Genomic DNA, 217874 nt, shown 5'->3' with positions numbered 1-217874 from the left:
CCCCCTCCCCCCTCCTCCCTCCTCCACTCCTGTCCCTCCTTCCCTCCCTCCCTCCTCTCTCTCTCCTCCCTCCTCCACCTCCTCCCCCTCCCTCCCCTCTCCTCCCTCTCTCTCTCTCTCTCCCCCCCTCCCTCTCTCCCTCCCCCCTCTCTCTCTCTCCTCTCCCTCCCTCCCCTCCCTCCCTCTCTCTCTCTCCCTCCCTCCTCCCTCCCTCCCTCCCTCTCTCTCTCCCCTCCTCCCTCCTCCCTCCCTCTCTCCCTCCCTCCCTCCTCCTCTCTCTCTCTCTCCCCCTCTCTCCCTCTCTCTCTCCCCCTCTCCCCTCCCTCTCCTCTCCTCTCTCTCCCTCCCCTCCTCTCCCTCTCTCCTCCCTCCCTCCCTCCCTCCCTCTCTCTCTCTCTCCCCCTCCCTCTCTCCCTCTCTCTCCTCCCCCCTCTCTCTCTCCCTCCCTCCCTCCTCTCTCTCTCCCTCCCTCCCTCCTCCCTCCCTCCCTTTCTCCCTCCCTCTCTCTCTCTCTCTCCCCCCCTCCCTCTCTCTCTCCACCACCTCTCTCTCTCTCTCTCTCTCTCTCTCTCTCTCTCTCTCTCTCTCTCGTGCGCATGCTCTTCCCTCTCTCTCTTTCCAGACCAAGAGGAAAGAAATCCAAGCAAACTATGAGAGAAAATACAACCAGGTAAGCTTTAAAAATGGGTGGTGGGCAGAGATAACACAATGAAACATGAACTGACCATTCCATTTGCTTAGATTCTGCCTCATCATCTGCTCTTAACCGTGATAGACAGCAATGATCATAAAGGAGACCAGTGCTAAACCAAGAAGGCACGAATAACCCCAGAATTACACCCTGGGGGGCAAAAAACTGAGTAGATGCCTTCACAAGCAACCATCTGCCTCATTAACAGTAGTGGAAGCAAAGAGTAATTCTGGGTTGTGAGCTTTCCCCAGATGAATGGAGCTATACTTTAGGTCCTCCCTGCTGTGTCTCTGTTTCTTCATTCACAAACACACCACACACACACACACAACACACACACACACACACACACATGTGCACGCAAAAAGAAATTTCATAAAGATAATCTATGCCTTAACTGATTAACAATTACAAAATAAGAAATATGACTATACTATAATTGAATTGTCACCAGCAGTATAAGAGGGCAATGCCAAAATTTCCTTGTACCTATAATGAGTTTTCTTCTTATATTAAATGTCTTTTTTTCACCAAGCTTATGCCAATTACTCCTGACTTGTCTCTTTGACTAACAGGGAATAACTGATCCCCACTTTCTTTCTAACATTCACACCTGCCCAAGTACTGTTATTTTTCAGTCTTCCCTGCTTTTTCCAGAAAGTAGCTAACACTCTTGATTTTAGAAAGAATATTTTAAAATTTATTACTATTTCAAGAGATTTCTGAATCCTGGCCCACTTGACTTGCTGTTATTTTTTAAAAAATGAAATGTTTAAAAACTTGAGAATGCTTTATGCCTTCAGGGTAACTGGCACCAATGAGCTAGTTCAAGCTGATATATATATATATATATTTTTTTTTCTTTCTCTGCTCTAATCTTTTAAACATGAGTTAGCCACTGAGAGTTTGTATAGAGTTATGAGAAGATGGTCTGGGGCTTAAGGTGTGGTCAAAATGTGGATGTCAGAGAAGACTGGCACCTCTTATATCTGCTGAATAATTGTCATGAAAGGGTTGCTATGAGGACTAATAAGGGCGGAGCAGGAACTGTGGAAATAGAACCTCACACAAGAATTATAGAAAAGAACCCTGTCCAGAATGAGAGAGCCCAGCACACGGCATAGGCCTTGGGTCCAGCCTCAGAGGCCATTCCTCCAGCATGCTCAGAACTCCTGGCCCTGACATGGGTGTCTTCTCTGTGGAGGACAACTTCCCTCAGCAGACAGGAGTCATGCAGATTTAGCTTGGTTCAAGGGGGAGACAGGCTGGTTCCTGAAAGCACAAGGGGATGACTATCAGGTTTACCAAGAGGGTCCATCTTCCCTCGGCAGCCAGAGGACACGATTTCCCTGGCACAAGGTGAGAAGAAGGATGGGTGAGCCAGCTCCTTCAGGGGTAAAGAAGGCATTATCCAGGTACTCCAAAAGCCCAACAACTCACGCAGGATTCACAAAGTAGGAGAAGACCCTAGAGACTTCTTGCCTAAATATCTAACCATAATCTCATACTGTGTTCAAAGGCTCTGGAATAATTGTTCTGCTTTTTGCTTCATTTTGCCTGAACAGCCTCAGCACTCATGAAATACCTACAATATGGGGTGAAAACCTGCACAGAGGCATAATGGATTAGCCACAAACAATGCCTTTGCCAACTGCAAATTTTCCCATTTTCTTCAAGCTGCTTACAGAAAAAAACTGCTTTATTAATTATTCTAACCATTTGCCAATTACTTAGGTTTTAAGGGGGCTTTTATGTGCTTTAAAAACACATTTATGTTAAATCCCAGCGTAAATGAAGCACAGAAATAAACAGCAATGCTGTCATGTGAGATCATAGTTAATGGAGATAATGGTTCTTCCCCCACTTCTGCTATTTCACTCTGAGGATGTTAAACTGTTATCAAGATCGTCTTCCCTTCCAGGCCTCAAGGACAGATTTAATTTTGTACAATGCTCAGACTTGATGGCTAATAGCAATAATGCTAGCACAAACATCTGGACTCACTACAGGAAATCCTTTCCCTCATTTTGAGAGTCTGACGCTAACTTGAGTGAAAGGTGGGTAAGAGCTTCCATGCCTCAGCCACCAACAGAGAACTGCAATAGAAAGGTGTTCTGAGAAGGAAGGAGAGACTGACAAGAAATGAGAACTAACCTTCAGAGAACATTCTCCCGCCATCAAAGTGAGATTCCACATGAAGTTTTGTTTTTTGTTTTTTAATGCAGATTCTGATTCAGTCCATCCAGGACTGGGGCTGAGACTGCATTTCGTTTTTTGTTTTGTTTTGTTTTGTTTTCAATATTTATTTATTTATTTGGCTGCACTGGGTCTTAGTTGCGGCATGCAGGATCTTAGCTGCAGCATGCGGGATCTAGTTCCCCGACCAGGGATCGAACCTGGGCCCCCTGCATTGGGCGCACAGAGTCTTAACCACTGGACCACCAGGGAAGTCCCCACATGGAGTTTTTATATTCAGAAAATGCTAGGGCAAGAGATTTAGAAGACAGGGTTTTTAATCTTTTTCTAAAAAATATTTATTTATTTGGCTGCCTTGGGTCCTAGCTGCAGCACACAGGATCATCGTTGTGGCATGTGGGATCTTTCATTGTGGTGGGCGGGCTCTTTGTTGCGGCATGCAGGCTTCTCTCTAGTTGTGGCGTGTGGGCTCTAAAGCACGTGGGCTCAGTAGCTGCAGTACGCAAGTTTAGTTGCCCTGCAGCAGGTGGGATCTTAGCTCCCTGACCAGGGATCAAACCTGTATCCCTTGCATTGGAAGGCAGATTCTTAACCACTAGACCACTAGGGAAGTCCCATCTTTTTTTTTTTTAAGCAACTCACAAACACTCCTAATTTAGCTAAAGTCATGCACATACCTTAAAAAGGCTGACAGTACAAAGTGAAGTGGAAGGTTTTTAATAATTGTATTTGAAACCCTGGTCCTAGCCCAATAAGATGGAGATAAGGTTGACCCAAACCCCCATGCTGGAGACTGTGGAAATCCAATAGTTCTCTGAGTATCTAGGTGTGGGGGGATTTACAGTCACAGAAGTACTTTTGTTCAGCTTTCCAGCCTCTATTGAATTGTTCTCCGTGAGGTCTCCTGTGTTTACACCCTTGGTGTCCATCACCCTAACATGGGACCCAAATCCTTCTCCATGACTCCACTTGTCATGTGCTCTCTCCCCTTTACCTCCAAAGCGTCAGCAAACACAGGTACCAGAACCTTCAACAGAGAGGTGGGAGCCAACACATGGATACAATGGGGGAGATGTTATGCAGGCTGCTACATTTTACACTGTAAGAAAAGCACTTGAAAACCCTGAATTACTCCTTTCTGCCATCCTAGCACCATCGATTTCTTACTGGCTGTACCCACCCTAGCCATTTAACCTCCCACCATTTTGTTAATCCTTCCCGCCTCCTCATCCCTGTTATGGGATGAATTATGTCCCCCCAAAGACACATTCAAGTCCTAAGCCCTAGTATCTGTGGATGTGACTTTATTTAGAAATACGGTCTTTGCAGATGTAGTCAAGTTAAGACAAAGTCATTAGGGTGGCCCCTAATCCAATATAACTGATGTCCTTATGAAAAGAGGAGAAGAGGCACAGAGAAGCATGGCGAGAATGCCATGTGGCCACAGAGCCAGGGAGTGGAGTGATACAGCTGCAAACCAAGACACACCCAGGATGGCCAGCCACCACCAGAAGCTAGGAAGAGGCAAGGAAAGATTCTACCCACAGCTTCTTAGAGGAAACATGGCCCTTCTGACACCTTGATTTCAGAATTCTAGCCTCCCAAACTGTGAGAGAATAAATGTCTGATACTTTAAGCCCCCACTTTGTTATGGCAGCCCTAGGAAACTAATACAATACCCGCCTCTTCCTTCTTTCTCCCTCCCTCCCATGTTCTCAGCAGAGATATTTAGCATCTCTTATGATCTTGACATCTATGCTCAGATCCTCAAATTTGCCCACCAGCAGCTGATGCATGTATTTTCCTATTCAAGGATAGTTCCATCCCTAAGAGATATCCTGGTGCCAGAGGTTAAGAAAATATTTTTTTTCTCCACTATCTCTAGTGTATTGAGATTGTAAAAACAAATAATCTGAAGCGCCCAAATCAGATTTGGAGGTCAGAACTCCACAAATCAGCTGTTGCTCTTGATCAAATAAGCCAACTCTTGCTTCATCACCATTGACAGCTTCCCGTGGTCAATAGAGAGGAAGATCCCCCTGCTTTTCAGAGCCTAGAAAGCTGGTGTGAACTGGCCTCCGCCCCGCTGCGCCTCATCCTGGACTGCTCCCCAGCGTCTGCTCTTGGCTCTGACAACACTGGCTTCTTTCACTTCCTCCTTTTCAACACCTACTCCCTCCGCCCTCACACCACTGACTCTGCCACTCCTGCTGCCTGGAATTCTTTTTCTCCGGACCCCTGCCCCAGCCGCTCTGAGCAGCTGCCTAATCATCCTCTGATCTTGCTCAACTGTCACGTTCTCTGCGAGGCCTTTCCTGACACCCCAGGACTGAGTCACATCCCACCAATTACAGACCCTTATGGCACCCACTGCTTTTCCTTACTAATGTTTATTAGCTTTTAATCATAACAGAAACTCTTTTAATTGAGCTCCTCTGGGAAATTAACTGATGTTTTCAGCTCCATCTGGAAAATGTATTGACTGATTGCCAGAGTATGATAAATGCTTGTGACTTCTGCCACCTAATACCCTCATCACTTCCACCCCACCAGCTGAGCTCTAGCCTTACTAAGAGAGGGTTGTTTTTGTTCCCAAACCTGTTTATGGCAGTTGAACTTGTTTACTGTAATTATATAGTTTAATTAAATATCACATAAACTGATCGAATATGAGCATAAAAAGAGAGTCACTGTTTCTAGGAAAACTTAAGTTCAATGCTATGAAAAAACTTGAAAAAGCTGGAGAAAAAATTGCTCTTAAACTGTAGGCAAGACAAGTATAAAAGATTGAGGAAAAATAATAAAAATCTAAATGAGTTCAAATTACTTCACAAGTGTCTTTAAGTTCTCCCTCTACTTTAAAGTGTCTAAAACTGAAAATTATAGATGATATACATTTTGAGTGGGCTTTATGCAAGAAAGATAATGTAAACCTTCAGTTACCAGACTGATCCTCAAAGAAAGCACCTTGGTCCTACCAAATTTGGCAAATAAATTTTCATTTATGTGTTTTAAGTAAAAACTAAAATTGTTATATATACATAAACATACATACACACACACATATACCCCTATACACATTTTAATGATTTTCCATTCTACCTGCATTTTCCAATCACCTAAGGAGCTACCAGTCTCCCTCTCATTGGATAAAGGGACTTCTACAGTAAAGATCAGTAAATATTTACTGATGTGATCATTTGATTATAGATTTGACTGTGAGTTCCATTACACCAAGGGGCATGTCTACCGGGTTCAACCCCAGAGTTCTAGCGCCTAGCACTGGAATGTACATACTCAGTAAGCATTACTCCCAATAAAGGAATGAAAGATAATTTCCCTTTACTTTGTGTTGTGCAGACATAGTAGATAATATAGCAAAATATTTAAGTAGATTTCTGAAAGGTGCTGAAAGCAGTGGAAAAAATTATCCCTCAGAACTCTTCTGAGCAGTAAGTGTTAACTTCAACCCTGGGAAGATTGTTCTTCCACAGAGTGTGGGGACGTGTTTCTTTCTGACTGATGGGCTGGCTGCCCTGTTTTGTCTGAACAGGACTCCCTGGATAGTCATGGATCTGAAGCAGGGAATGAAGGAAGCACTTTTTCCTCTTCTCTCCTCTCTTTATGCTGTGAGAAATCTATCCTCCTCCATGATCCAGGCTTAGTGAACATAACAGATGGGTTTAATCCATAAAAATGAAAAACTTTTCCCATTTCAACTCCATTTCCTGCTCCTCTAAGTAAAGCAAAGCTTTCCCTGAGGAAATGATGTAAATGCACTCAAATGTTCTTAAAAGATGCCACATAGCACAAAATATTGCTATACACTAAACCACGAGTTTTTCATTTACATTTAAAAAGAAATATGAGTGTGGTAGTGGAAAAAATACAGATCGGAATTAGGACATGCTTTCACTGTGATCTCCCTCCCCAAAGCATCAATTTCCTTGTCTGGAAAATGGGCTTGGTAAAAATACACGCCCTACCTATGTTACAGCATTCCTGTGAAGAATCAAAATAAATAACATACATGAAAACTTCTAAAATACTACAAAAGGTAAAGTACATTTTTCCTGTCACTGTTATTACAAGGTCCCCACACCAGATTTCCTCAGCAGCTTCAGTCTCTGCCCTTCTCTGCCTGGCAGGGTACACACAACTCATTGCCTTTCACACAGACACAGGCCATCTTCTGTTACTGCACTTGAGAAGATGCTGGAGTCTACTGATTTTGGGGTAGACAGTCAGGTCCTGTTCCAGCAAACCTTCTGGGGAAATCCATGGAACACTCAACCTGTAACTCCTCCCATAGTCTTTTCAAGACAGATATAGAGAGGGAGCATGAGTCAAGGCCCCTGTAAAAACCATAATTTCATTGCCAGTATGGGTTTAAACTTTAACAGCTTTGGTATCCATCTGTAAAATGTCATTCCTGTTGGTTCCATCCTAGTAGTTCAAACAATAGAAAATTACAAATCCACCCCCCTCAATAAAATGTATTAAGTCTGCAGTCTCTGTATAATATATGTGCACTCAAGCTACACTAATTTATTCTACAATTACTTTTATTTTTTAGCATTTTTATTTGGCTCTTATGCTACATAATTAATGGTGTTTACATGGAAAGTTTCTCTAATGTAAATGGCATAAGTGGATTATTGAGAAAGCCTTAAAACAAATAAACATTTTTCTCCTTTTAAAATTTTCTTCACTCTCCTCTGAATGTCTGGCACAAGAGCAGAGTTTTTTAAATGTCAAGGGGAATATAGAAATCAGGCTACTGAGATCCATTCTCCCCTGGTAAGACAGACTTGTAATTCTGTTTCCTGTAATGGTTGGCCTGGGGGAGTCAACAGCGACCCCACTGACCCAACATATCCAGACTCAGAAGCCAGTCTTTTCTTTGGGAGGTTGCCACTGTTTTTCTCATGACCTTAAACATAACACAATATCTGGTCCCTACAGATGACTTCCCACAGAGTTTGCAGTACTGGGGATGAGATGTTCATGAGATAAACAAATAAGCTCACTATAAAGACCAGAAAAAAACCAGGGAAGGAAACCTACCAGGCTTCTAAATACCTCCACCATCATGATCACATCACCCAGTTGGGGCAATTACTGGGGCTGTCCCTCCTAGTCAAAGTTCATACTGCATGTTTCTTCAGTGGCAGCACAGGGCCAGTTTACTGTAAAATAGAGTTGGCATGAATGACAGTCATTAACTGTCAGGACATACATTATTTTTCTAAGGTGTTCTCAAGAGAAAGTGTTAACAACAAAAGCCATTTCTTTGCTCCTGCTCTCTAAGAGGCAAAGCCTGGCAGGAGGGAGTGAAGATGCCTCACTCCTCACCACATGTCCAGCCCTTAGGAGGTCTTGAAGGCAGCCTCGCTCCAGGCCATCGCTGGAAGAACAGGTAATGTGTTTTCTAAAGTACCCTTGGAGTTAACTCAGGAGTTGCGGACCAGGCTCTACAAGCAGGCTTCCTCTAAAGCAGGCTTCTGTCTCAGAACTGACAGCAAAGCTTGCAGGGCCTTGAGATCTAAGAGACAACTCAACCCATGTGAGTTCTGAATGGATGTTCCAGAACACAGAGATCCTTACACTAGTCCTATCCAGATTCCACGAGCATAGCTTGGAATTAGAGTCCAGACCTAGAGGACAAGATGGAGATCAAGTGCCTATGACAATGACAAGCCCATTTTGAGTGGAACAAAATTGCACAAGACCCATGGCTACACTAAGACCTTCATATTCTCTCTTTTTTAAAAAAAAAATTTATTTATTTATTTGGCTGCACTGGATCTTAGTTTCGGCACTCGGGATCTTCATTGTGGTGTGTGGGATCTTTAGTTGCAGCATATGCAATCTAGTTCCCTGACCAGGGATCGAACCCAGGCCCCCTGCGTTGGGAGTGGGGAGTCTTAACCACTGGACCGCCAGGGAAGTCCCAAGACCTTCATATTCTCTTAAGACTCTTACTTTTCACATCATGTGAACCATGTTAAAATCTATATACATCTCACACTTCATAATTTTGCTATGTAAGATTTTATAATTTTGCTTTTGAAATAATTTAGCTAAAATAACTAAAATATGCTGTGATTTCTCAACACTCATCATGTATATTTAAGAACTCTCCCTCAGGAAGAGCATCTCATCTAAAAACTGTTTTCAAATATAACGAAATTGTTTTGAACACTGAATCCAGCAATTAATATAGCTGATGCAGTATTACAGTTCGTAACCATTAATAAATGTTTATTAATTTTTATTTTTATTTTTTTTTGAGGTACGTTGGCCTCTCAGTGTTGTGGCCTCTCCCGTTGCGGAGCACAGGCTCCGGACGCTCAGGCTCAGTGGCCATGGCTCACGGGCCCAGCCGCTCCACGGCACGTGGGATCCTCCCGGACTGGGGCACGAACCCGTGTCCCCCGCATCGGCAGGCAGACTCTCAACCACTGCGCCACCAGGGAAGCCCAATGTTTATTAATTTTGCTTTGGCAGATTTTTTTTAAATTTTGGAGACAATTTTTCCTGGTCAGCCTTCAGACATTTTCCCAAGCTTAGCTCAAATGCCCAGCACTGTGAGTCTTACACCTAGAGGTAAACTGGTCCTCTGGGCTCGCAGCACTCAGCCAAGCTCTCCCAAAGTGATTGGGCATCGATTACAGTGAGTTCTCAGGGATGCCCAGCCATTTCACGGGACTTCCACCCTCAACTAAAACAATCATGAGGAGGTCTGAACAATCCAAGAAATTCTTACTAATTAAATTCAAATTCTGAAAATTTGTGAATTTTTGGCTCTTTGGAGAAATTTACCAGTAACCAATGCTAAAAACCTTCACTGGTGGCCTTGGGTGGAGTCATTCTTCTCGTTCAGTGGATGAAATCAGGTGTCATAAATCCAATTTACAGTATTTCCATTCTCCAGCAAGAAATGAGATTTGGAAGCTGATTTGGAGTCGCATTTCTAGGAAGCTTTTCTATCACTCCACAAAGTTATGCATGTACCACCAAGGTGTTTATAACTAGACCCAAGATAACTTCTTTAAAGATAACATACCAGCAACTGTTAGGTGGAGCATACTTTGTCGATTGATTTTTTTTTCCTTTTTAAAATTTTTTTCAGATAAATTAGGTCTTATCAAAGTGTATCAACTCCAAAGTAATCATAGTCTGTTGACAGTCACAAAATCCCCTCTTTTGTTAGCACATGTTGAAGTGATAAAGTTAGAATTTGAAAACTCTACTTTCTAGATGTGCCCTCTAAAAGTTATCACATAACCAATGTGGTTTGTTTAGGGGATTCATTCCTGACCTTGGTTTGTTTTGTATCTTCTCTTAAAGCATTGAATACATACTGAGGGCATAGTGGTAAGCTCAGGGATACCGACATCAGACTGCCTGGGGTGGAATCTCAACTCTGCCATTTTCTAGTTCTGAGAACTAGGGCAAGCTACTAAGCCTCCATTTCTTCTTCTGTAAAATGGTACTAACAATACTTAATAGGATTATTCGCAGTATTAATCAAGTTATGAACATAAAGCTGATGGTGAGCAATCAATAAGTGTTAGTTTTGAGTATTACTCATTATTTTCTCACACCGGAGGCTCGTTATTAATGGTTCCCAAACATGCCAGGTCACTTTTCCGTGGACTTTTTTTTTTAAACAGTGTGGCCTTGGTTCTTGTATCTCTCTTTTCATGCGTAACAGCCCAAGCGCGGCCACCCTTCAGAGGAACGATCGGCTCAGACCTGGGATCCACTGACGCCAGCCCGAGCGGCTGCGGGCCGGGGCGGAAGTGCGGGGCGGGCGCCTGCCGGCCGGGGCGGAAGTACCGGCGCACAGCGGAAGCGGCGACCCGAGCAGCCGAAGCTCAGGTGGGTGCTGGTGGTCGGGTGCCGGCAGTTGGGCGCTCGCGGGGCACCCCCCTGGAGTCGGCACGCGGGCTGGAGAGGGGGGCACGGGAGCCCCGCACTGTGCCGCACGCTGCCGATTTCGATTGTCACTACAGGAAATTTAATTAAACCGGGAGCCATAAATCCGTGAACCTCTGGGGGCAAATTATAAGCGTGAGTGTGTGTGTGTGTGTGTGTGTGCGCGCGCGCGCGCGCGCGCGATGGCGCTCTGGGAAGTGAACAGAATCACGGGTGGAAAAGGTAGCTTTTTAAGAAGCAGCAGAAAACATCACAACTTCATGCTTCTTCCGTGATTCACAGATGCCCTGCTTCGGATTTATTCGAGTTTTATGAAGTGGTAATATAATCTCGACTGGCTGAGATGACTGCCTTTTTAAATAAATATTTTTGAGCAACCATGTTGATCTTTAATTGAGGGCTGAAAGGTTTAATCGTGGGTGCTGGCAGGAGCACTGTGAGTCCCGGGGCTCTCTGGACCTCCTGTCTGCCTTTGTTGGGCAAAAGCAGCCCTCTGGGTGCTGAACCATGAGAGAATAAATCAGAGACTGTACAGTTCTCAAATACTTAGCCTTGTCAGTCACCCCTGACAAATATCCCTCATACAATTTTTTTAAGTAAGTCCAGAGTTACAAAAAGTCTCTACTAAATTGCTACTAACATGAATAGGCAAGTGTCTGTTTCTAAGGCTGTTCTGTTGAAGAACAAAGAGTTTTTTGCCTGGCAGATCTTTATTCTTGTTTCTTAACAGAAAGTGTTTTACGTCGTACTTTATATTTTAGAGCACTTAAATCCACAGCATGGCCCAGCTAAGCCCCAAGGTTCTCAGCTTCTCCAGGACAGGGATAGTGTCTAAGATCTGTTATGCCCCCCACACTTTCTAGCACATTCCCCAGCATAAGCACCTCTCCTTAACCACACATTACCTTGGTTAGGCAGCCATGAGAGCCATGTCTCAGTGTGGGACTGCTAAAGATGAAGTGGCTATTAGAGGCCACAGTCTTCTCATTTACTAATTATCTCAGGAATACTGTGTGAAAATGCTTATGAAGTTGTCTACCAATATTTACAGCTGTATGCATTGAGATTTAAAACACTTGGAAAAAGAGGTGTGCCCTGGAAATACTGAGTGGTTATAGTAATATTGGGGGTAAGGCAGAACTAATCATGGTTCTGTGTGAAATGTCGTAGCCTAATAACCTGGGTCCTGTTCTGCTGAGGAATTGCCTGGAAGCAAAAAGGTCCTGTTGTGAAAATTAAGGTTGGCGGGGCTAGTGCTTTAGAAAGGTAGACTGCAGAGTTTCTTTCTTCGTGCTTATTGTGGTCAGTAGTAGCTACCTGCCAAGGAAGGATCAATACTTTTATGTCTCCTTTATCTGAGGAAAATATGGCTATGTGGTTTTCTTTAGATGGATTGATGGCAGGTAAGGAAATAGGAGGATTTTCCAACTTGGGAATTTATTGGACTGTATTTCTATTTTATTCCAGATGCCTGGTTCTCACGGACTCTTAAGTACCCAGAGGCAATGTGGAAGTATGCCTTCAAAATAAGGGTTTTTTTATTATTAAGGTTTTTGTATTTCATAACATGTGCATACATACTCCAGCTGGCTGATGCATTTAGTTACTCTAATGCCAGGGCTCAGGGTTTCACACGTAGCAGAACCTTGAAGAGATCTGGTACAAGTAGTACTTTTTTTTTATGTTCCTTATTTTAAATCTAATTTTGCCACTGCTTTATTCAAGGAGTGTACATCAGAGGAAGCCAAAAGCCAGCTGGAATAGTTCCTGCATGCAGTTTTAATATTGTTTGCAATTATTTTGAAGGGGAGAAACTATCTGGATCCAGGGATGTGTAGCTACACAGGTAGCAGGGACTAGGTGAGCTTCCTTCATCCTTCCCCTAGTATCACATAGCAAGTTTGAGAGACAAAATTATTTGAGGAAGAATATGCAAAGTGAAAGGTTTGGGCTAAGTTTCACGTTGATATTATTCCACATCCCTACCTTCCCATCTCAGTTACAGCCGCAGAGGACTGGAGGCATGAAAACATTACTCTCTTTTCATTCCAATCCTTACCCAAGATAAGATTTCCAGAGATAGAGGCAAATTCAAAATACCTTCTATTTTAAGAAAGGATTTCAGAGCATTTTACCAGTAATATCTAGTAATAACCATTTTACTGCTATAGGCTTCATCACTTTGGTATTGTATTATTTGTAAATCTTTCCCCTACCCAAGGTGTGTCCTTAAGGGCAGGGAAAGTATTTTAATCACTTTTATATTTCTAGTATCTGGCACGGTGCCTGGCACATAACAAACACTCAGTACATGGTATAGAAAGGAGGCTGGATCTATAAGGAGTATGAAAGCATCACTGGGAATGCAACAAGGTAGAGAAAAGAATATAAAGCAGTAACCTTTCAAGGAGCTACCAGTGCAGTTATAAATGCTGCAGTTACTAATGCCTCGATAAACAGCTTGGAGTAGGGAAGGGCATATTTGAAAATCTACAGATGGTCACCAAACTGCCTTCCAAAGAGATCTAGCCTGATCAGTTTGCATGGTCTTTGTTATACTGAATAGAGTATGCAAACTAAAAGGCCCCACCAGCCCCCTTTCCACTCTCTCAAGGCCTGCCATGCCCAGCTCCTCACCCAAACACCTGTTGAGTGAATATTTGAAAAGTATCCATTTGAAGGTATGCCAAATTATTAGCTTACCTAGGCCACTAATATCTTGGTTTGGTCCTGCCTTAAGGATAAAGGACTTACGTTTGTTCACTATTTTAAGGCTAGGTTACCCAAATAATATTGAAGGAAAGCCACAATCATCTTTTCTACTTTACTAACATTTCAAAAGAGTTCAAAGTTGACAGCTTTTTGTATTGTAATAGGGCAGGCATGTGGTATATGCTGCTTCCTTCTGTTGCCAATGGAATTCCAACAGAAACCAGAATGTTACTACTGGAAACAGATGAACTTCCTCTCATTGTTCCTGTACTTTTTCATATTAATCATGAAATAATGGGGAAGTGGCTTCTACTTTAGTCAGAGGGAAGGACATAAGACTGAATTATTTAATTTTTTTAACTCTTTTCTTCTTAAAACATGTAGTTCTTCTAGTCAGCCAAGAGAAAGGATACTGTTATTTAATAGAAATTTAGTCAGCCAAAGCAGCTTAGGATATAGACTGGAAAAAAAAAAATGAGAGAGTTCTAAATTCAGCTCTGTTTCTCCAAGTTCGAAAATAAAGTTAATCTGTATCATCTTAGATTTAGAGATCAGAACCTCTTTCTTATAGTAAAAGAATTCTGCCTTCCGAAGCTGAGAGTTTTCCTCATTCTCTCCATCCTTAAATTAAATCTTAAACAAAATGTGATATCTGTTATTCAGTATACTCTGAGGACTCATGTATAAAACTTTTTGAGACTTTTTTTGGAAAAAGGGGGTTGAACTTGGAGGTCCCTTGCAGTTCTGAGAATTCTGTGTTGGTCTCATCATACATAAAAATAGGCACTGTTCAAAGAGAAATATAGAGAAAAAAAATTGCAGTATAAAAGGCTTTGGTAAAACAGTTTCTTTATCCATAAAGCAAGGGAAATCTCCAAAGTGTCTTGGCATCCAGTTCCAAAATATTAAGATTTTCTATCAGTGACAAGTTTTAAGTAACAGAATAGGACTCAGAGAATTGCAGAATCTCACATAACTGAGGGTAGCTGAGGCATGACCTCAAGAGTGGATAGTTCCCAACATTCAGGTATTAGTGTCACAAGTCCAAAGAAATGCTGGATTTAATATCTCAAATGTTCCGAGGTCATTTGCTACAAAATGGCTAAAAATGAATGAAGCATCTTTCAGGTCTTGTGTGGTCATGTGGATAACGCGCCTCTTAGGCAAGATGAATTGGAAATGGTGGAGTATTAGTGACAAATGGAAGGCATTGCCTGGGTGGATGGAGTTTGACTTGCAAATAGTTACTTTTAGAAATGAAGTTGTGTGCTTTTTAAATAGCAAGGAAACTGGCATTACTAGCTGGGCACAATAAGACTAAGATGTTTTAATGAAATTGCCTTCTTTCTGGGTCAGTATTAAGTATCAGATATACCTTCAAAGGGAATGGGTCATTTTGGTTAAGAAGGATAATGTGGAGAGGAGGCTGCATAATTCTTTATGTACTTTGTTCCCATCCCTTGAACTAGCATGATTTTGCCGTCATCTTAAATGCTATCTTTATGGAATGAGGGAATTTTCAAATTGGTTTTTAAATTCTATTAAGCCCTCATGTATGATATAACCCAACCACATTATTCAGGCTTTCTTGGCTTTCAGCTTTGCAGCCATTAAGTCTTTTTTTAACATCTTTATTGTAGTATAATTGCTTTACAACGGTGTGTTAGTTGCTGCTGTTTAACAAAGTGAATCAGCTATACATATACATATATCCCCATATACCCTCCCCGTTGCGCCTCCCTCCCACCCTCCCTATCCCACCCCTCTAGGTGGTCACAAAGCACCGAGCTGATCTCCCTGTACTATGTGGCGGCTTCCTACTAGCTAGCTATTTTACATTTGGTAGTGTATATATGTCCATGCCACTCTCTCACTTCATCTCAGCTTACCCTTCCCCCTCCCCGTGTCCTCAAGTCCATTCTCTACATCTGCATCTTTATTCCTGTCCTGCCCCTAGGTTCATCAGAACCATTTTTGTTTTTAGATTCCATATACATGTGTTAGCATACGGTATTTGTTTTTCTCTTTCTGACTTACTTCACTCTGTATGACAGACTCTGTAGGTCCATCCACCTCACTACAAATAACTCAGTTTCATTTCTTTTTATGGCTGAGTAATATTCCATTGTATATATGTACCACATCTTCTTTATCTGTCTGTGGACACTTAGGTTGCTTCCATGTCCAGGCAATTGTAAATAGAGCTGCAGTGAACATTGTGATGCATGTCTCTTTTTGAATTATGGTTTTCTCAGGGTATATGCCCAATAGTGGGATTGCTGGGTCATATGGTAGTTCTATTTTTAGTTTTTTAAGGAACCTCCATACTGTTCTCAATAGTGGCTGTATCAATTTACATTCCCACCAACAGGGCAAGAGGGTTCCCTTTTCTCCACACCCTCTCCAGCATTTATTGTTTGTAGAATTTTTGATGATGGCTATTCTGACAGGTGTGAGGTGACACCTCATTGTAGTTTTGATTTGAATTTCTCTAGTGATTAGTAATGTTGAGTATTCTTTCATGTGTTTGTTGGCAATCTGTATATCTTCTTTGGAGAAATGTCTATTTAGGTCTTCTGCCCATTTTTGGATTGGGTTGTTTGTTTTTTTGATATGGAGCTGCATGAGCTGCTTGTATATTTTGGAGATTAATCCATTGTCAATTGCTTCGTTTGCAAATATTTTCTCCCATTCTGAGGGTTGTCCTTTTGTCTTGTTTATGGTTTCCTTTGCTGTGCAAAAGCATTTAAGTTTCATTAGGTCCCATTTTTTTATTTTTGTTTTTATTTCCCTTTCTCTAGGAGGTGGGTCAAAAAGGATTTTGCTGTGATTTATGTCATAGAGTGTTCTGCCTATGTTTTCCTCTAAGAGTTTTATAGTGTCTGGCCTTACATTTAGGTGTTTAATCCGTTTTGAGTTTATTTTTGTGTATGGTGTTAGGAAGTGTTCTAATTTCATTCTTTTACATGTAGCTGTCCAGTTTTCCCAGCACCACGTATTGAAGAGCAGCCATTATGTCTTAATAGTACTGAACATTGTTGCACACTCTGAATTCAGAATATGCCTCTGCCCTAGGCCAGATGCTGAGTCAGTATATTTAAGGTTGAGGATAAGGGGAGGGGTACAGTGTGTGCAAGCCCCACTGTGTTAACAAGAATTAGTCCAGAATCCCCTTTGGACCCCTGGGTGCTAGAGGGAGTGTATAGTAACAGTATATTACTGTTCTTTTTTTTTTTTTTTGCGGTACGTGGGCCTCTCACTGTTGTGGCCTCTCCTGTTGTGGAGCACAGGCTCCGGACGCGCAGGCTCAGCAGCCATGGCTCACAGGCGCAGCCGCTCCACGGCATGTGGGATCTTCCCGGACCGGGGCACGAACCCATGTCCCCTGCATCGGCAGGCGGACTCTCAACCACTGCGCCACCAGGGAAGCCCTATATTACTGTTCTTGATCAGCATCTTCATTTTATTTTTCTTAGCTGAATGTTTTTCTGGAAACCAACCCCATTACCAAGTAGACTCCTCTGAAGCACTGATCTGGAAAATGTGACTGCTAAGGTCCAAAGATTCTAAAACAAACTCTTGCTTATTCTGAAGATTCCTCCTCCCTTTCATTTCACATTTGTCAGCTTGCTATAGGTCTAGGCAAACACAGAAGCACTTCTGGACATGGAGGAGAATGCCAAGATGATGAGGGTCTGCCATTAAAAATCATTCTTTAAATGTGTCCATCAATAAGAAATAAACACATTATTCTTTCTTTTCAGAGGCACTTTTCCATCTCAGATGCTCAAACAGTTGCAAGATCAGTGTCCAGCCACCCTAATGTCACCTCCCCCATTTTCCTGCTGGGTCTTTTCTGATGCCAAGGCTTTCCAGTTATGACTGAGGAGCTAGAGAAGCGAGTTTGCAAAGAGCAAGTCCATTTACACTTCTGCCCAGATCTGTGTATGAATTTTGGTCCTCTTTTAATGGCCTAGCATTTTAGACTCCTACAGGTAACTACTTCCAAGCCTTTCTTTGGAGACCTTTGACGTCTTGAGCTATTGCCATGGCATTTCTTCTGTATGTGGTTTCCCCTTCTCTGATCTGGAAGATATTTAAAAAGCAGAGCCTACGTGCAGAGTTTCTTCTAGTCTCTAAAACGACAGAACAGGACAGGGGGTTGTATTTCCATTTTACAGTTGATGAAACAGGCTTAAAGAGATGAGGAACTGCCTAGCATCAGAGAATTAATTAGTGGAATTGCCTGTCTTTGGGGTTTATATTTATGAAATCTGCACACAGAAATGCACCCAGGTATTCAAACATGCTGAATAACAACTGAAACTCTGTAAGAAAGAGTAACTTTAAAGCTCTAGATGAAGAATCATACCGTTTGTGCTTAATTCCCCTGACGAGTTCATGGGAACTATGTTCATTTAAATTTACTTTGACCTCTCTATACAATTTATTCAAAAATACTTTGGAACAAGTTTTGTCTTTAAAGATTATTTATAAATCCAACTTTACCACTGCCTAGGCAGCTTCTGTTTTGATGTACAAGGGTTGGGTTGAAGATATCATTGGTAAAATAATAGTGGTACTGAATTTTCTCTTCCTTGAAAATATAAAGGCAAGTATTGGGAAGGAGCAACTGGAAGGGAAGTGACTTTTGTTCAGAACCTATCAAGGGGAAACCTCTACCCCTTGCAAACTGAATTTCAGTATCCTGTTCTGTAACTATGTGAGACCTGAGTAAGGTAAGCCAGTACCTGGTGCCGAGGTATTTGCTGGTCTAGGTATTCAGTCTTAGGAGAAGATAAATATGCTGCATCTTTAATCAGTGATATCATGTCTTAGGAATTCCTATTTAAGTAATGTTCACAATCTGAAGTTTTCAGCTATTTCTGTTTGAAATATTTTTCAGTTTTGCAGTTCCCTATTTCTGAGACTATTATGCCTGAGTTTTAAATCTTCCTTTTGGGGCCAGTAAAAGCACATTTCAGTCAGTAGAAACATCATCATTATCATTATTAGTAACAATACCTTATTTTTTGTATTATTTAGTAATAAATAGTTAAGCCTTATTTCTCTATTCTGCTTTTTAACTTATACAATGATTTTTACATTTATTATCTCTTTTTAAGACACCCAACCAAATTTTGCTTTTACTCTTCTCCCCTACCCCACTGCCTCCATCCTCAGAAATATCCCCTTTTACTTAAGATGTGAAATTAGGCAAGATTCAGACAAGGTAGTTCATTTTAGGGGTAGGCATTGGTTGGCAGGTTTCATTCTTTTGGAGCAACATGAGACGCATCTCATCTGATTTGTGGTAGCTTCTTTGACTACCCCTATTCTAGTCCAAGCCCTTATCACTCTTTTTGACAGTGGGCCACTCCCCTCTCTCTGGAGACACTTTCTCCTGTTGGCTTCCATGATGGCCCACTTTTCTGATTTCCCTCCTACCTCACCAACCTTTCTACCTCCTTTGCTGGCTCTTCTCTACCCAACTTCTGATGTTGGATTGCCTCAGAGATTTGTCCTGGGTCCTCTTCTTTTTCTCTGCTATTTAGATGGTCTCATGATCTCAGGTGTAATTACAGCCCTTAAACTGAGGGAGTCTCGAAATTTTATCTTCAGCCTTGGTTTTCCTCCTGACTACCAAACCTGTACACGCGACTTTCTACTTGAGTCTCAGCTTGTCCCTCACTGAGCTCCCAGACCCACACATCCCTGAATCTGTTCCTGCCTCAGCTGCCATTTTAGTAAATGGCACTGCCACCCACCCAGCAGCTCAAAACCAAAACTAGAATAGTCCTTACTGTCATTTTTAATTCCTCATATCCAGTTCATTGGCAGGTCCTTTTGGCCCTGTCCACACCACCCTCCTTTCTCACCTGGACTACGGCAGTAGCCCCTAACTGGGTCCCTGCTTCCACTCTTGACATCCATTCTCACACAGCATTAAAGTCATCTTTTTAATATGTACATGAGGGACTTCTCTGGTGATCCAGTGGTTAAGACTTCACCTTCCAATGTGGGGGGTGAGGGTTTGATCCCTGGTCAGGGAGCTAAGATCCCACGTGCCTCGTGGCCAAAACACCAAAACATAAAACAGAAACAATATTGTAACAAATTCAATAAAGACTTTAAAAATGGTCCACATCAAAAAAAAAGTCTTTTAAATAAATAAATATAAAATGTACATGAGACCCATCACTTCCCTCCTCTAAATCTAACTGTGTGAAAATAGAACCTCAGTTCTTTAACATAGCCTGTGAGGCCTTAGGTGATCCAACCCCCGCTGACCTGTCTCCTCCACTCTTCCCCTTGCTTACTGTGCTTTAGCCACATGGTCCTTTCTGTTTCTTCCACAAAGTCAAGGTTGTCCTTACCCCAGAGTCTTTGCACTTACTGTTCCCTCTCCCCAAAATGCTCTTCCTTCAGATCTTTGTACCTTCTCAGCCTTTAGCCTCAGCAAAAATGACACCTGCTCAGAGCATTTTATTTAAAGGACCTGCCTTAGTCACCATCACATCACCTTGTTTCACTCCCTCCCCTCTGCTTACCACTGTCTGATGTTGAGAGACATAAAAGAGTCTCTTTAACTTCCCTATAATATGGACCCCATGAGGCCAGGGACCTGACTTTTCTGTTCACCACTGAACCCAGTACCTATGAGTATCTAAGACATGGAAAACAGTAGGTAATTGTTGAATGAATGATCTCATCCCACACCTGGATTTTCATAATTGAACTCTTTCCCGTCACCATTCTTCTTTCCTTTGCAGCCATCCTGCTCGCTGCTGCCAGATCAATCTCCTAAAACACCGATTTTATCACATCACTCTCGTTTAAAACCCTTCATTGGCTCCCATCCAAAAGGCCACAGCATTCCTACTTCATGCCTTTGTGTCTAACCCTGGCTTCGGAATGCTTCCCCTTTTTCTACGTATCGAAATCCTACATGATTTAGGATCCTTCTCTCGTGAAACCACTTCCAGTCTCAGCCCACAGTACTCTTCCTTTCTCTTATGACATTTAAAGTTGCCCATTAGATGTCCCTGTTGTGATCTCTCTTGTATTTATATTGTTTCAGTGAGGAATTTAACTCCCTCCTCCTGAATCTGCTGGAGTACATCTCTCTATAATTCTTATTGCTTGTATCCAGAATGTGGAGTTGATTTCTCCATGTGAGAGTTTTATTTGGAGGGAAAGAAATGGACTAAACACCAAACAGGATGAAGAAAAAACAATAATGGCTTATTTTGCTAAGAATTTGAAGCGGTGAGGGGGGGATATGGGGGCAGAGTGTATGTACCAAGTGATGGATATGTAAATGCCATATACCTTCAGTGAAATTGTAATCTTACTGGTTAGGCCAGGCCCACACTTCAAATAGTTAGAAAACTTTTGCACAAATCAGTGTGTTGAATGCAAATTAACAGAGCACCCATTGCATTCAAACAGTGTAGTAGAGACATCCAGATACTTGGAAACCCCACAGTCATGGTAATAATTTTAAAAAAAAATAAAAAGGGGTTTTGTCTGTAGGAACTCATATGACCAGTCATTCCTTTCTGGAGCTGATTCTCCACAGGCTTCTCTGCCCCCCATGTGGTAAGCCTGTTGGCACTGAAGCCTGGAAGTAGAAGCTGCAGGGAATGTCTGCTCAGGGTTTCATGTGTTATGTGGGATCAAATCAGCAGTCCAAATGCATAGCCAGGCGAGGCTGTGGTGATCATTTCGCAATGTATGCAAATATCAAATCATTATGTTTTACACCTGAAACTAATATAATGTTATTAAAAAAAGAAAGAATGAAGCTGAGCATGAGGCCATGTACAAGTGGGCCCACACGTGGGTGGTGAGCTGGGATCCTTGTTGTAATATCATGTCTGAGTTGGTGCTACCTCCTTGGCAGTTCCCCTGGCTGGGTACCCTGACTGCTGTGGCTGAGGTGCTGAAAAAGCACCTGAGATCTCACGCACGCAGGGAGTGAGGGCCCCGCTCCAGGTTGCCTTCCACCCCCTACCCTCTGTTTCTGTTCTATAGCCTCATTCTAACCCTGCTTAGCCCCTTGGAATTGACACCTCAAAGTATCTGCTCAATTTACAGCTTTGATTGTGTCTCTATATGCTGCGTGTCCTTGTCACTCTTGGCTCCACACTTGGACCCAAGATCCTAGGGTAGGCTCTCACTTGTTTGGGAGAGAGGGAAGTTTGGACACAGCTGACTGACCAAAAGCATGTAAGACCACTGGGGAGGCATCATTTGTCCCTGTTTCCCTGGATTAGGTAGAGCCCAGTGACCCAGATGAGTCCCCTAAGAGCAACCTCACCTCATTACATAAACTTTCAGTAATCTAAAATAATGGATTTTGTTCCCAAGAGAGGGATGTGTTTGTGTTTGTGTGTGTGTGCGCGCACATGTGTTTCTAGTCATTGTGTAAAAATAGGAATGCTGTACTTAGATGATAAAGAATGTGAAATGGAGCACTTAACATCTCACATGGCATAAATGACGGGATGGAAGCCCTGAGCCTCTCTTTCTGGAACATAGGTTCAGCGAGAGTGACGGTAATAGTGTTTGGTTAATGTCAGCTCAGCATTAAATTTACATTGTATTCTTGTGAAGAAGCTCCAACATTATCTGTTAATAATGAAGGCAGTACCTGAGTTTATATAAACTTTTTGATTTTGCACATGAGCTAAGAACACTGCAGCTTGCTGATGAGGGATCATATGAGCTTGGAGATTTGGTGTGCTCAAGGACTCTTCATATGAATAAAATTTCTGGTCGGTGAAGGTCAGTTTCTCTACTCAAGCAAGAACAATGTTGTTTCCCTTCTAATCAGACACACACAGCATTTGAAGAATCCAAGAACCCCACATAAGTGATGTGCAGCCGTAGCCTGGGCGGCTCCTCATGCAAGAAATGAATAATCCTTAATGAAGGCTCAAATGACCCTGGCTTCTTTCTATGCAATAATCAGTTGTTTTAATGGTATGTCCTTCAGTGCTTCACAGGGAAAATTCTATATCTTGCTTCAAGGAGGGCTGAATTGGTCCAGTGAGTCCTCCTCCATGTTGTTATTTGATTCTGCCATAAAGACCACTGAAGTCGGCCTCAGTTTTGTTGAAAAGCCAGCATTCCCTTTCTCTTTCAGGGTGATCCATGCCTCTGAGCGGCAGTGGACTTGAAACAGCAGGAGTCACCATCTTTATTGTTAGGCTGTGGAATTTGTTTTAGGCACATTCTAAATCCAGTCTTATGCTTTTTTTTTTTGTCTGTGACAAAGGTGACCCAGTTGTGCTTCTTTGATATCATGAACACATCTCTTTTTGCTCATATCACAGAGGCATGTAACAAAATACAGAGGATAAAATTGTGTCTCTGTGTATAGTAAGGACACACTTCATGACTAAATTCAGTGACATAATCAAAATGGTGCTGTCCTCCCACAGTCATGAGCCAACAGGCATAGACCGCCTTTCAGACTATTTCTTATAGTGCTGAGATACTGTTCAAAAATAATAGAACTAATGAAAATGTCACATTGTCAGAGTAGCCAATATTAAGATTTTACTTCCAAGAAAGCATGATGGGGTGACTGTGACACTGACAGCAGTGGTGTTAGGGTTTGGGGTGTTCCAGTTGGAGTGTATCATTTTTCATTTTACTTTTTATTTCTAGAACAAAGTGAACTCCAGTGTTCAGAACTTTAGCCATAATATCTTATTACTGCCTAGGAGAGGTATGGGAATTCTTTTTTGTATCAGACTCTAATATAATTTTATAATACAGTGCCAACAAAGAAATAAGTTAATTTAACAGTGTGGTAAAACGCACGTGCCCTAGAGCATTTGGAAAATATGCAGGTAGTAAAATTGCATAATGCTAATGCATTTCTCAGTAAACAAATGTGCCATGTTTAAGTGATTAAATACATATTTAAAAAAAGGAGAAATAGAGACTAACATGGAAAAGAGAACTAGTTTTAAACAAGATGGTTGTGGCATCTCTGAAGACTTTACTTAGCTTTTTGGGTTGGTTGAACAAGTATTCTAGCAAATCTGGAATGAAGAGCAACTCTGTTTACTCTGACAGGTTTTATTTGTCTTGGTTGCAACCAAGACCACATGCTGTGTTTTGTCATGTTGGAAATACTGAAGCAGATTTCCATTGTGAATGTGAATTTTTTTTTTTTAACAAAAGCCTTAACACCTCAGTCTCAACTCAGTTAGGTGAAAGCAGTAAGTTTTCCATTCCTTACCAGCCTGACATCAATAAATCTTAAATCCCTCCACCAAAAGCACACAGCTGCCGTTCACTGTCCTGGTTGTAACCTTAGGTCACTGCCTTAGATAGCCTGCTCTTTCTCATTTCCAAGAGCTATCTTTCTACCTTTACTCTCACAAAACTGATTTTTTAAATTTTCTTTCTCCTTCATTTTATACAGTTTCTTTAACTTCATACCCTAGGAGGGTGTGCCACTGTTGGCGTAAACCAACGATGCAGAAATTTCTACCTGTCGTAAACATGGCTAGCATTCCATTGATACTTCCCCTTCCTTTTTTTTTTTTTTTTCTTTTTTTTGCGGTACGCGGGCCTCTCACTGTTGTGGCCTCTCCCGCTGCGGAGCACAGGCTCCGGACACGCAGGCTCAGCGGCCATGGCTCACGGGCCCAGCCGCTCCGCGGCATGTGGGATCCTCCAGGACCGGGGCACGAACCCGCGTGCCCTGCATTGGCAGGTGGACTCTCAACCATTGCACCACCAGGGAAGCCCTCGCCTTCCTTTATATCCTCTGTAGACAGAGCCATGTTTGGAAGCTATTGTCTCCAACCACATTCACCTATTGGAGTGTTGGTTCTGCTGAATTTATGGAACATATATATACCAGGGCTTATCACTTAGTTGAAAGCAGCACAGCATATTGTGAAATTGTTTAGATCCATTTTCCTCCTTAGAATAATGCTGGGTTCTTGTAAAATCCTTATCACATTCCTTTTTTATGCATTATCAGGACCATTTAGTTAGCAGGGAGATCCAGGGAGAAGTGGAAGACTAAGGATTTAAGAGAGAAGGAAAGATTATAGTTTTCACAGATCAGAATCCAATCCTTTTGTCCCATCTTCTTTACTCTTTTTTGATATGGATTTAGTGCTTTTCTCTAAAGTCATATCATTCTGTTTGAAATGAGTTTAAAGCTAATCTTATGCTGAGAAGCCTGCTCACCAGTAGAGATTAGTACATAATTATTACAGGCATGCTCTCTGGAGCAGAGCAGGAGGAGATTCAAGGTGGTGGTGAAGGGGCTGGGACCAGCTGCAGCACCCTGGCCTGCATCTTGTGGACACCGTGAGGAGCACTGACTTTTAGTTAGCATATGAGATCCGCCCACATAGTGACTGCTGTGCACACTGAGTGTCTGATCAGGGTTAGAGGTGAGACTAAAGATGGAGGGAAAGGCTCACTCCAGTACTATTAACATTCGAACAACTATTTGAACACCTACTATGTACCAGGTTAATTGTAGATGCTCGGGAATATTGGGGTGAACAAGTATCTGCTCCTATGGAACGCATGTTGTAGTAGAGGGGCCATATAGGTAAAGAAATAATTTTAGATAGTGAAGGATAAAAGAAAACCGCAGCAAGATACGAGGAAGAAGAGTGGTGGACTGGCCCACATTGGTGAGGTAGTCACTAAGGCATCTCTAAGGAGGTGACATAAGCCCAGGCCAGATGAGAAGCTACTTAAGAGTTTTTCATGCAGAGGAACAGCAAGTACAGAAATCCTGATGAAAAAATGATCTTTGGTTATTCAAGGAACAGAAAGAGAATCTTTGTGCTGCAAGTTGCCAAGATAAGGGAGGGGAAACTGATAGATGAAGTTGGAGAGATAAAGAGAAGTTAAGAAATGAAGATACCAGGAATGAATTCATGCAAGGAATATTGATAAGTGATAAAGTCAACAGTGCATATGTGTTTTAAAAGTGAAATCATCATATCTGTAGTTTAAAGGACAAAGCTGGAGGCTCAGTAGAATACCTAGGAATAAGTAGGGTGTCTTATGTCGAGCAAAGTAGCAGGATGAGAGAGCTTCAAAGCCTAGTGTTTGACATGCTGCTATTACCAAGCTGTTCTTATTGGAATATCTCCAGTAGAAACACTAGTACATTTGTGGATGTTTTAAAAAATGATGACCATCTCCTTTTAAAATACTTCTTAGAAAAGCTGAGTAGATTTTTGTTTTTGACAGGTTGACTCAGCCTAACCTCCCCTATAAGTTCCTCTAAGGACAGCTCTGTGTTTCCCCACCTCTTGCAGCAGAGGGGCATAAATCTCATAAGTAATAGCCTTAACCTTCAGGTACAGACTTGTGCTTCTTGCTTACTATCTCCTTTACCATGAAGGTGTCTGGGCATTGTTGAATGCTTACCTATAAGATAAGCTATCTCTGCGAATAAAAACCATTTCAGGAAACTTCCCACATTTTAGGGGATCATCAGGATGCTAGCAAAATCTGCAGGTGAAATTTAATTTTTTATTCTAATTAACAAACCCATGGAATTTACTTATAGAAACCAAGTGATTAGACACACAACTAATCCATACATTTGGATTTTTTCCCATTCTAAATTCTAAATTTGGAATACAGTGAATATTGAGGCATCATGAAGACTTGCCAAACATCTTGGCCTCTCTGACACTCCTGGACTCCAAGAAGCACATCTGAAGTCTTCAAATTCCATCACAGATTTGCAGCTTACTGTTTCTGTTATAAAGAGCAAAGTCTAGGGCACATAAGTTTACTGTCTCTTTTTCTTTTGGCAGAATTAAGATGCTCTGGTTTCAAGGAAATAGCATGCAACTTGCCAAACACTCCTTTCAACTGCTCTTGAGAAATCTATCTGCCTCCAAGACTGCTCTGCCTGTGCTAACCTTATTCACAAAGGTACAGAGTAAAAAGTAAAATCACTACTTTAAAAACATAAAGGATTAAAATGTTGGGTGAAGAAAGTTGTACATTTAAGAAAGGGGAAAAATGTTGAAAGGAAAGCAATGGTATAAATTTTCTTCAGACATGCTTCTCAATTTTTCAGTTCCAGTTACAACAGTGGTAACTCTTTATCCTACCCAGATACTTCATTGTGTCACTGTTATCAGGAGGTAAATTAATATATTTAATCGTCATCTGATCCATACATTGAAAGAAAAGAACTATCAGATGTTTACAAGTGTATCACTTAGAAATATAGTCAACTCTTATTATTTGTGATAGTCATGTTCTATAAAGTCACCACGAACACTGAATTAGCATGTACTGAACCACTGCTCCTAGGGCAAATATAGGGTTAGGTTCCTATGAGCTTCTGGTCACAACATTTTTGAACTGATCAATACATAACCTTGTTTTATGTGTGTTTCTGTTTAAAGGCATCTTATTTAACATATATTGTTGATTCATTAACACTGAGCTCAGGGCCAACAGCACTGTAACTTATGCCTGAACAAAGCTTATCTAACACAGTATTTTCTCCGTAAGGCACATCACAGCCTTCTTATGCTTAGAAACATTGGACGGCACTTCAGCACTATGCTTGGGCCATTTTAAATCCCAAAATAACCAAGAAAAAGCACAAAAATAGTGGCACTGAGTAGAAAAGGACACTTGTTTACAGTATGAGAGCTGGAACAAGAAGGCAGAGCATCATCCTGTCCCACCTCAGCCAGAAATGTGCACTTTGAGCAACTCAAATCTTTCGCTGCTCTATGCACCTGCATGTCTGTGAATGACTACAAAAACCTGGATATTGATTTTAGGGTTACAAATAAGTTTTAGCTAATAGATGAATTCGCAAATACAGAATCCACAAATAATGGACTGACTGTACTTATTTTCTTATCCCTAACACTGGTTTTAAGCTATAAAGCAAGTTTAAATTTTTAAGAGCTTTTTCCTCTAAAATTTATAAGACAAACATTATGGATTTCCTTTTGCTAGTTAACATTACTTTGTGTGATTTGTAATCAAAAAGGAAATAAAGTTCAGGGTAATAGAATTAACTTTAGTGAATAATACTGCAATTCAAACAAAAAAGGTCTCTTGTTTGATAGATTTTTTTCAGATTTCAGACATTTTAGCAATTTGAATATATCTGACACTTATCTAATAACAAAGTTTAAGTCTTTTAAAAATTTATTGAAAATAGTTAACCTTTACTTTTCATATTCATAAGTATATATTGCATTATTATGGAACAAAACTATTTCATCATTTGTGTCTACATATGAGAAATGTGTGTGGAAATTAACCACAAAAATAAAATAATCCCTTAAGGCTTATGGTGCTCACTCAGCCTAACTATTCTGCACTATTTTTCAGTTTGAACAACAGCCAAGTTAGCCAAAAACATGTGCCAAAGCAAAACACACTAATCTTCCATTCAGCTTAAAATTTGTACCAAACCCTTCATTTGTGTCATTAGACATATACTAAGACATTATTCTCACCTCCCGGAGTTCACAGTCCTCTGAAAGAAAAAGTACAGTATCAGGTCTCTTTCAGTTATAAATAACAGAAAGTACTACCCAGAGTGGCTTAAACAAAAAAAGGATTTTACGGGTTAGTCTGGTTTCAGGAGTAGCTTGATTCTGAAACTTAAGCACATTACCAGTCTCTTCAGCACTGCATTCTCTAGGTTAAATTAGTTCACACTCTGGCTCTTCATATGGATAACTGCAGCGATCCCAAGCCTCAGATCTCACATTTCAGGTATCTACAGAAACTCCAGCAAAACCCTCACACTATCCTTTGGCTCTGATTGGCCGATCCCTGAGCCATTTGTAGTCGAAGGGCTACGATGTGCTGGATGCCTCAGCCTAAATCAGGTGTTCCACCCGCGGTCAGGGAGGAGTCAGCCACATGCTGAGAGCAGTTTTGTAAGGCAAAATCACAGCATTCTTGCTATAAGAAAGGGCAGTGGGTGGTAGACAGCCAACCCACCAAATGTCCACTACAATTCAGGGATAGGGTAAATAAGTGCTGTTTTGGCACCACTGAAAATCCTAGACAAGGATGTACAAATGTTCCAGACCACTGGGTCTTGTCATTTTTCAGCTTATAGATTTCTTTAAAATTTGATGACCTTTCCTCATAAAAATACATATAAATGTGATAATTTGCCCAGACTTCCATAGTCCCTGGGTTGTTTATTTTGTTTTGTTTCTTTCTGCACAGCTTGTGGGATCTTAGTTCCCCAACCAGGGTTGGAACCCGGGCTCACAGCAGTGAAAGCATGGAGTCTTAACCACTGGACCACCAGGGAATTCCCGTTCTCTGTGTTTTAAAAAAAATAAAAAACCTGATCCTAGCTCTACTAAAGTTTTTTTATTATAAAAGCAAATAGTACCAAATTTGGTACTTCTGCAATTTCACTGGTTCTTGTCTTTTGCTTTTAAGATCCTCTCTTGACTTTTTGAAACTTTCTCAGAGAATTTTAATGTGGTTATCTTAAAAATCACAGACTGGGCTTCCCTGGTGGCTCAGTGGTTAAGAATCTGCCTGCCAATGCAAGGGGGCATGGGTTGGAGCCCTGGTCCGGGAAGATCCCACATGCCATAGAGCAACTAAGCCCGTGCGCCACAACTACTGAGCCCATGCGCCACAACTACTGAAGCCCACGTGCCTAGAGCCCGTGCTCCGCAACAAAAGAAGCCACCACAATGAGAAGCCCGTGCACTGCAACAAAGAGTATCCCCCGCTTGCTGCAACCAGAGAAAACCCACCGCAGCAACAAAGACCCAACGCAGCCAAAAATAAATAAATAATTTTTTTAAAAGTCACAGACTATCCATAATCTATTTATCGATAATGCTAAAATAACATAATGAGCACTGAAGCAGGAAAATACGGCCAGAAGGACCTTTCTGAAGGAAAACTGTCTTTTGATGATCCAGGTTCTTATTTCAAAATAAGGTGAGTTAAGCTGGAGGAAGGGCCTCCATAACAGCTCATCTTTTCCTGTCATGTTAAAAAGCAGGTTTTATATAAGCATCAGTAATGTTGAATCTATTTTTAGCTCATACAAGAGAACCTATAGTAGTACCTGTTCATTGAGTCAAGGCCTGAGAAGCCTTTAAAATCTGCCAATGATCCATAGCATTCTCGGCAGACTTCTCCTCTAGATGGTTAGGGTGCAAACAACAATGGGCACTAAAACTCGCTTGCTCCTAAGGTGGAGAGTTAGTCTGGGAAACCTATTGCTGACACTTGTAATGAGAAAACTGACAAAACATTGAAGAGTTGGTACAATCATCGCCCAAAGTAAAGAGATTTTTCCCTTTTAAAGATGGGACGATCACTATCTAACTCCATCCCAATGGGTTATTAGGAAAAACAGGCTTGGGAATCCCCTGGCAGTCCAGTGGTTAGGACTTTGCACTTTCACTGCCATGGGCCCGGGTTCAATCCCTGGTCGGCAAACTAAGATCCTGCAAGCCGTGCGGCGCCGCCAAAACAAACAAAAACAAAACCAAAACACAGAAAAACAGGCTGGCAAATCTCAGTGCCCCCCAGTCAAAACAGACTTTAAGACATTCTGGTGATGTCAGCCAGGCCTGGAAGGTGCTCCTGACCTAGGAAGGACGAAGCCCTAGGACTATAAATGATATGGAAAATAATCTTCCTAGATATCAATTAGATGAAGCCAGTAACAAAAAAATGTAAGCATCTAAATGTATTGTGTGTACATATATATACACATATATATATATACACACATATATGTGTAACAAATGCATCAACATTTAGTAGATAGATTTATTTGTCAAGAAAAATCAAAACACAACTAAAAAATACTGAAAGCCCATTTACCATGAAATACTAGCTATTTATAAGATTCTGTGGCAGTGTTTTGCTTTGGAAAATAAAACAGTATAACCTGGTAGAAAACTGTCCCTTAAAATAAGTATAATCTGCTTCTTGTGGTTTTTGTCAGGCTGAATGCCATTCTTTGGGTTTAATGGCTTTTTTCGTCCTGTAGGATCCGTGCCCCCTTTGTGATGAAGCCAAGGAAGTACTGGAGCCTTATAAAAACAGGGTAATATAATACAGTGTGGCTTTATGTATATGGAATAGATACTGTATGTAGTATAAAGTATCTGCCTGGATCCTTTAAGAGATTGAATGATTTTTTCATTTAAATTTTCTTGAGAGAGATTTTAGTGCTGATTTCCATAAAAGTCATTACACCTAAGTGTTCTTCTCTGAGCAGTACTGGTTTTCTTACTCTGACTCTTAAAATGAGTCAAAGTTAACTAGCAGGTACAGCATTTGGGCCTTCCGTTAAGTTTTTGTCCCTATTCCTTTTATCTTATGTTGTCATTTCCATGAAAGTGTTTTCCTGTAGCAAACCATGACACCTTTCCCAATCTTACAGCCAAAACATGTCTTTCTTGTTTCTCAGGCAGCTTCCCAGTTGGGACATTGTTTATTTCATTGGGAACTGAGTAGTACCTGGATGCTGAACCTAATAGATGTAACAGAAAAGTAGCAAAATTAGGGAATGTAAAGAAATCAATCAGGTTATGGAATTCAGGGTCATTAGCTGACTGTGGACCTCAAACAACAACAGTAAAAGCCTCTCAGCATTAGAAGCAGTCTGGGGATCAGTTTGTCACGACAGCCATTGCGTTGTTCCATGTTCTCTGAAATCTAGAGCTTTAGTCTGTCTCTGTTTCAGTTTATTTTACAGGAGGTGGACATCACACTTCCAGAAAACTCTGCTTGGTATGACAGATATAAATTTGACATCCCCGTCTTTCATTTGAATGGCCAGTTTCTGATGATGCATCGAGTAGACGTCTCAAAACTTGAAAAACAGCTCCAGAAACTTGAGCAGCAAGGTGCGGGAGGCTGATGAACGCCCTCAGGATTTTCCACCCTCTCTGTCCAGAACTCATTTTCCTGAGGAAATGACTGTGGCCTCATGCTCCTTTTGCCACTTTCACACAGCTCTAAGGATGTTCTGAACTCAGTGGTGCCAAATAAATGGTAATATTCCTCTTGTGATTAATGGAAGTACCAATGTGGGAACTGTTTACCTGTTGGCATTTTATAAAATAAGAGGAGTGTATTGGCAGGGAGGGGATGATGGAAGACGGGAGAAATCTACTTGTTTTATTTATTTTTCTCCTTTGTATTAGTATGGAAGCATTTCACATTCACTGGACAGAGCCGTTTATAGGAAAAATGCTCTGTGATCCTGTTGCTGCCCTAAGGGCTTAACTTTTTTTTTTTTTTTTTTTTTCTGTACGCGGGCCTCTCACTGTTGTGGCCTCTCCCGTTGCAGAGCACAGGCTCCAGACGCACAGGCTCAGCGGCCATGGCTCACGAGCCCAGCCGCTCTGCGGCATGTGGGATCCTCTCGGACCAGGGCACGAACCCGTGTCCCCTGCATCGGCAGGCGGACTCTCAACCACTGCGCCACCAGGGAAGCCCAGGGCTTAACTTTTTAATGAAAGAATAAATGTTCTTCCACTTGGTAGATAAAGTGAATTGTTAATAACTGTGCACAGTCAATAGAAGGATGTTTTAACAAATACATCTGCATGAAATCTATCTCAGAGGAATTTAATAATACCTGTTTAAAATTAGAGCTCTTTTTTTTTGGATAGAAGAGAATAATTATCCTAGCCAAAGACACTTCGTTTGAGAAAAACAAAAGACTTAAACCCCAAAATGTATATAAGAATCTCAACGTGCTTTACAGGTAGTCAGTAAAGTGATTTGTAATATTTGAGTACTGCCTTTGATAGTTTTTCAGTTATCATCAACTGAGTTAATTCAGCTATTTTTAAGACAGTGGTTTTATCAAGTTTTAATATCTTGGGGAAAATTCACATCTGACCATAACTGAACAGATATGTCATCTAAAGAAAAAATATTCTTCACCATTTTATGTAAAGTATTAAAAATGTAGTTGTGTACTCTTATTTGTATTTAGTCAGGTTCAGCCAATAGAGGAATGGATTCATTTAAAAACAAAACTGCCTTTTCCTCTTAAAATCGCATCATTGCAATTTCATCTGTAATGAAATTCTTTTGAGAACTATATCAATGAATTTGGATAGTGTGATTCATTTAGCTAGTTTTTAATTTTATCAGTATGAGTTAGTCTTATAAATTAGAGAATTTTAAAGCTAGCCAACCTTAAACATTGTTTAGTCCCGCCCCCCTCATTTTATACCTGAAGAGGACTCTGACATTCAGAGAGTTTCAGGAAGTTAGCTAAGGTCACACAGACAGTCAGATATCAGACCAGGTCTTGGCACCCATCCCAAATTTCTTGTACTACCTGGGTTCTCTGCAGGGCCCTCATGTTATCTCACGTAAAGCATTCTTAACCATTGTGGATCCAACACAAATTAAGAAACAACTTTAAAAGCCCTCCAAAGTAACAATAGGAAAAAAAAATCTTACAATTGAATGCCATTGTTTCTAATTTATAAATTTTTGGAACACATCTTATTTGATTTTGTAAATATTCATTGAGCCCTGTGGTAGGCAAAATTCTAGGGTGACCCCAATGAACCATTACCCTTGTATTCCCTCCCCTTTGAATATGGGTGGAACTTATGGATATGATGAAATATCCCTGCTGTGATTATGTTACAGTATGGGGCAAAAGGAAGATTATCCGGGTGGGCCTGGTCTAATCAGGTGAGCCCTTTAAAAGCAGAGTGTTCTCTCTCACTGGTTGCAGAAGATGAAATCAAAGAGATGTGCTCCAGCTAGCCTGGAAGGAGGCAAACATGCTTCCTTCCATGTTGTGAACTGCCAACAAGCCAAGAAACTGTGGGCAACCTCTAGGAGCTGAGAGTAGTTCCTGGCCAACAGCCAGCAGGAAAATGGAGCCCTCAGTCCTACAGCTTCAAGGAGATGAATCCTGTCAACAATTAGTGATCCTAGAAGAGAACCATGAAACCCAGGTGAGAATCACAGCCCTGGCTTACATCTTGGGTTCAGCCCAGTGGGAATTTGATCAGAGAATCCAGCCACACCACGCCTAGACGTCTGATCTGCAGACTCCATGAGATAATAAATGTGTGTTATTTCAAGCTGCTAAGTTTATGGTAATTTTTTACACAGCAGTAGAAAACTAATAGAAGTTCCTACAACACTGAAGGTGGTAGGAGTATAAAAATGAATAAGGCACAGTCTTTGTCTTAGAGACACTCACTGTCTTGGGCAGCGGAGAGAGGAAAGTTAATAAAGCACTACAACATAGTGCTGTGAGAACTGGAGCTGAGACATGTAAAATATGGTACAGCAGCCAGATGAGGAAAGTGGCAGGAAGGCATCATAGAAAATTAGACTTAAATTAGGTGAAAAATAAAAGAGTGTGGAAGGGAATGGCATTTTTAGAAAATGTCGGGTGGCTTTGTGTAGCTGGAGTGAAGGCGAGGGGAGTGAAGAACATGAGACTGATAAGAAAGATTGCGGTTCACGTTGTGAAGGACCTCAGGTAAGGTGGTTTTTTTCCCTGCAGCAGTATCCTCCCTTATTTTCTGCCCTCATCCAGAGTCAGCCCTTCTGTCTCCTGATTCCTCAGAGGTATCTGGCCTCTCTATTCTAGCCTTTCTGTCTTTCTAGTCCTCAAGCCTGCTAAGCTCAGAAGTCCCCCGAGTAGCCCTTCAGGACATTCACATCTTCAATACAATCAGGGGTGAGAGGGCCATAGACAAGATCGCCCTCTTATGTATCTTGGCACTGTGTGTTCCTTTCTTCCTGCTCCAGACAGCTTGAAAGCTACGTGGGCCGTGTCCTAGGGTTGTTGATCAGAGAGTTTCAGGGTCTGCTGAGCTAAGGAGGAGAGAATCCAATGGTTCCCTTCAGAAATCAGGGCCGGCCAGAGACGCTGTAAGTTTGTTTTTTGGAGCAATTCTTGCTTGAGTATAGCCATGTGGTCACAGGTGTGTAGGATGTACACAGACTTCATCCAAACAACACATTTCTGACATTAGAATTTCAAACAAGCAAACAAAAATCCACCACAAACTTAACAGGGTGTTAAAACTAAAGTGTTGGCTGAGGCACCAAGATACACAAGGTGCTACGTTCCAAAGGAAATACTAGATCATATAAGGACTGCTGGATATTTGGAGGATTTTTTAAGAGAAAAATGTGCTCTCACCTCCCACCAAAGTAAAAGCTTGAGGTCATGTAATGTCAAGAAAAAGGGACATGAGTGGAACTCATCAGAAAGCCTAATGTATGTCTCTGGGTACAAAGAACATGGTGGTTTAGCTCCCTTCTGGAATATCATGTGAAAGAATAGCTTGCAAGCACTTCTGGTGCAGAGCGAAGGAGGGAGTCTGCTGCCCTGAGTTTGTCCAAGGAGGAAGGGAAGAAAGGGAGTGTGTGTATGTATCTTCATGGATTGATGTGTGCCAAACGGGAGAGAGGGCTGGCTGGGGAGAGCCTTGGGTGCGGGCAGGCCTCGGAAGAGGTGAAGCAGAGCAAGACTGGCTCCTCGGGGTTGAGGAAGTAGGCGGCTGCTCAAATGGCGAGCGCATTTGCCTGAATCAAGGAAATGGCAAGTGAGACAACACCAGCTATGAGTGCAATCTCCAAAGAACCTGCAAAAGTCTCTGTGAAATGTGGTCTGCTTTAAATATTTCTCAGACCCAGAAAGCTGGAGGCCATCTTACAACTTCATCACTCGAGGGACCACACTCCTGCCCCTCCCTGCTTCTCCCACCTTGCCCCACCCCAGCCCCAGAAGGATCTTGCTCCTGCCAGGAGCAAGAAGAGAAAGACCTTCCCCTTCCACAGCTGCCCACCTGCAAGTGGCTTCTCACTGGGATAAGGGTAAGACTTAATTTTCAACCAAGTTCCACATTATATAACATGGGAATAGATGCACTAAACAGTATTTAGAGTGACCAAGGACTTTCTGTTGCCTAAGAATGCTCGAAACTGCCCTAACACTACCTGGTTTTTATTTTATCCTAGACAGAGTGAGAAACTCCCCAGTGAATACATTTTATAGGGATAGTGGGAGACATAAATTAAAATGCTTCCTAATTGTATTCCATATTCAGAGCATTGATTACATGTGCCTAATGTTTTTTACCTAAAGATCTTCAATGAGTTTAATTATTCTTATTTGAGAGAGGAATGTGGTCATGTGACTAGGAATCCTGGAGACTTTCAGTAATCCATCTGGTCCCAACAGCTGGCAAACGGAAAGGCAGCTATCTAGAAATATGTCATCTAAAAAGGTGGTGTGATTATCCCACTGTTGATAAGCATCAGACAATGTTATGTCACTTATTATAGTCATTTTCCTATGATATTTGTAGCAGCAATTACTTTTCCTTTCTAAAATTATGTTTAGGGATTGATTTGTTTTTAAATAAAGACTGATTTTGACACAAGAAGCTCATAATATTCTCCCAGTCCCAAAGGAAATAGTGATATCACCTCTTTTTTTCCTAAGCTAATGCTTTAAAAAGAAGTGGAATTAACATTGAGTTTGGGACTGCATATTGCTGCTCTTGATTACGGTGCTGCTTTCTTCCAGACGTCTCATCATAACATCATAAGGGCTTACCGGAACACATAACTCTTTGGCCAATTTATTGAAGGAAGCAGGGGTTCACTCAGATGAGGGTTATTTTGTTTGTTTGCTTATAATAATGCAGAGACTCATAGAAACCTGACAATAGGAATTACAGTAGGGCCAGGCCTCAGGAAATACTCTTAGAGAGCCACAGAAGGGATGCAATGTACAACGCAATAAATATAATGAACACTGCGGTATGTTACGTATGAAAGTTGTTAAGGCAGTAAATCCTAAGAGTTCTCATCACAAGGAAAAAAATTTTTTTCCTTTTTCTTTTATTTTGTATCTATATGAGAAGATAGATGTTCAACAAAACTTACTGTGGTAATCATTTCTTGATGTATGTAAGTCAAATCATTATGCTGTACAGCTTTAACATTCAGTCCTATATGTCAACTATATCTCAATAAAACTTGAAAAATAAAGCATTGGATTAATATGAATTTTAAAAATTCTATTAAATATAAATGGTAAATTTTTTTTAAAAAAGAACCACAGAAACTGAGGCAGCACCCTACTCACAGTGACTCAGCTTCTTTCTTTTCCTGCTCTCATCTTGCTCACCGGCTCCCCTCCTTACCCACAGTATCTGCTTTCTTATAACCGCAGCTTGCTTATGCCCACCATTCCTGCTGACCCTTCTGTTCAGCAATACAGTGATCCTAGTCTCTCAACTTCTCTATTCTGAAACTCTCAAAGAGGAATTTTACTCAATTTATATTTTACAACCAGCCACCCAAATCATATGTTGGCTGATCAAGCCCATAGAAAGAGCCACCCTTGGATCAGGCACCCACCCCTGGCCCAATCAGCTATGGCGACCAAGCTCATGTGGTATGCAAATCATAGTCACTGCCCACTCAGCAGAGCCTGAGAGCATGGCTGGCAATGATCAGCAGCTCTGGTACACATCCCCAAAATTTAAGAGCGTGTCATTCTACCATATTCAAGAGAAGTCAAGAGTTTGGTAAGTTCATCACTCCTACTCATGGGAGTGATAAGGATTTGAACCAGGGCAATGGGAATTAGACAGAAAGAGATATTTAGGAGTCAGGCTGACAAAACTTCATGACTGACTGGAGTGGGTAGGGGAAGAGTGAGTAGAGAGAAAGCATGAAGTCTGGGATGGCTCCCAGTCTTCTTGCTACGGCTATTGAGTAAATCTTGGCACTTCCCATTCCCTGCGAATAGAAGAGGAAGGTGAGGTTAGTTTTTGGTTGTATTTGGATCTAGATGGGAAAGGTGGGCTGTGCTTGTGAGACATCCAGGTAAAGATTAAAGCTGGAAGTTCAAATCAGAGGTCTGGGCTTGAGGTACAGATTTGAGAGACCCCAGAATATGGTAGGAGCAGCATTTACCTGGCAGATGAGAAGAAAAGCAGACTAGGACCAAGTCCTGAAGGGAATACCAATCTTGACTGCATGGGGCCACTGAAGGAAAATAATAATAAAAGGTGATAGACCTAGGAGTGGGAGAGTTCATCCAATTTGTATTATCCAATTTCTTTCATTATTTGATAGTAGTAGGGACTATTCTAAGCTCTGGGGATAGAGCTTAGAAACAAGATAACCTAGGACTCTACTCAGGGGCTTGCATTCTAGAGGGAGAGACAGACAATAAAAACATCGCAACAAGAATAACAAAATAAAATAACCTATATATTGAGGTCAGAGGAGGAGTTTTTCCCAGAGTAACTGACAGTATCAAATGTCAATCCAGCTAGGATGGGGACTGAAAAAAAGATACTGGATTTGAAAATTAGGAAATCAATGCTGTGGTAGGTTGAATAATGCCCCCCCCCCCCAAATATCTAGTACCTAATCCCTGGAACCTGTTAATGTAATATGGAAAAGGGACTTTGCAGATGCAATTAAGAATCTTGAGATGAGGAAGTTATTGTGGATTATCCAGATGAGTTCTAAATGAACCACAAGTGTGCTTACAAAAGGGAGAAAGAGAAGGATTTGACTACAGAGAGGAAGCAGGAAATGTGCCAATGGAAGCAAGAGGTTGGAGTGATGCATGAAAGGGGCCCTGAGCCAAGGAATGCAAGTGGCCTACAGAAGCTAGAAAAGGCAAAGAAACAGATTCTTCCCTAGAGACTTCAGAAGGGGTAAACCCTGCCAACATCTTGACTTTAGCCCAGTGAAACTGCTCTCAGATTTCTGGCCAACAGAACTGTCGCAGAATAAACTTGTGTAGTTTTAAGCCACCAAGTGTGTGGTAATTTGTTTCAGCAGCAATAGGAAACTAATACAACAGGTAACTTGACCTTATTGAGAACAGTTTTGGTGGGGAGAGGGAAGAAGATGTAGACAAAGAAAATTGCATGTGGATGATGAGTGAGGGGTTCAGAAGAGATGGCAGGGTACATATCTTCCAGGAAGTTTTCAAACATACCTCAATTGACCCTCTAAGAAAAAGCATCAGAGAAGAGCTGAAGACCTGATTAATTGATTAGCTCAAATCCCCAAAATGGTAAGCAGTGATGGGCAAGTACCATAACCTTCAATCTATCTTAGAAGAGCTAAGCAACTGGGCAGCAGAGTTCAGGGGCTTCCAGAGCAACCCTTACACTGAAGAGTAAACCACGGCAATCCATTCTAGTCTGCAGACATGCACCAGACCCAAGACTCTTGCTCACCACAGAGACCAGAATACTTTGATACTGTGAGCCAAAGTCCTGCATCTGGCACAGATCTTATATCTCTCCACCAACACAGAAACCCATGCCAAACCACTGAGGTAGAGCCAACAGAGAATGCCCTCATCTGGCCAGTCTTTAATTTAGGCACTGATGTTTCACATTTTACCTCCCCTTTCAGGTTCAAAAAGAATGACCACCAAAGCCACAGTACTTCTGAATTCTAAAGCTCTATGCTTTGGAAAAGGGGGGAAATATTAAAATCATACAAAAGATGTAGAACAACTCATAGGAGCAGTGCCAACCTATAGATTACACATAATAAGAAGAAGAATCCAGCCATAGGCATCCCTTCCTCATGCCAAAATGTTATATTTGAACAATTCTTGATGGAAAGTTTTCTACCCTCAGAAACAGGGTACACAGCATATGTACACAGCATATTAAGAAGAACTTTTCTTAATGATTCAGAAACATGAAGACGTAGAAAGGATACAAGTTAAAGGCAAGTTCAGCCTAAGGTCTCATTGTGCTACTCACAATGTACCAGTGTGACTCAACTCCCCTGAGAAACACTGATGGCCTTACTGCAGCATTGCATTGTACAAAACCCCAGCAGTGATCCCACGTCCTCCCAACAAGGTCAGTCCATGCTCTGCCCACCAAAGCAGGAGAGAGAGAGAAACAAATCATTAAAAAACACTTTCCTCAAAACTGGGTTAAAACATACGATTGCATCATGGGACTAGGTTAACTATCAGTTGGTAAACTCCCTTACTCGGGACAACTTATTCCTTGACCAGGTAAAGAAGGTGTTATTGTATGTTCTTTGTCAGGAACTTAATGTCAAGGCAAGAAAAATGGGCATCTATTTATAATCTGAGCAATAAAGAGGCATTAGAAATTGGGGAAGAACTGCCAGAGGAGCTAAGATTCAGGAATTAACTCCACCTGTCCCTACATTTTCTTTGTAAAGTTATCTTCAAAGTAAGGCCAGCAACACTCTTTTAAGGTTGGGGGAGATTAAGACATTAGGAAACCACAGTTTGTGGTATTTATTCCCATTGTGATTGCTGACTTCTAGTATCAGCGTTTTGTTCTGCATGACAGCTCCCGTCTTGCAAACTAGCAAGATTCCTGAATGTGGCAAGTATCCTGCTCTGTGAAGCATTTTCAAGTTAGAGTTTTTTAGCAATGTCATATTTCTCTAAGCCAGTAATAAAGGTTGAGAGGGCAAAGGATGCCATTGAGCTCTCACCTAATAGCACAAAACAACCTCCTAGCTGGCAGGGGCAGGCCGTACATCCAGGGTGATCATGACCTTTGAGTTACAAAAGTATTTTTTTTAATCTCTTTACCTTACCAAATAACTTTGAAAGATAAAACACAATTTAGAGATTAGCTCCCCCTTTTGCTCTATTCATTTAAAGTGGTGTTTTCTATTTGTGTACATTGTGACTACATGGAAAATACAATATTTCATTTCTTGATATTTTTTATAGCCTGTACACAAAGTGAGGTCAAAAGGATGCCTTCAAGAGAAAGAAAGGACACTACAATCACTCCAAGTAAATTTTCCAGGAGGAGGAAGGAAGAGTGGAATAGATGATTACAAATACATAGAAAGAAGCATCACTTTGCTAATGGTGCAGAGCCTACAATTATATGCAATTCCCTACTTAGACTTTTTAGTTATGCTGAACATAGAAAAAAGCTAAATGATGGGGAGGAGAAAAAAAGAAAGGGGGAAATTTAAGCATTCAATGTAAGACGTTCATTTAAATGGAGACAGCACCTCACCATAAGGGGGCAGTTAAGAGTCTGATAATCCTGCTGGTATCCTATCGTCAAATCTTTTTTTTTTAAACCATGAATTTGGGATCCTTAAAAATTTTCTGTATAATTCTGAAGTCAAGAATGGTTCCTCCTGCTCACAAAACATGATCACTTTTCACTGATATTTTTTAATGCTCCAACTGGTTTTGCATATGTGGAAAAGATAAATCTTCAAATCTTGGAAATAAATCTTTTTCCTCCCTGCCAAATCCATAATATGATCCTAGTCTATCACTGACAGCAGCATCAGATAAGTAGACCTGCCTTGCTTGGTTAGAAGTGTGCTGTGATTTTCAGCAAGAACAAGACTGTAGTTAGAGACCCAGACTGAGACACATTCAGAGCACATTACAAATTCTTTTTGGTTCTATCCTGGAGGTATCCCCTGAAGCCCCAGTTTGACTGTGTGACTCATTCATAGCTGACGTCCTCCCAAATCGGGTGTCTCAGTGAGGGGAGAGAGGAAGCCTTCGGGACTTGGGCTTCAGCAGGTGACATTAAGATTCAAGACCAGAGGACTGCAGGGCCTTTGCCTCTTTAGATTCCTGAGGTCTTCTCCACCCCTCAAACTGGAGATGAGTTTACACCAGAATCAGTGCACTGGGGGAGAGGGAGGCAAATCTGAAGACTTAAGATGAGCAAACCACAGGATCACTCAGAGGCATCAGAAAATGTAGTCTGAGATTCTACAACAGCCCAGACTTTTTTTCCTTGTTCCTTTTCATCACTTATAAGTAAAATGTGGAACAAGCAATAGGAAATAATAGTTACACTACCTAGAGTTATATCGCGTTTTCTATATGTTCCCCCAACTTTTATTTTTTTATATATATATTTTTTACTTTTTCCTTTCAGAAATCCTGGGATATAAATAGGGCCACAATTGTTATCCTTATTTTTGAGATGAGAACAGTGAGGCCCAGAAAGGGGAAGTGGCCTCCATCAGGTCATGCAGTGAGTAAAAGGCATCCCAAGGAAGAATACCCAGTTCTGCTCTCATTTAATCCAGAAAATTTACCCTACTGGCTTTAAGCGTCCCTTTCCTCCTTTTCCCTTTGGTGGTTCTCTTTTGAACATGATCCCTCACCAACTGTGGAGTGAAGATGGATCCCTGTTCAGGGTTGCAGAGAACTGTTGTTTAAAGGTTCCCCAAGGGGCCTGTTTCCATTGCTTACCTACAAAGCCTAAGTTTGAATGTACATTCCTTCATCAAAAAATCTACAAACAATAAATGCGGGAGAGGGTGTGGAGAAAAGGGAACCCCCTTGCACTGTTGGTGGGAATGTAAATTGATACAGCCACTATGGAAAACAGCATGGAGGTTCCTTAAAAAACTAAAAATAGAACTACCATATGATCCAGCAATCCCACTACTGGGCATATACCCTGAGAAAACTATAATTCAAAAAGAGACATGCACCACAATGCTCATTGGAGCATTGCAGTGATAGAAGTCCCTTAGAGGTATCTTCTAGGATTCCTCCCACCCGAGACTGCTGTAATTATCTCTGCTAACAACTGCGATTGAACACAGCTAGTTGTAGTCATTGTTCACTGACAGGCACAGATATGAGCCACATGTTAGCAAGTGGTGTTCTAAACGGTGTTCCAGGCTTGGTTAAACTCATGTAAGGTACTTATTGGAAATGCTGTTCCAAAACTCGGCTAGCAGCAGGCAGTGTCATGGCAACACCTTCCACAGCCCCCAGAGATGGCCATAACAGATCCCCAGTGAGTGTAACGCCATGCAATGAGAGAGACTTGGTCTATTTTGACCTTGCCCAGGAACTGGCTGCCCCTCCTTCAGATGGAAAACATAGGTGTGGCCCTGCACGATTATGAGAAAAAGCAGTCTTCGTCTTCCTGATCCTTAGGACTCCCACAGTTTCAGATCTTCCCTATAAGAACACTTGTAAGGGACAGTTACAATGTGTGGTACATTCAGCCTATGCTTTTCAGAGGCTGTGCTCTTATTAGAAGCAAAACAAAATGCTGCTTACTAACACCTGCCCATGAGGACCGAGCCAAGAGGCAACGTGGGTGTTGGAAGGAAGGTGTTGCCCTGGTAGTAAATCCAAGTTGCTCACACCAAAGGAAGTGTTTCTAGGGAAGCTATCTGAGCAAGAGGTAAATACTTAGTCATTCAACAGGCCATAAATAACTGCTTCACCTCCAACAAGTGGAGGTCTGATTCCAAAGAGCTCACAAAATGGGGTGATAGCATTTCTATTCATTCCACCCTTTATTCACAATATACATTCCTTCATCAAAAAATCTACAAACAATAAATGCAGGAGAGGGTGCGTTGAAAAGGGAACCCTCTTGCACTGTTAGTGGGAATGTAAATTGATACAGCCACTATGGAGAACAGCATGGAGGTTCCTTAAAAAACTAAAAATAGAATTACCACATGATCCAGCAATCCCACTCCTGGACATATACCCTGAGAAAACCATAATTCAAAAAGAGACATGCACCACAATGCTCATTGCAGCACTATTTACAATAGCCAGGACATGGAAGCAACCTAAGTGTCCATCAACAGATGAATGGATAAAGAAGATGTGGCACACATATACAATGGAATATTACTCAGCCATAAAAAGAAACGAAACTGAGTTATTTGCAGTGAGGTGGATGGACCTACAGAGTCTGTCATACAGAGTGAAGTCAGAAAGAGAAAAACAAATACCGTATGCTAACACATATATATGGAATCTAAAAAAAAATGGTTCTGATGAACCTAGGGGCAGGACAGGAATAAAGACACAGATGTAGAGAATGGACTTGAGGACACAGGGAGGGGGAAGGGTAAGCTGGGACGAAGTGAGAGAGTGGCATGGACATATATACACTACCAAATGTAAAATAGATAGCTAGTGGGAAGCAGCCGCATAGCACAGGGAGATCAGCTCGGTGCTTTGTGACCACTCAGAGGGGTGGGATAGGGAAGGTAGGAAGGAGGCGCAAGACGGAGGGGATATGGGGATGTATGTATACGTATAGGTGATTCACTTTGTTATACAGCAGAAACTAACACACATTGTAAAGCAATTATACTCCAATAAAGATGTAAAAAAAAAAAAGAAATTAAGATTCTCTGTAATCAAACCCTTGTTGACAAGGTGTTAAAAAGCTATAATTTGGCTGCTTGCTGTTTTTACATTATGATTCTAAATAACTTAACAAAAAAGGACCCAGCCTTTCTGTGGTCTAAAGTACCCTGCTGTGTATACCCTGTGCCTTCTCACCTACTCCTCAGTTCACAAAATTTTATGATTCTACTTCTTAAATCTGTCTGTCCTTGTTCCAGTGCTCACTGCTGCTGTCATAGTTGAGGGCTCCATAATGTCTTGCTTATACACTATACTAGCCTAGTCTCCTAAATGGTCTCCCCTACTCACTGCCCTCCCACCCCATACCCCATCGACCTCATCACCACCTCCAATTATCCTTCCAAATCACAGCCCTAATCAAACCTCTCACAAACCTATCATGGCTCTACAAAATTGAAAACCAAACTGCAGAACTTAGTATGGCAGTAAAAGCTCTGCACCTAGCCCCCATCTCCTGGACCCTTCACGTATCCTAAACTTCATCTTCTCCAGATAACTTGCCCTTGCATGAAAGCATCATCACTTTGACTACATATTTGAGCATGTCTTCCTTCTTTACAAAAATCACCCTTTTTGACTTAGCTCAAATGCCATTTCCTCCAGGAAATTTTCCACTACTTTCTTCCAGTACATACTAATTAATCACTCTTTTCACCAAGTTCATATAGCACACACATATAAAGTGTGTGTGTGTATATATATATATATATATATATATATATATATATTTACTGAGATATGATACAACTCACCCATTTAAAGTATATGATTTAATCATCTTTTAGAATAGTCACAGAGTTGTGCAACTATCACCACAATTTTAAAACATTTTAATCACCCCCAAAAGAAACCCTGTACCCACTAACGGTTCCTCCCCATCTCCTCCCCCGGCCCAACTCCCCAGCCCTAGGCAACCACTAATCTATTTTCTATCTCTATAGATTTGCCTATTCAGGACATTTTATTTAAATGGAATCATATAATATGTGGTTCTTTCTGACTGGCTTCTTTCATTTAACATAATTTTTTCAAAATTTATCCATGTTGTAGCATGTATCAGTACTTCATTCCATTTTGTTGTTGAATAATAGTTTGTTATATAGATATACCACATTTTATTTATCCATTTATCAACTGATGGACACTTGGGTTGTTTCAACTTTTCAGCGATTATGAATAATGCCTCATATACACTTTGATTATCACTTAATATATGCAGCTTAGTATTACAGGGTTTTGGTGTTTTCGGCCTATGTCTGGTTCTATCACTTGATTATAAACTCCTTGTGGACCAAAACCATTATTTTACTCTGCAATCTCCACATAGCAAGTATCAAATAAGTGTTTGAAAAATGGATGAAAAGGCAGATACTATAGGTTCTTAGCATGCTGATTATCATACAAGGTACTCAGAACAAAAACATTAGGGTGGACCCAATAATAATCCAAGAGTGGACCCGGTAAGTTTACCCAGTAAATTATAACATTCAAACAATGTTAGTTCTTAAATAAACTTTCATCTCTGCATTATTTCCTGGAATTCCACACATGTATTCCGCAGTTGATTATTTCATGGAGGTAGTTCTTTTGCTAATAATAGTTGTGAACTGGTGGGCAGAACCTGGGAGACACCAGACCTTTTCTCCTAAATTGACTCCACGATGTCTTATTGTTGCTTGACTGAGGTTGTTATCCTAATCTACAGTAGTGGCTCCCAACCTTGGCTGAGCATCAGAATCCCCTCCTGGAGCTCTTTCAAGATACACATTATCTGGGTCCCACTTCCCAGATTATGATTCTGTACTTTGGGTAGGGGCCCAGGTGCTCACATGTTCTTAAAGCTATAATGATGTCTCTGATACACAGCCAGGTTCAAGAATTCCTATTTCAAAAGTTGCTCTGAGGTTAAAAAGAATTAATTTTATAGAGCATGTATGAGCACTTTACTCCTGGAGTGTATTTTACTTATCGTGGGATCATGCCCATTAATACTACCTAACATTTATAAGGCACTTTTAGTTGGAAAGAGCTTTGAAGTCATTTTTTATTAGCTAGGCTTGCATGCTGGGTGACCTTGTACAAATCACTTAATCCCCTAGTATCTTAAATTTCCTCAAATGTAAACTGTAGGCGGTAATACTGACCCACCCTCAAGGGGTACTGTGGAGACTAATGGGGGACTATAAGGCACTCAGCAAACATAAAAATGTTACATGCATGCTTATTAGATATGAAGTCCTAGTCACAGCCTTTAAAATGAGACAAATACCAAAATAAACTCTTAAACGAGACTTCCTGCAACCTTCATTGTCAACTGAAACATCCTTTCCCAGCACTAAAGTACAGCAATTCTCTCTTTCCACTAAGACTAGTAAGCAGAAATAATCTGCAGTCACAAAGAAAGAGCTAATGATAGCAGCAAATAAATATATAAAACAGTCCTGAAATATAGTTTGTTAACCTTCTCATTTATCATTAATAATACAATTAAAGATTATATCTATAAATACACTCTTCTGAAAAATATTCTTAGAAAACATTTGGGCATGTTCACACAAGTCTTTAAGCTGCTGCTGCATACTCACTGTTGATGTTAAGCTTGAAGCTGTTTCCAACATTGCTGATGGTTTTTAATGTGGTTATATTTAGCCTCTCCTGTCTCCCTCACGTGGCTGGAAGAATATATGGTCAAAATGAGACTTTGAGACCTATCTCAAGTTGGGGGTAGGTAAAAATGGGGAGGTAGAGGAACAGTCTCCAGCCTTGGAATCAGAGACAAATCTCATAAGGATGATGACCCACAACTAAGGACTCATTTGCACTATATTTTCAGCTTCTTGGAAAAGGTCAGAAAACAGACATGGTTTTTCTTTTTTTCCATTTTGCTTTGAAAGGGCCACAAAAATTTCAAGGGCCAGGTCCAATTACATATTCCAGTTCCTTTACAATTGAATAGTTTCTGTGACTCTGAATGTGAATTAGTGCCCTCATGCCCACCACAGCTGATTTGAGCCAGGAATCCCAAGCAAGCTTGAACTTTCTGGGGCCACTTGACATTGACCATGCTCTTTCCTCCTTGGGCCTCTGAGGGTTTTGGTTTTATTCCCAAGGGAAGTTGTCTCCTTTGATTAAGCTCAGGACCTGCTAACAATTAAATTTATTGAGTACTTATATCTGTGGATAATACTGTAATGCTTATTGTGGAGGCTACCAAGAGTTCCTTGATAGGCTTACAGGGTTGCTATAACTCAAGACCTTGGGTCCTTGAGTCAGGACAAGACCAACAACCTCCGCACAGAAACTCCTAGGGTTTGGTCAGCTGACATACTTGTTTCTTGGGGACTCCTAGACTGGCCTTTGGCAGACACCAAGTTGAAATGTCATTTAACTTCTCACACAATATTTTCCTACCTGCGATATCCCATTAGCCCTCTGTGAGAATTCAGAAGCTCCTGTGTAAAGAGCCTCCATACAGGAAGTCTATTGGTTGGGGAAATTATCTATTTTGCATAGTTATTATTTTTTAAATAAGGTTAATTCCAGCATGTTTCTACCTCAATAATCTTTGAGAGTCTCGGCATTTTTGCTGAACATCTTAAGGGGAGAAAGAGCCATGTAGGCTTCATTTCAATGGTTAGGAGAAATTAATGCTAATACATGCCTTCAATGGGATTCACTTGGTACTCTGAACACTTTCTTCCATCAATATGGAGAATCCCCAGAAGTACCCACGGTGGATTTTTCTTCTGTAAAGAGATGTAAAAGGTTACAATAAGTTGTCTGATTTCCTGTGAGTCTTTCAAAGTCCTGTTTTCTCCATATCTCAAGGTAAGGATGCCAGCTTTGGAGATCTAGAAGTCAAAATATTATGAATTAGTTTCATCACTTTCCTCAGTGAAACACAGGTCACCACGTCTCAGCCCATTGCTTTACTTGAAATCAGAGGGGAAAGTCATACATTTTAAGACAGGAGAAATCAGGTACAATTTTCTGGTCTAGTGCTTGTTTCCCATATCTTTCACAGGAGATCCTTAAGATCTGGGATGAAATTTAATCATCCTTACCTATTAACTGTACTTTCTTTCAACTTCTTAAAACACACACACACATACACACAAACGAACAAACATGGAGAAACACTCAACCATTTACTCATGAATCTATGGCTTGGGTCATAAAACACAATCTGGGCAAAGCCAAACAAGGCACTAGAGGGTCGAGAGATAGGAGAATGTTGTGTATTGCATCTAGAATTTTTAAATGCCCCATTTTGGTGGTTCCCACTTGTCTTCATGCAGAAAGTCAAAACTGGCCTGTCATTTGTGGTAGATATTTACCCTGGAGGAAGACTTCCCTGACTGATCATGGATAGGCATTTTCAAAGAAAACTCTTCCACAAAACCAGATTGAGATAAAAAGCACCCTTGTTAACAGACGTTAAATTTTTTCACTTTTAATTTTTGTGTCACCTAAACATTCACCCACCTCCTTAGAGCATCTCTTTATTCCTTTACAGAAAGATTTAAGTAAGCAATCTTTTTCCTTGCTAAATATTTTTGGGTTAACAGTAATGCTTCTCTCACTTGTATTTTAGTCCTGATGATTAAACAGTAAAAATGCTAATTAGTAGCCTGTATCTGGAGAGAAAAAGCTATTTCTTGATGGGCAAAATTCAAGCTGAGATGGAGACCTCACAGGGCACTAAGATAAACAGGTTAGGTTACATGCTAAGGGGAAGGGATGAGGGATAGAATTGACCAACTCCAGAAAGAGATTCTGGTTTAGTGGAAACACTAAGCTGAGGTCAGAATGTATTAAAGATACTCACAAGACTAAAATTATAAAAATGCAGACATTTGTTGTTAATTGTAGGGCAGAGAGAATAAGGGGAAATACCCTTTGCCTTTCTTTTTAACTTGGAGCTGACTTTAGATATGGAATAACTTACATGTTAAAAATTAGATTTATTTCTAGCCTGTTTACTTTCTGTTTCTGGAAAGACAATGGCTAGAGTGAGGGGCATATTATTAGATGGGCATCCTGAGTACACTGTCCGGAATTTGCACTCATTCTCCCCATAAGTGCATATTCATGAGGAAGTGAAGAGTGCTCCTTTGGAATTCCTCATCTGTCAGTTATTACCTACATGATTGTTTTTTCATCCAGTTAAGGAGGGAAAAATAACATGTATCTTGTTGGAATGCTGTGAAGTTTAGAAAAGCTGATGCATGGGAAAATACCTGGAAACTAAGCATATAATAATAGCACTCAGTACAAGTTAGAATAATGAGTGAATGGGAGAAGTCAGAAATGAGTCCAGTGCCCATTGCCCACAGGCTAAAATCTATATATTTAGCTGGGAAATCAGTGCCCTGGAAAATCTGCTCTTTTCCACTCTCCAGCCCTTTTTCCTCAACTGCCCTGCTTCAGTCAAACATTCTCTTATACATCTTGAATTTGCCCATCTTTGTGTCTCTGTGCCATTCCCACCACCCTCGGCCTCTATTTGCCAAAATTCTACCCATCTCTCAAGGGTCTCAAATCCCACTGTCTCTAGGAATCCTAGGGGACTCACCCTCTCCTCCTCTAAACCCTGTCTAGATCACTCCGGAAGACATAATCCACCAACCACTTATTGTCCCAGCAGACTGCAAGCCCTTGCAATGCAGGGGCCTCATATACAGTACCCACCTCTGTACACCACAGACCATGGTGCCTTGCCAAGAGTAGGTGCTGAATAGACTCATGATTGAATGAATGCATGATTTGTCACCCTGCCTCTGTTGTGCTCTTGGACAAAACACTTTGCCTCTTTCAGTCTCAGCTGCCTCAGCTGGGAACAGAGGATAACAGCATGGATGTACACCCCAGGTGTGCTGTGAAGAATAAACCAATGACTGAAAAGCAATTTGAAATGTAAAATGAAATGCTATATATAAACGTTACATAATCAAAATCATTTTCCTCTGTATTATGTTTTATTTGGCTTTATATCTTGGAATCCTTTGTGAGTTTCAGAATTTCACAGATGCAATACCATGCACATTAGCACCTAAATTCTCTTGGGTAATAGATGATTGTGTGTGTTATAGTGCATGGCTACTTCTCCCTGGTGGACTTACACATGAATTTGTCATAATTTGGGGTATTCATAATAACCAATGATAGAATTCATTTCTAAGGGATCATCCATTTTTTTCCTTCTTTGGCTAGCCAGTTATCATTCCAATATTATTGCCTCAAGGAACTAACTTCCATTAAACCCAAACCCAGATGATGAGCATACTGTTTAGAAGCCCAAATCTTCTAGAAGCTTACAATCTAAGATCTGGAAATTGGTTTGGAGTTTTGAAGCACTTGTTTTCTATGGCCTTCTTTCTGCCAAACTCTGAATCCCTCATTTGCTTTGCTGTAATGTATTGTGCTACCGAGTGCTCACTGTAGCCTGATTTTCTAGGTACCAGGAAAGGCTGTATTAGCCCACTCCACATGAAAGTAAGACAATGGTAGTTTTAAATGCTATTTTCTTTCTTAGTATTTTCAAGGAAGAGGTTGCCTATAGAAAACTAAGATTTTTTGGAATATCTCCAGTACCTATAAAAAGAGAATTTTGACTTTTACTGCATAGCAGGATACTATTCCTGGAATAGTACTTCCACATAGATAGAAAGTGAGGAAGAGATGGCAGCAACATCATAAGGTAGTCGTGAGGATCAAGTGAATCATTAGATGAAAAGGCTCAGAACAGTGCAGAGCATAAAGTAATTGCTCAATTAATATTAGAGGTTATTATTACTGGTAGAGGGCCCACTATCAGCCTGGCCCTGTGCTGAGAGTTTGAGACTCTTGTTTGAGATGCATAACAAGCCAGTAAGAAAAACCTTATCACCTCCACCCCCACTCCATCTGGCTCTGAGAAACTAAGGTACTTGTCCAAGGCCTCAAAGTTAGGAAGCAGTGGATAGAAAATCCAACCCTTGGTCTATGGTATTTCCAGAGCCCATATTCTTTGTCCTGTTTCTTAGTAGCCTTACTGTTCCTATTTTTTACTTAGGTCGGGAGTCCATTTTTCCTCCCTGAGCACATGAGCCTCCCTTCCCCAATGTCTAATTCCTCAGTGTTACTCATTTTGTTATGAAATTTTTAAATTAAGACTATTTTTCTATCTTCTGGTGTACTTCTGACCAGTCTGTCTAATTTTTATCAGGCCATTTTCTCACGATCATTTTAGTCTTTCATCAGACTTGTACTCACATAGTGGCATCCATTTTTAAGAAGTTTAATGTAGTTTTTCTTCTGGGGCATGTGTGAGGAAATCCCATGTTTTTGTGGAATAGAGGCTTCCCTTCCCCACCCATTTCTGTTATCATATTTTTTACTTAGTTGAGTCTGTAGCAATATAACTCTCATATGGAACAGTGGCATTTTCATTCAAATGCAATAAGCTGTCATTGTTTTGTGGGTGGTATCGCCCTGGCCACAGATATTGTGCCAGAGTACTCTCTCTGTTACAAAAATATCTCCTAGTTGTGGTGTACAAACTAACACCATACTTTAGTTTGCCAAAAACACCTACATGATATTTTGTAGTCTATATTACAATTAATATTTCAAAGTGCCTTATCATTAGTTATCTCTCCTACCTCTGTGAAATTAATCAGAAGTATCACTGTAGTTTCACAGGTGGGAAACTAAGGTATGGGGACTGTTAACGGCTTGCCCAAGGTCTCATAATGAACACAGAGCATAGGTGGTATTAGAATCTGCTACTTCTGACTTCATTTCTTTGCTCAACCTGTTCAAATTCTGAATAATTTTCCAAGCTGAATATATGTTAGGAGAGGTAGTAGACATGGGAAAGGGGGAAAATACTTTTCACTTAAGTAAAGCTTCTGAAACATTTGGTAATCAAAGAATAAGGATTGTAAGGGCGGGTTTCCCCTCATTTCCATTCGTAGAATGAAAGGACAGTAATCCACTGAGATTAAAATGAACAGAAATTGTAAATGTAAAAGGGAATTCTTCAGGCCCCACCATTTTCCAGTTTCAACATCATTTTGTTCTCCATTTCAGCAGTTGGTACATTTACAGTGCTGTGTCACCATCATTATGGTGTCCGCCTTAAGCAGATAAACGCAGTGGATTCTGCCACTGCTGTTTTACGACCAAGGAGGCAAGGGTGAACAGAGGTTAAGTGGCTGCCAGGAGCGCTCACCACAGCAGCCACTCAGATTAGAACCCACAGCTCCTATCAGTCACACCCTATTGAAATTTAGAAGGTCCCAAAATATTCTTTCAGTGTGAGAGGTGGATGACAGTGCCTGAAGGCAAATTTGCTCACCATCCACAAAGGGACCAGCCTTGCTTCCATGGTCCCACCTCAATCTTCTCATTCCCAAGCCATACCATAAACTTCCTCATTCCTTTGAGGGAAAGAACATTTCTTTTGGTGAAACTAAACAAGTGATTTCCAGGTCCAGATTTCCATGTTTTTTTGTTTGTCTAATACAGATAGGACCATAGTGAGTTCTTGTATAAGTAACAGGTCTAATTTTCCCTTGTAGAATATGGGGATGGCCCAAACTCAAGAGATCATTAGGGGGACTGGCAACAAATGGAGTAAGTCTGTGCCTGAGTGATAAGCTCCTGTCAAATACAATTACAACAGAACATGGTGTGGAAATATGAATTGTAATCTACAGTCTTCCAATGCCATCCATTCTATAAGGGAAAATGAGACCAGTTGCTTGTCCAGGAACCCATGACAGTAATGTCTGTATGAAACAAACAGAAAACCTTGGAAATTGGGACATGGAAGTCACTTGCTTAGTTGTAACTTATTTCCTGAAAAGAAACTTCCTATTTCCTTTTTTTTTTTTAATTAATTAATTTATTTTTGGCTGCATTGGGTCTTTGTTGCTACGTGTGGGCTTTCTGTAGTTGCGGCGAGTGGGGGCTACTCTTCGTTGCGGTGCGCGGGCTTCTCATTGTGGTGGCTTCTCTTGTTGCGGAGCACGGTCTCTAGGCACATGGGCTCAGTAGTTGTGGCTCGCAGGCTCTAGAGTGCAGGCTCAGTAGTTGTGGTGCATGGGTTTAGTTGCTCCGTGGCATGTGGGATCTTCCTGGACCAGGGCTTGAACCCGTGTCTCCTGCATTGGCAGGCGGATTCTTAACCACTGAGCCACCAGGGAAGTCCCCTATTTCCTTTTTTCATCATTTAACATAAATACTACATCAAGTACAGTCAACAGCCAATGTTTGGCTCCTATTACCAAGGTGATTTTTAAAATAATCATTAGCATCTGTGAAAAACCTTCACAGGGTGTTAATATGGTAAACACTGTTGGCAAACTCCTTCTCCAGTCATATCCAGGAGTGGGAAAAAAAATCCAAGGAAATACATTTTTCCTCTATCCCCCATCCCGTCTTCAGCATAGAGAGACTTAGTATATATTCCGTTCATGTGGTCTACATCTAATTCCTTGTGGGCAAAGGCCATTCTCCCAGGCCACTCCACGGCATGCTAAGCAACTGTTGGAATTGGATGGAATGGTCTTCCTTGCCTGTACCAGTCCTTTGGTTCATTAGATGAGGAAAGGTTTAAATATGCACAATTTCTGCATCACTAATCAATCTTTCAGGGCCTAATAAGGACTGTCCAGGCCCTGATTTTCTTGCCCACCTGACTGTCTACTTTTCCCCATTGAGACAGGGAGCTGAGGTGACACACTTTGAAACTGACTCCAAGCCAGAGCTCACCTCAGAGATCCAGGCTTCCCTGCTAGAGGGGCCATTTCACTACTTTTCAGCCATGGGACTTTTGCCTTCCTTCTGCCAATGACCCTCATCAGAACCTGCTCACGAGAGGTGGGCTACCTATGACGCAGGTCCTTATGGGGGCCAGGCAGCCACTGAAATAACACCTGTGGAGGTCCATACTCCCTCATATATGATAGTCTGAATAGTTACCCATACTGAGAGACTAAAACCTTTAGGATTTCTGGGATCTGAGGCAGACAATGGTCAGTGGTGTCAGGGCACCAGGCTTGACCCCTCGCCTGCCATGCACATCTTCATTTTACTAACATGGGTTGGGTGTCTACCTGTGGCAGGTGCAGTTCTAGGCACACAGAGACCGCTCCCACGCCCAGTCTACAGTCGAGGGCTTGCTAACATTCTAGGCCTCAGTCTGGAAAGCAACACCCAGTTCCGCTTTTTGACTCTTGATACCCCCAGCTCCCTATGTATGTGTGCTGCAGCCAAGGTAAGGGCTTAAACCCCGGCTGAAGAGCTGATCCGCCGACAAAACGAGCAGCAGCGACCGGAACGGCCAGCAAGGACAGAGCCCCCAAAGTCTTCCTTCGGGGCCACTCAGCCACAACTGACCCAGCGAGCTCAGGCTGCCCCCAGGCCCGCCACTACGGGGGTCTCTAAGCTAGGCCCAGGGGCTGCCGAAGTGGAGGGTGCGAGGGCGTGCAGAGTGCGACGGCCGGGGCTGGCTCTGCGGTGTTCCAGTCCGCGAAGACGGTCCTGGTCCGTCCGGCAGGCCCCAGGGACAGCGGCAGGGGGAGTCACCGCTGGGGATGCCATCCCGCCGGGCAGCCCGACCGTCCAGCGCCTGTGCCTCCCTTTCGCCCCAGGGCTCTGCGCAAGTGCCCGGGCGCCTTGAGTCGGGAAGGGAGCCTAGGCGTCTGTCTGGTAAGTCTCCGCTGCCGGTAGTGTGAAGGGCAGGGGTGAGGAGGGATGTGTCGCGAACCTTCCGGGGGTGCGGGCGGAATTGGAGTTTTGTTTCGGAGATAACCACCAGACCAAAATCAGAGCCTTTTCAGGGAGCCCGCAGCTCCCAGTTCCGGGCCCTAGCCTCCACTGGCGGCTGGGTGATCCGGCCCGGGACCCACCCTCTTTGGGTCTCAGTTTCCTCCGACTGCTGGGCCTCGTTTAGAGCCAAGTTCCGCACCATCTGAGGGCGCCAGGGGTGGGCGGTGTCGACCCAGTCTTGGCCCGCGCAGTGCTTGGGCTTCTTGCACCACAGCGCGCCGACACGCGGCGGCTCCGGGCCGCCCCAGACCCACATGGGCCCTCCGGGGCCGCCACTTCCCTTCCGAGGCGTCGGGATCCCGCCGCAGCCGCCCCCACAGCGCCAGCCCAGAGCCCCGGTTCCTCACCTCAGCCAACTTCCCAGCCTTGGGCGCGTCTCTCTGCCAGCCCTCGGCTGCCGGCGATTGGACGGCGGCGGCGGGGCGGAGCCGGGCGCTCGGCACCGCCCACGGCCGCCCCAGGCCCGGGCGCCATCCTGATTGGCTGTGGGCTCCGCCAGTCACGCGTTGAAGAGCGCCCCGCCCATCGGGGAGTGCCCCTACTTGACCCCGCCCCTCATGCCCCCGGCCCCGCCTCCCTTCGGAGCCCGGTTGCTTCAGCCCTGCTGTCCGTCTCATTCACTGAGCAGGTCCGTGAATTGTAAGCGCGCTCCAGGCAGCTGTTGAGCCGGGGCGGCCGCCAGGTTTCTGCTCCCTCCGAGGTGCCTGCCGCAGCCAATGTGCCCCGGTGGGCTAGGGCGAGAGCGGTCGCCGGTTCGGTGCAACTTGGGATTCAGGACCCGCAGCAGGGGCGTCGGTTTGCCATCTGGACTCGTCGACGAGGGTGAGTCGCCGCGCGCAAGGGGAGCGGCCCCTCTCGCGCTGTTCGGCAAATGGGGGACTGGACGCGTCCTGGCGCGCATCGATCTGTCCGTCCGAGCGTGTCGGCTGTGGGGAGGTCAGGGCTGACGGGATTCACTCCTTGCCAGCACCCCCACTCCCGAACTTCTTGTTTCAAAGCGTCCCAACTCAGCCCGGGACGCGGCTATGCGTTCGCAAGAACTTGGCATGTTGTAATTGCCATCATTAGGTGGGGTCCGGGGACGCGTCCCCTGGCCCTCTGCAGCGGCGACACGCGCGCTAGGGGCGGCCTTCGAGTCCAGTGGCGTGCAGACAGCAATTCCTAGATGGTTGAAGACGGGTTTCTGAAAAATTAACACGCGCCGGCGTCGGTGAGACGAGATAGTCCTGTATATGTCTGATGCGTAGCCCGAGCCAGCGATCATCGGGCTCCGGGTGCATCTTTAGGGGTCAGAGAACTTTAGGACCAGTCGGGTTCCGTAGCAGGGGCTTCAGAGCTTTGCAATTATTGAAAGGAATTGACAGCACGGATATTAAACTTTGTAATTACTTTTTATTAGCACTTGAATCCGCATCCCTCATGAGGTGCTCAGACCTCCATATCCACCTGCAAGGTGTGTCCAAAGGACTTCGTTAGGACCGGGGGTAACTGGTGACTGTCCCAGTGCAGGGAGGCCTCAGGGAATCCAAGAAGAGGCCGTGAAAACGACCACCAGGCTGGTCGGTTGGTGTTTGTTTGAGCACCTGTGTGTTTAAGTGATGAAGTTGTGACAGGAACTGACAGCAGAGGATACAAGGTTAAACCTGACACTTTATGTTTGTGACTCTGTCTGGGATACATTTTTTTCTCTCTCTCTCATTGGTGAGGGGTAAAAGGAGCTGTTTTTTTTTAGGGCAGTTACATACATGTAGTTTATATTATGTGTGGACTAAATAGAATTGAATGCAATATTTTCTTGTAATTCTTATTTGATGTGAATGAGAGCTTATTGAAAGTACTAGGTAGAGACTTGGCAACAGAATTGGGGAATATTTTGATCTTTGAGGATGTATAAAAACATTGAGATATATAGCTATGCATGCATATGTAGATGTGCCTACATATGTGTGTACTTATATGTGTGTGTATAAAATTGATAAGCGAATGAAATAGAGATATGGAGGGGGAAACAGCCTTGAACTTCCTCTGGGTAGAGAGATGGACCCTCTGATCTGTGGGGTGTATGATGAGTGTGTATAAGCATGTTTGGATCTTCCTAGTCTGTCTGGGTCAGTGTATGTCCATGAACTTTACGAGCATTCAGTTCAATACCACTCAAAGCAGATTCCCAGTTCCTGTTTTATAGCCCAGCAGCCGCCAGCCGGCCCATCTGTTAAAACATAACATGTACACTTCAGTGCAAGCACTAGGGTGGAACGTGGGTAGGGGGCAACCCTTAGTAGAAACAACATGCTATAAACAAAGCCTGCCTCTCAAGTCCATTTTCATTCAGAATTCAGTCTGAACGTGTGATTTTTGGTGAGGGAGAAAACGAGTGTTTGATTCTTCAGAAATGGCAAACTGTATTTTATGAAGTAATTAATAGGCATGGTTTGGGAAGGAGGAGTATATAAGGAGTATATAAGTATATATATATAAGGAGTATATAAGGAAAAAAAAATCCCTCTAGAAAAGAAATGTGGTGCTTGTCACATAACCATGCAACACTGGTTTACTGCTTTGCAGTAGCATTGTATATCAGAAACTGTTTCCTTTTGCTTCTTAAGAGAATGCATTAAAACTGAATTGTTTTGCACCCAAAAAAAAAAATCTTAACAGAAGTAAATAGAGCTTTATTACAGAGGCTATTTAATCTACTAGCTCTAGACTGCCTTGGTAATTCTAATGAAATGTATTTTTAGGAATTTATAACTTGAATATAAATTCATATTCAGCCTAATCACTAGTTGCAATGGATCACAATTTATAGTTTAAAAAATAATAAGAATAAAAGCCTTTATCACAAAACTTCTGATGACTAAAAGGGTATGGGAGGAGTATAACAGCTTATTAATTTCCTGCAGCAAACTGATACTTAAAAAACTATAAATTCCTTTAACAGCATAATTACTTTTAGTGACAAAATAAAGGCAATATTTTTGAGAAGCACAGTTGATATTTTACCCAAGAATTTTATGCTCATAATTATATTTTAATAACTGTGTTTATTATATGTGGGTAGAAAATACTGGAATGGTTCTTAAGAACTCATCACAAGTGTTGTTTTCATTTTTATGGTACTTAAACATTGGGGGAAAATATTCTAATCCCTAATCAGTGTCTTTGCATTTCTGATGGACTATGTAGACACAATAATTCTCCTACCTTGATATGGATCACCTGAGTCAACTGGGTTGCTCCTTAAAAATTCAGTTCATGGGCTGGACTCTAGTCTCCAAGATGAGATTCAGAAATCTGGGGTGGAACTTAGGAATCTGCATCTTTAACATGCACCCACAAGTGATTCTGATGTCAGGGATCCTCTCACCATATTTTGAGAAACGCTGGAATGGCATTTATGATATAAAAGAACAATTACAGTCTGTGAGTTGATTTAACAAAGAATTGTTCCAGAATTTCCAGGTGGCATTTACCAGCCATGTGAAATTTATAGCTAATGTTTTAACTCTCTGTCCTCAACAATGGTACCTTTTGTTCTGTGTTCAGAAGTGTTTTTGGACTCCTTAGCAATCCCCTAACCAGGTTAGCCCCAATTCTAAGGAGGTCTGTCTTGGGAAGCAAGGTAGTTTGAGACCTCACCCCAGCCTGTTCCATTCCCTACTCCAAGTCCAGTGAGTTCCTGGGGTGCTCTGGGGTAACTTTGTCAGTCCTAACTCACATTGTTGGGCATTTCTCCCTGAAAGGTAGAAGAATCCCAGTCCTTGAGAGCCACCTTTTACTCACTAATACTTGGGGGCTAGGACCTCAGCAGGGCTAGTACAGACTTATCTGAGGTCAAGGAGCTCCTTGGGAAGCTGCAGCTGGTCTGCCTGTTGGTCGCGAGAGTGTCTCAGGCCACCTACCCAGAGGCCCAGGGAGTCTCATTTTCAGAAAGTCATCTTAGAAGTATTTTGAGGTGTCCAATTAATCGGATACATAGATTTCCTTAGCATCACAGGGAGAGGGGTTGAGAATTGATTGCCGCCTCTCCTTTCAAATCAGTGTGATTCTGGTGTATTAATTATTGCCAATTAGCTTTTTTATATGTAGTTTGATACTGACCTTCGGATTCTGTTCTCCCATCTCAGACTGGCATAGTTCTCAGTGTAAGACTCCTAGATAAAGTTTAAAAAGAGAGGATCTGTCAGAAGTTGTTGCCCTTCCCTCTTTCTACCCTCTAGGTACCTAAAAAACAAATAACATCTCTGAGGTCAGAAGTGCCCAGAATATTTACTTCCCTGATGACAAAAGGACCTGTATAGGCTGGGACACTGAACTTAGATTCTTCCAGGCCACTGGATAGTTAGCGGGACTTTTATGGAGGAATTTATGTTCTGAGGAACACTTGGCAAGCATGTTTATAGCAACCTACGTTGCTTATCTTAACAATCCTTTGAGTGTGAGGATTTTTTCCCACTTTGTTACAGATGAGCAAACAGCAGCCACAAAAGGATCATAATACAGTCATACCTCAGTATCCTTGGGGGATCGGTTCCAGGACCCCCACCCCTGCAGGTGCTAAAATCCGGGGATACTCAAGCCCCTTATATAAAATTGTGGAGTGCAGTTGGCATTCCATATCTGCAGGTTCCTCATCCGTGGATACCGAGAGCCAACCCCATTTAGATTCTGTCTTTCACATTCAAAGATGACACCACTAACTGAGACGTTGCCCATGTGTTTTGAATTGTTTTTATTTAGCTTCATGATGAGATGATAGACTCATGCTTAGTCATTCATATCATCTACAGGTCTTTTTTCACCTCTTAGAATTTTTTTTATATTGACTGTGACCTTGGAACAGTTTTCTTTCTAAAGCTAACCACCATATATAATAATTGGTTCAATGATCCTGACCTTAACCATCCAGGCTTGACTTGGAATGGCAAGTAATTCGCAAAAGGTCAAAGAACCCAAAGGGAGCAAAGCCTATATGTAGAATTTGGGGGACTAATATTTTAGACCTGTACTCTTTGCCTATTGAGTCATGTTATGCTGCTAATAATGTCTTTACACTGACAAAAGGAACTTGCTTATATTTTATTTGCCCAGCTTCTGCATGATTGGATGGACCTAGAAAATTTCCAAAGCCTAAGGTATAATCACAGCCCCTGATTATACAATGGTACTGATTTGTGCCCAGTTAAAAAACTACAGTAGAATGCTACTTTTCTGGAAAGTGGGCCACAGGTCATTACAAGCTTCTAAGCAACAATTCTCACTCTTTTTTTTTTTTTTTTCCTTTTTTTGGCCATGGCATACTTTTGGCAAAATTCTTTGGCAAAAAGAATTTGACAAATTATTTTCAAGTTTTTGGCCCTTCTTTCCATACCCTTATTCCTATTGTGAAATCTACTTATAAAAAATTTATTTTTCAAATCAATCTGCCCTTTTAACAGCTCCTAATACTTAAATTTTAGCCATTTTGACTCTTTCTCCTCTATAATGCCCCCTTAAGCTCCTACATTCACTTTGGTTTTTTGGATCCAATAATACCTTCTACTCATAGAACACTCATTGAGCTATAGAAGTTCTACTCTAGCTTTAACTTTGTGGATTTAACTATAACAATATTAAGAAAAAAGAAGAAGAAGAAGGATAATATTAAAGTCATGTTGTTACATGTATCTTATTAGATATTCCCAACACAGTTTCTATGGGAAATTTAAGATCCAGATGAATGAAGTGACAGATTCACTCATCTGTGTCCTTACAGACGCTCTTCTGATACAAGCTGAGAAATATAACTGAAGACAGCATCCTGGGTTACAGAAGAAAGACAAATATTAAGCTCTGAGAAAAGAACCGGCAAAAAGTGAAGGGTCACGGCTGGGATGGGATGGAGAGAGTGGTGGGAAAGAAATACCTCCAGTAAAATGCCAGATAGGGTGGTAAGAAATTTATAGAGGTGCTGATGGTTTGGGGATTCTTGGAGGCATTGATTCTGTTTTATATTGTCTTCACAACCTACTAGCCCTGCTTGCTTTAAATAATTTATTATAGCAGCAGGCCTTCCCCTGGTTAGTTTCTTTCTTTCCTTCTTTCTTTCTTTTTTTAATAACTTTTTCCTTCTCATCTCTGAGTCTAATCAGAGGCATATATAATAGTGTGGCTGCTCTACACTATTTGGAAAATCCATGATCAATATCGCTACATTATAAACCCATGGCTGCTCTGTTGTATTTTTCAGTGTTTTCTTTCCTGCTATATTAACTCAGTATCTATGTTTTAAACAATATTTTATTAATCTTTGCACACTGAGACTTCTGGGCTTATTCTTCTTGGCTGGAACTATCTTTTGAGTAATCCATCATTAGACCACCATTGATCTAATTATGTATTTATTGCTCACTATTGCAGTATTGGCAAGAAAGCCAGTATGATTCTGAAAATTTGATTAAAAAAAAATCAAGTTTTTGCAAGACATAGCCACCCGATTATGTTAGCAGCTGCCAAGTATATTTTATGCTAAAATATACAAACACATTTCAAGTGAACAAAATGGGATCTTTTCAAAAGCTTTTAAAACTTTTTGCTATGAAATAAGTATAACGAGAAGATGTCTTGTAATTAGAAAAATTCAAGTGCACTCCTCACCTCAGCCAAAGGTAGGGTATAGTATTTTTCAGATTATACCCCTAGACGCTAAAATGGATAGGTTTATCTTTTTGATTGACAATAATAAAAACAGTGGTGATAAGAACTATCTCCTAGTCCTTGAACAATCTTCCAGGTAATCATTACAAATCAAAATGAACAGAAATGAATTATCAAGTAGTAATTGAATACCTATCATAGGTAGCACCTCTTCTCAGCTTAGCTAACTCAAAATGCAGTTCAAGTATTACCACCTTTGGGAACTTTTTCCATGCCCTTCTTTGGCCTAGTTGTATACAGCCAGCAGAGTCCTTACATCCTGTCATCCCCCCCTCCAGACTGGGAGCTCCTTGAGGGCAGGGACCACACCTGTCATCTTGTAGCTTCTCAAGAGACAGTATTCAAGAAATAGTTGCTAGGTGCACTAGGGGCCACAAAGAATTACAGGTGAACACCTGCAAGGCCTTAAAAGGACATGCACAGGACATTCACCCAAAGTCTGCATGGTAGTAATAACTGAATCATAGTCCCAGACTTTCTGCTTTAGCCCTAGTCTTAACACTTCATAAAACTATCATCCGGGCTTCCCTGGTGGCGTAGTGGTTGAGAATCTGCCTGCTACTGCAGGGGACATGGGTTCGAGCCCTGACCTGGGAAGATCCCACATGCCGGGGAGCAACTAAGCCCGTGCACCACAACTACTGAGCCTGCGCGTCTGGAGCCTGTGCTCCTCAACAAGAGAGCCTGCGACAGTGAGAGGCCCGCGCACCGCGATGAAGAGTGGTCCCCGCTCGCTGCAACTAGAGAAAGCCCTCACACAGAAGCGAAGACCCAACACAGCCAAAAATAAATAAATAAATATTAAAAAAAAAAAAAAAAACTATCATCCATGCCTGCCCCTTCCATGTTCAGAGTCTCTGCTCCATTCCTAACTTGGCTTCTTCTCTCACCGCCTCCCTGCTGTGTCTTCAAGAATGTCTCCAACTCCCCCCCACACCCAGTCTAGGCCATCTCCATGTTCCCATACCTGTTGTCATATCTTGACAAAGCAGCTGATTCATGGACCCCACTTTGAGACTTGGGACAGCTTTACTCTCACATCTTTTGAAGTCTCAGATGGCTTGGTCCCTTTTGCCATCCAGTGTAGGTGATGACCTAGCTTTGGCCATGGGAGGTTTGGGGGCTTTGGAAGAACTAGATGGTGCTGGGCCTAGAGGCTACTGAATGGGGAAACATGGTATTTGTTTAAGTAAAGCTTTTTAAAAATAAATAAATAATTCCAGCAGATTTTTATTTCAGAGACTAACTTGTATAATATTTTTCATTGATAGACCACCTTTTGTTCAGGAAGTCTCCCTACATAGTCAGGTTTATGATGTAGTCTGAGGGCTTTGATAAGTACCAGCTCTCACCTCAGAGCTGGGTTACTGAGGTGTTGTACAGCCTACGTGTCCAGGTAGAGTTTATGGATCAGCTGAGTTAAGCATAACTGCCTGAGGTCAGGGCCATTAGTATAGCCCTTTTATGTTAGATCCTAACGAGCTTTAAATGACTGCAAGAGATCAAGGACCCCTATCTTCTGTCTCATCTGGGAGATTAAGCCTCACTTAACATAGGTGCTTTCTTCTCATACCTGCCAAGAAAATATCACTAGAAAATTGACTGATTACATCTAAAAGTTATTTCAATGTTCAAGGCAGCAGAGAAGATGAGCCACCCTAGATTAGGTCATAGACTCAAATACTGGTTTCTTTTGGATCTTGTAAGTCAGGAGCACATGCCCCTGCATATCCTGGGGCTCTGCTTTCCCCTAGGAGCTGGGGCCTGGGAGGACTTGAGGGAGACTTGGGTGAGGGGTGGAGGCAAACATCTGTGCAACACACAGGTCACCCTTCCCTGAAGTCAGTGGAGGTTCTCCCTGTGGTGCCTGACTCTGGCATTTTCTCAGATCTGCTTTTCAGCATCCCTAATAGCAAATCTTCTTCCTCTTACCCTTTGTGAACATGTTACCCATACAGAGGTTCTCATAGTCGGAAAGTTCTCATCCTTAACCTTCTAAGTTTCCCTAATTTCAACTTCTCTCCTTCATTTAGCCCCACCCTCCAATAATGTTTTCCTTTCTTTGACATTCTCTTTCCCTTCTGTTCAGGTAAGAACTCTACATTATAAAAGCTCTTATAATCAGTGTTACCATTAATCTTTTTCCTGCAGGAGTAACTGCATTTTTGACCATTTTCAAAAAAATTTCCTAGAGCATTCCAGTGTGTCTTTCTGGTGCTAAGAAAAAGATCACAATAATGCAGCTCCTGCTTGCTGGGATATTACATGCTCTGACAGCCTTACACAGTGCAAAAGTGATTAGCCTCACAAAACCTCAGTTTTCACCAACTTTACCCACGCTTGTCAATGACCGCCCCCCACCTGCCTAATCACTCTTACCACCTCCTGCTCACCTTTATATCATTAAGAAACAAGATCGGGACTTCCCTGGTGGTGCAGTGGTTAAGAATCCGCCTGCCAATGCAGGGGACACAGGTTCGAGCCCTGGTCCAGGAAGATCCCACATGCCGCGAAGCACCTAAGCCCGTGCGCCACAACTATTGAGCCTGTGCTCTAGAGCCCTCGAGCTACGACTACTGAGCCTGCGTGCGACAACTACTGAAGCCTGCGTGCCTAGAGCCTGTGCTCCGCAACAAGAGAAGCCACCGCAATGAGAAGCCCGCGCACCTCAGTGAAGAGTAGCCCCTGCTCGCTGCAACTAGAGAAAGCCCATGTACAGCAACGAAGACCCAACGCAGCCAAAAATAATTAAATTAAATTAGTAAGTTAAAAAAACAAAAACAACAAGAAACAAGATCACACATCTCTGTTAGCAATAGACATATTCATTACAACCAAGGAGATGAAGCTTTCTACAAAAGCCAAACCAGGCATACACAGAATAGGGAAAAGAGGGGTAGGGCTACCCTGATTTCTTTAAAAGCAGGACACATGAATTGATGCATCTTTTGTTAAGTTCTTCATTTGCTGTTTTAACAAACCCTGGCCTGTTTCTCTTTTGAGGCTGGGTGATTGCCTTATAGCTAATGTCAACAGTTGTCATTTTTTTTGTTTCCCTTCAGAATTATTGCCAGTGAGTTTCAGTTTCCTCTCCTTCATTTATTTAATTTTTATTTTTGGTGTTTCAGGTTGTTTTTCCTGATCTACTTAAAGTGTATTGTTTCTAACTCCTCCAGATATCTTTCTCCCACTTTCCTGTCCCTGACAGCCTCTCGCAGCTAGACACCGTCCTCACATTGAACGAATTTCCATTTTCGCTGCAGATCAGTAGTGAAGACATTAAGTGGAATCCTGATAGTGACCCTTTCAAGAGCTAAGGCACCATTTACGATTCTGTTTTAATTATGATCTCTTAGCAAATTTTCACCAGTTATAATGTTCACCCTATTTTCTAAGTCATGTTTCTCAAATACTATACAAAATTATGAAATCTGTGTGCATTACAGTTTCTGCTCTCCATTATGGACTAAATTTATAATTCTATAATTTTCTTGTAGCAAAAATGCTTATTAGACTGGAATGGTTACTTTGGTTTCAAGCCATACTGCCTTTTTGCTTATTGTGAATCATTAGATGCTTATATAATCTTTCATTTTACTTCATTCCCATCCTCCACCAGCAGCTCCCCAAGCAATAAGCCCACTGCATCCCTTCCCTACACAGTCAGTTATCATCTATGGCTTTTTTCTAAGATGGATTTTTTATTTTACTGGTTCCTAATATTTTCCTAATTTTAAAATAACTCTACATAACTAAAACAAAAACAGGCAGTGTCCTATTATGATCATGGTAGTTCCTCCTTCCTGAAAAGGAATACCTCCTGCCTACAAATCACAATACTGCACCTCCTCTCTGGAGTGCTTCTGCCTGTGCCTGGGATCTGTGCTAGTCCCACGTGTTCTCTGTTGATATTCTTGTAATTAGATAAGGGTTCACAATTGGCAGCCTTATGGGAAAAAAAAGACCAATAAGAGCTGTGCTTTATTTGGGTCTTGGGGGAAAAATAGATGTCCTAGGCAAGTGGGAGATGAAAGTCAAAGTTTTTGAAAGATTAGGAAAGCCCGAGACGGGCCATTTGGTACCAGATTCACATGCCAAAGGACCATCTTCCTGTTGTGATTTCTAGGGTGTTTTCCCCTTGGGCTTTTCTGGGTGACTATCCCAAATTGACCTACACGGTAAGGATGTATATTATCTCATGAGAGATGCAGGGCAGGCAGCAGGATTGGTTGATTCAGTGACACAATGACAATGATACAGGTTCCTTTCATCTCTGCCACTGTTGTCCTCAGGGACCATTTCACTTAAGACTGGCTCTTCTTTTATGCAAGACGGCTGCAGTAGTGCAGATGTGTCATTGCAAGCGTGACAATATCTACAGCACAGAAGATGGATCCCCCTTCCAGAGGTTCTCCTTTTGAAGGGTATGAAAACATTACCCAGAAGAATCTAAGAAGACCTGCCTTTTCTTCTGTTGATTAGAACAGGATCACATGCCCCATCTCTAAATCAGTCACTAGCAGGAGGATCTCCATCATTGCCTGAGGGAGGAAAGAGAAGAATTTGAACAAAATCAGGATTCTGTTAGTAAGGAAGAAATACATGTGTGGAAGTGAGGGGGGCAATAAATGCTGTCAGGCAATTATAATTGTCTACTACACATTGTGATTTGAAAAATAACTGTGAAATTCGCCCTTATGACCGCTTTGTAGTTGGTAGGTACCACTGAATTGCTACACATTTCTGGATACAAAATGACAAGGCTAGGTTGACAAGGAGAGAAAATGCAGGCTAATTAAGGACAGAACTGAGCCAAGATCAATAATTATTCTGATTAGAACCACAATAAGCCCTAATGAATTTGAATGTACTAATTTATGTCTATTTGTCCTCAATAAGAATATGCTCTTTACTGAATAAAAAAGATCCATTTGCTTATTTCTCAATAATTCTATATTTCTGATATATTATTTTACAGTATAGGCCTATTTGAATATAAAAATTTTTTATTAACTTTATTTACATATCAGAGCATTAACAATAATGATTATTACTGATGATTGCAACTGGTCATTATTTACTGAGTGCCCTTTTATAAATGAGGAATTTAGCATCTAAGAGATGCTAGCGATTCACTTAGGCCACATAGTGGGCAAGCTCAGATTGAGACTCAATTTCATCTGCTCATGTGCCTTCCGTTCCTTGGCTTTCCTTTGCCTTGGAAGACAGTCTCAAGACTCTGTGGCCTATAGGGCCTTAAGTGATCAGGCCCTGCCCATCTCTGTGACCTCGCCACCTATCCTCTTGCCCTCACTCAGTTTTCCAAGCACACTAGCTTCCTTGCTGTTTGTCTAATAAGCCAGTCTCACTCCCACCTCTGACCCTTTGCATTTGCTGTTCCCTCTGCTTGGATCACACGTCCTCGATTTGAACAACTACCTCTTTTCCATTCTGGGTTCCTCGTCACAGGCACGTCCCAGGACTCTTCCATCTAATTTGTTTAGGGCACCCACCCAATTACCTGTTTCTGTCCCATTTTTGTTTCCAGTATGGTACTTGAACAATCTTATGTAATTTACCAACTTGTATACTTGTTTTTTTCTGTTCCGCCCACTAGAATGTAAGTTCCATGAGGGCAGAGACCCTGGCTGTATATGTAAAATGAATGAACAATCAAATGAATAAGTTAATGGAGTTAATATTTAGAAGTATTAATCTCTAAGAATCCATTGTCAGTCTTTTATTTCCTACACTAGGAATAAGGTAAGGTAATAATTGTCAATGAGCTGAGTATGCGTGCTGTAGATTTTTTTTCCTGTAAAATTTGAGAACTAAAAAAGCCTGCTTGCTTTCTTTCTCTCTTTGAGGGAAAATAAAATATAGATATCAAAGTTTTTTGGAAAACAAGATAGACTTACTACAATTATTATATATAAGAATTCAAGAGCTTAATCCAAGAGGGAAATTTGAGTAATACTCTTAACTCTAGTTTTTATATTGATTATAGTTTTAAGGACGCCAACTCCTTTAATTTCAGGGCATAAACGCTTAAAATAATGAAGGTATACATATAAAGCTAAATTGTAAATTGGGAGAATAATAATTGCATGATAATTTGGAGTGGCAAATTCACTTAAAATAAAATTGTTTTCTCTTACACACAATTTTTCATTTGCACTCAGGTATCTACTAAAATGATTTATTCTTAGAACTGTGTTGTTAATTATTCTGAAGTAATTATGAAGGTGCAAATTGAAAAATAGCTTTACCTCACATATTAATTTGGATGGGATTGACAGAAATGAAACAGAGAGCCTTCTTCCAAAGTCCCTTTTCTTTGGCTTTCAGCTCAGGACCTTCTTGATTAAAGTACGTGCGTTTGTGTGGTTTTTCTTTCCCTGTAGTTGTGTGGGTTGCCATGTCATTTGCTAAATATGTTGTGAGCCATTATTTTCTGGGGCTTGCAGTGTGACTTTACCACTCAACTAAATAAATCATCATTTCAACTTTGACAAGAACTTCACATTTCCCTCCTACCTGCTCATCTTCCCCAGATCTTTCCCCAGGTGACCTCGCAAACTACAGTGTCTGTGCCCAGGATCAGTCTAAACCCACTTGATGCTGTTTTCTGCCTTCTGGTGTTCCACTACCACACAAACCTGTTAGAGTCACTTACTATGAAGTACACTTCTCAGCTACACTCCCCATTATCAGATTTCCAAAAGCAGATCTAAATTTTATGGTGAGTAGAATATATCTGCATTTGAGAGTAATTTTTAATCTAGTTCTTTCCATTTGTTTTTGTTTTATATCAGAGACAAGTCAGAAAAAAAAAAAAGGGAAGAGGATGTTTTGATGCTGTTCCTTCATGTGTATCCTGGCAGGGACCCCTTTCTTCCTCACTTTATAACCTGGGTAGATTTGGGTGTGTGATTGGGTAAGAGGCCATCAGGATCCAGGTGACAATGAGATCAGTAATTAAAGGGCTGGGTCAGCGTATCATTGCTACTAAAGTTAGACAGGTGCATGGTCTATGTAAGCTCTTGAGAGCCTGTCTTTGATAGGGTAGTTTTCATATACAGTAGATTGGCCTTTTTGTGGCTCAAGAAAGCCTTCTTTCTTTCTTTTTTCTTTCTAAGCTGTGTGGGTGGGAAACAGCATGAGGTTATAGAAAATGTATAGCAAAAGCAGTAGCAATGAGAAAGAATCCATAATGGGTGCACACACATTGCTGGAATATTTCCCAAGGATTTCGGGGGTGGCAGTGAGGCTTCTTTGGCAGAGGCAAAGTAGAACATGTGCTTTCCCATGTGTGAACACTGTGCTTTGAAAGGCCCTTTATGATTCACAAAAGCAGCTGCTTTTGAGCTGGTATAGCCACAGAGTTGGAAATTCACTTAAATAGGTGTATTGCAGACTCCTGACATCTGTTTTGGAGATTTGGTTAAGTGTTGGGAATTTGCTTACTCACTAGTGACATCGAACAAGTATTCCTCATTAGAGTGTTGGATCCTTTGTTCATTTCTTTAGGGTTTGTGGATCAAAGCTAACAAGAAAAGACTTAAAATTTTAAACAGTCGTTTGCTATGTTACATACACACATAAATTTGCAATGATGGCTTTCTTCTTAATTATAAAACTATGGATGACAGTTTTACTTTGCCTAGCAAATCAACTTTCCTGACTTACTTTCAGACATATTTTGTTGTATTATAAGGCCTTCTTGCTCAGTATTTGTAATCTTATTGTGCACTGTTTTTTGGTGAGCTTTAGTTTTACCTAACAAATCCTGTGGCTCTGTCTTTTTGTACACTTCTGTTGCATTTCTGAATGTTAGTTTTTGTCTACTCTTTTATCATCATTAATAAGTTATTTTCACTTTTCCAAGAATTTCAAACCTAAATAATACCAGCAGTGTTGTTTCTTGTAACTTTCAACAAGAATCATTTGTGTCCAGTTCTTCAAACAAGATAAGTAACTAGGACATGATTCTTTTACTTTCTGCTCATTAGTTTTCAATTTATTAGATACTGACATAGTGTGGCATTTTCACATTTTTTTTTAAAAAAGGTGAAAGCTTTGTTTTTAATGGGTTAAAACTATTATTATGTTTCTAAATGACAAAGCAAAAAAAGATTACCACCAAATAAGATTAGTGTGGATATCTTGAACTAGAAATCATTTGAAATGTTTCACAGCTATACCTTGTGCTAAATATAAAAATAATTGTGTTTCCCATGTGTGAGCATTAAAAGACCCAGTTGGAAAGTCACATAGTATAGCAAGTAGGTCACTATTGATGGTAGGACATGAGACAGGAAATGTCACAGCTAAGATTAGAGGCCCAAGCAATATGTCTCGACATGCGTACTGCATTGTTCATCCTAAGAAGTGGAAGAACTCAACAGGGTATAACTAACTTTAGCCCAATTTGAAAGTATTAACAAGGATAGCCTTTTAATCTGTCATTCCCATTTGTTTCTAGATAACTCACTTTCCCAGTTGGGCAAAATAATTGAACTGCTTGGGTCTGCACATTAGCAGACCTCTGAATACCAATTAAAATGGTACCCTTCACATTCTAGAAGTATAAATGGGAAGCGATAATCAGCTATATACAGTTATAGGTATAGATTTACCTGGTGGTTGAAATTCCTAACAAGGAGTAAGCAGCCAGTTAAAAGTGAATTCTCTTAAAATCTCATTTATCCTAATATTTAAATGTGAAGTAGTATTATATATGGATATGGGAGAAAAGTACACTTTTAGGGAATCCCGTTGCTTTTTATTTTGGGGGTAATATGAGGAAGATTTAATATTTATATGTGGGAATTTTCACCACAGAAGATACCTAACTTTGCATACATTTGCATATTCTAATTTTAACAAAAGACTAGGAAAAAAAGCAGTGCTTTCTTGCATCTGCCCCATACTTTGTTTGGGGGAGCCAGACCAAGATGGAGCCTTGGATTCTGAGAGAAACCATCCCCTCACACTAGATTAAGCAATTGAATGCAAGCACAGAGAGCCGGCGGTTATTTGGATGAGCAGATGGAGGCATGCCGAGATGACTGAATTTGAGTCTGTCTTTAGAGCACCGAGAATTCATTCACTTCCAGCACAGAGTCCTTCACAGGAGTACCCCGGCTCATGGATTCCATGTACCCTGCATAGATAGTTTCACTGCTTGAATCTCAGAGGCCTTCCTAGGCTCACCTTTTCAAAGGTCATTAATGCAGATTAAAACACTCCAGTTTGAACTAGGATTATTTCATGCAGGTTATAACTTTCAAGAGGTGAGCTGAGTGGTTTGGAGCCTCAATGAAAAGAAAGTATTTTGACAGTGTTTTTTAGTCTTTATTCCTTCTCCAGCTTAAACACAGAGCCTACATTTTTATTCCTGATCCAGGTATGGTATGTTTGAAAAGGGTTAGAAGCACAGCTCTCACAGACATCCCTCTGGAATGAAAATTCTGGGAGTGGTTTCCATTTGGCAGGAAGAGGTCTGCTGGCTTCTGATTGAAGCAAACACAAGTGATGCAGCAGTTGGGTCTGGCTGCACCATTGTGTGTGCCGGGTTCTTGCCCACGATGAAGTAAGCTGGTTGTGAGCTATAAAGTTAGCTCATTTTCTTGGCCTCTGTCAGTTGACAGATGTTGGTGGGAACATCCTAGAAAATATTTAGGAGTGCCTGAAATAGATCTGTGCTTTGAAAATCTTTGAAAAAATCCCTTTCTATGGATAAAGAAGATGTGGCACATATATATAATGGAATATTACTCAGCCATAAAAAGAAACGAAATTGAGCTATTTGTAATGAGGTGGATAGACCTAGAGTCTGTCATACAGAGTGAAGTAAGTCAGAAAGAAAAAGACAAATACCGTATGCTAACACATATATATGGAATTTAAGAAAAAAAAATGTCATGAAGAACCTAGGGGTAAGACAGGAATAAAGACATAGACCTACTGGAGAACGGACTTGAGGATATGGGGTGGGGGAAGGGTGAGCTGTGACAGGACGAGAGAGAGGCATGGACATATATACACTAACAAACATAAGGTGGATAGCTAGTGGGAAGCAGCCGCATGGCACAGGGATATCGGCTCGGTGCTCTGTGACTGCCTGGAGGGGTGGGATAGGGAGGGTGGGAGGGAGGGAGACACAAGAGGGAAGAGATATGGGAACATATGTATATGTATAACTGATTCACTTCGCTGTTAAGCAGAAACTAACACACCATTGTAAAGCAATTATACCCCAATAAAGATGTTAAAAAAAAAGAAAAAGAAAAAATCCCTTTCTAATTTCAAAAATGTATGAATAACTAATAAATATTTAAATCTTTATGTGCCATGTAGAACTCCTTACCACCCTATGAAAATGGTTATCTAATTTTAGTTACTGCTATGAGATTTCTCTTTGATGTCAACGTAAGTGACCAGAAGGCCAGATACCCCATTCTTCTTTGACCCTAATCAGAACCCTGAGCCTGGGTCTGGCTCTGCCTCTAACAAGAGGTGGATATGCAGTAAGTCCCCAGGCTCCTTTCTGAGCCTGATGTTTCTCTTCTAGAAAAGGAACCCAAAAAATGGACCATTTTTATGGACTTGTTCCAGTGTTAATACTCTATGATTATATTCATCTTTCAAGACTGTTTATTTTTCCTTTCTGTAGGGAGAAAGATGTAAAATTTTCTGGTTGGCAACTTTTAATTGTAAGGGCAATGCTCACCAGTTACTGGTTGGCTGTTTGAGTTCCTATTTTGGCTGTTTCTTTTACCTGTGTTATAGGGAAGAGCTCAAATACCATTTATCTGATCACAAATTCCAAGCAAGATTAACCAAAGTAGGTTTCATACTTTAACGCAAGAGGGGCATAAATGGGGGGATGGGGGTGGGTATGGAGGGTCTAGGTTCACAGGAAAATAAAGAGAGGGAATCCAGTATGCAAACATGTAACAGGAACCCAGTCAAGATTCACACAGTTAATAACCTCTGTCCCTTCATATAGGAAATACAATACCAGTGCTTATAAACCTGTGTGCAAGGAAGTAACACAAATAAAAGCTTCATTTATAAGAGCCATCTTGTCACTTTCTAAAAAGCCTACTGAAAAGCATATTACATCATTTTAACTGAGATACATACAACCCTTTATTATCTTAGGCTTTCTGATGATAGTAGATAATGTTGGTGGAATCTCTAAAATATAGAAAACAACTTAGGATTATTTTTCTTGTTGTCTTTCTTTTTGTTAACAAAACTTTCTTTCTTCAGAAAGAAAGCCTTAATGTTACCTATAGTCTCTACACTATCCTGTCCTCAAATACAGACATAGCCAATCAAGATTAATTTCCTAAGAGTGACTTATCCTTAGCTTTCATGAAAGACTCTGGTTGTGAGAGGAAAGGAATTAGAGGCTTTGTAATCTCCTTCTTGGGAGTTTTCAAAGAACAGAAGAGAAGCTAATTTTCATGGAGGAAATCTGACTGGACAAAATTCCAAAGACTGTCTTTTGGTCCTGTCTTTCTTCCTTTCTTTTTTCTGGCCACACCACACAGCATGCGGGATCTTAGTTCCCCGACCAGAGATCGAACCGTGTTCCCTGCACTGGAAGTGTGGATTCTTAACCACTGGACCACCAGGGAAGTCCCTGTCTTTCTTTATTTTAAAACTTACCTATGTTCTTGTAAGTTAGTCCCTTAAGAGTTAAGGGTAACCAGGTCTTGCCACTGTACAAATAATTTCCCCTAGATGTTTATATCTGTCCTTTCAGACTCTTGAAATAGGCTTTGGTCGCTGAACTGGGTTGTCTGGCCCACTGCCTGGTAGATGACTGTTACCACTGGCCACAGAGAACACACTAGACTTCTGGAGCTCCTGCCCCTCAGCATGGCAAATGTAGAAAACCACATTCAAAGAAAATAATCCAGGTGCTAACAGATTCTAAAGTTAGCCCTTCCACATAATAGAATACAATTTGTTTCTTCTTCCCACACAAAATGGAGCTGTCCAGAACAACCATGAGAACACCTGACCCCATCACATACTTCCCACTTGCAGCTGTCAAGGCCTCCAAGTGAAATTTGTGTGTGCTGAATAATTTTGCCTGGAGACACATCACAATCACATGTTCTAATGTTTGTGGAGGCTAAAAACTGCCAGTCCATTTGAGGAGTATGTGAATGTAGGCTAATGGGGAGACAGACACTGGCCGACCTTACCTGGTTCTTCTGGATGAATTCAACCAGGCTCTCTTCTAGGTGACAGCAGGAGAAGACTCACCCAGGCAACCTGCCTTCATTCCTCACTCAGTAGACTTGTAGATGGAGGGTTTTTCCAGAGCTGCCAGGAAACATAAGTTTGGGGATTATCTAAGAGTTGTTTGAGCAGTTAATGAGAGTACCTTTCTAGCAGGACGTCCATTAATTTTTAATTTTTGAGCTGGAAATGGCACTGGAGATTATCTAGATCAGGGTTTAGAAAGTGAAATTTCCAAGATAAACCAATGGGGCATGGGAAAAAAGTACTAGAATGTCTCTTCATTTTTTATACTCCAAAAATAAGAAAAATTAAATTTTACTACTATAGATGAATTTGTATTTGTACCCTCCCCTGTTCTTCAAGTCAGGAGGCCCTATATTCTGAGGGAGGAGTAAGTTTCCCTCATCATACAAGCGTTGACAATGATCCCCTCACCTGTGTACAGCATGTTGCACTGTATTTGTATGTGTCCAATTAAGTTAATCTGCGGAATATTATTAGTTTCAATTAAACTAGCTTTCAACAATAACAATAACCACCCCCCCCCAAAAAAACAACAGGGCAAGTAGCTTAAAAAGATTCTGGCAAAAACAAAATATGGATTAAAGATATCACTAATTGTGAAAGCAATCACAAGGGAGCAACATGAGGATGGAAGAGCTGACACTTCATTCTAGGACAGGCTCTTTGTTAGCTGCGTTGAGTTAAAAACAACAGTACAATCAGTTCTGATCAGAAATCAACCCTCAGATCTCAAAATTATCAAGACAAATAACTGAAATACAGACTTACATCTACTGTCATTAAGAATGAATACTTTAGAAGGAGGTGTATACTTTGCCTTGAGAAATTTCCTAATGATAATATGAAGGTACCATGATTAGCAAAACATGGAGGATAACCTCTGCAACTGTTTTTTAACCAATGTTTAAATTCACCTACTAATCTTTATGAAATTTCATCAAACTAAAAGGTGGTTTGAACCTCTTTTGACGTTTTTTACTTGTACCCAAAAGTTAAAAAGCTACATATCTTTAGGAAACACTTGTTCTTCCTCCTAATATAAGACCAGATAAGATATGTTAAAAACAATCTATCTAAAATGAGTTTCTTTGTCAAAATGCTGCTGAAAGTATTATTGAAGATACTGCTGAAATCGTGAAGAAGCAAATACCATATTAGAACAAGTTATGGGGAGCAAAAGACTTGTTCTACATTGGTAAGATGTTAGATCTAACCTATTGTATTTGTTCATTTCTCTTTTACCGATGAAATATACTAAGTGCTTCTTTTTGGTGAGCCACCACTAGATGAGATTTATTCATAATCTTAATGAAAATGTTTTATGAAAAAACCTAAGTAGCATTTCCTCTTAAAACGGCAGCTGTTCCTTAGAGAAGGATTGTAGGGTAAGGTTACAAGAGAGAAATTCATTCACTGTATCATTCATAAGCAAGCTAGTGCGGCCAAGTTGTTGAAGCCAGAGGAACACAAAATGCTGCAGGATGCTACTTTGTAGTTAATTTTATAAAAACAAACCTTTAATACACCATATAGCAGAAGCCATACAATATTTTGTATAACGTTAAGAAGGGACCATGAAACCTCACAGAGGTTTGCTGGTTATCTTGTTGAAAAATACTTGAGATGTCAAACTTACCGATAAGTTATATTCATTTTTCTTTGTATGAAAAGGAAATGGTTTCACATTTTGTTGACCACTTCTGTGATAATAAGCAGCTTCAGTAGTATGCTACTTAGAGGTCATTTTTTAAAAAAAGCATAATTAGGGCTTACCTGTTGGCACAGTGGTTAAGAATCCGCCTGCCAATGCAGGGGACACAGGTTCAATCCCTGGTCTGGGAAGATCCCACATGCCGCGGAACAACTAAGCCCGTGCACCACAACTACCGAAGCTCACGTGCCTACAGCCCATGCTCCACAGCAAGAGAAGCCACCACAATGAAAAGCCGGTGTACCGCAACAAACAGTAGCCCCCGCTCGCCACAACTAGAGAAATCCCGTGTGCAGCAACGAAGACCCAATACAGCCATAAATAAATAAATAAATTTTTTAAAAATAAAAATTAAAAAATTAAAAACATAATTAATTTGTCCTCTCAAAATAAAGGTATCATTTTAAGACTAAGTAAGAAAATAACTAAATTTTAAAGAAACTCTTATTATAGAGAGAATATTGTAAAAACAGAGTTTGGAAATGTTTATGTTGTATGTGATTTTATTGCTTAAAATTATGACAGCCATTAAAACCCACCTATGTAAAATAAATTGAACTTAAAATTAGACCTTCTAATTAACACATCACAAATAATTAAATCTAGATTTTCAACATGAAGTATGTTCAGTCACATTACTCTCGATAAAATGACAACTGTTCAGTAAGATGAAAAGGGTTTTTTTACTCTTAGATGTAGTTAAAGAAAATATTTAAAGTATTGCTTATTTCGTATTTACCTTGTACATTTGTCATTTTGATGTTTGTTTTATAATGGACCTAATATAGTACATGGGTACATATCTAGTACGTGAGCATGGTGTGCACGTTCAAAAGCTTTTTAGTGTTGGAATTCATGATTCAGTAATTTTGGAAACAACTGCTCTAGGCTAAAGATTTTTAAACTTTTGGGGGCAGAGAACAGTCACAGAGTCTTTGAAACAATAAAAGATACATACCCTCTTCTCAGAAAAATTATACACATACTCTGCCAAATAAAATTTTGCCCAGAATTTCGGGGCAATCACATGCCCACTGATGGTTACTGTCATAGACTCCATTCAACCCCCTGGATAAGGACATGAATGACCTAAGGAGTTATGCGACTTATGCATGGTCACACAGTGACATAATCTGACCTTTCAATCAAGACTTCCTGAGCATATGTCATTCTAGGCTTTGGTCTGGTTGCTGAGGATGCAAACAGTAGGATGGAACTCTAGTTGGGCTCCCAAGGAATTCACAAGTTCACTGGTGACTCCAATATGCAACAAATAATCCAAATACAATTTATGTCTAGGAGAAACTTGTTTGGCATTAAATGACACCAGCTGTGTGAGGGCATTATGCTGAACTCCATAGGAAACGCAGAGATGGGCAAGACAACCGTTGCAGGGAATCAAGTCCCAATTACTTGCTCCAGCTTCCAATCCTTTTTCTAATGCACCTTTTATACTGCTGAACCCGGTGATGCTACTCTGGGGTTTTGCAGCTTCGTGCTCTAAATGATGATGTACAAGTAAAGAGGTGAGGCAGCGGGTCACACGCCTTCCTATTTCTAAGCAACCGAAAGCTCTCTTTTTGGGTTTATGTGCACTAAAATGCACTTCCTTGCCTGTGCAATGGAGAAACGAACTCTTAGATAAATTGGCAAATGGAAGAAAACAGGGAGTAATAAAGGAAGTATGGAATTTTATAAGCTTCATGATCTCCTTCCCCAAAGGCCTGAATCTATGTGATAAGGTGGTAGAACAAATTCCTGCCGAGTCTGAAGTTATTCCTATAAAAAAGGTAATGATAGGAATAAAGTAGGTGTAATTTTTTTTCTGCCTGGGTCATTAGTTAGTAATATTCTTGAAGGTGATATATAGAGTTTTTCCTACAAACATTGTGCTCTGTGTAGGGGACTAAAAATAAACAGAGCTGCACAGGGAAGTAGGCAAGCATTATTGATCGCTGTCAGGCCAATTCCACTTTCATGTTTGCAAAAGGCACATCCCAGTGTTGCAAACCTATTTATAGGGAACAGTTCATTCATTGCGGTATATGGATGATAGAAACAAGGTGAATTGTCAGGTAAATTTTGGTTTACATTGTGAAATTGAACTAGAAGGGATCTCCTTTGGAATTAGTGAAGAGGGATCATCCCCTGTGTTCCTGTGGAACAGAGGAAAGAACCGTGGAGTCCAGTGTCTGGAGCTCCCAACCTAAGTGGGGCCTCCGGTTGGAGTTCGTCCCCTGGCTGCACCCAGCCTCCCTCAGCCGCAGCCCCCCACCTCCCCATCCTGGGAGCAGGGGCTAAAAGCAAAGAGGGTGCCTCCCAGACCCCTCCTGCCCTTCAGTCCTTCTAGCGAGCTCTATTCCCCACTGGTATTGACCATGCTTTTGTGCACATGTGTATGCACGTGTGGTCGTGTGCACTCATGTATACCTGTGCATGAATGGAATGTTTTGTGGGATCCTCTTTTGACATTTGGTTCTCCATTCATTTTTGGTAAATTTTTGTAATTTTTTTTCTCTCCACTCGTTTCCTACCAGAGTTATTTACTCCTCTAATACCCCCAAACCCTTATTTTTCCAGTTTCCTTCCACCCCGCTCACCAAGCTTCCACCCTTGGGCTTCTTTTTTTCTTTTTTTTACAACTGTCAGTTCAATTCAACAAGCATTGAGTGAGTGCTGGGCATCTTTGAGGCTGGAGGCTAAAGAGACAAACAAGACAGAATCTTCATCCTCAAGCTGCTCAGTCCAGTAGCACATGTGGTCTATGCTCTGCCCTCTTCCCTCTGCTCTAGTTATTGATCGCACCCTCCAGGCAGAGTTTCCTGCCAGCATACTCCACTGTAGTAAGAGCAAAGCATTGGCTCAGTAAAAATGAATTCCGTCTTAAACCCCCAGTAACCTCTGATCTGTGAAAAGAACTGGGCTTGTAGCAAGGGGCTCAACCGGCTCAAAATGTGATATAAGAAGGGGTTGGATTCTGTGTGTTAAAAATGCCTAAGGGGGCTTCCCTGGTGGCGCAGTGGTTGAGAGTCCGCCTGCTGATGCAGGGGACACGGGTTCGTGCCCTGGTCCGGGAGGATCCCACATGCCGCAGAGCAGCTGGGCCCGTGAGCCATGGCCACTGAGCCTGCGCGTCCAGAGCCTGTGCTCCGCAACGGGGGAGGCCACAACAGTGAGAGGCCTGCGTACCGCAAAAAAAAAAAATGCCTAAGGGACACTAATGAGCCTGACCACCTTCTAGACCTCTGCAGTGATGTTGTTTCACCTGAAGGCATGGCTGTCCAGGCTCTGGGAAATGGCCTGGTGATAGTTTTCACTCTGATATGGTGGTCTTAGTGCTAATGCAACACTGGACTGCTAAAATAACCATTTTAAAATCAGTACCAAAAACAGACAAGCAAACCGAGCCTGACTAAGCATGGTAACAGTTTACTCCAGTTTGAGGCTGGTAAAATTGCTTTCCATCATCTCTGTGTCCATCTCTTCCCTTTAGATCTTTTATAAGATCCTCTGCCCATCCAAATACAACATCAGTTTATTTTCAATGAAAGAGACACCAAGAATAGTGACAGGCAGTACATCTTTCACAGTCACAAAACTATGCCAGTTGTATATAGGCCAGACTTCAAACAAATGGTAGGGAAAGAACTTGAAAACTAATAAACATTTTAAATATAACCCTCGTCTCTATTCCTCAGTCTTCTGATAATCACCAGACAAATGCTATCAGGGCTCAGATAATGTGAGCTCTTTACCCTTCAAGGCCTTACTGTGTGGCTGGAATTCTTAACTGGTTTCATCACTCATGACAGGGTTAACATCTTTCTGGTGGCTGGGTATTGTTCCCAGCTTCATTCTTGAAATCCTTTTGCGCCCTGTCACTCTTCACTAAGTGTACTCAATTCTTCCTTGGTCTACCTCTGTTTCTCATTCCATAGCCTCTGGAATATGTCACTATGTGTAGTGTCCATTCTGTAGTGTCTGAGTGGCATGCATCCACATGATTACAGCTGTCTTCCTGGAACCTTATATACAGTAATTCATTCTTGCCTTTTTCAAAGAGGAGTGATGCTTTGAGGTCACTGGCACTGCCAAATCCAAATTATTCCTCATCCTCCTGCATGTTAGATCACTTCCCAGCATTCTAGACTAATAAAAGTTGCTGGGACCAAATTCACCACCATTTCCTTGCATGTTATGGGCACCCTGATCACTGGCTGTTGCGTGGCAAATAGATTGTACATGGACAAAAGAGGAAGCAAGGCAACCAATTAGGAGATTACTGTAGTAATTCAGATGGCTTGAGTAAGGTGACAGCATTGAGGCTGGCGAGAAGTGTCTAATTTCAAGGTGGCAGAACACACAGGACTTGAACTGAATATGTGGGAAGAGGAATGGAATGGAAGCATGACGCCTCCTAAGTTTGGGGGAGAAGGAAGTTAATGAGGGAGGTGTGCTAAGGGGCACGGGAATAGAGATAGCCCAAAGCTGGTTAAATGATGTTAAGGATCTCTTTCAATTCACTAGCGAGAATTTGACTTAAGATCATTAATATTGAACTATATGTACTAGCCTCTTGAAATCTATAAAGTTTGGAATGACTCTAAGGCATTGTTATTATTTTGCTTTTGTTCCATAAAATGGCTTCCATGCAGCGGGCTGATTTCTACACAGTGTGGGGCATTAGGAATGGGTAAGTTCTTTGAGGGTGAGAGCAGTGCCTTATTTGTCATACCTTCTGCACTAACAGTCTTACAATCATATGTTTTTGGTATGTCTGTTGAAACAAATAAATTAGATTGCATATTTGATTTATAGAGAACTTCACTATCTGGAAACAAATAGCATGCCTTAAAAATACATCTCTTTGAGGGGGAGTGCTGCCCCCCGAAGCAGCCAGGTGCCAGAGGACCAGGGGCTGAATCAGCTGGGAGGCATTACTGCAAGGGGACTGGCTAGGCAGAAGCTGTAATGGGGTAAATTTATGCCTGGGCATAGAATAGTGAGGGTCAAATCTGCAAGTCAGTGACAGAGTAGCCTTCAAGAACAAGGATTAAAGTTTGGAGCTGGGAGGCCCAGGATGTAGGTCAAGTCATCCAGGACTTTGCCCTGTAAATAGCCTCCCTGTCCCCAGGGTGCAGGCAGTCCAAGGGGTTGTGCTGGACTGGCTGGTTCTAATGGGCTCACTGAAAGCTGGTCTGGGCATAACTGCCATTAAAATAGGCATTGTATAAGGAAAAAAATTCAGCCATCTGGAAAAAGGAAGAAAATGGACCCATTTTCTGCATCTACATTAGATAAAAACCTCATATCCCTATTGGCAATATTTTACGTGTTTGCCCTGACTGAGGCCTATAGCTCACAGACCTGCCAGTATTATAGGATCAATATAAAAATTCCTGTTGTTTTGCTGACGTAAGTATTCACTGAGGGATTATTTGGGAAACAGACCTGAAAAGCAATTATGTGGCAAGTTCAATATGCTAGTTCTCCTTGAGAGGGGTTACTGAGAAAAAACCTTCTGGGAGCCTCTCTGGTTTCTTGGCATGTATGCATTCCTCCTGATGTCTTGTGGCATGTGGTACTATTTCTCCCAGTTCTTAGTTTTTTTTTTTTTTCTTCAGTCCATCACTTTGAGGCATCTTTAGGTAACATCCACAAATATTTTGGAGCTTGTTCTTTTTTTTTTTTTTTTTTGCGGTATGCGGGCCTCTCACTGTTGTGGCGTGGCCTCTCCCGTTACGGAGCACAGGCTCCAGACACGCAGGCTCAGCGGCCATGGCTCACGGGCCCAGCCGCTCCGCGGCATGTGGGATCCTCCCGGACCGGGGCACGAACCCACGTCCCCTGCATCAGCAGGCGGACTCTCAACCACTGTGCCACCAGGGAAGCCTGGAGCTTGTTCTTTTAACCACAAATCTTTATAGCTTTTCAATTTGTTTTTTGTTTGTTTGTTTTTTAATTTTTATTGAAGTATAGTTGATTTACAATGTTGTGTTCGTTTCAGGTGTACAGCAAAGTGAATCAGTTATACATATATTCACTCTTTTTTAAGATTCTTTTCTCATATAGGCCATTACAGAGTATTGAGTAGAGTTCCCTGTGATATAGCTTTTCAATTTGTTTTGGCATCTGGTGATTGGCACGGAGGGAGTGGTGCAGGGGAACATATGAGACTTTGTTTAAAAAAGTGGCTTTTCTCAAGTTGATAGCCAGGGAAATATCTGTTTGTTGTCCTCCTGGCATAGAGTTTGAAGCATTCATGAGGTTCCCTTCTCTCCACCCTGTTCTTGACCTTCCCCCACCTCATCTTCCCACCTGTTCTCCCCACTGTGAAAAAGTATGTTTGTGGCCATCTCCACCTGATGGCTTTCGTGTGTGTGGCCTTGGCCGTGGAATGCTGAATGTTTGCACTGGGATCGCAGAGAGCCAAGTTGAGAAAGAAGCATGTTGGTGTGAGGCCAAGTGCCCTTCTAGTGTGGCTGCTCCAGTTTCATCCCTGACCCAAGCTGGAGTACATTCTCCAAGTTAAGGGCAAGGAGTGGCTTGAAAAGGGAGCAGGAATTTTGTACTTTATTCTTAGCTACAAGAGCAGAATTCTGCTCCACCGTAAGTCAGCATTTTTTGCTTTCTGATCCACTGCCGGGCCTGGCTGATTCCTGGTTACCAGGCTCACTGGCTGCCACATGGGCCACTTGGAAGCTGCTGCTTTTGCACTTCCAACTCTCCCTCCTTCCCCTGCACATGATGTTTTCTAACTTCTTTTGGGACCTACACAAAATAAAATAACCCACCAAGACCCAAGATTTCCCATTTTGTGAGATATATTATTTCCTGCCATTCAAGAGATTGTTTTATAATACCAGCCAGGAGAGTTTTTAGGAATAGGCTAATATTATTTTGCTTTTTCTCTTAATATTTCCTCATTTGTTCTTAGATTGCCAAGAGTCTCCAATGGGTTTCTGTAATAAAAGTGCTTCAGTATTTTCTTTCTAGTGATAAACGATCAGCCGATTATTTATTATGATCATTTTCTAAGGTAACTGGCAGTGTTTCTTTGCTATATTGATACCATAGCACAAACAGTGAATTCCCTGACAATAGTAGCAGTTAAGCCTGGGTTGGTCAGATGTACTAAATGAACACAGAGAATTATTGCTCATCTCACATAATTTCTCCAGAGAGAGAGGGAGGAAGTCTGAAAAAATGGTAACCTTACCAAAAAATAAGGTATCCAGTCATCTTGGCTAAACTGGCATTTAGAAGAATAAACTGAATAGGTTATTCTACTGTTTCCATTAGAAAGAGAATCTGAATTCACGGAAAAGACTGTCCTGAGTCCCCTGGCCCTTCCACTTTGGGGTACCAGCGATGGTGAGAAATCGTAAGACTGTTATCAGGTCAGAGATCTTCCTCTTCCTACTCTGTCCCCACACTTGCAAAAAGAGGACAGTGTTTCTGGAGAAACTTCTTGGGATAGAGCACTAAGCAAATACATTGATAAAGAACAATCCTTTAAAAGGGAGATTGGCTAGTCGAATATTATTCATATATGTGGCAAAGCTTTTATACCTCTGACAAAGAAAAGGAGATGAGAATTTGTTTTAAAGTGCCTGTGTACATACTTAAGCATGCATATGTGTTGGGGGGTGGGCGGTGGGAGGGAATTCCTTAGTAGTGTTGTCTCCTTACTAAGTCTAGTTCATGGGTCTTGGTCCAAGTAGCTTCAGTCTTTAAAGTCTTTGATGGAAAGGTATTGCCATTGTGATTGAGAGGGGTTGGGATTTTCAGATCTTAGTGCTAATCAGATCCAAAACAGAAATAAGAAGGGCAAATGCCTGTATGTCGAGTGAAGGGCTCACCATATTGTTTCCTTGTTTTCTCATTGTTGCCCTTTCCTTGTTTCTTCTGCTTCACCAATCCAAACCCTAATCCGTACCTCCACCAGGAAGTCTTTTCTGCCTGGCTTTCCCACACATTCACATCATGTCTGTTGTGTTTCTCTTTGTCTTAACTTGATGCTGCACTCTGCTGTCGGCTGCTCAAGGATTGAGACAATGACATATCCAGTAACCACTTTTAAACCGTTTAATAGTTTTTGAAATGAACCTCTAGTCTCTGTATTGGCCCTCTAACAACAGTAGCCAGTGGTCTTCATATTAAATTGCAACTCAGCCCAGGAACTATTGTAAGTATTCTTTAATACTTCATGTGATCATGATTATCCTCATCTGCACAAGTAGTTAAAAATAAACTCAATTATGAAGGGTATAAATTGCAAAGTAAATTTTTCTCTTTCTCCTACCCTCACTTTTCACTCTCCAGATGTAACCAACGTGAACAATTTTTATGTATCCTCCTAGAAGTTTGTGTGCGTATGCAAATATAAAAGGGAGTCCATTATACATACTCCTCTGTACCCTGATTTTTAAATAACATGAGTAATTTATCCTAGAGATCTTCCTATCTCTTCACACTATTTTTTTTCTTACTGACTATAATATCCCATTATGTAAATAATCAATTATAGATTCAAGCAGTTCCCTGTTTTTTTTTTTAAGTTTACTTAATTGTGAAGGGCCTGAGTTGTTTTTTTTTAATTTATTTATTTTATTTATTTTATTTTTGGCTGCGTTGCGTCTTCGTTGCTGCACTCAGGCTTCCTCTAGTTGCAGCAAGCAGGGGCTACTGTTCGTTGCGGTGCGTGGGCTTCTCATTGCGGTGGCTTCTCTTGTTGCGGAGCACAGGCTCTAGGCATGCGGGCTTCAGTAGTTGTGGCACGCGGGCTCAGTAGTTGTGGCGCACGGGCTTAGTTGCTTGTGGGATCTTCACGGACCAGGGCTCGAACCCATGTCCCCTACATTGGCAGGTGGATTCTTAACCACTGTGCCACCAGGGAAGTCCTAAGCAGTTCCCCGTTGATGAACATTTAGATGATTTTCATTTTCTTATTGGTAACGACAATTCCACAATGAAGTGTCTCCCGCATTCATTATTAGTGTTTTTTTGCTAACACCACTCCCCAAGGAGATTAAAGATCCTGGATCCATACCCCACTGGAGAGGAGCAAGTTCTCCACCCCATCTTAAAGCCTGCCACCAGTGTGCCCTCTTCTCCCTTTCCTATTTGTTTTATTTTTATTTTTCTCTCGCCTCTTCATAACTTGACACTCGGCCACAAGCAATCCACTTAAACGAGGGTCCCCGCTGAAATAAATGCCGTTTGAACAAGGACGGTAACCTAAGTACATGAAGCTGTAGTGTGTGAGAGAATAGGTACTTTGGGATTCATGGAGAAATGGAGAGCCCCAAGGCCTGGAGACATGGAAATTCCAAAAGAATTTTAAATAGTCCATGGTTTTCAGGCTCCAGGATGCCAGCTGATGATACCTGGCTTAAACAAATGTGCACTCCCAAGACCCTTTATGCAAAGTAGTTCCTCAGCCTGGACTGTCTGCAGTCCCAGTCTTCATCCTTCAAGGGCCCAGCTTAAACTCCACTTTCCCAGACTGTTTCCCCTCCCCCTTGCTGCTTTAGCACTATATTTCAGCCTCTGCTTATAATACATCACGCTCTGCCTTCCATGGGAGGTTTTGAAGAGCTGATGTAGGCCGCCCAAAAGACTGCATCTTTGAATTTCTCATTCTGTCTGCCTTTAGCATTTATTTCCATATAGCAGATTTCTAATAAATGTTTTTACTGGGAGAAGGATAGAGAGGAAATAAAGCCTAGTTTCAAATCATAGCCATTCAGAATGGAGACAGTATATTATGGTCATGGCATCCAGAAGAAAATTAAACAAAATCCTTTGAATGTCAAGGACATAAATATTTTTGGGCCGAAAACAATTCTGTACAAGTAATCTATAAGAATATCACTGAATTAGGGAAGTCTCTTTTCTCTGTGTTATGTCTGGTCAGAATAATAAAGATTAATTTGCTTTATCATCGAAAGCACAAACACAGGGAAGGCTTGAATTCTCAGTCTGAGATAACTTCTTGACTCCAATGATTGTAAAAGCAGTGACATCCAGGCAGTGAGAACTCTAGGCAAAGCAAGGTAGGAACACATGCAGCACCCTGTAAAATCAACAGCACCTTCATGTCAAAGTGTCAGAAGCTCTCTCACGAAGTACAGGCTTGAAAACATCCTAAATGAGTAACCCCAGATGCAGTGGCATGCTGGCACGCAGCTTTATTGATTTACATATTAGTGCTTTATTTAAACTGTGTGTCCAAGAGTGAGTGCCTGGCTCCTGAGCATCACCAGATCCAACTTGGGAGAAGGCCTTGCGATCTTAATGTAGGCGGGAAGTTAATCAGCTGTTTTGAAGGCTGCCTTTCTTAATCACTGAGCATTTTCTGCTGAGATTTTGTATTCAAGTTGGATTTATTGAGGTATAGTTTACATACAGTAAAATTCACTTTTTTATAGTGTACAGAATTATGCATTTTTAACAAATATGTACAGTCATGTAACTACTACCATAATCAAGATATGGAACAGAGCCATCACTCCCCAAAATTCTCTCATGCCTTTTTTTTTTTTTTTGGTGAGTACTTTTGGTAGTTGAGATTTTATTTCTCATGCCCTTATTTTTTTTTGGCGGTATGCGGGCCTCTCCTTTCTGTGGCCTCTCCCGTTGCGGAGCACAGGCTCCGGACACGCAGGCTCAGCGGCCATGGCTCACGGGCCCAGCCGCTCCGCGGCATGTGGGATCCTCCAGGATCGGGGCACGAACCCGTGTCCCCTGCATCGGCAGGTGGACTCTCAACCACTGCGCCACCAGGGAAGCCCTCTCATGCCCTTTTATAGTCAACTCTTCCTTTCACTCCCAGCCCCTGGCCACTACTGACCTGTTTTCTGACCCTATAGTTTGGCCTTTTCCAGGATGTTACATACTTGGAATCAGATGGTATGTAGCCTTTTGAGTCTGGTTTCTTTCATGCAGCATAATATATTTGAGATCCGTCCATGTCGTTGTGTGGATCAGCAGTTAGTTCCTTTCTGTCCCTGAGTAGTATTCTATTGTATGGATATACTACAGGTTATCTCTTCACCAGTTGAGGGACGTTTGGGTTGTTTCCAGATTTGAGTCATTATGAATAAAGTCACTATAAACATTCACGTACCATTTTTTATGTGAACATATGTTTTCATTTCTCCTATGTAAATACTAATACCTAGGTGTGGGATTGCTGGGTTGAATGACAGGTGTCTGTTTAATTCTTATAAGAAACTGCCGAATCATTTTCCAAAGTGGCTGTTCTTTTTGCATTCCTATACTATTCACTAAGAAAGTTCTAGAATTAAGGTTACATCTACACCATCTTAGGTCACTTCAGTAGGATTATATATTTCAGGTGGACTGAAAGTCGCTTAAAAGTGTCCACGGGCTTCCCTGGTGGCGCAGTCGTTGGGAGTCCGCCTGCCGATGCAGGGGACGCGGGTTCGTGCCCCGGTCTGGGAGGATCCTGCGTGCCGCGGAGCAGCTGGGCCCGTGAGCCACAGCGGCTGGGCCTGTGAGCCATGGCCGCTGGGCCTGCGCGTTGGCGGCGGGAGAGGCCACAACAGTGAGAGGCCCGCGCAAAAAAAAAAAAAAAAAAAGTGTCCACGAAGTTGTTCTGCTTCAGCTGTGGGTGAGTCGAGAGGAAGGAAGAGAAGTGGAAGAGGGATTTAGACCATATCTCAGTGGGTTAAGCTTTTTATTTATACAGAGAACTTTTTTTTTTTTTTTTTCTGCCTGAAAATGATTAAAGTGAGTGTTTGGCTGCTTGGCAAGACACTGACCTGATATTCAGGGGAGATTAGAGCAGCTTTGCAGATAAGCTCAGAAAATCTAAAGGGCCACTAAGTCATTTCCCAGGCCTTTTGGGCAGTCACCAGTGTCGTGGTGTGATGATATCCGATAACATCGAATACTGGGAACCTGAAGATGGCACATCTTTTAAGGGTGATTTTCCAAGTTGTATTCCAATTATCAATTGCCTAATAACTGATTTAGCACCTCCCCTAAACGCTTGCAGATTCTACCACTGGAGATACTCTGCTCATAAGGCTTCTTATCATCTAGATTTCATATGGTTGGGATAAGGGGATTATGGATTTGGCCTCTACCACTGGCCTTGGAACCTCAGCCCGAATTCAGGAGAGCTGTATCTGTGTGCTGTCTGGCTCTTGCTGCCATCAGCACTACTGGACTCAACAGGAAGGTGAGTTCAAAGGCTGTTTGGGTTGGAGGCCTCATCCTCCTACAGCCTGTTGTGGGTCACGGTGGTTTGCTTTAGCATCAGCTGGGCATCAAAACCGGGAAGGAAAAAAAAATCAGTGACTTGTGGACATCTGATGCCTTTTTGTAACCTTTAAAGTTCTGTAGTAATCATATCAAGCACCCTGACCTGGAAATTCAACCAGTAACCTCCAGGAACCGGTTACTTGCAGTGTTTTAAGTAGGAATTAACGGAATGATCCCAACTAAGGAAAACTTTCAGCCAAGGGCACTAGACTCCGTGGGGTTTTTGTATTTTACTCACAGCTTCTACTTGCATACAACAGAAAGGAGATGGAAAAGCAAATGGAAAATGATTTTCTGTCTGATTTTGCTTCAGGGGACTGTCCATTCAATGCTTGCCTGTCAGCCTCAAAGCTACCAGCTCCCCTTCCTTCCCTGAGCTCACATGCTCGGAGGTGCTGTGGAAGGTTCTGCAGCATCACTTGTGTTTGGGGCTGATGCGACATTCTCCTTAGCAATGCCAGTTTGGACAGAATATTAAGGCCCAATGAATATGATACCTGTGGTATCGAGAGGAAGCAGCTTGTTTTGTTTCCAGCTACAGATTTGACTGCCCGTGAACTTTTCCGAGCTGAGCTATCAGAATTCGAGAGCAGACGAGAAGCTGGGGCAGTGCGGGGAGGCAATCACAGGTTTTGATTGTGCCACATGCCCTGGGGCACCCAGCAGTTTTGTGACTGTTCACTCGGCATTAACTAAACCCACGGGGTGGCTTTCCCTTTTATTGTCCGGGAAATTGTTTCCCCAGAGCCTCCCGCATTTGCAGCCCCAGTGAATTGCCCAACTTTGTATATTGCACGTGGCCTGAAGAAGACCCAGTTGGCAGGCCCTGCACAGCCATTCCGAAAGGCAGTGAAGTCAATGAAAACATCTTTGGGGACCTTTGCTTGCTAGGCATATGGCGAGTTCACAAAACTAGACATTTTATCAGGCCAACGAATACATTTGCCAAGGAAAAGAATAGTGCTAATGGATGTAGAGAGAAAAAACTCAGAGAAGAAGCCTGATGCTGCTAAATTTCATTCTTAATAAGGCATGTTGGTATCATTGCAGAAGACACTGAGGATGAGAGCATAACATCATAGGAAGCTGTTAATTATGAACATCATTGACGTGCTTTAAGTGTTATAATTAATATATTCATACTGGTGCTGTCAGTAAAACATTTCTCTCCTCTACGTGTATTACAATTTGTGGTTTGCTAGGTCACAGTAGAACTGAATAATCCACAAATCTCATTCCTCAGCCAAGAGATGGTGTCAGTGGACCAGCTTATGAAGCATTTGGTCCATTTTTACGCTTAGATCTATGGTGAACTAGCGTTCGTACACTGACAAAATCCATGGCGTGCAGGGGAGAGGGAGGGCTACTAAAGTGTTTTTTAAAAACTTCCTTTGCTTTCTGACAAAGAGAACAGTTCAGAAATTTCCTAGTTGTCCTGCTGTTTGAGGCTCTAAGTCTGCATTTGAAATTGTTTCCCTTTGGTCCTATTATTATAGACTTTTTTCTTCCGCAGTGAAATGTGTTAGTGATGTCAGTGAGTGTCACCTACATAAAAAACAGCTCATTCAAGTCTGAAAGAAACTTCTTTTTCTCCTTTTAAGTTTTTATCAAAATGATACATGTATAAGTTAAAAAATAGAATAGCACAGAAATGCTTGTATTGAAAAGCCATGTCCCTCCCCAAGCCCCAACACAGAGAAGGGGCTAGGTTTTAGTCAGGAGTTTGGGGGTGGTGCTCCAAATGCCTGAGGGGAGGACTCTTCTTTAGAGTGTTGGCACACACTCTATCCCTCCTACATCTTTCCAGACATTTTTTTAAGGCTCTATTTTGAACTAATTTTAGACTTAGAGAAAAGTTACAAAAATAATACAGAGTTTCTGTATATTCCTCACTCAGCTTCCCCTAATGTTAATAACTCACATATAGTACAATTTCCAGGCAGTCCTAAAATTTCTTTAGAGATAAAAGAGTCCTCTAATAGTTTGCCCACAGGTCAATTTTGGGTTTCTACCACAGCGCATGGGGATGGGGAGAAGAGTGAGGGGCACCTGCGGGCCCCCTGTACATTAGGTAGACTTCAATGAACCTCTCTGCTTTTCAACCCCCTTCAAAATCCCAGTCTCTGTTGCAGGTGCCCAGTGAGCCTGGGGTTTTACTGGTACATTGCCAAGCGGCTCACTCCCGCCCTCCCACTTAACCAAAGTTTTCACCTACATGTTCTAGGCTCTTACATTCTCACTCCGTATGAGTCAGGGCTCTCCAGAGAAAAAGAACCAGGTGGATATAGATATTCATAGACAGAGAGATAGAGATAGAGGTTCATTTATGTTAAGGAATTGACTCACATGATTGTGGGGACTGGGAAGTCTAAAATCCATAGGTCAGGCAAACAGGCTAGAAATTCAGATGAGCTAATATTGCGGTCTTGAGTCCCAAATCCGTAGGGCTGGCCAGCAGCCTGGAAACTTGGGCAGGATTTCTATGTTACAGTGTTGAGGCAGAGTTCCTTCTTCTCTGGGAAACCTCAGTTTTTGCTCTTAAAGCCTTCAACTCATTGGCCAGACCCTCTCTCCCACAGTCCACTGCATTACGGAGGGTGTTCTCCTTTACAGAAAGTCACATGATCATAAACATTAATCACCTACAAAATACCTTCACAGCTACACCTAGACTAGTTTTTTCCCCAAACAACCAGGCGCCACAGCCTACCCAAGTTGACACATAAAATTAACCGTCATCTGCCCTGTTCTCTTTGCCATCCTTTCCTTGACCTCCAGAAATCTGCTGAAATCCTTCTCCTTTCCCTTATATTCTTTTTCCGGTTGCTCCACTGTTATGTCCCTCTTCCCCCTTTTAGTATCATTTTATTAGCGTCCAGGGAGACAAATGCTTGTATTTATTCCACCATCTTCTTTCTACTAGTAGAAACCCAAGTTTCCTTGTCAAAGAGGCCCTAAGTGCTCATGGAAGTGCCTGTCCTCTACATTGGCGTGTCGGCAGAGATCGGCAGTCCTTTTGAGATTAAAAAAAAAAAGAAGGCATCACGTGATTCAGCTCAAATTTATTTGCTCTGCATATTACTCCTGACGGATTTACCAATGTTGGTTCTTAGGCATCTATCGCATTGTACTTATTTAGAATTTTTCAAGTATTCATTTTATTTAATCTGACCCACCTCTTCTAAGAGAACCCCTCGCATCCTGTGCTCCTTCTGACTGGCCGCCGGTGAAGGGTCTGGGAGGCGGAGGAGGCACAGTTGGAAAGGAAGCTGAGGGATCTGACTCCCCGGCCACAGGAGCCTCAGCGGACGGATCCCAACATCATAAGTCACTTGGCAGCGAGGGAGGATTTGGGGCCCCGAGTAAACTGCCCTTCCAGTCCAAAGTTAGCTCCCCACGAGGCCTGCATTCTGAGCTGCTGCGACTTCCCATAGCCCTTGCCGACATCCAGATGAGAGAATTCAAGCCCTGCCATATTCAGATCCCTGCCCTCAGTCAGAGTTCTGAGCTGTCCCATGGCTGCTTATGATACTCGATCCCGAGCCGAGGAAGTGACCAGCCTGTGGCCTCACAGACTCACAGGAAAGCCTGGTCACGGGCAGAGGGCTAGTTCCTGTGGTCAGACAGCAACGGGGGTGCCACGGCCCTGCCAGGTGGCTTGCCCGCCCCTTCCCTCCCACCCCGAGGCTAGCTTTTCAAAAGGGATCGTCTGTCCCTTCATCGCTAAAAAAAAATAAGCAGCTCTCCTGGGAAGCCAGAGGCACCTGCCCTTTGGGGCATGTGGGAGCGGCGGGGCGGTCCATGTGCCATCCAGCTCTGCGGTTCCGCCCGCGCTGTTTCTGAAGCCAGTGCTCCTGCAGGAACGAGAGACTGAAGGCGTGCACAGCCGACCCCGCAAGAAGGCTTTGCCAGGCTAAGACTTGTTAGTGAGACCTGGTGAAGTATTTTATTTTTTTTTATTTATTTATTTACAGTTTAAGGTTTTATATAGCAATAGTATTTAACTGGCAGAGAATGCTGAATATTTAAAGATGTAGTCTAATAGAAACATTGTTTAACATGTGAACTAAAGCGCTAAGTTCACATTTATAAAGTTATACAATTTAGTAACTCTTGAAATAAAATTCTTACAGCCTTTTTTTTTTCTATTGGAAACATTTGTTTAGTTAGATGTATGTCACCCCATCATCTGACTTCCAGAAGGAATGAAGATAGGTCCACTTGTAAAACTTGTCTATAAAAATTCCTTTTTTGGTGGATTGGGGCTGAACTCTTAGATCTTTACTCCTATTCACTTTAAATGCAGCCAAAGATCAGTCCTCGCCATTCAGGAACTTGCTGTTTAGCTTATCTGTAGTTTCCTGAAGACTGGAAGTGATGCAGACTGCTATTTAAAAATATATTTTTCTAAGTATGAAGAAGTTTAAGATGCTCTATTGGTCCTATAATTTTTACTTTAATGTGTTCATTATCTTCGAGCGCGCCAAGTATTTTAGAGCCCATTGCTACCCTGTATCTCAGTTTAATCCATACGAAGAGCCCGTGGGAGGAGAGAAAAATGACGTGTTTAGTTGGCTGTGGAATAGGGTGTCAAGATCAACCTGAGCCATGTGTGTACAGCGCAGGTTTCCTCCCATCACAGAGCACAGTGGGTTCTCCTGACTTATAACCCAGTGTCCCTTCACACACCACCCTGCGGGCATGACCACTCCTCCCTGCACCATGAGACTCTAAACGGGCACAACGTGCTGGGACTCCGCTCTGCACCTGTGTCAGGATTAGCTTAAGGGCCACGGTACCCTCAGCCAGCTGTCATTTTGCCTGTCAACAAAGGAGTCACCCTGATGTGGGTCTTTGTAGGAGACAAACAATGGTTCTTCGTTGGCATGGAGCCATATTAGCAGTGTGACAAGGACAATTCAGAACCAAGGCATATAACCCTACTCCACCCCCCGACTTTCTGAGCACCTTCTATGTGCCAGGCACTCCACTTTGTACTTCATCTGATTTCATTCATACTCATAACAGTTCCATGGAGAAGGTGTATTTAGCCCATGTTACAGGTGACAAAATCGAGCGTAGAGATTAACATGCCCCAGGTATCACAGTTAATCTTTGGTAGACCAAGGTCGTAACCCAGGTCTCCTGACCCGAGAGCCCTTGCTTGTCCTAACACCATGCTACTGTGACAGTCTGTAAGATCCCAGAACTGCACGAGAGTCATCTGGAGACTTTGAAAATACGTAAGTCAGAACCTCTTCAGGTGGGGCCCAGGCTGCCTAGGGAAGAGCTGCCAAGCACCCGGCTTCCTCTCCAGCACTGAGAGGACAGCCTGCCTCACCGTCGCCCCAGGCCCGGCATAGGTCTGAGTAAAACCACCAGCTCCCCTTCTCTTCCTTCCCCATCTCTTCCCTCAAGACAAAGCCTTCAGGCCATGGTTTAAAAAGTCCACAAATAATAAATGCTGGAAAGGGTGTGGAGGAAAGTGAAGCTCCCCCTATACTGTTGGTGGGAATGTAAATTGGTGCAGCCGCTATGGAGAACAGTATGTAAGTTCCTCAAAACCTAAAAACAGAGTTACTATATGATCCAGCAATCCCACTCCTGGGCAAATACCCAGACAAAACAATAATTCAAAAAGATATATGTTCACAGCAGCACTATTCACAATAGCCAAGACATGGAAACCCCTAAATGTCCATCGACAGATGGATGGATAAAGATGTGGTACATGTATACAATGGAATATTACTCAGCCATAAAAAAGAATGAAATAATGCCATTTGCAGCAACGTGGATGCAACTAGAGATGATCATACTAAGTGAAGTAAGTCAGAAAGAAAAAGACAAATATCACATGATATCACATATATGAAATCTAAACTATGGCACAAATGAACTTATCTGCAAAACAGAAACAGACTCACAGACACAGAGAACACACTTGTGGTTGCCAAGGGTGGGTGGGGGGAGGAATGGATTGGGGGGTTGGGATTAGCAGATGCAAACTATTATATGTGGAATGGATAAACAACAAGGTCCTACGATATAGCACAGGGATCTATATTCAATATCCTGTGATAAACCATAATGGAAAAGAATATGAAAAAGAATGTGTATATGTACGTATAATTGAATCACTTTGCTGTACACCAGAAACTAACACAACATTGTAAATCAACTATACTTCAATTAAATTAAGAAAGAAAGAAAGAAAAAGAAAGAAAGAAAGAAGAAAAGGGAGGAAGGAAGGAAGAAAGGAAGGAAGGAAGGAAGGAAGGGAGGGAGGAAGGGAGGGAGGGAGGGAGGGAGGGAACCATTCATTGCAGTTCATTCAGCCTAGGGATCAGCCATGGTACAGGAAAGACTGGAGCAGGTGACTGCAGGCAGAGAGCCGAGCAGGGAGACTGACAGGGAGTTGGGCCAGTGAGGGTCACTGAGGACTGACAGAGGTTGGGCCAGTGAGGGTCACTGAGGGCTCAGAGGCAGGCAGGCAGGAGAAGCTGTGGAGGTAGAAAGGGGAGAATTGGCGTCTAGCACAGGGATGGATGCGTTAGATTTGAATGAGGGAAAAATGACTGGGTTTTCAAGTTAGTGTGGCAGAAGATTTTTCATTAACAACGATAAGTAAACACAGAGGAATATTGTGTTTGGAGAGGGAAAATGCTGAGGTCATGTTGTACACACTGAGTGTGAGGTGTTAGAAGAACTGGACCAGGAGATGGCTACTGGCAAGTGAACATTTGTGATGAGAGACCACAGGACTTCCTCGATTTCCTAAATGAACTGAGACGTGAGGTGAAGTCTCTGAAAAAGGTGAGAAAGTTAACAGCAGAACAGTGCCACCGAGGTGCTTTTGGAGCATTCAGACAATACTCTTGTGTGTGTGTATGACATGTGTATAGATCTCTTGAAAACGTTTTGCCAAGTGGAAAAAAAAAGACACACAGGCCACATATTGTACAATACAATTTATGTAAAATGTTCACAATAGAAGGATCCATAGAGACAGAAAGTAGGTTAGTGGTTTTCAGGGTCTGGGGTCAGAGAGGAGTAGAGATTGACTGCTGATGGGTATGGAATTTCTTTTGGGGGTGATAAAAATGCTCTAAAATTGTTTATGGTGATGGTTGCACCACTCTATGAATATACTAAAACCCACTTTAAATTGGTAAATTGTACAGCATGTGAATTATATATCAATAAAAATATAAGGTTATATACATATATCCTGTTCAAATTGTCATTATTTACTTGACTGAAAACAAAACCCAAACAAAAAACTAATTCCAAATTGTATCCAACCTTTAACTCAAGGACATATGGACACCTTGACTCCTTATGCAGAGAAAATTCACATCTTTATTTACCTCCCCTTCATATGTTACCTTAACTGTCTTCACAAGAAGCAAAAACCTGTGAATGAGGAGATGGGAAAACAATTCAAGGAATAATTAGATTCTTTGTTTAAAGAACCCCAGTTGTTTGCAGGAGAGAAGAGCCCTTGTTTGTTCCCTGGGAGAACCATTCTTACTTGGCCTCTATTTAACATATATGTTCTTACATATTTAGGAGTTGAAAAAGTGGGGTAGAAAAGGCAAGATTGAACAGATCCTTTGTTTGAGATTTGCACTAAAATATGAATTTGATCTTGGTCCACAATTTTTAAACCTGAAAAGTGCAGATGTTTAGACAGTGGTACCAGGTTTCATGATCATTGGTTTGTCCTTATGGAAAAATATGGGTATGGAAAAATCTGAGTTAACCTGAAACTTAGGCACAATTTTTCAAGTTGACTTAAAGGGAAAGGAAAGTGTTAACAAAAGTAGAAAGTATTCTTTGGAAACAGCCTTGGATATTTAACAAAAAAGCTTGGGAATACTCCAGTATAGGGATTCTAAATACCGTAGTAGTCAAGTCATGTGTTCTCCTTGTAAAATTAAAACGAACATGCCTGGCAGCCTGTGACGAACTAAGCTTCACTCCAAACATAACATTTGATACTGTCCACACTTCAGTACTCTGTTACTGTTGGCTCAGGTATCTGATGTGATATTTTCTTTAGTTGCCGTTCAAAGAAGAAAGGTTGGAAAATTCTCAAATTTGCTGGTGCGATGAGAGGGAAGTTCTGTGCGTGCACAAACAGAGATCTCACTCCAAACTAAACACGTATACAACACCTTCAGTTTGAAGAGAACACTGTGTTCAGTATTACCAAAGCCTTGAAAAATACATTAATATTCTGCTTCCATTTCACTAATGTATTTAAAGAGAAGAAGGCTCGAGGAAATTTTTTCTACGTACAATTCTTAGATCTGGAGCAGGAACTAATGCTTAAAGGTCTCAAAAACCTCATCTTCTCCATTATGCTTTTGCATGGCTTCTTCCATCAAACCCTAGAGGCTGTACTGTCCAGAAAGCGGGCTGAGGGCCCCAGGTGCTCAAATGCTGGAGTAATTGATCCCCAAATGGATCCAGATTTATTTGGCATCGTGTACAGCCTTGTTTGACAGAGGACAAGGCGAAGTAGGGGCCCCCTATTAGGAGAAGGTCCATTCTTCTGAGAAGCTGGTCTTCCTCAGTGGACACCAACTAGCCAGAGAAGTCTTGGGAAGAGTCATTTGTTCACTGCTGGAGGCTGATTTGTTGCCCCGCAGAAGCACACACAATGCAGGAAGACATGCGGCGGGTTGTGGATTTTTCTGCAGATTCAGCAGAGTGCTGCATGCTGGCAAGCAGCTTGAAGAGTGCTGGAGTCATGTGGCAGTCCACACTGGGACAAGGTTTTGCAGCAGAGAGCTTGACTGGTAGCTTAAGGAAGGAAGTCACATACAACTTGATGTTCCATTTGGGGCCATGGATGGCTTCTTTCAAAGCCACATTTTTAGTCTCTCTTTTAACCACTTCCCTTACAAACCGTTCAGTAAAGTATCTAGCAAGCAGCAAAACTGAAAATATTCCTTTCACCTCCCCTCCATACACTTAATCTGCCTGGCTGGACCAGAACATGATTCCAGATGTTCCCCAAACAAAAATGGAGTTTGCATACTGGTGGCTCACAGGCCCACCCAGCCATAGATGGATGTGTTTTATTTGGCCTATACTCTATTTTTTAAAAATGTTTGAATGAGTTGTCAACATCTAAAACTCAGGAAATTCCACATTAAATCTACGTTTCTGATTTCTCTTAAAATTTGGAAGATCTGAACATCCTGGGCCCACATTCTCAAGTGACAGTGATGTGGTGAGTCCAAGGGGCAGCTGTGCCCTTCACACTGGATGTGGCTCTCTGCTGGGCTGCCCCAGTTCTCACCCAGCCCACTTGAATCACTTCCATTACCTACTAGTCCCTGTAGGCGTTTGGGTTTGGAACCCCCAACAAGAGAAGAAGCCCAGAAGAGGAAAGATTTTTTGACAAAGTCCCTGCCAGTATGAAGTTTGGTCTACTACTGATGAACAAAGCTATCATACACATGCCAGAGTCCTGAATTCAGAGACGGGTACAATGAGTTCAATTTAGTATACAAGAGTCCACATTCATATCTAATAAGGAATAAAGACTATTTCGAACAAAGTTAGAGATGTATAAGGAAATGCCTACTAAATGGAAGACAGGTAACCTGAGTTTTTGACTCAACTCCCCTCACCCCATGCTGATTAGAGGTCAGCTTCCTTACCTTTCATGATGGAAGCTTTCGTAACTGCCACCTTTATTCTCATTCAGCATTCATTCAACATTTATCAAGTGCACTTGACATTGAGGGTTGAGTCTTGCAAACATGAATCAGCACGTAGGACTTCATTTTCCTCATCTATAAAGTAAGGAACATAATATTAAACACCTCAGTGTTTGGCATACTCTGTCACTGTGAGCTTTTATTTTTTTTTATTAAGTACCAACTGAATGCCAAGCTTTGTGTTAGGCCTTGGAAATAAGAGATTTTTTTTTTTAGAGGAGTTCCATATCAGGCTTCTAAATCAGAAGCCCTTGACATTTAGGGGATCAGCCCATGGATATTTGAATCAGAGTATTACCCCTTCCCTGGAAAGTTGTCCACACACAATAGTTCGCATGACATTCCAGGGGTTTGGGAGCCCCTGAAGCCCATCCACAGGGCCTGCTTCATCCCTAGAACATTCTCACTGGGTTGGTCACACAGGATGTGGAAGCAGTGGTTCCAGGAGAGGTGATTCTGGAAGAGACAGAGCTGCACATAAACAACAGTCAGACAGGGCTGTTTTGTGTGAGGCCAAGGGGCTGAGGTACACTGAGGTGAAGTGGGCAGTGAAGGGAATTTTTAATGAAGATATCACTTTTTTTGTTTTCAGATGAAGAAGATATTTCTATAACAGCTAACGTAGTCAGAGCTAGCATTTTGTGCTTCTGTGATGTAAATAATTGTGGCTACTCTGGCATAAGTTAAGTTCTGAAATCATCTTCTCACCTGTGATCCTTTCACAGTTTTTTTCTGAATTGCTATCTGTCATCCTGGGTATGAAAACTAATCTCAGTATTTATTAAGTCAGACCACCGCTTTTGCAGAAGGCTGATTTGACTTATTGCATTTTCCCCCTTTTTCCAAGTCTTCTCTTAGTCATCAACCTGCCCTTCCCAATATGCACAGAACTGATTGCACATGGGACCTGGTTATCTGTTGATGACCCAGATGGTCATTCTCTGCTGTCTCTGCCCTTGACCCTCTCTGACCTTTAGGTTGGATACAACACTTTATCCCATTCCCTCCAAAGCAAATCCAACTACAAACGTATTGGGAAACAGGTAGGTTTTACTGAGGGTTTGGCAGGCAGAGTGAAAAGGAAATTCATAACATTTCACACCAAAACTCCCAATAGAAAACCCTCAGCTGCCAAAGCTTGTCTCTTTCAAAGGCCAGCCCCCTCCCTCGTCTTTCCTCTTTACCCTCCCCTCCCCTCACTCTACAGCATGTGCTAATTCAGAGAATGTAGCTCCCTGAGCTTCTGCAAATGTTACTTCCTCATGCCTGTTATTTAATACTGCCTTGAATATGAGAAAGCCTGTGTGCTGAGTATGACGGTTTTGTTTATACCAGTCAATCAGCAACAAGCCCCCCTTAGTGTTCATGCTATTAGTGGTGGGGTTGGGAGAGAGTTTAAATTAACAAATATAGCCTCCTCTTCCCTGTCACCACAAGCTTTTCTCTTTTTCACGTAATACATTAAAGGCATCCTTTATGTTAAACATGTAAACCCATGTCTCACTTTTGAACAGCTGCAGTGTGCCGTCGTATACGTGTAGCATGATGTATTCAGCCACTCCTGAACGTTTACTTTATTTCCTTTTTTTTCTATTACAAACAATGCTACAGTCAGACAAATATTGTGCACTTGTGTATGTCTGTAGGATAAACTTCTGGAATAGGTAGTTCTATTTCATGAATATGTACATTAAAACATTTAGTAGTTATGGCTGTCCAGAAAGTTATCTTCCAACCATGTAAAAGAGACTATTTCAGGTTGCCATAAAATACCTCGTTTTGTATGTTTGTTTATACATGTCCCACCTTGATTCAGGAAGTGTTTAAGGTGGTTAGCAGGGGAATATAAATGAGAGGTGGATGGGAGGGAACATGAAAAACAAAGATAAAGACATAAAATGGACTGGTGAGTAAGGTTACGATACAAATTCATTCAAATTCATCGTATGCCCCAGGCAACCCTCAGGTTTGGCACTAAGCTTTCCAGCAGCCAGTGCAAAGAGGGGACCACTGATCTATTATAGACTCCACACCTGAAAGCAAAGCCATGGCTTGGCAGCTTCTTAGAAAGAACATTGTACTGTAAGACAGTGGCCTTAGCAGTGTGACCTCATGTGACCCCTACAGCACCCCTGTATCTGCCTATTTTTCTCAGACCCAAAACGTGTTGCCCAAGAGCAGAGCCCTATCTTGAGGTGCCCATGTACTGACTATGTTGGGTGGGGAACAGCCTGGCCGAGACTGATAAACCAAGCCCCTGCCTCTGAATGTGACCAGATAGCAAGGCATTCAGAGCAGGCATCATCACTTGAACACACAGACCTTCCTTTCTCCTAAAAGCTTCTGGGAGTTGCCTTGGAGGATGAGACCAGAAGCAAATCTGGGTCAGTCAGTGTGTGTAAGGCAAGTCAGGAGAACACTCCTGAGAGGACACCCCGGGCAGGACTCATGGGCTGCCTGCTGGGTGAGCGGGCGGAGTGCCGGCTGGCTGTGCTCTCCATGCTGCCCGGAGCTAGGGGCAAGGATCCCTGGAGCCAACGAGGAGCCAGGGGCCACCTGTGCAAATGGTACGTGCAGAAGAGTGGGCTTCTGAAGGGGCCTGGGGAAATTCAGCTCCAGAGCTCAGACCTTGGATAGTGGAGATAGGAGGGAGCCGAGTGAGCTCAGCTGGGTGGGGAGACTGCGCTAATCAGCCCCCCAGGTGTGCCGCTGGTGGAGAGCCGGTGGAGGATGGGAGGAGGCCTGGGCAGAGAGAGAAAGAAGATAAGCGTCACAGAAATCATCAAGGGCCTGAGTGCCCCTGCAGAGGGTCAGACAGCTCTGCAAGGAAGCTCCGACCCAAAGCAGAGGGAGAGAAACTAGATACCAAGCAGCACGCTTGCTAAGAGAGAGCTAGACTTGGACCTGGATTTGAAAGCAGGGCAAACTAGCAAGAAAGGAGAGAGACTCCAAGGGTCAGGACTGACAAAATAGAAAACAAAACTGATTGAGTCACATAAGATTTTGTCCCCAAACCCCAGTGAGCTGTGGATAATTTTACCCTCAAGGTCCCCTGCACTGTAGTGTGGACACCCAGTCATGTCCTGTAGAGGACATATCAGGAATGCATCATGAACAGGAAAAAAGAATTAAAAACATGTGGTTCAGCCCCAAGAATGTAGAAAGGGAAATATCTTCCTTTGTCATTCCCTGGGTGACAAAGTAGAAAAGAGGAGGAGAAAGTTATCCAAGGAGAAAAAAAACAGTGAGAACCTGACTGAAAGAGCTTTTTTTGAGTGTTAACTCTGGGGAGTCACAAAAGAGAGATTAGGGATGTAAGAACAGCAGGCACCTCCAAAGGGACCAAAAGAAACCAAAAGAGGTACTGGGACAGGCCTACTGGGGATATGACATGGCACGGGGAGAAAAGGAGGTACATTTTCTTGTTAGAGAGGATTAATCTATTCGAGGGGCTTTACATTTCCCTGTTGCCTTTCAGGTGCATACATGTGAAAATTTGCGTTTCAAATCATCCTGAGTTTTAGCCAGTAGAGTTGTTCTGGGTTTTAGCTTCACCCACACAGACTCTGATCCACTATTTAAAAACCTACAGACCTTGGGGACTTCCCTGGCGGTCCAGTGGTTAAGACTTCGCCTTCCAGAGCAGGGTGTGTGGGTTCAATCCCTGGTCAGGGAGCTAAGATCCCATATGCCTCTTGGCCAAAAAGCAAAACATAAAACAAAAACAATGTTGTACCAAATTCGATAAAGACTTTAAAAATGGTCCACATCAAAAAAAAATTCTTAAAAAAAATTAAAAAATAAAAACCTACCTCCCTTCACATCAGTTTGCTAACAGACTGCTTTTGCTATACCTGGGAGAAAGGCTTCCTCATTCCCACGTTCTGCATCCCTCTAGGCTGGTGATAAAGAGCTTCCTGGGATGTCTGGCTTACTCTATTGGCAGAATGTGATTGATGAGGAAACATGACCCCAGCTTAGGTTCTGGTATAATTCTGGTATAAGTTTACCGAAATCTTATGCAAGTGAAAATATAAGTTGAACTTACACATGGGAAAACAAGAAAATGCAATAATAAAGTTTTAGTGTTAGAATACCATATTATATTTTAAAATAGATTTAAGGATGTGATAGCCAGGTGACTTCAACTGTCACAGGAAACTTAAATAGCTTTTCATTAAGACTTTTAAGTCATAGATAAAAATTAATTTATTGGAATAAAGTAATACTCAGAACATGAATGAATATGTAAAAACTTAAGAGTGTAGCTTACAAAAAGATACCCATTTTCTGATTGTCTAAATAGCCAGTTTCCATAAATTTAATGTGTTGATCTGAAATCTTGGTCAGGATTCCCTGAAATCTATTTTAAAATGAGTTCATCATATGAACACTGCTAGAAAGGTGCCACCTCTGATCCTTGTAATGCTTTTGATTTGAAAACCCCTAATTAAGGATCTTAATCATTTCCTTGGTAACAGAAAGTTTTGAACAAAATACAAGAACTAGAGTATTATAAAAAGGTTACTTATTTTTCCCTCCATCTCTGATTATCCAGAGAATAACAATGCCCAAATACGGAGGAAAGCGGCTCCTCTTTTGGCCAAAAGAACAGAATTCAGAAGTAGAACATATTGGACTTCCCTGGTGGTGCAGTGGTTAAGAATCCACCTGCCAATTCAGGGAACACGGGTTCGAGCCCTGGTCCGGGAAGATCCCACATGCTGCAGAGCAACTAAGCCCGTGCACCGCAACTACTGAGCCTGCGCTCTAGAGCCCACGTGCCACAATTACTGAGCCTGCATGCCACAGATACTGAAGCCCACACGCCTAAAGCCCCTGCTCCACAACAAGAGAAGCTCCGCAATGAGAAGCCCGCACACCACAAGGAAAAGTAGCCCCTGCTCGCTGCAGCTAGAGAAAGCCTGCGCGCAGCAACAAAGACCCAGTGACGAAGACCCAATACAACCAAAAATAAATAAATTAATTAATTAATTAAAAAGAAGTAGAACATATTGACGAGGCTTCTCCCTCCTTGGATGGTGGTCTCCAGGATTTTTTTCCTGCTCAGTTAGGTGTAGCTTTGACAGAGTAAAGTGGGAGCCAGGGGCCTGGACCATCATCCCCAGGAATCAGATCGTCTTGGTAGAATGAGGGTTCCCTATCCATCTTTTCTTCATTCTAGGCCCCCACCTTGAAAAATAGCTTTTGCTTAGTATTATGGACATGAAGTATATATTCCTCTAAGACATCCTTCGGCCCCCAATTTATAATGTTTTTAACTAATGTTCTTTTCTGCTATCAACTTCAGCAGCTTTTGTATCGTGATTAAGTACAAAAATGTATATATGTTCTCACTAATAGAGATCACTTCTTACTTTATAGCTACAAGAGAAGCAATAATCCACACCCAAACATTTCTTTTCTAGCACTACTGAACCGAGTGGAGTCATTACAATGCATTTTAGGCAAAAGGGACGTGAGAGTTGAGGACTGTTCCCCCAAACCCTCTCTGCTACTTTCTTCGCTCTGGGATTGCCTGCTTTAGCATCTAACTAGGTGAGATGCTCAGACACCGCATGAATCAGGAGCCGCGTAACCTCCAGGCTGCCAGGTTTGCAGGTGCATCCCCTGCAGGGGGAAGCCTTACTTCCTCTGGCACACCCCATCTGGCAGGAGCCCCACAGAGGTGGAATTCACTGGGGTGCACTCACTCAGGCCTCCACAAACTACAGGCTGCAACAGAATGTGTTTACTCAGTTACCATGACACCGCCCGCAAACATGTGGACACAGAGTGGTCACAACTCCCACGGCACCCTGAAGGAAGTATGCAGGTCAGGTTGTGAAATAGCACCACTGGTTATTTAGAAGGACGTTTGGAATTCACTGGGAGGTTGGTTTTGTTTTAAACTCTGCTTATTGCACTGGTAGAAAACAATGAATGTTGATTACCCTTTATTCTCTCTAACATTAGTGATTCTCAGAAGGAGATGTTTGTCGTTTTATTCTCCAGGGAGACACGATGACATGGACTTAGGTCCTGTAACCAGGTATATGGCAAAAATAGCTAAATGAAGAGCCTGGGAAAACATACTGAAATTATAAGTTGAGTGTGAAAATATGCGATTTTGAACAAAGGTATCATTTGTATTCAAAGCAAAAAGAGAGAAACTTTTACAAGTGACATGACGATCATGTGATGAAGAGAAATAGGTATATAATTTTTGCTGGGTACGGGGAGGGGGGAAATGCAGTGTATAAATTATGCAGGAAACAAATTTTCTCCATTGCCAGAGGGTATTTGGGATTCATATCTAAATCCTCTTGAATTTGCAAGTTTTATTTTCAGTGTTGTTTCTTACATCCTATCTCAACAACTAGGTCCCAGTCATTGAACCTCCTTTCCCCAGAATCTGGATACTTTTTTTTTTTTTTTTCCTCATTTGAACAGGAGACCAGTGAGAATGAATTACAGAATTCAGTAGTAAAAGCTTCTCTCTCTCCCTCCTCTCACATTTTGACAGCCGTCACAGAAGACCTGATGGGGATGTGAGTGGTTGGCTGTAAGGCGGTACCAGGTGGGAGGAATATGCTGATGGAGGAATCTGGCCCTCAGTTAATGAATGACCTCAACGCCTTTCATGTTGAATGGCACACCCGAGGGCTAGGTGAGACAAGCAGGAAAAAGAGAAAGATCCTATCTTGTTAATTGACCTAATCTCACCTCCTCCCCCAGAACTACAGATGACTTATAACAAGGAACTTCCTTTAATTTCATCAAACCGGCTTACCCAGAAATGAGACACAGTAGTGATTATGAATAGTGATTACAAACAAGAAGATATTTTGCTACTATATCTTGCCATTATTTCCTCTATGAACTAACTCTTTTAGGAAAAGCTGAAATGAAGCTCACTTGTTTTTTTTAGGGCGCGGTGTTTTTTGTTGCATATTTTTAAAAATCTTTTAATTTTAAGCGGCCACACCCTCTGTTCCAAACGGAGTGCAAATCCCATCCCTTGTATTCTTAATTTTGTATTGTAAATGTTAAAGCAGCAACAGTCCTGGGGGAACTGGCGTGGATAATAAAAGCTTTTGGTCTTGGAAAGGAAAAAATGAAAAGACCTGTTTAGAATTGCAGGGCCAGGGAGTCTGGCAGCTTTTCCTCATATTTCTAGGTGATAGACAAATTGTTAGTTACGACATGTATAATTTATTAGTAATTGCTCTAATTTGCCTCAAGTTTCTAAGTTGCCAGTTCAATGAGATCAACTTTTTTGTACCCGTAAAATAGGAATCGTGGGATCATTTAATGTAGTAGCTAGTCAGTTAGGGTGATTTCTGTGCAAGTGCACTTATTTGCCATTGTAATTTAGAAAAGAGGAAGAGGAATAACACAATCAAACTTCTTAGAAGCCTGGTGACTAATATCTCTCAGTGGGATTAAAATGCTACACATGTATGTTTCCCTCTCGTGGTTGTATGGATAACTGGCTTTCCTTTGGGTTGGGCTGCAGTCTATTTAAAATAAAAAGCTCCTTCCTCCTTTTGGAAGGCTGCTATGGGGTGGATGCCGAATCCCTCCTGTGGGTGGTCTGGGAGACAGAGGGCTTGAGAGTCTGCAGATGAAGCTTAGAGCAGAGCTGGGCCTGCGGCAGGGTTGTTGCAGACAGGGTTAGCATAGAACTTTTGTATCTTCTTCTCAAAGCCAATGTCCCATTTCTCTCAAAAAATGATTAGCTGACTTCAGGCATTGCTATAAGAACCTAAATGCAAAATGTCTTCTTGTGTCCAGCCTGTCGGATTTCTCTGTGTTCCTAGATCTCCTCAATTTACCAACAGAAACATTTTCTACTTACCTTCTCTACTGAATAGCCAAATAAGCTGAGGTCTCATTCTGCCTCTGTGATATCAGCAAAACTGTAAACTCCCTTCTGCTTGCTGAACTCTGCCCTTGCTGATTTGTAAGAGACGGGAGCACAGCTTAATATTTGTTTCTCAGGTTTAAGCCTGTGGTCCTAGAAATGACAGAAAGTAGGAGAATGAAGTTTTTAGCTGACCCTTGAGAAAATAGGAAGTATAGGTGACAGAATAAATGTGGATTGCTCAGGACGTTTTGGAAACTCACTCTTGCCCAACTCAGCTAGCAGACATCCTGGGCCTGATAAAATTCCTCTGCAGTTCATCAGAATTTAACTTTGGCTCAATCTGTCAGAGTCACAACCACATTTCAAGAGTACCATTTGGCTGTAGGTCAAATCCATTATCACAAACACAGTGGATGTTCCTGAATAGCATTCCTAACCACAGCTAACATCCACATGCATCAAGCAAGTCAAATACCAAAGAATATCAGAAAAACAAAATAATTTAGATAATCCCTACTAATTTTATTGAAATCAGGATACATTCCCAAGTGACCAAATAGTGTTTGGAAAAATGATCATATTCTTGGAACCTGAAATGAGACTGTCAGTGACTAAGAATTTAAAACAAACTTGGAAACTATACTCATGGCCTTGTGATTTCCTTAGTGTACTATTCGCATGTTCCTGACCAAGGTGGAGCACCAGATGAGTCTCCTGGCTTAAAGTTTGCTTGCTCAAGGTTCACTAAGCAAGAGGGTGGGATGGGAAGCCCATTTATCCTCTGGTCTTAGGGCCAGAATCATCAGCGTAATCTCCTAGCCTATTAGAAAGGCAAATTTATGGGCCCCACCCAGCCTATTGTACAGCATTTCTGGGGATGGGACCCAGGAATCTGGGTTTTTACAAGCTCTCCTGGAGATTCTGATGTTCACTCAAGGCCTCAGGGTCTGGAACAAACTGTCAACTAACAATTGAAGGTTTGTGGATGTATCTGAATGTCTTTCTTTCTGCAGATGAAAAGTGTGGTCATCATGCTGTCCTCTTTTGGTTAGAAGCTAGGTCCCTGCTGCTGATTTTTGCTTTCTTTTCTCCCCAACGTTTCCCACTACATGGATCAGAACAAGGGGCACCATACATTGAAAGTGACTTAAGATGACAGTCTGTGTTTTTAAACTTGGAACTCTAAGGAGCGCCTCCTAAATATGTTTGGACCGTTTTAGTTTTGGGGTACTAAGGTAACCATACACCTAAATAGTAGTACACACTTTGCCTGAATCAGCTCTCTGAGCATCTCAGCATTCTGCAATATAGCAAAAAACCAAAAAGTAGATTAAAAAGACCTCTCTCATCATTCAACTTATTAAGAAAACTGTGCACCAAAGTTCATACTTTAAAAAAAATTCTTGGAGGCTGCCAGAATCTACTTACTCTTACTTTTCAAAACTAATCATATGAGAAACTTTTTAAAAATTCAGATGCGTGAAACCTAAATGTAAGAGTTAAAGTATAAAACTCTTAGAAGAAACTTAGGTGTAAATCTTTGTGAGCTTGGATTAGGCAATGGTTTCTTAGATATGACACCTAAAGCACAGGCAAACTAAGAAAAATTAGATAATTAAGGCTTAAAACTTTTAGGCTTCAAAGGACACTATCAGGATAGTGAAAAGATAGCCCACAGAATAGAAAATATTTGCAAATCGCATAACTGAAAAGAGTCCAGTACCTAGAATATATTTTTTAAAACTCTTAGAAATCAACAGTAAACAAAAACCAAATAACTCGATTTAAAAATGGGCAAAAAATCTGAATAGATATTTCTCCAAAGAAGATATGCAAACTGCTGATAAGCATACGAAAAGATGCTCAGCATCATTCATCACCAGGGAAATGCAAATCAAAACCACAGTGAGATGCCACTTCATACTAGGAATGGTCAGAATCAAGAAGACAACAAATACTGGGAAGAATTTGGAGATATTGGCAGCCTCATACATTGTTGGCGGGAATAAAATGGTGCAGCCACTTTGGGAACAGTCTAACGGTTCTTCAGAAAGTTATACATAGAGTTATCATCTGACCCAGCAATTCCATTTCTAGGTGTACACCTAATAGGACTGAAGACAAAACAGTTACATGAATGTTCACAGCAGCATTGTTCATAATAGTTAAAAACTGGAAGCAACCCACATGTCCATCAACTGATGAATGAATAAATAAAATGTGGTATATTAATTTTTTTTCCTCTCTATTATTGATTTTATTTAAAATAAAAAATTATAAACATTGATACTTTTTAAAAACATAAAAATAAACATTTCTGCACTTCGTATTTGTTATGCTTTACAGTAAACCTTTTGGGACTCATTTTGTATTTAATGGGAATATACAATTAGAGGGAGCATTTTTTAAATTTTTATTGGAGTATAGTTGACATACAGTTTTGTGTTAGTTTCAGGTGTACAGCAAAGTGAATCAGTTATACATATACATATGTCCACTCTTTTTTAGATTCTTTTCCCACATAATGGGTCATTACAGAGTATTGAGTAGAGTTCCCTGTGCTATACAGTAGGTCCTTATTAGTTATCTATTTTTTTTTTTTTTTTTTTTTTTTTGTGGTACGCGGGCCTCTCACTGTTGTGGCCTCTCCCATTGTGGAGCACAGGCTCCGGACGCGCAGGCTCAGCGGCCATGGCTCACAGGCCCAGCCGCTCCACGGCATGTGGGATCTTCCCGGACCGGGGCACGAACCCGTGTCCCCTGCATCGGCAGGCGGACTCTCAACCACTGCGCCACCAGGGAAGCCCTAGTTATCTATTTTATATACAGTAGTGTGTATATGTCAATCCCAAAATTCCAACTTATCTCTACCACTCCCTTACCCCCAAAACGTAGTGTATTCATACAATGAGATATTATTCACCTATATAAAGGAATGAAGTGGGCTTCCCTGGTGGCGCAGTGGTTGAGAGTCCGCCTGCCGATTCAGGGGACACGGGTTCGTGCCCCGGTCCGGGAAGATCCCACATGCCGCGGAACGGCTGGGCCCGTGAGCCATGGCTGCTGAGCCTGCGCGTCCGGAGCCTGTGCTCCGTAACGGGAGAAGCCACAACAGTGAGAGGCCCGTGTACCGCAAAAAAAAAAAAAAAAAAAAATGGAATGAAGTATTGATACATGCTACAACATGGATGAGGCTTGTAAACATTAAGTGAAAAAGCCAGACACAAAAAAGCCGCATATTGTATGATTCCCTTTGTGTGAAATGTCCAAAACAGGTAATGCCATAGAGGTAGAAAGTTGATTAATGGTTGTCAAGGCCTGAGGGAAGTGGAGAGTGATAGAGTATGGGGTTTCTTTGGAGCTGATGATGATGCTGTGGAATTAGATAGTGGTGATGATTGCGCAACTTGGTAAACTATTAAACCACTGAATAAAAGGGTGTATTTTACTGTGAGTGAAGTATCTCTCAATTTTTAAAAAACAGGCAGCAAGCTGTATTTGGCCTGTGGGACCGTAGTTTACCAATCCTAGTTCTAGTGTAAGAAAGGGGGGGCGGGACGGGGAGCAGATACATGAAAAAGATTGACAGAATGCTAATAATTGTTGAACTGAATGATGTAGTAGTTCATTACACTGTTTTTTTCTACTTTTGTGTTCAGACATACACAAACGTATTTCCATAATAAAAAAATAATGTGTGATGCACATTAGATAATGTGTGATGCAATTAGATATTAGAACCACCAAGGATGGGGCCTGCACATCTGTAGTTTTGACAAGTTTCCAGGTGATACATTTGAAACCAATCAATTGCTGGTTTGAAAATCAATAGGTGGGAACCACTGCTCTATACGTATGTTCCTGATAATTTGATTATCTTAGAAGTTAGAAGAGAGGAAAGCAACTCCTACAGAGAGACAAATAGGCAATAGCAAAAAGAAAAGATTGCTGACAGCCCAACGAGAGAAAAATAGGAAAGAATAAGATACAAGTACAAAAACTTAAAAAGCTCAGTACCCTGAGGCCATTTAGCATGGAAGCAAACAGTCCTATGTGCCATAACAAACTGAAATCATCACTGTATTACAGAATAGCACAACTTTTGATATTCATAATGATGACCTGGAGGCATTCAGAGAGGATTAAATTGTATTCAGTAAATGTTATTTAAGGCATATGGAGGTAAATATTCATTTTAGAAAATAGCATTTTAAGAATGTTCTGAGTGGTAAACCCTTATATAGAGAGGAAATCTGATTATCTGGGTAAGACTGTTTAAAAATTCTTAATCGCTTTATTTTAAAGTCTAATAATTTTTTTTCTCCTTGGCTTTTACAAACAAAATCTACCTTGCAACTAAGGAAAAATAACAGGATATAAACTTCCTGAAACAAGCATTGGTTACAGAAAACATTGTGGAGGAGAGAAACTGAGATGGAGGAATTTTTGTTTTTTAATGCATACTCTCTTCTAAGCCAGTAGTCTTTTTTAAGTCAACTTTTGGAGGTATAGTTTACACATTTTAAGCATATCATCTGAATGCCTTTGACAAATGTATACACACTCATGTAAACACCGTCCCTTCAAAACTCAGAGCACTTCCACCTCTGCAGAATTCTGTGCCCCTGTGTAGTCGGTTCCCCACCCCAATACCTGCCTTGCCTTGGGAAACCACTGAATGTGATCTCTGTGACTGTTGATTAATTTTGCCTCTAGACTTATACTGTATATGTTCCAGTGTCCAGCTTCTTTCAGCATGGTAACTATGAGATACATGTATATTGCTGCATGCTATTAGTTCATTTCATTTTACTGCTAAGTAGTATTCATTATATGAATATACCCAAAATTATTTATACATTCACCTGTAGTTTTCTATTTGAGACTATTATGAATAAAAATACGTAAGTCTTTTTATGGACATATATTTTCATTTCTCTTGGGTAGATACCCAATGCTGGGCCATGTGTTTAAATATATGTTAAACTTTATAAAAAACTGCCAAACTCTTTTCCCAAGTAGTTTCACCATTTTATACTCCCACTGGCACTGCATGAGAGTGACAGTTAAAGCCCATAACCTTGGCTTATGAATTAGTAGAGAGAAAATTTCCTCTCTCTTTCAATGGTTTTCATCTCTCATTGGCTCATTAGTTTGCTGCTTTAGAAGCTTCACCTTTTACTTCTGTAAACATTCTTCATACAATTCCAAACCCTTTTTAGGCTTCAACCAGCATTAATATTGAAATACTGCTAATTAATTACATATGCAATATATATATATATATATATATATATATATATAAATAACAGTGTATATAATTAATATACTATTAATAAAACTAAAATTTTAAACACAAAATATTTTTTCCCAGCACTGGAGGCTAAAAAATGTTTCTGAAACAGCATTTATTTATGCTCCTTTCTAATAAGTAGGCAATAACAATGAATGAATCCTTGACCGTTCAACATCTTGGCAATTTTTGTTGTTTACCCTTTTGAAAATCAACTTTCTGTGGAATTCAGGGCCTCTGTTCATGAAAGAAGAGTAAGACAGTTTAAAGATAAAGAGCTCTGCCTTAAAGAGGTAGTCAGACCAGTGTGAGAATCTTGGCTTCTTTCCATGGGCACATTCTTTAACATACAGAGTCTTGGTTTCCTCATCTGCAATCTGGGGTGGGGGGGTCATAATTATACACATCTCATATGATTGTTCTGAGAACAGTGATCTCATGTATATAAAATCTTTGGCAGTATTCCTAGTCCATATTTATTGCTCAACAAATGGAAGCTTTAAAAAAGACGTGTTCCAATATCATTGAAGAAAAAACTCATCACAGGAAACACAAGGTGTGTTCTAGAATGTGAATTCTCTCTCTTCCTTGCTTTGACCAGAATCATGTTCCCTCTCTCCCCTTGGACATCAGGGAGACTCCCATTCCATTAGCTTCCCACCCAGCCTCCTCGAGGTCTTTCCCTCCCCACCTTCCACTCCTCCTAGGGCTACTAGTCTAAGGGGGGGGTGGGGGTGACCCTTCTCTCACCAGTTCCAGTCAAGCTCACCTGCTCAGAAGCCTGGACTCAAAACTAGCTTACCATGTTGCCCTCTGCCTCAGCTGTTTCAACTAATGTCACACTAAAACAACCTGCTTCCCTCCAGAATTTAACCTTAATGAATATCCCACAATCTCAGGAGAATTACAAGACCAGTGGGCTGAGGGATTAAGATGCAGCTGCTCTGTGGACCCCAGCCTCAAACAACCATAATAGGACAATAGGGAAAAAAAAACCTCACTAGACTCACATCTTAAAATTCCAGAAAATCATAGTTTTAAGTTTAATTTTTCAAAGACATGGACCATAAGAAAGGAAAACTCCCCTGTCTCAGGCTTTCAATTTAAAGACCATTTGGTAAATGTTTCTCTTCACATCTGTACATAAGGCCTTTATGGAGTAGCCAGTACTGCATCTTCCCTAGCTCCTGAATCTGGAGAAACTGAAATCTGTCAGGAGGTAAATGAATCATACCATGAAGTAAGTTAATTAAGAACTGTAATGTGTTCATACATATCTAGCAAATTGAGCAACCAGGGAAACTCGGGTTGAACCAGCATTATGGCATCAACTACTATTTTGAACATCACATTGAGGCAAATCTTGTTATCCCCGCCTTTGTGTGTGTTGTGCCCTTTGCCCTATGGTGTTAGTTCCACCTCATGCCAAGGACTGATGAGGCATAGCACAGAGGAAGAGGGGTGGAAGGCAGAGGTTATGGTCTGGCAGTATTGGGATGAAGTCATGCTAACCTTAGGTCAAGATCTTTCTGTCAAATACCCTCCCTACAAAGCACCAGCTGAAGGATAGGCCTGCATCTCTGACCACTTGGTCCAAGCTAGCATCTAGCTCACTCACTGAGTCTCCTCAACCAGAATTGGTGAAGGTGTGAGACAGTCAAATTTTGTACTAAATATTGAAAGGAGGCCCCAAAGTAGGAATGCTCTTTAGAGAGGCTTTTAGGCCTCTGATGCTGCCCCTCAGGTCAGTTCTCTGTTACACAGAAAAGAGAGAACGACAGAAAATGTTGGTGAATTATTTTGATGAGCTTCAATAGTTTACAATCAATACCCTTGACATTTTGACATCCTAGTCTATTTTTCTTTGGTTTTCCTGACAGAAGAGTATATACCAGTTGAGGAAGAATCAGGATTCTCTGCTAGCTTTTCTTCAACTCCTCAGAAACTCACCAGATTTTTTTCTTGAAATATTTACTAATTTTAAGACTAAAGTTTTTTGAGCTTCTAGTTCTAAAAATGTTTAGTGTCTTAGATCAAATTTATCTTATATTAGTTCTAACTAATAAGTCAATCTCTGTAGCAAACATCTTTTATGCCGTTTACTCAGGCAGAAAATGTGGGTGCTTGGTTTAATTTTCTTTTCATATGTAGCATTCCCCCCACCTCCCTTTTTTTTCAATTGTTAGCAATAACAGTCTAAGGATTTTTTTTTCCTTGATAACTTTGACGTGTTACCTAAGATTGGTGACATCTTCTATTTTGGTTTTACAGTATTACAGTTAATACTGTCTAGGTTTATCTACAAAATAGTAAAACCAATGTATAATTACTCTATCTTTTAAAGGAGGATCGCATTGTTTTCGGATCCCTTCTTTCTGTTGAAAAAATGTATGTCCAAAACTCAGATGCTTCTTCTCTAAATAACTGTAATTCATTAAAAAGTCTTTTTGTAACAATTCTTAAAAATAGTTTCCCTTCTAAGTGGACAATCATAAGTCTATTCATTCTTTGCTCACTTGTTTTATAAACCAAATAAAGAGGGCTAGAAAAGAATAGAAAGAAATGTATCAAGTACCTACTGTGGTCCCCACACTGGGCTGAACTTTAAATACATTATCTGGGTAATGCTCACAACATGCTATAAACAACGATAGGTGCTATTATCAGCTTAATTTATATAAAAGGAAACGAAAACTTGGAGAACTTGGAGAACATTAACTTGCCCATAGTCACATGGACTGAAAGAAAATCTTTTGTTACTAAAAAATAATAAAATAGACTCAGTAACAAATTAGTAATAATTTTTTCTTTGTTACTAAAAAATAATAAAATAGACTCAGTAACAAATCACAAGTCCATATTTAGTTTAATCATTGCTGCTACTGTTGAAAGCACATAGTTACCATATATATGCATAAACAGTCACATATATATGATCACTGTTATATAACCTTACAATGGAAAGGAATTCCCATGGAACGTCTAATGCCCTCATTTTCCAGATGAAGAAATTAAGGTTCATGGAAGTGAAATGACTAGCCCCCAGGGACACAGCCAGCTATGTGAATTCCAGACTCAATCAGCAGATGTATATTGTGTGCCTCCTGTGAACATGAGTTCCTCAAAGGCTGGTAGTTTGTCCAAACTTTCCTTGCTTCCCTGAGTTCTCACACTGCAAAACCACCGTGCTCATGGCATAGACCCATCCTTGTTTCTTCACATGATGCCACCTCCCTACCTCCGTGGACCAAGAAATATACTGTATATTGCTGTCCAGTATTGCAGATGCCTGTTCGTTTATACTCTCAAAGAGTAACCATGGTAGTTTCAGTGTATTCACTATCGAGCCTGTCAATATAATTGTGTAGCAGTATCACTGGAGTTGTGAAACAAACATTAATATCCATTCCTTGTGTTTATATTTAGCAGTGAGTGTTAATGGTGTGATTATAGGATGTAAACAAGCTCCACCCAGAGTGAGCCTGGATGACTAAATGATTGCCTGGGGACTCAGGTTACCCAGCGCATATTGCACTCTGAAATGAAAATATCCAGCATAGACAACTTTATTATGACTATAATTTTGGCTTCCTACTATTACCGTTTCAAGCCAAATTATATATGTTTGATGAGGCATAATTTCTTATTAGATCCAGAGAATACCAGAGCAGAATACATCATGATAGAATTATAATTTGAATTTTAATTAAGCTTTGTTCATTCCCCAATACTAGCTAATGAAATAAATTCAGTACTGTAGTTTATACAAATTAATAGGGGACAACATAGGACAAAAAATTAACAAATTATATTGCTTGCCATAAATAGTTTTTATAACAGTAAGCATAACTGTTGGCATTTTTTTCCTGACCTTTCCATGAACCTTCTTTCATCAGCCTTATGGTAGTCGCTTCTGAAAGACAGCTGTCTGACTCTGGGTTTTGGCATCTCTGATTAAGGATTTAACATGCTGTACTCAGCCCTTCAATGATTCTCTAAAATTTTATTTTGATAACCTCTATGCAAACCCTGCATGCAGATCAATGTTTCTCATTTCTGTCAAAGAGAATGTGTTGAAACCTTTCCAACAACATATCATTAGTGACGTGGAGACAGAATTTATGTGGTGGACTTTGGTTTGCTCCATTCTGCTTGCTCTTTTCTCTCTTTTCTTCATCCAGCACACCCAGAATACATTCATTTGGAGTAAGTGCTTATAACAAGAGATGCCACTGAATGAATGAAGTCATAGCTGGAATTGCCTCTAACACATCATCGTATTGTCTGTACTAACCACACCATCAGCTCCATGAGAATCGTGTAAATAACAGAAAATTCTGTTATCTATTCCATGAGCCATTTTCCCTTATTCCTGGCCACTTCTCATTTATTCTGGTGAGTGTGTAACTTCTAACCAGAGTATTTATTATCTGGTCGTTTTTCTGAATCACTATAACATATTTGAGTGTACAAAAAATTAGAGTTTTGTAAACGTTAAGGAGTCAGGTGGAATAAGCCAACGGACACAAGGGCCACACTGCCAGACACTTCTCTCTTTAATCACAAATGGTGGCAAAATATCATTGCTGTAAATGGCTTGGGGGCCTGGTAAAGTCTTGTTTTCCTAAAGGATTTAAGTCGTCAAAGAGGCAGCAGGAGGTCAGTGACTCATAGTGTTGCTTAATAGCTAGAGGCAGATCAGGATGGTCTTAGATTTGTTTTCAAAACATTTTCACAAGGGCAAATATTAATAAAACATTAAAAGGAAAAGCTGTAGAGTTTGCATAAAACAAGCAGAAATAAGCTTTATGTTCTGCCTCTGTGAGGGTGTTGAATATCATTTCAGCTTGCCAATATTGGTACGACTGTCATTTTCACATCGTGACAATTTTGAGTTTTCTTCACTTGAAGCATTGTCCTGGCAGCATTATGACTGTTAAACTAATCCTTATTCATGATTTATGCAGCCTGAACTCAAATCTGTGGAACAAACTTAATAAATCATGTGTTGATGGAGAGAATGGCAGAGACCTTAGATAATTTGATGAACAATTTCTATGTAATCAGTACCACTTATGCCAACTTTTAGTTTACGTAAATTTTGTACTTAAGATATAAAAACCTTCTGGAAAGTGTAGAAATTCAGGACCACACCAATGTATTGTCAACTCACCCTTTAAAAGATTAACTACTGGGGGCTTCCCTGGTGGCGCAGTGGTTGAGAGTCCGCTTGCCGATGCAGAGGACACGGGTTCGTGCCCCAGTCCGGGAAGATCCCACATGCCACAGAGCGGCTGGGCCCGTGAGCCATGGCCGCTGAGCCTGCGCGTCCGGAGCCTGTGCTCCGCAATGGGAGAGGCCACAACAGTGAGAGGCCCGCATACCACAAAAAAAAAAAAAAGATTAACTAGCGGGACTTCCCTGGTGGCCCAGTGGTTAAGGATCCGCCTGCCAATGCAGGGGTCACGGGTTCAATCGCTAGTCTGGGAAGATCCCTCATGCTACGGAGCAACTAAGCCCGTGCACCACAACTACTGAGCCTGTGCTCTAGAGCCCACGTGCCACAATTACTGAGCCTGAATGCCACAACTACTGAAGCCCACGCTCCTAGAGCCCTTGCTCCACAACAGAAGCCACCACAATGAGAAGCCCGCACACCGCAATGAAGCGTAGCCCCTGCTTACCGCAACTGGAGAAAGCCCGCACACAGCAACAAAGACCCTACACAGCCAAAAATAAATAAATAAATTTATTTTTAAAAAGATTAATTAGCAAGGAATATCACATAACTTGAATTCATAGCATTCCAAAACTCTTAACTCAAAACCCTCCTGGTGCAATTTACGTCCATTTGTTCTTGCTGTTTTCTCAAAGGAGCTCTTAGAGTATAACTGAGTACCCTCTGTGGAACTATAACTAAGCAATAACCTAGGAGAAAAGGTACATTGGTAATTAGTCCAGGAAGTGATGCTGGTTAGAATACCAAGCAGGGCTAGCTGTCTGCTAGTTACTGAGTTGTTTTTCATGGTGGTATAATAATTGCAGCTTTAAGAACACCCAGGAATTACTGGATATTATTACTGAAGGTGTGATTTTTTTTAACATTTTTTAGAGCGGTTTTATATTTATAGAAAAATTGCAGAGATAGTACAGAGTTCCCATACACTTCACACCTGGTTTCCCCTATTATTAACATCTTACTGAATTGGACAACCTGAAAGAAATGGATACGTCCTTAGAAACATACAACCTTCCAAGACTGCATCATGAATAGAGAATCTGAATAGATTGATTACTAGTAAGGAGACTGACCAGTAATCAAAAACCCACCCAGAAGCAAAAGTCCAGGACCAGAGAGCTTCATCAGTGAATTCTATCAAACATTCAAAGAATCAATACCAATCCTTCACAATTCTTCCAAAAAACTGCAGAGGGGAGAATACTTCCAAACTCATTTTACAAGGCCAGCATTACCCTGATAACAAAACCAGAGAAATACATCAGACGCACACACAAAAAATTGTAGGCCAATATCCCTGATGACCATAGATGCAAAAATTCTCAACAACAGCCAACAAACTGAATTCAACAATATATTAAAATGACTATACACCATGATCAAGTGGGATTTATTCCAGGGATGAAAGGATGGGGTCAACATCTGCAACTCAACCAGTGTGATATACCACATTAACAAAATGAGCGATAAAAATCATATGATTGCGGCTTACCTGGTGGCGCAGTGGTTGAGAGTCCGCCTGCCGATGCAGGGGACACAGGTTCGTGCCCCAGTCCGGGAAGATCCCACATGCCGCGGAGCGGCTGGGCCCGTGAGCCATGGCCGCTGACCCTGCGCGTCCGGAGCCTGTGCTCCGCAACGGTAGGGGCCACAACAGTGAGAGGCCCGCATATCGCAAAAAAAAAAAAAAATCATATGCTTATCTCAGTAGGTGCAGAGAAAGCATCTGGCAAAATTCAACATCGAGTTATGAAAAAAACTCTCAACAAAGTGAGTATAGAGGGAATGTACTTCAACATAATAAAAGTCATATATGACAAGCCCACAGCTAACATCATACTCAATGGTAAAAGCTGAAAGCATTTCCTTTAAGATCAGGAACAAAACAAGGATGCTCACTCTTGCCACTTTTATTTAACGTAGTATTGAAAGGCTTAACCATGGCAATTAGGCAACATAAATAAGAGGCATCCAAATTGGAAAGGAAAACTGAGACCATTTGAGGATGACATAATTTTATATATAAAAAACCCCTAAAGACTGCACCAAAAAATGTTAGAACTGATAAACGACTTTAGTTGCAGGATACAAAATCAATATACAAAAATCTGTTGTGTTTCTGAACACTAAGAATAAACTATCAGAAAGATAAATTAAGAACATAATCCCATGTATGATTGCATCAAAAAGAGTAAAATACCTGGAAAGAAATTTAACCAAAGGGATGAAATACCTGTACAGTGAAAACTGTAAGACATTGATGAAAGTAATTGAAGACACAAATAAATGGAGAGATACTCTATGCTCCTGGATTGGAAGAATTAATATTGTTAAAATGTCCATACTACCCAAAGCAATCTACAGATTGAGTGCAATCTCTATCAAGATTCCAATGTGCCATTTTTCACAAAAATAGAACCACCTTAAAATTTCTATGGAACTGCAAAAGACCCCTGAATAGCCAAATAAATCTTGAGAAAGAAGGACAAAACAGGAGGCATCATGCTCCCTGGTTTCAAACTACATTATAAAGCTATCATAATCAAAACAGTATGGTATTGGCATAAAAACACATAGATCAATAGAACAGAATAGAGAGTCCAAGAATAAACCCATGCATATATGGTCAATTAATTTATGACAAAGGAGCCAAGAATATATAATGGGGAAAGGCCAGTCTTTTCAATAAGTGGTGTTGAGAAAACTGGTCAGCCACATGCAAAAAAATGAAACTGGACCACTCTCTTGCACCATACTCAAAAATTAACTCAAAATGGCTTAAAGACTTGGGTGAAACCATAGAACTCCTAGAAGAAAACATAAGCAGTAATCTCCTTGACATCAGTCTTGGCGATGATTTTTGGATTTGACACCAAAAGTGAAGGTAATAAAAGCAAAACTAAACAAGTGAGACTTAATCAAACCAAAAAGCTTCTGCACAGCAAAAGAAACCATCAACAGGGCTTCCCTGGTGGTACAGTGGTTGAGAGTCCGCCTGTCGATGCAAGGGACACGAGTTCGTGCCCTGGTCCGGGAAGATCGCACATGCCACGGAGCGGTTAGGCCCGTGAGCCATGGCTGCTGAGCCTGCGCGTCCGGAGCCTGTGCTCCACAACGGGGGAGGCCACAACAGTGGGAGGCCCGCGTATCGCAAAAAAAAAAAAAAAAAAAAAAAAGAAACCATCAGCAAAATGAAAAGGCAAACTGGAATGGGAAAAAATATTTGCAAATCATATATCTTATAAGGGGCTAATACCCAAAATATATAAATACCTCATACAACTCAATAGCAAAATAACAATCTGGTTAAAAAATGGGCAGAGGGGGCTTCCCTGGTGGCGCAGTGGTTGAGAGTCCGCCTGCCGATGCAGGGTACACAGGTTTGTGCCCCGGTCCAGGAAGACCCCACATGCCGTGGAGTGGCTGGGCCCGTGAGCCATGGCTGCTGAGCCTGCATGTCCGGAGCCTGTGCTCCGCAACAGGAGAGGCCACAACAGTGAGAGGCCCACGTACCGCAAAAAAAAAAAAAAAAAATTGTGCAGAGGATCTGAATAGACATTTTTCCAAGAAAGACATACAGGGGCCAACAGGCACATGAAAAGATGCTCAACATCTCTAATCATCAGAGAAATGCGAATCAAAACCACAATGAGATATCACCTCATACCTGTTAGAACGGCTGTTATCCAAAAGATAAGAAATAACAAGTGTTGGTAAGGATGGAGAAAAGGGAACCCTTGTGCACTGTTGTTAGGAATGAAAATTGGTGCAGCCACTATGGAAAAGTGTGGAGATTCCACAAAAAATTAAAAATAGAACTACCATATGATCCAGCAATTCTACTTCTGGGTATTTATCTAAAGAAAATGAAAGCACTAATTTGAAAAGATATATGAACCCTCATGTTCATTGTAGCAATATTTTATAAGAGTCAAGATATGGAAACACTGTAAGTGTCCACTGATGGATGAATGGATAAAGAAGATATGATATCTATGTACTGGAATACTACTCAGCCATAAAAAAGAAAGGCCACTTTCCATTTATGACAACACAGACAGACCCTGAGGGCATTATGCTGCGTGAAATAAGGCAGACGGAGAAAGACAAATACTGTATGATTTCACTTATTTGTGGAATCTAAAACAACAAAATAAATAAACAAAAATAAACCAAGCCCATAGATACAGCAAACAGATTAGTGGTTGCCAGAGGGGAGAAAGGTGTAGTGGATGAAATGGGTAAAAGGGGTCAAAAGGTACAGTTATAAAATAAATAAGTCATGGGATGTAAACTACAGCATGGTGACTATGGTTAATAATACTGTATTGTGTATTTGAAAGTAGCTAAGACAGTAAAAAAAAAATCTTACATTAGTTGGGTATATCTGTTACAACTATTAACCAATATTCATACATGATTATTAACTAAAGTCCATACTTCATTCAGATTCCTTCATTTCTACCTAATATCCATTTTTTCTGTTCCAGGATTCCATCCAGGATCCCACATTACATTTCGTTGTCACATCTCCTTAGGCTCCTCTTGGTTGTGACAGTTTCTCAGACTTTTCCTTGTTTTTGACAGTTTTAAAAAGCACTAGTTAGGTATTTTGTAGAATGTTTCTCAAGTGAGATTTGTCTGATATTTTTCTCATAAATGGACTGGGGTTATGAGTTTTGGAGAAGACCAAAATAAAGTGCTAGTGTCATCACATATGAAGGGTACATACTACCATGATTTATTTTTGATGCTGATCTTGATCACCTCTCTGACGTAGTATTTGTCAGGTTTCTCCAGTGAAAAGTTACTCTTTTTTTCCCCCTTTCCGTACTGTACGCTCTGGAAGGAAGTTGCTATGCACAGCCCACACTTAAGGAATGGGGAGATATGCTCCATGTCCTGCAGGTCAGAGTGTCTACGTAAATTATTTAGATTTCTTCTGCACAGGAGATTTGTCTCTTCTCTTGCCCCCCTCCCATTATTTAATCAATTATTTGTATCAGTATGGACTCATACTTTGGGTTATAATGCAGTACTACTTAATTTTGTTTCTCAGATTGCTCCACCTTTGGCCACTGGAGTTCTTAACACTTGGATCCGATATCTCTTTGACATAACCCCTCACAACTGTGGGGGGTTTTTTGTGGGGTTTTAGTGATTATTTGTTTTCAAGTTAATTGCTTATTGCACATAAAAATCAGCCAAATTGGTAGTTATCAACTTTTCTCCCGGATTTCAGTAATCAATAAATTTCTATTCAAGTGAACAAGTAGGATCTTTTTTTAAATGAGTCACATTTGATTATTAATTAGAAGATTATTCAGTACCCTCGATCTTTCTTCTCCTTGTATATACTACCCAGTCATGAGACCCTTTTTGGATTCAAAGATTAATTCTTTTAAAAGCAGTGATAAACAGATTAGATCAGAATAGGGACAAAGACTGGAATATGAAGAATTAGATAATGAAAACAAAAAATACAGAATACAAAAGCAGTGCACTTTTAGAAATAAGAAAAAGGAGCTGTGTAAAGAAATAGGCTTAAAATTCAAGATAAGTACACTAGACCATTTATTAAACAAACATCCATCTTAATATGATCAAGAATTTCTCAGCCAGAGAAACAACTTAGAGCATACTGAATGGCAAGCTGGAGACACTGCATTAAAATCAGGAGTGAGACTTGCTTTTCACCATGATCATTCCATATTCTTCTGGAAGCTACAAACCCTCCAAGAAATAAAAGTCAGAGGAAAGGAGAAAAAAGATAATCACTATTTGTATGTTATATTCCTATTTACCTCGAAATGTAATAGAACCAATAAAAAGTAATATAATAAAAAAAATTTATTAAAAAATTAAAATCTGTATACAAAATAAACCAAAATCAGTAGCTTTTCTGTGCATGGACAATAAGTAGCTACAAAATATAATGGGAAAGATCACATTTACTAGAATATAAAATACTAAATAGTAATAAATAATATCTGGGAAATTTAAATACTGAGAGAAAAAAAGAAAATTAGCATAAATGCTGTGTTTCTAGATGGGAAGACTAAATCTCATTTTTAAATGGTGACTCAAAAGAAAAATAGGGAAGAATAAACAGAAATGATCAGTAAAATCTGGCAGACAGTAATGTTGGACATCTTCCTCTACTAGTCATTAAAATGAATTATAAAGCTAAAATAACTTTAAAATGTGATGTTTTATAAGAATGGACAGATTAGTGAAGCAGAACCTAGGAAGAGATTCTAGTACGTGTAAGAACTTACTATCGATAAAGGTGATACATAAATGAAGAAGTTATCAATAAATAGGATTGAACCAAGTGATAAACAATTTGGAGAAAATGAAAGTTAGCTTTTGACATCACACCATACACCAAAGTAAATTATGAATGGATTGAAGAGTTTATGAAATCATAAAAGTCATAGAAAATCTAGGTTGAATATTTGCACTTGGAATGAGAAGACCCTTTTTTTAATTAATTAATTAATTTGTTTTTATTTTTGGCTGTGTTGAGTCTTCGTTGCTGTGCGTGGGCTTTCTCTAGTTGCAGTGAGCGGGGGCTACTCTTCATTGCAGTGCGCAGGCTTCTCATTGTGGTGGCTTCTCTTGTTGCGGAGCACGGGCTCTAGGTGCGTGGGCTTCAGTAGTTGTGGTATGCGGGCTCAGTAGTTGTGACTCACGGGCTCTAGAACACAGGCTCAGTAGTTGTGGCACACGGGCTTAGCTGCTCTGCGGCATGTGGGATCTTCCCGGACCAAGGCTCAAACCTGTGTCCCCTGCATTGGCAGGCAGATTCTTATCCACTGCGCCACCAGGGAAGTCCCGAGAAGAGCCTTCTAAGTAGAGGAGTAGTAGAGGAGACCACAGAGAAAATGATTGATAGGTTTAAATTCTAAAACCTCTGAGTCAAATAGACTATAAACAAGATTAGAAGCTAAATGACAGGACTTTTTTTTAAGTTAAACATATATGACAAAGAGTTACTGTCTTTAACATATACATAGAATTTCTAAACACCACTAATAAAAAAACCCAAAACAACAACAAAACCTAGGGAAAAGGCATGAATAGATAAATCAGAAAGACGGAATACTATGGGCCAAGAAAAACATGATAAAGTTTTTTGTTTGTTTTTGTTTTTACATATTTATCTATTTGACCACGCTGGGTCTTAGTTGCGGCATGTGGGATCTAGTTCCCTGACCACGTATCGAACCCAGGCCCCCTACATTGGGAGTGTGGAGTCTTAACTGCTGGACCACCAGGGAAGTCTCCATGATAAAGTTTTTAAGGAGTATTTATTTACTTGATATTTGTGTATTTAAATATTTATTTATATCAAGAAACTAATAACGAAATACAGTCCTTAATCTGCCAATTTGAAGAGATGTTTTAAAACAATGAAAACCCAGTCTTGAGAAAGATTCAGTGAGATGAGTAGTTTCATTCACTAGCAGTGGAAGTAAAACTTGGACAGAAAATGGAAACTTGTAGGGGAGGGAGCATGGAAAGAGTGGAAAGTGGCATGGAATTCAGGCGAAGAGCTACTCCAAGCTTTCTGTCTTGCAGTGTGAACCTGAACAGGAGGTGTAAGAGGTGTAAGAACTCTGCATCTTTGTTTTTTCATCAGTGAACAAAGAGGTGGGTTTAAAATATGGTCAGTTTAAGTGAAGACAAGAGAAGCCCTGAGACTGGGAGGAAGATGGGAAATTTAGGGACCAGAAGAGAACTGTTTTGAGAGAGAATCTGATTAAAATCTCAGATCTATTCATTGTAATAGCATAGAAACCCCAGAAACAATCCCCCAAATCTATGTGGGAATTTGGCAGAGGGTAAATTAAAGCATTAAAAATAAGTGGGAAAAGGAAGGATTATTTGATAAATTATTTAGCTCTCATTATGAAAAAAGAAAGGTAGATGCCTCCTCATACAGATGTATAATTTTAGATGGATTAGGGGCCTGTGTAAAATAAACCTTTAAATGTTTTAGAAGGAAATACAAAAGAATACCTTTATGACTGTTGGGGAGATATTATTTCTCAGTCAGTACACAGAAAGGACAGTTCATAAAGGAAACATTACATTAAGGAGTAAAAGTCTTTTATGCAAGAGCCACTATAAATAAACTTAAGACACAAACTCTGGAGTAGAAAAATATAATTTCAACACATAAAACAGAAAATATGTTGGCTTCCAGACTATATAGTTGGAGAATGGTTACAAAACAGCATTAAAAAGACAAACAACTGACTACAAAAATGAGTAGAAAAAAAAAAAAATGAGTAGCAAAGGATACCATCAGGCAGTACACAAAGGAGGAGAGTTAGAGGACAAATAAATATAAGAAGAGATGCTGAGCCTTACTAACAATTAGGAGAAGTGCTCACTAAAACAAAGAGGTACCATTCCTCATCCATCAGAATGACAAAAGATAAAGTATGACTGTTCACATGTTGGGCAGGATGAATGGAACAGAGCATTTTCCCAGCTTGCTAAGTATGCAGTCTGATATAACTTTTTGGAAAGCAAGTTGGCAATACCTGGTAGAGTTGAAAATGTGGTCTATTAAGCAGCAGTTTTACCCCTAGAAATATTCCCTAGAGAAGCACTTGCAACAGAAGCCCTGTATGAGGACATTCACCAAAGCATTCTTTGTCATGGCAAAACCTAATATCTGTTAATGGAGCAAAGATAAAATAAATTATGCTATGTTCATATTTTGTTTCCTTGGTTGCTGTGTCCCTAGCCACCAGAACAGTACCAGGAACACTGTTGGTGCACATAAATATTTGTTGAATGAATGAATGAATATGGAGGAAAACTTACATCATTAAAAATGAATCAACTAGATCCATATGTATCAACATCAGTTGATTTCAGAAGGTGCTGGGTGAACAAAATGATTTTGGAATTTGTACACTATGGAACAAATTTAATGCACGGGAAACAATACTACATATTGTTCATAGACACTTGTATATGTAGTAAAAATATTAAAACGTAGTCTAGAAAAAAACACACAAAATTTTAATGGTAGTTGCCTCTGGGAGAGAAGGGAAGGATGGTAGGAAAGAGAAAGGGAGAAGAAGGAAAATGAGAGTAGGAGTTGGGAAACAAAAGGAGACTTCAGTTTACCTCTATGGTCTTATTTCTTCTAATAAGAAAAACTCATCTGAAGCACAAATGACAAAGTGTAAACTTTCTAAAAATACCTGACTTGTAAAAACATGTTTATTTTCTCTGTTTATAAAACTTTTTAGGGACTTCCCTGGTGGCACAGTGGTTAAGAATCTGCCTGCCAATGCAGGGGACACAGGTTCGAGCCCTGGTCCGGGAAGATCCCACATGCCGCGGAGCAGCTAGGCCTGTGAGCCACAACTACTGAGCCTGCACTCTGGAGCCCATGCTCCGCAACAAGAGAAGCCACTGCAATGAGAAACCCACGCACCGCAGCGAAGAGTAACCCCTGATCTCTGCAACTAGAGAAAGCCCGCACACAGCAACAAAGACCCAATGCGCCCCCCCCAAAAAACTTTTTAAATAAAAAGAATACTTTTTATTCATAAAATAAGAAAAGGTAACTATATAAATGGGAGTAAGGAATAAAAAACAGTGGATATTCAAAATATAGTAGATGAAATTAATTCATTTACTGGATTTAAAATAAAGTCAAGTAAATCTCCTAGACCTTAGACCAAAAAGACAAAAAGATAGAATATTCAAGAGAAAATTTAATGGGCATGGACACTCAATCCTAGAAGTTAAACATCTGATTAATGAGAGCTCCAGAAACATATGTTTAGACATATGTTTAGACAACAGTATGTCTGAATTAAAGCATGAAGAAAGCAACAGGAAATATTCAAGAAGAATGTGGATGTTCTGTATTGATTTGATTAACCAGCTGTATGAGATTAGTATTAAGCCAAAAAAATAAGCTGCTACTGTCAACAAGATAGAAACAAAACAATAACGAAGGCAATTGAAACTGTCAGGAAAAACAAAAAGCTTCACAAGAAATACATACACGGTCTAACTATGAAACAATGAAAATGTGTTTTGATTTTCAGCAACTGGTGGAATATAATACAATTTTTTAAAGTTTTGACCTTGCAGCTTGGAGGATTCTCTTTCAAGCAACATGAGTTAAGCAACCCAGTATCTCTTTCTGTCAGGGTCTGAAGTGCGTGATATCTATAGAATAATATTGAAATGCTCTTTCTTGGTTTTCATTTTTTGCAGGTTATTTCTAGAGACTTTGTGGAAGGCAATTGAGATTACAGACAATTTAAATTATAAACCCTAAAATTCAAAATATATGCTATGGCTGAGAGAATTTAGGTGATGGAAGAGAGGAGCAATGGAGGGAGATTAAATGGTGCCAGGTTCCTCACCTTACACAATTAAGAGATACGGTTAAATTGATGGATTAAGAAATAAATGTTTAAGCATGTTATCTAAAGTTCTAAAGCTAACAAAGAACTTAGAAGTAAAAAATATAGCAAAATTTGGGGAAAGGAGGAAGGAGGGAAGAAAAGGTAGTGAGCTAAATTTCTAATTTTTTTAAAACAGAAAGTTAATTGATGCTGCTAAAATTTGATAAATCAAGAGAGGAGGCATAAGTACTGCAAGAAGAACTAAAACCAGGAATTCTAGCAAGTGGTTACTGGGACTAGGAGTAGTATATGATCTGGAGGTGTTATGCCTCCATTTATATCCTACTTTAGTGAGTGAATTTGTATTACTGTGAGAATGCATTACTTCTATAATAAATTTTAAAAAGGAGATAAAAAATCGTAAGCTTCCCTCTGCCTTGCTAATTCCTCCAACACCACTCCGTAAAAAGAGTTGAGCCAGAGCAAAGGGCGAGAGCTTTCTGTCAAAGTTCTTTGTGTTGTAATTTCTGTAGTCTTCTTAGAGAGTAAAGAGCCTAGATTACAGTTTGGCCAAAACTCAAAAACCTATAGAGCAAACACTGAACAATTGACAAAAATGTCCAAAGAAACCAAATGGAAATATTTGAGGTCGGTGCCTTACAGACAATGCTGTCAGTGTACATCTAATCTGCTACTCTTATCCAGATGAATCAAACGTTACCCAAAATTAGCAGGAAAATGATGAACCCAGTCAGCAAACAAACGGATGGGCTCAAAATGATTCGAGGGAATATACAGAGATATAACAAAGGTGAGACTCTAGACCCAAATTCGTTGTTCGCTCAAAGAAAGTCAAAGTATAACTCAAAATATACCATAAAAAAAATTCTGCAAGTGGTACATTTTGAACTCCATTAAAGATAATAATAATAATAGCTAACATTTTACCAAATGCCTATTATATGCCAAGCACTGTGCTGAGTGCTTTATGTGTATTATTTCATTTAATCTTCAAGAGGTTCCAATGAGGTTACTACTGTTACTGTCCCCAATTATAGATGAGGAAACTGAGTCACTGAGGGTTGAATAACTTGCTCAGATGCTCAGAATTACATAGCCAGTAAGAAATGGTGCATAGGTCCCAAATCTGCCTGATTCCAAAACCTCTGAGTTTAGAAGATATGAATATATTTTTTAAGAAATAAATTAATACTATAATCTCAACACCCTGTGATTTTTATGTACTTTAAATGTGTCTCATCCTCCCAACATACTTTCCACATGTGACACATTTTCTGTTTCTTACCAACCTAGGGATCATGAATCTCTATCTATACTATATAGAGTGTACATGTGTATATGTATATATATATACACACACAATATATTGCTTGATAATCAATTTTCATTTAAGAATAATTGGATATGATTCCATAGTCCTCTGCAATATCAATTTTAAAGTCTGCTTGGTATTTATTCATTCACTCGATCAATATTTATTGATGAACAAGGCACTATTCTAGACACTTGTACTACACAAGTCAACAAGCACACAAAAATCCCTGAATTATGAATTTATGGAGTTTACATTTAAGTGTGGGGAGCTGACAGTAACAGAGTAAGTGACATGTATATTATGTTGGAAGCTGAAACATACAACATAGATTAAAAGATATAAAAGGTAAGAGGGATCAGGAGAGCTAGGAGGGTGGTAAGGTGATTGAAGTTTTCACGGAGAAAATGACACTTGAGCAAAGCCTTGATGGAGGTAGAGGAGTAATCCAGGCAGATATCTGGGGAGAAAGCGCTTATAAAATTGAGATATACCTCATGTATGATGAAATTCAATCTCTTAAAATATATAGTTCAATGGCTTTTAGTATATTCACAAAGTTGTGTAACCGTCATCCAATTCTGTAACATTATAATCACCCCCCAAAAAACCCTGTACCCATTAGCAGTCACTCACCATTGCTCCCTCCCCACAGTCCCTGGCATCCACTAAACAACTTTCTATCTCTATGGCTTTGCCTATTCTGGACATTTCATGTAAATGGAATCATACAATATGTGACTTTTTGCGTCTGGCTTCTTTCACTGAGCAAATGTCTCCAAAGTTCATCCAGGTCATAGCATGGATGAATATTTTTTTATGGCTGAATAATATTTGATTGTGTGGATATACCACATTTTATTTACCCATTCATCACTTGATGGACATTTGGATTATTTCCACTTTTTAGCTATGATGAACAATGCTACATTGAATATTCATGTACAAGTTTTGGTGGGAACATGTATTTTCAGTTCTGCTGGATATACACCTAGGGGTGGAATTGCTGGATCACATGGTAACTGCCAGACTATTTTACAAAGTGGCTGGGCCAGCAAGAAAGTGTTTAAAGCAGAAGGAACAGCCAATGCAAAAGCATGTCTGTAGCACAGGAGGGAGGCCACTGTGGCTGGAGTGGAGTGAGTGAGCCAAAGATGGGGTCAGAGAGGTAATGGGGGGAGGACTAGAACATACAGGACTCTTTAGGCCATTGTAAGGACTTTGGCTTTTATTCTGAAAGAATTGGAGGGCTTTGAGCGAGGGATGATGTGACCTGGCATCATTTTTACAAGAATTAATATGGCTGCCATGCAGAGAATAAACTATAGGGGAGAGAAGATTAAGAGGCCATTGTCATGATCCAAGCAAGAAATGACAGTGTCTCAGACCAGGGTTTAGGCAGTGGAGGCAATGAAAGTGGTTAAATTCTGGATATGTTTTGAAAGTAGAGCCAACTAGATTTTCTGATGGATTTGGTGGCTATAGTAAAAGAAAAGAAAAGAATAACTACAAGTCTTTTGGCAGCCTGAGCGTCTGGGAGGATGGAGATGCCATTGACTGAGATGGAGATGACTACACATAGAATGGTTTTTGTTGGTGGTAGAGGATTAAGGAGTTCAGCTTTGGCATGTTAAATTTGAGAAGTCACTACTCAGCCACATGGAGATGTCAAATAGGCAGCTGGATATATAAGAATAGAGTAGAGGAGAGCAGTCTGGGCTGGAAATATAAATCTGGGGTTAACTATGTTACTGGTTGAGACTTATGAAGGGATTGAGTGTAGACAGAGAGGAAAAGAGAACCATGGACTGAACCCTGGTGCTCACTAGCATAAGATGCTAGTGAGGAGGAGAGGAACTAATAAAGAGTGTCAATGAGGTAAGAAGAAAACCAATCAAGCTCGGTGCCCTGGAAGCCAAGTGAAGAGAATGTATCGAGATGGAAGGAGAAAACAATTAGGTCACATGCTACAGAGAAGTCAAATAAGATGAGGACTGAAGATTGACTATTGGATTTAGCAACAAGGAGGTAACATGATGAGCACTCTTTGGAGTGGTGGTGACCAAAGCCTGATTGGAGTGGGTGTAAGAGAGAAGGAAGGGTAGAAAAGGAAACTCTTGGGGATGATGCATAGGTTCATTATCTTGATTCTGGTAATGGTCTCACAGTACATACATTGATTAAATTGTACACTTTAAATGTTTGCACTTTAGGGTACTTCAGTTATACCTTAATAAAGCTGAAAAATAGAGACAGTGGGAGGAAAGAAATGAATAAACGTCTTTTGAGGAGATTAGCTGCAAGGGGATCAGAGAAGTAAGGTGATAGCTACAGAAGAAGTGGGGTAAAAGGAATTTTTTGATGTGGGTGAAATAACCACATATGTGTATGCTGTTGGGAATGGTTCAGTAAGAGAGGAACTGATGCTGTTAACGAGGGGAGGGTTGGGAGAGTGAATCCTGTAGAGTAGATGGGCCTGCAGGGGGATGGGATCTAGTGCACAAATGAAGAAAGAGGAACACAGGTGGCTCACTTATGGTGACAGAGAAGCCAAGTCTACGTGTACAGGTATCAGTAGGGGAGGAGATGGGGTGGTGAGTGTCTGTGGAAATTCTCTTTGGATCACTTCACTTTTCTCCATGAAGTGGGAAGCAAGGTCATGAACTGAGAATGAGAGGATAGGGAAGAAGGCATTGGAGGTTTGAGGAGAGAAAGGTCATAGTAAAATCATTGTCAAGGGGATTGACAAGGTATAAAGGAATGGAGCAAGGAATGATTGCTGGGCAGCATTTAGGGCTTGATGAGTCTTGTGGTCATGAATTTCCATTCAATGCAATTGTACATTTTCCTCCTGCCGTGTTCAACAGCAAGGATGCAGGCATAGAGTTGGCAAAGAATTGGATCATGGTTTTGCCAAGAGAATAGACAAGCAAGAGAGGCCAAAGACTTGTGAGTGCATGTAAGAGATTTGTTATAATGATGGACCATTTGTTTAAACTGGATCAGGAGGGAAGAAAGGACATCCAAGGGGAGAGGGAGGGTGAAAAGATGGTAGACTCAATGGATTGGAGGTCCTGGGGGAGTCAAAAGATTGTTGGGGTTGGGATACTGGAAGTAGGGAGCTGGAAAGGTAAGGGTGGTAGTCAGAGAGTATTCACATGGCACAGTGTTCCATTATATGTGTGTACAGAGCTTGTTTAGCCAGTTAGGACCCTTTTCTTAGGTAAGTCTACAGGATCATGAAAGCTGTCTTCTTTACTTCTGCCACCTCTTATTTCTTGGTCATTGCTGTTTCTCTCTGAGAGCCCAGGAATTTCTGCCATGTTCATTCCCATCGTTCTCAGATCATTTAACCCCAGTCTAACTATTCTATTTAAGCACCTTTGCCTCTGTGATGTCAACTCTCTCTAACATCTGTCCTTGAACTATGCCGGGAATTCTGTGATTCCTTTGAGAACCAGAAGGAAAGCAAGGGGAAACAAGTCCACTTGCCGTATGCCTGTCCCTCCAGGGTCTCCTCGGGGGCAACCCACCTTGTCAAGAACTGAGTCTTGGATGAAGCATTAGAATGGACACAGGTGGAGTGTTTCCCTTTTACAGCTGAAATTCTAGCTCCCTGGTCCAGAACTGCAAAGAAAAGGGAGTTTAACTTTTGCAGGGTATAGCTCCACCTTTCTAGGTCTCTCGGTGAGTGGAGTGTGATCTGTCACTCTCCCCTAGAAGATATTCTCTATTTCCTGTTCCATCGGAACCACTATATTATTGGGAGATACTCCAATCATTGTGGTGTCACCATATTTTTCTTGGTTTAAATGGCCTGTGTGTTATGATCTTTAATGGGAAATCAGTTTAACAGGAAAATTAAATAATTCTTTAGGGAAGATGAATTTGAAATTCTGTGTCATTTATTAGCTGGCTAGTGCCTTGTTTTAACATATGTACATGAAAGAGTTGGAATTTAGATTTGCGTGTATTTAAACCGTGTTTGCCTCTTAAGCCTTGTCTTTTACGGTATTTCCTCCACTGGGATTTCCTTTAATAAAGCTAAAGTTCACTTCAAAAGAAAGAATTCCTTTATGCTGGTATTATAAGGCTTGTTGATTGCCAAGGAAGATTTCCCTTCATGGTGGGAAAACTCCTCTCTGCCCTCTACATGCCCACATGGCCAGGTGTGGCTGCCTACCTCCACAGCTGCACACCAGCAAAGACACACCCCCACAGAACACGTACAACAGATGCTTTCAAACCAAGAAGTCTGCCCTCACCATGACAACTTCCTCAACCTGCCCCACCAGGCACACACAGATATTTAAGACCATGTCGGGACCGACTTAGGGAGGGTCCATCCACCTTTATTAGTTCTCTGTCGTCTCAGTGTCCCCTCTACACACTAGAGTCTTTTCATCCATAAGTGTCACCAAGTTCCAGGCTGCTGGCCTGTGTCACAGATAACATAGACATGATGAAATCCATGAGCACTTAAGAAATAACCCCTGTTGAACCTGGCCCAAAGGTCATTATACAGAATGCCACATAACAGAGAAACTCCAGTACCACAATTTTAGACTACTTTCAACTCTCACACGTTGTTTCATTCAATGCATTGTTTCGCCAAGGAGCATGGAGATTATCAGGGACAACGTTTTCTCTATGTCTTTGTGCGTTTCTGCACAAGCCCAGTCCTACTGCACACAGTGGATGTTCAATTATTAACAGACAGGTGAGTAACTGGGCAACCCCACTGAAGACAGCCCACAAAGCCTTGCAATGGCCACCCAGGGTTGGGGCGGGAGGGGCTCTCAGTGGTGTTTGGGGAACTCAAGTGGGCAGTTCCTGGCCTGGCATTGTTTTATTGTTGTAGGAACTATATATTGCTTTCTCCCTGCACCAAAAGATGATCTTGGTGAGTGAAAAGCAAGTAGGAAGATGCAATTAAGCCAAGAAGTGGGTACCTGCAGATCACTGATGGAAATTTCTTCTCTGACCAAATACACAGTTGTCACGTTTAGGGTATCTGTTATCACATTGCCTGCACCCCACACCCACATACGCGCATACACCCTCCTAATCCCGGGTGAGAGGTGGTCTCCTGATGGCTGTGATTTCAGTGACTGCCTGAACTGGACATGTAATTGCCTGCACGAAGGCAAAGATGTTCTTCTGTACTTTTGCTCCCTCACCTTCCTCAATGGAATCAAGGGTTTAAGAAGTTATTTTTAGCCACTCTTGTCAGAAGGGAAAGGAGGAAAAGGGAAAGTGAAGAAGCCCTGATGTTCTGTGGCAACTTACTGTAAAGAATGGGCTTTAAAAAACATCATTGGTGAAGATTAATTCCTTTGTCAATAAAGGCCGGCAGCTAATCTAGTGCCAATTGCATATGCCTGGGGAATGAGCCCTGTGGAAACTCAAGCAAACTAAATCATCGTGTGGTTTAAAACAAGCGGCGCTTGTTTTTCCTCCCAAATACTTACCAGGCATCTGCCATTACTTTCCATTTTTTAAATTGCAAAGGAAAAAGAAATGCCAAGTGGTTCTTGCAGCTCCAAAGGGCAAATTGGATATGTTTTGACATATCATGAAAATAAATTATCCTAAAACCTATTCACACACAGAATTATCTTTCCAAACTAAATGTCTGTTTCACCTCTCGGTTCCTTCTGCACCAAGCCTTTGGGCAGCAATCTGCCTTGGATGGTTTTAGTGAGTTTGACTTAGTCAGGGCTGGGCTTAGTGACCACAGGGCAGTTGGAGGTCCTTAGTACCCCTTCCCCCCATTCACACACCCACCCCTTAGAAGATACACTTTCCTTACCCAGCCTTTGGCTTTTGGTCACTTTCATGGGCCACTAGACAGCAGAGAGACTAGAGCTAGGGTCCTACGTGGCCCAAGAAGCGTCAGTTCTTATTGGAAGCTAAAAAGCCTTGGAAACTCAGGGGAGTAAATTCCTGAGACATTTCCAGCTCGGGAAGCAGGAGAAAACCAGGGTGGCCCTGCTTTTCTCATCCTGCCTCCCCAACCCCCAAAGCTCACAGGAAGTTTCCTGTGGAAGCCAGGGCTTGAAACCTTTTAACTGTAGCCCTCAGAAATAAATTTTACACAGCAACCCAGTACACACAAACACAAAACTTACCTTGCAACGTACAATGGGCTCTGGTGCTTGCTTTTTTTTCTAATTCCACTTAATTCTGTTTCTTTTTCCTTTTTTTTTCTTTTTGTGCTGCTCAAGGCTTACTAAAATGAGTTCACAACCCACTAGTGGGTCACCATCCACAGTATGAAAAACACTGTCCTAGACTAGCAGAAGAGCAGTACTTTAAGGTGTGGAGACAGCTCTTCTCCCAGAGAACGTGTGCATCTCCTCCTCAGTTAGCTGCTCTGTGCTGGGACGCCTACCAAGCGGCTCTGAGGGGCCAGGCCTTGTGCTGAGCACGTGACCTGCAGCTCCACAAGTGATGCCAGGAGGTCTGAGCACTATAATTACTCTCACTCCCAGATGAGGCTCAGGTGGGGTTAGAAGCTTGCCTAAGGTCCGCCCACTGGTGGAGCCAGAATTCAAATGCCATGGCTCTGATTGAACCCCACACTCCTAACCTTGACCCTGCATGCCCAAAGCCCACTGGTAGCCGCCCATTGCCCTCGGGGTCAAGTTGAAGCCTCGGTCTTCTGGCCTCCCTCCCGCGTTGCACTGTAGCCTTAAGGAACTTCCGTCAGCTGCTCTAACGTGCTGGGTCTTTGCACAAGTTGTTACTTCTCCCTCCCCTTTGCCTGCCTGGCTCCTCTCATTATTTAGGCCTCGGCTTAAACCTCATTTCCTCCAGCACACCTTCTCTGAGTGCCTCTGCCCACCCCAGCAGCAATGACAAGTGCCTCCTTGTATGCTCCCAGACCACTCTTGTGCTTTCTCCGTCCTAGTACCTGTGCCATTTTATTATTTTGCTTCTCTGTCCAGTGGTGTGCTGGTAAAAGTTCAACATCCAGCTCTCTGGGAGAAGGGGGAGGAAGGAGGGATTTCTAGCATTTGCTAGTTTCCATGGTGTAAATACTTCCACTGTTGCCCATTTCAAGCCATCAGCATGGCTTCACTGAACATGGAGTTGGAAAGAAACTGGTGAGAACTGGTTGGAAAGAAACTGGCTCCAGCACACCACTGAACGTCTGTCTTGTCTTCTCTGACCTGGGAGAGGGGAGAGATCATCTTTGCTTTGCTGACCATTGTATAACTCCTCAGTAGATAAAAAGGAGGAGAGGAAGGGGCAGGCAGGAAAAGGGACTGGTGTTCTGAGAAATACTAAGATAGTCACAACGAGTAAAGAAGGAATGGGAGAGGAAAGAATAAAGGCTGTGTGTGATAAAAAATAACAACCAACAATCACCCACCCTTTCCTTGTAGATTGTAAAATGCTTCCACTTGCTTTGGGTCATTTGATCATTTTCACAGAAATGTTAAAAGGACAGGTGTTATTCAGTAGATGAAGAAACTGTCTCCCAGAGGTGAAGTGATCTACATAGAGGGTCACACAGTTCATACCTGAGCTAGAACCAAGGTCCCCTGAGTTCTAGCCCCACATTCCTTTATTATTCAGGGTGACTTCCCATATCAACATACCTGCTCACACTGTGAAAGCAGATATTTGGACACATGCACAGGTAGAATTGGGGACGGTAATGGTGCAGAGAAGACTGTCCGGGTATGATGAATGTTTGTGTGTTTGCGTGCGCACGCACGGGGGCCAACACACATGACACCAGGGGCCAGCACACATGACACCATATCTTGGGAAAGGAATACCAAGGGAGTGACAGCTGTTAATGCAAGATCTCCTGGTATTGGGAGGTGGGATTGTGCGTGGTTAAGAGCAGAGGTTCAGGAATTTGATACCTGGGTTCAAATCCTATTCCACCTCTTCGCTGTGTGACCTTGAGCCTGTAATATTTTTAATGCCATCATTTCCTACTACTAACAATTTTTTTGGCATAGTCCCTCAGATAATTGAGAATTAAATAAGATAATTCATGTTAAATGCTTAGAGCAGTGCTTGTCGTGGAGTGAACACTCAGTATTGTTTTTGTACCTTTTATTACCTTCTCTCTTTTTATCAGTGCTTTTTTATGACACTGAGGTGATTAAGCATCTTTTATTGATGTAAATCATAGGAAAAGAAAGCCTTGCCAATAGTGCAAGTGCCATTAGTAGGGCTACAATGCCATCCAGCCTTTGAGCTCAGGAATATTTTACTGTTTCTGAGGAAGTTCTAAAACATGTCAAAAAACTGTCCTGAGACAGTCACAGAGTTAAAGTGGAAGCCAGTGACCACTTGGACTTGTCTCATAGAGAGCTCTGATGATTTTCCTTCTCCATGTAAATTTACCGGTGGCTTTACAAAGCGTAAGATATACTTTGCAAAGTACCATCTTGAGTAAAACATACAGAGACATTAAACTCCATCTAATGTAAATGACTTATCCTCTCCTGTTTTCTTTCCATGTCTGGTTATACTTATTTCTCTGTGTTTTGTTTTTATTTCTGTGTCCACAGTCATCACTTTAGATGGTAAACTCCATTCAGGCAGGGACTGTTTGCTTTTTTGAACCAAGAGAATGGTCTTTATATTCTTAAGTGGTTTTTAACAAAACAAAAACAAAGACTAATGCTTTATGAATGACTTGGGAAAATTATATGAAATTCAGTGTCCATAAATAACATCTTATTTAAAGTTTTTTATAGCCATGCTTATTCGTTTAATATTGTCTATGGCTGTTTTGATGTTACAATGGCAGAGTTGAAGAGTTGTGACAGAGATCAAATGGTCTGCAAAGCCTAAGATATTTACACTTTGGCCCTGTAAAGAAAAGATTTGCTGACTCCTGGCCTAGGATAACTAGTAGATCCCCTTAAAAGTTGAGGTTTCATCAGTAAATACGACAATGGCCATATTGTCATTGTATTTTCAATGTCTTAAAATGGCTTTCAAGATTTTCATTGCTTCTTAAACAACATGGAGAATGGTAGAAACTGTGAGGCGATGCTGTTTTTTTTAAAGCTACAGTGCGATTAAATAGCTCTATATGCTCAAGACGGCTTACTTTCGGACTCTAAGATAGCTATGATGTTCATTTTAGGTAAGAGACACAAGAAAGGAAGACTGCAACCTTGAGTCTCAAACAACACCAGTATTCTATAACCCAGCAATAATAACTGATATTGCACAGGGCTGTTTAGAAGATTAACTGGGATGATCTATTTGTTGTTATTATAAGATACCCTCATTGCATGCTTATACCTTATAGCACTTAACTTTCATTTCCTTCCTGGACGTCTTCCACAGGTGGAGTGCCTGGGAACCTGTCTGGGATGAAACAATAGTGGTGGTGTGGTCAGGGTGACTGTCGGCAGCTCCACCAACAGAAGGGCCCCCAGACACTTCCATGGCACTTCCTCCAATGAACCAACAAATAAACGAATGAATGTGCTTTCCTGGGGTCCTGACCCAAATGCAAACAGTGAGTCTGCCAGAATCTTACTTTAATGCTGCCCTAGACCTAGATGCAAGTCAGTCTTGCCTTATTCAGATTCTACTCCATGGGACACTATTATCACATACCACACATGGTTTGGCTTAAGTTTTGAAAACCCAAGCACAAGTCTGGAACTGTTTCTAACAAGTGTGAATTTTCCCACCTGTTGTTTGTTTTTTTTTCTATTTATTACACCTGCTTATTGGGCGGATGGTGTCAAAAATTTTCCCCACAGTTTAGAGAAGATGACAACTTTTTAAAAATAGGTTTGAACTTCTAATCTTATCTGGAGTGTTAGTTCCTGAAATGCAACTCAGGATAAAAGGGCTTGAGAAGACAGAAGCCTCATTTTCACATGTTCAGTTCTCCCATTCTAGAGCATTTAGGAATTGGTCATCATTCTTCTACCAAATTCTGAGCATACCATTTCCAAACCAGAATAAATTATAATGCAGTACTGGTAGTTTTACCTGAATTATAAAAATTAACTTCTGTATCTTTTCAAATCAGAACTCAGACTCAACACTTTATCTTTTTCTATAACAGGGAATTGGAGGAAATTTTGTGAACTTGTAGTTTTATATTTTCTACCACTCACAGTAACGTTCATTAGTTTCTGAAAATCAAAGCTTCTAACACTCATCTACTTGAAAAAATAAAACAAAAACAAGCAAGCAAATAAATAATATACAGTTGCACTAAAATTGTAACGGCCATCTAGCATAAAGATATTTCTCAGCATTCAGCATGAGAGATCACTTTAATTGAGACTATCAGTGCTTAGGAGAAAAGGAGATAAACAAAGCATGATCTGCTATTGGATAAAAGGCAGAATTTCTACATTTGAACCTTATTATCTGTGGATTCCATATTTGACAATTTACGCCTACTTGCTGAAATTTATTGGTAACCCAAAATCAATAATTGTAGTGTTTTCACTGCAATATACAGACATGCACAGGGTGGTGAAAATTTTGAGTCACCCTATGCACACATTCCCAGCCGAGGTCAAACAAGGCAGCGCTCTGCTCTGCTTTCTTGTTTCAACTCTCATACTATGAACAAGTGTCTTCTTCACATTCTACTTTTGTGGTTTTTGTTGCTAATTTTGCTCTTTAAAATGGCCCAAGCATAGTGCTGAAGTGCTGTCTACCTGTTCCTATGCACAAGAAGGCTGTGATGTGCCTTATGCAGAAAATGTAAGTTAGATAAATCTCATTCAGGCATGAGTTATAGTATTGTTAGCCCTGAGGTCAATGTTAATGAATCAACAATATATATTAAATAAGATATCTTTAAACAGAAACACACATGAAGCAAGGCTACATATTGATCAGTTGATGAAAATGTGACCAGAGGCTCACAGGAACCTGACCCTGTATTTCCCCTAGGAACAAAGGTCCAATATTCCCTAATTCAGTGTTCTCGACAATTTATAAAGCATAACTACCTCAAATAAAAAGAATCAGCTGCATTTGGATTTCCTTTCTATTCAAGTCTTAGATTTGGGGCTTATGTACTGTTAGTCCAGAAGAGTCTCTGGCTGTTAAAATTACAACTGTGTTTTATAATTATAACACTTATTCTCAAAGTGCTAACAGGAATTTCTTCCAGTGCTTCCAAGAGAATTACAATTCTCTATTTTATTAATACTGTACCATGTTCAAAAAGGAACCATACTGAAGGCTGAACACCCAGCACAGATGATATAGGAAGGGGTCGGAGATAAGAAGGGAATGAAGAAATGGGTGGCAGCCGGGGAAGTATTGGTAAGTGTTCTTCCATCCCAACCACTTCTGAGACCTTTTGCTCACCCTGGCCAAAAAGTTTATACCACTAGGGAAGGCTTCCTTTCAGGAAAGGGCATGAAGGGTGGGGTTATGTGGATGAGATGTTGATCCAGCCTTTTCATATAGGGAAAGTATAGCCAAGAGGATGGAGTTGTCAATGAATAAATAATACTAATGGTATTTAAGTTGGGGGTCACCTGTTAAAATCAACCGTAGCATAAGGTTATGTTTGTAGGTGGGTGTTAACAGGAATTTGTACATGATCTGTTATTACACAATATCCAAAAAGGGGGAAACCTCTGGCAATCTTTATAAGGTTTTTCTAAGAAAAAAAGCCATTTGTAACTTCAGTGACTGCTCTATCCACAGAATTCACTTTCATTCAATGGGAGAGCAATCTTTGATTTCCAACCCCACTCCCAAAATACCTGATTTTAATAGCAAAGGAGATCAAGGTAGGTTTTTCTTGTTGTCTGTAAGAAATAAGAAAAATTACTTATTTTTGCTTCTGTGAAACCGAGGAAATGTTACATTTTCTTCATTGTAATGCACATGTGACGTTATTTCCCTCAAACCAGATTCTAATTTTCTGTAATTCAGTAGGACAGCTCACAGAACTTTCTAGCCCACAGTTCTAAAGTGCTGTGGAGAAAATTAAATCATTGCACAAGATGGGAAGTGGATGAATTGTGTTGCTTATAAAAACGTGTGATGATTCACAGATAAGTTTCATCCACAGTGTGAGCCTTTGGGAATACTAAGGAAGGTGATTCAGCTTCAAGGTTTTTAAAATTATTTTCTACTTTTGTGCCCTACTTGTTAAAAAAAAAGTTGTATAGAATCAGATTAACAGACAATTATGATCAACTGAGAATAATGTTCTACTCACCTCTAAGTAAAATGTATACTGAAAAAAATCTGAGGTACACATCAATGTGATAGCCACTACAAGTGTATATTGTAAGATTCAATCATGAAATCTTGCAACCATTACACACTGTCTTGCCCAACCATTAAATACCAAGAATTCTTCCTGTTTCCAAATTTTAGTCTAATCAAAAGAACATGTACTTTCCCTTTAAGCATTCAATCCTACTCAGTGTTATTGGGACACTCAGGAATTCTTTTGTGGAATATCAAAGATTTGTCATAACTGGAGAAATCACCTACTGTGTTAACCTTAACTTTGGGGAAAAGGGTTTTCACTTTTTTAATTTCCCTTTCCCTCCTCCTCCTCCTCTCCCCCTCTCACCCCAGCCAGAATGACTAAGGGTACCTTGCATCATATATGTATTTGATCCGTATTAAATAATAATAGTGGTAACAAGGCACAGAAATTGGGGTCAGAGATGGAGTTATCAGATTCTTCCACTAGGGTGTGGAGAAAATCATAAAATCCCTTTGCTTTGGTTTCCTCATTTATGAAACAGAGGTGAAAATGCTCATCAATTCTCATAAGGCCACATGGTTTAAATATACAATTGATGGCCAGGAAATTATAACAATTCCAAACAGGAATAGTAAATGATGCTTTAGAAAACCTTGGCTGGTTATTACAGCTTCTGTTTATACATTTGTCTTCTCTAGCAAGGATATGACTCACATTAAGTATGGGGTTTTAATCTAAATTGACATGTTTCTGGTTAAAAAAGAGAAAAGTCAATCAAATGTTAATTTAGAGCACATTGTATTTATATGGGGGGAAAAGAGAGAGAGAGCATCCTGTCTGGGTCATTTTATCTCTCCACTGTTGACATCTGTGGCTGGCACCAGGGGAGTAGGAGGGGCCCCCGGAGGATTCACTTATGAACCTAGTGGTGGGGACCTTGATGACCGTTGGTCACACTGCTACAGTACTTTGCACTTGGGGGTATTTGTGAATTTACCACTTCATTGTACTCTGACAACCCCCAGTGTAGCTCATAGAGGTGGATTTAGTTCTCATGTACCCCTGATGAAAGAACCGAAGCTGAGGGAGAGTAAACAACACCCTGGTGGCCCCAGCCAGTCATCAGCAAAGAGCCTGGGGCCTCTGGGACCCGACCCAGGGATCATCCCACTAAACTAGCCATTTCCTAGGGCAGGCTGCTGTGGATGGGGGTTGTCGAATTTCCTTACCTGGAGATCTGTAGTGTCATGTCTGCACCTATGGAATAAATGAAATCCTTTTGGCTGCTTTTTGGATTATCTGTGATGAGGGCATGTGTTTTTTTTGAGTTTGGGTTTGGCTGGTTTGGTCTTTGTGTTCATTGTTTGTTTTCTCAGGAGGTGGTTTAATATGCTTCCCCCTCTTGAGGGCTCTAAAATATTTGCTCATCCTTTTTTTCTAAATACAATAAAAATATATTTTTTTTATTTTAGAAAATACGAAAAGCATAAACATTCAAAGTAAAATAAGAATCACTTACTACCCAGAGAGAACCACTGTTCATACATTGATATACCACCTTTCTGTCTTTGGTAGTTGAAATTATAGGTATAAATACTTGTAGAGTCTACTTTTGTTTTTCCCCACGTAGCCTTGTATTGTATTTTCAGTGCCATTAAGTGTTGATTATAAAACTAATGTTGATGGTCCCACTAACAATACATTTTTGGAGGTACTCCATTTATTTAACCTTTCCCCAACTGTTGGACAGTTGTCTTGCGCTACTAAAAGGAATACTGCACTGTATAAAGAAGCACTGCAGGTTGTGCCTAAGTCCTTGTTTGCATTTCTGATTATGTCCCTAAAATAGATTCCCTAAGAAGAGGTTCAAACATTATGTCTTAAAAAGAGATTCCTAAAAGGAAAGGCACAACCATTTTAAGGCCACTGACACACACTTCCGAATTACTTTTCGGTGTGTGTGAGGGCTCCTCACGTGCTGAGAAGAACCCGTGACGTTTCTGCCTGGCAGAACCCTGTCATCCGCTCTCTTAAGTGTATGATCCGGGATCATGCATTACTTTTTACAATAGCCTGAGCGCCAACAAGAAGGTAATTGGGAATTTGCTTAGATTTTACTTCATGGATTTTAAAGCCATATATACATGTATACACATATATATTTTTTAGGTTATCAGCTCTTTGGTGCTTCCTGCTATGTTAGTCAGGGGATTTATTATAAGGAATAGGCTCACGCAATTATGGAGGCTGACAAATACCAAGATCTGCAGGGTGAGTTGGCAAGCTGGAGACCCAGGAGAGTCAATGGCATAAGCTCCCTTCCAAAGGCTGGCAGGTTTGAGACCTAAGTAGAGCCAGTGTTTTATTTCAAATCTGAAGGTAGGAAAAAAACCAATATCCCAGCTCAAAGGCAGTTAGGCAGGAGGAATTCCCTCTTATTTCGGGGAGAATCAACATTTAGTTTTATTCAGATCTTCCACTGGCTGGACAAGGCCCACCCACATTAGGGAAGGCAATCTGCTTTACTCAATCTATCAATTTAAATGTAAACTCATCCAAAAATACCTTCACAGAAACACCCAGAATACTATTTGACCAAATATCTGGGCACCCTGTGGCCCAGTCAAGCGGACACATAAAATTAACCATCACACTTGCACTCTTTTGCCACCTTTGCCTGCCTGTCTACCCAAACCAACAGCTTCAGGGGACTGAAATAGCAACATTTTTTTTTCTTTAGGACAGGAGCTTTTTCTGGTGGTTTTGCTACTTCACGTCATTCAGAAACAGAATGGGCAGGCTTCCCTTAACTTGCGAACATGGTATGTTGTGACATATAGAAACCTGATGATGTGATGTTTAGATTCCAACACCAACTCTTAAGAGCCCAATCATATAATAGTGTTTCTGAATGTGGAAGTAAGGGTACCATTTCAACTCTAACCAGCCATTTTATCCCCACTGGGAAAAATGTACCCTTGAGTCCCAAATCAGGATGCCAGAAACATGCAGCTTGCGCCATGCTTCTGCCTCATACAGCAAATCAGGAACCTGGGCCTGGGTAGACAGGATAAGATCTTTGACCCAAGAGCCTCCTTTTCTATACTTTCAAAGTGTCCTGAATTGATAGGAAAATGGGAATTGCTTTACTTCTGAAGCATTATGTATCTTTGTCTATTCATTCAGTCATTTATTCATTACATTCATTCATTTTTTATTTCATTTTTCAACAGTATCCTCCATGCCAACTTAAGAAGACTATGTGCATAGGGACAAGTGAGGAAGGGAATTAGAAATTCTTTGTTTTAGAGATGCTTGCAAGTCATTTCCAAGTTAAGAGTTCAAATTCATGGTCTGCCGGTTACCATTCCTAAATGACCTGTAGATAGGAGTGCCTGGTTTCAAGTTTGGGAATGAATGTAAGGATTATTCAAAATTCAAGAACAAGATTAAAATATAGGTAACTGTCAAATAGTAGAGGGGATACTAGACTGCTTAGAAGTTAAGCCAGATAGAGTGTACTGTATTTCTAAAGTGGAGGTCTATATCAGCCCTGATTGTATGACTTGATGACCTGGATGCAGAATTTGATATCAAGACAGTGAATTCATTTATTCATTGAATGAGTCAGAAAATATTATGCCAGATACTTGTGAAAAAGAAGTGGGTCTTAATACTTTTCTTTTAAACATCTTTATTGGAGTATAAGTGCTTTACAATGGTGTGTTAGTTTCTGCTGTATAACAAAGTGAATCAGCTATACATAAACATACATCCCCATATCTCCTCCCTCTTGTGTCTGCCTCCCAACCCTCCCTATCCCACCCCTCTAGGTGGTCACAAAGCACCGAGCTGATCTCCCTGTGCTATGTGACTGCTTCCCACTAGCTATCTGTTTTACATTTGGTAGTGTATATAATGTCCATGCCACTCTCTCACTTCATCGCAGCTTACCCTTCCCCCTTCCCCGTGTCCTCAAGTCCATTTTCTACATCTGCGTCTTTATTCCTGTCCTGCCCCTAGGTTCTTCAGAACCTTTTTTTTTTTTTAGTTTCCATATATATGTGTTAGCATATGGTATTTGTTTTTCTCTTTCTGACTTACTTCACTCTGTATGACAGTCTCTAGGTCCATCCACCTCACCACAAATAACTCAATTTCGTTTATTTTTATGGCTGAGTAATATTCCATTGTATATATCTGCCACATCTTCTTTATCCATTCAGCTGTCGATATACACTTAGGTTGCTTCCATGTCCTGGCTATTGTAAATAGTGCTGCAATGAACATTGTGGTACATGACTCTTTTTGAATTATGGTTTTCTCAGGGTATATGCCCAGTAGTCGGATTGCTGGGTCATATGGTAGTTCTATTTTTAGTTTTTTAAGGAACCTCCATACTATTTGCCATAGTGGCTGTATCAATTTATATTCCCACCAACAGTGCAAGAGGGTTCCCTTTTCTCCACACTGTCTCCAGCATTTATTGTTTGTAGAATTTTTGATGATGGCCATTCTGACGGGTGTGAGGTGATACCTCACTGTAGTTTTGATTTGCATTTCTCTAATGATGAGTGATGTTGAGCATCCTTTCACATATTTGTTGGCTATCTGTATATCTTCTTTGGAGAAATGACTATTTAGGTCTTCTGCCCATTTTTGGATTGGGTTGTTTGTTTTTTTGATATTGAGCTCCATGAGCTGACTGTATATTTTGGAGATTAACCCTTTGTCAGTTGCTTTGTTTGCAAATATTTTCTCCCATTCTGAGGGTTCCCTTTTCATCTTGTTAATGGTTTCCTTTACTGTGCAAAAGCATTTAAGTTTCATTAGGTCCCATTTGTTTATTTTTGTTCTTATTTCCATTTCTCTAGCAGGTGGGTCAAAAAGGATCTTGCTGTGATGTATGTCAGAGTGTTCTGCCTATGTTTTCCTCTAAGAGTTTTATAGTATCTGGCCTTACATTTAGGTTTTAATCCATTTTGAGTTTATTTTTGTGTTAATATTCTTTTTAAAAAGAAAGTAGAGAGGTATAGAAGGTGGAGGGAGGATCTATAAAACATACCTTTTAATGCAGTCTTCCCAATGACTGCATTGCCATTAAAGAAGATTGCTCATGTAAAGAAACCATGTATGTTTTGTACTTTAAAAAATAATGCAGCTTACTGAAGCAGATTGGAGCTTTATTCCTTGAAACTAATAAAAGAGGCTTATGGGAGTTGGAAAGAAATAAAGAGAATGACTTTACAATCATTTGTAGATACACAACTATCTTTAAATGGCCTTTTTACTCTTTTTAATGAAAATATTCAAAAACCTCCACAGTAATGGGTAATTCACCTAGGAACTCATCTTCGTTATTTGTGTAACTTTTAATTCCCCCAGTTTTTACTTTCATGTACATCAAAACCACTTAAGGGCTCTAAAAAGATACTGAGGAGAATGCTATGTTTAGAGCAGAAAATTTTATTACTGAATTTACCATAGTGATCATCGTTTGTAAATCTAAGAAGTGAGCCCAATTTATGAACAGATGAAACAGGAGAAATCATCATGCCTCATTTGCATCCATACACACTGTCATCATGGATTACCTTTGGTTGCATTTTCTCCCCTAGCAGACAGGACACATATTTTATGTCACCTTGAAAGTAGAACTTGATAAAAATCATGATGCAGTTTATTCCAGCCTCTTTCAAGTATGCAGATCCTTATGACCCAGATATCCAAAAAGTTGTAAATTTCTCTGTCCACATATCCCTGTTTTATTAAAAGAACATCCATTTCTCCCTAATGTACCTAGTAAACATCTGAGTGGGCCCTGTGCTGAGTACTGTGTAAACAAGATAAAGAGATTGCCTGGTTCTTGGAATGTGGCATCAACAAGTGGAAGTGGAATTACAAACATAATTTGATTCTCCCTTTATTGTTAGGAAAGTGCAAAGACACATCATCCCCAATGCTAAATGCCTCAGAGTAGTTATCTCATTCTGGGGCCAAATGGTACCTAGCTCTTGAGTAAACCCAAGGAGGATAAAGGGAAAGTTCCAAGAGCTATAGTGGCCCACCTGGCTCCCCAGAGCCTCATATATGCCCTCTAGACAAAGGGAGATAATCTTCTATTCTGTATTGTATTGATGCTGTGTTTTAAGACAATAGACTCTGCACACTTCACCTTCCAGTAGCACTTAATTTCTTTAGATTCCTGATGTGCCTGGGGATGTGTGTTTTGTCCCACCCAAAAGTTCCCCTGGCAAGTTCTGACCTGTCCGCCCCAGTCCAGGATCACACTATCTAGTGACAGCATTCATGAGGCCCACCTCTGTCAGTCTCCAGAGCCTGATATAACATTCTAATAATAATGGGAGATACCACTGAGCGGCCCTCCCACTGGGCAGAGCATTTTACATACCCTGTGGGCTAACTGCACAATGACTCTGTAAGGAAGTCAGCCATCTTTTACTTTTTCACACGTGGGCGACTTGACATGCAGAGAAGCAGCTTATCCAAGATTGAACCCTGGGAGCTGGTGGCAAGAGCCAGTATTCAAAGCCATGTGCCTGATTCCTTCCTAAGCTCATGTTTTTTTCTGATCCTCCACTGTGCCTCTCAAAGTACTGTGTTGCTTCCCACATTAGTATTAGTATTGTGATAAATGTGATAAACTTCTGTTGGCTTGAGCAGAAATATCGCAAACCATAGTTCACCCTAGAGACATCTGAAGTTGCTGTGGCCTTAGCACAGTATTGCAGGTAGCAGTGTTTGCTGTGTGCCAAGCTCTATGCTAGGCACTTTATATACATTATCCCATTGAATCCTCAAATGTGAGATGGGCACCATTTTACCCCACCATTTGAAAACACAAAACTGATAGATGGAAAATCTGGAACTCAAACCAAAGATGTCCAGTTCCACTGCTCACGTGCTGAATCACTGCAGAAAATCATCTTCCCCAACTTTGTTTTTAAAAAACAAAATTGGGGGACCTTCAAGATGGCAGAGGAGTAAGACATGGAGATCACCCTCCTTCCCACAAATACATCAAAAATACACCTACATGTGGAACAACTCCTAAAGAACACCTACTGAACGCTGGCAGAAGACCTCAGACTTCCCAAAAGGCAAGAAACTCCCCCAGGTACCTCGGTAGGGCAAAAGATAAAAGAATAAACAGAGACAAAAGAATAGGGACGGCACCTGCACCAGCGGGAGGGATCTGTGAAGGAGGAAAAGTTTCCACACACTAGGAAGCCCCTTCACTGGTGGAGACGGGGGTGGAGGGGGGGAAGCTTCGGAGCCACAGAGGAGAACACAGCAACAGGGGTGCAGAGGGCAAAGCAGAGAGATTCCCACACAGAGGATCTGTGCCTTCCAGCACTCACCAGCCCGAGAGGTTTGTCTGCTCACCCGCCAGGGCGGGTGGGGGCTGGGAGCTGAGGCTTGGGCTTCGGAGGTCAAATCCCAGGGAGAGGACTGGGGTTGGCGGCATGAACACAGCCTGAAGGGGGCTAGTGCGCCACAGCTAGCCGGGAGGGAGTCCGGGAAAAAGTCTGGAGCTGCCTAAGAGGCAAGAGAACATTGTTTTGGGGTGCGCGAGGAGAGGGGATTGAGAGCACCACCTAAACAAGCCCCAGAGATGGGCACAAACTGCAGCTATCATCATGGACACCGGAGACGGGCATGAGATGCTAAGGCTGCTGCTGCAGCCACCAAGAAGCCTGTGTGCAAGCACAGGTCACTATCCACACCTCCCCTCCCAAGAGCCTGTGCAGCCTGCCACTGCCAGGGTCCCACGATCCAGGGACAACTTCCCCGGGAGAATGCACGGTACGCCTCAGGCTGCTGCAACGTCACGCTGGCCTCTGCTGCCACAGGCTCACCCCACGTCCATACCCCTCCCTCCCCCAGGCCTGAGTGAGCCAGAGCCCCCTAATCAGCTGCTCCTTTAACCCCATCCTGTCTGAGCGAAGAACAGATGCCCTCAGGTGACCTACACGCAGAGGCAGGGCCAAATACAAAGCTGAACCCCAGGAGCTGTGCGAACAGAGAAGAAAAAGGGAAATCTCTCCCAGCAGCCTCAGGAGCATCAGATTAAATCTCCACAATGGACTTGATGTACCCTGCATCTGTGGAATACCTGAATAGACGACGAATCGTCCCACAATTGAGGCAGTGGACTTTGGGAGGAAATGTAGACTTGGGGTTTGCTTTCTGCGTCTAATTTGTTTCTGGTTTTGTGTTTATTTTAGTTTAGTATTCAGACCTTATTATCATTGGTAGATTTGTTTATTGATTTGGTTGCTCTCTTCTTTTTTTTTAAATATATATATGTTTTCCTTTTTCTCTTTTTGTAAGTGTGTATGTGTATGCTTCTTTGTGTGATTTTGTTTGTATAGCTGCTTTTACCATTTGTCCTAGGGTTCTGCCTATCCATTTTTTTGTGTGTACAGTTTTTAGTGCTTGTTATCATTGGTGGATTTGTTTTTTGGTTTCGTTGTTCTTTCTTTCCTTCTTTTTAATTACATTTTTATTTTTAATAATTTTTTAATAACTTTATTTTATTTTACTTTATTGTTTCCTGTCTTTATTTCTTTTTTTTTCTCCCTTTTCTTCTGAGCTGAGTGGCTGACAGGGGCTTGGTGCTCCGGCCGGGTCTCAGGCCTGTGCCTCTAAAGTGGGAGAGCTGAGTTCAGGACATTGGTCTACCAGAGACCTCCCAGCCCACGTAATATCAAAGGGCGAAAGCTCTCCCAGAGATCTCCATCTCAAAACTAAGACCAGCTCCACTCAACAACCAGCAGGCTACAGTGCTGGACACCCTATGCCAAACAACTAGCAAGACAGGAACACAACCCCACCCATTAGCAGAGAGGCTGCCTAAAATCATAATAAGTTCACAGACACCCCAAAACACATCACTGGACGTGGTCCTGCCCACAAGAAAGACAAGATCCAGTCTCATCCACGAGAACACAGGCACCAGTCCCCTCCACCATAAAGCCTACACAGCCCACTGAACCAAACTTAGCCACTTGGGGGCAGACACCAAAAACAATGGGAACAATGAAACTGCAGCCTGCAAAAAGGAGAATCCAAACACAGTAAATTCAGCAAAATGAGAAGACAGAAAAACACAGCAGATGAAGGAGCAAGATAAAAACCCACCAGACCAAACAAATGAAGAGGAAATAGGCAGCCTACCTGAAAAAGTATTCAGGATAATGATAGTAAAGATGATCCAAAATCTTGGAAATAGAACGGAGAAAATGAAAGAAACATGTAACAAGTACATAGAAGAATTAAAGAGCAAACAAACAATGATGAACAACACAATAAATGAAATTAAAAGTTCTCTGGAAGGAATCAATAGCAGAATAACTGAGGCAGAAAAACAGATAAGGGACCTGGAAGATAAAATACTGGAAATAACTACCACAGAGCAGAATAAAGAAAAAAGAATGAAAAGAATTGAGGACAGTCTCAGAGACCTCTGGGACAACATTAAATGCACCAACATTCAAATTATAGGGATCCCAGAAGAAGAGAAAAAAAAGGGACTGATAAAATATTTGAAGAGATTATACTTGAAAACTTCCCTCATATGGGAAAGAAAATAGTCAATCAAGTCAAGGAAGCACAGAGAGTCCATACAGGATAAATCCAAGGAGAAACACGCCAAGACACATATTAATCAAACTATCAAAAATAAAACACAAAGGAAAATATTAAAAGCAGCGAGGGAAAAGCAACAAATAACATTCAAGGGAATCCCCATAATGTTAACAGCTGATCTTTCAGCAGAAGCTCTGCAACCCAGAAGGGAGTGGAGGACATATTTAAAGTGATGAAAGGGAAAAACCTACAACCAAGATTACTCTACCCTTCAAGGATCTCATTCAGATTCAACAGAGAAATGAAAACCTTTACAGACAAGCACAAGCTAATATAATTCAGTACCATCAAACCAGCTTTACAACAAATGCCAAAGGAACTTCTCTAGGTAGGAAACACAGAGAAGGAAAAGACCTACAATGACAAACCCAAAACAAGAAAATGGCAATAGGGGGCTTCCCTGGTGGTGCAGTGGTTGAGAGTCCGCCTGCCGATGCAGGGGACACAGGTTCATGCCCTGGTCCGGGAAGATCCCACATGCCATGGAGCATCTGGGCCCATGAGGCATGGCCGCTGAGCCTGCGCGTCCAGAGCCTGTGCTCCGCAACGGGAGAGGCCACAACAATGAGAGGCCCGCGTACCGCAAAAAAAAAAAAAAAAAAAGAAAATGGCAATAGGAAGATACATATTGATAACTACCTTAAATGTAAACGGATTCAGTGCTCCAACCAAAAGACATAGACTAGCTGAATGGATACAAAAACAAGACCCGTATAGATGCTGTCTACAAGAGACCCACTTCAGACCTGGGACACATACAGACTGAATGTGAGGGGATGGAAAAAGATATTCCGTGCAAATGGAAATCAAAAGAAAGCTGGTGTAGCAATTCTCATATCAGACAAAATGGACTTTAAAACAAAGACTACTACAAGAGACAAAGAAGGACTCTACATAATGATCAAGGGATCAATCCAAGAAGAAGATATAACAATTGTAAATATTTATGCATCCAACATAGGAGCACCTCAATACATAAGGCAAATGCTAACAACCACGAAAGGGGAAACTGACACACAATCAAAGTAGGGGACTTTAACACCCCACTTTTACCAATGGACAGATCATCCAAAATGAAAATAAATAAGGAAACACAAGCTTTAAATGATACATTAAACAAGATGGACTTAATTGATATTTATAGGACATTCCATCTAAAAAGAACAGAATACACTTTCTTTTCAAGTGCTCACGGAACAGTCTCCAGGATAGATCATATCTTGGGTCACAAATCAAGCCTTGTTAAATTTAAGAAAATTGAAATCATATCAAGTATCTTTTCTGACCCCAACGCTATGAGACCAGATATCAATTACAGGAAAAAAAATCTGTAAAAAATACAAACACATGGAGGCTAAACAATCTACTACTACTACCTAACCAAGAGGTCACTGAAGAAATCAAAGAGGAAATCAGAAAATACCTAGAAACAAATGACAATGAAAACACAATGACCCAAAACCTATGGGATGCAGCAAAAGCAGCTCTAAGAGGGAAGTTTATAGCAATACAATCCTACCTCAAGAAACAACAAACATCTCAAATACACAACCTAACCTTACACCTAAAGCAATTAGAGAAAGAAGAACAAAGAAACACCAAAGTTAGCAGAAGGAAAGAAATCATAAAAATCAGATCAGAAATAAATGAAAAAGAAAGAGAAAAACAAATGCTAACCCATATATATGGAATCTAAAAAAAAAATGGTTCTGAAGAACCTAGGGGCAGGACAGGAATAAAGACACAGACGTAGAGAATGGGCTTAAGGACACAGGGAGGGGGAAGTGTAAGCTGGGATGAAATAAGAGAGTAACATTGACATATATACACTACCAAATGTAACATAAAGCTAGTGGGAAGCAGCTGCATAGCACAGGGAGATCAGCTCAGTGCGTTGTGTCCCCCTAGAGGGGTGGGATAGGGAGGATGGGAGGGAGACGCAAGAGGGAGGAGATATGGGGATATATGTATACATATAGCTGATTTACTTTGTTATACAGCAGAAACTAACACACCATTGTAAAGCAATTATACTCCAGTAAAGATGTTAAAAATTTTTTTTTAATTATAAAAGAAAATTGTAACACTTTTTACTGGTGAGGCTAGTGATTTCTGGCTTCTGTCCTATTCAAGTTGACTACTGCCACTGAATACGATGGCACCTATTTTCCTCCCACTGTGCACATATTAGAACTTTACAGTAGGGATTATACTTGAGTAGTCTCTAGGCTCTATGGCTCAGTACAGAATGGTAAGATTTTATGGTGAATTGTCAGCATAAGCATGGCATTCTACTATAATCATTAATTGAATAAATTAAAGTTTTATTTGATTGAAAAAAAAGATGGCATTATACGGGGCATGCGCGTATGTGTGTGTGTGTGTGTGTAGGATATGCTTTTACTTGCATTAGCCAAGAAGTCAGAACCTGAACATATGACTGGAGATTCAAATATCTGAGTAACAATATTACTTTCTGACAGAGAACTATTTACTAGAAGATTCTCAGTAGGAATTGAATTGCTTTTATTAGTTTATTTAAAATGTGCATTTCCCTTTTTTACCTCTGTTTCAAAAGGGAGTATTTATGCTATTTCAGAATGTGTGAACGTCCTCCATTTACAGAGCCACAGAAGATGTTTTCTGCCAGTTCCCTGGTTCAGCAGCTCTCAGTGAGTTCCAGTTAAGCCAGAAAAAAACTGCTGCTATCCTGCTCATCGTCTTTGGCGAGCATTTCCTAACCCATCCCCCTCCTGCACAGAGCAGCGGATCCCCACACTGGTGTCTGCAGGGCCATTTAGGAATCTCCTCTGATCCCATCCCTCTGTTATTCCTCTTCTCACTGCTTTGCTATTCTATACTCAGTTTCCAACTTAATAGAAATGCAGGTGGGCACATGAGCGTCTAGGTTTACCAAAATACACATTTTTCATGAGTGCTTCCCTCTTGGAGTGTGTGGACAAAGCCAGCATATGATCTTCCCATTATCACTCTGTTTTAATGTCTAACTGACAGATGCCTGTCAGTAAAACAAGGCAATAATGGGCAGAAAATATCTCTGCTCTTAGAGAGCAAAAAAGAAAGACCCTGGATTCCTGTCGTCTCAGAGACACTTGTCAGCCGTTGTTAAGGAAGACTTATAAATGCCTCTGTGGTGAATACCTCTGAATGGCCTGAATGTTTTCACCCTTATTAGTGAGAAGGTGAAAAGGGAGCTGTTTCTCATACATGTGCAAGTTTCACCCACATGCAGTTTCTTTCTTCCCCTAGTGGAAGCTTGCCCATCGTGTTAATGTGCCACCATTGCAGCCTGGAGCTGGGTGTGGCCATGCCAGATGGCACCTGCAGGCTTCATTGGACAGGAATGGTTTCCTGATGGGTCACAGACGAAGCCCAAAAATCTAGTACAGACTTGATGACCTTAGCTAGTCAGTCTGAAGTGGTGTAGTTCTGCCGACTGGCTTCTACACTGGCGGCACCTTCAGATATATTCAGTGAATGATAAGACAGTGGAAGTCACTTGCTCACGGGAGCAAGTGACACCAAGTCAACTGTGCCGCAGTAAGCCGAAGGGGGTAGAGTTTCAGATTGTTCTTGTTTTCCTAAGGGATCAGTAAATGCAGAAGACCTCTGCCTTCAGGGAGTGTTCAGCCTAGGGAAAGACTCTATCAACCCTAAAAACAAGAGTCGTATACCAAAGTAGGCAAGGGAAACAGTGCCTGGCCTTCCAGTGAGAAGAGAGATACACAATGGCAGGGACTTGGGCTCAGACGTATTTTGTGTCCTTTTTCATTACAAATCCAGTTCTCTATATTCAAGCAGAAGGGTTAGTTATTGGGTGGTGATTTGATTTTTTTTTTAATTTCAATAAAGACAGATGGACCTTTAAGAATAACATAGAAAGCAACAAAAACAACTCAGTTACTATAGGATATACCTAAAGCACCAATTCCTTACTCTGAAAACTGGCAGTCAAAGGAAAGAATTAAGCAGTTATTATGGCTTCTCTGTGCAAATTGTATTTCAGAATGACCAGATTGCAAGTGTTGATGAAGGAAAATTCTTTTTTTTTTTTTTTTAATTAATTCATTTATTTATTTATTTATTTTGGCTGTGTAGGGTCTTCGTTTCTGTGCGAGGGCTTTCTCTAGTTGTGGTGAGCGGGGGCCACTCTTCATCGCCGTGCACGGGCCTCTCACTGTCGTGGCCTCTCTTGTTGCGGAGCACAGGCTCCAGACACACAGGCTCAGTAGTTGTGGCTCACGGGCCCAGTCGCTCCGTGGCATGTGGGATCTTCCCAGACCAGGGCTCGAACCCGTGTCCCCTGCATTGGCAGGCAGATTCTCAACCACTGCGCCACCAGGGAAGCCCGGAAAATTCTTTTTCACATGAGAACTCTAGCCACTAAATGTGGAAGGGAAGTTAGAATTGGAAAAGCATAATTCTGTAGCCCCCAAATGAAATCATTGATTCAAGCACCTGTCATAAACGGGATGCAATCATTAGCCCATTAGGTATGTTATGGGGAACTCCACAATGGAGGAATCAGGCTGCCCTCACCTGAACCCTCTAAAAGTGGTTCATTGTTATCTTAGGAGCCTGCCCGCTCTGATGCAATAGGTAAGTACACGACATGAGCTATTGTTGCAGAAGAGTTGAACTTGAACTTAAACCAATCAGTAAGGTTCCAGAAAATACAGGGGATAGAAGAAAAAGTTAAATGATACTACAAGAAAAATTAAGAACGTAGCTATTGGGATGGGGCTTAAGAGGAGCCCTGTGCCAGTTTCTTTAGCAAGACATTGGCAAGGGGGAAAAAGGGAAGTGGCTGTGTGCAGGTGAGAGGGACTTAGATGTGTCCAAATGTTACACCTTGTCTGGATCATTTAAACAAAGCAACCATAAAAGATTTTTCAAGACAGTTGGAGAAATTTGAATACAGTTTGGATAACAGATGATACCAAGGAATTATTAAGTTTGTTAGGTATGATAATGGTTTTGTGGTTCTATAAGAAATGTTCATATTTTTAGAAATTCATACTTAAGTATGTAGGGGTAAAATGACAATTTCTGAGACTTGCATAAAAATCTTAATAGGGTGGAAGGAAGGAAGCAAGGGTGAAACAAGTGTAGCAAAATCTTGCTAGATTGGGATGATGAAGAATATGTGGGGTTACTGTAGTTTTCTCCCTATTTGTTTGAATTTTTTCTTGATAAAAATATTTTTTAAAAAGAGTAACAGCTGTCTCAGAAGGTGGTGGGGAATCCACTGGAGATGTGATTAGAAAAAGGTCATTATCTGATGATCAAAAATTTTATGTTTTTTTCTTTTTTTTGAAGATATCCTTTATTTAAAAAAAAAAGAAAACTAGTTTTCTAAGATTTTGGGGGTAGTCACTGGAAACCAATTTCATTGCTTCATGTCAAGCAATTGGAGGAGAATTTGGGAGACAAATAGTCTCCAATGTGAAAGTGAATGCTGATCTTAGCTGGAATAACTTGCTTTCTTCAGTGTCTGCGGTGGCTGGTCTCCAGGGACTTATCTGGCTACATGTGTTTTTCACATTTATTAGTGAAATTGGAGAGTCAAGAGTAAAACACAGTCCTCGGGAACATTGTGTTAATTTGTGACACACTAGAGATTTTTTAGCCCATAAAGCAAATGAACGAGCTCCATAGGGGTATAACTGTTATTTTCACCCTCAAAGGCAGTAAAGACCCACTGTATTTATTAAGTAATTAGAGAACAGAAAATGAATAGTGCTATGAAAATAGAAAAATATTGCTATTAATAGTGTAATTTTTTTGTCTGTTCTGAAGGAAAACTACCATCAGATGAAAATTTTAAAGTAAAGGTAGACCTCTGCTTTAATATTTGGTTGTTTGGTCTTGGATAATAAGTTAATTCAGTGTCCATGTAGGGTTGTTTTTGTTTCTGTCAAACAAGAGGGGTCACATTAAGGAACCTCACTCATTATTTTTGCAAGGACGAATACACAAAGAAATGAACAGACCAGATATTTGATTTAGGACCTTCCTCCTGAGTGATTGAGTGGCCTAAGGGAAGACAGCCCTCCACGTAAGCTGATGCCCTGGAGCATTTCTAGCAGACTTTAAACACTCGGCTCCGGTGGAGGCTTGGGGAGAGAGTGGGCTGGTTCTCACACTAAAAAATGTCCAGATGAAGCTGACACTCCAATGGGTGTGGGCTGTGTAAGATGCGGGGCCAATGCAACCATCAATTCAAGATGCAGGGCAAGATGGGACAGACGGCCAGAGGAGCAAGTGTGGGAGGGGACATGTGCTCTACTTAGAAATCAGAAGGCCTGAGAGGCCCCTTTGAAGGGGTTTGGAAGCGCTTTGCATTGAGGTAAATAGGAAGTATCAATACGAATGAGGCCCTATTTGCCACCAATTTCACGGCCCACAAGAATCCAGAGTATACAACTGTCAAGAAATTAAGTGATAAAGTGATCTCAGATAACTTGGTCCTTGGCTAAGTGTTAGTTTTTTCTTGTGCTTGTTTATATCTTGATGGTTTAAAAGACTGGACACATTCTAGGGAACCAATAAAAAGAAACTGTGGTTTTTGTGTGTATGTGTGAGTGTGTGTGTAGTGGAGGGAAAGGGGAGCAGTGTCCAAGAGCTGAGAAGAGTAATTCCAGGGAGCATTTCTGTCTTTTTTTACCTATGTTATACAAGACTGTCAAAACAGAACTGTCAGCAGTTCTGCCCCCAAAAGACATTCGCTTGGGAAGATGGTAGGGTAGTAAGGATGACTACAGAGGGGTGGGCTAGGCAAGGGGATTAGAGGTACGGTCTGGAAGGGACCTCTCTTCCCCACCCTGGTCCTCGGCTGATATGAGCTGACCCTGCTACACTGCAATCTTAAGCACTGCCCGTTACGAAGTGACCACCACAGGCCAGGCACATACCTACCCCAGGTCCAGCGTGTAAGGGAGGAAACTGAGGCTTAGTGCCAAGTAAATTCTGAGTAGCAGTTCAAAGCCAGGACTCCTTGATCCAAAACTAGGGCTCTGTCCCCTCCCCCACAAAGGCTCCCAGAGGTTCCCCTGAATCCAAAGCCAAGTATGTACAAAGGCAACACAGAAACACCCGGAGACTCTGACCACATGGGAAAGAACCAGTGGCATTTGGGGGACTTTCAGTAATATGAAGCATATGATAGGGAGCCCACCCATAATGCCAAAGACAGAGCTAAAAAGCAAAATCCAAAGAGTTTTTGTCTTTGCTCTGCATTTGCCTTACTATTCCTTGGCGAGCTGAGTAACTTCGGATATCCTCGTGTGTAAATGGAGGTCCACCAGCCAAACATCTCCTGGGGCTCCAGCAAACACTGCAGGGAGACCTGGGCCTCGGAGCCTGGCAGAATGCAGAGCTTGGACCCTACCCCGTGAGAGAACAAGACTGCAACCTCCCCATGGTCTTGGTGAAATGCAGCTGGGGAAAGCCCCAAGGAACCCTGGGGCTTAAAACAAGCCACAGCTGGCTTTATTCCAAGCTCTGGGAGGCTGGGGTCAAGATGGAGCACATCTGTGTAGCTAGTACCAAGTTGTTTGTATGGAGGAGGGTGAGATATGACTTGGAATGAACCCCAAATCAACTTCCTTTAATGGCGGGCATTCACTTGGAGGCTGGTGGAAGATGTGTATGAACCTATCCACAGATCCAGAACTTGTAGTCCTTAAAGCGTATTCAGCCCTCATTTGTAGCCAAAATATTTTCCTTCCATATCACCAGACATCCTGGTCAGTGTGCCGTACCCTCCATACCTTCCTTACGCTGAACAGGTAGCCGTTTGGCACTGGGCGCACTGAATATCATTTGAAGCATACACTTTTTTCATCTCTGAGTAACGTCCCATGAACATCTCATTCTGCTTTGCCTGCTCCCCTCTATTTTTTAAACTTGACGTTTAAACTTTTCTGATGTGCCCTGATGGTTCCCGAGCCCCTGGAACCCAACCAGGCAGCTCTGTTTCCCCATGGCTCCCCTAGCTCAGCAGGGCTCCTTGTGCAGGACCAATTGTTATTTACAAGTGTGATTCAGCTGTCGCTGTGCCTCTGAACACACAGGGTTGTTGTAGGATTTTAATTGCCATTTTCCTCTATATAATTAAAATGAAGTGAAAAAAATGGGATAGCCTCCAAAATCTGAATTAATTTCATGAGTACTTCTTGAGGGGAAAAAATATGTATAAATATGATAATCGTTACTTGATTTGCCTTCAGCAGAACTAGAGGATTTTACCTGGCTGAAAAAAATATATAGTAATTTTAAATGGAAGAAAACTTAGCCTGATACTTCTTGTGGCTGAGAATCAGAATTAATAACGTGGATGGGAAATGATAAATAACTGTATATCAATTTCAAAAAGAACATTGGGAACAAGCTATAACTCTCTCTGGATCCAACTTGCCTTATGCTGGTCTGGGTTTTTTTCTTCCCATGGTTCATCGTTGGTGTTTACACGTTTCTCAATAAAATGCCATAACCCCCAAATCAAAAATTCCTTCATGCTCGGAAACAGGCATTTCACCTGCTTACTCTGCTCTGTAAGTGTGACAATGAGCACGTAGCAGGGAAGAATGAAACGACAAAAAGAGAAGTCGTTTTTTTTGTTTGTTTGTTTTTTTAATTCACTGGGCTCCCAGTGTTTCACTCTGCAGACTCATCAAGCACCTGATAGACATGTTTATAAAGACTTGGATGGTTACTTTATTTGGAATGACAAACTCTCTGCTCTACATAATGAGGTCAGTGAAGCATCCAGAAAAGAAATGTATAATTTGGTAGCTTGGGTCTGTAGGCACAGCCCTGCTGCGGCTATTTAAGTTTAATGAAGCAGCTATTTTGCCGCTAACACACTCTTAGTGAATAGCCTCCTTGGTGCGTTTTTGAAAACTTAAGTGTTGCTGGTAATCATGTCCCAGCAATCTCCTTGGAGAGCCTTTGTGCCATATTCTCAGAAGAAATATGCTGCTTTTACATGTTAATGGTTTTGAAATTAGTCATGTGCTCCATTTCCATTGGAAAGGAAGGTCAGTGTGTGATTTCCTGCCTGCCTTCATTTTTTTCTGAACATTCAGGATACTCTTAAGTCAGTCCATCAGCCATGCAGTGCACTGTCTGTTTATAACATGCCTGAAAAGCCAGGGAAATGTTCTATCAAAGAGCGATCCTATTCTCAGAGACTGTTCTTAGAATTCAAAGTCTAAAAATCCAACTCAGAGGAGTAAGTTCCTGGACAGGCCATTATTGCTATTTTTTCCCCTTTCAATCACTGACCGACTTGTATCATCCATTCCTTGGCCTCATTAGAGGAGGCCTTGCTCCCTGAGTATGCAGCTCCTCGAAGGAGACTAAAAGACATTTTTGAGATCCTTTTTGAGGCAGATTTGCTCATGTAAAACTAAGGTCAGTTTTCTGAATCCTGGAACAGCATTAATGATGCACAGCTCTGTGGGAGCAGAAAGCCATCTAACCATTCCATAGTTCTGCACTTTCATTCCCTCAAATGTAGGGCATTGGGTGGTATCCCCCAAACTGGCAAGGGCGTGATTACTAGGGGGAAGGTGCCATGTCCTCATGGCTCTGCAGCCCTGGAGAGGGTCTGGGGAACACTCCATACTGTTTGGTGGCCTGTGCTTTCCCTTGGGAAATGTAAAGCAGGACTTGAAATGGTTAGACCCTGCACCACCAGAAACTTCCTAGGAATACCTAGTAAGTTCTCAAAAAAATGCTTGTTTGAATGGATAAAATAATGAACGAATCCTTTGATTTGCTTTGTTGGCCAACTCTGGCTTTGGAGGTCATACAGGGCCCTTCCAGGACATATTGAGCACCTGAGGAGCCTACTTTTTAAAATCTCTGGAATTAGCATTAGGGTTGAATTTGGAGGTCCAGTCTGGCTCTAGACTGCCGCGCGGAGCTTGGGCGCTCAGACCACTGCCCATGCAGCCCACACGACCAGATTAGCAGCAGGGCACACACACCCTTATGCTCTTTTTTTCACCTTTAAATCCTGTGGGTAATTTTTATACCCAAATAGAGATGCCAACGCACCAGGTACCTCCCCAAAATAGCCTTCTCATCCTACATCTGAGAGATTAAAGTTGACTTGCACTGAAAATGCGGTTCTGATAGAAGCAGGCTTAAAAAGGCAGCTGGGTGTGGCTTGTGTTTTCTTTTCCAGTGTATTTAAATTAGCTAAGATAATGGTAGCTGCTGGAAAAAATAGACACGAATAACAAACATAATAGCAGTTTTTTCATCGGGTATCTGTACTAAACATTTTCATGGAAAAGTGCAACCTGTGTTGGGGAGTGTGAAGGTGACAGGTCTTGGGAGGGTGAGGAGACACAGGCTGCAAGCAAGACTCCCTTTGTGCTCCCCGCGGGGAGGGATGGAGTGGCACAATGTCAGGGCTCAGGTGTGACCCAGAGGGAGCAGTGGGTACAAACTGACCAGCCATGGAGGAGAGCAGTTATACAAGATGGAAGAGATGCAACCCAGGCCAGGAAAAGAGCAGGAAAGGTTAATATAGTAATAAAATGTGCATGTGCATGGCTCCCTGTGCACGGCTCATTCCAGCTTCCAGAGCACGTTCACATGTCTCGTCTTATTTGAGGCCTCACAAACAACCAGAGGAGCTGGCTCAGGAAGTATCAATACCCTAATTTCAAATGCAAGTAATCTCAGCAAAGTCGGAGAGACTGAATGGTTTACGCAGGCATGTGGTGAGCCAGGGCGCAAGCTTGGGTGTCCTGCCTCTAAGAACACAGCCTTGCCCATAACTCTGTGGTCCTTATGGAGGTTCAGGGGCTGTGAGGCAAGAGGGCTGCACAGGTGAGCGGGGCTCTCTTCCCTGCCCTTCCCCCTCGTCCTCTGGACGCATCCTCTTGATGCCAGCCATGTTCCCATGGAAATCACTTACTGACAGCAGAAACGCAGCCACAATTAGGTGCAGCCTGGTTGGGTCCTTGCTTTTATGAAACTGTACTCTGTCCTTTAAAGGGGTCACAGTTTCACAGACAGGCCTTTTTATCTTTACCATTGTCTAATCAGTAGCCACTCCTTCCTTTTCTATTTGTCTCCCTCTCATCCACCTATTCCCAGCCCTCCCACTGAGTGCTGCTGAACTTGGCCAATGCCAAATCATGCTTTATTCTCAGCCTGAGGAATTATATAAGGTGTGAAGCCTGGCCAACAAAGAACTCCTCCTATCAGTGTAATTTGAGGTTTCAAGTGTATATGGACACCACTCCCTCCCAGCATCATGCTTTTTGTCCTGAGAAATCCCAGAGAGCAGCGCTCTTGGGTGGAGTTCCTAGGGGCGGTATTGATAAGAAAGCAGTCAAATGGCACTTGAAATTTTGTGGAAAGATCAGTGGAAGACCAGTGCTAGGCTACAAACCCACAGCTCAGCTCTTTCTAGCATCCACGGCAGCAGCCTGCTGTTTTCCCAGGTGGCTCTGAAAGAGAGAGGGAAATGCAGTGGGCCATTTGTCACTGCCTGAGGTGCAACATATGCATGCCAATTGGTGCCCACAGCCTGCAAGGCCCACTCCTGCCCCACACCTTGATCTCAGCCCCTGGGCTGCTTCTTTTTTTTTTTTTTTTTTTTTTTTATGGTACGCGAGCCTGTCACTGTTGTGGCCTCTCCTATTGCGGAGCACAGGCTCCAGACGCGCAGGCTCAGCGGCCATGGCTCACGGGCCCAGCTGCTCCGTGGCACATGGGATCTTCCCGGACTGGGGCACGAACCTGTGTCCCCTGCATCGGCAGGCGGACTCTCAACCACTGTACCACCAGGGAAGCCCACCCTGGGCTTCTTTTGACTGAGGTTGGGGAGGTGTGCTTCCTTCTCTCCCCCTCCACCTGATTTGATTCCCTCTCTGGGGCTGGAACCAACTCAGTGCTTCCCACCAGGATTGAGGTGCCAATCGTCTGTGTAGCCCCTCCCACCCCACTTTCAATTCGAGACATGGTCTTTGAGGAGTGTGCGGACTCACCCTGGTGTGCAGGACTTAGTATCTCAGGGTTACTCTGGTGTGTGCTGGTCAGTGGAGGTGCTGGCGTGTTCTTCAGTGAGTGCTGGACTCGAGTATCATTTCACTCCTAAGTTGGGTTCAGGGTTCTGCAGAGATGGCACGAGGGAAAGAGCCAGGGCTTGCTTGCAGAAGAAGGCAAGGTTGAGGAGCCTTTTATTTCTTTATGCCCAACTCAGTGCCTGGCACTCTCTGTGAATGGAATAAACTGATCAGATGGTGGGTAATATCCCTTTCACCTTTGAGAAGACAAGTGAAATGAAGAATATCAACCAGAGGTGAAACTACAGTTTTAAGGAAACTCTACTTCCAGAACTGTGTTTTTTTTTTTTTTTTTTTTTTTTTGCAGTATGTGGGCCTCTCACTGTTGTGGCCTCTCCCGTTGCAGAACACAGGCTCCGGATGCGCAGGCTCAGCGGCCATGGCTCACTGGCCCAGCCGCTCTGTGGCATGTGGGATCTTCCCGGACCGGGGCACGAACCTGTGTCCCCTGCATCAGCAGGCGGGCTCTCAACCACTGAGCCACCAGGGAAGCCCTCCAGAACTGTTTTAAGGGCATTTTATTGCAGATTTAGGTCAGACATTTAGAACTACTTCCTTTAGTGAGGACTTAATCCAGTCTAGTTATAAGTGAATGAACTTGGGAACCTTGTGTGTCTGAGTGGCATTCCCCTCACTAAGGGCAGCCTCACCGTTGACCAGCCTGGCCTCCTTTTCTCACTCTACATCCCTTCTCTGCCTCCTTCCAGCTCCGTGGAGTGGAGGGAGGGAATGCTTGGCCCTCTGAGCTGGAGTTAATGCAAAACCCGAAAATAGACTCTCAGACTGCACCCAGACATAATGATTCCGTGAGGCAAGAAGGTCACTGTGTCTGCTTTTCCTGCCAACACACCCCTGGCTCTTAATCTGTGGCTGCCTTGTGAAGCAAAAGAGCTGTGCCAGGAAGTTACACTTTGTGACTGTGAGGCATTATGAGAATTTAAAATCATGTCAATGGGGATTTATAAAGGCAGGCCAGGGGACAGGGGTTAGACATAGATTTCGAAGCCGACCTTTGAACATCCTTTTTGTTCTGTGGCCCCAGCTACAAATCAACTCCACCCTGCCAACCCTGCCAAAACTTAAAAAGTTTACTGTGGTTATTCAAGTGGTGGGGTTTTGAGTAATTTTTATTTTCTTTGTGCTGTTCTATACTTTCTGTAACATATATTCTTGTTTTTGCAATGTGGAAAAAAAAAAAAAAGCAACAAATCCTCTTTAACAAGGAAAAGTATACTAGCTAATCATCTCATTGTGTTTCTTGAATGCTTGGTACCTGGGGGTTGAGAAGCCCACCAGAGTCGTGACAGTGACATGGAAGGGGCAGCCCTGCCTCTGCCCCACATCAGGCCTAAGACCAGGGCTGGTGTCCACAGCCCTCGCCCCATTGCCAGGTTCCAAAGGGCTCCTGGAAGAGGCCAGACCGCAGACCCTGAGAGGACTAGAGGCAGCCTAGGAGAACAGGAAAGGGAGCCAGCCAGACACCTCAGCAGGAAGGAGGGGATTCCATTCCCATCCAATGGTCAGGCCTGTGGGATATGTGCTTGTCAGCAGGGACAGTGTCAGCTCAAGTTCATCTGGAAACACTGCGTTCTCCTCCTGAGAACGTCCAGTTGATGCACATTGTTCTGGAAGTTGGGCAGATCCTATTTTCCAAACCTGTAAGAATCCAGTAAAATGTAACAAATATCTGGGAGAAAATAACCCTTTGAGGAATTCCAAACATGCTCTTAGGGTTGGGAAGCAAATTTGTTTAGACTTGGGGCCTTGACCACCCAGACTGGTTATCGACAGGAACTCAGTCTATCCATCAAGCCTGCCACTGTCCACTGAGTCCAGGCTGTCCCAGGCTTAGGAGCTCGAGGTGAGCAGACTGGGCAGAGATGGTCCATACGGACCATGAAACTGTGTCCTCCCACCTTTAGACATAAAGAATTCCTCCTGCAAGTTTCTTAAGTCCTCTATTTCTTACACATCACATGCAGCTCTATTATTGGATGCAGCGGGGTTCCTTACTCCACTGGGTCTGAATGCTTTGAACTTGAGGTCAAATTCAAGCCCACAGCACACAGATTGGGAACAGAATTTCTTGCACTCTATGTGGTAGACTATGTGTCAGCGAGGTAAGGCCCTTATTAAGAATGGATTATTCTTCATAGGTGGTAGAGATCTCATTCATCAGTTTCTTGCATTTGCCTATGTGTTCCCCTATGATAAGGCAAGTGTCCCTGGATTTTAAGTGGTACACAAAAACCCAAAAACTTAGTACTAATGTATTTATTGTAATGTCCTTTACAAATATATATAACAAGCTCATCAAACTTATCATTTCATGAATAACTTTAAGACAAGGCTAAAATAGGTTAACTTTTTAAAGGAAAGTAATTTTCAAGACACATTGAGCAGATAATTGTGTTATGGAACACAGATATGGGAAAAGTCAGAAAGGTGGTGCATTTTTTTTTTTTTTTAATTTTGGCTGACTGGGTCTTACTTGCAGCATGTGGGACCTAGTTCCCCAACCAGGTATCAAACCCAGGCCCTCTGCGTTGGAAGCGTGGAGTCTTAACCACTGGACCACCAGGGAAATCCCCCCAAGCGGTTTTAATAATGGTTCTAGTAACTTTGACAGAGTGTTAACGAAGACTTACTGCTTCTCTGGCCCAGATTGCGAGAAGTGCTTATCTTCGCTTCAGACCTGGCTGCAGGGCCATCGTGCCCTCCCCTCTCTGATCCTCGATGTTTACGGACACCGACACGCTCGCTGTCCTGTTCATAACCACGTCCACTGTTTCTTGTGGGCTGAGTGTGCGCGTGCGTTTTAAATGGTAGCGAGATAATGTACGGCGTCTAGGCCACCCCTGTTATTTCTATTAAATAATGACATGATGATGGTGGCCTGTAATTGTCCATTTTCTATTAACCACCCTGACCAAGTAAACTGTTTTCTGATCTCTCTTAGATGGAAATCCTGTATGAATGTGGGAACCATTAGCAGAGTAATTGCTGTCCGTTACCATGACAACCAGCCGCTGCAGTCACCTGCCCGAAGTGCTGCCAGACTGCACCAGTTCAGCTGTACCGGTGGTGAAGACCGTGGAGGACTGTGGCAGCCTAGTGAATGGGCAGCCGCAGTATGTCATGCAAGTTTCAGCCAAGGACGGGCAGCTGCTGTCAACAGTAGTGCGGACCCTTGCCACCCAGAGGTAGTACCACAGTTAAAATCAATTCGGAGGGCTGTCAGATGGGAAATGCTAAAGGGAATGTAATTAGTGCTCAGGTCTTTGTGTCAGGTGAGAGGAGGTACTGGGAGGGGGAAAAAAAAAAAAAACTACACATGTTCTGTCATGGCCGTTTCTATAGCAATGGGACAAAAAGATAAAACTCACGTTGTGAACTTTTCCGCTTAAAGTCACACTTGCAGAGAGGCAGGCAGGGGAGGATCCCACAAGACACAGGGTTGCTTGCTTAACATTTGTTATGTTGACCTCACTACAGTAATTACGTTTTCGTTGTCTCCAGGTGCTAACAAAGGTAGCCCTTTGTTAGAATAGAATGGAGGAGGCCCCTGGTTTCAGATGACTGAGCCAAAGTGATTGGATATGTGGGCAAAACTTTTGAAGTGACGTTCTGACGTGCAGGCTACTCAGCATGCCGTGGTGGGGGCTGTCCACAGCTACTTCCTGGGGGAGTCTCCTCTGGCGCATCCCCACATGGGGGCCTCTTCTGCTGCTTCCTTCTTCGCTCTCCCTGCATCCCAGCCACGATCCTTCATACACACTCTGCCCCGTGAAGTATCGTTGTCTCCCCCGAGTGATAGACCGGAGCCAGAAAGAAGGCTCTGAGCAGCCCGGAGACGGCTTATCCAGGCCAGCACTTTGTCCCTGGAGGTCTCCTCTGGTGCTCTTGCTGCCCACTGGCAGGTTGAGGGCCACAGGCTGCCTGGCCACTAGGTACTCCTTGGCTTCTCCGTTAGTTTCAGAATGGGTAAGTGGGATTGGGACTTACGACTGTAAAATACTGGACTTGCCTGTTGGTTTCAGTGCTGACACTTCCGGCCCTGAAACTTTGAGTCAGTCACTCAGACCTCGACGGCTTACCTTGGTCTGAGCAATTCAGCCAACCCCTCCGGTGCAGATACAGGCCCACCTACGTGCCCCTGCAGCAGGACTCCTAGTGACACCACAACATTCTCTGTCCCCCCCTCCTAGCCCCACACATGGTGGCCACCAGACAGGGACTCACACACTGCCACGTGTTGTAAACATTATCCATGTGCCATCTACTTTCAATCTGTGTGGCTATTGCAAAGGGAAGAAATAGGAAAAAAATTTAAAAGGTCAATGTATATTTTTCCACCTCTGGGAAAACTTGTAACAATTGGCTAGGTAGAACTCAGTATACGATGAGGGAGTGAGCATCACTGCTCTGCTGTGAACTGAGACGGAGAGTTATGTCTGCATAGGCCCCCACCACCCTCGAGCCATCAATCACCTCATTTGATCGGGAAGAACAGTCTGCAGAGCTGAAACGACTGAGACCTGTGAGCCAATGTGCGTGTGTGTGTGTGTTCTACCACATAGAAACGTAAACCAGAGCTTTTACAGTTTTACACGCATTTGGTTCAGTGTGAATGACAGAGGCCAGTAATAATGAGAGAAAAAAGTCAACTCTTTAAACTTTCTTTTCCCACCCCTGAGCAGGAGGGGGTCTTTTGGCAAGTGGGAAGGAGATCCTTTCCTCTTTTAATCCCCTTTTAGCCTTCACTCATTCCCAGGATCATCCCCAGAAAGGCCTTTCCACAAAGATGGAGTCAAAGAGAGTGATGGGCATAAACCTGGAACACTGTCATCTCTGGGGGACAGGAAGAGGCGGGAGAGGGTGGGTAAAGAGTCTGGTCCTTGGGTTGGCGCATACAATGATGACATTTTAAAATCTAATACCCAATAAGGACCTCTAGCAATATAAGAAGACATTAATTGGAGAGGGATATTCCTCCAGTATCCATTGAGAAGTGAGGCCATGGTTTGAGCCTTCCATTGGCCTCTGGCTTATGTGATGAGGGCCATGTTTTTTGATTTTCCCCAACCTGAGTTTTTCTACAAGTGAAAATAGTTACCATTAACTAGGCACTTACCACGTGCTAGTCCCTCTTCTAAGCTTGTAGTCTGGACTATCTTTTCTCATCCTCACAGTCACCATATGAGGAAGGCACCATGCTTTGTGCCCATTTTACAGATGAGGAAACTAAAGTCCAGAGAGATGCTGTAACTCACCCAAAGTTAGCCAGCTCGTGAGCAGCGGACCTGCGGTTCGAGCCCAGGCAGCTGTACTCCAGAGCCTGCCTCAAAAACCACTACCCTGTGTGTCCTCACAGAATGTGCAGGGGTGGTGTTTCCAAGTTAAAGGCCAAGCTGTGGACTGAGGCCACCTTGGTAGCACGTACCATTACTCACTTTCAGCTTACTGTCCTCAGCATCCCAAAGTGCATCCTAGGAAAGCTCCAAGGACCAAGCTGCCACAGCGTCGTGCTCTGGCTCAGACTGCAGTTCTGTGTGGCAGCTTCAAGGTAGGCCGCCAGTCTGTTTCCCTCCTCTCACTCGCCTATCCCACTGAAAGAAGAAAGGAAAGGAACCTCTGGGCATTCAAAAGTGTCCCAGCCTGGTTCAAAAGATGCAGCTTGTCTAGAAACTACAATTGGTGTCGTTTCAAAACAACTTCTTAATAGCTAGGGATGATTTTTATTTTTTGATTGGTAGTTTGCCTGAACTACTTCGATGTCTAAGGTAAAATTAACATTGCTCCTTTTCACTCGCTTATGACCCTGGTCCCACCTGCTCTGGTATTGGTCACCCCCTATTTCTTTGTATTGACAGAAGTAGACGCCCAAGGACCCCAGCTCCCACTACTGAGTGCCAGTGTAGATCTCGGGTTGTAAACCAGGTGTCTGTTCTGAGCAGCTGCCTCGGGTGAGGGTCCGAAGGACACAGAGCCAGAGGACCACGGCATGGCAGTGGTTTCCAGCCCGTTACCAGCAGGTGCCCCTTCATCTCTTGCAGCCCCTTCAATGACCGGCCGATGTGCAGGATCTGCCACGAGGGCAGCAGCCAAGAGGACTTGCTCTCTCCATGTGAATGTACAGGGACCCTGGGGACAATTCATCGGAGCTGCCTGGAGCACTGGCTGTCATCCTCAAACACCAGCTACTGTGAACTCTGCCACTTCAGGTTTGCAGTCGAGCGCAAACCCAGGCCGTTAGTGGAGGTCAGTAATTGGGGCACGTCTTGAAAACTTAACTCTAATGAGCAAATGATGTCTGCTTTTATGCCCAGATCACAAACCCTGTGCAGCTTCACTGAAGCACAGTAATAGCTCTGTGTGTGTGTGTGTGTGTGTGTGTGTGTGTGTGTGTGTGTGTGTGTGTGTGAGAGAGAGAGAGAGAGAGAGAGACAGACAGACAGAGCCAGCACTAAGGAGCCAACAGTAGAAAGGTGACCTCCACAAGGTGGAGACGAGAGAGTGGGAGAAATCAGTGTGAGAAGGGACGTTTACAGACTTGATCTCCATTTCCCATTCCTGTGACATGGAGCAAACAGATCAAACACTGTTCTCTTTGCACACCATCTGCTCACCTTGAAGCAACAGATAAATGGGCATTTGGGTTGCCTAGTCTGAGGAGTCTTTGTGAAAAAAAATAGTGGCATTGTATAATGCATATAGACCTAGACTTCTGGGTTTGAATAGTTCTATGACCTTAGGTAAGTGACTTCACCTATTGGAATTACTATGAGGGTTAAATGAGTTAATATTTATTATACACTTATAATACCAGATACATATTCAAGTGTTTGAATAAGAAAAGTATCAGTCTCTCCTAGGAAATTACATGCAAGCTTTTTTCAGCTAATAACCTGAATCTCTTTTCTTAAAGAGATTCTTAGGATTGGAATCTCTTTTCTTAAAAGGGATGCTGTCAACTCAGCCATTAAAATGTCAGGACATTCCTTTTCCTATTTTAGGGGCCATATGATGCTTCTTTAGACCCAGGGTCTGGTCTTGTATTAACTGGGGGAATTGGAAAAAATTATTAGATTATTTTTGCCTTCTCTCCTACCCCCAACTTCTAGTCAATCAAAACTTGGATATCGGCAACAAGAAATATTCTAATACATTATGAAGCATAGCTAGTTGAAAGGGACCAACACATTGTGCCTATAATCCAGTCAGGCTGATAACCTCCTCCTTATTTCAGCAGCTGACCCAGTGGAACTTTGACATTAAACTAGAGCTAGAAATCAAGAAGCCCTTCTTGGAGGCTATTTAAAATGGTGTATTAGCGCCCTGGCACTAAGACTCTATAGGGAGCTCAGCTTAAACATTCTTTTGGTTTTGACCTTGAAAATTTTATCAGGACTTGTAACTGGGGCCTGTTTTAACTATGACTTGCTTGCCAAATGGCACAAAATTTATTTGACTTGCCCCAATAAACACTATGCTTCTCTTTAAGATTCTGGATCAAGTGACCTCTTAATTTAGGTATCTTGCTCCTTGACATTCACTTCCAGAAATTCGTTTTTGTAGAGTGCTGTGAGGGATTTGGCCCAATGCCGCATTCGTTGGGATTTGCATTTCAGAACTTCTCTGCAGAGGGGGAAATATAATTAAATAATAAACAAAGGAGGTGCAGACTTCCAAGCCCAGTGGCAAACGTTAAAAAGAAGCCTATTTCTCCTTTCCAGAAACTTTTTGGAACCTTCCCAAGTTGATATTGCAGCTTCGTCCAGGGAAGCCGACTTCCCAAAGTAAGGAAACCCTGCTTTGAATGGGTTGCATCCAGTGGTCTTTTTTTTACCAGTCTATCCCCAGTAAAGAAGACTTTTGCTTGGTAAAAACCCCAGTGTGTGTATGCATAATACAATAGATAACAAAGGAGGGGGTGTAGGTGTAGGTGCGTGCGTGTCAGATAACACATATGTGTGAACCTTTTCAGTCTCAGAGAGGGACATGTACCCCAACACAGAGGTTTCTTCAGAGCTGCTGATGTCAGGCTATAGACAGACTCCAGCATCTTAGGCAACTGTCATTAAACAAGGAAACGAGGCAAATGACCTTGAGAATGTGTGAGGTGCTCTGCAAGATTTAGGGCCTCGCCTACAAAAACTTCACCCAAACGGTCACTGGTGGTGAAATTTTCATTGCACAAATGGAATGTGACATTTTTCAGAGTTAATGATGATTGAACAAGTTGAAAGTGAAAGGCAGACCTTCTCAAGCCGGGGAGGCTGGCCATTTGATCATCCCATGGCAAAATGAACTTGCTGTTTGACCACAAGCAAGAAAAAGAAGTTGTCTTTGGTTTCTCAGCTGGAGGACAAATGAGAACCAGGTGCAGGCAGATTTTTAAACAAATGACATTACTAATTGACTTTTATCCTCTTACCAAAGGGCGGGTTTATTCACAGTGAGCATTGCTTCCCAATATGTTTACCTCTAGATGGACATGAATCTTTTTAGTAAATCAGCAAAACCTGCCTATTTGGGTTAAGCATTAAGAGTACTGTTACTTCATTTCTCATTTCCACTCTTTTAATTGCTTTCATCATTACTTTATTTACCGGTTGGATCTGCCTTCTCATTAAAGCAAGAAAATTCCGTAACATTTCATTTCAAAATCAATGGGATATAACAACGCCATTGCTAGAGGAAGTGGTTGAAAAAGTCATTTATAAATTTTGTCAGCATCCAGACGTTACATCAGTCGGAATTGTTGTAACACCTCAGACTCCCATTCTTTAGTAAACTCTCAGTCCTTCATTCACCGTAAGCCTTCGTCTTCCTCAGTATTCCTGCTGGGAAGGCACTTCCCCTTCCATCTTTTCCTACACTCTCTGCAACCAGCAGTTAGATGTTCATTTTGAACATATCAGGAACCCAGAGCCATCTTCTACACAGGCTGCTACATAAAGTCTTTCCTCCCTTTCCCTGCAAAAGGGTGAGTTTCTACTCAAAATGGCCAAATCAATAGGCTGGTTACCATTAGCATCTCCAAATAGGGTATCACCTCTCCACTTACCACTGACCATCTGGGTGGTGTGGCTGTTTCTCTGAGCTGCAGTGTGGAGGGTGAGCTACAGGCTCTCTGTGATCTCTTTGGCCTCTATAAGGCTCAAATTCTTGGGCAAAAAAATACATTCTACACTTAAAATAAGTACATTGTATGGTAAGTAAATTATACTTCAGTAAGTTGCTTGTGTGTGTCTGCTTACTTACCCACCTACATGGCGGAACTAAATCTGTTAGTCTTTTAAGTTCATTGCCAGTTTTATACCCTAAATATTTTCTTGGTGCTAAGTAAGCAAGTATAACAAGAGTTAGTTTCAACCCAAGAGAGCTGCATTGCGATCATCCGGTTTATTCAACTGTGGATGAATTTCCTCCACTGTCCAGCTAAGGTAAATCTCCTAAGATCTGTGCCTACTTGGGCAAAGCTTGAAAGGAAAGCATTCGAACCGTCCATAGCAAAAAGGAAGAGCAGATGTAACCCACATACATATCATACCTACACAGCCAGCACTTCTCTCATGAAAGCTACATATTTTTTGTTGATGACGGAAAATGTACCCAGTGGCGATTTGTCAGATGAATTAGCTCCAATATATTGACCTGGTATTGGCAGAAAATAGACATCCACTAACCATAAAAGGATTCACGGAATGACCAGGCTGGGTAGTTTTATGGTCTCCTCCCTGCTTGTTTTCAGTTTTCCTCATTTCTATCTGTAAGTTGAACTCTAATACCATTCTTTTATAAGGGTGAAATACAGCAAACCAATAAAAATATCACAGTTTGTTCCCAAAAACATGCGCCTTGACTTCAGCCTGTTGCCATGATTGCATATCGGATTGAGCGGTTTGCCAAGGAAGCCCAGGTTGCTCTGTGCAAGTAGCATGCCTGCAACATCAGCTTCCAGTGATGGGAATATCTGCCAGTGGGCTTTCCTAAGACGTGTATCAGTAACACCCACCCTTGCCCGGGAAACTCATGAAGTAATAGGTCAGCTCAACCATGTCGTGATTAAAGTGAAACAGCCAGGAAATGGTGGAAACCTGCAGGAAAGGCTTCCTAGGATCTGATCTTCCTCCAATCAGGGAGACACGGTGATGTTTCACAGAAGCAGTGATTAGGTTTCCATATTCCTATTTCCTTTACCCAACCCCAGCTGACTGATAAGAATCGTATGAACAATTTTAAAGCTGTTCCCTGTGAGTCAGAGGTTGAGCTAAATGGAAACAGACTGTTTTCACACATATCAGTTACTCAGAATAATAGGATATAAAGGGAACTGAGGATTAAGGATTTTTTTTCAAACTTTTTATTTATAATTTTTTTTTTAAGTCACTGGAGGAAAATGGTTTTAAAGTGTGCCCTGGATTCAGTGTCATCTCTAGCTATACAACAGGGAGCAGAGTTGAACTGCTGTGAAGAAATGCCTTTGTACCTTGGTGCTTCACTATTTAATAGATTTGAGACTTCACCAAAACCCTCCTACTGTGTTTCTATCAGACTTAGGTGAGGACGTTGCTCACTTCGTTGTAGTGGGTTTGGTTTGGTTTTGATTTCCTTTTAATATTTATTTTATTTTATTTTATTTTTGGCTGCGTCAGGCCTTAGTCGCGGCACACGGGATCTTCGTTGAGGTGTGTGGGATCTTTCCTTGCGGCACACGGGCTTCTCTCTAGTTGTAGCACACGGTTTTCTCTCTAGTTGTGACATGTGGGTTTTCTCTTTCGTTGTGGCGCACGGGCTCCAGAGCGCATGGGCTCTGTAGTTCACAGCACTCAGGCTCTCTAGTTGAGGCGTGCGGGCTTAGATGCCCCACGGCATGTGGGATCTTAGTTCCCCGACTAGGAATTGAACCCACGTCCCCTGCCTTGGAAGGCAGATTCTATACCACTGGACCACAAGGGAAGTCCCTGGTTTTGATTTTTAATGTATTATTGGAAGTAAAAACGTGAGCTTTGTGTTTCAGAGTATTCATTTTCATCAGCAAACCCTTGTAGCATTGGGATAATTAGGGAATGACACCAGAGGGGGTGTAAACTGATTGAGAAAGCTTCCCAGGCATGAGGACCACCTACTTCCTCGAAGGAAGGCAGGCAAGCTCCCCTCTTCATTCCAACCCGCGAGCGAAGGGCAGGCCAGTGAGAAAGGTGGCTGGACCATATTCACAGCATGTGATAGGCAATCACGAAGCCTCTGTTCCTTGAATAAACGGATGAATGGAGAACCTTCCCTCCCCCAGTTGCAAACCCTGTATCGTATTTGGGGCCTGTGGTTGTAAATCAAAGAAAATGACCCTTTGCCCTTACAGTTCAGGACAGACAGACAAGGGCTTATATGACACAAACTAGCACCACTGCTTTGAGCCACACAACAAATGTGATGATTCTCACAAATCCTGGCTCCCGTTCGGTCATCAGTCCTCCATGAGGTTTTCAAGAATGGCAGGTGGCAGGAGCCCTGTACCACTGGTAGCCAGTGGGGAGAAAATGTATGCTTCAGGGCTTGGCAGCGAGACACTTGCCCGAGTCAGAGGAAGGTTTTGGGGGATGGGGAGGACCAGGCCGTTTGGAAAGATTCAGGCCCAGCTGGCGTTTGTCAAGCCTTTCTGAATCCAAACTCTGGTCAGGCAAAGGCTTCACCATAGTATTGGGGGAAAACGATCGTCTTACCCATTTGGTAGATGAAGACACAGGTTTCCGGTGGTTATGTGAGGTCAAGATCCCAGTGAGGAGGAAGGAAGGCCTCAGGAGCTGCACTCAGGCCTCGCTCTCTCCTCCTGTATTCTGGAGGGACGAATGGAAGACAAGCACCGCGGCAGCATTTGCGCAGTGGGATGGGGGAGGGGTTTACCTGAACCCACCAGGAGTTCCCACTTCCCACCTTCCTGTGCACTGAGCACAGGTCCTCAGCTCTCCTGGGGCTGATCAGGCCCCTCCTCTATGGCTCCATCTCCCAGAGGCAGCACTTCCACCCGCTCCAGGCCAGGCTAAGGCCTCCCAAAGCAGAGTCAGGACTCGTAGCATGAAAGACAAAGGAAAGATAATGTACCAGAAAGGGGAGCGTGTGGAGGGACTTTGTGTCTGTTTTCCGGACAACACGGCAAAGACCCACTGAGTGACATCTGTGCCGGTGACTTTTCCTAGCAGGGCTTAACATCCTGGCCGTGGCTACTGTTCTAGAACCATGAGACAGCCAGCTGGCTGCCCACCACCTCAGTGAGAACCTGAACAAGTCATTTCTCCTCTTAACGCATCAGCTTCCTCACCAGTGAAACAGAGCAGAACTAGCCAACGGGCGACCTCATTCACGCACACAGGTGTGCTTTATTGAATGAACACTTTTTAGTGTGAATGCCTTCAGGTGAGACATGCATGCACTTTCCAGTCCCCCCAGGCCTTACCTTCTGCTTACACCCACCCAGCCCTCTTCACCCTCTTGCATTATGTGCCCACTATTTACATTTGAGATTCCAGAATTGGGTGATGTCTTTCAAAGAGTTGAAAAGAGTTCGCTAATGCTATGTGATTTCTTTCTACCAACATCTTTCTTCCAGGGTAACACAGACTGAACTTAATGATCTCCCTTCTATTGTCCGCACATTATTAGTGGCTGGTTCAACACCACACAATAAATAAACCACTAAGAGACGGGGTAACAGCACCAACAGTGGTGAGGAGTACGTTGCACCGCAGCATCCCTTAGTGTTGGCCAAGCACTTCCCTGACCTCTGATAAGGTTGCTGAGCAAGCCACCGGCCTCCCCATCCTTTGTCCAGCAGCTGAGATGACCTGCCTGCTGACCGAAGTCCAGCGATGCTTGATCCTGCAGTTGTTCAGTCTTGGATTTTTCTCTTGGTTCTGGTGATTAATTTGGCAGTCGCTTCGTTACTTAAAGCTTAGTTACAAAGAAGCTGTTTTAAGGTACCTATTAAATTCGCAGCTTGCTTCATTAAAAATCACTTCATTAAAAAAGTAAGCCAACTGAAGTGTTCACACGGCCATGCCAGATGAAAGGGAGCTGACTGACTGGTGCCTGGGTTTTCAGCCCATCCACTGCTGGGAAAGGACTGATTTGGGGGGGAGATCCTGTTCCATGCACTCAAAGAATTACATGACCAATTCTAGTATTTTAAATTGTATTGATACTTACAGTAAGCTTGGGTTGAAATACAAATTAGAATTCACGTTTTCAAGAGGACCTTTCTTGGTCCTAGTAGCTGCCCTCAACCCCTCCCCACCTGAGGGTTTCCTGCAGCAAGGCGCAAAGATGCGAAACACCAAGAATTGTTTCACACAACTTTTTAATTTTAATTATTCTGTGCTTTAACACATACAGAGGAGGGCAAAGAACAATATATAAACAGGTTTGTATCTACCACCTAGAATTAACGAATGTCACCATTTTGTGAGTGACATACCTTTCAAAGAACAGCTTCTTGAGAGGGCAGGGAGAAAATGTCTGGAGTCGTCACTAATTCATCCTTAGGTAGTCTCAAAGACAGGAGAAAATTCAGCCAGGTTTCCCTGAAGCACATCTGGGCCAAGAACAAGAAGTAAACAGAATGAGAGAGATAATCCTGAAAGATTCCAGCCCCTTTGAGCTACCTCCAAATGTAAGAACAAATAGTACAGGTAGTGCTGGCCACCGAGGGGTCCATTTCTTGGAAAGGTAGACAATTCGAAGTTACTATATGGGAGTTCGGGGGGCAGTGGGTGGAGGGGAAAGTGTCCCTGGGCAGCTGGCGGGAGAGCTTTGTAAAGGCGGGTGTGATCCAGGAGCAGTGAAATGTCACTGAATGAATACATCCAGTAATCATCTCTCTCCTAAGTCCTGCCGAAATAACAAGGCACAATTAGCTCACAGGAGCTGCCCTGTGCAGGTAGAAGGCACCAGGTTGAACTGAAGTGAGACATAAATTGCATAAGCCCTGGTGCAGACTTCAGGTGCAGAGTTACCAAATATGCATGAAACTCCCCGCTGAGGGCTTCTGCCTGCCCTGCTCTTGCCTTTTCAGTTGTAAGTGCCAACACCTGACACTTTTAAATCCAGAGAAAGAATACACATTTTTAAACACACAATGGTGTGAAATATTGTGAGCAGTACATGATTATGGTTAAATGCTGCCTAATGGGCAATTATATTCGAATGAGCCAAGTGGAGAAGTATCCTCAGTTAAGCAGTGGGAGCTCAGTGGTCATTTATTCACTGAATAACACCCTGCTTTGCCCATTTATGCTAAGATCTTCGTTTTCTAGCACAGGCACAGATCTTGACATGACACTCCAATCCTGGGGCATTCATTCATTTCGCTGTGACTCCATCTATTTTTATCCTTAAGATGTTCACACCCCAGAGTTTTCTCTTCTTAAATTATTTAACCATTTCCTAGGCAGAAGGGAAATATTATATGCTATACACATTATATAGTCATCTTATTTCAATGTCTCGGGTATCCCTAGAATGGATATTATCCCGTTTGGTAGATAAGGAAGCTGAGATTCTGAAATCTCACCCTTCAGAGATCTTAAAGACTTTCAGCCACAGGGCTAGTAAGCAGAGAAGGCAGAAGAAGAATGCAGGTTCCTCTGGCTCCAGAGCCCATGCACTTGCCACCATACCTGGCTTCTTCCTTCCTGGCTCAAGACTACTTTCTTTCACTTGCTTATTGACACACACAGGTGCAAGCACACACAGAAGTGAGGACAGCCAGCCTTTCTAAGGGACTAAATGTCCCTTAAAAAGGAGAGAATGCAAAAAGTGATGATTAAAGCCCTGAATTCCTCTTGACATTGGCTTCGTCCGTGAGATCCAGAGCTGTTAGCGGGGAGGGCAGGATGAGCAGGCAGAGCACAGAGAATTTTTAGGGCAGTGTACACCACTGCAATGGTGGCTATACCTGTCGTTACACATGTGTCCAAACCCACAGAATGTACACCGGGAGTGAACCCTAATATAAACTGTGGACTTGGAGTGATGATGACGTGTCAATCTAGGTCCATCGACTGTAGTAAATGTACCAGTCTTGGGGGGAGGATGTTGATGATGGGGGAGGTTGTACATGTGGGGAGGCACTGGGTGTATTGGGCCTCTCTGTACTTTCCACTCAATTTTGCTGTGAATCTAAAACTACTTCTAAGAAGTGAAGTGCATTAAAACAACACAACCACAACGAGCTGTGCCGGACTCCTGTGTTCCGGGGCAGTGGAATGGCAGTTCTTCTCTGTGCTCCTGATACCCTGGTCTCGGGGAAACAAAGCTCTTAGGTACACCACCCTATTAGAAGCCAGAAAACTCATTCTTCGTTTCCAAGGGACTTTACACACCCTGACTTTTTCCCTTTCCATCTAGTTACTCTTTCTCTGCACTTGCGTCTTCATTTCCGTGAGTCATTATGTCACCCATTTCTTCTGAGATCTCTCCTAAGGGAGAGATGTTATTAGAAAGCCTGGTGAACTCAAAATGTTTGAGCCTTTTCCCTCCTTTCAGGAACAGGTTGTGAAGGTTAATCGCTCATAATATGGTTGTACACACACACGAGGTAAATTTCTTTAAAGACTGTCATCTACATAACTCGGATAGGTGACACTGGTCTTGCAGCTCATGAAGGAGAACCCTGGTTTTTCTCTTGAATTATGTATGTAATTGCCTCGGTTCTTCGCTTCCCTTTCTTGACAGGTGCCGCAGATTTGGGGAAAGATAAGAAAGACTCTGTCAGGTCTTGTCGCTTTGCTTTCCTCCTCCATATTGTTCACTAAACTTCCATTCCTGTGCGGTGCCTCACGGCTGCCTGACTTCATTCGTGAAGAGACAGGGACCCCGTGAGATTGTCTGGGATAAAACTGTTTCTTTGCCATCCATTATTACAGAGCTAGAGGGATAGGTTTATGCTGTGATGGATACATGAGAGCAAAGTTATGTTTGTGTGTGTCTAACATGAAAGAGAAAGTCTTTTGAAGCTTTTAGTTTAGAATACTGAAAGGCAGGCTTAATTCTTCGGTGTGCCACCTATTAAAATGTGTAAAACATCTGTTTGTGAAGACTGAGGTCAGATTAAAAGAAGAAAATGAAATATTTTCTACTCATTATTTTATCATCACTTCACCTCCAGCGACCCTATTAGAGACAGAAAGTTGGCATAAATGGTGAAGTTCAAAATCTTTTAGGGCTCTGAGGGAAAATGGCTAGTGTAGTACACGTGAAATGCTGCTGGCAGGTAGGAATAGCAGGAAAGTTGTAAAATAGAGTTTATAGGCATTAAGGACATATCTGTGTAGAGTCAATAAAAGCAGAAATCAGCAGATGAAGAGAAAACATTCACCATCCTAGAAAATTATGCAGCCCCTCCTAACACTTTGCTTACTTCCAAAGGCTAGATCTTTGCATTAAAGCTGGCCGATGATGGGAGACAAGGCCTGAGAGATGAAAGTAAGAAAAGGGCTCTAATATTTTGCTAAACACTGGCTCATCTGCTTAAAAGCTATGAGTTTAATGTTGAAACCCAGAAGTCATTCGTTCATCAAAATATACACATTTCCGGCTGCTTGTAAGATGTACCTGACAGATGCATATGTCTGAAGTATGACCCTGTTGGATGAAGCTATGGCAAGGCGGAAAGAAATATCTACAAAACAGGGTTCATGCGGGGGGTGGGGGGGGCGGTCTGTAGGGAAATCTACAAGACACTTCAAGTCACTTTTACCAAGGCTGTTTTTCGGTCTCAGATTTTTTAAAACACGTTTATTCAGATACAATTCATTTACCACATAGTTCACGGATTTGAAGCATACAATTCAGTGACATTCAGTGTATTCACAGAGTTCAGTAACCATCACCACAGTCAATTTTTTTAATAAAAAAAATTTTTTTAATTTGTCTACAGAAATTTCACTCCTAGGTATATACTTACAGAAATGCATACCTGTGTTCACCATGAAACATGTACAACAATGTTCAGAGCAACACTACCTATACTTGCCAAAAACTGTATAAAATCCATGTGTCCATCTCTAGCAGACAGGGCTGGAACCAGAGTGAGGTAAGTGAAGCCCTCACCTCAGGAGCAAAATTTAAATGGTGCCCAAAAATCTAATACTCAAGATAAATAATATTTTAATGTGATGGATTTTTTCAATCACAAGTAATGCAAAAACTCCATGATGAACAAAATATCAAATTTTTAAATAAAAGCAGGATCAGTATTACTGATTTTTCCTCAGGCTTCAGGATGGCTTGGCACAGAAATGACAGTAGAATGGACAAATAAATTATGCTATCTGCAATGAGAATAAATGAACTACAACTACAACAATAGCATAGATGAATCTCACAGATATAATGTTAAGCAAAACAAGCCAGACACTAAAGTGTATGTACTGGTGACTCAAAAATAGGCAAAGTTCTTGTTTAAAAGTAGGTGAAACTAATCTAGGATATTAAAAATCAGGATAGTGATTTCCCTTGGAAGGGGGCATGGGAGGGGAAGGAGGGTTCTGTAACTCTAGGAATATTCTATTTCTTGATCTGTATGTTCCATGGGTTTTAAACTTTGGGAGAATCCATCAACCAGCTTATTTATGATTTGTGTACTTTTTATATGTGCTAAAAAAAATTTAGGAGTTGTCTTACTCTAGACCTAGAGATTATCATACTAAGTAAAGTAAGTCAAAGACAAATATCATATATCACTTATATGTGAAGTCTTAAAAAATGATACAAATGAACTTATTTACAAAACGAAGCAGACTCACAGACATAGAAAAGAAACTTAGGGTTACCAAAAGGTAAACAGGGGGAGAGATAAATTAGGAGTTTGAGATTAATTTATACACACTACTATATTTGAAATTAACAGATACATACTATTACAGATAAAATAGATAAACAACGAGGATCGCCTGTGTAGCACAGGGAACTGTATTCAATATCTTGTAATAACTGATAATGGAAAAGAATCTGAAAAAGAATATAGATATACATATGTGTATATATATCTCTCTCTATACACACTCATATATATGTATAACTGAATCACTTTGTTGTACACCTGAAACATTGTAAATCACCTACAGTCCAATTTTTTTTTTTTTTTATGGCTGCATTGGGTCTTCGCCAATGCGCGGGCCCTCTCTAGTTGCGGCGAGCGGGAGCCACTCCTCGCCGCGGTGCGCGGGCCTCTCACCGCGGTGGCCTCTCCCGCTGCGGAGCACGGGCTCCAGGCACGCGGCCCCAGCAGCCCTGGCCCGCGGGCTTCAGAGCGCAGGCCCAGCAGCTGCGGCACACAGGCCTAGCTGCTCCACGGCACGTGGGATCCTCCCGGACCAGGGTTCGAACCCGCGGCCCCTTCCTTGGCAGGAGGCTTCTTAACCACTGTGCCACCAGGGAAGTGTCTATAATTCAATTGTTTAAATGTGTGGGAAAACGAAAAGTATTACAAAAATAAAAAATAAAATTGAAAAAAGAATTCCCCTACTTAGAAGTGACAATGTATACAAGCGACTTCAAGATGAGATGAGCCCCTGGAGGAGGAGACCACAGTCAATTTTAGAACATTTTCATCACCCTAAAAAGAAACCTCACACACTTCGGCCTTCACTCTCCAGTCCTCACATCCCCGCCCCCGCCCCCTCCCCCCAGCCCAATGCAACCAAGAATCTATTCTATATTTCTATGATTTGCCTATTCTGGACATTTCCTATAAATGGAACCCTGCAGCGTGTGGTCCTTTGTGACTCGTTTCCTTCACGTAGCATAAGGTTTGCAAGGTTCAGTGTCAGATTTTATAGAAAGCGTATCTTAGCCTTCCTTGCTATCATTTTTATTTGACTCCTTCTCAACATCCTATTTACCTTAATATACTACCATTTACTGAGTCCTTACCCTGTGCCACTGTTCTAGGTACTTTCGTGTTCTACTATTTGTATGTATAACCTTCTCCATTTTAGAAAGGAGAAAACTAGCACAGAGGTGTGGATGGTTTACTTCCCTTTTAAAGTTTTGTCTTTTCCCTATCACAGTTTATGTGATGAAACCCTGTTCATTTTTTTTTACTCTTTTATTGTGTGGAAATCATCTGTGCATTGATTTTTTTATGTAGTCTGAAGTTTAGCCGTCTTTGTCCAGTAAAAGTCCTTTTTTTCTTTAAGCCCTTTAATTTAATTTGGCTGCTTTCATGATTCTGCTGCCCTACAACTGCACAATTAATTTTTTAAATATTATAGTTTGTGCCCTAGGTTGATGTTTTTCTTAAACCAGGGTCTAAGGAGAGATTATGGATTCTCAGAAGGCAGTCAAATCCTACTGCCCATACTCCCATATTCATCAAAGCTCAGAGAGTTGGATTAGACCAAAGAGTGTCTTAAGACAGTTTAGGAAGATACCCTGGAACAGTGCTTCTTCTCCGCAAATATGTTTGAGAATCAGATCAAAGCTTGAATTCTCTCCCCTGAAATGCACAGACACCCAGTGTTCAAATAAAGTCACAAAGGTTTTCTGAAGCCCTATGCCCAGGGTCAAAGACCCCTGACCTAGAAGGATAGTTATATAAGCTGCAAGGGAATATGTAGATTTTCCAAAAGTGTCTCTTGCACCCTTAAAATGTTTTAAGCGTGAAAAGTAAGGGAAACTTATCAATCCTTCACTGTAAATTCCTTCTTCTGTGAGGAGGCCACATTATAACTCTGGGGTGTCACAACAGCGGATAGGATTTGCTAGTCTTGATGGGAGGGCTGCTGGTTCAGTTCTGCACATATACGGGACTGGGCTAGTTATTAACTTGGGTTCTTCCGTGGTTGGCTTGGTTCTGCCATGAGGGCACATGTCTCAGGATCGCTCATGCTAAAAATGCACGTGTGTCTCCCGACTGGAGTTGAGCTTTCCCACAGGCAGCAGCAGCTGTGTTCATCCAGCCAGTCTCCGGCTTGCCCGTCTGTAAATGCCAGTCCCTGACGTCATGACCCCTGTCATGGAGCCGTTGCCTCTACCCATTAAGAATGTCTTCCCTGAAGGCAGCTCTGGGAGATTTGTAGCAAAAGGGTCTACAAACATTGAACATAATCAAAAGAAGTAATGCCAGCAAAAGGGAAAACATCACCCTCCCCTCACGTGACACCTCAGCGTATTTCTACCTGGTGGTCTGATATTCCGGGCCCCATACCTAATGGAGGGTATCTGAAGAGTCTAGGGGAGTGGCTGGGGGAGCCTGGACAGAGAGGGGGAGACTCTTTCACCTGGATGTGAGGAGGCTAAGGAAGGGCATGTCTGAAATCTTACAAATCATGAACAACTTAAGATAACGTGGGCATGACGTTCATAGCACGATCCGAATTACATGAATGCTGGTGGGCTCCCCTTGAAATCTGAGGGCAGGAGTGTCGAACAAAAATAAAGAGGTTCCGGCAAATACTGCAACTCATGAACTTAAGACATTGCCTTCGGTGGAGCCTTGAGAGATTCCAGATCCATTCGTTGCTAAGATGTGTCTAACGTCAGCAAGGTCAGACAGGCCCTAAATATTTGGGGAACTTTTTGGCAGCAAAACATTGGACTGTAAGCACTGTGAACATAAAAGTTCCTCTGTTCTCACAGTTGTCCATCTAGCAGAAAGTTCCTCTTTTCACAGTATTCCCATCCTTGCTGACTTTGGGAATATATGGCCCTGGTGAGAATGTCTCTTCTATCCTGTATTTTACACATGCATCATATTTCAGTGAAATCCCTCCACCACACTCCGCTTGGATAGCTTTCATACTCACATTCTCACTACATCTGAGGGACACAGATTTTTTAATGTGGTCCCATTTTGAGGACCTGGTTGTGAATTTGATTTTTCCCTCTCTATTCCTTTAAATATCCCCAGTTCTTAAAATAGGGATGTGTTATCCTTATTCATGTTATTCATCATATTCTTATCTTCTGTACAGTGTTCCAACTGGGGTTCTTACTTGGTACCCTGTCCTGGCATCTTTTATCCCATGATCCTTTCTGCTGGAAGTAATTATTCGAAGCTCCAGAAACCTGGGCTCCAACCACAGACCAGCAGAAAGTGTGTTAGATGCCAGCAGCTTTACCAGCTGGAGCGCCAGGGGCCCCATAAGAGCCAAAAGGAAGCAGAGCTCCAGGAACTGGGAGCTGCTGTATGTGTCCTGTTTATAGTAGACTACACGGTATGATTCCATTGGCTCCCAGAGTAATCATTTTTATTGTTGGCACTATGCGTTCTATTGATTAATTTCTTCTGCAAATTTCTGTTTTCTTTCTCTTCATCCTCTCTTGGTTGTTTATCTCATCTTCTTATGTTTCTGGCTTTACATGGATCACATATGCCACATAATTCTGCACTACCTTCTCATACTTTGTTTTTGTTTTTTTTAAGATTTTTTTTGATGTGGACCATTTTTAAAGTCTTTATTGAATTTGTTACAATACTGCTTCTGTTTTATGTTTTGGGTTTTTTGGCCACGAGGCATGTGGGATCTCAGCTCCCCGACCAGAGATGGAACCCCGCACCCCCTGCATTGGAAAGCGAAGTCTTAACCACTGGACCGCCAGGGAAGTCCCGCTTCTCATGTTTTGGATAAGCAATCTCCATTTGGCTGTGATCACACAGTGATGATCTAAACTAATTAGAGCCAAATGATTCGCATTTTACTTATATCTGAAATTGCAAGTGAATATATAAAATTATTTTGCCATCTAATCCTGCTATGCTGCTAATCTTATCCTTGGAAAATTTCAAACCATTGGTGTGAGTGGGTGAAGCATTTGTTTAAATAATGCTGAAGCCAAATTATAATGTTCCAGACACAAATATAATACTTATGGAGCATTATAGTCCATTAACTGGCTTACCTGCCTGAGGACTCCAGGGAGCGTCACAGATGTCTAGGGTGTCCCCGAATATGATGTACACTTCAGTCAAATCTCAGCTGTGAAGGCCCAGAGCAACTGCTAAGCATGTGTCTGTGACAGAAATTACTTTACTGGATTTGATCAGAAGAGTCGGGGAAGTGATTTTATTTATATGTGTATACATTTCAGTTAAACCCATCTGATTTCTACTCAAAGCGATCCCCAGGTTAAGAAGGATTTGTGTATTTCTTCGGCTAGTATTTATCAAGCACAAACTAAATATTTTAGGAAATGGGGATATAACTGTGAATAGGCCAAAAGAACACTGTGTACTAATAGAGTTTACCTGCTAGGAAGAAAGACAGAATAAGCGAGTAAATAAATAAAAAGATTATCTGTGATGGTGATACAAGTTATAAAGGAAGAAACAAGCTCTTGTGGTAAAGGATGACCGGAGAGAGAGAAGGTAGGGTTTTGTGAAGGCCTCTCTGAAGAGGTGACCTGTGAACCCAAGACCCATGAGAAGGAACCAGATGTGGGAAGAGTAGCAGGCAGAAGCAACAGCCACTGCAAAGGCTCTGAGCCAGGCCAGTTCGGTATTTCTGAAACAGGAAAAAACACTGCAAAGGAGCACTGTTTGAGGGGTCAAAGGAGCTAGATTGGAAGGTGCTTCAGCTTTTCTGTCGTGGACTCCTTGGCCATCTGTTGAAGCCTACGGATGGATCTCTTCTCATAATCATGTTTTTCATTACATAAGACAAAAATACATAGGACTGCAAAGAAGACAAATTACATTATAATACAGCTATCAAAATATTTAAAAGACAAAGCTGCGACATAAAATATAAGTGCTGCTTTAACACATTTGGTAGCAGATCTAATAACTAACTATGAAGTACAATTTGTCTGAAACAGTTGTAATGTGATATGAAATGTCTGTGGTTTCTCTAGGTGACAAAGTCACAGGTACGGCTCATACCACTAAGATTTTCTGCATTACTCAATGAAATACTAAATTTCAATTAGAGGCTGTGAAAATAAAGGTGTGATTTTCCCCCCCATTGTAAAATCACAGATCCCGTGAATCCTCTCCTTGGACCCCCTGGGGTCTGTGGAGCCCTGGGTACAAACAGCGGGCCTATATCACGCAGGTTTCTTGGGCCACGGCAAGGCGTTAGACAAAGCGCTATGGGGAGCCGCTGGGGAAATCTAAGCAAGAGAAGTGGTGTGATATTGGTGCTTTATATATAGAACCTGGATTCTAGGATAACAGTAGAAGAGTGAGGCGACTATTACATGGTTCAGGTGAAAGACAAGGGTGGCTTGGAAAAGAGTAGTGGCCCTAGAGAGTGAGATGTGAACGTGTTCAAGATGTGTTCCAGAACTGCCAGGACCTGCTGATGGATTGGGTAGAGGGGGCGGGGAATGAGGAAAGGCAGATAAGGATGGCACGGAGGTTGCTCACAAGAGCCTTTGGGTGTTGGTGTTGCCATGTACTGGGGTGGAATCACCTGGGAGCGGAATTGGATTGTAGGAGAGTTAGGGCGGTGGCTGTGAATCCAGTGTGGCATTGTGGACCTGGTGAAGTGTGAGATGTTTATTACACAAATGGAAAGAGATCTAGTATGCAGCAGGATCCACAAGCCTGGGGCTCAGAAGAGAGTAGGGCCGAAAGATGATATATCCACTCTACAGTTGAACCTGACGTTTTGAACAAAAGTGGGAAGTTAAGACAACTTGAGAGGGGCTTTCACTACTCCCCTCAAAGCTGCACCTTCCCACTCCTTTGAGGGAGAGCCCCCATTTTTCACTCCCCAAGAGAGGTGACGGAACTTGATAAAGGTCACACAGCATAAGGGGGAACCAAGAGGGGGCACCTGGAAGCAGTATCCTGTCTCCTGCTTCCAAGCACGTGTTTTATCTCTGCTCAGTGCTACTTCTCCAACCTTATCCATTGTGAGAGCAAACAAAAATTAGGATCAAGGTTTTATGTAGCACAAAAGCAAGCTGAAGGGAAGATGTGAAAGAACAGTAGGCTGCAGATTTCAAATACTGGCTTCTCCACCATATAACATTGAACAAGTCACTTAACCTCACTGAAGCTTAATACCCTAATTCAAAATGGGAATAACACCACCACCTGGTGTTATTAAATTCAGTAAAAATACCTGGCACATAAAAGGCACTCAGTACATATTTTTGGTTGAACTTTAGTTGAATAAATTTTTAAAATTCATTTATTTTTGGCTGCGTTGGGTCTTCGTTGCTGCGTGAGGGCTTTCTGTAGTTGCGGCGAGCAGTAGCTACTCTTTTTTTTTTTTGAGGTACGTGGGCCTCTCACTGTTGTGGAGCACAGGCTCCAGACGCGCAGGCTCAGTGGCCATGGCTCACGGGTCCAGCCGCTCCATGGCATGTGGGATCTTCGGACTGGGGCACGAATCCGTGTCCCCTGCATCGGCAGGCGGACTCTCAACCACTGTGCCGCCGGGGAAGCCCCAAGTTGTATAATTTTTAAGTGGACACTTGGTATTGTCTTTTTCTCATATATTTCAAGGTAGTTTTTTTTCTAGAAAAAAGAAGATAGTAATTGTGATGAAAACAGTACAAAGGACCTTGAATAATTTACTGAATTTCTCATGCTATTTCATGACCTATGGAAAAATAGATGATATTCCACGGTTATTTACATGTTAGAAAAAAAATGCTTGAACAGAAACTACAGGGTTTTCACCTTGTAGCAACAAAACACTACGTAGGGGCTTCCCCGGTGGCGCAGTGGTTGAGAGTCTGCCTGCCAATGCAGGGGACATGGGTTCGTGCCCCAGTCCAGGAAAATCCCACATGCCGCGGAGCGGCTGGGCCCGTGAGCCATGGCCGCTGACCCTGCGCGTCCGGAGCCTGTGCTCCGCAACGGGAGAGGCCACGGCAGCGAGAGGCCCGTGTACCACACAAAAAAAATAAAATATGGGCAGAGCCCATTCCCCATGTGAGAACAGCCACGTGTAAAGTTGAAAATGAAGGGCGAGAGGTAGTAGGAGAGACACAGAGGAAGGCAGAGGTGAGGTCAGGTTTTCTTGTAGTCCCAGGTAAACAGTTTGAACTATATTCTAACCACTGGAGAATTTTAAGCAAAGGAGCAACATGATCTGATTTATACATTTACAAGGTCACTGTGACTGCTGTTTTGGAACTGGCCTAGGAGGTGACCAGAGTGGAAGCAGGGAGACTGTTGCCTCCCAAGTAGGAGGTGATGGTAGCCCAGGGATGGCAGCAGTGGACATGGAGAGAGGGGCACAGACTCCAGATGTATGTCGAAAGAGTGCCGACCAGACTTACAGAAGGGCCGGGTGTGCAGGGTAAGACACAGAAAGGAAACAGGATGACAAAGTGACTGGGTGGTTGGTGGTGTCATTTACCGATTCGGGTTGCAGAAAAGAAAGGTCATGAGGTCCGTGCTAAATCAAGAGTTTGGTTGTGGACAGATTAAGTTTGAGTTGTCTATTAGTCATGTAAGAGGAGCTGTTGAGTGGACTGCTGATATGTACATCTGGAGCTTTGGAAAGAGGCCGAGGCTGGAGATTGGCATTTAGGGTCATGAGCAAATCATCTGTGAAGTTTTCATTTGAAGTGCGTTGTTTCCAGTCGGGGTTGATGGATGTCTGGAGCGAGCATCTCCTTAGCTCCCCCGGAATCAGAATCACCTGAGCAGCTTCAGCTGTCCTGGAAATTCACTGACAGACTGCGGAGTTGGGGGATTTAAAACACTGGCGGGAGTTTGTTTGGTTTTGTTCTCTGCTGTTTCAAGTTAACTGAACTGCATGATTTTCAGGTTTCATCTTCAGTTTTTGTTTTTTTGGTTTTTTTGTGGTACGCGGGCCTCTCACTGCTGTGGCCTCTCCCGTTGTAGAGCACATGCTCCGGACGCTCAGGCTCAGCGGCCATGGCTCACGGGCCCAGCCGCTCTGCGGCATGTGGGACCCTCCCGGACGGGGGCACGAACCCACGTCCCCTGCATCGGCAGGCGGACTCTCAACCACTGTGCCACCAGGGAAGCCCCATCTTCAGTTTTAAATCATGCAGAGGACCTGTCACGTGTCTTCTGATCCTCGCACTGCCCCTCTCACATTGCGGTTCTCCAGGAAAGTAAGACAGCTCAGTGCAGGCTGTGTTGGACTTTAAGAATAAGCCCTGTCCCAAGAAAGGCAAGCGCTTGGTAAAGAACTCTGCCAAGTGTCAGATTAACAGGAGACGCTCAGGCAGATAAACATTCTGAGTAAACATTCTGAGATCATGCCTTTTTTTTTTTCTTTTTTTTCTACTCCATAAATTTGTTATGGTTCTATCACTTTTACCCCTTCTATCAGTCTCTTTCATTCTCATGATGGTTTCTCATTAAGGAGATTCATGGGGAAGGTTGTAATCGATCAAAGCTATTAGCCACCAGAGTGTGATCTGGTTCCAGTACAAACTGACCTGCCCGATGTCCTGTCTGCCTTGGAGATTTAAGCCGATTAACTTAGAGTCTGGGAGGCAGGATCTAATGTCCTGTAGCACTGCACTCTCTCACCTCTACCCGCCAGTAAGGGATTTAATAAACTGACACTGTCATTAGAACTGAACCCACAGTTAACCCACCTTGAAAGTAACCACTAGTGCCTCGCTCACCTTGGATGTACATTTACAGCCAGTAAATGATGCTGTGTCCCTGGCAATGGAATGCTGCTTTAATTCCCTCTGCTGCCTCAGGCCCTACACTGCTGATTATGGTGGAGGTTTCTGTTTTGTTTCATTGGTTGGTTGGTGGTTGTTTTTGTACCTACTTCCAAGAGTAGATCAATCTCATGGTTCGGAAACAAGTCAGTGATTGGAATGAGGTCGCCACAAAAAAGGGCAGCTCGCTGCCAGGGCTTTCAGTAGCACAATCTCTGTCTGCTTTATGTTTTTGGTGGAATCAGAGAACAAAAGGCAGGAAGGTGCCCTGGGCTGCCCACAGATCCCCTGGAAGCCATAGGGGTGGACCTGCCAAGTGAAAGATACCATGCAAATTAGCATTCTCCATCACAGACCTCTGCTCTTAAAATACAGCTAACCACCAAGTACAAGCTGAGTACTAAGGTCAAACTAAAGACTCTTCAAGAATGATATTTTAGCTGCAAAAGCTGTCCACAAGCAGCAGGATAAATTAATGGGTATTTTGCACCAGGGGAACCATGATAAGTAAATATTCCTTCTTGCACTGATAACACCAGTTAAGGTGCAATCCTCCGCCCCCCTTCATCCACCCGCTCTTCTCCCCCTCCCTTCCTTTTTTTTTTATTGACAATGATGATATAATAGGAGCACAGTCCTTGGAGCTAGACCACACAGATCAAAGCCAAGGCCAAACTCCTACAAGTTTTTTAACTTCTCCGAGCCTCAGTTTCCCTATCTATAAAATGGTGATGATAATAATGGTACCTCTTTCAAAGATTATTGAAGAGTAGATCAATTACTACGTGTAGCAGATAAGATAGTGCTTGGCGTGTTGTAAGGTCTGAGTAAACGTGTAAACTTAAGCTACTGTCATTCATTCAACCTTGTGAACGTTGAACGTGCTACAGATGCCAGCGACATAAAGGTAAGGGCCTACCTCAGGTCAGTGGGAAGACGGACACACCAACAAACCTGCCACTCTGCCTCAGCAGGCCCTTTACTGAATGTGTGCGAGATGAAGATGCTACTACAGAATAGGTATAATACTCTCTATATAATAAGTATAACTGGTAAGAGAGGCAGAAGACATAGAAAAGCAAGAAATGTAATTGAACAATAATTGAGATCAACCTTTTGCCTCTTAAGACTTAAGCTAGGGCTTCCCTGGTGGCACAGTGGTTGAGAGTCCGCCTGCCAATGCAGGGGACACGGGTTCGAGCCCTGGTCTGGGAAGATCCCACGTGCCGCGGAGCAACTGGGCCTGTGAGCCACAATTACTGAGCCTGCGCGTCTGGAGCCTGTGCTCCGCAACAAGAGAGGCCGCGATAGTGAGAGGCCCGTGCACCGCGATGAAGAGTGGCCCCCACTTGCCACAAGTAGAGAAAGCCCTCGCACAGAAACAAAGACCCAACGCAGCCATAAATTAATTAATTAATTAATTTTAGAAAAGAGTTAAGCTAAAATGCATGACAATGTAGCTGAGATTAAATGCCCAGAAATTGGACCTTATTGTGGTTTAGTAAAAGGATTAACATAGAACAGAACAGCAGCCTAAAAATATTTTATCAAGTTACCATGATAACATCCTGGCCGGCCAACCATTCAGTTATTTGATGTACCGATAAAACAGCAGGACTTACCGTATTCCACCAAGCTGAAAATCTGCAAAACGTCTAGTGTGTGCATGTGGGGGCGTATACACACACACACACACACACACACGCCCACGCGCACGTGCAAATGCCATTTGGTGCAGAAAGAAAACATAAATATGGAGAGCAAGGAACAGAAGTGAGGCTGGTCTCAAGCTCACCCCTAATACCCACTTGCAATCTATCCTTAGGTGAGTTACTAAACTCTGCTCCCCAGTGTTTGCATCTGTAAAATGGGGATAATGTTAGCACCTGCCTCACAGGGTTATTGTGAAGACTCAATGAGACATTGCATAAGACACTCCAAATAGCTAGCAGTGGCTTGCCCCAGCCTTGGCTCTGTAATAGTTTATTTTATTGCTGTAGTTTGCTGTGCACTAGACACCTCCCTCCCCTGACTCCCTCCTCTCTCCCTGTCTCTCTCCCTCCCTCCCTCTCTCCCTCTGGATGTATATATATATATTTACACAAGTAATCCATGTTCATTTTAGAAAAACAAGAATATACGTACAAAAAGGAAAAAATTAAAGACCATTCTGATTCCACCACCAAGAGCAGCAACTATTTTGCTAGTATCCCTCTGGTCTTTGTCTATGTAAATTCACTACATCTATGTAAATGTCCATGTGTATGTAAATACATCACTACATATACAGGATCATACTCTACATTCTGTCTAGTAGAATTCTTTTCCTTTTCAGCAATATATCATGTCAGTAAATATAAAATATACATTACCATTTCAGATTACTTTATAGTAGTCTGTTTTAAGTAAATTCCATATTGTAGTTAGACAATCCCCTATTGCTGGAAACTTAAGGCAAAATCCCATTTTCTCTGTTATAAACTCTGTTTGTATAAATACCCTGTATCAGCCTATTTGGATACTTCGGCAGAGGTTCTTACCATGGCACAGGGCGAATTTTTCCTCAACAACAGACATTACCAGTGGTCTTATTCATGGTGACTGCATTTGTGTAGGAGATAAATTATACTTAGGGTCCTGAAGAAGTCGCAGATTTTAACATAGCAGTACCTGTTTGAAGAACCTCATACCTAAATGTGACCCAGCAGCAAACAATACAAAGGGTGAACTGAGCCAAAGAAGAACATGTATAGTGTTAATAAGGTGCAGAATCCAGGTACTGGTGGCCATGGACATAAAAAGTGGCCTGGAAATTTTTCAGGAATATAGAAGATCAAAGAACAATTAGAAAATAGGAAACTGGGAACAAGCAATAGCAATTTCTAGTTTGCCTTTGCAATTTATTTTACATCAGAGCTCAGTAGTCATCCACAATTACCTCCTTGCATTCCCGAGTCATTTCATTGAGCAATGTCAAGGGCCACATAAAGTGCTAAGTTATTTTTAATAAAACGTACTCAGAATTCCCAAGGTACAGAAACTGGGGGGAGTCTTAGCCAATGAGATAAGCTTGTCTGTGCACATCTGTCGCATAGTTATTGAGAACCTACTATGTTCCAACAAGTGGGGACACAGAGAAAAGTAGGCCAGGCTCCCAGATCTGCTTCCAGGGAAAATCTAAGCTGTCAGGGGGTGAGGGGGAGGGCGCAGTGGGGGAGGGCCGCTGCTAGGTCGGCATTGTTGTTATAGAATCTGGACTTCTTTAATGTCTTGCAATGTCAATTTTCAAATATTTTACTGACAGGACATCTGAATAAGAGTGGAGAGTTTCTGATCCCCTTCTCAGTATCACCTGGAGCGGTCATTCTCCCTCACTGAGCCTCTGTAAAGTTGGGATAACAAGGCCTCGTTTCTACTCTCCACTTCACAGAGATAGTGCCAATGTTTAGATAAGAAAACGTTAATAACTAAGAGCTCTTTGAATTTCTTTGAAGCTGCCCAGATGTCTGAGGTAGCATGACAACACGTAGCAGGGTTAATACTGTTTGCACTTGATCATTTTGGTATTGTATTAAATTTGTATAATACTGCGTTTATATTCACAGACAAGTCAACTCCCCATAATCTATGTTTTAATATGTATTCAGCTCCATTTTTGAGCTGAGGTGACTTCTTTCAGCATCTCAGCCCATTTTTAAAGTGTATTGTCACTGGAAAGGGGTAATTTAGGCATTCGGGGTCATTTACTATTCACCTCAGGCAAACATTCAGGGGAGGGAACGTTCCAGAAAACTGTCTTCTGTGCCTTTGACCTCCCATCTCATGTGCTCACTCCTTGAGGCTTTTGTGTTGGCCCTTACACAGCTCTTTTTTTTTTTTTTTTTTTTTTTTTTTTTTTTTTTTTTTTTTTTGCGGTACGTGGGCCTCTCACTGTTGTGGCCTCTCCCGCTGTGGAGCACAGGCTCCGGACGCTCAGGCCCAGCGGCCATGGCTCACGGGCCCAGCTGCCCTGCAGCATGTGGGATCTTCCCAGACCAGGGCACGAACCCGTGTCCCCTGCATCGGCAGGCGGACTCTCAACCACTGCGCCACCAGGGAAGCCCTACACAGCTCTTTCCTCCACTTGCTTGCCCTCTTCGCAGCTCGTATGTCTCTTGTCTCTGCCCCGAGCCTGGCCTTCCCCCTCTCTCCGGTCACTTCCATCCACTCTTGTCTCCCTGTCATGGTCCTTTCCCTCCCACCAATGGTTTTGTAGGAAATGCTGTGCTGGCCCCTTGGGGTATCTGCTCAGCAGCCCACAGCACTGCTAGTCCCCGAGATGAGATGGAAGCCAGCCAGCCAGTGTCTCTCCCACCTCACCCTATCAACTGTGTGTGACCTCACTCTTTCCCTGGACTCCTTGGCCTCTGTCATCACTACATGGGATAGTGAGATGGGAATGTCAAATTACTTGGGCACATTTCCATGCTAATCCAAAGGAAAGCCACCTGGCTTCATTACCACTATGCACTGACTCCAGTATGTAAGCATGACATTTCCTAGAATGGAAAACATCTCAGCAGACATTTAACAGTTCCCCAAGTGGGAGGACAGCAACCCTATTTCCCGTCCTGCAGGAATGCTCATCTCTAGTCTTTCAACAAGCTGACGTTTTCCCCACCCTTTCTGGAGTTGGTTCAGCCAAGATGGTAGCACAATTAAGATGTCAGAGACGGTCCTACGTAGGAGGTTCAGGGTCCTAAAACATAAGGCAGGGGCATTACAAGACGTGTGGAGTCAGATGAGTCTCGTTCCCCAAGACCACCCTCAGGCTCAGAGATTGACTAGAAGGACTCACAAAGCTCTTAGAAAAGCTCTTAGACTCATGGTTACGGTGAATTACAACAGAGGGATACCAATTAAAATCAGCAAAGGGAGAAAGTGCATGGGGCAACGTCCAAGAGAAACAAGGCACAAGCTCCCAGATGTCCCCTCCAAGTAATATCACACAGATGTGCTTAATCTTTCTAGCAACAATCTGTAACAACATATGCAAAGCGTTATCTCTCAGGGATGTTCACCCGAGCCTCAGTGTTCAGGGTGCTTATTGGGGTCAGTCACAAAAGACATGCAGCACCTGCATGAAAGACCTCAAGCTACTCAGACTCCAGCCCCTACAACAAAAATAGGTGTTCAGCATAAATCACACTGTTGGCATAAACTATCTGCTTGCACTGGCACCATGTGGCCCAAGGCCTCAGGCATACAAAAACGCTCTTATGAGGTGCATTATTACAAGGACTCAGAGCTCTTCTCTTAGGAGCCGGTCTTAAAAAAACAGGTCTTTCTTGGGAACATGCAGGATTTGAGCAACCTGGGCCTGCTGAGTTAACCCTTTCCCGCACACATTCCCAGGGTCAAGACGCAGGAATGCTCTGGCAGCTGACAGCACCTCCTGCACCTCAGTTACCTTCCAAATATAAGGTCCTCTCTGCCTTCCACACAGGGTCACTGTGATTCATAATAATAATCATTGAACTCTTTCAAAACCAGCAGGACACCTACAGCAAAGATGCTTTTATTATTACTATTACTCTCATCGTAATCACTACTGTTCATGGGACAGGGCATGGGAATGAGCCCTTAATGCTTCTGTGTGATCTCAGAACAGGTCAGAAGTGCCTTTCTCCAGATGCTGTAGACAAGGACAACCTCAGAGTAGTGTGTCTTCACTCCTCCCTGGCATTTAACCCTGTCCTTGCTTTTCTCTGTCTCCCTTCCCTTGGCAGTGGCTCAGAAATCCAGGCCCCCAGCACGAGAAGCGGACTCTGTTTGGAGACATGGTGTGCTTCTTGTTCATCACTCCTCTGGCCACCATCTCGGGCTGGCTCTGCCTACGGGGCGCCGTGGACCACCTGCACTTTAGCAGTCGGCTCGAAGCCGTCGGACTAATTGCACTCACTGTCGCACTCTTCACTATTTACCTCTTTTGGACACTAGTAAGTATGGCTCAGGGCCTGGGAGTTAGGTCGGTGGGAGCTGGCACAGGCTCCCCTCTTGTCTGTAGCTCATCTCACCCACCCGGGAGCAGACAGACCTTCAAATGCTGGCGAGAGTGTGTGAATCGGTTTACTACTGCACGTGAATGTGTGTGTGTGTATGTGCACTGCTGGGAAGAGCAGATGAAGTAAAGAAAAAGCCCCAGCTTCTGAGAGTTCCTCAAAGACATGCACCCCAGACATCCCTCTCCTCTCGTAGCCAAGGACTCCATCTGTTAGGAGGCCTGGCGTTTTCCTTCTCTCGTCTATGCTCCTCTCTCTTGCCGGGACTGTAATGTATGGTGAATGATTCACTTGGCCACTGTTGCTGTCGCTGCCTGCACAGATCATGAATCCTCCTGCTGGTTATTTTCTTTTTATGTCCTGACGCGGCCTAAAGTCCTTGTTGGACGTGGAGCTGCACTTCGCCTGTTGATTATTCTGGGTTGGGATATTGACTGTGCTGCCCATAAAAACACTAATTCATCTAGCTGAGAAGCTGTCACTAAAGAAAAACCATTTCCCAATAAGTGTTCCTGCTGTGTATGAGGGGAAAATCTTTAACCCTCTCTGGTTCTTTATTGTTTTCACCCCGTGATTGCTCGGGTACCAGTTGGCAGTGCAGCATCTGCCGTCTCTTGATGCTTCCCTCTGAGACCTGCAGGGAAGGATGTCACGATCCTCTAGAAGGTTTTCAGAAAGCGGGCCCCCTGCTTCCGGGCATGACTCTCTAGTGCCTGCTCATCTCTAATCCGAGCACATTCCATTGTTATTCAATATGTACTTCCTGTCTAGACTGTCGCGTTCCCATACCGGCAGCACGGTGGTGTCGGAATGTAGAAGCTTCTAGCGCTCACACTTGCTCCCTTGCTCTGTCTCCCGAGTCCTGTGCCATAGCTGCCATTCCTGCCACACCGACCAACCGCAGCCCCTGCTCGTCGCGTTTCCCTCTTGTCCAGCTCTTTGCCTCCTCTCAGGGGGGAATTTCAGACAATAAGTGGGGGACACATTTCAGTCTCAGTGAGAGGGGCATGACATGAGCCTTGGTAAACAGGTAGTGTTTACGATGCTTGGAGCTTTATCAGAGTCCTCTGGTTAAGGTAGGCATTCTGTTCCCAGCCTAATGAAGCCCCCAGGCAAAACTATTATTGTCTCCTTTAAATGTCTATGCTTCCAAAGTGTGTCCTGATTCATTGTGAATCAAGCAACCATGCTCACTCAGAAGCCACAAGGACACGGTGATGGGAGGAGGCTTAAAAATAAGAAATTAAAGGGCTTCCCTCGTGGCACAGTGGTTGAGAGTCCGCCTGCCAATGCAGGGGACACGGGTTCGTGCCCCAGTTCGGTAGGATCCCACATGCCGCGGAGCGGCTGGGCCCGTGAGCCATGGCCGCTGAGCCTGCACGTCTGGAGCCTGTGCTCTGCAACGGGAGAGGCCACGACAGTGAGAGGCCCGCGTACCACAAAAAAAATAAAAAAAATAAGAAATTAGGGAATACCCTGGCGGTCCAGTCGTTTGGACTCAGAGCTTTCACTGCTGAGGGCCCACATTCAATCCCGAGTCGGGGAACTAAGATCCCACAAGCTGTGTGGTGTGGCCAACAAAAAGAAAAAAAGAAAAGAAAGAAATTGTCTTTCTGTCTACTACTGTCTAACTACTGAACCACCTTGGGAAGTCATTTCACTTCTCTGAGACTCAGTGTCCTCATCTGTAAAGTGGGGATGAGATTAATACCCATCCTGCCAACTTCCCCTGGTCTTACGAGATTGAAGTGAAAGCATCCATGGGAAAGCACTTTGGGAAATAATTAAGTGTAAGTTTTTACCATGTTTAGAGGTTTGCTAGTCTCTGATTTTTCTTATACAAGTGCGTAAGGTGAAGGACGGATGAAGATATAGACTTAAATGATGGGCATTCAAACCAACTTAAGGCCTTTTTGAAAATCTGCTTTGTAAAGCACACACTTACCTAACAAGAAAGAAAAAAAGAGGGGAGTGGGCAAAAGAGGGAAAGAAAAAAAGAGATTACCTATGATGTGATCCTATTTCATCTCTCATCCCAGGTGAAAGGAAAATTTGGGAGGGAAAGGTCCCCGGAGTGGCTCTTTCAGGAGTCTGATAACATACGTCATTCCAGAAATGCTTCCAAAAGGCAGTGCTGCGTGGTAACAAGCACATCCCTTCAGAATCCAAAGGCTCTGTGTTTAAACCCAAGGTTTAGCATCCTGATAGCTGTGTAACTTCAAACAGGTCCCTAACCTTTCTGAGCATCCTTCTCCTAATGCAAAAACTTGGGGAAACGACTGCTAACCCCTGGGCCAATATGCTATTGTGAGGATGAGGTGGGATGACCTCGGGAACATCCATCAGAGCACCTGGCAGAGGACGGGTTTTCTTCCTCTGACTGCTGTGTTCCACCACATCCTGCACTGCCCCCTGGCTCCCCGTAAAATGCCGAGCAGCTGGAGGGAAAGAAAGCGCTTCTCCCCTTGGGTGTGAAGAACGCACGGCCATAGCTCAGCAGCAGGTTATCGAATCTAGACTGACTCCTTCCCAGATAAATGCTGTACTGAGCGGCCCTAGCAAGAGCCGTAATTCAGAAGCTGACAGCACTTGGAAACTGCCCTCCAGCAGAATCGCACTGTAAACAAGCTGTCAGGCTTCAGGAGAATACGCTGTGAACATGTCTTAGATAAACAAACAGTGTCAGTCCCAGCCCGGCTCCTCGGAGGAGCCCTCCTGGAAGGGCCTCGCCGGGCGCTGTCAGGAGGGACCCGCGCCCCGTGCTGCTCGCCTGCGGGTGCCTGTGGAGCTCCTTGCCTCCACCAGGGCCCAGGCTTGACGCAGACTCGGGGAGTTCTGCCTTCTGAAACCTACTGTGCGGGAACACAGGTGTCTGGGACCCAGGAGGCCAAGACCTCTACCACCTCCCCACTGAGGGCTGGGCGGGGTGGGGGGGAAGGGGGGGAAGGGGGGGAAGGGGGGGGAAGGGGGGGAAAGATACCCCAGAAACATCACTGTGCATGTCACCAACGATTTGAAGCCCATGGACACGAGAAGAGTAGGTGAGAACTGAGTCCACATGAAGCATTTAGAAAGTGTCCACATAGGATGTGCATTAGCCCAGTGTAGCGATGCCCACGTGCAGTGACCCCCAGGAGGTACCACCATCCGCCACGTCGCTGATGCAACCAGTGCCCAGCCCAGAAACCAGTTACATCACAGGATGAAATGAATGATGCTCCGGCTCCACTGGCTGACTCCCAGTCCCACGGGTTAATCATTTAAAATCTCTTTACGAAGGGGGAAGGTCCCACAGAACACTGTCCCGGCAAGGCTCACTGTGGGGCGGGTCTAGACACACCCCGAGGGTGTCCAGCACGACCTGGTGTGGCTGATTCACACCCACGCCGCCCTCTTCTCTTCCACAGTGCCATCACAGGTCAGTGAGCTGGGCCCAGTTCTGGGAAGGCAGCTGCCAAAGCCCTGGCCCCACCAATATGCTTCCGTCACACCATAAACTCCCGAGAGGGCAGAATCGAAATTCATAATGAGATTTCCCAAAGCCTGCTGCGACTTTACAGCAAAGCTTCAGTGCAGCCCATCACCTTCCTCAGGGAGAGGTGATGCTAATACGCTCCAGCCCTCTGTGTGCCATGCACATGACCGCAGCTCTCTGTGCAGACCTTGCCCGTGACAGGAGGTTAATAAATAGCCTTTGGATGAAGAAATGAAGACACTTCAAGAAACCCATCCCATAAAGAGTAGTGTTTTTAGAATAGTGGCCCTGTGCTCTTTCTTCACCCTCTTTCTTTAAAACCTCAGAAATTTAAGAAATATCTAAATGAAGTTCCCAGTGTTACTATTGCCATAGCTTCTTCTTCCTTCATGTTGTTTATTTTTTCCTCACTGCCTCTTTATTGCTCTAAATCAAACCTGCTTTATTCCTCTTCTCTTCCAAGGGGAGGGAGTGTCTTGGCGCTCCTAGAGACCAAAGCCAGGACTACCCAGGGCGACTGCAAACCCATGGTCCCTCTGCCCTGCACCTACCTTCCTTTATTTTCCCCGATGCAGCGTCATCTTCATGATGCTTTCTTCTTATTGGTTGAATTTGCCTGCAGACACGGTGGTGAACAGCAATCAAGATAGATTAATGCATAATAAGATCTCGTTCGTTTGTCCGAACAAGCGGGCTGATTTTTGTACTTCCCGGCCAAGGAACCACGAGACCTGCTAAGTCATGGACTCCCCACGTTTCCCTGTGCTTCACAGGCTTGAACTTACGTGCGAATCACCAGGGGATCTTGTTAAAATGCACGCTCTGATTCCGTAAGTCTGGGCGGAGCCCACAGGTGTCACATTCTAACAAGCTCCCAGGTGGTACGGCCTCCACGGGCACACTGAGAGCAGGGCTTTCAAGGAAATAGCCCAGCCTCTCTTTTTCTTTTTGCCCCCAGTTTCCTGTATCCAAGAAGGAGTGTCACAAAGTTATCTTCTTTTCCAGATTTAACCCATCAGAAATAACAGGCCAAGAACAGTAACGTGTGGCAGTGGCACTGAGCTAAGTGCTCTTTGTGCATTCTCTCTGATATCATTATTCACAGTATACAAATGAGGACACCGGGACTTGGAGGCAGCAAACAACCCTCCCAAAGTCGCGGAGACATCAGTAGAGGATGGGGCTTCGGCCCGGTGCGCCCGCCCGCCCGGAGCCCTCGGGCTGCTCCCTCCTGCGCACAGGTGCAGCTGCTTCTGCTGCTTACTGAAGACGCCGAGCGTGCACAGCTCTTTAACATCCCGGACGAAGGGACTCTTGATTTCAAATCCAGCTTTCCTGTAATATTTCCAGATTCCAGACTTCTTGTACTGCCTCAGCTCTTCATTAGTACTTTGTTTCGTACACCTTCCCGGCCCTTGGCCCTGAACAGCCTGCTTTCCAGCCTGCCTCTTACATTCCTGAGTAGCACCAAGCAGCAGCAGGACAGAACAGAACAGATAAAAGAGAATCGAACTTAAAAAAAATAAACAAAAAACCTCTGATCCACTTTGGCATGTTCAGAGCCTCTTGGAGAAAAGCACATCTGTGTGAGTTTAAAAGCTTTTATTTTCATACTCAAATCTCTCTGGCATTCAGCCTGTGGCATCTGCTTTCTAGCCTCAGAAATCTGAGTGGCCTTGGATTTCATGATCCTGCCATGAAGACAGACAAGCCCTTGCTGATCAAGGGCCTGCATTCTCCTCTACTTCCAGAAACACCGAGCCCAAACCACAGGGTCAGCCCACTCTTTGACCGATGTAGGCCCTGTACCAGGGTCAACATGACCCACACAACCCAGGTGGTTAAACAGCCCATACCTGGATAATTTGTCACTCTCAGGTCATGGGCGCCTTCCTCCCCAGCACTTACCTAGTTATCTGGATATACTCAAACTAGAACCTACTTCCACCTTTAAAGGCAGTTTGTACATCTTCAGAAGGACAGATTATTTGAATTTCCTGGGCGGTTCGTCAGTGCTTTGTGCCAGCCTTCTCCAAAGCAAACCACAGATGTAAGCATCTCATTCCAGTCTATTTACACAAGAAGCAAGCACTTTGGGGGCAAGTTATGTCACAGTTGATGATGCGTTTACTGCTCGTGCTGTCCTGTATCATGTAAGAGAGGCCTAAATCTAAAGCAGTGTTGCAATTAGAAGGTACAGGATACTTCGTCACGCATCCATTCACTCAGTGAACTTAACTAAGCAGCTTCCTAAGCGCCAGACACTGTGATAGGTACACAGCATGCCAAGATGAATACAACACAAGACCTGCCCTCAACGTGTTTCTAGTGCAGGGTGAGAGAGAAACAAGTGCCGTGGTGTACAGGGCACTGATGCCACGCTGAGGTGGGCACAGGCACTGGCTCAGGAAGAACTCATCAGCGGAGTTGGTGCCCAGGCCAAAGCTTCCCCACTGGACGCCACGGAAGGACTGAGCTGGAGGCAATGGGGATCACCCACAGGGGCCGCCAAGTACAGCTGTTCAGTTTGTCCACAGCACAGTACGAAGGGTGCCCTTCCTATCATACCGTGAATGGGGTCCTTCGAGTTGTGCAGTGTCCAACCTACAGAAGGGTGCGTGAAGCCCCAGCATCCCTCTCATTTAACAGAGAGAAACTTGACGACCAGAAAGGCACATTGCCTAGTCCCACAGCTAGGCAAGGGCTGGCGCCGTACCTACTCTGCCCACTGCCCCCAGCCAACTTTCTTCCCCACTGACACTTTGGGGCCCAGACCGCTATCCTGAAAATAAATCCAAACTCAGGAAGAACCTCATTTCCTATTAATACTCCGATTTTACCCAGTTTGAAGAGGCACGAGGGAGACCTGCCCCTTGTTCATACGTGGGTGCTCTGTGGCTGGGGCCAGTCTCCCAGCGCTCAGCTGCCTGCTACAGCAGTTTCCCCCCAGCTGTTGCCCCGCTGTACTGCTGTTTGGAGCTGTTTTAAATGGCGTGTATGTTGTTTGGGTTGATAATCAGCTTCCGCTTACCTGAAACCTTCCCTTATTTTTCCTCTCCTGACCCCAGGTGTCATTTAGGTACCACTGTCGATTGTACAATGAATGGCGTCGGACCAATCAGAGGGTGATTCTCCTCATTCCAAAGTCTGTCAACGTCCCTTCTAACCAGAAGTCCTTGCTGGGCCTCCACTCTGTCAAGAGGAACTCAAAGGAGACGATTGTTTGATGTTTGTGTGTTCGGTTGGTTGATTTGTTGTTTGGGGTTTGGAAGTTTCTGCAGTGGGCCACCCCGAAACCCTTCCTCGAGCCCGTGGGTCGAAGAACATCCAGAGCCATGTTATCATGTCGCCCTGAGCAACAGACTCCGCCTGCAGAAAGCAAATCGCTCTTTGACTTCAAATCATGGATGCTGCAATCATATGATATTTGCTAAGCTGCCAAACATGTTTATTTAGCAGATACTGTATGGAATTTTCCGAACACCTCTTTAACATATGAGGAAGGCTGTCCTGCTAAGGATGCAATTCAACTCTTCCTTTTTTATTACTATTTCAAATATATATATATATATATATTAAACTTAGATGATAATCAAAGTTGAAAAGCCAATGTTAAAACTGATTTCATGGTTGGTTTGGATGGGTTTTGTTTGGATTCGTTGGTTTGTTTCCCAGTTTCTACTGTAGATTCTTTGGGGTAATTTGATAGCTTGAGTGTCTTTTCCATCTCTTCCATGCCCCTTACTCAAGGGGACAGCGTAGCAGCTGCAGGACAAGTCATATTTGAAGGATGTTTTGTACTCAACTTCATTTAATTATTCAGTTTTTAAAGGAAAAACAAGCGTGGCAGCTCTCCCCACAGTGAACTGTTTACTTAAATTTCATTAAGGAGAAAAACAATTTATGGTGAGAAGCACGCTCCTTTCAACTTGTTTGGTAATGACAGCTGACAGAAGCTATTTTCTAATAATAAATATCTAGTGTGCGAAAGACAAACCCCCACTGATTGCAATACTATTTTTTTTAATCACAAAACCTGTGAAGTTTCCCAAAGTAGATTTGAAAAAGGAAAAAAAAAAAAAGCAAAAGCAAAAAGGTTGGTGTTCCTATTCCCATTTCATTTAGCGCATGTCTTAATCCTTCATTCGCATTGAACTGGAGGATCATTAGACATTTCTAGGAACCCTGGACCTGTTTTGCATATCAATTAGCATTCCCATTGCTCTGCCGAATTTCCGGCTTGACAGGTAGTCGTGGCCAAGAAAGCCTGTCCGAGCAGTCTAAGACCCCTTTGTCTGATTTTCCAAAAAAACAGAGAAAAAGGCCCCACGCAGTGCCTTCCCCCAACCATGAGCCAATTCTGTCACAGGCTGAAATAGGCTTTTTCTAAGGGCTCCATGTCCCTCTTTTATCCATCGCAGTGTAAAGGGTCTAGACTGCTCCCTGCCTTTGTGTGTCCACTGAAGCCAGGGAGCAGACATGCTGTCTGAGGAGAGCACTCGCTCAGATTGGCACTCAGGCTCCCGTCCGCCCACCTACCCACAGCCCTGAAGAGAAGACGGAGCCCAGCTTTGGGGAATGCTTAAAATATGGATTTCTAGAACATGACCCACATTGCAACTATCACTCCAGCGTCTGCCTCGTGCTCCAGGAAGTGCAAAGGAACAGGCAGTGAGGAGGGTAACGATTTTTGTCTGCAGATGGATCAAGCTGATGCAGGTGTCGCCTTTGTCTGGCGAGCCCTCCGTTCACAGACCGCTCCCCGCGCTGCCTGGGGAGAGAAACAGCTGTACTGCTCTCCGCTGCAAAACTCAGATGTGCTTTATGGCCTGTGACAATAGGTTTCCCCCCACCACGCTTCACTTCGACACTTCAATTCCAGTAATATATGTCTCAGCCCTTCTGTTTACTCAGCCCTGCTCACCCCTCTGGGCTGTCATTAGCTGCACCACCATCAACCATTTCTTAATTGACCTTTCTAAAATGCTGGACACCACTGGCTGCATGCAGCTGTCACATATTAAATTTCCAGAGCCAAGAGTCCGGCTTGGTAGCGTGTGAATTGCAGCCCTGTAATATAGTTGACAAACGATGTCCACCCAGCCTTGGTCCCTGAGCTGTCTGGTCAACCAGCCTCTCAACGGAGTGGTGCAAACATTCATGAGGGAACCATGCCCTTGCTCCTCCCTGTTGTTTCCATGAGTTAAGGAAGCAGTAGCTTCCCGGGATCATTTCCTGCTGAGGTTGGTTGGCTGCAGAAAATTCCTGCTGTCTTGGTTCATGAGATGAGATGTAATGAAGCAAAATATCAAAAGCAGGCAGGTCCCTCCCCGGCAGCTCGCTGGGGCTTCCGGGCTGGGAAGGTTGGCACGGTAGTACTGTGCCTGAGCCACGCCTCTCTCCCCGCAGTGCACACTCCCACCCCGGGAAATTAAGCAGAGTCCACGTGCAAGGAGTGGGTTGCATGTGGGGTGGTGGGCAGGACACCCTGGTGGCCAAGGGAGGCATCAGTGCCTCGCTGCCCAGTGAGAGACTCTGATCTCCACAGCACCAGGGCCCATCTGGGATTCTGAAAGCTCTTGCAAGACACTTCATCCCCTCTTGGCCCTTTAACCCTGAGGTCATTCAAGGTGGGAGAGTCCGGGAACTGCAGCATAAGCACAAGACACCAGCCAAGAGGACAGAGGCAGCGGGAGCTTCGGTCCAGGCTCTGTGTGTGTCGACAAGCCACGCAGCACCTGTCCGAAGGTAGGTGCATTTGCTAACCGGGGTGCTGCATGAGTCACCAGTGGTCCTGCTAGCCTTGTTCTCTCTGGCTCTCTCTGCTTCTTTCTTTTTGAAAGATCCAGAATGAAACAGGGAAAGGAACGAGGAGGGGCAGGTAAATGATCCTACTGGTTCACTGCTTCCCTCCACCGACCCCTTTACACAGTCCTCTCCTCGCGTCCCTCGCCGTATCCTGTCTGGACCATTTTTCTTGAGAATATTAGATGGAGACAAACGTGTGTCACACTGAAGCCAGAGAGGAAAGTAACAGAATCAAGTGCAGGGCACTCTCACTGGCCCCTGTGTGTACTCACGTGCCTGCCTGTTTCTCTTCTGGGGAAGGACAGGGACACAGAGCATTCACACGAATTCTCCGGCTCCTCAGAGAACTAAGCAGAAGCTCAGATGGGCTGTGAAGCCCAATTAAGGAAAAATAAATGGCATGACTTGGAAGTTGCGTGTATTTGTCTTTGGTGTCCAGGTCTCCCTCCCTGTGCCCCACGCACCCAGGGTGGCCACTTGCGTGCGGCTGGACTGTAGCCACAGTCATTTTATTTTCAGTGTAAGTCACTCATCTGAGGACGTGGAGAAGCCAAAGGAGAAAATGGAAGTGAACCAGCAGCCTGGCTACCTGCACTGGGGCCCCAGCCGGCTGGAGTCTCCCTACCCTGGGGCCTCTCATTCCCCTCTTGGCACTGGCCTGGGCCCGGCCCGGGTCTGCCTCGCCCCGAAGCTTCACACGGCTTACAGAGAGGCCTGGTGTGCACAAAACCTCTGTCCTCAACCTGCCCTCCCAGGGGGTGTCCTCAGGCCGAAAGACCCAGAGGAGGAAGCAACCTGGGGAAGGGAATCGGCAGCACATGCTTCCTCTCCGCTTTCATCCAATGTCTTCCCAGAAGCTCCCTGCAGACCAGCCACAGAGCAGGCAGCCCTCGTGCTGGATCAGAATTACAGATTGTGATTCTGCAGGCTTACGTGGGATGGGGTCAGTGGGTGGGGACGGGGTTCGGGATTATTTTAGGTGGAGAGGTTGGGACCAGGATGGACCTGGTTGGACGCCATCCCTCCCAGCCATGCACATGCAGGATCTTGCAGGCTGCCAGCCGGAGGCTTCTTGCCACGGAGGCCACAGTCATGAGAAATCGGCTCTAAACTGCAGACCCTCTCCAAAATGTGTCAGTTCTACAGAAATACACGGGCTATTAGGTTCCACAGTCCACCTTTTCTGACTTTACAGAAGTCTTGGTGTCTTGGAGTTGTGGCTTTGGGACACACTGCCTTCCCCTTGCTGTTGAGTTGCTCTGGGGTGAGTCTGGATCTTTGCTTCCCGGTGGGACAGAGTGGGAGAGGACCAGCTGTGAGTCAGGCTACCTGAGTTTGAATCGGGCTCTGCAGTGTCCCAGTGGCGGTGTCCCACCTATGTAAGCCTCAGTTCCTGCCTCTGTAAAATGGGGACGATACCTACCTCAGACAGTCAGTCCCTGTAGGGTTTGTAAGGTGCCCAGTAAGCAGTTCATGCATGAACATCAGCACCCTTCCCACCACTTCCTTCCACTCGCTGTTGCTAACGTCTGGGCGATCGCCTGGGTTTTGACAAACGACTTTGATCAATGATTTGAAGGACCATAAACGGTTTTAAATCCTTTTCAAAACGAAGAGGGATTAATTTTAAATAATCAACACATTTATTGAGCACACTGTGTTTGGGAGTAAAAAGAACTGTAAGAGATCCTTCTGGAGGTTGAAATGACTGACTTGATTGAGATCTTTGAATTACGCATGGATTTCATTTATCCTTGCATTTCCTTATACTGGAACCTATGGCTAATTGAGAATTCATCACGGATAAAAAATGTGCTTGTTCTGGCTCTAGCGCTGCAGAGGAAAACAAATATAGTCCATCAGTTGTCTGTGTTCCCAGAAATGAGGGACTCGTGAGTCACTGAGCTCATATATCTAGTGCCTTCTTGGAGGCTCTGAATTCCGGGCACAGAGACAGCAGAAGAGATGGGCTCAGGGAGGCCTGTGTCGTTTTGAAAAACTTTTTTTTGGATACACTTTTCACCTCCTGGGCCACAGTTACCCTATCAAGGAAATGAATAGATGGACCTATTGTAGGTTTTATTTTATCTTATTTGTGGGCACCAAGTGCGAAGAATTGAGTTACTCCTATACTTTAGCCCAGGACACGGTTTCTGTCACCGTCAGCCTCTATAAATCCCTGTTCTATTTTATTCCACAAATGTGTACATAGAGCCAAGCACTTCCCACGAGCCATGCGCTATTCAGCACTTTGAAAACTACCTCCTTTAATCCTTACAATGACCTCATCCATTGTCGCCTAACAGAACACCCCCAAATTTAGTGGTCTCAAACAACCATTCTATGGCACCTCACTGTTCCGTGGGATGGCTAGGGCTCAGCCAGGCAGTCTGTGGGCAGTGCCTTTTCTGGTCGCACTTGTATGTCTCAGACAGTCATATGGCCCAGGTGCTTCTCCTGTGGTTTCTCTCCACGTGACATCTCAGTTAAATGGCCCCTCTTTCCACGGCGACTCAGGGCTCCAAGAGGGAAGAAGCTTCTCTCCTGCTTCCTGCCTGGGCTTGGAAGTCCCTGAGGATCACTTCCTCTGGTCCTATTGGTCAAAGCAGTCACAGGTCTCTCCTCTTGATGGGAGGTGCTGCCTGCACATACAGGGAGGGACAGAATTGTTTGGGGCCATCTTTGGAGATTAGCTACCAGACCCTTATTACAGATGGAGAAGCTTAACCAAAGAGGTTAAATTATTTGCCCAAGGAAACAGAGCTAGTAAGGGGGAGAGCTGGAGTTCAGACCCAGGCTCTGGAGTCCCTGCTCTTAACCACTGTATTCTGATGCCTCTCAGCTTCTAGTTTTTTAATAATTTCCTCTTCATTCCTAATCTCCACTTTAATCTCCTTCCTTCATTAGTTACTCATTCTAATACCTTTGACATATAAACTGACTATGGACATATCTTTGCAAAACATATTGTTTTGTGAGTATATGCCTTAATTTACATAAAAGTGATTATGCTGTACATCTCGTTCTTCTCCCCCACCCCCCTCCCACCTTAGCACTATGTTTTTAAGATTTGTCTGCATGTGCCTCTAGTTTATTGCTTCCAATGACTGCTTGGAATTCCATTTCCTTTTCCATTCCCTTCATGTTACCTCCAACTCCCTGCCGCATCCAACAGTGCTGTGATGGACATCCTCTTACCTGCCTCCTTAAAGCCCTGTTGGAGGGTTCCTCTGCTCTGGTCGGTGGGAATGCTGGGCTATAGGATGTTGATGTTTAATTGCAATATTTTTGTATGGTTCTCCAGGACAACTATTCCACTTTAGATGGCCCCCAGTAGTGGCTGAGTTTTCCCATTTCTCCACATCCTTTCCTGTACTAGCTATTATTTATTTATTCATTTTTAGCCAATCTGACCATATAAACCTAGGTCTTATTGCTTATATCTGTCCACCTTTACACTTCTCTATGTCTCCTGTTGGGCTGACTACCTTTTCCTTTTTAGTCTCCCTCGTCAGTTTGATGTGCCGCAAATTATCTCATTTGTTCAACTCTCTCTTAACTTTTCTATAGTATACTTTGTTGAATAGCAATCCTGAACTTTGAACAGTCAAATCTAGTTTTTGTCATGTTTTGTACTATGGGTCATCTTATTTAAATTTTAGAAGTCCTTTCTCATTCCAAAATCACAAAGATAGTCTCCCACATTTTCTTCCTTTATGGTTTTATGTATCACCTTTAGGCCTTCAGTCTATCTAGAGTTCACCTCTGTATCTGATATAATGATCCAACTTTATCTCCCTAAGGTAGGCGGTTTGCCATCACCATCTACTAAACAGTCTCCCCTTTCTTCATTCACTTGTGGTGTCACCTGGATCATGTACCCCGTTCCATATAAACACGATCTGGTTTTGCATACTCAGTCTATGGCTTTAACCCATTTGTCCGTTCCTGAGTTAACCTCACTGGTTTTCTTAATACGGCTTCATAATGTGCCTCTTTATCTGGTGGAATAAGCAACTCCTCCCCAGTCCCCCACTAACTTCTCTCCATTCTTCAAAATTGACTTAATTATCTGTGGACAGGCTTTTTATCCCTGTGTATAAATTTTAGAATAGTTTTGTTAAGTCATTTTAAAAGGCTTGATGGACTTTTGATTGGAATTGTAGTGAATTTACATATTAATTTCATGAAAATTACAATCTTTACAGATCTTCACAATTTTTGGCCAATCTCCTATAATTCCCACCACCAGGGAAGCCTGGGAGTGTTATTCTTTTGTTTTGTATTTCAGTTATTATTACATTATGGTCAAAGAACTATGTCCTTGATGATTTGATTCTTTGAAATGCTGGCATGTTTTTGTGGCTTCATACATGGTTGAGGGACTTCCCTGGTGGCATAGTGGTTAAGAATCTGCCTGCCAATGCAGGGGACATGGGTTCGTGCCCTGGTACGGGAAGATCCCACATGCCGCGGAGCAACTAAGCCCGTGTGCCCGAACTACTGAGCCTGCGCTCTAGAGCCCACGAGCCACAACTACTGAAGCCCACGCACCTAGAGCCCGTGCTCCGCAACAAGAGAAGCCACCACAGTGAGAAGCCCGCGCACCGCAATGAAGAGTAGCCCCCGCTCACCACAACTAGAGAAAAGCCTGCGTGTAGCAACAAAGACCCGACGCAGCCAAAAATAAAGAAATAAATAAATTTATTTTTAAAAAAGATACATGGTTCATTTTTACAAATATATATGAATAAATAAGGTACAGCTTATCAATTGTGTAGTTCACATCTTCCTATCTTTGCTTTTTTTCATGCTTGATCTGTCAGTTTCTGACAGATCAATTTCTGATTACAATTGTTGATTTATTTATTTTTCCCTCTAGCCCTGTTGGTAGCTCCTTTATGTATTTGAGGCAATTTAAATAGATTTATCTTTATGATTATATCTTCTTGCTATATTGCTCCTCTTCCCCAAATATAACATTCTAATATTCTGCTTGTCCATTTTGATGTTTTAAAAAGCTTTTTTGTCTGAATTAATGTTAAACATTTCTGTATCCTTTTATGTCTCTTGTAGACAGCATACTGCTAAAATATTCTTTTCACAATTTACTCTGAAAATCTCTATCTTTGGATTGGTGACTTTAATCCATTTACATTTGTTTTACTATTATGTTGGGTCTTAATTCTATCATCTTATTTCAGGTCTAGTTTTTTTTTTTCTGTGATCGCATACTCGCCTGGGGATCTTGTCTCCCTTGGCTAGTGATGTGTACCTATGACAGGGGAGCTAAACCCCTGGTGGGTCAGCAGAGGGTGGGAGATGCTCTGTGCTGCAGTTTGGACTGAACCACTCTCCACCTGCCACACCACAGCAAGTGACTCTGCTCCTCAGGGGAAATCCTCATATCTCTATCCCCATCACATTTTCTAAGTTCCGTCTGTCTGGATTGCCATCAGCTTTCCTTTGAAGCATAGGGGGATAGTTGGGGGTCCGGAGGGGTTGGGGAACGGGGCGGGGGGGGGGGCGGCACATGTTAACTCCATATGGGTGGCAGATCTCCCTGCACGTATGCTATATGCACCTACCCCGGCATGGATGAATGCAGCCCTAATGTTACCCCACTGACCTGGTGGCACTGGGCTGGCACTGCTATCTTCTGTTTTCTGGGATGTGATGAAGCGGGTGATGATGCCTCCAAAGGTACTATACAGGAGAGAGAAAAGGACATGACCGCCTCCCAGCTCCCCCCCGTTTCCTGTCCCCTGGGTATGTCACCAAGCATCCATCCCTCCTCCTCACACATCTTCTGCAGCCCAAGTGTTCCGTGGGTTTTATTTTCTTTTCTCACATCCAGGGTTGATCATGGGGAGAAGTGAGGGGAGCCAGGACTCAGGATAAGTTTGCCGTAGTATCTGCCATGAACACTTTTCAAAAAGCCTTTCTTGCAGCCCTGAGTTGCTGTGGGGGACAGGGCATGGAAAGAGCCCCCAAAACCTAGGCTCTGGTGCTTCAGCCCCACCCAGCCACTTGACCTCTGCTTCATATTCTGGGGATCTGGGCTAGATTTCACCCAAGGGAAAATAATAGTGCTAGTCTGTTAGGTCCTTTTTTATTCTAAAATTCTGGGTAACCTCATCTAGCTCCCTGACTCTTGGGGACCCTGGGTCTGCCAAGGGCAATGGAGTGCTTGGCAGGAAAGGATCTGCACCCGCATGGGCCCGTCCTGACGGCCTGCTCCCCCTCCCTCCCCATCCCCTCCCAATTCACAGCAAGGAGGCATCTGTGACTTTTAACCCAGCTGCAAATAAGTAACACTTAGGCGACAAATGAACTGCATTTTGTTCTCAGATAAGGCTTAAAGGCTGCTGACGTTAGGATTTTTTAAGGTCAGTCTGGAGATTTGTGCGAGAAAACGTCTGGGAGTGACCGGGAGGGCGACTGTGCAGAGCATCCATCACAGACCTGCATGGAGACCCTTCGAGGCCCGGGAAGCAGCAGACAAGCTTGCTATGAGCGTGTCCCCCACGAGGGGCGAGTTGGCCTCACTTCCACAGTATAACAACTAGCATTGTTTTCCTGCCCCTTAAACAGAAGCTCAGACTGGCTTTGGGGAAATTTGCAAATAACTTAGCTAATGTAAAAATGTACTCCTACAGAGCTTGAAATGTCACTGGCTTTTCTCCATCATTTACCTTCCTTCTCACCGCCCCCGCCTAGTAAATGCGGGGCCAGCCACATTTGATGCCTCCAACTCAGCAGCTGAGGGTACCAGGCAGCTTAGTGACATCCACAGGACACTGACTCAGAGCTCACCCTCTACGGGTTCTCTCAGCAGCAAGGGGCTACTGACAACCTGGCCCCAGACCACGGAGACAGATTAAGCGGGGGTCTATGGGAAATGGTCTAAGACTCTGTCATCTGAGCACCAGTGGATCTATTCTGCAGCCTGTGTGAGGTACAGGACCCAAGCCTTGCAGGCAACATCTTAGAACGAAATTAGCAATCCTGAGTTAGGAGGTCCGTGTGTGTGTGAGAACCTCCCTGAAGGCATGCACCATCTGGGAAGGCGTGGGGCAGGCCCGAACCTCCCCTCTCAGAAGCCTGTGCTCACAGGAAGGGTGAGAGGAAAGAATCTAACGGTTATGGGTAAATTTACTTCATCCCAGAAGGACCAGGAACCAGACTCAGGCAGGGTCTACAAAAGCACAGTCTATTTGAGGAGGTTCAGGTGGGATTTATTTTGTTTAATGCACCTGGTGAAAAATGCAGTGGCCGTCAATCACACCCTTGTGTACCACCTGGGTCCCCTCTGTATACAGATCCCTTACAGGCTCATTGCTATTTATGCAGTCTTCAAAAACTGGGCACACCTGGTTGTGGTTTCTAAATGCCCTTTTCCTACTAAAAAAAAATCAGGTATCCTCGGAGAAATGTCTGAGTCTAGGTCAGGGACAGGGAATGTGTAAAAGATGAATCTGGAGCAAGCACCTTATCATATCAGAAAGCAAGGGGGACTCCTGTGGTCATGTCCAGAGGACACAGGATAAAACCCAAATAGGCTCCCACTGGCCTAAGGTGGACAATAGGGGCATCACAGAGAACAAGACTGCGCTGAATTGTTACACATCACCTATGTTAAAATTCATGAGTTTATAATGATACTAAAAAAAAAAAAACGGTCTTCCCTGGTGGCGCAGTGGTTGAGAGTCCGCCTGCCGATGCAGGGGACACGGGTTTGTGCCCGGGTCCGGGAGGATCCCGCATGCCGCGGAGCGGCTGGGCCCGTGGGCCATGGCCGCTGGGCCTGCGCGTCCGGAGCCTGTGCTCCACGGTGGGAGGGGCCACGGCGGTGAGGGGCCCGCGTGCCGCAAAAAAAAAAAAAAAAAAAAAAAAAAAACTCACTGGCCACCTTTGGAGCATGCTAGAGAACCAAATCATTATTCCGATAATGGCTTTTTAAGAAGTGTCTTGTGTGCACTGTACCTTGGAGTATAAAGGATGAAGGAAAGTTCTTTAGAGAAGACTTGCACCTAAAAAGTGTAGAAATAATGATCGAATCTAAATGAAATCATGGATGTGTCTAATGTTCATTAGCTAAAACCATTAGCTGATGGGGAACTTATGATGGGGTCAGACCCTCAGCACCCAAACCCGCTCATCGATCTTAACCTCACAAGAAAGAGAGAATCTGACACTGGGCACCTCCTGATGTGATGCGGTAGGATGTGCACAGAAACGCTGTGAGGGTATTCCTGCAAAAAACTGAACCTGCGTGTGATCAAGCACTGCTGTCTACTAGCTTACAGGAGTGAGAGAGATCGATGGTTTGTTAAATGACACCAACATTTAACAGCACCAGTACTATTGACACTTTGGGGTGGATAATTCATTTAGAAGACTTTTAAAAATGTATCAACAAACATAACATATGGGCCTTGTTTGGACCCTGATTCAGAAAAACAAAATATTAAAAAAAAAAAAAATTATGAGACTATCAGGGAACTTCGAGCACTGGATATTTGATCATATTAAGGAATTCTTTGTTTCAGGTATGATAATAGAATGACGGCTATGTTTATAAAACGCCCTTGTCTCTTAGAGATACATTCTGAAGAATTTATGAAGAAGTTGTGCAATATCTCACATTCCACTGGACGGCAGAGTCAGGGAGTATGAAAGACACAAGACTGGCCGGATGTGGATCATGGTTGAAACGGGGTGATGGGTACACGGGGTTCATTATACTATTCTCTCCACTTTTATATAGGTTTAAACTTTTCCATTGTAAAACTTTATTAGAAAAAAAACAGTAGTAGGACACAACTGCCTGACACAAACTCTAAAAGGCTTCCCGGCTCGGCAGGGAGCAGTGGGCTGGAGCTGTTGCCATAGGAGCGAGCGGCTCCGCAAGAACAGGAGAGACCAAGGATGGGCCTGAATCAGAGGCTGTAGGGTCAAGGCTGGTCATTTTCCTTAGTGATGTTATACACACCGAGGTCAACTACTTTGCTGTTTGCCACGCTGGAATGAAACTCTGCCAGACGGCGCAGTGATACCCAGAGGAGGCGGCATGGGGGAGAAGCAGCCTCAGGTTCTGTGCCACGAACAATGCTTTCGGGCACAGATAGAAGACTGACCGTCCTCGGTGCGTCTGTTTAAAAACCCCACGCCCAGCTGAGACTGGGAGGCACCGGTGAGCTGTCACCCATCAGCCAGGCCTACGGCTGCAGAGGCCTCCACGCCCCAGAGACAGGACGCAAGCGCCCCGGAAGCCTGGGACGCGCCCAGCTGGGTTTGGAGGCTGGGGGTGGGGTTCGTGGTGAGAGAGTGATTTTCACGCGCTGGTTCTCGGCGTTCTCTCCGCATCCCCATGTCAAAGCGGGCAGTGCGGGGCGCTCCGAGGGCCCGAAGCAGGTGCAAGGGCGGGCGGGCGGGTCTGCCCCGACCCTTGCCAGGCTTCCCAGCTGGACAGAAAAGCCCAGCCCCTGTAAGGGCACATCTTATTGATCCATCGCCACCAGGGACAAGGAGGATGTGTCTGGTGGGCCCCGGGGCATAAGAGAGACTTGCCATCCAAAGGACAAAGCTTTGTGAATCGAACGCCCTCTGTGGTCCAAAATGAGTTAACAACATCTAGATAGAGGACCAAAACTGGGGTACTTCTCCTAGAGGAAAACTTAGCAGTTTAAGAAGTAATTGTGAACCAGAAAATATGCTCCCACAGACACACACATGCGTGCACAGGCGCACATTAAAAACCCCTGTCACACAGAGAAAGACAAATATCATATGATATCACTCATATGTGGAATCTTTAGAAAATGGTACAAATGAACTTATTTACAAAACAGAAATAGAGTCACAGATGTAGAAAATAAACTTATGGTTACCAGGGGGGTAAAGGGTGGGGGATGAATTGGGAGATTGGGATTGACATATACACACCGCTATATGTAATACAGATAATTAATAAGAACCTACTGTACAGCACAGGGAACTCTACTCGGTACTCTGTAATGACCTATATGGGAAAAGAATCTAAAAAAGATATATGGCTATATGTATAACTGATTCACTTTGCTGTACACCTGAAACTAACACAACATTGTAAATCAGCTGTACTCCGATAAATATTTAAAAAAACAAAAAAACCCTGTCACTCACACACACACACACACACACACACACACACACACACACACACACCATTAAGAGAATTCTGGGACAAGCCAACTCTTTCCGTTGTCAGTATCAGTGTGTCTCAAGGTGACATCCTCTGAAGCCCCCCCCTCTCCGCCCCCCGCCCCACTCCTGAGTTCAGCACCACTCAGGGAAGAAGTGCCTGGAACACAGTGATCTGAGGAGGAAAAAGAACGAGGCAGCAGCTCTGAGAAGCAAAAGTCGACCATGGAAGACTCAGGAAAGAAGCGGCCGTATGTCCGCCCAGGTCAGGGCATTAGAGAGGAGGGGAGGACACATCTGTCTCCACAACTTCCCGGTAGCTCTTCTGACATAACAGGGGTCACAAGGCCCCAGATGGGGACAATTTCCGTTTGAGTCAATGAATGGGTAGTAAACACGTTCACATTTCTTGCTCCTCCCCAGTATTCTTGGAACTGAACGGAGCCTCTTCAAACAACAGCCTTCCGGAATCCTGTCCATTTCCTCATTTCCCGCTGAGACAGTAGGGGTGAGCGTTGACTTGTTTCCCAGTTATAACCACCCAGAGTCACTCACAGGTCAGCTCCCGCCTCCTGAGACTGTTGATGAGAACACACTGAAAACAACTTGCTGAAGCATCGCCAGGCAGCCTGTGATACACCACCACAAGGCTGAGCTCATAACTAACTTAGGATGCATGAGCCAAGGATGACAGAAGCACGCCGACTGCCTTCCTTTACTTCACAATTCAGTGTTTCCCAACCTTCATCATGCAGTTTGGGAAAGAGCTGCCACAGACCCATAGTTACTTCTCCCAGTAACCTGGGGGGGGAGGCGGGGGAAGTCCCCCTGGCTGGTCACGTGCTGCTTTAGCAGCCAGAGGCCTTGCTCGGTGATGTAGCAACCCCTTTCCCAGCTGAAGGCTTGAATTATTTATTTAAATGAAAGCCTGAAATCAACCTACAGACACCACATCAAGGACAAGCGAGATCCTGTCTCCTCAGTTCCGTGGATCAACCACAACAAGTCGGTGCGCAGCGCGCATTCGAGGGCAGCTGGGAGGACAGCTCGGCTTCGGCAGCGCGCAGCCCCTGCGCCAGCAGAGCACTCAGAGAAGGGCGGCCAACTGGCGCGAGCCAGAAGATTTTCTCAGCGTTCGGGTCTCAGTGGAGAACCGGGAAGTGATTGCAAACACGTTCCAGAAATCCTCTCCATTTCCCATGAGCCCTGAGCACAGGGGGCCCCTTGACAGTCACGGGCATCTTTGTCAATCTGTGATGGGTTGGCCACATTGGCACCTCCGCCCCTGTTGTTTAAAACCAGAGTTCCCAAGTGCCGCCTTCCTACCTCCTCTTATGGGAGACCAGTTGCTCCTGGTCTCTTACGGGAAACCTGCTGTGTATGGTGCCTTCCTTCTAGAAGTGCACTTAGCACAGCTGTGGTTTTCTACCTTTGTATGGTTATTTGATTGAGGCCCACACTGAGCTGTAAGCTCCATCAGGGTCAGGACAAGATTTCCTTTTACTCAGTGTTGCACTTGCCCGTGCCTAGTACACAGCATGGCACTTGGTAAGTGCTGAATAAATGTGTGTTGAAATTAATATTTATTCATGAGATGAATAAAATGTGGTGCTTCCAGTATTCTCAATGGCTTTCCTTGTTTAACCACTCAGTTGACCAGAAGTGTTAGCTCTAACACCGTCTTCACTTGTAGACTTACGTACACTAAGAACAATGAACAACCTGCCATTTCAAAACCAAAGTCTCACCTTACGTCCCAATTCCCCTAATCAAAATATTTGAAGTAATCATTAGTTTTAAATTCCTATGTATTTTAAACCTACCATGTTGGCATGATCTTTCTACGTGCTCTAATGTAATTCTCCCATCAACTCTCTAATAGGACTTTTTTCTTTTAGTCTTAATTTACAGACAAGGAAACTGAGAAACAGGAATGTTAGCTTTTTCAGGATCACACCGTTAAGTGCCAGCAACTTAAGTGTCACTAATGCCGCTCCTATCGGGGGTTTTCCATTCAGAGTTAGTTCAAAGGCAGAAACAATGCTGTTCTTTCTTCTATTTATAGCCTGTCTGTGGAGAAGGACCATCCATGTGGGAAAGTACAAATTTGGGACATAACCCATGACTACACTTGGCATGTTTTAAATAAGAGTTAATTCTCTATCATTAAAAAAAAATTTTTTTTTACCTCCTTTGCAATCAGAGCTGAATCACAGTGCTAGTAATTCCTGTCATTCACAGCCCCTACTGCCCACTAGGATAAATGGGGTGTGCGGTGCACACTCTCTGGGCCACTTTCAACAACTCCCAGATCTGTCACTAACATGTTGCTTCCCTGAGGCCCAGCCTGCTTTCAACTACTCATTAAGCCCTGTACCACCCCTGCTTAGCTTACCTAACAGTGACCCCACAGGAGACTTTAAACCAGAACAATTAATCAGCTCCCTGATGTCAGGAAAAACACATCTTAAAACGTAGCCAGTTCAGGAAAGGGCAGTCCACCCAGGCTGTAACCTGCCGTTTCATCGGACAGGGTAAATGCAGTGCAGAGTAAGGAAGACAGAATGAGCACAAGCTTGAGCTCTGGAAAAAAAGCAGAATGCCCCGCCCACTCCTGACTAAGGCACATCAGCTAACCTACATGAAAGCATTTTTTAAACAGCAGCATGCAAGTAATATTTATTTACCTTGACATCCATTTGAAGAACATCAGAGACAACAGAGGTTTAAAATGAGGACTTGGGGGGCTTCCCTGGTGGCGCAGTGGTTGAGAGTCCGCCTGCCGATGCAGGGGACATGGGTTCGTGCCCTGGTCCAGGAAGATCCCACATGCCACGGAGCGGCTGGGCCCGTGAGCCATGGCCGCTGAGCCTGCGCGTCCGGAGCCTGTGCTCCGCAACAGGAGAGGCCACAACAGTGAGAGGCCCGCGAACCGAAAGAAAAAAAAAAAAAAAAAAATGGGGATTTGGGGAGTCACCTGACAGTTGGAATTGTTCCCATTCATTGTTGACAATGAGTAGTACCACTGTCAATGGTATACTAGCTATGTACATTATTTCCTAACAGCTGCCTGGGACAGTAGAATAGGCAGAGCTGTTGAAGTTGGTAGCCTGGGGAATCCCCTGGCGGTCCAGTGGTTAAGACTCAGCGCTTCCACTGCAGGGGGCTCGGGTTCGATCCCTAATGGGGGAACTAGGATCCCACAAGCCGAGCAGACAAAAAAAAAAAAGATGGTGGTGGCCTGGGCAATCAGACTGAGTTCCCAAGAAAACCACAGGATCTCTCATCTTGGTGTTCTGGGTGCTGGCAAGGCAATGCCTGGCAAAACTAAATCCCCCAGTGAACGGTCATTGAAGGAATGAATGAATGAATGACTTAGCCTCTGGGCAAGTTGACCCATCCGCAAAACAAGGATAACACTACTTGCCCAGTGTGGTACTACGAGCTTCAAGTGAGTTAATGTTTGGGGGACAACCCTGAGCAGAGTGCCTGGCTGTGTAAACATTCAACAAACGTCTAATCCTTTCACTTTCTCCCTCTTTCCTCTTTATGGGTCTTTCCTCCTCCCGTATGAGATTGAAACTATTCCATGTGTAAGCAAGAGACCAACATGTGATATTCTGTGCCCCCCACACAGTGCGAGAGCAGCATTGCACATCCAGGACCCTGCCCCTGCCCATTCCTCTTGGTTGGAGTCCCAAAGTTCCCCAGGTGCCCGACACAACTAAAGGCCCTGCTGCAGGTTCCTACAGGAGTTTCTGGTATGAGGCACCCTGAGTCATCCCCCCTCTGATGCCCAAACCCTTCCTTCTCCACAAAAGGATCCCACCCAGATTTGTAAACATAAGCACTGAGTCCTGGTGACCCCATGGCCACACCTCTCAGAGTTCAGTCCAGGCTATTTCTTTCATGACGTAGAATAATGAAAACTAGGCAACAGGCGCTCAGTGAATGTTTTCAGCTCGTTTTTCCGAAGTTCAAACTTCCTAACAATTTTTCTCTTAGCAGGACAAAAACTTAAGAGAAATGGGCACCTGGGAAAATGGTTCAGAGGAAAATTCTGGCCCTAGAAAGAGCTTGGGTTCAGCCGTCTTGACACGGCTTGGAAGGCAGCATAACAAAGGAGTGGGGAGCTGGCAGCGAAGAGCGAGGCTGGGTCACGATCCCAGGCTTCAGAAGAGAATGGACCAGTTGCCAGGGCCTAAGTCAAAAAGCAGTGCTTGTTAAAGGCGGGGGTGGGCTGGGAGGCTCCCTGGCTCACAAATAGAGAATGGAGAGAGAACGAGAAAGATGAGGGGAACAAGTGACCTGGGACTCAGAGTTTGGAAACCACAA

At 42.7% G+C, this 217874-nt stretch overlaps 2 protein-coding genes across 3 annotated transcripts; both read left to right on the top strand.

Annotated features, from left to right (window-relative positions):
* Positions 1 to 26374: 26374 nt before the first annotated feature.
* On the top strand, positions 26375 to 31797 carry C3H5orf63 (chromosome 3 C5orf63 homolog). 2 transcript variants are annotated; one of them, XM_065875437.1, is made up of 3 exons: positions 26375 to 26488; positions 30579 to 30635; positions 31741 to 31797. In XM_065875437.1, exons 1-3 carry the CDS (start codon positions 26375 to 26377, stop codon positions 31795 to 31797), a joined length of 228 nt encoding a protein of 75 aa, XP_065731509.1. The 2 variants fall into 2 exon arrangements, with proteins under 2 accessions (XP_065731509.1, XP_065731508.1); XM_065875436.1 differs by lacking the exon at positions 31741 to 31797 and adding an exon at positions 31278 to 31454.
* Positions 31798 to 55154: 23357 nt separating this feature from the next.
* MARCHF3 (membrane associated ring-CH-type finger 3) lies at positions 55155 to 201546 on the top strand. Its single transcript, XM_065874228.1, has 5 exons — positions 55155 to 55400; positions 164374 to 164617; positions 167471 to 167675; positions 193799 to 194008; positions 200615 to 201546. Exons 2-5 carry the CDS (start codon positions 164430 to 164432, stop codon positions 200771 to 200773), a joined length of 762 nt encoding a protein of 253 aa, XP_065730300.1. The 5' UTR covers positions 55155 to 55400; positions 164374 to 164429; the 3' UTR covers positions 200774 to 201546.
* Positions 201547 to 217874: the final 16328 nt, after the last annotated feature.

This window comes from Phocoena phocoena, chromosome 3, assembly GCF_963924675.1.
Source record: "Phocoena phocoena chromosome 3, mPhoPho1.1, whole genome shotgun sequence".
In the NCBI taxonomy this organism is placed as follows: Eukaryota; Metazoa; Chordata; class Mammalia; order Artiodactyla; family Phocoenidae; genus Phocoena; species Phocoena phocoena.
Note: the sequence above shows the minus strand (reverse complement) of the source record. Positions and strands in the feature narration are given on the sequence as shown.

Bases quoted from the DNA above. Each gene is read 5' to 3' on its own strand.
- C3H5orf63 (XM_065875436.1), top strand. From the start codon at position 26,375: ATGCTCTGGTTTCAAGGAAATAGCATGCAACTTGCCAAACACTCCTTT. The intron at 26,489-30,578 runs GTACAGAGTAAA...TTCGTCCTGTAG, and splicing joins TGCTAACCTTATTCACAAAG to GATCCGTGCCCCCTTTGTGA. The intron at 30,636-31,277 runs GTAATATAATAC...TCTCTGTTTCAG, and splicing joins TGGAGCCTTATAAAAACAGG to TTTATTTTACAGGAGGTGGA.
- MARCHF3 (XM_065874228.1), top strand. From the start codon at position 164,430: ATGACAACCAGCCGCTGCAGTCACCTGCCCGAAGTGCTGCCAGACTGC. The intron at 164,618-167,470 runs GTAGTACCACAG...CATCTCTTGCAG, and splicing joins CGGACCCTTGCCACCCAGAG to CCCCTTCAATGACCGGCCGA. The intron at 194,009-200,614 runs GTAAGTATGGCT...TCCTGACCCCAG, and splicing joins TTTACCTCTTTTGGACACTA to GTGTCATTTAGGTACCACTG.